Raw genomic sequence first — 288358 nt, forward strand, 5'->3', positions numbered from 1 at the left:
GTGAGTGTCCCTTGTTAGAATCTGAGCCACAGTCTCACTCAAATGGGGTCTTGGTTGGTCTCCTCGGAAGCAGACACTGAGTCAGGCTTCCTGGGCAAGGACCCCAGGAGCCTGGGGCAGGTGGACACAGGGTGGGTCAACCGGGTTACCCCCGAGGGCGCCCGGAGCTCAGACTGCTGGTACCTGGGGCATTGGAACAGGACGTGCAGGCCAATAGTGAGATGAGCAAGGCCAGCACACAAATATCCACCCACCCACCTCCTCAGGTAAACCAAGGCCACTCCCTGAGGGTGAGCTCAGGACGTCCCCCTGCAGCTCGGGAGCACCAGGCTCGAGGACAGAAGGCAGAGGCCCAGATGCCAGGGGCGGCCATGAGCCTGTGGCTGGAGAGGAAGGGGCAAGAGACATGCAGGTGCCACCAGCGCCACCACAGGTGTTTCTTGTCTGACCCTCTTCCTGTGATTTTAAGTCGCACTAGATTTTTGAGGGGAGCTGACATCGAGGGGAGGTCGTCCTCCTACAGAATCCCCACCGCTGTGCCCATGTGGCATCGGGTGCTGCAGGACACGCCCGTCAGTGCGCATTTGTCACTGTCGCTGTTTTTGCATGAACACCTGGCAGCTCCCTTCTGGTGCCGTTGCGATGGGTCATATGGGAAACACTCCATTGGGCAGTAAATGGCATTTTATTAGAATCGTAATTCACTTTTATGTCATCGTCCGAGGGCTTGCTGACCTTTCCATAGCGACATGTGCAGCTATGTTCTATCATTTACGAATGTCATTACCAGCAGCAACAGGGATGTTAACAAGCCGGCGGGGTCTGTGTCGGGATTCGAACCCACACAGCTGGCCAACAGGAATGCAGAATTCTCCAGCCCTGGGACTCATAGGACCCTGAGAAGCGGCATCCAGGCCACCGCAAGCTGCCTGCCGAGCCCTCCTTCCTTGGGAGAGGCCAGAACCAGAATACCTGGTTTGCATCCACTTCCTCCCAACAGTATGACTTTGGCCACTCTAATTTGAATGCTCTGTGACTCAGTTTCCTCACCTATGAAATGGGGCAATAATAGAATTTTTTCATAGTGTGGCTGGAAGGATTAAATGCTAGGGGCAAAGGCTGCAAACACCTGAAGGGAGAGGCTAGTGAAAGCGCCAGTGAAAGGCTGCAGGAGAGTCTGTGCCCCATCGCAGCTCAGCCAAGCTATAGAAGGGAAGTCAGGTCCTGGGCCACCTACTTCTCTAGTTTTGAAGGAAGCCAAGGATTTTTATGTGAACTAAACTGTAGTTTCTTTGTTTGTTTGTTTGGTTTTGGCCATGCCGCTGCATGTGGGAGTTCCTGGGCCAGGGATTGAACTTGCACCACAGCAGTGACAGTGCAGGACCCTTAAACCTACTGTACCACAAGGGAACTCCTATAGTTTTATTTTGTTTTGTTTAAATATTGGCAAAAAATGCAATCTTAACAAGCAGCATGAGAAGGCAAGAATAAATGGCATAGAGATTGGAAAAGAAGAAATAAAAAGGTCCTTATCCGCACACATACGATTGCTTATACAAAAAATACCCCAAAAAAGGTACACTCACAAATCTACAAACCAATAGTGAGATGAGCAAGGCCAGCACACAAATATCAATTATACAATAGCAATGTACCATTAAAAAACAACTTTAAATACCACTTACGAAAGTGCTGCAAAAATAGAATACTTAGGTATAAATCTAACAAACATGTACAAGAATTCATGCTTAAAACTTCAAAAGACTGATGAGAGAAATCAAAGAAGACCTAAATAAATGGAAAGATATACCGTATTAACCAGCTGGAAGACTCGACAGAGTAAAGATGTCAATTCTCCCCAATTTACTTACAGATTTAACACAATATCGATCAAAATGCAAGCAGAATTTTTAAACAGAGATAAGGAGATCCTGTCATGGCTCAGCGGAAACGAATCCGACTAGGAACCATGAGGTTTCGGGTTCGATCCCTGGCTTCGCTCAGTGGGTTAAGGATCCGGCATTGCCATGAGCTGTGACGTAGGTCACAGACGGGGCTCAGATCTGGAGTTGCTGTGGCTGTGGCGTAGGCTGATGGCTACAGCTCCAATTCGACCCTTAGCCTGAGAAACTCCATGTGCTGCAGGTGCGGCCCTAAAAAGGATAAAAGACAAAAAAAAAAAAAAATAGAGATAAGCTAATTGTGAAATGTACAGGCAGAGGCAAAGGAACTAGACTAGCTCAAACAATTTCAAAAGGAAAAAATAAGATTGAAGAATCATTACTCCATTTTTTTTTTTTTTTGTCTTTTTAGCTATTTCTTGGGCCGCTCCCGCGGCATATGGAGATTCCCAGGCTAGGGATCAAATCGGAGCTGTAACCACCGGCCTACGCCACAGCCACAGCAACACAGGATCCAAGCCACATCTGCAACCTACACCACAGCTCATGGCAACGCCGGATCATTAACCCACTGAGCAAGGGCAGGGACCGAACCCGCAACCTCATGGTTCCTAGTCAGATTTGTTAACCACTGCGCCACGATGGGAACTCCTCACTACTCCACTTTAAAACTAACTATAAAGCTATAACAATCAAGACACTGTGGTATTGATGAAGGAAGGAACACCCAGACAAAAGAGAATGAAGGGTCCAGCTCAGACCCACTTAAATACTGCCCATTGATTTTTGACAAAGTACAGAAACAAGTCAATGGAAAACAGAGTTTACTCCACAAATGGTATTGGAACAACTGGTTATACACATGGAAAAAAACAAAAATGGATCTCAACTAAAGCCTCACACCTTGTATAAATATTAATTCAAAATGGGTCATAGAACTAAATGCAAAACTTAAGAAAACTATAAAAGTTGCTCACTTCCAGTGGAAGGGTGGCTTGGAATAAGAAATTAAATTGAGGTAGGAAAGGGAACATGATTGATTTTCTGCTCATTCGACTGTGATTAAGCCACTTATGCTCATACCTGTGGGACAGGAATGCCACTGGAGGTAGGGACAAAGCCTATTTCTTCCCTGCCTCAATAGCACCCAGCACAGCCCCGGCCCCGGGGTGAACACATGCTGCCTCCATGTGGTGTGTCCCAGGGAGGAGTCTGCAGGCTGCATTCCCCCCAATCCTAAAACAGGGGGCTGGGCCAACCCCCACCCCTGCCCCATCCCCCATAGCCTGGGGCCCAACAGCTGCATGGACTTGCTCAGCCCGGGCATGTGTCTGCCCAGACTCCATAACTGCCCTGACCTTTGGGGGCTCACGTGTCAGTTGTGCCTGATCAGGGAGAGAAGGAGGCGGAGGAACAAGTGAGAAGAAGACAAGCAGACAGAAAATCCTCGGAGGCCCTGCAAAAGGCACCCCTTCAGCAGCTGTTGGGGCCTCAGCACTGTCTCAACACTTAGGTATCAAATGTGCACCGCAGGGGTCAAGGCTGGGCATCTCAGGGCAAATCCAGCCAACGGATGTGAGACACGCAGATGGCGTTCGACACTCAGACAACAGCAGGTAAACCAGGATGGACAGTGGTCTTAAACAAGGGGCAGTGCCCAGCAGATGCCACCCTCTAAGTACCTGCTCTGCCCAATGATGTGGTCCTGCCCTCATTTGTGTGCAGATACTGGGCCCCTGTAGCTGTGACTGATGAGGCCTCATGTCAGAGCCACTTTTGGAGCCTGTGTCAACCCACCTAGCAGGGCATCCAGGGAGCCAGGTCCCAGGGTCCCTGCCGATCAAAGCCCTCATCCTAAGTGCCCAGTTCTGGGAACAGTCCCCTGCCAGGAAGCGTCAACTCACAGAGCATTGATCAGAGGGTTGGTGGATGAGAGCCTGGAGCTGCCCAGGCTTTTCCTGCAAGACCTGAGACCCTCTGCTCCAGAAGCCTGTCCTCCAGGTCTGGGGACACATCCTGGAGGCTTCTGCAGGAGGCAGAGGGCACAGGAAGAGTACCGGAGGTGAGTCAAGACTCTGCTCTGCCACCATCTTGGCCCCAAAGTTGGCATTCCTGCTTTTCATTCTCTATTAGAAGCAGCAGTTTACTCTCTGATTACAGGTGCCTGGAGCCCAGGCCCAGGAACTCGCAGGTCCCAGGTCTCAGTCCCTTGCTCCTGAGACTGCAGCCCACATGGGGGAGGGGGGTGCACACCTCCCTCTGCCGTGCCCCCACCCCACAGCCCCACCAACTCCCAGGTCATCTGGAGCCACAGGCAGGGGGTCCTGGGCTCAGCGATTCACAGGACCCACCCCTTGTCTGTGACTGGGGGGCAGTGACCACCTGACCAGTGGGGGGAAAGGGCATCCTCTGGTTCTGGGACCCCTTTGTCTTGCAAGGAGAAAAGGAAACAAGACAATTAAACAGGAATCCAGGAGCACATCTTTTCTTCCGCCCCACCTCCCAGCCCCATCACTCCCGGGACCCCCGCAGTGGCTCCTCCTGGGCTCTGCCTCTCCCTGGGGGGCCCCGAGGGAGACTGAAACCCCCCACCCAGGTCCCTCCTGTGCCAGAACGGCCCAGCCCCCGTCGGGATCAGAGTAAAAGCCAAACCCCTCACCTGGGCCCACGGGCGCCCCAGGAGCCGCCCTCGCCTCTCTGTCTCTGCCCACCTGCCCCCTGGCCCTGCAGCTCCTCTGACTCTCCAGGTGGTGCCACCAGGTCTTTGTCCTTGCTCTGCCCTCTGCCTGGAGCCTCCGCCCACAGCCACCCGGCTCCCCCTGCCAACTCCCCCAGGTCTCTGCTGCCAGGTCCCCTTCCCCAGGGCCCCTCTGACCTCCCCTTGCTGATGTCGAGCCCCCATCACCCGCCACCCCCCAGCCCTGACATTTTTCCCAAGATTTATCCCACGCTGATGTGTTACCCTATATTTAATAGTTTACTTGTTCAAGGTCTGTCTCCTGTCATTGAAATATAAACTCCAAGAGGGCAAGCACGGAAGGCTTTTTCCCACTGCTGTGTGTGCACACAGGGTCAAGAAAGAGCCCCTGGCACTTAGAGGGTCAGCAGACAACTGTGGATTGAACAACGGGGAGAAAATGAACAGAGGGAGTGGGCTGCCAGTGGCTGCTCTGGGTACATGCCTACGGAGCCTGTTAGGTGCAGGCACCTCCCTGAGGCTCTACACCTCATTCATTCATTCATTCATTATTTCACCAAAACAAGCCTTTACTGAGCACCTACTATGTGCCAACAATTACTATGGGCTAGAGAGGTGAAGCAAGGAGCAAAAGAGGCCAAAATCCCTTGATTCAGGGACTTGGCAAGTTCCTGCTGGGAGCCAGACAAAGGATCAAGAGACAGACCAGACGTGACACACGGTGTGTCCCTGTGGTCAGTGCTGTGGAGAGACCCTGGGGGCAGGGGAGGAAGTGACAAGGGGTGGGGTTGGGACTTTCAATGGGGCGGCCAGGAACAGTCTGGCTCAGCAGTGACTTAAGACCTCCAGGAGGCTGTGGAATTGATCCAACAACCCGATGAGGGCGAGACCACAATCACCTCATTTCCACGTGAGGAGAATGAGGCTCAGAGGGGTCCAGCTACCACCCCAGAGCCACACAGCTGCTGAGGGGCAGGGCCGGTGCCCGCCCCACAGACTGGCTGTAACTCTGTGCCTCCCCTGTCTCCCCGAGACCCAGAGCACCCCAAGGGTCTGGGGGTGTCCTGGGCAGTGTCTGCCGGCCTCCAGCTCTGGGGCAGCTGCTGAGGCAGGAGCAGAGGACCCCTCTCGCTCCCCCCCCCCACCCAGGTTTCTAACAAGCAAGGAGGAAGGACGGTGTGTGGAGCAGCTCGAATTCTTTTCAATATCCTGGAACCTCGTTTTCAGCGGGTAATTAAATTACTTTTTAATTACAAACAGAATATCCGTGCATCCCCTCTGAGAGCGCTGGGCCGGGTGCGCAGGGAGGAAAACGAAGGCCGCTTTGCGGGAAGGGAAGGGGCCGGGCTGCGTTTCCCCGTGGCTGCCCCGCAGCTCAGAATCAATTAGGGGCCGCCCTGCTGGGCCCAGTGACAAGGTCCCCTTCTCTGTGGCGTCTGAAGGTCCTGAGCCTGTGTCCAGATGTCCCTCCCGCCCCGTCCCCGGTCAGACTCCCCGGCTCGTCCTGCGGTTCTGCTCCACGCGGGCAGCACGTCCGGCCCGAGCCCGCCTCCTCCCCAAGGCCCGCGGCTGCTGCACCGGGAGCACAGGCCGAGCTTCCGCTGAAACAGGGACCAGCAATCACGGTGGGGTCGGGCTGCCAGCCGGGCTCAGGCTCAGGGGGCATCTGCAGGGAAGAGGGGGTCGTCCCGACCCAGGGGCTTCTGGAGCCAGCCGAGAGCCGGCCTGGTGCGCAGAGTCCCGGCAGAGACAGACCTCAGCGCCTTCCTGGAGCGGCGGGTCTGCAGCAGAGCTGGCAGAGGGTGGCCTGTCCCCTCCTGCTAGCTCCCTGGGAGAGCCCCTCCCTGTACCCTTGATCTGGGCCTCCCTGGCTGGAGCGTCCAGGGATCCAGCCTCCTGGTCACCCAGCAGGTGTTTCCCGGAAACCATCCCCAACTCTGGCCACTAAGGGGTTGAGAGAGGATGGCCTGGTGGGCAGAGCCTGGAGCCACGGGAGCTGGCGCAGACCCGGCTCCACGGCTGCCCGCTGAGAAGGGCTGAGCGCCTGTTGCATCGGAGCAGCCCAGGGTGGGCAGGGGACATCTGAGCTGGGCTGAGCCCAGAACCCCCTGGAAGGGACGGGCACAGATGGTGACAGTGGCCCCCAGTGGCCCTGCCCCTCAGAGCCACCCTGGGCCTTGAAAGCACCTTCTGTTGGCTTCCTCCTCGTCCTTGACCCTCTGCCCTTGCGGTGGGACAAGGGGCTCCGCTCTCAGCACAATGGGCTCTGCCAGCAGATGGCGGCCCCCAGCCCCCATGTCCCGTCCCGCCTGCCTTTCACATGGAAATGGGGGGACACAGCCAGACAGATGTCCCCCAAGCCACCTGGCCCGGCCAGGGGACCCAGGTCCACGTCCACTCCAGGTGCCTGGAGGGGGCCCTGGACACACGGCCTCTGGTCAGCGCTTCTTCCCCCTGTGGCCTTGGTCCCTCCCAGCCCGGTCCATTCTCCATCCAGAAAAATCACGTGTTCTTCCCCATCCCTCCCCCTCCCTGCCCCAGTGCTGAGGCCAGAGGATGGGAGCACCCAGTCGGCTGGACTGTCCAGGGCCTGGAGAGTGTGAGCAGGGCCTCCCATTTTGAAGGGACACCCAGGCCCCCCCGCTTCACATAGTGAAGCACAGCAGGGATCATGGCTGGACCAGAACAGCCCCTAAGGAGGGACCCCCACCCAGGCCATCACACGCCCCTCCTCTGCCCCCTCCAAGACCCTGGGGTGGCCGCGAAGGGGGTCACCCCACTGTTCACTCATTCATTCATTCCATCACTCATTCATTCAACAAGTGCTCTGGGGGCTCACCAAACAGAAGGTGAGGGTGATGACAGCCCCCACTGAAAGGTACTTGGAGGACTGGGGTGAGAGTGTTGAGAGGAGATGGCCCAGCCTGGCTCTGAGGGCATGGTCACTAGTGTGTCCTCTCAGGCCTGGGTGCTCCCTGGATTTCCTGGTCTACCTTCTCCAGCTTGTCACTCTCTGAAATTGCCTCTTTGTTCTCTATTTTCCCACCTGAATGATGCCCCCCAGAAGCAGGCACCTTGCCTGTCATGTCTGCTGCTGGATTTCCAGGATTTAGAACTGCAAGTCCTAGAACATAGTCAGGCTACAAAAGTGTGTGCTGAATGAATGAATAGAGTAAGTAGATGAATGAATGAATAGAGAGCTTTCCAAGACCTTGGCCTTGCTCCTGGTCTGGATGCATCACCTACCATCCTCCCTCCCCCGTTACTTACTCCTGCCTCAGGACTTCCCCAGGGACACCTGCTTTTCCTGCTCCTGGAATACTCTTCCCCAGACAGACTCCTGTCTCAGCCCTAACCTCCTTAGGTGTCTGTGTACCTGTCACCATCTCAGGCCCTCTCTGACCTTGTCTACAACTGCAAAGCACCCCCAACTCCTGGCAGGGCCTCTCCTCCCACTCCCACCTTGGCTTTCCTATCTCCATAGCACTTAGCATCTTCTAATATAATAACAACTTCCCTACCTCATTTATCATCTCTCACTCCCCATGAGAACATCAGCTCCAAGAAGGAAGGGATTTTCATCTGTTTTATTGACTGATCCAGCCTATGTTCTTTGAAAGGTGTTAATGGTCAGTAAAAACCTGCCAAGTGGGAGTTCCCGTTGTGCCGCAGTGGAAATGAATCCGACTAGGAACCATGAGGTTGTGGGTTCAATCCCTGGCCTTGCTCAGTGGGTTAAGGATCCAGCGTTATTGTGAGCTGTGATGTAGGTCACAGATGCAGCTTGGATCCAATGTTGCTGTGGCTCTGGTGTAGGCTGGCAGCTGTAGCCCTGATTCGACCCCTAGCCTGGGAACCTCCGTATGCTGCAGGTGCACCCCCCCCCAAAAAAAAAAAAAACTTGCCAAGTGAGTGAGTGAGCTGAAGGTCAGACAAAGGAGCTGAGGTAAGCTGGCTGGGGCAAACAGAGAGGACTTCCTGAAAGAGGGGACCTGAGTTGGGACCGGTGTGATTAGGAGAGGCATAAATTGGCAGGAGAAAATTCCAGGTGGCATCAAGGATTCAAAACCCAGTGCAGTTTCCCTGGAGCCTGGAGCTGGGATATCACAGGTACAGACTTCTTCTTTGCCCCCTCAAATGCTTAGATCTTGTGCTGTCTGACAACAGTTCTTTGAAAATTTATTCAATGTTTTATTCATCCTTAAATTCTTTAAAGCCGCAAATCAAAGTCACTGGGTGCTTTGCGAACCAAGTTCCAGGCTCCTGTGTTGCAAATAACTCTGCTCTTTTGCATACCAAGCAGACCTTTCTCTGTCCTCAGAAAATGAATTTCTCCTGGTGTTCATTGCTCTAATTGCATCCACAGTGGGGCAGAGCAAACATCTTCTCTTCCTGATTTGCATTATGCAAAACCTTAATCTCAAGTTTCTGAAAGCACTGTGAATGATTCACGGTCTTCCGACGCCAGGAAATGCACTGCTTAATCTGCCAGTCCATATAAATTAGATTTATTGGGGGAAAATAAAGGAGCCTTGATACTATAAACTATTGGGGAATAATCATCCCTGAGTGTGGATGCCCCATAAATCTGCTTCTTAGGAAAAGAATGGGGCAGCTGACCACACACATATTGCTGGATTTATGGCCTTCGTTCGATTATCAAATTGAAAAGGATGGTGAGCGGTCTAGGGCAAACTCTTGTGCTGTCTGGGGCAGGGTGGGCCCTCTGTGAACTGGGCGCAATCTGGCCTAAGAAAGGCCCCTGGAAGATAAAACAGGAAAGGAGGGTGCTCAAGGTTGGAACCAGAGCACAGGACGAGAGAGCAGGTCCTGAAGCCCAGCTGCGCCACTCATTGCTTTGTGACATCGGGCGGGTGACTTAACCTCTCTGGGCTTGAGTGTCCTCACCTGGCCTTAGGGATGATGAAACCTTCCAAAACAAGTGGTTGAGGGTTAAAGGCAGTTCTGAATGGACTCTTTGCTGGGCACCCTCTCTATGCCAGGCCCTGGTCTGTGCTCTGAGGAAGCAGGAGAGACCAGGATGGACGAGGCCCCTGACCTCAGGTGTGTGGGGAGAACAGACCAGGGAAGAAGGCTGCTACCTGGAGAGGCTCAGACAATGATAAGGTCTGAATGAGTGCACCAGAACCTGTGACAGTGACTAGGGAAAGGGACAGTAACATTAGCAGGATAGCACATCAGACCCAAGACTGTGACAGTGACAGTGGGTAAAACAGCCCTCTCATGTGTTGGCCTGCGAGAGCCAATTAGAGTCACAAATCCACGCAGATCTGATCTCCAGCAGCCACCAGCTGGGGGTGTGCTGGGGTCTGCTGCTGGGTGTCAGGACTGAATGCAACCAGATATATTCATTAACAGACATATTATTATTACTATTCCTATTTTTATTACCATTTTACAGATAAGGAAACTGAGACCCACCATGGAATCCACAATCAGGAAGACACTGCCATTTGATACACACCCTGCCTTCCATCTCTAGACGCACTGGCCTGGATGACTAAGGAAAGGGATGCCTTTTACCGGTTCTTAAGCTACCGTCTCTCTGCTGAGAACCCTCCCTCCCTTCTACACACTACTCTGCGCCTGGGGCTGTCTCTGTGGATATTTGGGCTTGGTAAGCACTCTATCGGAGTGCAAGAGGAAGGCCTGGAGACAGAAGGAAGGATGAGCTCTGTCCTGTCTGCTTCCCGTCCCTGTTTTCCTGCATATTCCTGTTTGTTTTTTCTGTCCCCATCACTGTCACCTTGGTGCGCTCAGGCATGCCAGCACCCACCAGCCAGGGCTGGGTGTTTCTCATTCTCACAGTCCCTTTCTACAAGGTCTCTCTTCCAAGCTTCTGTTTTACTCACTACAACCTCTTCCCTTGGTTCCCCAGCCCTAAAGTGGTAGCTGATTCCTGTAGTTGCCACCTATGTAACACCTCAGTGTAGGGGTGGCATTTTTTAAGAGTCATACGGTACATACTTTAAACTTGCAAGCCACGTGATCTCTGTTGCAACTATCTAACTCTGCCCTTGGAGTGTGCAAGCAGCCACAGACAGTATGTAGACAAGTGGGCCTGGCCATGTGCCAATAAAACTTGATTTACAAAGACAGCCGGCTCACCTCTGAACAGAGGTTTGCTGATCCCTGCCTCTCTTTGCATTTAAATTCTTCAATACCTAGTTAACAATTACACAAATATACTATTTTTATTGTTAAGATAACTGGCGTGGTTTCTGTCTCTTGACTGGGCTCTTCTGCCTCGCACAAAAATTGGAACCAAGGCTAGGGTTCACTAAATAAAGCATTTAGTGTGCTTGCTACTTTTTTGCCCATCAGGTCACAAGAGTGGAATGCCAACAATAGATTGCAGCAGGGTGATGTCTGGTACAATGAAAAGATGCTCAAGAATCTCTGAAGATGATATCGTGGCAAAAAGCGAGTTGGCATAGATCGGAGGCAAGACTTTAAATGTGTGTGCTGTTGGCTCTGAGCCATAAAAACAAACTGCTTCTCATAGTCTTTGCAAATTGGTCTAGAAGAAATAAAGCATCTGCCAGGTCAATGGCTGCAGAGGAGGTGGAGGGGGGTTGCTGATCTACTCAGAGATAATACGTCTGCAACAGCAGCTGCAACTGAAGTCGCCACCTGACTAGGTTTATAATAACCCACAGCCATTCTCCTAGACCATCTGCCTCTCTATGGGCCAAACAGGCAAATGCAATGGAGATGTGATTGGATTCCCCACCCCTGCATCTTTCGAGTCTTTCACGGTAGCGTTGATTTTTGCAATTCACCCCAAGATGCTATCTGGTCAGTTTGTGCGATTTCCACACTCACTATGAGGATGGGCGCTTCATAGGTGCACAATACATATTTCTGGATGGATTAAGTAATAACATTTAAGGGTAAGAGTCAAACATCTGAACTTCTATTTTTAATCTGTAATAAAGTAACTACCAAAATTTAGCCTTTTCTCCGGTTAAAGCTCACTTAAGCAGAATACCCAGGTGTCCAGCTCCTCTCTCTGGCCAATGTGAAGTCCCTAAGGGCAGGCTCAGGGCTGATGGCTCTCAAACCGTCACACCTGGGAACGTGATTCGTGGCACCTAATAGATCCTCAGTAAATGTTAGCTGGATGGCTGAGTGACTGAATGTGGGGGATGGCCTCCAGAGGCCTCTTCCAGAACCATCTGTCTCTGCTGGGTGGTGGTCAGACTTTGCTGCCCTCCTGTCTTCTCTGGGTTGTGCTCAGAGATAAGCTGGTCCTTCAAGCCCACCAGCAAGTTCTCTCCCAGGTGTAAACTGATGCAGCCCTATGACCCGCAGTTGACCGGCCATGAATGTGGTGGGTTTCCACCGTCGGGTGTCAGGGCTAAACACAAACCCAGCCCTGCCTCAGTGCCCTCTTGGTGTCTCCCTCCCAGACATTTACTGGGACTCGGTGGCAGCTAAGGGACCGTGCATGGGCGATAATCTGACATCACGGGTGCCAAGCCAACAGCCATTCCAGCCTATAATCTCAACCCAACTCTGAGGTGCCTCAAGTTCCAGGAAGCCATGAGTTTCAGAGCAGGTAGACTCCCCTCCCAGCCCCAGGATGTGAATCTGGATGGATTCAAGCCAGTGCTTCTCAATCCATCAGACCCAATGACCTCCCCAAAGAACAACGGTACTTAATGACCTTTCTACTGCCCTGAAATGAAAGTCATAAATAATTAACCTACAATATCACAAGTACTTAAAAACCCATTATAATGCTCTAACTGGGTTATAAAAAAAATAAAAGAAAATTTGTAATAAAAAAATCATATTTCAGTATGCAAATGAACAGGCACACAAAAAGACACACTGAACAGTTAGATCCTTGCCAACATCTGGAGGGAAAGTCTGGATGTGAGAGAAGCAAGCTCAGGGGTCACCCCACAACAGAAGGGCAGGAAAATGAAAGAGATACTAGAACATAAACAGCCTATTCAATATACATTAAAATCTTGCAAAAACATTTTGTTTGGAAATAAAGCTGACATAGGTTCTAGGCTAAGATGATCAAAATCGCTCCTTACACGTGTGAATAACCAGTTTGTCCTGTGTGGACTGTTCTACCCACTGGAGACATCCAGCACCCCTAGCCCCGCCCTCCTCCATGCCAGCAATGCCACCAATCATGAGACAAGCCAAAACACCCCTATTTCAAACCTGTCTCCAGGGGGTGTGACTCTGGTGGGATTAACCCATCATCGTCAGACTCTTTCTTCTGCCAACAGCTGATCTAGAAATAATCCTGGGATACAATTATGGCTGAAGTAATCTGAGAAAAAAATCTGCTGGAGGCTTCTGGGAAAGGTGTCCCGAACCTTATGAAGAAGTAAAGAGAAGAAACACACATTTCTCTTCTCCTTCTGCTTCTGGACACTATTGCATGAAGTTGTGATACCTGGAGCTATAGAACCTTCCTGCGATGATCGGCAGGAAAGCCTAAGGATCCAGCCAAGGAAAGGAAGACAGCAAGGCCACAAGCCAGAAGAAAGCTGGGTTCTTGATGAGATGTGACCCCTGCACTGGCCAAACCCAAAGCTGCCTGGAATGCCCCCTGGATTCCTTGATTTAGGAAATAACAAATTGTCCTTATTATTTAGTGACTGATTTGGGAATTATGTTTCTTGAAGCCAAAAGATCCCATGTGTGACAGGTGGGGCTACTTCTGTGCACTCCACAATCCCTTCTATTTTGTGAGCAAAGACTAATTTATGAGGCACCAGAGCTGAATCGATATCATCTGAACCTGGCACCCCTGAGGTGTGGGTTACAATCCCCATTTACAGGTAGGAATGTTGAGGCCAAGGAAGCAGACATGCAGGCAGAGGCTGAGTTGGGATGTGCTCTGGTCCTGTGCACACAGCAGAGCTCCCCGCAACATGCACCCCCCTACTGCATCCAGGACGCCAGGACGTCGTCTCATCGCCGTCTCATTCTGTAATTTGATGCATCTTGCAGGCCTCCAAGCCCTAAACATCCACATCTCCTCCTCATCATCACTTCACATTCTCATTAGTGGGGTAACCTCCCTGGATTAAAAATCTGAGTCTCTAGACAGTCCTCATTAAAATATGCGTATTTCATCTTGAAAGAACTAATACATATTTATTAGCACAAATGAGTTCTTCATTAGTTCTCAGACGTGGCAAGCTTCTAAAGAAATGGGACCAGGGACAGCTAAGTTTGGGGCCGAACCTACTTACAGTATCAGAGTGAGATTTCATTCATTCACTCATTCACTCATTCTTAGGCTCACTCACTGAAAACTTAGTAAGCGCCCCCTACGTTCTAGATGCTGTTATGCTCTGAAGTCACAGCCTTGGCCCAGCCACAGTCCTGCCCTCACAGAGCTGCCTCCAAGTAGGAGGAGATGGCCAATACTCACAAGCAGATCATAGATTGATAAGCGCCATGAAGGGAACAGTACAGGGAAGGAGCAGGAAGAGGGTCCACAGGAGATGGGCTGCCTCAGACAAGGTGGTCAGGGAGGCCCTGGGGGAGGAGCTAAGACCCACCTAAAGGGACAGGCCCGAGCCCAGGGCAACGTGCACCACTGAGAAAGGGCCCCAGTACGCTGGGCTGAGGAGCGGGGGATGACAGGCAGAGGGGGCCGGAGACAACCCCCTTCGTCTGCACTTCTATGGGGGCTTGAAGTTTGGGAGTCAGGCCAGGGCCAGGGCACCAGGGCCATCCAGGGCCAGGCTGAACTGTCTGCACTGGAATTTTCTACACCCAAGCTGGAGTCTCCGTGGGCAGAGTGGAGGCTGGAGATTCACTCTCCAAAGTCAGGAGGAAGAAAGAACATGTACACGGGGCTCCTTCACTGTGTCTGCTCTCAGGGGTCCTGCGTTTGTTTAATCTGGCCTCTGAGGGCTGGGGGCAAGGGGGAGGGTGCGCATTGTGCAAGCTCAGGAGGTTTCTGAAAATCACATACACGCACACGACTAGTAATTGCTGTAATTCAGGCAGAAACCTTCTCTGTAACAAACTTTCTCTTTGGGAACCAACATGGAAACAGAAGCACAATTCCTGCAGAATCAAACAAACCCTGTTACTACCTCCTCACAAGGTGGGATTTGCGACATTAAAGGGATTATCCAGGAAAGGGGCTTCGCTACAGGCCGGGCGGTTCTCCACTGAGGCCCCGTCTGCCGCAGGTCATACCCTTGGAGGCAGATACCAAGTTCTAGTTTCCAGGGACTCTGGAAGTCACTGGAGGTACCTCCCCTCGGGGCACACACAGGGCTGCACTTCCTAGGCTCCTGTGGCTGTGGCCTTGTGTCTCCACCAATGAGCTGTGAGCACAGTGATCACGTGCTGGGAGCTTGACTGCCAGGGTGAGACCCCTTCAGGGCTCCTCTTTCTGCCAAGGCTGAGGTGATGCTGGAGGGGGCAGCTGCCCCTTCACCCTGGGTCACAAGGAGGAGACGGAGCACAGCTCCCAGCTGTCGCCTGGGGACCTGCAGTTTGAGCAAGAAATCAGCCTTCCTGGTTCAGGCCTCTTAGCTTGGGAGCTGTTTGTTATGCAGCACAACCCATCCCCCGAGAGGAGAACCACCCTTAATCGCTGAGCCCTTCACATGGTGCAGGCACCGGGCTGGGCCCTACAATGTATAGAATATATATGGTAAATATGGGCGTAGTAATTACTTTCCATTTTACAAAGGAGGGAATAACTACAATGGCCCCCAGCCATGGAGCAGTGACCAGGCGGCAGGGATTTGCTTTAACATAACTTCTTCTAAAGTCTCACAATAGCCCCGAGAAGAAAGTGCTTCCCATTTTACAGATGAGGAAACTGAGGCTCACAGTAGTCACATATATACTCAGGACCACACAGCCAGTAAGTGGCAGACCTGGAATCTGAACCAAGGCCCATCAGACCCCTCATTTCTGGTTCCTATTGAAGTCACTGGGGGCACTGGAGGTGACTTAAGGAGGGAGGGCAGGCTGCGGGGTGCAGGTGCCCAGGGGCTGTGTGTTCTCTGCCCTCTGTCATATCCCACCCTGAGGGTGCCCTCCTGGAGTGCTAGTGCTGGAGCCTGCATGGGCTTGAATCCTGCAATTCCCGGAGGCTGGAGGGAGGTGACACCCGTGGGCAGAAGGCTGTGTGGTCCGTGAAACCCTTCTCCCGCTTTGACTTCAGCCAAGCAGTGTTCACCCTCTACGCCCCCTGCCTCTTGGTTTGGACTGGAACCCTCTCTGAGTAAACCTCATTGCTTCTGCCTAATTAGCCCCTGAAATGAAATCTGGGGTTCTTTTAGGAGCAGCGTCCTCACAAACATTTCCCTGGAGCATTCAGGTGGAAAATACAGATAAACACACCTCTTTGTAAAATAAATGAATGAAATGCATCCTCAGGACCCAAGGCTGGCCCAGACCCTGGGCTTCCCTTTCACAAAAGGCCTGACTCTTAGACTTCTGGAGTTGCCTCCAAATGAGGCTGTCTTGAGTCAAACAGAAACTGTGGGCGGTGCCGCCTAATAACCACGACAACTTCCTGGGCAGTTCCTGTGACCTGGCACTCATCAGAGGCTTTGCCTGCGCTCACTTGGCCAAGCCCCATACCAGCCCCATAAGGGACACACTGCTGTGAGCCCATGCTACAGCTGGGGAGACCAAGACACAGAAAGGCAAGTCACTTGCCCAGGAAATTGAACCCAGGGAGTCCAGTCCCAAAGGTCAAAGGCTAAATCACCCATCTTGCCCTGTCCCTCCTTCCCGGTTCTCATAGCTGAGTGCATGTGGAATTGGCGTGGTGGCCTGTAATCAGGGCAGTTCTTATTTTGCGAAGACACTGTGAAAAGTGTTCATGTGTCCACATCAACATTCCAGCAGCCCCTGGTTTTTACAACCTGTTTTGCCATCTCTTCCTTGTTCATATACCAGGAGCCCCTCCAGGACAGAATCACCCCGGGACTCCCCTCTCTGAGGGGCCCTGGTGCTCAATGGCAGTGTCTCTCATTCCACCAGCAGCCAGGGGGCCTGGGGGTCAGGAGGGAGGAGGCCACGTGCCCAAACCCGGCTCCGATGCTCCTGAATCTCCTTGTTTGGTTGGAATCAAGGAGGCGGCTGGCAGGTGTGAACACTGCGCACAGCACATAATAGGTGTTCAATTAACACTGCCCATCACATTGACTCTTCAGACACGCACGGGGACCTGCTCCTCTTTTAACTCGGAGAAGAGCAGCTAGATTTCCTGATGCCCATCAGGCCCATCAGACACTGAGGTGGACCCAGATGGAACAGAGGAGGGGCTCCTGGGAGAGGGAGGCAGGGGGGTCCCCGCCCCTTTCACAGCTGACAGGACCCTGGACTGGCTTGGCAGCCAGGACACAGACTTGGCAGCCCCTCCCACGGCCCCCAGGGGACAGCAGCCAGGACCCCCCACCCAGCTCCCTCACAGTGGGTAGCAGGATGGATGGAGGGGTAGCCCTGTCAGCACCTCCCCCCCCCAAGTCTCCTTGCTCTCTGGACTGGCTGGTCCCCAGCAGCCCGCAGCTCCATCATCCTCCAGTGTCAGCCACACACCATGAAGACAAGTCCCACCTGCCAGGGCCATCCGTGTTCTTCTCCTAAGAGCTGTTTGGGCCAAAAGCCAGGAAGGAACATCAAGTGTGTGCGGCCCCCGCAGGGCTGGCCCTCCTCCAGCCTGTTCTGCAGCATTCCCGTCCCCGGAGCAGCCCCTCCCCCGCCCTGTCATGGTGTCTGAAAAGCCCCATTTGTCACCTGTGCACCTCTAGGGGGGCTCTGGTGAAGCACAGACAGGTAACTGGGGGCAGCGCCCCATGACCCACTGGCCCCTCTTCACTGTGACCCTCATGTCCCTCAGCAGGGCCAGAGGGAGGGGACAGATGGGTAGGCTCTGACGGGAGGGAGGGTGACATGGCAGAAAGGATCTGGAAAGATCTGGAAGCCAAACCCAGGGCAGCAGAGATGGGTCACAGAGTGGGAGGCGGGGGCAGCTCTGCACTGGGAACCTGGGCCTGGAAAGTGCTGGAAGGGAAACAGCAGGAGGACTGCTTAGTCCCCCGCACATGCTCAGGAGAGGCTGGCTAATGCCCGCCCAGGAAGGGGCTGACTTCTGGGACCCGGCCCCGGGTGGGAAGGCAGAAGGGCGGCAGAGACTCGGCGCGAGGAGCCTCTGACCCCTCCAGGGCCTGCCCCTCAGCCACAGCCCAGCTCGAACCCTGGGCTCGAATCCCAGCCAAGGTCCCCGGGAGAGGATTTCAGCTGCAATAACAGGGGATAAAACAGGTGAAGGCGCCGACGCCCGGCACTTCCTTACCTCCGTCAAGGATCCTGGAGCAGGAGGACCATGGCTGGCAGGGGCTCCGCTGAGTCACTGGGGTCCCCGCCCAGGCTCCCCATTCAGCTCTGCCTGCCTTGTGAACAGACACCTGACTGACGGAGGGTGCGAGGGAGCTGTGGGCATTCCTGGGGAAGAGCGTTCCCAGCACAGGGAACTGCTTGTGCAAAGGCCTTGAGACAGCTGCCTGGCGGGTTCTGAGGACTAATGAAGCCAGAGTGGCTGGAACTGGATTGGGAAAGGTGGGCGGTGAGCATGGGAGCAAGGAGACCACTGAGAAGGCCGGAATATTCTCGGCAAAGATGATTATCTGGATCAGACTGGTAGCAGTAGATGTGGAGAAAAGTATCCAAGGGTCCAAAACCCAAAGCAGGATCGCACACGCAAACACACAATAGTTCTTCGCCGGCCGGCTCTTTCCAAAGAGAAAAAACTTTCCCAGAATCCTCCAGAGCATGACGCTTGCCTCTCATTGGTCAGACGTGGGCTAACATCCACCAATCCCAGGCAAAGGGGCGGTGACCTATGATTGGCTTGCATCCTTAGGCAAAACCACCTTCACAATTTGTGCGGCCCAGTGTAAAATAAAAATGTAGAGCCCCTTATGCAAAAATTATTAAGAATTTGAAGACTGGGACTTCCCATTGTGGCACAGAGGAAACGAATCTGACTAGGAACCATGAGATTGCAGGATCAATCCCTGGCCTCACTCAGTGGATTAAGGATCCCACGTTGCCGTGAGCTATGGTGTAGGTCACAGATTCTACTCGGATCTGGCATTGATGTGGCTGTGGCGTAGACTGGCACCTGTAGTTTTGATTGGACCCCTAGCTTGGAAACCTCCATATGCCGTGGATGCGGCCCTAAAAAGCAAAAAAAAAAAAAAAATTTTTGAAGACTGTAACAGCAGAGCCTTAAGCCAACCATGGGCTCTTCTAAGCAAAGATCCCTGTGGAACTGCACACACCCCATGTCCTTGAAGACAGCCCTGACCCCATGATTCACTCCAGGGCTGAAAGATTCACGGGACCCCCAGACAGACTGCTGGAAGGTGGGCAGCGGGGAGGTGACCCCACTGCAGGCCTCAGCCTCAGCAGCATGAGATCTGGGTACATGAGCTGCTGTGCCTGGCTTTGTTCGTCCCTATATTTGGGTAATTCTGCAGGGAGCTGCTGGAAAAATGTGGGCGATGCGTGTTATCAAGTGTTTAGAACAGTGTCACTTATCTTTGCCACCTCTGGGGATGAGATCCGCCTCTTTCCCAGCCTCCTGGTGTCACACAGTTGCAAGCCCAGGACTCCAGAAGAATTTCTCCTCCCCACCCCCACCCAGCCTGAGTGCCTGCAACCCCCTATTACCGTCATGTACCTTCTCTCCAGAAGAACCCTGACACCCCTGCTTCAGAGTTCACCAGCGAGGCGGCTGCAGAGAATAGACAGAAATATAATTATATGTCATCATAATGCTACACATTTCATAAAACACAATAGGAAAAGCACAACATATTATGGAAATAAAATGTTATAATACCACTTTCCCTCCAGAGAGTACTCCAGCTTCTTTTTGAAAGCACTCAAATGGGCAGGCCTGGTAGGCAGGGAGCTCTGACTATTCTGTTCTCAGCTGAGAAAACTGCTTGTCCTTTGCTCACCCCCACCCCCAGGGCCTGCCTCCCCGATTCTAGACATGCGCTCTAAAGCCACCAGCCACCTATGTGCCCTGGTCCCTGCCTGCTCTGAAGTCACACCCTCCCCACCACCACAATCCTGCCCCAGTGGCCTTCTCACCCTCCAACTTGACAGGAGTTCCCAGCTCCAGGTACTTACACCTGCTGTTTCCTCCACCTGGAACCCACTGTCCCCTCCTTACATCCCCATTCATGCCCTGGAGAGGCCTTTCCTAACCACTTATTAAAACACTCACACATCTAGCCCTGTCCTCCCTCCTGCCTGATTTATCTTACTGGCATTTATGCCATCTGACATATTACACACCCACGTGTCCACTGGCTTTTTTTTTTTTTTTTTTGTCTATCTCCTTCCAGCAGAAAATAAACTCCACAAGCTCTTTCTTCACTGATGTGACTTTGGGCCTAGAACAGGGCCAGGTCAGCAGGAGGCCCTCAATAAATACTTTTTAAATCATGCCAGTGAGGGTAAGAGGTGAGCCCAAATAGGCTGCTGAACCAGACCTAGATGCACATAAGGCAGACCTGGGAGATACTGTGGGTTGGGTTCCAGACCATGGCAATAATGTGAATCACATGAAAATCTGGTTTCCCAGTGTATATAACACTTGTATTTATACTAAGCTGTGACCTATTAACTGTGAAATAGTATTGTCTAAAGAAAAAAATAATGCATGTGCCTTAATTTAAAAACACTCTGTTGGGAGTTCCCATCATGGGGCATTGGAAATGAATCCGACTAGGAACCATGAGGTTGTGGGTTTGATCCCTGGCCTTGTTCAGTGGGTTAAGGATCTGGCATTGACATGAGCTGTGGTATAGGTCACAGATGAGGCTCAGATCCTGCATTGCTGTGGTTGTGGCGTAGCCCAGCAGCTGTAGTTCTGATTCAACCCCTAGCCTGGGAACCTCCATATGCTGTGAATTCGGCCCTAAAAAGCAAAAACAAAACAAAACAAACCCTCTATTGCTGGGGTTCCCACTGTGGCACACTGGGATCGGCAGCATCTTGGGAGCACTGGGACTCAGCTTCCATCCCTGGGCCAGCACGGTGGGTTAAGGATCCGGCATTGCCACAGCTGCAGCCTGGGTTGCAATTGCGGCTTGGATCTGATCCCTGGCCCAGGAACTCCACATGCCACAGGGTGGTCAAAAACGGAAAAAAACAAAAATTAAAAAAAAACAAAAACAAAAACAAAACTCTATTGCTGACACAACATTGTAAATTAACTACACTAATTAAAAATAAATTTAAAAATAAAAATATTCTATTGCTAAAAACAATAACCATCACCTGACAATGCCGGGTTGCCACAAAGCTTCCATTTGTTAGAAAAAAAAAATGCAGTATCTGCGAAGGGCAATGGAGAGAAGCTCCATACGATGGTTTGTGCAGACCTCGTGTGTGCCAGAGTGCTGGGTAAGCACATTCTGGACATGCTGGGTATCCTCAGCCCCAGGTGGCTTTGCAGCATCAGCAGCCTCCTGCCAATCAGACCCAGTACTCAGTGACTCAGACCCCACCTGATGGTAGAACATTCTTGTGGGAACACTGAGCTCCATCCTGGTTTCCTGCAAGGGACCTGAGGCTCTGGTGAGCGTGGCAGCTCGGCGGGCAATTGCCAGTGAGGGAAAGGGATAGAGCAGAAAGGTTTCGAGGGAGGCTGGTCAGGGCCAGAACTGTCACAACTAGCGGTGAGACACAATCGTGGACTCTCCAAAACCTGACGGTCAAACTAGCGTCAACACCTCTCCCAGGGGAGGGCTGTATATTGGCTGGATTCCTCCCTCATTCACTCCACCAGAGCCAACACCTCCTGGGCACCAGCCATTGTGCTCGGAGCTGGGACACTGCTCCTGCCCTCACGGGCCCTGCAGTCTTTTGGAGAAGAGAGACAGTACATGGGTTTGAAAACACAAAAGCAAAAGCTGGGGTTCACGCCACAGCAGAAGGAAACAGCATGCTGTGTTGGGGAGTCAGTAAGTGATGCTATTCTCACTCAGTCAAGAAGGCTTCTCAGAGGAGGTGGTTCCGACTGAGACCTGAATATGGGGGAAGTAGGCAGCCAGGAAGAGGGTTCCAGGCAGAGACAAGAGCGAGTGCAAAGTTCCTGCAGTGGGAACGAGACCAGAGAAGCTGGGGAACAGAGAGAAGCCCCAGCAGCTGATAGCCACCGCAGTGAGGCAGTGAGGCGGGCGTGGGGGGTAAGGCTGGAAACGTCGGAGTCCCCTGCTGGCTGTCTGGCTTGCCCAGGAGGCTGAGCTGTGCTGGTGGTGAAACAACGGGAGAGCTGGCATCAGTCACCCTTGGTTCAAACTCCAAGGCCACATGACCTCGAGCAGGTCATTGAATGCCCTTAGACTCTGTCTTCTCATCTGTAAAATGGGACTGATAACTGTCTTCTTTTCACAGTCAGCATAAGAACTGGTGAGGGTCAGTGATCGGAATGCTAACCAAGGGGACTGAGATGCCCTCCGGGCCATGGCCACACATTTATTGATTCACTCCTCTAATGCCAACAAGGACTGCCCGAGCCCTGTGCTAACATGTCCTACGCAGCACCATAGTAGGTGCTCAAGGCACAGCTGCTGTGCATATCTGCGGCTGTTCCCATTCTGCCAGGCCTCAGGTGGGTTTCCTCTCCCTCCGCCTTGGCGACAGGCACATTATTTGGGACACAAGGTAGGAGCTGCCCAGAGCCCCTGCATGGCTCTCAGCACTGATGTGACCAGCCCCCCTCTGGCAACTGTAGCCTTTGTGTCAGAGGGGAGACTGTCAGGGACTCAGGAGGCTGCTGTTGTTAGAAGGCCCTTCCATGGCATTCTGATGAGCCCAGGGTCCCTGGTAAGTGAGACACACAAGAATCTCTGCACTTGAAGTGCAGAGACAGAAAGTGAACACACAGACACGACAGATTCTGCCAGGCGAGAAAAATAAAAGGGTGAGGGAAAGAGGGTAATAGGAAAGGATGGAGGATGTGGTGATATTTGAGCCATCCTGAATGAAGGAACAAAGCATGAGGAGAACAGCACATGCAAAGGCCCTGGGGCAGCACCCACGGCAAGAAGGAAACAAAGCACCTTCTCCTTTACAATAGCCATCCTTTCCTTAGGAAGGCAACCTCTTCATCCCTTCATCTGCATTGCCCCCATTTCTGCCAGGTTCTAGGAGCAAAGCCAGATTTTCCCATGGTGCACTTGGGCAGAAACTCCATGAAATCCGGTGACCACTGCATTTCCCACTTGCTAAATATAATCTTGCTACCTTGGCCCTGGAGTCACCAGTATTTCTGAGCTGTGTGATCACGGGTAAGTCACTTCACTATCTGAGCCCATTTCCTCCTCCTTTGGGGAAGGGCTGGCAAGTGGATTATGTGACATGATGCCTTTTAGCCAAGTGCCCCATAGGTACTAAGTGTTCAACACATGTGAGAGATTTTGAACGTTCCTATTGGTCCTTCAGAGAATTCTGGGAGAGGCTGGCTAGAAGGTAACAGGTCCTTTCTGAGGAAGTGAGTTGTATGTTCTCTCATCAAAGGTGGGAGAACCGAGACACAGAGGCGGACAGGGCCCTGTCCAGGGTCACAAAGCACATCAGAGGACCCTTAACTTGGGCCCTGCTACCCTCATGACCACTCACCATCCTCCAGGGGGTGTTACTAGTGCCAAGAGGGGCAGCTTTGAGCTAGGCTTTCTGACACCCCTCCTCTTAAAGCCTCTAAAGTTCGGGGACTTAAGCCCCTGCAGTTACTCTGACACTCAGCCACGACGGTCTGGCCCACAGCGCCACCTGGTGGTCAGTGTTTCCATGAAAGTCGGGGCTTCCCGGCCAGGGTAAGGTGCAAGTTAGTAATTGCAGCTTCCCGATCAGAGACCTCACGAACATTTCACTTTACAGTTTACAAGGGTCTTCCACATCCTCCTCATATATCCAATTGCTAGAGAAGAAAGAAAGGAGAGAAGGAAAAGCACACAAGAGAAAAGAATATAAACATAGAGTCCAGCTCACAGGTGTATTATTATAGCACAAAGAAAAAGAAAAAAAAAAAAAAACAGAAAAGCTAGGAAGGAAAGAAAATGGAGGGCAAAGAGATCAAAATAAGAAAGAAAAAAATTTAATGTTTACTAGAGAAAATATTCACACCAAGTCAGGCCAAACCCAGAAGGGCAGGGGCCAGTAGCCATCACCCAGATAGTCTCAGGCCCTGCCTCCAGGATGCCTCCATCCCAAATGTGGGCTCCCAGGAACTTGTCTTTGGGTTGGAGACCAGGAAGGCAGGACCCAGGACTCAGACTTAAGCAACTGCAAGCTCTGGGCACTTACATGGTCCATGGCACCACCTTCTGGACAAACAGAGCACCGCATCTATCCCCTGAAAGTTTACATTAGGGTGTAAACGTCCCTTTTCTCAGAGAAGGAAACTGAGGCTCTGAGAGATGCTGACTTCCAGAGATGGCCACTAGGCAAGTACAGCAGGCTTCCAGGTCCACGGGGGGCAGGTGAGGATGTCTGACTCCAAATGTGGCAGTCGAAGCCTCTCAGTCCTCAACAATCCAGCCCAGCCCTGAAACAAAACCAGATGCAGAGCATGTGCTGAGAGGCACAGTTAGAGGACGTGCTTTGGCCCACACAGCTGGGGTGTGGGGTCCTGGCTCTGATGGTTATGAGCCTTCTTTCTTTAATTTAGCTGTGGTTCATAGACCCTGGCACCACTGGGCCAGACACTGGGACACAGCAGCAGGATGCATGTGACTCCAGCTCTCGGGGTGCTCCACTGGTGCAGGAGGATAGCAAATATATAAACAGTTAAATTTAGATAAAATCACAAAGTGGCCGACATACTCCATCCCACCTTTGGCTTCCTGAGCAGCCCCTGACACAATCCTCACCAAGGGACCATATCCAAGTCAGCTCCATTTGACAGATGAAGAAACTGAGGCTCAGAGGGAGCAGAGAACCAGGAGTTCAAGAGACTCATCAGCCACAGGGGTTCACCCACCTCTCAATGCTCTGTTGGTCAGCACAGCAACTCCTGGTCACCAGTTCCTCCCTCAGCTGACATCGCCGTGGCAACTCCAGAGCGGAAGATCCAGAGCAAAGAGGCCAGCACTGGCCAGGCTCACCTGGACAGGGCCATCTTAGAGCCGAGCAGGTCAGGTGAAGGAGTGTGCTGGCACTTAGCCTAAAGGCAGTGGCCACTCCTCAGCTCCAGTCAACAGGTGACCAGGCAGGACACATGGTCCCACAAGGACCACTAGGACCAGAGTGTCTGAATTTTCAAGACAAACCCCAAATCACAATTTGGAAATGAAATATGCTGGTTTTTAAGAATGAATGTCTTAAGTCAAAATTATAAAAACACCACATCAGGAAAACAAAAACAAAACCCACATCTATTTCCAAGTTTCAGCCCTCGAGCGGCCAGTTTGAGCCCTCCTGTCTTTAATAAAACACCCCCTTGCTTGAGCAGCCCTTCATGCTTCACCTTGTGCTGAAAGCCCTTCCAGAGAAAGAAACAGCTCCTGGCATTCACCCCATTTGCTGATGCAGCTTGGTGTGTGGGAAGGGATGTGATGGCTCCAGGCTGCAGAGACCCCACTTCTCAGCTCCAACCACAGCCACCCCTGTCCTTCACTGCAGGAAAATCCACTTTTCTCCTCAAAGGCCCTCGGGGTGCAGAACAGGCAGACACTTCTGCTTCCTATAAAAGTGACAGCCTGGAGGAAGGTATTGAATCCTCCCTGTTGATCCCAAATATAGATTGATTCGATTTTCCCTGGATCCAAACACTGGCTTCACATAACCCAAGTAATCAGTCCATCACCGTGCCTGAAATCCCACCAGGATTCCCTCCTGCCTATTACAGTATTGAGTCTTCTGAAACCTCTAATTGAAAGACACAGTGGTCTCTCTCGGGACGGGACCCAATCTGGGCCTGAAGAAAATGGTCTCTGGGACAGGGAGTCTGCACGGAAAAGAGATGAAAGAGAAGGGGCTTTGGTCTGAAATGGCAGGACTCGGGGGAGTCCGAAGCGTGGCCATGACGGAGGTTGGGGGGTCTTCAAGAGGAGGACGCCCCCCATGGAAGCCTTTCACGGAGGGGTTTTCCAAAGTGTGGGAAAAGAGGGAAAGAAAGGAAGAAGGGGAAGAGGCAAAGGCAGGGAAAGGGCGAAGGAGGGAAGCAAGGAGGTAGGGAGGAAGATGGAGGGAGAGGAAGGCTTCGGGCAGGCTAGCAAGACACGTCTGGAGGCCAATTCGGCCCCGGGAATGAGATTCCTCTGCCTGAGCAGACAGAGCCAAGAAGCTTCTTAAAGTTGGCCAGGACCTGAAACCCCACGCACAGCCTGCACCATGTAGACCCTGGGTCCTAGTGTGCAGGCACCACGTCTGCACAGGCGTCTGTTCTGATTGGTCTGTTTGTGGCCAGCGTGGATTCTGATTGGGCAGGAACCGGCCGATCCACGAGTAGAGTCCTCAGAACTGAACTCTCGCGGGATCCCAGGTCGCAGACTGAATGGACTTGGCAGGTGGGGGCAGAGGAAGGCTCACTCCTCAGACCCGCCCTGATGCTTGAGCACCTGTGAGACAGGGAACCTGCCTGACACCCAGAAGGAGGGAAGGAAATGCCTGGAAAAAGTCATTTTTCCACCATTACAGTGAAATGGGTACTGAGAATCCAAGGTAAAGGTGAAATACAATATAAAATGGTAATTTTCCTGGCACCCCTGAGGTGCGGGCCCAACCTGCAATCTCGGGCAGTCCCACTCCCTTGCAGGGAGTATATATATTTCTCCTCGTTTTAGAGGAGGAAACTGAAATTCAAAGTACTAACTCACTAAGTAGGGGTCGCCGCCTCGAGGACCCTGACGGAATCAATGGGAAGCATCATCAAAGCCATTGTCCATGCTTCCTGTGACACTGGCCTGCAGAACCACCCCCACCAGGGTCGGCCCCAAAGGAACCCACCAAGGATCACGATCTTTGTATTATAAACCAATTTTTAATAATAAAAAATCTATCATGAATTGAATGAGATCTGTACATTTTAAAGTAAACCAGTGCATGTGCACACACCCTTGCCCTCAGGGAGGGGCCCCTCTGGGTTTCCACCAGGGGCTCAAGCAGGTCCTCCTCTGTATCAGCACCACCGCTGTCTGGCAACAAGCCTACCTCTTGCAACCTGGTGTAGGGAGGCAGGAGAGGGAAGGGGGGCCCCTGGGGTGAAGGAGGCCAAGATGCTGGTGGGACTTCAAACTTCAGGGCCGTCAGGAAACCCACACCAGATCTCACCCATCTGCACCAGGGGTAGAAAGACTCCTCCCTTCTTTCTCAGCTATGACATTTCCCTGCTGGCATACAGGAGCTGGAGGGGACAAACTGCTGGGGGTTGAGGAGGCAGGGGAGAGGGAAGGGTCCTGGTGCAGGTCCCTGTGCCCAGGAGGCGGGCAGGGTGGCTTTCTGTCTCTCTGGCTGGCTGACAAGTCCCAAAGGCCCTGCTCTGAGTTAACATAAAAAAAAATAATAATAATAAATGACAGAAATCACCACTCAGTGTTTCCCAGAGGCCCTCCTACCCGTAGAAAACAGACAGCCTCCCCCAGGGATAGTTTGACCCCTTCCAGCCCCCAGGCCTGGCCCCGTCGCCTCTCAAACTCCGGTAGCCAGTCATTCAGAGAGAACAAAGGAATGAACCTGATACTGACCAACCGCTGGAGAACTGAAGGCAGGTGGGAAAGGAATCCTAATCCATACTTATAAGCCGTATCTTACAACCCCAGCAGTAAAAAAGATGATACTGACATTTTTTGAATTTTCAATAATTTAGTTTTTCTTTTTCTTTTTTTTTTTTTTAGTAGAACTGGAAAGAGTTGTCAATACTACCTTAGGTTGGTCCCCTGTTAGACAATATAGCTTTCTCTGAAATTTAAAATGTCAAATATATCATCACACAACCTGGAAAAAAAAAAAGTTCTCGACAACAACATAAAAACACCAAAATAAACTGTAGAGAGTTCACGCCATATAAATAAAGTCAGAGCAAATCTCGTGCCCAGGGCCGATGGCTCCGGTTCGATGGCGCCAATGTCAGAGGCCAGTGTGGCTTTCCACTGTTCTCCTGGTAACAGAGGTTGTGCCCTGTCCCTCCATCTTTTCTGGCAGAGGTCTAGCTTTTCCGAGTCCACCGAGCAGGTTAGTACAGGGTTGGGGGGGTCTGGAAGTGGGGCAGTGGGGGGGGGATGGAGACGCGTGTGGTCACCTGGAATGTGGACTTAGACGGAAACCAGGAGTTTCCAAAGTGCAGGTTGAGCCACTCCGAAGGGGCTGGGGCTGCAGGCCTTCAGCTGCAGTGCCCATGACTTCTTCCCTGTGTCCTGGGGACCTGTGGGCAGGAGCCCAGCCCCGGCGGCACCCAGCAGTTCTGTGGTCCCCAGCACCCCTCAGGCTTCTGGCAGAAGTGTGGAGGACGTGCCGGCCTAGGCCCGATCAGCCAGCTCATCCAAGGCGGAGGCACCGCTTATCCTCACAGGAGGTGATGGAGGCGGCCTCGGGCCAGCTCCGGAGAAGGAAGCATGGCCCCCGCGTCCTCCCCAATCCCAGCTCCAGAGAGTGCAGCCGAGCACCAGGCATCTCGGTGCTTAGAGGTCTCCATCCACGGGTGGCTGGCAGAGGCGGTAGAGCCTGGTGAGTGGAGGTGCAGAAGGTGAGAAGCGGCTGGAAGGCCAAGGCCAAGGCCAAACGTTATTTCAACATGTGACGCACGGGAACGTGGGATCCCCGCCCAGAACACAAAACTCAACAGGTGCAAAAAAAGACTCAGGGTGAAAAATTACTGATGCTACTCATGCTTTCCCCTAGCGGCCGGTCCCCTCCCCACAGGAGTCTCTGCTCCCTCCAGCATGGCAAGGGGTTTACCAACATAGATGTGTGTGTGTGTGCACGTCTGTGGGTAAGATGTGTGTGTGGGTGTGTGTTTACACCTGTGGGGGTGTGTGCATTTTTCTACACTAATGGTGCAGAGCAGACCCAGCACACTGCCCTTGGAGTCTGGCACTCAGTGTATCGTGGGCGCCCCCCCAACACACACAGCAAGTGGGGAGCTGCCTTGGTTTTCTTTCTGCATTGGGAGGATTCTGAGCTCCACCCATGACAAGGAGAAGCCACTGATGGGTGTCAAGCAGGAGAAATGTCAGATCTGCTGTGTGGGGAATGACGGCAGGGGGCCCAGCCAGGAGGCCGTTGCGGTGACATACACCAGACAGGGAAGCAAGGCGGCAGAGTGGTCAGGAGCATGCCCTGGGCCTAGGCCGCCCGGGGTTCAGATGCTCAGCTCAGCCGTTTGCTAGCTGTGTGACCTCAGACAAGATACTTAACCTCTCTGGGCCTCAGTGTCCCCAGCTGCCAACTGGGGATAACAGCAAATGAGTTACTCGAAGAGGTTGCATCGGTGCTTGGAGCAGGAAAAGCGACATATAAAAATATTGTTAAAAACAAGGACTGAGAGAGCACATGCAGAAACCAGTGAAGCACATGTAAGATCTGGGTGAGGGCCTGTGTTGCTCCAACATGGCCTCTGGTGTTGAGAATGTCCTGTGGTGATGTGAGATGCTACTCTCGGGGGGCTGAGTGAAAGATGCACGGAAACTCTCTGTACTATTCTTGCAACTCCTTGTGAGTAAACTATTTCAAAATAAAAAGTTACTTAAAAACCGTGGGCAGATGTTGACAGCAGAGCAGGGCAGTGTGCATGGAGAGAGAAGATGCATCGAAGTGAGTTACCCCCAGGAGAAGGGGCCACATGTGGTTCCGTGAGAAGGCCTGGCATCAACCTGGAGACGAGGGGTGTGAGGACAGGAGGAGGCGAGCGAGCTGAGCGCCTGAGGGCAGCGGGCAGCAGAGGAAGGGCAGTGGGGGCGGGGGGGCGCATGAATCGCTGGCCCACGGGCTCACTTGGGGGCTCTGTCTCACTTTCCAGCCAAAGTGGGAGCCCTGGGAGCCAACAGCCTGAGCCGTCTTTGTTGTTTCCCAAAGTTGGTCCCTGGTCCCCGTAAAGGAGAGGTGAAGCCCCATCTGAAGATGAGGGGGCCTGCCTGGGGAGGGGCCGGGAGTAGGATGCTGGGGGTCTGGTCCCAACTTCAGGGAAGGGAGGAGGGGGAAGGGCATAGGGGGAGGGGTGTCACTCACCGAGGTGCACCCTGGGGCATCTGGTCCTTGACGCGGAGGTTTTTGGCCAGAATCTCCACCCTGGGGCCCTGGGAAGAAAGAACTGTGAGGCCGGGGTGGCCTCTGCCAGGGGTCCAGGGCGCTTGCGGAAGCATAGGGGGGTGGGCTGGGCTGGGGAGGGGATAACGGGAGGCCCCCGATGCTGAAATCCTCATCCCCTCCAGGAGGAGAGATGGCCCCTCATCCCGCCCGGCTGTGAGCCCCTCGCCCCCAGCCCGCGGTGCCCAGGCCTGCACACCCCTGGGGGCGGCCCCCACCTGCTTCCGCATGATGTCTGTGGCCTGCATGATGCACTTGGGCAGCAGCCCGTGGCTCCGAGCCAGGATGGCCGCCTGCTCCAGGGAGAGGCTCAGGGTGCTCCTGCAGGGGGCAGGGGCGGCAAGAGGGGCAGCAGATGAGATGGGGGGACTTCCTGCCCCCCACAGCCTCCACAACCGCACACGTCCAGGAACCCCCAGCCACCTCAGCTGTCACAGCCTGGCAGCCCCCAGGCCTCATGTCCTGCTGCTGGACTCACAGGCCGTCCGTGTCTTCCCTGCGAGAGGCCCCGACCACCACCACCCTGGCCTCTCCCTGTCCCTGCGCCCAGCCAGTCCTCCTCTGGGTGGCCATGGCTCCCGCAAACAGTAGGCCTGTTACTGCCTCACTCTCTGCATCCTCTAACCCGTCACTGCCACTCCCGCCTGTTTCCTTCTCTGGGACACTCCCAGTGCCCAGCCCGACGCGGTGCTCAGTCCGTATTTGGTGAAGGAATGAATGGAGGGACTCAGCGCCTCACGGCTTGTCAGTGGGGCTGAGACGACACACTGTTCATCCCTCTCATCGTTCTGATGAACAGTTTGAGAACACGGGCTCTGCAGCCAGACCTCTTGGATTCAAATCTCATCCATGTAACGACTCTGTGACCCCCAGCAGGTGAGTTAACCTCTCTGGGCCCGATGCCCTAACTGTAAGACAGATAATAACCGTGCCCGCTGCTTTGGTCCAGAGCAGGGCCATCCTGTGCTCTGCAGACACTCAGCCGCGTCCCTGGCCTCTCATCACCAGATGCCAGTAGTACTTCCCTCCCCCTAGCTGCGACAACACTGCCAGGTGTCCCCCTGGGGGGCAGAATGGCCCTCAGCTGCAAAACCCCGGGAAGGGGCCCTGCCTCGCCAGCCTGCTGTGAGGGGAAAGGAGTCAACTGTGTGGAACCAACACCGACGCCCAGGACAGTGAGCACGCCCAACACACGGCCGAGGAGCACCTGCTCGGGCCAGGCACTGTTCTAGCTGCCTGGGGCCGGCAGACAACAGAACAGGCCCCTGGCCTCCCAGGCCCCGGGTGGTGGCAGAGAGAAAACGCATACCCAGTGAAGTATGCCGTCTGCGGGATGGTGACGCGGGCGGCTAGGACCTGAACGGCGCAGGGGAGGGTGTTGCGGTGGAGAGGTGGTGCATTTTAAATAGGGGGTCAGAGAAGGCCTTGCAGAGCAGGGGACATCCATCCCCTGGGACGAGCAGCAGGGACAAAGGACAGAAGTGGGAGAGGGTCCGGTTCCGCCCCATCAAGATAAGCAGTTGCTACCACTCCTGGTGGATGGAAGCTCGGGCAGAACCAGGCTGCACAGGCTCATTCACACCAACCAGCGTGAGAGACGCAGAAAGTTCGGCAGCCCTCTTGTGACCACCTGCTCCCCAGGTCCCATCTCACAGCAGACAAACTGAAGCTGGGAGGGGGCCACGGCCTTGTCTGGGCTCTCCTGGCATTGTCAAACCAGGATTCACGCCCGGCCTCCTGCCTCCTGCCCTGGACTGCCAACCACCCAGGAGCCAGCCTGGCCTGGGCTCCGCTCACCTCTGCATGCCCGTGCGGCACATGGCGATCTGGCAGGCCCCCAGGCGGTAGCAGAGCTCGGAGGAGATGGGGATGAGGCCGGCGCCCAAGCTCCCTGAGGCGCCAGGCTTGGGGTGGACAAAGGACTTCATGAGGCGGCAGAGCTCGTCCAGGGCGTTGATGGGGCGGATCAGCTGCGAGACACACACATCCGGACGGTGGGACGGTCAGAGGCGGCCCCCCACACCTTCTTCCCAGTCATCACCTCCAATCCAGATGTTACAGCGGCTCAGCTCTCTGGGGTGACAGCCCACAACCCACATGGGGAACTATTCACAACTCCTGCGGCTGCCCCCAAGCTGGCATTTGGTGCTCATGATGTATTTTAGGCTTACCCTTCCCATCTAACCCTCCTCACCCGCGCAGGTGTGCCCACGAAGACGCCTGAGCCAGTGCCCCGCCCTGTCCCCTCCAAATAGCACTACCTCCCCAGGAACAGCCTCCCTCTGCCCCCCTTTCCTGCATCACCTGTGCTGCACGAAACGCTGGCTCACTAGGGCTTCCTGTGTCATCTTAAGACTCCGCCAGCCAGAATGCCAACTCCCTAAGGGCCGTGCCCACCCCTCCTTCCAGAACCCCCAGGCTCACGGTCCTGAGCCCAGGAGCCCGAAACCCCTGTCAAATTTGAGGCCTGATGGAGCCTGGAAGACTCAAGGGAGACACAGCCCCCGAAGGCCCTGGGCAGGAATGTGGCCCAGACAGCCAGAGCTTTCCACTGCTCGAGAAAAGCTAGAAGCCTCTGCTCTACGGGAAATCTTTTGACTTTCAAATGCTGACAACAAATTGGAAACAAACGAAAGAACACTGCATGGCTGCATCAGGTATGGGGCTCCAGCCTCAGAGAGATGCTGCCATGAACAAGGGGAGGTGGGAATTCTACGGAATTCCAGAGAGGATGGGGAGGAAGCTGGGGTTGCTGGAAGGGGGTGGAAGTTATCCCAGGAGACTTCCTGGAGGTGGGACTGTGGAGGCTTCTTGGCCAGGATTCTGGCTGGGGTGCGACCCTGGGCCCTGCCTGACCCTTCGAAGCCCCAGCCCTGGGCGAGCCAAGGGGGCACACCTGGTCTATCTTCACCGCCGTGGTGCTGGCGTCCGTGGGCAGGTTAGACCGTTCCAGGTAAAAGGCCCTAAGAGAGAAGGATGGGGGTGAAGGTGGGACCCCCATGCTCACCCCCCTCGCAGCCCCTGCCCTGCTGCAGCCGCAGCCCCTCCGCCCTCCAACACCTCAAGGAAAGAATCACAGCTCTCCAAGCCCAGAGTCCCCGTCCCTCCAGTGGCCCCAGGGAAAGAAGAAAGGGTGTCCCCATCCCCCAGGGTCCCCCCTCACCAGACTGCCCATCAGAATCTCTCTCCCAATCTCCCTCTAGTCTCCTTTAAGCACCTTCATCACTGGGCACCTTACACCCCCCTGCTCACTGGTTTACTGTTTGTCTCCCCCTCTAGAAGAGCACCCAGCCAACTATCCAGTAAAGGGCCAAGCAGTAAATATTTCAGGCTGAGTGGACCAGTCTCTGTGGAGATGCTACTCAGCTCTGCCGTTGTAGCCTAAAAGCAGCCGTAAGATGATACCTACACGGATGCACATGGCTGTGTGCTAATAAAACTTAACTGACAAAACAGAGGGCGGGCCAGACCGCAGCTGCTCTAGAATCTGTGCTCCATGAGAAGTCTGTCACTGCTGACTCCCAAGCAGGCACTCAGAACGGAGCCTGGCCCCAGAAGGTCTCGACTGACAGGTGCCGAATAAAGGGAGGGCTAAAGGCTGTGTTTGGAACATTCAACAAACGACATGGAACAGACTGATGGCATCGGTCAATCCAAAGAGATGCCAGCAGTAACGCTATAGTTGGAGGTGTTCCCCGAACAGACGAATGAAAGCCCATTCCCCCATTTCCAGGGGGTGAAGCTGGGCCTCAAGGTGGCAAAGCCCCTACTGCACCTGGAAGCCAGGTCTCCTAACTCTCAGCCGACCTTCACGGAGGGAGAAGGTGGGACAGAAGTAGGGAGGGGCTGGGTGGGGGCTCCTCGGAGCTGCTTCCTTGGCCTCCTCCTGCGGACGTGGCACCTACTCTCCTCTTCTCTCTGGGGGTCTCCTCTGAGCAGGGCCAAGGCCCTGGGGCCACACCCCTCACTCGCAGGCTCAGGAATCCCAGCCCCATGAAGAATGTAACAAGCATCTCTTCCCAGCTGGAAGGACCTGCTTTGAAGCCAAGCAGACTCAGTTCAAAGCTCAGCTCAGCCACTCTTGCTGTGTGACTGGGGCAAGCTGGGTGTGCTTTCTGGGCCTCAGTTTCCTCATCTGCAAAGTGGGTTAGAATGGCTGCCAGTGACTGTTGTGAGAATCTGATGAGCTTATGTAGGCAGAGGGCCTGGCACGCAGTAGGTGCTCAGGAAAGGGCGTTTGGCCCGCCTCTGTACCCGGGACCTCAATGGTGCCTTACACACTAATGACTCGTCCTCATCAGTGTCCAGAAGCCCATCCCCTACATGCAGCCCACACACATACCTGAGTTTGCGGTAATACTGCTGAACCTTCTCCAAGGACTGGGCGTTGATCTCCTGCTGCAAGTCTTCCACAGCCTGGCTGCCTGGAGGAGGCGGCCCCTCCACGTTCTCCAGAGCTGTGAAGGAAGGAGAGCCGGGCAGGCGCTTGGCTCCCGCGTCCCCCATGGGCCCCACTCAGCACCCGCTGCTCACCTTTCGTGAAGAGCACGGTGTGCAGCCTCAGGCTGGCCCCGCTCTCCAGGCGGGCGGGCAGCTTGGAGAAGTGGTAGCTGTCAAGGTAGAGGACGACCTTGAGCGCCTGCCGGCTGCCCTCGATGTGGTAGAAGACGTTGGTGTCTATGGGGGGACATGGTGGGGCAGGGGTCTCACCATTGAGGCTGGAGAGGGCCCCCGTCCCTCCCTTGCGAGGGCAGACCTTCCTTCAGGCCTCCAGTGTGATGTCCCGGGACCTCCTTGTCAGCTCAGCCCACCCTCTGGGGCACTGCCCACAGCCCCCCCTCCCAGGTCAGGAGAGCAGCCTCTGACCCCCGTTCACCTCCCTCAACAGGTCCCTTCTCACGGCTTAACTCCTAGACCTGACGTGGATTCTGCCATCCTGGGGATGTCATCTATGTTGGTCTTCAGAGCCCCACTGGTGCTCCCTGTACCCCTCACCTGGTAGCCCAGGGCCTCTACCTGGCAAAATCTGCCCTTAAACAGCATCTGCATTTTATTTTCATCCACCCTTATGGAAGGCATGTCGCTACCAACTGATCCTGCACCCACAGCAGACATCACTAATCGATAATTCTCTGGGAGCCCAACTTGGCCTCTAGACAGGCAGCCACTGCCAACCAACTCCATTTGGTATCCAAATGAAACCCATTGTCCTTGTAGGCCCTACAAATCCTCAACAGGGTTATATAGCTTCTAAGGAGATGAAAACTGGCTCTCGGGGGAAAGGCAAAAAAACCCTTACTCTTTTTATATATAAAGCAGAGATACACAAACAGTACATATACAGATATATAGTATATCCATGATATTAAAATTTCATAGGGGTGTGGCAATTGTGTAAAAATTGTCTAAACAGGCTCCTCAGGGAGGTGATAATAAAAAAAGAAAAAAAAAGTGGTTCTCAACAAGCATGCTTCAGTATCACCTTGTTAACAGAGATTTCTGGGCTCGACTTTCAGTTTCAGATTCAGCAGGTGTGGGATGGGCCCGAGAACCAGGTTTTCTAACAAGCTCCCAGGTGCTGCCAGTCTGGGGATCACACTCGGAACCACAGCTCTGGAACCAAGCCCAGTGGTTCTCAGTCCTGGGTTTTCCAGAATCCCAGAGCCCAGGATCCACCCCACAAACGGAATCCGAATCGCCAGGGCTGGGACTGGGATCGGGGCATATCTGAAAAGCTCCCCACTTAATTCTAGTGCAGCCAAGCTGAGACCCACTGGGCTGGACTGTGAACTCCAGGAGGGCAGAAACCACGGTCATATTTCTCTCACCTCCGAACCTAAAACTGAGCCTGACACATCTTATGTGCTCATAATTATGGGTATGTGGATAGATGGATGGGTGTGTGGGTGGATGGATGGGGGGTTGGATGGATGGGTTGGTGGAAGGATGGATGGGTGGGTGGATGGATGGAGTGAATGAGTAGCTGGATAAGTGGGTGGATGGATGATGGATGAGTAGATGGATTAGTGAGTGGGTGGGCAGATGGGGTGAATGGCTAGATGGATGGGTGAGCAGATGGGGTGAATGGCTAGATGGATGGGTGGGTGGGTGGATGAGTAGATGAATGGGTGGGTGAGTGAAAAGATGGGTGGAAGGGAAAGAGAAAGGAAAGAAGAAACTTAATTACGGTGTAAATTCTTAGCAAATCTTAGCACATCTTCATCCAAAGGCTGTCTCAGGAGTGTTCATGAGAACTGGGTCCTGGCTGTTACTCCCTTTTAAGTGCTACTGCTGATGGCTGAGTATATATAAAAAGAGCCTCTTTCTCCATGTAAGGTGGGAGCATGAGGTTTGAATGCACTGGGTCCCCGGTCAACCCTGGGCAGCTGGCCTGGCAGCAGGGGGAAGGGCAGGTGACCCCAGAGCAGGCCCTTCTACCCCAGAACGCTGACTCTCAGGGGGCCGGAGGAATCACTCACTGGCCACATAGTTCTCATCCAGCTGCTTAAAGGAGAAGGCGACATTGTCCAGCTCCGACAGGGTCACCCAGAGGTCCTCCAGCATGGTCCGCTCCTCCTTCTGCAGGAGGAAGACAGGGCGTGTCGGGCGCCAGCCCTGCCCGGGGCCCGCTCCAGGATGCTGGGACTCAGCTCTAGTCCGCGCATCCGCTGTGGCCCTACCTGGCATGAGGTCCTGTGCGGGGCTCTCCAGGGCTGGACGGGAGGTCGTGTTCACCACAGGCATGTCCCCCACCTCCCAGGTCAGGGCCCATCTCTGCTCTCCTGTGCGGGGAGCCCTCTTCCCTGGGCCATCCTGCCAACCCTGCTGAACCATTCAAACCTACCGGGCCCAGATAAATGCCCCCGTCTTTGTCCTCTACCTACCCCGGCAGCCCCGTCTCAGCTGCCCAGGCCCCCACCCTGCAAGGGCTTCTCGACTTCTCCCTCCCCGACCCTATTCACAGTGCATCGCCACCCTCCACCCCACTCACCAAGGGTGGCAGGGACAAAACCAGAGATGCAGAGGGAGCGGGGCAGCCCGGGACAGACTGCCAGGGGTCCTCTGGGACTAACAAGTTATCTTTTAAAAACTTACCTCAAATGCTATTACTCACCTGCCTCAAAGCCTCTGAACCACTACCCGCCTCTGCGCCCAGAATCAAGTCCCAGGCCCTGCAGATGTAGCCCTGACCCCCGGGCCTGCTCCCCTCCAGCCATGCTGGCCTCTGCTCAGGACCTCTGCACGCGCTGTTCCCTCTGCCTGGCACACTCTTCCTCAGACCATTTACCAAGCTAATGGTCTTTGTACTCAGGTCTCAGCTTCGAAGCTGCCTCTCTGTCACCCCCTCAGAGAAGCCATCTCTGACCATTTAAATCCAAAGACACCCCATCAGCCTCTAAATCTTCTGCACAACCTCCCTTCTTTCCAGCTTTCCTCCCTCTTCCCCCAACAAGGAAGTCAGCTTCAGCCCCCGCACCCAGCTCAGGGCCCGCACATCCTGGAGTCGGTGAATTAACACACTGGGCCCAGTATCCTCATCTGAGAAGGGGGAAGTGAGGGCTGGGGCTTCCACGAACCAAGTGACGGGGGGGGGGGGGTCTCCACCAGGCAGGTGCCCATCTGCAACATCAGCCAGCAGAGGCTGCACCAAGGGCACACTGTCCCCACCTGCCCGCAGCTATGGCTTCCAGCCCGGCCCAGCCTGTTCCAAGAGGCTCAGGGCTGCAGAGGTGCGGGAAGCTCAGGCCTGGGCACACGGTGGCAAGGCAAAAAGCACAGAGCAAACACTGCTGCTGGCTGTATTTGTGGGGGGCACTGGCTCTGGGTAGCAGTGCCTAGAAAGCGCAGGGCCCAAAGGGACCCATCCTGATTCTGAGCCCTGAACAGGTAGGGCACTCGGAGCAAAAGAGGAGATGCAGAGAAAGCAGGGCAGCCTAGGGGCACTGGGCCTAGGGGCACACCTGGCTCCCTGGGCCTCAGTGTTCTCATCCTTAAAAACTGCGCAGGTGGTAAGCACCTGCCTTGGGGCCACTTCGAGGACTCCACGAGATGCTATAGGCACCGAGGAAGTACACCTGGATGATCACAGAAGCCTGCTCACTGGCCTCCCAGCTTCCCCACGTCACAGCCTGCAGGATCCTTTAAGTGTCAAAGTCAGATCCTGGACCTCCTCTGCTCAAAACCTGCCCCGGCTCCCACCCACTCAGAGTAACGGCCAAACTCCAACCACAGCCGGTGAGACCCGCACAGTCAGACCCCAGTGAGGACTCCCCTCCCTCCTCCCCTCCCCTGGCTCTGTTGCAGCCACAATGGGCACCTCACTGTGTCCCAAACACTGTGTGCAAGTTCCTGCCTCAGGGCCTTTGCAGCTGCTGCTCTGCCTGGAAGGCTCCTCCCCTGTGTCCTCCTGGCTCAGCCCTCCCCTCCTGCACTTAGGTCAGATGTCACCTTCTCAGGGAGGCCCTCACTGGCTGCCTTATGGAAACTTTCAACTGCCACCACCCCAGACCTTCTCATTCTCTTCCCAGCTTAATTTTTCCCCTTATCACTAAGTATGAGGGTTTCTCAACTGCAGCACTCTTGACACCTGGGGCAGGTAACTGTGCTGGGGGGCGGGCTGAGCATCCTGTGTGCTGCAGGGGGTTTAGCAGCATTCTTGGCTCTACACACCAGACACCAGTAGCCCCCGACCCCTTCCCGTAGTTGTGACAACCCAAAATGCCCCCAGACACTGCTGAGTGTCCCCAGGGGTAAAACTGTCCTGGTAACAACCACTGGTCTATACCATTCCTCTTCCTCACTTGCTTATGTCTGCCTCCCAAAACTAGGATATAAGACCACCTACAAAACCTCTCTGTTTTGTCCCTTGTTGGGTCCCCAGGGCCTGTAACAGTGGCGCTGGATAAATAACTGCTGAATGAATGAACTGGGTGAGCAAGCCCGCCCCCTCCCCTACTCACCACGGCTGGCGAGAGCAGGGACTGGCAGTGCAGGAGGACACCGGTGGCCGCCACCTGCTCCAGCCACTTGCGGCTGGCGTCCCGGCCGCTCTCCTCGTACTCGCCGTTGTTGTTGTAGCGGTAGCTCAGGGCTGCCAGCAGCTGCTCAGAGAAGGTACACACGGCGGCCACCAGGGCCTGGCAGAAGATGCTGTCCCTTCGCAGCTGCAGCTCTGTGTCTGTGGGCAGAGGGGGCAGGACCCCGCCGGGCAGGGCTCCTGTGACCTCAGGGCCCAGAAACGCCCCCTTTCCCAGACCCAACCACCTCTCTGGGGCCAACCTGCCAAAATTAATTCATCCCAGGCCCCAAGGCCAATTCCATAAACATCAACTCTCCAAAATCAAGCCAATTTGCTAAGAAACTCAACTCTGAATGACCCGTCTGCCTATTTAAAAAAAAAAAAAAAAACTTGTAATTTTCCAAAGGCTCTCCCCAAACCCTGACCCTCAGCTGTTTCTCCATTTGTTAGGAAATTTCTCGGCCTTGCCTGAGAATGACAGTGATGCCAAGCTCCATGTTTTAGGAAATGCAGTTTACCGCTTCCTCTATTTTGACAACTACGTCTTCTTCCCGTCATGCCCTCCACCCCCACTTCCCTGCCGCCTGCTCGTGACATGATTTCCAGGACTGGCCAACTGGGGGCAGTCATTCAGGGTCCCAACCTCCTGGAAGGGATTATTTTCAATGACTGAATCTGGCCATGGGTTTTCAGACGATTCTGACCTCAATCCTATTCTAGCTGCTGCTTGTCTGAGAACTTCTGGAAGGAAAGGAGGGTCTGAAAACACCTCCAATGTTCCAAGACTGTCCTCGCCCACCATGAACCCCCCTGCTCCCCTCTGTCTGCTGGGGAGGAAGCCCCCAGCTGAGGGAAGAGCCTCCCTAATCAAGGGTGCACTATCCCGTGTCCCCGTCCCGATCGCCAAGGCCTGGGAGGCGGCAAGAGACATTGCTGCTGGCTCCGGGACCCTGAGACTGGTCCCCTGGACACAAGGGGAAGAAGTGAGGTCTAAGGAGTTCTTGGAGGAGCAAGAGGCCACCGTGTTGCCTCCCCCGTGCAGGCCCCAATGACCTCAGGAAGGTCAACCTTGGCCAGCAGAGGCCTCCCTGGGCTGCAGTCATGAGAGCCAGCAGCCGTGAGTGGGTGCACACCACAGGTGCCCTTCCAAAAGCCCTCACCTGTGCATTTCAGCAAGGCCAGGAGCAGCTGGTTCTTTCCATCTGGAAGGAGAAGGACCGAGAAGGGAGATGGGATGAGAGCAGTGAGCGGTGAGCAGGAGGGAACAGAGCTGGGCCCTCCCCACAGCCCTCGGGCTCTGACTCCTCAGTGGTGACAGTGGGTACACACAGTCATGCTCAAGAAGCTTTGATTGACGTTGGGCGGATTCCAGAAACCCCCAGACCTCGGGGGATGGAAGCTCAACTGTGAGCTGCACCCCACCTGTTTACATACACCCGCCAAACGGGGACTGAAACCCACCCCTCCAACTCCTGGGCCAGAGCCCCCCAGCTGCACCTTGTACCTGTGCATGGGCACACACTGACACACCTATGTACATTCACGTGGGCGCCCACTCAGGTCACATACGTTCACACGCATGCTCAGTAGTCACATCCTACACGGCCAAGCCCTACCCGCGTGGAGACAAAGCTCACACCTGCCAGATGCAGGTCTCACATCCTGGTCTCCTTCCTTCAAATAAAGGCCCTTGGGCCCAGAAGGGGCTTAAAAGAAAAATCTGAAAGGCTTCTGGATTTGGCCTCTGGAAATACATTCTGTCCTGGGGAGGCGCCAAGACGCAGGGCTGGGTGTGGTGACAACAGCCACGTGCACTCACTGAGATTTACCAGCGCCAGGCAGGGCGCTAAGCATCTTCTTTGCATTGGCTCATTTAATTCTCACGAGAACCCTGAGGGGGGTAGCCTTGTGAACCCATGAAGAGACTGAGGCACAGAGAAGTCAAGGAACTTGCCAAGGTCACACAGCCAATAAGTGGGAGAGCTGGGGTTCCAGCACTGGCCATCTGGCTCCAGAGCCTATGCTCTTAACCAATGGCAGTTTGGAAAATAGGACAGCTCAGGGCCAGCAAAGATGTCCCCTCCTACTCAGAGGGTGCTGTTCCTGGGGTCATGGCCTAGCTGACCTGGTTAAATGTCTCCCTGGCCTGGGTCCTTCTAACTCAGGAGTTCCAGGTTCAAATGCTGCCAAGGGCCAGGCAGGTAATGCAGAGCCCAGGCCGCAGGGCGTGGTGGGAACCACGCGGATTGGAAGGCACCCCTCCTCCACCTCAAGCTGGAGCCACCACTCAGCTCCAGCCAAGTGTGAATGTGGGATTGCGAGCCGGTTATCACCAGATCTTCTGATTGTTCGAGAATAGCCAGAAAGACAGCTTTTATGTGGGATCTTGGATTATAAACGCTGGCAGCAGATTCTCATTTTTCAACACCGCAGCATCAAAAACCTAACTATGGGCCTGAGTCAGGACCTGTACCTCCACCCCCGGCCCCAACTTGTAACCTTGATAATGAACAAAAGAAATGAATGAAATCCACAATTTTTGGAAGGCCTCCCAGCCTCCTGACTCTGCAAGGAAGTCCCCAGCACCCCACATCCGTGGTTCCCGAACTGTCCCAGGCCCCGCCCAGGGCAGGACACGTCTGGGAGAGGGGCACTGGCTCGCGTCCTCTCACTGCACCTGGAGCGCCAGGGCCACAGGGGGCGGGGGGGGGGCATTCCTGACTCTTCCATGTTCCTCTTTAGGAACCGAACACCACAAAACCTCCACGTCGCATCCTTCTCTGCCCGACTGACCTTCCACATATTTCTGGATGTTGTCCACCAGGGTCTTGATGGAATTGGGGAGGTTCCAGGGGTCCTCCTGGATGCTGATCTGGATCAAGCTCCGGCCACGGATTGTACACTCCTCCTTCTGTTTGAACTCTGGGGCAGGAAAGGGACACGAGAGCAGGAAAGGGACAGTTAGGTAGCTTTGGGAAATGGTGGCACAAAGGCCTCTGTCCCACCACTAGATTCCAAAGCTCAGAATCCTAGATCAAGGATGCTGCAGGACTCTTGGGTATTAACTGGTCCACAGACGGCAAATACATGATAAGCCTGCCACTAATTCATGGAAGCACACCTGTGGCAGACATCGCTAGTCAATCTTAGCACTGCTTCCTGCTAGGCTGAGGCAGTGACCCCTAAGAGGTACAACCAACCAGACCTCACAAATCAATCACAGCATTCTTTTGCCTGAAGGTAGTGACAGAAGGATTCTCAGGAACCACCTCTGCATAGCCACAACCAGTCAAGCTGGTACATGAGCTGTAACCTAGTGTAACCTTTTCCCGGCACAGAGGAGGGTGTCCAGGCACAGAGTGGGAAAGTGACTTGCCTGAAGTCACACAGCAGGGTAGTGACAGAGCTGGGACTTGAACCTAGCCCCAGACAGGCAGACGCAGGCCCCTGCTCCTTTGGCCTCTTCCATTACAAAGTCCCAGGTTTTTGAGATATTTGCGGTTTGGTTGCCTCTGGGTTTGATGTTTCCACTTTCTACGGTCCATCCCAGGACCTCCTGAGACAGCAGGAGGGCAGCCCAACTCTGTACCACTCCCTGCCTTATTAGGAGACTACCTGTTTCTTTCCTATCTCCTGCACCCAAGTGGAAGCTCCCTGGGGTCAGGGGCAGTGTCATGGTCCCCAGTGCCAGCACAAGGCCTGGCACAAGCTGGTTCTTGGGCATTATTTACTGGATGTATGAACACATGGATGCACGGGTGGGTGAGCAGATGGGGACGGCGGGTAAGTGGGTGGGGGTAAGTGGGTGGTGGGAGGCTGCAGAGATAAGGGCACGGTAGTGGGTGGGTAGGTGAATGAGTGGAAGGATGGATGGAAGGATGAACTGATGGAAGGACAGACGGGTGGATGGATGGAGAGTCGGATGGATGGGAAAATGTGCGGAAAAGTAGGTAGAATGACATAAATGTCAAATCCTTCTCTCACAATCATTTCAAAGAGAAAGTCCCAGTTTGGTGCGGTAAATCCTTAGCACTTTAATGCACTAATCCCCCTCATGAATAAAGAACAAAGAACTCTGGGCAGGCAACAGTGGCCCAACTACAGCACAAGCACATTTTTGTTGTTCTTTCCATTGGATTTATCCTTATGGTCATCATTATTTTATGGCACGTTGTACTGCTTTTCCATTTCCAGGGAGTTTAATAAGTTCCTTTCAAAATTACATTTTTTTAAAGGGAGACATTGTTTCAGACAAGTTCTATCAATAAAATATAGGCAGTAAATGAATATTGTTGAGCAAATGTAACATCAGTAGATCTGTGACTGTCTCTGACTATGCCTAAAGTGATAAAAGGGCTGGAGGGTCTGAGGTTCAGCCAACTCCGCTCCAGTCCTTAACCTCGTGTTACAGATGGACAGACGGAGGCGCTGAAAGGCTCAGGGAGCAGCCAAGGATCTGCACACTTTTTCCGTAAAGGGTCACACAGGGACTGATTAAGGCTGGGCAGGGCATGCTGCCTCTGGCACATATACATTCTTTCTTTCTTTCGTTGTGACAACTCATTATAATGAAAAATCATTCCTGGCTTACAGTCTGTACAAAAACAGGCCATGAGCTAGTTCTGGCTCATGGGCTGAACCTGCTAACTGTCCCTGGACCAGCCCATGGCCGTTTGGAAGGCGAGAGGCAAAGCTGAGAACATGGCCCAGGGGCGGGGGCGTGGGGGAGGGCTGACCCCATCCAGCACACGTCCCCCATCGCAGGCTCTCTTTGCTGGATGCTGGATGTCACCCGTGGCCCTGCCTGGGGATACCTGTCTGCTCACCTTGCAAGCTGTGATCCATGGGGAAATGCTTGGTCTCTTCAAAAGCCCTGCTCATGATGGGTCCCTTGAGGAGGGCGTGGATGGAGTCCACCTGGGTGGCAGCAAGTTGTAGGTTAGTGTGGCTCCCAGGGTCCTCCAGGTCCTGACCCTTGACCCACAGGGACCCGTGACCCACACCCCCTGCCCTGGCTCCTGGTGTATGGGTTCTGACCAGGGGTGATGGGCAGAACTCAAGGTCAGGCCAAGATTGGGATAAAGGTCCTACCTGGTTAAAGAGATGCTCTAGACAGCCATGGAGCTTGTCCTGCTTGTCTGACGGGATCCTCATGTCACAGGGCAGCTCATCCCCTGGAAGGAAGAAACCACAGTCACCAACTACTCCTGCCCCATCGCACACCTTCCCAGCCTCTTTCCCAAGAAGGCAATGTAGATACAGAGCTCCCAAACCCACAGCAGATGTGGAAGCAGACAGACCCCGGTCCTGGCTGTGTGACACGATATAATCACTTGACCTCTCTGAGCCTCAGTTTCTTCACCTGCAAAGTGGGTAGAGGAACCAAAACACTGCACAATTTTAAGTCACTGTTACTTCCACTCTGCGGATGAGGAGCCAGCGAGCCAGAGAGAAGGAACTGGATCCCAGGTCCCCCAATTCATCCCCTGGCTGTTTCAGCTAAATCAGCTGCCACATGTAAGCTCCTTCCCAAAACTCCCCAGGAACAGTTTTTGTGGCTGCATGTTTTATGAGATGAAATATTTATTTAAAGTTCAGCAGTATCTGATTTTTACCTCAGCTCCTTTTTCTCCTGTTACACTGAAGTGTAATTAAAATTAAATTTTTATGCACAGACTACCTCTGGAGGGACAGCATAGGGCAGCAGTGACAGTGGGGGCCTAGGAACTGGAAGGCCAGGTGACATGCCTTTTGAATTATGAACATGTGGATGTGTATCATATTCACGAATGCAATTTTGAGAAGCTAAAAAAATCCAAATTTCAGTCTTTGAGTAAAAGTTCCAAGGAACATATAATCTAGTTTATAAAATCTCTCTCTCTTTTTTTAAGGACCGTACCCACAGCATATGGAAGTTACCAGGCTAGGGGTCAATCACAGCTGCAGCTGCTGACCTATACCACAGCCATAACAACACCGGATCCGAGTCTCATCTTTGACCTACAGCACAGCTCACAGCAACGTCAGATCCTTAACCCACTGAGCAAGGCCAGGGATTGAACCTGCGTCCTCACAGACACTAGGCAGGTCCTTAACCCTCTGAGTCACGATGAGATCTCCTATCAAAATCGCACTTATGTCTTTCTGTCTATCCAGCCATCCACCCACATGTCCATCTATGAAGGAACACATATTCACAGATGACCCAAATGTCAGCAGTGGTCATTCCCGGGGAGGAGCTGAGATTCTGACCTATTTTTATGTACCTCTTTTGAATTTTCGTGTGTCATCTGGATTTTTGGTTTGAGCGCATGCCATTTAGGGAAACCACTAGGTCACTCTATTTTAGCGATAACGGAGCCCTCATCGTCACCTGTACCTGTGTCATGTATGCTTTTATTTGTTCCGTGTCCCTGGCATTCACAGAGAATGTCAGCTCCACGAGGGCCAGGGTCTTTGTCTTTTCATCCACTGCTACGTACCAGGGGCTCAACAAGCATTTGCTGAACGCGTGAAGGAAAGGAAACCACGCCCAGACTACACGTAAGGCAGCAGAAAAGAATATGACATGGAGCGAAGCTTAACGAAATTAAATAAACGAAACTAAACCCCACTGCAGGACCCCCCACCTTGGGGCAGGAGCCTCTGTACTCACCGGACCCCATCTCATCGCTGCCCAGGTAGGAGCTGTTACTTCTCACGCTGGTGTAGGACAGGACGGAGTCCCGATTACTGTTGCACTCGCTGCAAAGAGGGGGAAGGGCAGGAATGAGCACCCCCAGAACCACACGCTCCAGCCCCAGCCCCAGCCCCTGCTTCCTGGGAAGTGTCCGCTGTGCCCCTGGCCGTCACACCACACCCCACGAGACCATCGGGGCCGCTCCCACCTGTAGGAGTCCCGGTAGCTCATGGTGTCGTGCCCGAGTCCTCCTGATCCTCCTCGGACACCTTGAAGCACACTTTCTTGATGCCCCCGTGGTCAGTCCTGTCCATCTCGCTCTCTTCACTGACCAGTGGAGGGGATGAGGCCTCCTCGGTCAAGGGCGGATCGCAGGACCCACCCGAGGTGGGCTCCGTGATGGTGGACAGCAGCCTGTGGGAGTAAAGACTTTGAACTTAAAGGCACAAGCCCGTGGCTTCACTCACCACCAGGGGCCCAGGCAAGGCCCTGACCTCAGGCCTCACCTCTGACCCTAAGCAGAGGGAGCCATCAAATGCTCTGTGTCCCGTCCCTGGAAATCCCTTCCCTGAAAATCTGCAGTGACTCTGCAGATGTGCATACACATCCCTCCGGTAGGTGGCGTTAGACTCAGAGGGTCTTCACTTGACAGCCAAGCCACAAAGAAGGTGACTGGGAAACGTGGCCTGTAAGGGCCACATGGTCTCAGTTACAACTGCTCAACTCTGCCTCTGTACTGTGACAGCACCAAAGACATCATTCTTTTCAATGGGCATGGCTCTGTTCCAATAAAACTTTACTTTTTAAAAAAGCAGTGGGATGGATTTGGCCCATAGACCATACTGTGTCAACTCCTAGTACAGAGTATAATTTTTCAGACTATAGCTGTTTTTTGGGTTGGTTTTTTTGGCCACACTCACAGCACACGGAAGTTCCCAGGCCAGGGATCAAATCTGAGCTGTAGCTGCAATGTACACCACAGCTGCGGCAACACCGGATCCTTAACCCACTGAACTGGGCCAGGGATCGAACTCAGCAGTGACCTGAGTTGCCACAGAGACAACACTGGATCCTTAGCAGGAACTCCTAAAACTATCCGTTTTTTAAGACAGACCCGAGATTCTAATCCTGATGCTAGCATTGCCTAGTTGAGAGACCTAAATTATTAAACCTCTCTGAGACTCAGTTTCCTCCTCTGTAAAACAGAGTAATATCACTATTTATGTCCTAAGCTGCTGTAAAGATTAAGGAGTTCAAATATATAAAGTGCTTAAGACAGTGTCTGGTGCCTTGTAAGGGATCAGGAAGCCCTGGCTGATATAATCCTACTCTAGCTCATGAGGTCAGTACTATGATAAGCCCCATTTTAACAGATGAGACCATAAAGGCTCAGAGAGGTTGAGTGACTTGCCCAAGGTCACACAGCTAAAAAGTGGCATAGCCAGGATAAAACCCAGGCCTGCTGGCTCCAGACTCCACATTATTTTTTTCTTTTATCATGGACAGTTTCCATCATACACGAAAGGAAAAGGAACAGCATGATGAACTCCAGGTACCCAGCTGCCAGCTTCAACAATGGCAACTTAGGATCACTTTTCTTTGCTCAATCTTTCCTGTCACTTTTTCTTTTTCTGGAGTATTTAAAACAAACTTAAGATGTCATATAATTTTCCCTATAAACAGTTCCATATATGTCTCTAGCACATAAGAACTTTTTGTAAAGCAATGGTTCTCATTTGGGGGGGATTTTTGCACCCCACTCCCCCACCCCAGGAAATGGTTAGCAATTTAGCAAGTTTCCTGAGGGCAAACATTCAGCAACGTCCAGAGACATATTTAGTTGTTACGAGAATGCAGGGCGGGGAAACTACTGGTTTCCAAGTAGTAGTTGCCAGGACGCCACTAAATACCCCACCATCGAGAATCCACTGGCTCCAAGCATCAAAAGTGTCGAGGCTGAGAAGCACTGCTGTAAACACAACAGTCTATCACCACCCCTGACACAACGAAAGATTCCGTAACACCATCCAGCTCCCACCCCAAGCAGCCCGCATGGTCCCTAAAGTGTCTTTTCACAGATGGTGTCTTAGAAACAGAACTCTAACCAGGTCCAGACGCTGCATTTGGTGGCTGCGTCTCTCAAGTCTGCCTCCTCCTCCCTGTACCTGCGTCCCCCTCATTTATTTGTCAGAGAAACTGGGTCATGTGTCGTCTGGAACTGCCTGCCCTCGATTTGGCCAACTGCGTCCCTGGAGTGCATTTCACTCTCCCTTACACCCCACGTCTTCCAGCTGAGCAGTGAGGCCCAGAACTTTGATCAGAGAACGGGGTGATTTCTGTTGACAGGACGGCAGGTGGTGCTGTGCATGTGTCCGGCTGCACCGCAGCAAAAGGGACATCATGTCCAGCCATCTCTCCTTCTGCAACATTAATGACAAAGGTCCCCCAAAACCTTTCACCCAGTAGTTTTAGGCTCTACTGATGCCCCGCTGCCTGTGTCCGTGCTCTCATTAGAGCAGCGGTTCTCAGTCAGGGATGATTCTGTCCCCCAGAGGGCGTCTGACAATGTCTGAAGACGCCTGTGGCTGTCACAACTGGGGGAGGGGATGCGGCTGGCATCTTGTGGGTAGAGGTCAGGGATCCCACAGTGTGCAGGACAGCACCCCCGCCCCAAAGAATGATCCCTCCCAAAATGGCGATGTGGCTGAGGTTGAGAAATCCTGACTCTGACCCCGGCCCGCCCCGTTCCCTCCCAGGCCCAGGGCTCACCTGTTGATCTGGGTAACATACTGCTTCATCTCCTTCAGGGCCACATCCAGTTTGGTAAAGAGCTGCAGGTAGGCATCCTGGATCTCGCGGTCCTCCTGCTTGAGTAGGAAGCTCAGGCCCCGGTCCTCCTGGCCAAGGGCTCCACCAGCTGGCCCAAAGCTGCTGTCGTTGAGACCCAGCCATTGCGGGTCCCCCGCTGCAGCAGGCAGGCACTTCCAGGACGGGGCAGCCATGGTGGTGATGCAGTGCTGGGTGTAGGACATGGGGTTCAGGTGACCTGCAGTGGAGCGGGGGAGAGTTCAGCAGGAACCAAATCCCAGACACCCCACAAGCTCCTTAGACAGAGGGGCTTAAACCCTTTAAATCCATTTTAAGGACCACAATAAGTGTAAAAAGTTTCTCTTTTAAATATTCTTTTAATACATTAAATTACTTCAGTAAGAGATCTTTGGTTTGGTGCTAACATGTTTCCAATTATCCTTTTCCTGCCTGATATGTAGACATGATGGCTGGTACTCCAGCAGCCATTCTATTCCATGAGGAATCCACTGGGATAAAAGCAACATCTAGAGATGGCAGCATAGAAAGAAGGAGCCTGGATCCCTGAAGACTAAGATGCCACCATTCCAGCCCTGGACAGCTAGCTTTCAGACATGCTTCTGTATGCAGTGTGAGATCCGAACACGATTTTTGACAGACACATGCAATTACCTTGCTCTGGGTCAAGGCCGATGAGGGAGGGTTTTCTACCAAAGCGGATACTGAAGGACCTGCCAACCGAGGGCGTGGTCTTGGGGTAGGACACTTCCATGAGGTTGATGTGGCAATTGGTGGGGCAAAAGTCCAGGCCACACAGTGGATGGGGTTCCAGGAGTGCTTGTTTGAAGGGTGGGCTGACCCTGCTCTTTAGCTGAGCTGCAAACTGAGAAAGGTGGGGGACATGGGGTCATGATTCAGGGGTCTGGGAACTCTGGCCCACCCCCAGTACCCACCTCAACCTGGCCCAGGCTAGACACTCTGAAAGTGGACAAAATGCCAGTAGCTCCTAATGGAAAAGTGAATTCCACTGCACCATGTTTCACTAGATCCAAATTTCAGGGAAGGCCTGGAGAAACGGGAGGCCACTGAGAACCTACCCACATTCATTTCCCCATTTTTGCTGCACCTGAGCTATCCTGGAGGCACCATCTCTCCATGCCCCATGGTCCCTGAGGTTCAGGTAAGGCTGCCTCCCCATCCCTGCAGAGACTGGTACAGGGCTAGCTAAGGGACACAAGCCAAGCCAACAAGAGCTCTCATCGAGTTCCTTTTCTACTAGAAGAGGTTAGGGCTAGAGCTCTAAGGCTAGAGCTATGGGGTGGGGTGGGGGGGCGCCGGGCAGGGGGTGGGGTGGGCGTGGGACAGGCGGGCATCCTGACACCACATGAAAAGGGCCTGCCTGAGAGTGAAACCAACACAAGAAAACAAAGTCAACAGGAGGAGAAAGGCCCTGTTTTTATAACAGGGTGATATCTGTTTGAGTGCCTGGATACAACCTTGCCTGAAGCTCACCTCTGGACTTTTCAGTATTATAAACCAATAAATTATCCCATTTGTTTAAGCTAAGCTGAGTTGGGTTTGGACATTTACAACTGAAATAACCCCAAGGTGAGACCCTGCAGGGTGAAGGCACCTCCTGGTAGCAGGAGATCCTCTGGCCGATGCTCTCCAGCTTGGTGTCACAGATGTTGCGGAACTCATAGTGGGACATGGTCTTCATGTTGCTGCTCAGGCCATGAGCCTCCCACAGTTCTGCACGAAGACACTGTCATGGCAGCAAAGGCCTCGAGGATCTGTAGAAACATTAACAGCTACTGAGCACTCACTGTGCACCAGGGAGAATCTTAAGGGGTTTATCTGTCCTAGGAGGTCAAGTCTATTACTGGCCCATTTAACAGATGAGTAAACTGAGGCTAAGAGATAAGTCAGTCTCCTAAGCACCACAGCTACCAAGTGGTAGGCCAGGGCCTAGGATTCAGGGCTAAAGGCTAACTCTGAGGACATAGGAATCGGGCTACTCCACTCCCTCCCCCCAGGGCAGGCAGCACCCAGCAAGACCTTGGCAGTAAGGCCGAAGCAGCCACGGGGCTCCACGATCTTCTCTAGCACGTGGCACTTGATGCCTGCTGTGCTCACATATTCATACACCACGCCATGCTCCAGATGCACGTTGTCCACCGTCAGGCTGACCACAGGGCTGTCCTCCTGCAGGCTCAGCTGGGGACCCAGGGACAGCAGGGGGAAGTCTGGAAGCCAAAGGGACAGGTGACCCTGAGGAGAGGCACCAACCTGCAGGCCAGCCCTCTGACCCAGCACCGTGGGTGGCTCGTATGGACACATGAAGGTGACTGAAGCCTGGGCTGCAGCTCTGTTCACTTTTGCCAGCCCACTATTATCCATCTCCTGTTGCAGAAGATTTTCCTTCTAGGAATCAAACCCTTGCGCCCCATTCCCAGGCTATGTGGCTCAGAAAAGGGGACACCCCCCCCATCCACACCCTCCCCTAGTGGCAAAGCCCTAGCCAATCAGCATATTTGATTTCCCCTATTCACAGTGACTGGTTCAGGAACAAGCTTGTAATCCAAGCTGGGCCCATGAGAGTCAAGTCTAGACTTCTGTTCAGGCTACAAAGATGAGATATTCTTTTTCAACTGGATTCCAAGTTACCAGAGTCACCGAGTGGAGAAAATAGCATGTAAGAGGGAAATCAACACAGAGGGAGCAGAGCTGAGAACTGAGAATCAGCTTCCTCATTATATGAAGTGCTGGATCAAGCCAAACCTGAAGCTTGTTGACTCTATTCAGACTTTCTAGTTTGCTGAGCCAATGTTTTTATGTAGCCCATTTCAGATCTAATTAACACAAGCCCAGAGAGGCTGTGACTCCTCAAAGGCCACATAGCTAGACAGTGATCTATCTAGAAGTAAGTAGGTACTTTATTGGAGTGAACTGCTTTCCTTTCCACCTGCTCCAAAGTGTACCTCTCAACACTCACCCCATCACTCTTTCTCCCCTCACCCTCATACTGTGTCACCACTTGTCAATGTTTTTTTTCTTTTATTCATTGTCTGGCTCCCCTCATCCCAGTGCCCTGAGGGCAACGACCCTTGTCTGCCTTGCCAACTCATGTATCTCCAGCTCCTAGGAGAGTACCTGGCACACAGTAGGTGCTCCTACATGTTGAAGAGAAGAACGGAAACTGTCAGCCCCTCTCAGCATAGCTTACTGTCATCACCGTGGTCACCCACAAGCTGGGAAGGCAGCCCACAGCCCTTTCCTCTCAGAGGGGCATAAACTGAGCTTGGAGCTGCCAGCTAGCCTCTCCCCCTCCCCATTGGCCTGTCCCCTTTAGGTCCCTCTGCCAGGCTGGATGTTCCAGCAGCATGGGACAGCTCTCCAGACAACCCCATAAACCCTGGCTCTTTGCTGACTCCAACAATGTGACCAGCAAGGAGCCCAGAGCTGTCAGTCACACAGGCTCCAAAGCCCCTGGTTCTCCCTCGCCTCTGTCCCCACCCCCAGCCCGGAAGTACCGGGCAGAGTCTAGAGGAGGGACTGGAGAGGAGGGCTGTTATTCAAACTACAAGCATCCACTGAGTACCTACTATGTACCAGGCTCAGTTCTAGGCTCAGAGGTCACAGCAAGGAATGAAACAAACAAAATGCCTGTCCTCAGGGAGCTTACACTCTAGTGGAGAAAATAGAGAAAAACAATAAATAACTGGACGGTGCATGTTAACTAACACACAGTACGAAGAAAGATAAAACAGGGTGAGGAGACACCGAGGGACAGAAAGGACTTATTTAAGTACAGCACTCACGGTGGCATCTCTGAGGAGGTGACTATTGAGCAGGGAGCTGAGTGAGGTGAGGGGTATAAGGTCAGAAGTATTCTGGGGGGAGTTCCTGCTGTGGCACAGTGGGTTAAGACTCCAACTGCAGTGGCTCGGGTCATTGTAGAAGCACGGGTTCGATCCCCAACCCAGAGCAGTGGGTTAAAGTACCTGGCATTGCTGCAGCTGTGGCTCGGATTCAATCCCTGGCCCAGGAACTTCCATATGCCATGAGTGCGGCCATAAAAACTAAAAAAGAAAAAAAGAAAAAAAAAGTTCTCTGGGGGAGAACATTCCAGGCAAAGGGAACTGCAAGTGCAAAGGCCCTGGGGCAGGATTCCACTTGGCATTTACGACCAAGAGGGTGGATAGACAGAGCAGAGCAGAGAGGGCAAGTGGGAAAGTGAGGAGAAGTGAGGCAGGGGAGCGAGGCTGGGTCTGGAAGACCATGGCAAGGACTTGGTCTTTGCCCTGCATAGCATGGAAGCCAGTGGAAGGTTCTGTTCTACTTTTTGAGACTGGCCAGTAGGGGGCGAGGCAGGGCAGGCAGGGAGAGGAGAAAGCAGGCCACCGCTATAGTCCTGGTGAGGGAGATGGTGGCTCGGACCAGGCAGCGGAAGGTCAGGAGTTTGGTTTTGGCTGTGCTAAGTCTGCGATGCCCATGAAGCTTCCAGGGGTGTCAGGCAGAAACACAAGTCTGGGGGTCAGGGCTGAGGTGGAGCGAGACAGAGAAATGTGGGAGATCATGGTGGGCAGAATAACGGCCCTGAAGGAGCCCACGGCCCATCCCTGGATGCTGTGAGTCCCCTCGGTTACCTGGCAAAGAGGCATTACGGCTGCAGCAGGAAATAGGATGGCTAACCAGTGACTTTACACTAAGGCTGTTCTGGGTGATGCAGGTGAACCCAGTGTAATCACAAGAGGCCTGAATGGGCACATGGAGGCAGCAGAGTCAGATTTCAGGAGATGGCCGTCTGAGCAGGACTCAGACCAACACTGCTGGCTCTGCAGGCGGAGGGAGGGGGCCACCAGCCGAGGACAGCAGGCGGCTTCTAGGGCCTGAGACGGGCAAGTGAATGGATGCTCTGTAAAGCCACAGAGACGAACGTGCCGCGCCCTGCCCTACCTCGATGGCAGCCCAGTGAGACTCATTTCGGACTTCCAACGTCCAGAACTATAACCTAATGAATGCGTGTCATTTCAAACCACTATGCTTTGGGTACTTTGTTAGAGCAGCGATTAGAGACTAGTGCAGAGCAGATGGTGTCGAGAAGGATGGGAGGAGGGGACACAGAAGAGGTCCTGGTCCCCGCCGGCATCTCTGTCATGCTGCCCACCTGTCCCATTACCTGAGTTGGGCTGGTCATCCTCTTGGGCCCCGTCGCCATTGGGGTCCTCGCCGGGCACCCCCTGGGCCTCCTGGGCATCCTCATGGGTGTGGTAGACCCACTGGTACAGGCCCTGCGAGAGAGCAGAGTAAGAGGGGCGCCCAGGGAGGGTGGGACGGGGCCAAGGCACATGCTGTTCCCTGATGCCAAAGCTCAGGCTTTTACCCTGCTGCCGACACCACCTTCAGAGAGCCCTCCTAGACTTTGCTCTGGAACCTTCCTGAGGGACCTCCCATCACACTCAGCCGTCACCCGATATAGTCTATACTCTGCACAGAAGCCAGGGAAGGAGGACCCTTTGAAAATGTAAGTCAGCTCCAAGGGAGCAGAGACCTTGTCTCTCCTGTGGCTCCAGGGCTTAAAAATGCACCAGGCACATAGTAGGTGCTCAATAAATGCTTGTTAAATGAGCCAATAAATGAGCATCACCCACCAACAGACCCCAGCCCCCAACACAAGTATCATATCAATTTTTACCATCAATGTGACTATTTGCTCAAGGTGCCTGTGTGGTAAGAAAAGAGGGTCTTACTTATCACACCCATTTCACAGCTGTGAAAACTGAGGCCAGGACGTTTAAGGAAGCAGATGAGTCCTAGAGCCCAAGCCTAGCTCAGCCCTGCCAGGGAGGCAGCCCCACTTTTCCCAAAGCTGTGGTATCTTCAGGCTTTTCCCCAGAGAAGGGAGGGTGGCCCTCAGCCCCCACCCCAATGAGTAGGGCGTCCCTGATCCCCGAGGCTCCTGGGTGGCTCACCAGGGCCTCTTCTCGGCGGCTCCGGAATGCCTGGAAATGCTCCAGGACCTCTGGGGCTCCATCACTTGTCACGTTGTTGCCGTTGACCTTCAGGATGCACTGGCCGGCACAGAGCCCTGCAGCCGCAGCCTCGGAGCCTAAGGGGGGGACAGGAGTGCTTGAGGCTGGACGCCCCTGGGTGGCGCTGGTGGTGCCAGGCAAGGGCAGGCAGGTAAACTGATGAACACTGTCCCCCACCCCACCCGCCACCCCAACGCCCCCAACACCACCTCCATCCCTCCCACCCCAGAGCTACTCTCTACTCCCCCGCCAGGGGGCAGGACAGGTGCTGGCATTCCCATTTTGCAGCAGAAGAGACTGAGGCTCAGAGAAGTAGCAACCAGCCCAAGGTCACACAGCAAGGGAGGTGGGACTTGAAGCCAGGAACGCCTCACTCTAGAGCTTGCTCTCCTTCAAAGTCCTGCAAAAACCGTGACACTGGGGCCAGGAGCAGCCCCATCTTGCAGACAGGGAAACAGAGGTTCGGAGAGGCGAGCCATTCCAGGTCACGTGGCTAGGATAGGCCAGGCTTCCACCAGGTCTACCAGACCCCAAGTGTATGTTTCTCAGCTATTGCACGATTCCCAAACTGCAGGGCTTGGGCCCCAAGGTTTTGTGTGAAGGGTCTAGAAATGCCAATGAATGTCAAGCTTTGTTCACAGGAGAACAACAGGCCTGCATGGTGTGATGGCGACGAGTACAGGCCTGGACCCCAAGGGCTTGGGTTCAAACCCTGGCTCTGCCACTGACCACTGTGTGACCTTTGGCACGTTCCTTAACCTCTCTGTGCCTTGGTTTCCTCATCTGTAAAAATGAAAACACTAAACACACCTAACGCATAGGGTTCTTGAGAGATTAGGTGAGTTAAAATACATACGCATTTAGCTCCATGCCTGGCTCTTAGTACATACTCAGGTAATATCAGCTGTTTTAGTGTTTTTGCCCAGTTACCCATAAACACCTAGTCTTCTCTGCGATGCTCTAAGCCGGGGTTCTCGCCTCCACACCACTGACACTCTGGGCTGGATAACGCCCTGTGGTGGGGGCTGTCCTGGGCATCATCCCTGGTCTCTTCCCAGAGAGGCCAGTAGCCTCCCACCCCAAGCTGTAACAAGGAAGGCCATTTCCAGACACTGCCAGATGCCCCTGGAGAGCGAAACTGCTCCCAGCTGAGAAGCACTGCTTTAGGGATAACAAAATAAAAACCCACTTTAAAATATCAACAAATTCTTGGAGTTCCTTCGTGGCTGAAATGAATTCAACTAAGAACCATGAGGTTTGGGGTTCGATCCTTGCCCTCGCTCCGTGGGTTAAAGATCCAGTGTAGGTCACAGACACGGCTTGGATCTTGGGTTGCTGTGGCTGTGGTGTAGGCCAGCAGCTATAGCTCCAATTAGACCCCTAGTCTGGGAACCTCCATATGCCGTGGGTGCAGCCCTAAAAAAAAAAAAAAGTAACAAATTCTTGGCATTCCCGCTGTGGCACAACAGGATCGGGGTGTCTTTGCAGCGCCAGGATGCAGGTTTGATCCCTGGCCCAGCACAGTGGGTCCTGGTTGCCAGAGCTGTGGCTCAGATCTGATCCTGGGCCCAGAACTCCATATGCCACAGGGCAGCCAAAAAAGAAAAAAAAAATTAACAAATTCTTAGTAGCTTTCCGTCATGACATGCATTTTCGATCAATATATATTAAAAATACAACTGTGGGAGTTCTCTTGTGGCACAGTGGGTTAAGGATCCAGCATTGTCACGGCAGTGGCTTGGGTCACTGCTATGGGGTGGGTTCAATCCCTGGCCTGGAAACTTCCACATGCCACGGGTGTGGCCAAAAATTAATTAATTAATTAAAAATACAGCTATGACCATAAGAGTGGACAATGATGGTTTAAATTTTAAAAGTGGGGAGTTCCCGTCGTGGCGCAGTGGTTGACGAATCCGACTAGGAACCATGAGGTTGCGGGTTTGGTCCCTGCCCTTGCTCAGTGGGTTAATGATCCGGCATTGCCGTGAGCTGTGGTGTAGGTGCAGACGCGGCTCGGATCCCGCGTTGCTGTGGCTCTGGCGTAGGCCGGTGGCTACAGCTCCGATTCGACCCCTAGCTTGGGAACCTCCATATGCCGCGGGAGTGGCCCAAGAAATAGCAAAAAGACAAAAAAAAAAAAAAAAAAAAAAAAAAAAAGTGGGGCCCTCAGATGTAAAAAGGGCTAGAAACCCGGCATCTCAGGTCTATTTGGTTTCATCTCTGAGACATAGTAACCCCTTAAACAGCACATAAGAGAAGACAATACAGAAAGCAGAGGTCTCTAACTGTTGGTTTATGCTGGATCTGGCCACAGAACTGTGGCCAAAATTCCTATTTCTGGTTTCTTTAAAAAAATAAATAAAAATCTGGCAAGAGTAAGCCCCCTTCCTGCCTGGTAAAAATGAGCTTGAGCTGAAGAAAAACAGTCCCTTTTTAAGTGAACATGCATTGTTTCGCTTTGCCATAATCCTCACCATTCCTAGTGTCTTCCTTTCAGTCACCCCTTTGTAACTGCCTGACCCCTACAGGCGTTCGCATTTGCCAACGTTGGCTTCAAGCAAAGAAGGTAAGTGCTAACGGTGCTCCAGAGGCTCAGGCCTGGTAATGACAGTTTGGGAGCCTCCGAACTCCTTCCACACACACACACAGACCCTCTCCCAAAGGCCCCCTCTCCACCTCTTGGGCTCCTGCTCACCTCTCCCCACCGCGTAGACGTACGGCGGGGCAGCTCCCCGGATCTGGAAGCACAGAGCCTCTGGATGGTCGGGGACTTTGATGATCCTGCACCAACCAAGCAAAAGCAGCCGTAAGGTGAAGCAGGTCCACTAGGGGCCACCCTGAGGGAGCCCCTGCCTCCCAGGCTTTTGGGAAATCCAGCCCAGAAGAGGAGCAGCAGCAGGCTGTCCAAATATGCACAGAAACCTCGTCTAAGCAGAGCCCACAGCACAGTGTATTCAATTAATGAGGAGCACCTGGCTGCCCCTGGAGACTTAGTTCCACGCACAGAAATTCTGCATCACCCTCCCACCCCTTCTCCATCTCTCTCTCGATGACAGGAGGCCTCGTGATGGCCAGACCAGCACCTCAGTCAGTGAAGGTTTTATTCAGTAATCATGGATTTGAGAGGGTGACAAGTGACCCAGCACATCTTGGCGCTGATTCTGGGAAAATGCCCATGTGTCCGCAGAGAGCATGGTTTGAAAGCCCAGTCTTGGCCTTTCTGCGGGTGGAACACGAGACAGAGCGGGCAACACCTGCCCACAATTGCACATCAGGTGTCCTCAATCCAGGGACTTGGCTGCTGTCATCTGCTTCCTTCCTGAGGGCAGGTCCCCCACTCTGAGCCTCAGGATCGTCCCAACCAGCCAGATAAGGCCACCTTGGGGGCCTGTTCTCAAACTCCAGGTGTTTCTGGAACTTGGACCAGGTATGTTCCACCTTGGTGATTTCTGCCCCTTCCACATACCAACCAATCAATCATTTTCCTAAATTGGCTTGCCTTTTTACTGAAGTAATCCTATTAAAACTTCCATCATTCCCATCGATAGAAAACTGGGAGCATCTGCCTTAAATAGAAGGGAGACGTGAAGACCAAATGCACATGTTTTAAAATAGAAAATGTTTCTCCTTCTAGCCATATCTGGTACCCAACCACTTGTCACCACCCCCACTGCTGCCACGCCGGGCCGGGCCACCAGCCTCCTCACCACTCCCCCTGCTTCTATCTAGTCTTCACCTGCAGCCGGACTCGGCCAGAATCTACATCAGATCGCCCCTCACCTCTGCTCAGTCTTCCAGTAGCTCCACGGTCCTGACCACGGGTGAAGGCCTGACCACCACTGTCTGGCTGACCTCATCGCCCACTCTCCCTCTCACTTACTCTGTTCCAGCCCATTAGTTCCTTGAACATACGAGCCACGGTTCACCCCAGGGCCTTTGCACTTGTCATTTCCTCTACCTGGAACCCTTTCTCCAGTAGTTCGCTGGACCCCTTCTTCTACCTCCTTCAGGTCTTTGCCTCAGTTTTCAGTGGCCTCTTCCTGACTGCATCTCGCCACACAGCCCACCTCTGGTCCAGCTGCATTTACTGGTCCATGCTGGTACCACTGGGTTCAGTATGTCTGTCCTCGTCTGTCTCCTGCTCTGCCCTCCAACTAGACTGAGATCCATGAAGGGGGAGTTGGATCCATCCAGGCAGGGCTGGATCCAGAGCCTGAAACACCAGGCAGCCCACACTGGGCACTCGATACACATCTGTCCACTGAACAAAGGCAGTGGCACCGTGTCACGTGCCTGTAGAAGGGGCCCCAAGCACAGGGAGCCAGGACAGCTTGGGCCCCACCACCACCCCAGGACTCGGGCACCTCCTCCACCTGACACCCCGCCCTGGGGACACTCACTCTTTGGCCTTGGTGGCTACCAGGAGACGCAGCGGGCGGCGGGAGCAGAAAGACTGGTTGAGGATGGACTCCACCTCGGCGAAGGGCCGCAGGAACACCAGGTCCTCGTTGATGGAGTAGATCTTCCTCCCCACCTGCAGGCCGGCCATCTTGGGGGAGACATACACCCCAGGTCACTGGCCCCGTCCCCTCGTCACTAGGGAGCCCTGAGTGCATTCAGGCAGCACAGAGCCGAGCCCAGGACCCAAGTGTGACCGGAGTGAGCCCAGCAGGGCAACCCCGTTCTCCTCTGCGGTAAACAGCTAAGGGGGTGGCGCACCTTCTGGCCAATGAGCTGTGAAGGGATGCCTGCAGGGGGCGCTAACGGGAGGGACGATGCTCCCTGAGGACAAGCTGCCAGGCAGCCTGCCCCTGCCTCCCCCCACCGTGTGAGGACACCAGGCACTGAAGCCGGCACCCTGAGACCACGAGAGCTTGACCAGGAATGGTGAAGAGATGTGGACACTGAACCAAGATCACAACCACCTCCTAACCACGTATGTGAAATACGCGGCCGCGGGCTCGCCGCTGTGAGGCCGCAGGTGGCTACTACCCGCATCTAAATGCATCCCGCATCCTCACGAGGAGGCAAGCAGAGCACGAGGATAGGGAGGCAGGTGCCTCTCTCCCCCCACCTCCCCACCCCCTGGGAACAGCCGAGAGGACCTGGGGCCGAATCCTTGGCCTTCCTCCTCCAGGCCTTGCATCCGATCCGTGTCAGAGCAACACGCTTGTCTTATGCAAGCCGCTGGCCATTCCTTTTTTCCAGAATCAGAGCCGATTCAGACTGTTGGGGAGTTTCCTGCACCACCCCATGAGGCCAGCAGAGGGAGCTGGTGGCACAGGCTGGGGGCCGCCCCGAGCCTGGGGCTTGATCCCAGCTCCCCAGACACGGCAGACGAGACTCAGTTTCCCCACAAGGGCAGTGAGCAAGGAGGCCAGCCTGCCTCCAGGAGTAAGGAGAGATACCCACGTAAAGCTCCCCCATCATGTAGCCCGTGCCAGGGCGACCACCCTCTCAGCAGCCTCACCTCAGCCAGCGAGCCCCTCTGGACCGACTTCACCACCACCGCCTTGTTCTTCTCCTCGATGTCAAAGCCATAGTCCTCCTCCTGGGGCAGGATCTGAGGGCCCAACATAAGAGAGACAGTGAGGCCCCACCTCGGCCCCCACGGGACCAGGACCCTGTGGGCTCCTCATGCCCCAGATCTACCAGGGGTGGGGGTGAGGTGCGGCAGGAAGGAGTAAACCCAGGCAGCGCCCAGGAAGCAGCAGGTGCACAACACACATCACCTCACTGTCAAGGGAAGACCCATTGCTAGCTTGTCCCTGGCCCGTCACGGACCACGTGTTCGATTAGTTTTTTGTTTTGGTTTTTTCCCTTTTTAAGGCCACACCCACGGCATATGGAGGTTCCCAGGCTAGGGGTCGAATTGGAGCTACAGCTGATGGCCTGTACCACAGCCACAGCAACGTGAGATACGAGCTGCGACTGTGACCCACACCACAGCTCACGGCAACGCCAGATCCTTAACCCACTGAGTAAGGCCAGGGATCAAACCCGCAACCTCATGGATGCTAGTCAGGTTCGTTACCACTGTGCCACAACAGGCATTCCTTGTTTACTTTTCATTGCTGTCTCCCCTTCCTCCTCCCAACCTGAGGACAGAGGCTCCTTGATTCCGCCCTGCTGTCTCCTCATCTGCTGGCATACTGCAGGTGCTCAATAACATTTACTGGCTTAAGGAATAAAATCTATCCAAAAGTGTCCAGCCCACCAAGAACTTGGGGACAGGATTGGAGTTTAAGGAAGAGCATTCTCCCCATCACAGGATGACAGGCATGTGGGGTGTTTGGGGTCAGCGGTGGTGGGAATATAGGGAAATGTATTTATTCATTCAATGGACATTTTGCTGCGCTGCTGCCTGTTACCTGGACCAGGTACCTTACTGTTCCATTAACAGCACCGAACAAGACAGATCGTTCCTGCCCTGGTGCAGCTGACTGTCTAGTGCAAGAGACAGACTAGAAACAAACAAAAAACAGACTGTGATGCAGGGAGTGTAAAGCAGTTAGAATTAAAATAAAGCACTTAGAGAGAGAGAGAATGTGGCATGGCCTGGGCCAGAGGAGGTGATATCTCAGATGAGAGCTGAATGAAATGAGGAAGAGAGTTGATTTTTGGGGGTTTTTTTTTGTTTGTTTGTTTGTTTGGCTGCTCCCATGGCATGCAAAAGTTCCTGGTCCAGGTATCGAACCCTTGCCACAACAGTGACCCGAGCCACAGCAGTGACAATGCCAGATCCTTAACCACCAGGCCATCAGGGAACTCCTCCCAGACCAAATTTATAAAGAGTGGAGAAAAGTGCCCCCGACAGAGGGCACAGCATGTGCAAAGGCCCTGAGTCAGGCTTCAAGGTACTAGAGAATAAGAAAGACCAGAGTGGCTGGGCTGGGTGGGGTGAGGAAGGAGAGCACTTAGGAGATGAAGCTGGAGAGGCAGAAGAGTCTGGTAGACGGTAACAGACTTGATCCTAAGTGTGACAGGAGCACTGGGGAGCTTTCCTGTGGGAGAAACGGGCACTGGCACAGCAGCCCCTGAAGTACTACAGGAGAGAAGTTAATGAAGCCATCCTCCTATAAGGCTGATTTTGGCCCCATAGGGCCCCATATGGCAGCAGACCTAACCTCTCTGAGCCTTTCTCCCGGTTGCCCGCTGTGGGCCAGGTCTTAAGATGAAGGCTGCTGCTCATTGGTAGGCAGGGAAGCAGAATTTGGTGGGCTAGGCTGGTAAATATTCTCCCTTAAGTGCAAGGCTGTTTACAGCAACAAACCAGGCTGTTGTGCCAGCCCAGAAGACCCAAGGCTTTGTTGTGCAGGAGGAGTCATTTCAGGAGGTCATCTTCTCCCAACACTAGGCTGGGATGTAGCAGAGATGGAAAGGAAAAGAAGGCGGGCCCAGTAGGCCCAGTCTCACTTGTCAAGAGGGTAGTCTGGCTAGGAAAGGGATCTGGCCTCTGGGCGGTGTGGCCAGCCACCACCTAGAATGCCCCATCCCGCTGGGTACTCCCAGTTGAGCCCGACTTCTCTAGCTATCACCTGAAGTTGCCCCATTCCCAGGCCTGCAGGTGGGTCTGGGAAAGAAGAGGCAGTGTGGTTCAGCTCTGCTCCTACCAGCAGGCGCTTTGCCAGAATGTTCTCCACCAGCTTGAAGTCGTTGCGAAGCTGTTTGTTCTTGCTGCTGATCCCCTCCATCTCCTCATCTGCGTGGAAGCGGAAGTACTGGGACTCATCCTTGAACTCACTCTTCTCCAGCACTGCGAACGCACAGACACAAGAGCATGGACGGGGTTAGCTCACACAGGATGCTCTCAGCAGCGCCTGCCAACTGGCAGCCACGGGCCGGAACCAGCCCCCTGGACAAGTTTGGTTTGGCCAGCACAGTGTTCTCTTAAGTGGAATCATGAGCCAAGACTAACATATTAGGCTATGGCACATAAAAGTCTGGCTTTCTGAGTTCTCTTGAAAAATCTGAACCCACCCCACCTGTTACTAAGGCATATTACAAAGCCATGGGAATAAAAACCAGCGTGGGAGACTACAGCAGAAACAGATTAGAGAACGAGCAGAAGAGAATACCAATAACAAAAGAGGACAATGTTTACGGGGACTCTGCACAGGATGGATGTTGCATGACCACAGGGAGTATTCCACAGATGGCATGGGAAAAACTGACTCAAGGAAAACAATAAACAAAAAACTGGATCCCTACCTCACGTCATATATAACAATACACTCCTGTTGGGTTAAAGACCTAAACAGGAATGGGAAAACGAAAGCTCGCCAAACAAAATGCAGGAGAATATCTTTGACCTACAGCAGAGAGGGAGTTCCGGGACAAGAATCACCCCCCCAAATGCACTATGATAAAATTAAGGATTTTCGTTTGATAACAAGGCCAAAGGCAGGCCGCAGATTCAAAACTAACATACTGTCTAAAACCAACAAAGAATAAATATCTAGGAGTTCCCGTCGTGGCGCAGTGGTTAACGAATCCGACTAGGAACCATGAGGTTGCGGGTTCGGTCCCTGCCCTTGCTCAGTGGGTTAAAGATCCGGCGTTGCCGTGAGCTGTGGTGTAGGTTGCAGACGTGGCTCGGATCCCGCGTTGCTGTGGCTCTGGCGTAGGCCGGTGGCTACAGCTCCAATTGGACCCCTAGCCTGGGAACCTCCATATGCCGCGGGAGCGGCCCAAGAAATAGCAACAACAACAACAATAACAACAACAGACAAAAAGACAAAAGACAAAAAAAAAAAAAAAAAGAATAAATATCTAGAACATGCAAGAAACTCCAATAAATCAACCTGAGAAAGTGGGGAAATTCCTAGGTAAATGGGCAAAGGATATCAATGGGCACTTAGATGGGAAAACCCAACAGGGTGGCAAGTGTGTGAAAAAGAACCTAACCTCACCAATAAGCAGAAACAGACCACAGAGGAACACTCTAGACCAGGGACTGGCAAACTCAGTCCCTGTGGGCTGAATTGTGGCCCACTTCCTATTTTTATAAATAAAGTTTTATTGGAACATAGCCACACCCATTTATTAACATATTGCCTGGGGCTGCTTTGGGGCCACAGTGACCAAGCTGAATAATTGCAAGAGACTGCATGGTCTGCAAAGCCCAAACTATTTACTATCTGGGCCTTTACAGAAAAAAACCTTCCAACCTCTGTTCTAAGACAAGCTAGGAAAACGGATAAAAAGAACGAGGAACAACCAGCATGTGATAAGGTCCCTGTGACTTCTAGTGCTGGGCCCCCTGTGGAGACAGGATGACGTTCGCCTCATCTGCAAACAAGGACGGATCTGCTGTACCCCTTTCACAGGTGGGGAGACTAAGGCCCAGAGAAGCTAGATGAACTGCCTAAGGTCACAGAGCCCAGCCTCCTCTTCACCATACTGCCCTGCCTGGCCTGATAGAGGGGGTCAGGGACGATTACATAAAGGGGGCAGCTTCTCAAGTCAGTGGGCCCCTGAAAGAAGGCCGGCCAGCTGCCTTAGCTTCATGACATCCCTGCTGTCCCTGAAGACAGAAGCTGCCCAATCTGGTGACTATACCAGGAGGGCTTGCTTTTCTGTCTCCTCCTTCCCCAGGACAGCTAGCTGTTTGTGAGCATCTTTCTTGGGCCACCCCCACTACCTCCGTGGAGAGAACAGACACACAAATTGCTGCTTTCCCCAGACGGGCGCCGAGCCCCAGGAGGCCGGCGGGCTCCCCCTCCACTGTAAACAGGAGGCTGGACGACCCGGAGTGGGTGGAGGAAGCGCAGTGTTATGTCTCGGCTGAAATGTTTGGGGAAACAGCTGGAATCCCAGAGTCCAGGAGCTCAGCCAGGTGAGGGCAGACCACTCCCAACTTCCAGTCGAGGCCACTGGCCCATCTCTATGGGCCCAGATCCGGGTTCAAATCCCTGCTCAGCCCCTCCCAACTCCATGGCCAGTTAGCCTCTCTGAGCCTTGGTTTCCTCCTCTGTGGGGATAATGACTGCACCTGTGAGGACTAAATGGTGAGCCTCGGGTTCCCTGTATGCACCTGATGCGAGAGGACTGGACCACCAGCCTCGGAGGTCCCTCCCTGGGGACAGCTTGGGGCCTGGGGAGCGCCGATCGGACACCACAGAGGCGCCACGCAGGCCCCACCCCCGCCCTGCACCCTGCGCCCCTAACCTGCACTTTGTAGCAGCCACAACCCTCGGATTTGGCCCTTTCCTCTTTTCGCCAAGTTTTGAGTTCGTGGCCAGGAAGGAGGGAGCAAGGGCCGCGCCCTGCAATTTCCCTCCTGGAGCAACCCTGAGGGTGTTGGTGCCGCCCAGAGTCACGCCGGCAGAAGTGTCCTCCTCCAGCCGCCTTCCCAAAATAGCAGCTGGGGTGGACCCCTAATTACTCTCACCCACAAATGAGAGGTTCTGCCCAGCTGATGGGAGGGAGCCATGGAGCAGGGCCTGCGGGAAACAGGGCGGCTTTCGGGAACAGCCGAGGCTGCCCGGCTGGGCCGACCTGCACCTCTCAGCCCAGACAGGGAGGGGACAGCGGGGAAACTGAGGCTCCGGAGGCGGGCCTGTCTGCTGAGTCAGGCCTAGAAGCAGCCTGCCTGCCGGCTACCAGGCAGGGGGCAAATCTCACGATGTCTCATTGCATGGGCACTTCTCTCTCCTTGCTGAAGGGCCGGCCAGCAAGCCCAGCCGCCAGACCAGGGGTAGAAAACTGTTTCTCTAAATAAAGTTTTATTGGCTCACAGCCACGCCCACTTGTTTACCCTGCTTCCAGCGGCAGAGCTACGACAGAGACCGTGCACCTGCGAGGCCTGAAATATTTACTATCCGGCCCTCTGCAGACAGAGTGCCGGGCACAGGGCAGGAGCTGAGAGGAGCAAGGGCCAGAGGGCCTCGCTGAGGCTCACCCCACAGCTGCCACCACCTGGGTCCCAGCCACGCGGTCCCTCTGCTGGACCACGGCAGCTGCCTCCTCCCTGGCCTCTGCGCTTCTACCCTCACCCTCACAGACACTCTCCACAGCAGCCGGGGGTCTGAAGAGCCTCCGCTGGGCAGGCCCTCCTCTGCTCAGGGCCTCCCTCCCAGGACTCCCTCACTGGAGTCAAAACCCAGGGCCTCCTCAATGCTCACAGCAGTGTGGAACATGCACTCACTTCACTGTTTCTCTCTCACACACACAGAAACACACACACACACTCACGCACAGTAGAGCAAGACTTGTCCGTCTCATTCACCCTGGGTCCCCAGAGCCCAGGGAGAGAAGGGCACCCAGGCAAGTGACAAGGCCCTGGGGAATGTTCTGGAAACAGCAGAAAGGCTCCTCGGTGGGGGGTGAAAGTCCACGGTCCTGAAAGGGTAGGCGCCTCAGGGCTCCCCAGGGCCCTAAGGAAAGGCCAGAGCTCAGTGGTTGACCTGCAGCCTAGGATGCCAGCCTGCCTGGGTTCAAGTCCCAGCCCCTCCTAGTCATGTGACCTTGAGCAAGGGTCCTAAGTGCACGGGCTCCTGCTCCTCATTTATAGATGGGGCTGATCTTCATACCATCAAAGGATTGTCACAAGGATTAAACTAATTAATAGATGGGGCGGTGGCAGGAGGCGGCCGGGCAGGCAGAGGACAACTTCCATGTTAATTTAACAATGTGGTGCCAGGGCAATCGCCGTCTCCTGCCCTCTCCCCAGCTTCCTGCCTCAGGACCACCTCAGGACTCTGTCCCCTCATTCGTGCTTCTCCTGTGGGAAGAGAAGGGACTGCTGGATCTGAGGGCCGAGGCCCTGCCTGGCTTCCTTCCTCTCAGGCTCACAACCCACCTGTTTTTTGCCCCATGGACCCCTGTCCGCTCCTCCCTGGAAGTGTGTGGGCCAGGCCCACATCGTCCAGCCTCACTGCCCGCCCTGGGATGCCACGTCCCAGGGGGAGGCAGGGCTTGGGAACCCCACGGAGTTGACCTCAGATCGGGTGTGTTTTTCCAGCCAAGAATTACCAGCCACCTTGGTCCCCACTGGACATCTGAAGTGACCTCCCCAACAGTGCAGAATGGGAGTGGGGGGAAGGGTGGAACTCCTGGGCTGCCCCAAAGCCCTGGGGGGCCACAGGCCTGGACGGTGGGCCACGTCCAGCCCGGGCTCACCCATGGGCAGGCTGGGCAGCTGCCCACCACCATTTGCTCTCTCTGGGCCTCAGTTTCCCTTCCCTGTAAAATGCACCAGGGACCAGGGGCCCTGCCAGCTCTTCTTTTCCAGGACAGACCCCCCCGCCCCTGGGTTGGGTAAAGGGAAGGGGCGGATTACCGTGGTGCATGAAGCCGTTGTTACACAGGCCCACACCAAGTGCCACCGCCTCCTCGCGCGTCTGGCAGTCGCCCTGGAACAGAAGCAGAAGGGGAGGGTGTTAGGTGGACTAGCAGCCGAGGGCTGAGCCAGGCTGAGGAAAAGCCCATCACTATCCCGGGAACGGAGTCTCCGTGAAGACAAGGATGCGTCTGCTTTGTTTACCGCAGGATCCCCCAGCCGTGTGTGACTAATAAACCCCTGAACAAGAAAAGTATTTAATTGTATGGTAATTATTTTTTTTTTTTGTCTTTTGTCTTTTGTTGTTGTTGGTTGTTGTTGTTGTTGTTGCTATCTCTTGGGCCGCTTCCGCAGCATATGGAGGTTCCCAGGCTAGGGGTTGAATCGGAGCTGTAGCCACCGGCCTACGCCAGAGCCACAGCAACACGGGATCCGAGCCACGTCTGCAACCTACACCACAGCTCACGGCAACGCCGGATCGTTAACCCACTGAGCAAGGGCAGGGACCGAACCCGCAACCTCATGGTTCCTAGTCGGATTCGTTAACCACTGCGCCACGATGGGAACTCCTAATTGTATGGTAATTATTTAAATGTGATAAATGCATTGTATATCACGTGAGAAACACCACGAAATAGAGATTTTATGTGGCAGACTCTTGGTTGCCCAGCAACAACCCTCCCCCAGCCATCCTGCCCTAGCACTAAAACCCTCAGTGTTACAGACGGCAACACATCTACCTAAACAACCAAGACCCCAGCCTCCCTTACGGCCAGCCGTGGCCGATGAGATATAAACAAAAACCAATGATGAGGAGCTCCAGCAAAATGCTCTTTGTCCCTGGCCCTTCCTTTCTTTCTCTTCCTCCCCCCCTCCCCCGGAACAAAGATGTGATGGCAGGAGCTCCTGCAGTCATCCAAGACCACAGTGTGACATCAAGAACAGAAACATGCTAAGGATGGCAGAGCAAAAAGAAAGAGTGTGATCCGCACAGATATCATGAGGTTATCCCAGCAGCTCTGGGCCACCAACCTCTGGGCTTCTCTAATACTGAAGAGAAATAAACCCCTCATTCATTTCAGCCTCTGTAGTTGCCTCTCTGTGCCTACCTGACCTAGCTCCAGCCAGTGAGATATCAGAAGCCTACCAGAGGATTCTGGAAAATATCTTCCTCCCTGATAAAAGGGAAAACAGCAGTACCCCTCTCTGCCTGGGATAAAGTCACGCGAGGCCAGACTGAGGCCACCATGGTTGGTGTATCACCGCCCCCCCCCCAAGCCCCCGACCCCCTGCCAGCAGCGGAGGGGCCAGGGAGGGCATTCCTCAGCTAAAGGAAAATGAATTCAGAGGCAGCCAAGGCCAAGGCCAGGGCTCAGACCTGGAGCAGAGAGCCTAGGGGAGCCGTGGCCTCAGTGCCTCGCTGCACTGGCTGCCCTGGGCTGACTCATGGAAGACTAATCTGTCCTATGGGACCCTAGGCCAGCAGCTGGAGGGCCGAATACTCAGAGCCCTGCCGGGGGAGGCGGCCGTGCATGCCAGAGGCTGTGACTGCAGCAGCCGCCCCCAGCTGTGAGGCCAGCAGGCCCAGCTCTGCAGCCTGGGCGGCCCAGGCAATCATCAACCCCCTCACAGTCTGGGCTCCCAGCCCATCCCTGCCCCAAAGGGCCCTGAGGTGACGCACGGGGAGGGGGGGGTAAAGTTAGGACAGCAGCGGGATTCCCTAGTGAAAAGTGAAATACACTGACCCTGGATGCGCCCACCACCGGTGAAGCCAGCCCCCACCCCACATCCCACCAGCTGTGGGGAAACCAAGCCACCAAGTGCCCATTTTCTGCCTTCTGGGAGGAAGGCACAGGCACACGGAGGCTGTGCAGTTAATCTCACCACTGCCTCTCTCCCACCCCCACTCGCACACCAGGCCCCCGTATGGCTCCAGCCACACGGGCCCTGTGTTGCTCCTTCCACATTCTGCCAGCGACCCCACCTCAGGGCCTCTGCACTCACTCCGTCCTCCCCCTGGAATCCCTGCCCTGGCTTTGCAGGTCTCAGAGCCCACGTCAGCTCCTCAGAGTGGCCTTGCCCCAGCTGCCTTGCTCATCGGCCCAGAGGCAACCACTCTCATTAACCCCATTTGACCCACGAAGAAACCGAGGCACAGACAGGCCTGGCACTTGCCACAAACAGGGAAGCTCGGGGAGGCCTGGCCGCCCAAGGTTACGACCCAGGCTCTTGTCCTGACCCTGTTCATCCTTTGCTTCCTCTGCCAGAGCCCTGAGCTGCCAGCCCGGCCTTCGCCATCCTGTGCCGGAAACCCTGCCGCCGTCAGCACCACCATCTGCCTGACCGCAGGGATCGGCGTGGCGGGCACTTTGGGCACGATTCTGGGCAGCCAGCGCAGGAGCCGGCAGAACTGGGCCCTCCCGCCCCTGGCTCCTGGCCTGCCCCTGCTCCCTCCTGCCCCCACCCCCTGACTGCCTCTGCCCAGGGCGTCCTGGAGCCCAGGCAGCACTGAGCGAAACCCAGGGAGCAGAGAGGTGAAGAGATGAAACTCTGGAGCTGGAGTCCTGGGGTTCAAACCCCAGCTTGGCCAAGCTGTGACGTGGGCAATTCCTCAACCTCTCTGAGCTTCGTTTCCTCACTTGTACTTTTTTATCCCCAGATTTAACTCTCCAAGGCCTCTGCCACCCCTCAGTACGGACCCCACCGTACAGGCTACAATCAATACAGAGGGCTACGGTTACCCTTTCGGCTATTACCGACGCCCCCCCATATACACCAGCTTATAAGCACACCCCATTCCTGTGTGCCCTGAGGCATCTTACATATGCTGAGCCTCGGTTTCCTCATTAGGGAAATGAGGATAACAACTGTTTTCTGAAGATTAAAGGAGATAATGCACAGAGAAGGTCAGAAGTGATCCAGGACATAGCTCGTCCGTCAAAGGACCAAGACCGCTCTTATCCTCAGAGCGCCAAGAACTTTCATCTGATTGGTTGGTAGGGGCCCCTCCCCCAGCCTCACGGGATGAACTCCGAGGAATTCTAAGCCACCCTCAGCACCCCCTGTTCTCTTCCCCTGGGAGTGGTTTAGGGGTACATGCAGAACCCATGTCTCCATGAGCCCTAAGGGGAAGACCACTGGGAAAGGGAGGGGACTGGACAAAGTTTCCTCTCCCGACAAACAGAGTGAGAAAGCTCTTTCCAACGCCACTGCTGGCTGCCCTTGGCCATGGCCCTACATAGATGTGATACGTGGAGCTGTGGCAGCCGTCTTATGATGATGAGGCAGCTGGCAAGATGGCAGAACAAAAAAAATGGAAAGAGCCTGCATATAAACAGCATTGTTGAGGACCGTGAACTCTGGACACCTGGTTACATGAGCGAAGAACATCTTTATTGTGTAATAGAGGTTTCCTATTATAAGAGAGAAAAATGTCTTGACTGCCTAAGTCAGGTTTCTTATGATGCACAGCCAAAAGTAGAGAGGAGCTAGTGGGTTCAATCAGCATTTTGTTTTCAGGAGCAGAATGACCTAGAAGCTAGAAATGAAGATGTGTTCAAAGCAAAATAACCCTCCTGAACAACGTAATTATGTGTTTTCTTCTTGATGCTCCCGCTAAGGCACAAGGTGACGATGACTCTTGAAATCAAGACTTGCTGTAACCAGATGTCCCTGTGGCTCACTCTCCACTCAAAAGTCGCTGCTCAATGTGACCTGCTCAGACCCCCTGTGACACTGCAACACCCCAGCCGTTTAAAAGGTCCGCTCCCCCCACCCCACCCCCCAGTGGCTCCCACGCTCTCGATTCCCACCACCAAGCTGGTGCCTGGCACCAGCTAACATAGTATTTTACTTCTTTTCCTTATTTATTAAAGGCCTCCCTTACCCCTCAGCAGAAGTTAAGATCCACGGGGGGAGGAGTTTGTCTTGTTCACTGCTGCGTCCCCAGAACCGAAAACAGTGCCTGATACACTGCAGGTGTTAAAGAGGGAAATGGATAAATGGATGAACCCAAGAGCCCTCTTGTTGGATTTCTCTACACTCCCGTCTACCTCCTCACTTTATTTTATTTTTTGCTTTTTTTAAGGGCCGCACCTGTGGCATCTGGAAGATCCCAGGCTAGGGGTCGAATTGGAGCTACAGCTGCTGGCCTACGCCATAGCCACAGCCATGTGGGATCTGAGCTGCATCTGTGAGCTACACCACACCTCACGGCAACGCCGGATCCTTAACCCACTGAACGAGGCCAGGGATTGAACCCATGTGCTCATGGATATTAGTCAGGTTCACTACTGCTGAGCCACCACAGGAACTCCCTATCCCCTCATTTTAAATACTGCCCAGGAGCTAACAAGGAACAGAGCATCTGCAGCAAGATGCTACCTGAGCAGCAGGTGTGCAAAGCCTACCCCTCCCCCACCCATCTCCTCCATCTCCACTGGGGAGGCCAAGGGGCACCCCAAAGGAGAACGCCCAAGGAGAAAGCTTGATTTCCCCAGAAATACTGGTGTTTCATCCCTGCCTCCCCATCACTGTCAATGGTGCTTCCAGCACCCACCACACCCAAACCCCAGGACCCATCCTTGATCCCCACTCTGTGTGGGGCTCCATCCTGTGCAAACCATCTCCAAACATTTCCCAGGATCACCGCTCGACAGCTCGGTGACTCACCCCACTCCCAGCTCATGCCTGGGATTTGCCACTTAAGGCAAACCCCACACTTATGCTTTGAAACCAATGGGCAGCCGTGGGCACCAGTGCAGCTTGGGAAACATAAGGCCACAGAAAGGGCTGAGGTAGGTTTCAGAGAGCCCTGCCCCCTGGCATATACTGGGTCTGAACAAAGGACTTAAAAAAACAAAACAAAACAAAACAAAAAACCCTCCAGGTGTCACCCCTCACCTGTCGCACAGTACACTCAAAAGATGGGACGCCAAGCAGATCGCCCCAACCCCTCCCCAGCTGTTTCCCAGTCTTACTGTTCCTGCGCCCCCAAAGCCCTCCTCAATTTCTCCAGGCTTCTATACTGCATGTGACTATGAGGCACCTTGAGTCTTTTGTGAAGGAAATGAGGAATTATAAAAACAGTTCCATTTTTTGAGCGATTACTCTGTTCCAGGCACCATTCCAAGCATTTTAGATGATTAACTCATTGACTCCCCAAAATCATCCAAAGGGGAAGGTACTGGGTTTTTGTTTTTATTTTTGTTTTCTGCTTTGTAGGGCTGCACCCGAGGCACATAGAGGTTCCCAGGCTACACCACAGCTCACGGCAATGCTAGATCCTTAACCCACGAGTGATGCCTGGGATCAAACCTGCATCCTCATGGATACTAGTCGGATTCTCCGCTGGGCCACAACGGGAACTCCAGAAGGTATTGTTTCTAGCTTCATTTTACTGGTGTGGAGACTGAGGCACAGAGAGGTTAAGAAGCTTCTCCAAGATCACTCAGCTAGGAAGTGGCAGTGCTGAGATTTGAACCCAGGCCTGCCTGGCTATAATTAAAGCACATGCTCTGGGCTGGCTTCAGGGTATCCTAAGGAAGGGCAGTGAGTCTGATGATTAGCAGTTCGTGCTGCCCAGCCGTGTAAATGTGAATTCAAATCCAGGGTCATTTCAAGACCTCCCACGCCTTAGGGCCCCACATCATGGCAAACACATTACAATGCACCCACATCCTACATTAAATACGTTTGAGGGGCTTGAAAAATGTTTTTCCAGGATTTTTCTAAACTTGCTTTTGAAGCTATTTGGCACAAAGAAGCATTCACTTGACACAGATTGGCTATGATTTCTAGGCAATCATCAGGAATTTGTTCAACATGAGAAAATCCAGGCAGCAAATTGGTTTTGAATGGAATGAAGTTTTTATGAATGCTAAATTTAACAATTAATGTGGCTGTCACAGAACTGCACTCTGTAAAAGTTTGAACATTCATTCATCTTGATTTTGCAGTTGTCTCCTCGTCTTTGGAGCCAATACATTCTTCTTACCATGAATGAATGTTCTTACAGGCTCCCTGAAAAGTTCGCAGAACTGAGGCACAAGTGGGTGAGATGGGCCCGTCTGAGCCCCAGCTTTGCTGCCCTAAGGCTGTGTGCTCTCGGACCAGGTACTTGGCCTCTCTGGGCCCCAGTTCCCCATCTGTATGTGCACTGGAGGACTCAATGAGATACTGCACAGCCCAGACAGAGACTGGTCCAGAGTAAGGGCCCTATGAACAAGAGCCATAAAGGACAAGAGGCAGGATGATAAGAGCATTCACTGCACCTCGATGGAACAATTGCCTTTGGGAAGTTGCAGCAAAACCAACGTGTAGATTTTCCAAGACTCAGCTCAGTTCCTGCTCAGGGGATAACTCCATACAGAGGATTCACTTTGGTGCCAGGAGGAGATCAACTTGGGCCGCACCCTTAGGATATGGAAGTTCCCAGGCTGGGGGTGGAATCGGAGCTGCAGCTGCTGGCCTACGCCACAGCCACAGCAACGCGGGATCCGAGCTGCATCTTCGACCTACACGGCCGCTCACAGCAACGCCAAATCCTTAACCCACTGAGTGAGGCCAGGGATCGAACCCACATTCTCATGGATACTAATCAGGTTTGTTACCACAGAGCCACAATGAAAACTCTGCCATCCCAGGTTTAAAAGAGAAACTCTCAAGGCAGCAACCACCCAGGTGTCCCCTGACTGATGGATAAATAACACGTGCTCTAGCCTCACAAGAGAATATTATTCCGCCTTTGAAAGGAAGGAAGTTCTGATACAGGCTACACCGTGGGGAAACCTTGAAGACATGCTGAGTGAAAGAGCCCATCACAGAAGCACGAACGCTGTATGACAGCACTTGCACCGGGTACCCGGAGCAGCCAGTTCATAGACAGAAAGAGAAGAGTGGTTGCCAGGAGCGGGGAGAGGACGGAACGGGAAGTTACTCTTTAATGGGGACAGAGTTTCTGTTTTGCAAGATAGAAAGTGCTTTAGAAAGTGGACGGTGGTGACAGCTGGATAACAAGAGGAATGGACTCAAGGCGACTGAACTGTACACTTAAAAATGGCTCAGATGGTAAATGCTACGTGCATTTTACCACAATGAAAGAATAACAACACATTTTTTAAAAAACCTCCAGGGCCCACGTCCTGGTCAGCCCGTCCGTCCCGGGTGGTGGTGGAGATGCTCTCACCTGGGCCAGCAGCCAGTCCACCAGCTTGCTCCCGGGCAGCACCGACTTGTACGTCTTCAGGTGGTAGTCTCGGTCTCTGCGGGGGGAAGCAGGCCATGAGCAGGTCAGTGGGGCGGGGTGGGGGCAACAGTCCCAACGTCCCTGCTCGAAGTGCTCAAGGCCCAAGGATTTCCAGGCTCTCCCAGCCGTGGGTTGGATGCAGGGGGCCGGCCCTGACTCCATGCCTCAGTCTCAGTGTCACCTGGGGCAGGTCTGTCCCAACCCAGGACCCCGTTATCGCCAACAGTGCGATGGGGCAGGGGCTCCAAGGCTCTGAAAACTCCCTCCAGCCTGGCTTTTCAAGCAGGGGTGACCACGCCCTCTAAGGACACAGGGCTGTGGCTGGAGACATGTTTGGCTGCCACGACCCAGCTGGGGGTGCAGAGGTACTGCCAGCATCTAGAAGGTAGCGACCAGGATGCTCTTTTTCAAGGGCCACTCCTGTGGCACGTGGAAGTTCCCCGGCTAGGGGTTGAATCGGCACTGCAGCTGCTAGCCAACACCACAGCCACAGCAACGCCAGATCCAAGCCGTATCTTCAACCCACATCGCAGCTCAGGGCAACGCCAGACCCAGATCCTTAACCTACTGAGCGAGGCCAGGGATCGAATCCGCATCCTCATGGATACTAATCAGGTTTTGATTCTGCTAAGCCACAATGGGAACTCCCCAGGATGCTCTTAAAAGCCTCTAACTGCCCAGAACGGCCCCCAAACAATTATCCAGCCTATACTGTCAAGAACGCTGAGCTCACAGAAACCTGATTTACTCTGAATGGTGAGAAAAACTTCCAGCTCTTTCCTCTTTTTTTTTATTGTTATTAACATTCGAGTGTTGAGAGGTAATAAAGCTATACAGACGCGTCAACGCCCCTGTGGGCCGGTGTGCACAGCCAGCACCAAGCAGAGGGCAGGGGTCTGTGCTGGTCCTGGCTCTTTGCTGACACACATGCTGACCTGTCATAGCATCTACCTCCTGCACACTCTTGGTATGAAGGCTTGCGCTGACCTTGCAGCCGGACCGCAACAATTTCTCAGCCTTTGAGTTTAGGTGGCCAGCCCCTTGGGGCTCTTAGAGGCCAGCTGGGAAGTTCTCAGGCTTTCAGGAATTGGGGGCCCAGCAGGTCACATGTGCGGTAAGTGGGGATCTCCTGCTGACCCAGCCACTTTCTCCTCTGGGGGCTGACAGAGGGGCCTCTCCCGCAAGGTCAGAGGCTGGACCGAGGTGGCCCTACCTGCCTTCTGGGCTTGCAAAAAGGCAAGGAAGCAGATCGAGAGATGAAAGGGGCTCCCCGGGCCTGACCTCCGATGAGGCACAGGAAAAGCCCCTCCTCCCCACTCCCGTGAGCTGTCGGGACAGGGGGGCAGAGGCATCAGCAGCAGGTAAGGATAAGGTCACCCTCCCTGTCCCTGCATCCATCACCATAAGCTTCAGGGTAAAGACAAGCACCAACTACCCGCACCAATAAAGCCCTTACTATGTGCCAGGCGCCATTCAAATTTAATCCTCATGACAACTAAGGGATGGGAGCTATTCTTATGCCCATTTCGCAGATGCAGAAACAGAGGCAAAAGAAATGAACACCCTCTCAACAATCATTCAACAAACATTTACTGAGGGCTCCTTTGCCCTAGACCTGCATTCTCCAGCAAGTGGCCGTTTTTCAATCAATCCATGTTAAATCAGACTTGAGAGCACACCTTTCAGTCTCAGGGAACTGAAAGCCGCATGTGACTAGTGGCTACCACACTGGTACAGAACACAGGCACAGAGCACAGGCAGCGAGCGCTGCTATCAGCACAGGAAGTTCTACCGGACAGCACTATGCTGGGTGCTGCCAAGGGCGGGGGCACAGGGCAGTGAGCAAGTCCCCTGTCCTCGGTGCGTGTACAGTTCAGTAGAGAAGTCAGAGCATGTATGAAGAAATAAATACAGCGTATGTCAGGCACTGACAAGCTTCGGGAAGAAAACCACAGCGAAGTAAGGAGGGCAGTGCATTCCAGAGGGTGAGGCTCTAAAAAGGTGGGTAGGGAAGGCCCCTCTGATTTGGAGACATTTGAAGGCAGTAAGGGGGGAAAACAGGCAGATATGGTAGCGGAAGAACATTCCAGGCAGGGGAACAGCATGTGCAAAGGCTCCAAGGTAGATCTATTATGATCCCCATTCCACAGAAGACAACATCGCTGCACTAGCCGGTTAAACACTGCTGCACATAGCTGGTGACTTCCTAGCAGGTTGAGAGCCAAGCTCAGCCTATCTGGCCCCCGAACGAACACCCCTCACCACCATTCTGCAGTGGTTCCCACAAATTAACTCACTCGATCCTGATGACAAACCTACAGGGCAGGTGCAGGTACTGCCTCCTTTGAGGGAGGGAGGACCGAGGCTCAGAGAGGCTACGCTACTGGCCCAAGGCCACACAGCTAAGAAGAGGCAGAGATGAAACTGAAGGCTGGAGAGAGTAACTTACTTGATCACGGGGGTATAGAGGCTGTGAAGACGGCAGTAAAGCCTCACACCCTGAAAGAGAAAAAGAGGGCGTCTGGGATCAGGCCACATCCTTCAGGGGCCTCCAAACCCAGGCTTCTGGGAGAGATGGGGCAAGGGGGACCATTGGGGCAGTGGAGAACAGGCCACTGGGGCACAGGCCTGCTCTGCGGTGACCACGGGGTCCAGGTCATGGGGTCAGGGAAGGGTCCCCACCTTGGACATGATGTCCTCCAGCTCACTCCGGGCCTTATAGGTGCCATCGTCGTAGCGGAAGCGGTACATCACCTGCTCGTTCTTGAACTGGTGCTTGTCGGAGACTGGAGGGACCCAGGGCTGGTGAGGCCAGGCATGCCCCTCGGCCCCTCCCAACCCATACCTACCAATATCACCCTCCACTCAGCCAGGTCCTGTGCCAGGTGCAAATCCACCAACCCCCTGCCCACACGCCAATTCAGAAACCAGGACCTCCCAATACATGCGGGGTGCTGTGGAAACCTGCAGCCTGGGGGTTTGGGCGTCTGCCAGTCTCCTGAGAGGCCAAAGGTGCCCCCCTCCAGCCTGCGCTGGGACCCACCTGCCCAGCATCTCCCTGGAACTAGACCAGGAAGTGGGCCGGGGTCTGACACCATGTCGTCCCGACTTAGGGAACCACCTCTACACAGTGGCCCTGAAGCGCCCCTCATGCTCCTCTTGCTTCACCCCCAACTTTGGATCCATTAGCCAATCCTGCAGGCTCTGCCTTTAAACGTTAAGAATCAGACTCTGCACTCCCACCCTGGTCCACACTTGGGCTGTCACAGCTGCCACCCTCCCAGGGTCAGAGGGATCCTGGTAACATCTAAGTCTAAGCAGGTCTTTCCTTTACTCAAAAGACTCAGCACTGGTTTCACGCTGCCCTCAGAGTAAAAGCAACAGACCCACCATCCCCTATAAGGCCCTGGCCCCTGGCCCCTTGCCCCATGCCCTCTGGCTTCATCTCCTAACCGTCCTGGCCCCTTCACAGCATCCACACCGGCCTCCCCACCATTCCCTGAACACACCACCCACACGCCTGTCCCGGGGAGGCGCATTGGCTGTCCCCTCTGCCTGGAAGCCCATGCCCACCTGGCTCCCTCCCTCCCCCAGTGTTCACCTTCTCACCTCCCCAACGCTCCCATTCGAAGGTGAACACCGCGCCCACTTTTGCTCCCTCCTGGGCACCCATCACCCTTTATCACCCACGTTTCCTTCATCTCATTTATTATCTGCCCCTCCAACTTGAACGTGGGCCCCACAAGGACACGGCTTTTCATCTGTCCCCTTCACTGCTGTGGGGACAGTGCACACAAAAAGCGCTCAATAAATGTTTGTTGGGTGGCTTAAGCCTGCCTCTTTTGAAAGGACAAAGAGAAAATCCTACTCCCCTGGCCCTGATTTTTGGGGGTGGCCCTGATCTGCAGGTGCCCTGGGAGAATGCTGGGTCTCCCAGCCCTGCGAGCAGTCTTATAGGGCAGCCACGTTCCTGGGGCCACACTGTGCCCGGGGAGCAGGCAGCTGCACAGAACTAAATAAACGGCCCCCAAGTTAGTGGAAGCACAGCGCAGGTGAGGTCCGACCCTGTCCTAGCCCTCCGCCCCCTGGGCCCAGCCCCCACTCACCGTGGTGGATAATGCCATTCTCCAGCAAGGCCTGGCCCAGGTTCACACCTTCTTCCATCTTGCTGATCTCGCCAATTTCCAGGAGCCAGGCAACAAACTCACTGCCAGGAACATAACACGCGGTTGAGAGGACCTCCCCAGTCCTGGACTGTAGGGAACAGCACTAAACTCACCTGGCCCACCTACTGCGAGGACTGGCAGCCAGAACTGCCCGCAGGGAAGCAGAGTGCTCAGGACTCCCAGGCCTGGGGGTCATGGGGAGGCCTGATGCTTTTCCCCAAGACCAACAGCAGAGAGGTGGGTGTGAGCAGACCCCAGGCCCCACCTCAGGCTCACTGGATGGATGGCTGGATGGCTGGATGGCTGGATGGATGGCTGGCTGAATGGAAGGATGTATGGATAGGTGGGTGGATGGTCAGACGGAAGGCTGGTTGGATGGAAGGATGGATGGACGGAAAGAAGGAAGGGAGGGAGGGAGGAAGGGAGGAGGGGAGAGCAGACAGACACATGAGTGGATAAGTGAATGAAAAGTGAGCCATGACTCGATCTGGCAGATACATGATTAGGGGACTGAAATGACGGGGTGTTGGGGGTGGAGGGACGAGGGGAATGGATGGGTAGTGGAGAGATTACTGGGTGGATCAGTCGGGGATGGACGACGGATGACTAGAGAGACGGAGGCATCAAGAAACCAATAAGCAGGAAGAAATAAGGACCCAGAAAGATGATAGTGGAGAGTCAGGAGAGCCAGTGGTGAGCAAATGAGGTCCTTCTCCCACTTACAACCCTCCAACGGGCTTCCTGGTTACTCTCAGAAAAACACCCAAATTGCCCACCTGATAACAAGGCCCTGCATGAACTGTCCCACCTCATCTCCTGTACCCCTCGCTTATTCTGCTTTAGCCACACCCACCATCTTCCCCTTCTTAAAATAAAAAAAAACAAAAACAAAAACAAAAAAAAAAACAGATTCCTGCTTGCGTTGGGGCCTTTGCATTTGCTATTCCTGCTGCCTAGAAACACCTTTTCCCCCAGTAGTTCTTCACAGCCTCTTCCTTTCATCTTTAAGTCTCAGTTCAAACGCCACCTCCTCAGAGAAGCCTTCCCTGACTACCTCCTCAAAAGCAGTCTCCCCAACCCCACACAATCCATCCCATCTTTCAGTTTTACTTCCTTTTAGCACTTATCCCTGGAGTTGTACTATTTACAGACTTATTTACATGTTTATCAGCCATCTCCCTGAACCAGAAGGACCCCTCCATGCTGTCAGGGATTTTTACCTAATTCACAGCTCTATGCTCCCCCAACCCATGGAAGAGGAGAAAAGCACAGCAGGCTCAACAATCTTTTGAGCAAATGAAGGAAAGAACCATCAAACAAGAAGGAACACTCTGGGGCTCAGCAGGAAGGTCTCGGGGAGAAAGACATGCTCACGGCCCAGAGGAAATCAGGCAAATCCTATGTGACTGCCCAGTGGGGCCGAGGCACAGCCAGACGCCCGGTCCTGGCTCTTGGAGGCACGTTCGGGCTCCGTGCAGAGCTCAGCCCACTGGAAGTCAGCAGGGAAGGGGGGTGCCGGGAACGCGGGGCAATCTGTACTCAATGAAAGCTGGTGGCAGCAGGCCAGACCCGCCTGCTTATGGAAACCAGCTGTCCTGCCTCCAATTACAGGGCCAGAGGGGGCAGGGCTATTTTTAGCCTGCCCGTGTTTGGCTGGGCAAAGACCTGCCTTGTGTGTAGGTAGCGGTGTGCCCCGAGGCATTCAGAGAGCCCCGGTGCGGGCGGGGGAAGAGATCCACGTGGTTGGTGCAGGGGGAGCCCCGAGCAGGGAAGAGCTGGTTCTGGGTCCTGTCCACCTCCAGGTCTCGTCTCCAAGGCCCCAGAATCCGAGGCAGAAAGAAAGCAGCTGAGAGTGGGGAACTGATGCGGAGTGTGTACTCTCTCAGAAGCCGCAGGCTCCGCCTCCCCGCTGCCCACCAGCCGTCCCGTGGGGGCCACCTCTGGCATGGACCAGCAGCCAGGGTGGGGGGACAGGAAGTTCCCCACAGCAGCTACCAGGCTGAAAAAGGCAGCCCAGACGACAGCAAGTGCGACCCAGGTTTCCACTTCCTTTTTGAGCATCAAGGAAGGGTCACAGTCTGCTGGGCAAATTTGGGCAAACTGCTGTCCCTCTCTGGGCCTCAACAGGCTCCATCAAGCAAGTGGTTCATTGATGGTCTTTCTGGATTTTACTGGGTAACTTTCTAATCATACTGAATCTTAAGCAGGGATCCAGCGTACAAAACCGGACAAAATTCACCTCTAATGCAAGGACCTTGAACCTCATAAATGAGTAAAAGGGGCCAGATGGAAACTCTGCTGAACCAGCCAGTGCTTCTGAAGACGGCAGCCCCTCAGCGCAGCCAACAGTGGCCACGTGGGAAAACTAAAGCATCTGAAACTTTTCAAGGGAAGCCGGAAATCTAGCATTTCCTGTGAAATCTCCCAACTGTTAAATGTTGACATTGAATCCACAATTTTCCGAAAGTGCCGTGTGGCCCATGGAGAGCACATCTGTGAATTGCATGGGGTCAGTGGGGCACCATGTGCCACCAGAGTGCAAGGAAGGGTGTTACAGGCAGGGGGATCAGCATTCACAAAAGCCCTGAGTGCGGAGTAAGGTTAGGAAGCCAACCAACTGCCAGCTGCTGGGGGCTGGGGGACAAAGGACAGCGAGATCCAGTCTTCCAGAAAGACGTTATCTCGGAGCACTGGGGACACAGAGAGAAGGTCAGGCTACTTGGGTGGGACGTCTGAGATTCAGGAGTGGGGGGACCAGGGAGAGTTAGCATGTGTCAGCCTCCATCCCTCTTCCTCCCTGTCCTCCAATAGCGTGCGTGTACTTCACCAGCTGTGTGTCATGTCCAAGTCTGATGCTGGGCACAGGAGATACAGCTAGGTCTTGGCAGGCCTCCCAGGAAAGGCCCCAAGAGGAGACCCAGTGACCACTCACCCTGAGTACAAGAATCCCATTTCTTCCATTCATCTAATCCCAGACTTCAGTTCATCTAATGACATCTAACTCTGTCCAGGGTGAAACCAAAGGCCTTCTCCTTCCAGGAAGCCTTCCCTGACTGCCCTGCCAGAGAGACCATCACACCTTGTCCCCTGAGCTCTTAAAGTGTTCTCATTCAAGGCCTGAGTGATGAGTTCATCCTCGCCTCCCTCTCCTGCGTCAGCTCTTTCAGTGGGTTCCCAGAGCACCTGGAACAGAATCTGAACCCTTCAGCCCTTACCTGCCTGATCTGGCACCTGCCAACCCCTGCAGCCTCATCCCCCCGCCACCTCCACCTCGGCCACTCCCTCCCTCTAGCCACGCTGGCCTCCTCGCTGTCCCTCAATTTACTCAAGGCTCATTCCAGCCTTGTGGCTTTTGCACTTGCTGTTCCCTCTGCCAGAAATGCTATTCCCTCAGATCTTCTCATGGTTGGCTCTTGCTTGGCATTCCTGACCCACCCTAGAAAAACTGCACCCCTTTCCTGGCCTCCTTACATCAACCTATTTATTTTCCTATAGCACTCGTTGCTCACTGAAATTCCCTTCCTTGCTTGTATTTATCGACTTGTATACTCTTTGATTCCCTCACTGGATGGCTCTCTCTCTGACGGCAGGGATTTCCTCTTGTCCTGTTCGCTGCTGGCACACGGTAAGGGCTTAGCAAGCACTGAATGACTGGGATGGAAGGATGAGTCAAGTCAGTCTCCGCAGCTAATCTGAGGATCCTAGAGGGCAAACGCCATGTTCCTGCCATGAGGCCTCCAGAAATAACACAGACTTTATTCCTTGGTTTTTTTCACGTGCCATCTATGAATTCTGTCTCTGACATGGCAGAAATGGGCTGCCCCTTAATCCCAATACACATTCCCATTATGCTTGCCCACAACGTGGGGGCATGAGTGTGTCACATGCGTTTTCTCACTGTATCTTCCAACAATCTGGCAGGGCACGTTTTATTATCTCTCACTAGTTGATCATTTCCTGACATTCAGAGAGGTTAAGAAACTTTGCCCAAAGTCACACAGCTAGAAGGTGGGAGGAACCAGGGCTTGAGTCCAAGTCTGACTCAAAGCCCAACCCTTGAAGGTTATAAAGATAAATCAGACAGTTCTGTATTCATGGAGTCCCCACCCAGTTACAGAGACAGCTAACTATCGAGGAAGAATGAAAAGTAAATAAAGATAAAAATAGATAAAGAGGGAGTTCCCATTGTGGCTCAGCGGTAATGAACCTGACTGGCATCCATGAGGATCCAGGTTTGATCCCTGGCCTTGCTCAGTGGGTTATAGATCCGGCATTGCCTGAGCTGTGGTGTAGGTTGCAGACGCGGCTGGGATCTGGCATTGCTGTGGCTATAGTGCAGCCTGGCACCTGCAGTTCCAATTCAACCCCTAGCCTGGGAACTTCCATATGCTGCGGGTGCAACCCTAAAAATACCAAGGGAAACAAAACAAAACAAAACAAAACAAAAAAAAAAACGGGTAAACAGGAGTTCCCATTGTGGCTCAGTGGGTTAAGAATCTAACTAGTACCCATGAAGATGCAGGTTTGACCCCTGGCCTCGCGTCAGTGGGTTAATGATACGGTAGGTTGCAGACGTGACTAGGATTCCACATGGCTGTGGCTGTGGTGTAGGCCAGCAGCTGCAGCTCCAATTCCACCCCTAGCCCTGGAACTTTCATATGCCAAAGGTGTGGCCCTTAAAAAAAAGAAGAAGAAAAGAAAAAAAAAAGGATAAAAACAGTGGAGTATGGTAGGGCAGAGTCCCGGGTTCAAATCCTAGCCTCCGAGGGGAGGCTCTGTGACCTTGTGCGGACCCTTTCCCTCTCTGTGCCTCTGCGTCCTCACCCTTAAAATGGGAATAATGGCAGTAAGCTGCCTCACCGTGTCCCATGCAGGTTAAAAATGGCCACGCAGCAGCGCCCTGAGCAGAGAGAGGCTCCACAGTTGTGTCTGTGGAGCTGCGGGTTCCTTCCACCCGAGGGGACCAGGAGGAGGACCCCCGAGCCTCCGGGGCTGAGTGCAGAGCACAGCGGGCCAGGGAGGAGAGTTTTATTAGCGCTATCTCCTGCAGGAAGTCTGGTCCTGAAGGCCCCGGTGATTACAAAACAAGCTGCACTCCTGGCCCTGCTTCAAATGGGCCGTAAAAGAAATCCCTCCTAATCCTTCCTGTGGAGACAGCGTGCTCTGCTGAACCCCTAATCGCACACAGGTTAGCCCATCCGGCTGGACTAAGCTCTCTGAAGGGTTTGGCAAGAGGTGGGAGGTCCTCTGACCCTGGGGGGGCGGAAGCAAACCCCTCCGGAAAGAAAACCCTCCTTTCTGCCCAGGAATCAGGGATTGACTGGTGGAGACCAGCCAGACTGCCCTTGCCTGCTTCCTGCAGGTCTGGGGCCCATACTCCCCTCTCCACAGGCCCTCCTGGGGAGCTGGTTGCTGGGGTCATTGGCCCTGAGGGCAAAGACAGCCTGACCCCAAGGCATCCGAGTCACCCCTCCAGGGGCCGAACTACCCCTAAAAGCCCCTGCCCGCTGCCCTGCCAACCACAGGCCTCAGGCTGTACCAATTAGCTCAGTCTCCAAGTGCGCATCCAACATCCATTCCACACAGGACCACCTGCCGGGCACGTCAACCATAACGTGTGCAGACAGAGGCGCCTGCTTCCTGCCTCATCCCTCCTCGTCCTAATCCCTGCGTCCTCTCTCTACCCGTCCCCTTGCAGATTTCATTCAGTCTCACGGCTCTGAAAACTATCTAAATGCCCACATCCCCTGCATTTAGGTCTCCCACCCAGACTTTGCTTCCCAAGTCAAGATATCATATCCAAAAAAAAAAAAAAAAAAAAAAAAAGGAGTTCCCATTGTGGTTCAGCAGGTTAAGAACCTGACATAGTGTCCATGAAGGATGTAGGATTGATCCCTGGTCTTGCTCTTGCTCAGTGAGTTAAGGATCCAGCATGAGCTGTGCTGTAGGTCGCAGATGGGCTCAGATCTGGCGTGGACTGCTGTGGCTGTGACGTAGGCCGGCAGCTGTAGCTCCAATTCAACCCCTAGCCTGGAACTTCCATGTGCTGCAGATGCGGCCCTAAAAAGACCAAAAAAAAAAAGAGATTTCATACCCAGCTAACAAACTCCCATCTCCAGCCGTGGGCCTGTCTCAATGTAGGCATCCAAACAGAGCCTCTGCACTGCTCCCGAGCCCTGAAAGCTCCCTCCGTCTCCTTCCCCTTCTCAGCAGGCGGCAGTCCAGCCTCCCTGGAGCTCACACTCCTGAATTTCCTTTTCCCCACCCCATCAGCAAATGCTGTCACCCACAAAATGATCCGCAAGGTAACCGCATGACCCCGTCTCTGCTGTGACGTCCCCTCCCACATGTATAATAATTACCGCGGCTTTTCTCCGAGGCCTTTTCAAAAGCTTTTGGGAAACGGGTGAGGTCTAAGTTAATAAATTCTAAATAAAGTCCTAGCCTGGCAGGTGAGCTTCCCTCCCCACAAGCCTCACAAGGTCACAAGCCCTGCGTGTTCTTGTAGCCTCTCCAGAGTGTCGACCACTGAGTCTAACACACAACAGGGCCTAGGACCAGCTTGATGGTTTTACGGGGACTGAGCTTCTGCACCACCCAATCGCCAGCCCCCTCTTTCAGGTGAATGAGATTTAAACCTGGGTTCAGGCTCCAATCCCGTCTCACCTGTGCTCTGACCCGTGGATCCTAGGTTATAAAATGGGGTCGAGGGTAATCATGTTTTATTATTAGGAAATAATGTACTTTTCAAACATCATTGAAATTGGAGGCCCAAAGTACTGAAAAACTTACAGGACTCCCCCCCACCCCCAACATGTGTATCTCGGGAAGGGAGGCCTCACCAGACACTAACCTTGACCTCGGTGGGCCCTCTTGCCTCTAGAACTGGGAGAAAATAAATTTCTGTTGTGGCAGCTGCTCAGTCGGTGATAGTTTGTTACGGCCTCTAAACAGGTTAATTCAGGGGCCTACAGCCTGCTCTTCCAGTCTTTCCAAAGCCTTTGAAATCAAGCCCCTGCCTTAAACACCTCTCTGCTCGACATATTCAGAAGGGCTTCTCTTCTCTTGAATGCTACAGCAGTGTTTTCCAATCCACAGTGGGCGACCCATTCATAGTTTGTGAGGTCCATTTCATGGGTCACACTCAGCATTATTTTTGAAATGAAGAATAGAATAGAATAAAAACATCTTTTCAGAGTGTATCAGGCATAGTAAGTTCTGCGAAGCTTTGGCTGGATGTGTATACAGGGTCACAGTGTAAAACTTCCACTATGCAGTGATTTGTAGTCAAAAACATTTGAAAGACCTGCTATGGGGACCCCACTATCCTTGATCTCTGGCTCCCTAAGGATGCAGGGTGCTTACTGGCTGTGCCCAGAAGGGCTCCTGGGGGAAGGTGCAAGGCGGGGAACAGCCAAGGGGGGCTGCCCACCTCCAGCCTCCAACAGAGAACCAGGGATCCAGCAGAGGCGCCACTCACTTGCCGAGGAAGCACTTGGGGACGGTGCTCAGCTTTCTCCGGCGGTCCTTGATCAGGTTCACCTTCTTGTTCATCATCATGTGGTAAAGCTTCTCTCCCTTCTCCGCGATCATGACGTAGGCATCGCGCTCCATGCCCAGCTTCAGGCCTATGAAGGGAGCAGGAGTCAGCACCAGTGGGGAGCAGGGGGCGGGGCTGCAGCTCCTGAACGCCTGCCCCCCCATTACTGCCACAGCCAGAGGTTATCCCAGAGCACTCACTGAATGTCAGAGACCGTTTTAGGCACCTGCTAGTGGCCCCACACGAGAAATTTGTAGGGGAGGGTGGCTAAGCTCCCCCATTTCACAGATGGCAAAGCTGAGGCCCAGACAGGTTAAGTCCCAGAGTCTTAAGCAGGTCGACCCTTCAACCTGAAGATGGGTTTCTGACTTCAGAGGTTTTCAGAAAGCCCACTGAGATCTTCCCTCCAGGCCAGGGATGGAAATTTGCCTGTTTCTCTGGACCCCAATCACTGCTCCATAGTTTCTATTTGGACCCCGTCCAATCCTGACAATAATAGCAATGGCAAATAATAACAGCAAATGCCTTTATAATGCGTAATCTATGCCACTTGATCCTCCCAGGAAACCTACAAGTTCCATTATTCCCACTTTACAGATGAAGAAACTGAGGCCCAGAGAATTTAAGTTCTCTGTCAAAGGTTGCCCATCTAGAAGAAGTGGACCTAGGATTTAGACCCTCAGGTTTGGCTCCAGATCTGTGCTCCTGACCGCAGATGCACCACCCCTGTAAACTCAGCCCTGAGTTCAGGGTTTAAACGATACCCTGATTCTAACAACCCAGGCTTCCTCAGGCCACACCCCACTCATGATCACATCTATCCAGCACTGACCACAGCCCTCCATCCTGACCACAAAGATATTGATCAGCCACACCCAGTCCCGACCACATACCCAGCTCTGATCCGTGTCAAAAGTCACACACTGCCCCAACAGGGGCCAAGTTTGGTAGTTTATTTGGCCTAATGGCATTTAAATAAATTTTGATGATGCAACATTTAAAATAAAGAACCATCACCTAAAACCCCAGATGTCTAACTTCCAAAAAAAAAAAAAAAAATCAAGGGATCTGGCCAGGCTGGGCCCCTGTTCATTCCTGAGATGGTGGTGACCGGTCCTTGGGAGGAAGCAGGGACAGGAGAGAAGTGGATAGACTCGGCATGTATGTGTTAGGCTGAATTAAAGGGACTCGATCTACTGCACCAGGGGAGCAGGCAGCCACCAGGGCGGACACCAAGAGTTTGAATCTGAGTTCCTCCTGGACGAATGAAGGAGCCACTTTCTAAGATGGGGACGTCGAGGGGATGAGTGTGTTTAGGGCAGAAGACAAGGCGGAAGTTATGAATTCTGATTAGGAGTTCCTGCTGTGGCACAGCAGGATCAGTGGTCTTTCTGCAGTGCCAGGACGCGGGTTCAATTCCCAGCCTGGCACAGTGGGTAAAAGGAACCCACCCTGCCTCAGCTGCAGTGTAGATCACAGCTGCAGCTCAGATCTGATCCCTGGCCTGGGAACTCCATGTGCCACTGAGTGGAGGGAGGGAGGAAGGAAGGAAGGAAGGGAGAATTCTGATTAGACATGGTGTGAGATGTCCACGACACATCCAAGGGTTGATTTCAAGTGGACAGAAGACAGATACGGAGGAAACTGAGCCTCTGTTCCCTCCTCTGTAAAGTGGGGAGGTAGGGACCATTTTTAGGACTGCACGTCATCTGCAGGGTTGATTGACTCCAAACCTCATTTAGCAGCACCACGACGCTCTGCAGCAGGAACGTCCATCCCCATTTATCAGACACACCACCGACGTCTGGGAAGCGGATACGACTCACCTCCAAACACACCACGGCCTCCCCTTCCTGTTGATCCCTGCACAACAGTCCAGCCCCCACCCCCCAATCACAACCAGCTCTGCAGTTCGAGGGGCTCAGAGAGTCACAACCACAGGTAAGTAAGCGGCAACCCCAAGAACCCTCCTCCCAGACAGAATCCGTGAATGTCAAACAAAAGGAACCCCAGGTGGAGGGAAGAGAACCAGGGAGGGGTCAGAGGCACCTAGGGAGCCTCCTGACTACCAACCCTCAAGGGTGAAGGAAGCCAAGAATCCCAGGACGACCAAGCACATCGGCAAGACCTTGGGTGAGTCCCTTCCACGGGCCTCAGCTTCCCCATCCACCTAGAGGGCTAAACCAAACGAGCTGAGGTCCCGCCAAGTTAAACAGCCCCAGAGCTCCCTGCCCCCTCAAAGGCCTGCTTTTTATAGCTCTGATCCTTCTGGAAAGGACCCTGTGCCCCTTCCCTAAACACAGCTCACTCTATAGAAGTGACGGGACTGGGGGAAGCCACACCCGTCCCCCCAGGGATCCCGGAAAGGCCCGAGCCACTCACTCTCGCGCTGCTCCCGCTCACGGATGATGGCGTCCAGCCACTTCTGCTTCTCCTCCGCCGTCTTGGCCATGCAGACAAACCACTTGTTCTTGGCTGTGTTATGGATCTTCCAGCCATTGGTGACCGTGTAGCCATTGCTGTGATAATCCGCTGGCGGGGGCAGGAGGCAAGGGCGGGTCAGCAAGAGCCCAGCCGTGCAACCCAACACTCACCGTTATACGTTTACGAGTGAGATCCTGGGACCCGCCCTTCCTGCTCCAGAAAGACAGGGCACCAGGTCCCCAGTGGGATGGGGACTTGGGAGTGGAACTTACCTCCCTTCCAATGTTCCCTCTCCTGTCTCTTCTCAGGTGGGCAAGGAAGACCCGCAAGCAAGGAACTCTCCCAACCCTCAACTCCAGGGGCTTCAGGCAGGAATGACTCAAGGGGGGCCCTGCCCGCAGCCCGGGAGCACTTCCCTGCCTCCAGACCTGTCTCCTTTGGGCACCCGGGCTACTTAAAACCCTAGTGTGAACCAATTTAGACAATGCCAAGTTGCAGGCCTGTATGCACTGCTGGCTGGGATGGGGCTTCGCAAACCTCCCCCCAAACGGGCTGACACCGTCCAGGGATGTTGAAGCCAGTTGTACCCTGAATCTGAGGAGGGGTCCCCAGGTTTCACGAGACTTCCAATGGGGTCTGTGGCTCCAAACCAATTCAGAACCCCTGCCCCGGACACGCTCAAGGACAAATACACCAAGAGGTGTAAAAACAGGGTCACTGTCCATAATAGTGAATGGCAGAAACAGCCTGAAGTCCTTGACCAAATGGGTAAATGGGAGGCTATTTGTGCAACAGAAAACTACACAGCAATGGACACCAGAGACCCAATCTCACCACCATGCGGTTAAGGAAAGACGCAAGAGGAGAAAGAACAGACAGTGTATTATGTGACCATTTACACAATGACAAGAGCAAACTAATGGTTACCAGTGGGGAAAAGGTTGGGGGAAGGGATATGAGATTAAGAGGGACAAATAATTACATATAAAACAGATAAGCAACAAGGATCCACGTATAGCACAGAGAAATATAGCCATCATTTTGTAATAACGAAATGGAGTATAATCTACACAAACACTGAAGGACTGTTATACACCTGAAACTAAAATAATGATCTAAATCAACTGTACCTCAATTAAAAAAAAAAAAAAAACGAATCCATGTTCTGGCCCAGTGCTACCCAGAGAAAGATGACATGAAATAATAATAGTAAATTATATACATAATTATCTATGTAACCATATAACCATTTAAATAAAGATTCAAAAGCAAATTTTAATTCAATTGTATTAAAAGGCTTAACAGTGCACACGTAGGAGATAAAAATATTTTTAAAAAGCAAGAAAGTATCATCACAAGACTCAGGCAGGGTTTACTTCTAGCGAGAAGGAGGTGCTGTGATCTGGGAGGGGCACGTGGGGTGCTTCTGGGGTGCAGGCAGCAGTGTACTTGTTAGCCTGAGAGGCGACCACCCGGGGTTCACTTTATGTGCACATGTTTAAGGCACATTTCTGTGGGTTACCTTTCCCGATCAAAGAAAAAACTGTCTTTAACTGCAGCAGAGATTGTGCCTGGGGGCTGGGGGAGGGGGAGGGGTTCTGGCACGGCTGGGGGCGGGGCCTACCTGTCCCATCCTCCACGTTCTCCACCTCCATGACTTCCGTGTTGATGCGACCCCTGAAGATATACAGGGAGCCGTTGATGGATTTGGTCCTCTTGGTGGATTTCTTGCCCCCGGTGACCCTGAAAGACAGCGGGAAGTCACTGTCCCCTAAGCCTCACCTCACTGGGGCCTAACCATCTTCAATGGCAGGAAGGAGAAGCAGGGCAGTGACACAGAAGGGCACAGAGCCAGGAGGAGCACAGCAGCTGGGTCCGAGGCAGGGCGTCTTGGCTGGTGGTTGGGTGATGGGAACAAGTCCCTTTTCCACTCTCAGCCACAGCTTCCTCATCTGGGAAATGGGCGAAGAGCCTCGCTGACCTCCCAGGGCTGCTTTTGAGCCAACAGGAGATGGTGACGTGAAACCAAGAAGCAACAGAAACCCATCCTTCTAGTTTAGAAAACGGGTAGACGCTTTCAGGGTGTCCTAACAAACAGGAACTTCCTGGAATAAAATCAGAATGGAAAGGATCCTGGAGAAGGCCGTCCGTCGACGCATCCACCTACAACTACCTACCCGCCACTCATTCACTCACGCAGGTCACTCTCTTGCTCACCCATTTAGTCACTCGACACATCGTCTGACCAGCGCTTCCTATGGAAAGGCTACCAGGCTGGGACCAGAGCAGTCGCTCATCCATGCATTCAACAAGCACTCCAGAGAATGCCTATGGGCACCAGACACTATTCTAGGTACTAGGGCTGCAGCAGGGAACAAAACAAAGCCTCTGAGAATCTATCTTCCAATACATGAGGGCAGGAGGCACCCCAAAAGCGCCCCATCGTGCCCCCTTCCAGTCACTAACCCCTGTAAGGGTAACCACTATCCTGACGTCCAACCTCATGGATTCACTCTGCCTGTTTTGGAAGCTCACATACATGGAATCACACAGGGTGATGATGATGGACATTTGGGTGGTTTCCAGTTTGGTGCCCCTGTGAATATTCTGGCACGTGTCTTATGGAGAACATAGGTGCACATTTCTTTGGGTTATTTACCCAGGAGTCAAACTGCTCCATTATAAGGAATGCACATGATCGGCTTCAGTATATACCGCCGAGCCGCATCAATTTCCCACCCCCAGCAGCTTAGGAACATTCCAGTTGCTCCACATCCTCCCCAGATGGTTTTGAATGTCTCCATTTTGGTCATTCTGGTGGCACAGAGCAACGTCCCTAATAAACGTTTCATCTGTATTTCCCTGAGGAGCAAGGAGGACGACCGCCTTTTCATGTTTATCAGCCATCTGGCATCTTCCACTTATGAAATGACAGTCCCTTGACCATTCTGCTGTTGCGTTGTCTTTTTCATAATGATTTATACAGGGCCTGGCAAACTTTTTCTGGAAAAGTGCCAGAGAGTCAACATTTTCAATTTTGTGGGCCATATGGTCTCTGTTACAACTACTGAACTCAGCCCTTGAGGCGTGAGAGCATCCACAGACAACACAAAAATGAATGGGCATGGCTGCGTGCCAATAAAACTTTATTTATAAAAATAGGCAGGGGGGTTCCCATTGTGGCTCAGTGGGTAACGAACCCAACTAGTATCCATGAGGACACAGGTTTGATCCCTGGCCTCGCTCAGTGGGTTAAGGATCCAGCGTTGCTGTGAGCTGTGGTGTAGGTCGCAGATGTGGCTTGGATTCTACATTGCTATGGCTGTGGCATAGGCTGGCAGCTATAGATTCGATTAGACTCCTAGCCTGGGAACCTCCATAGGCTGCAGGTGCAGTCCTAAAAAAAGACCAAAAAAAAAAAAAAAAAAAAAAAAGGCAGAGGGCCAAATTAGGCTCACTCATAGGACTTCTTCATATGTTTTTGATAGAGTCCTTTGCAAAATGAGTTGCAAAAATCTACTCTTTGGCTTGCCGTTTTACTCTCAGTGTCTTCTGATGAACAGAAGTTCTTAATTTTAATATAGTCTGATAAGTCTATTTTTCCTTTATAATTATACTTTATGTCTAATTTTAAAAAGCTCTGCTTACTCCCAGATCACAAAGATAGCCTCCTATGCCTTCTTCTAGAAGTTTTCCTATTTTATCTCTCACATTTAAATCAGTGTTCCTTCTGAAGTTGATTTTTGTATATGGTGTGAGGTAGGGGGTCAAGACTCATTTTTTTTTCCCATTGGATATCAAACTGACTAAATGCCACATATTGAACCGCAGTGGTACTTTTCTTAAAATTCAAATGACTGCTTCCCTGGAGGTCTACCTCTGGACTCGCTATTACATCCCATTAATCTATTTGTCTCCTTTTACCCCAAAACCACATTGTCTTAATTACTGCAGCTTTATAATAAGCCTTGGTATCAGTCATGAAAGTCCTCCAGCTTTGTCCTTCTTCAAAATTGTCTTGGCTCTTTTTGTTTCTTTGTGTTGCCATGTAAATTTAAAAATCATTTATGTACATACACGCACAACCTCCCTCCTGGAATTTTTATTGGAATACATTGAGGTTCCGGCCCACGTTTGATGAGAGCACACAAAGCACTTGCTGATGATGTGGGGGCCATGCAGGTCAAAGACAGCTAAGATGCTGGCCCCAGATCCTGGGTAAATGATGGTACCATATACTGGGAATGAGAAAGACTTGAGGAGGAAAAGGTTGGAGGAGTTAAAATGAAAATGAAGAATCTTGTTTTAGACCCAAGTTAAGTGTAAGGTGTGTGGGACACACTCAAGAGAAGACTGAGATTTCTTCTACTTTACGTACCATGTGTCAAGCATCATTCTAAGGCTTGACGGGTTTTATTTTATTAACCCACAAAAACAACCTCCTCTGGGATGCAGGCTGCCTTCATCCCCATTAAACAGCTGGGAAAACAGAGACACAAAGAGCTGACATCACCTGCCCAAGGTCACTCAGCTGGCAAGCGGCAGAGCCCCTGTGTCCTTAACCACTACACACTGTGGATGCCTGTGAGGTGTCCAACAGGCAGTTGAGATCTTTGAGACTTAGCTCTCCTGCGTCTCAGTTTTCCCTTCTGAAGATGAGGAGGTGGGCTTTTAATAACTCCCCCTTCCACTTCTGATATCCAAGGAGCATCTGCTTTGGGGTCAGACAGAGCACTCTGCGTCAGAGAACTTCCCTGACCCCTGTCCCGGAGAGGCGGCACCTGGCATGGCCCAGGCAAAGACACAGCCGTAGGCGGACACCTGTCAGCGTCAGGTGTTTCCTGTGACAACAGAGTCAGGCTGGGAGTTCCAGCCACCATTGCCCAATCCCTCCGAGACCTCTCGGAGCCCAGCCCTTTGGCTCCCGACCCAGAGCAGGGACAGTGCCTGCCCGCCAGTTCTCCCAGGTGACAGACGTCTCCTCTCCCTCCAGCCAGCCCAGCCCATTTGCAGGCCTGAGGCAGGAAACGGCCTTACGGGAGCTCGTGCAGCCACGGGGCAGGCCCTAGAAGGGCCCCTGGAGTCCAGTTCATCAGCATCAGCTATGGCTTCAACAGGCGCAGCCACGCCGATGGGGGAAGGGCTTGTGCCAGGGAGGCTGAAGGCTGAGCAAACCTGGCCCAGGCCGGGAGGTCACAGAGGCCTGAAGGGACATTCTGTTTCTAAACGCCAGGGGTCTGTGCAAAACACCTGCTTCAGATAGCCCAGGGCAGGTGGTGGGGAAGGGCTTGGATGCTGGCAGTGGCCTTGGCATTGCCAAAAGAGGACTCTCAGGATGGCCCCAAGGAGAGCTGGCGGAAAGCGAGGAGGGAGAAGGGGAAACCGACAGGGGGAGAGGAGGACATGAGACAGACACAGACAGACTAACAGAGCGAGGGGGAATTAAATACCAAACGAGAAAGAGACACACGGAACTGCCACCACCCACCACCCCCTGCAGAGGGTGAAGGAAGGAGACCAGGGCCTCGGACCAGAAGGACCATGTCTCAGCTCAGGGAGGGAAGGTGGAGAGAGAGGGGCCTGTGGCTGAAGCACCTACTGCGAGCCAGATCACACGGAATAGGGATGCATCATGTGTGCAGGTGAGTTAACAGCAACAGCAGCTGCTCATTCTGTGCACCTACTCTGCGCCGGGCAGACTGAACACACCTGTCCTTCACAATGACTCTCAGGCGCATGATAATTCTCCTTATTTTACAGACAAGGAAATTGAGGCAAAGAGAAGCAAAGTCACAGAGGGAGAGAAATGGCTGAACGGGATTCAACTGTAAGGAGCTTGCCTCTCAGGCAAACACTACTGTAAGCAGGGGTTTAAGAACTCCATTGGCAGAGAGAAAACTAGGCTCAGAGAGGTCAGGCTGGATGAGGAAGGCAATGGGAACCCCTCTCCCCTTCTGCAGAAAGCCCATCATTCATCCTGCGGAAAGGTTCCAACCTTAGGAGGCCAGCAGAATCAGATGAGGAAAATGAGGCTCAGAGACAGTGAGTGACAAGCCCGGAACCACAAAGGAAGTTGGAGGTGATGCTGACAGTAGGACCCAGGATCTGGACCTCCTCTCAGTCCTAACTTTGCCAGATAAAAGAGTAAAGAAGCCTGGAACAGAGGCCAAGACTAAGTCACAGGAAAGTGTGCGGCTCGGATCCCGCGTTGCTGTGGCTGTGGTGTAGGCTAGCAGCGGTAGCTCCGATTCGACCCCTAGCCTGGGAACCTCCATATGCTGTGGGTGCGGCCCTAGAAAGCAAAAAAAAAAGTCACAGGAAAGTGAATTTCATCCCCAAGACAAAGTCACAGGAAGGGGAACCGAAAGAGCGTCGCACTGGTCACTTGAGATTGTCGCTACCGGCTGAGCAAGAAAACAGAAAGGCAGGAATTCTCTTGGCCCAACAATTTACCCACCCACTCATCCATCTAACCAACCACTCATGCCCCCACTCCACCATTTCCTAACCTTCTCTCTCTCCAGTCACTCATCCATCGATCCAGCAACTCAACCATCCCATCATCCAACCTGCCACAACCAGAGTCCAATCACCACGGCAACTATCGACCAGTCTTCCTTCAATGCACCCATCCAACTGGCCATCCACTAATCTCCAGACCTCCACCGCCCACTCAGCCTCCCAATTGTATGACCATTCGACCATCCATCCATCTACCTATTCACTCAACAAACCGTACAGAAAGGCCCCAACTCAGCATCATCTAAACACACCTCTGCCAGCCCATCGTGTCTTCACGTCCATTTCTCCACCTACCCAAACATTCGTAGAGTTCCCCGACTTCCTATCCATCCCTCCATCCAGCCATCTCCTAAACCTCCAAACACTCCACTGCTCAGTCATTCACCTACTCATCCATCCACAAATCAATTTATACACACTCACAATCACACCCACCCTGCCTCCCTTCATCTACATCCATTCATCTCCCAAACCTCCAACGACCCATGTGTCCCCTCCCCCCATCTGCCCACATACACTTGCATCCGTCTCCCACTCAGTGACCCAACCGTTCAATGACTTTAAGAAGCTCCAGCGAAAGACACAAAGATGACAAAGATATCATCTTTCCTCAAAAACCATACAGTAGAAGAACCCCCTCCCCTCAAACCATCTACCTTGGGATCTTAGAATTATAGGATGTTGGTGGCATGAAGAATCCCCAAAATTCCATGACCATCTCCATCTACACTGTCCACTAGGGCAGCCACAAGACATGTGGCTAGTGAACACTGAAAAGGTGCCTGGGACAAACTGAGATAGGCCGAAAGTGTAACATACACACCAGATTTGGAAGCAAAAGAATGCAAAATATCTATTTAATCAATTTTTAAAAATTAAGTTGCAATAAGAATAGTGGGGTAAATAAAATATTTAAATTCATTCCACCTACGTCTTTTTATTTTTTTATTTTTTTTTTTACCACACCTGCGGGCTGCAGAAGTTCCTAGGCCAGGGATCAAATGCATTCCACAGCAATGATCTGAGCCACAGAAGTGGCAACACCAGATCCTTAACCCACTGAGCCACCAGGGAAGTTCTCTTTTTCTTTTTTTTTTTTTTAATGCAGCTACTAGAAAGTTTTAAATAAACTATGTTCTGATTTGGAAATAAATAAATGGTGTGGATTTAGAACAAACCCCTCAGCTCAGAAGAAAAAAGGGAAGCTCGGAGAGGGAAGTGACCAGTCTACGTTGTCACCATAAGAAAATGTCAGAGTTTGACTCAAACCCAGCCTCCTGTGCTCTCCACCACCCCCACCCCCCTGCCTGGGCAGTGCTGGCCCAGCCTCCCCCGTCACTCACCTGGATTTCCGCTTGCAATAGACCAGGAGGTTGTCGAAGAGGAAGAAGGCTCTCTCTTGGATGTTGCCGGCAGAGATTTTTAACAAGGTCCCCTGCAGGAGGAGCTGGGTGCAGATGTCCGTGAGGTTGGAGCCCTGGGAGAGCAATTGGGGGCGGGGGTGCAGTGTGTGAGCTGGCAGATCCGGGAGCACACCCGCTTCCTTCCCAGAGACGGAGCCTGCCCCTGCCTGCCTCGCACCCCCCAAAATCTAAATGCACCACCGGAGCACATCTGTGAACAAACAGAAAACCCACACAACCGGATCGATGGCTTCTCTCTATGGAGGGCACTGGAACTATGCTGGCAGGAGCGGACAGAGGTGACCCTCTCCCAGGAGAGGGACTTGGGGCTCAGCGAGCCGAGAGGACTCCGCTCACACGACCCCAGCTGGCCTGCTAACTCAAGTACTTCTGAGACCCAGTCTGGGAGACTGGTTCTGGCAACTTACAAACAGGGCTGTCTGCTAAGTTGGCCTCCCCCACCCCTGTCAGGGCTGCTCTGCTCTGTGCCCATGGCCCAGGTAGACGCAGCAAAGCCACTGGCCCAATGGTGCCAGAGACCCCCTCGGGATCCTGGGAAACCAGCTTCTTTGCAGTCAAGAGCCACAGCCCAGGATAGGAGCGCACACGCCCGTTAACAGAAAGTACAGCCTGGATGCCTGCACACTGAGGCCCGCTGCCTGGCGACCCCGCGAGGCAACGCGCCTGCTTGGCTCCTCCAGCCACCCCACGCAGGCTCACCCACCAGCCTTCCAGGCTCGAAAAGGGATTGTAGCTGCTTGTAAACGAGGCCAGGACCTGACCCAGCGGAAGGGCCCAAGAGCCCAAGGCCACGTGGGCCTAGAGCAACATCAGAGATGGCAGAGAAGAAGCACAGTCTATGTGGAACTCATGTGAAAGGCCAAGGACCCTACAGGGGGAGGCCCCTTCCACTCCAGCCCTGACAAGAAGCCCAGCCCTCAGTCTCTTCAGAATCCTTGAACCCAGGTCAGGGGTGGCGCTAAGGATGAGATGCACAGGGACAAACAAGGCTGAGGCATCCAGCAGTCCACCAGCCAGGGCTGGACAGCTTTTCAGACAGAACCGAAGCTGTGACATTGGGATGACAAAGCTAACGTAGGCACAGTATCTACGCCTGCCAGCTCTGGTCCAAAGCATCTTACAAAATTCTGCTAATTCTCATGATGCTCATTTTATAGATGAGGAGACTGAGGCACAGAGGAGTCTGAGGTGCACAGGCACCTGTTCCAGGTCACAGAGCTGGTGAGTGAGTGAGCTGGGATCTGAACCCAGACAGGTGACCCCTGTCCTACCTGCTCACCTCTACCACCCCGTGCTGGCTCATGGAGGATCACCTGCAGGCTTTTTTATGTAGTTGCTGGTCTAGACCGGGGGTCTTTGAAGGGGTGAGACCCCATGCCCCTGGGGCACAAGGCATTCCAGCAGGGCGGAGGGTGGATAGCGAGAACACACAAGAACTTCTATTTATGGTCCTTCTTTTAAGCGATTTCAAGTTTCCTCACCCCTGTTTCCTTGTGCCCCTCATGAGTGAGTAGCTGATGGTCTCATAAACCAGGGTTTCCAGAGCCACCAAGAATGGTGTGTTCCATTTCATTCTTAGTAAGAACATGCATTTCTTTTTACGACCATGAGCTTCTCATGAAAATCTGTGGGGTGTCCTCAGGCAGAAGGGTCAGCCCACACTGGGCATGAGTCCCAGCCAAAGGTGCATGATGCTTTTTATCTAAAAAAAAAAAAAAAAAAAAAAGAAAAAGAAAGAAATCCTGCGTGGCTGCCCTGGCTCTTCCTGACATTTAATGAGCACATACCCTGAGCCAGTAAAGAAAATGCTGTTCAGAGTGCCCTGGAGGCCTCCGCTCCCCGAATCCTCAAGTGACCTACAGGGCATCTTGCCATTATTCAGACTCTTCAGATGAGGAAACTGAGACCATGGAACCCCTCAATGCAGAGGGAGCTGGCTCGGACACTCACTTCCACAACACTGCAACATACCCCATTTCCTTGTGCTCAGTAAAACGGATTTACGGATTAAGTTATCTGGTTTTAACAAAACCAGTCCCACAGCAAAAAAGGACAACCGGCTCACAGAGGATCAGGCCAGGAAAACCACAGATCAGAGATCAAACTAACGATGCGAGCCCAAGCATCAAAAAAGCAAGAAAGTGGCCAAGAAAAGACTCCCCCTCCTCCAGAAACAAGTTCCTTGCCAGCCATGCATATTCTGAGAGAGATGACGGCCGCCGAATCAGATTGGCAAGAGGTCAAACAAACGATTAGAAGTGATGGAGAAGAGAATCAGAAGGCTCTGCAACCACCATCACTGACTGTGAACTACACCCTCAGCCCTACTGCCCCCTAAGGTTGTAACTACTGACAGCATGAAGTGACTGCAAGTAGCTTCACTGTTAAACATTATTTTTTCTAGCTAGAACATATTATTTTCCCAAGTCACCTTGAGAATCAAACTTCAAAGCCTTTCCACTGCACAGAACACCATTTCCCATTTTCCAAAGAATATTCATAGTCTACACTTTGCTTTACCCTCAAAATGACACCAGGAGGTAATGTCAAAGATATCATCACTAAAATTAGACAAGTAGGGGAAGATAAGGCCAGGGGAGTAGGACAAACTTGCCTAAGGCAGGCCAGTCTGTAAGTTACAAGGCTGGGTCCCAAAGCCAAGACCCTGTGCCTCAGTCTCCTCATCTATAAAATGGGGATAACAACAGCACTTCTCTCCTATTTGGAAACACGTAATAGGTGCTCAAGAATTGCCAGCAATCCTTATTCTGGGTCACTTTCTTTCCTGTTGCACCCAGCAACAGTGACTGAAATAAGAGCTATTCTCACACTGCAGATTTTTCAAGGTCAAAAAAAAAGCCCCACATACTTTTGGTTCCTATTTCCCTAGGCTCTTACCAGAAGAAGGTCTAGAAATCACTTCTGTTCCAGCTGCCAAACTGCTTACTTAATACACTCTCCACAGGGGCCCACGTGAGAAATTTCCTTTCTAGCTGGATGCTAGGAAACTCTCTGCCTCCCAGAAGAACTGCTCAGCTTCTTTCTTTCTTGACAATGAATGTTCAGTAACTTATGTGTCATGTTCTTTTCACCTTGCCTGCCAGGAAGCTCAAAGCCCAAACAGACAGATGTTTACACGTGTCTACTCTATATAATCTTTAGGTTGGCATATTTGCTGAAAGTGGCCAAATGACATACTTCTGGGAAATGAGATGAAAAGGGAAGTCTCTCTGTGGCTTTTGGAAATATTTTCCTCCACAAGGGAGGAGAGCTCCCCATCACCACCCTGGCCATGCCCCTGTTTCCTCCTGCTCTGGAACACACGATGCCTGGAGCTCCTGCTCTGGAACACACGATGCCTGGAACCACCAGGAGAAGGCCAAGAGGATCACAAGAAACCAAATCAGAGCTCTGATATCGCAAAGGTGAAATGAGATTTCTTAGAGGACATATCCTAATTGACACAATTTTCAGCTGTGCGAAAGAGAAACCAAGCTATGCATTTTAAGCAGAGAGAAATGAGGGCCTTACTCAGAGGGGCTAGAGGAGTCTAGAACCATAGCTGCCAGAAAACCAAGAATGCTATAGAACTGGCCCTCCGGGGGAGCCGCTGCCTCTGCCCCAACTGGGGAAAGGGAGAATCAGACCACCCCCTGCCCGAGCTGATACTCTCAGGAAACGTTGCCCAGGCTCCTCCCAGAACCTCAGGAGCTGCTGCCTCAACTGCCAGCTACAAAGCTACCCCGTCCTGCTAGATACACGCCACCAACAACGCAGTGCACGCCCTTCCTGGTTGACACCCAGAAGCTGGAACCTGGGCCTTCTGCTAATGCTACTCAGCAAAGCCAAACACGACCATGGCTATGCTTTGCTGCAAAACATCACAAGGGTGGCCTCCGCCCGACTCCTGCCTTCCAAATCTCGGGCAGCTGGATCTGATCTTGGCCAGCCACACCCCAAACCTGAGCGACAAGGGAGTCTGGGAAATGAGACTCTGTGTTCCGCAGCCTCAGCCGGGCAGGCAGGCCCAGCAAAAGGAGAGTGCGCGGGACAAGCACAAATCCACGACACCTGCTCGCCCTGACCTCACTGCCGCCACGCCCTCGACCTCAGGGCTATACGGTCACATTTAGGGTTCCCCAACACAGGGAGATGCAGCGAAAAGCCCAGATGTAGCAAGCGCCAGAACATCTCAAGGGCCTCCCGCGATGATTCAGAGAGCAATCTGTGCCCAACAGTCTTTCTCTTTAGTCTCAATCTCCCATTCCCCATTCCAGCTGCGCTTCCTCGGACACTGGCCTTCTTTTATTCATTCAGATTTTCCCATTTCCTTCTACAGACGCGTAGGAGAGCGCGAATAATTTAAGGAAGATGGGGGTGGGGGGTGTTTAAACAAATAAATTACACACAACAGAAGATCTCAGTCTTCAAATTAGGGGGATCCTGCCCCTTAATAATCAGGATCATCGTGTATCCATACCTACCATTTACTGAGAACTATTATGTGCAGGTTTAAGTAAGGAAACCAAAGTTCAGAGAAGTTAAGACATTTGTCTGAAGTCACCCAGGAAGGGAGCGTCAAAGCCGGAATTTTGTCCTGGAGTGAACCCTTAAAGCTACTCTTGACCTTAGGTCAAAAGCACAAAGGTCTGTGAACACCAGGCAGATGAGGCGCGGTGCGCGGGAGAGTGACAGGGGACGGTGGGGACGGAGGAGAACCAGAGGCTCCAGAGGCTGTTGCCGTGGAAAAGGGGGATCCGGGGCTACCAACACTTTAAGAGAAGCTTGAAATCTAGACTTTTACGTGGACTTAATTGGAAAATAATGAAACTTTTTTTGGGGGGGCGGGGGCAAACATCATGTAGGCCAAACAGAATATGCTGCAGGCTGGATCTGGTGCGCAGGCCAAGTCTGAAACCACAGCTGTGCACCCCCCGGGCCCGTCTCCAGCCCAGAGGGCCCCTCCCGCCCCAGACACACCTCCCAGCCTTCGATGTGCGACTGCAGCTGCTCCAGGGCCTCCAGCTTCTCCATCTGCCGCTTGGTCTCGTTGATGTTGGAGCAGACCGTCTTCATGGCCTGCAGGGCACTCTGGACGGCGGGGTGGTCTGGGTGCTTGCCAGGGGTCCTCTTGGCCAGCTCCTAAGGTAGAGGACAGGGCAGGAATGAGGGACGTCAACCCAGAGGGGACCAAACACAGCCTCTGGGTCACCCGGCCCTGAGCCAAGTCCCAGCTCTGCTCTGGACAAACTGCGTGATCTGGAGCTGGGGGATGCCGCGCATTCATTCAGTAAATGTGCTCTGAGCAGCTCCTGCACGACGGACAGTGCCCTAGGGCCAGGGGATACATCTGTTAATAAACAGAAAAACTCCTCCTCTGGTGGCTCTTACATTCTAATAAAGGAAAATCAGGTCTACGATCTAATGTGGGCCAGTGACAAATATTACGGAAACAAATCAGAATGAGGGGCTAAAGGGTCTTGAGAAAGGAGGTGTTCTTTCAGAGAAGGAGGCCAGGGAGGGCCCCTCGGAGGGGGTGCCATTGGAACAGGGATTCTGGATAAAGCTAGGAAGGAAGTCCTGCAAGAATCTGGGCGAAGAGCACGCCTGGTAGCGGGAACAGCAGATGCAAAAAGAGTCACGGCGGAAATACATGCGGTGCGTAAGGGAAACAACCAGGAGGCAGTGCGCCTGAAGGAGAGTAAATGAGAGAGAAGGAGAAACAGCGAAACTGAGAGACAGACACACAAAGACGTAGAGAGGCACAGAGCAAGAGGATGGCAGATCTGAGGAGCGGCCACCAACACCGCCCCTCCCCAGCCCCCCAGTTTTCTCATCTGTAAAATGGGTATATTAAAAAAAAAAAAAAAAAAACCACCCTTGCCTTCCCAGGAACCTGGGAGGGAACCTGTAAAAAGGCTGCAGGGCCTTAATCCACACGCCCCCCCCCCACCTTGCACCTCCCACCACGCACGTGGGCTGGACGTTCTAAAGGTCAGGCCGGCCTTAATCAAAGGGTTTCAGCCACGTAGTAAGTGTGATGAGAAAGGAACTGAGACAGCAGAGACCAGCTGGGCCTCAAGACATCACCGAAGATGTGCAGGCCGAGTCACTCAACCGAAAGGACAGCGCTGGTAGATATAAGGTTCTTGAATCCGCTGGCCCCGACGTGCCTGAAGGCTCCAGTATCTCTACATCTCTCTGGTCCCTCAAAAATCACAGACAGAACACTCCTGGGGGCTGCTTTCCACACGTGGCTTCCTGGGCTGGCTTCGCCCCTGGGGAGCTGGCTGACCCAGGGCCAGATGCCCTCCACGCCAAGCCTCGGGTTCACCATCCGCAAACCAGTGACGAGCAGGGTGGTGACAATGACTGTCGTCACCAGTCAACGCCTCCCGCGTCTTTACTCTGTGCCTATGACGTAGGATCTGCTTCGGTCCCATTTAACCGATGAGACTGAGGCTCAGCGGGACAGCCCAAGGCCTCTAAGAAGGAAGAGGCGGCACGTGGATTTGAACCCCACCGCCTGGTTCTGCGTGTGGTCATGGTGAGGGCTAAGGCAAACACTGTGAAAAAGGACAGCCTTGCTAAGCCCCCGGCAAGGCCATGACCAGCCCTGCGGTGGTACCGCACCCGCGAGCGGGGCTGCGAGCAGCCAGCTGCCAGCTGGGGCACGGCTCTGAGCGCGCCCCGAGGAGCACCTGCTCCCCCACCAACCCATCTCCAGTCGCTTCGTTGCTGCCCTGCCTGACCAGAAACAGCGGCCTCTTTTCTGGAGAGCAGATCCTCATGGTCCCAAGGCCCAGCTGTTCTGTGACATCGGGACGCTGTGGGTTTGCTGAGCGCCTGCCACGGGCCCAGGGACAGGCCAGAGGGGAAGCAAGTTGGGGAGATGGAGCCCCGTCTCTGGGGGTGACGGAGCTGGGAGTGCGGAGGCGGGCGTGGACGACAGCCCGTGTGGGGCACATGCTCTGGGAAACCGGAGAAGGGGAAGGACAGCGCGGCCGGAAGGGCATCAAGGAGGAAGCGAGCCGGAGGCAGGCGGGTCATTGGGGGCTGAGCTTTTTGTACAACAGACCTATTTTGTTCCTCACTCAAAAAATACTGACTGAGCAAGGGGTCTGGGAGGGGAGTACAGGGGTCTGGACAGAGAAGGCCCTCAGGAATCTCCCAGTCAAGAGGGGAAGAGTCCAGAGGCTGAGTATGACCACCAACGGGAACCTGAGAGCCAGGACGCAGCGAGTGTGGACGCTCTGTCCAGCTCACTCGAGCCTCATACCAGCCCAGCCCTGCGAGGGAGTTCTGGTGCTTATCCTCATTTGATACAGTGGCACAGAGAGGTCAGGTCCTCGACCTGAGGTCACACAGCAGATTTGAGCCTGACCAGTCTGGCTCTGGGGTTAGTGCTCTGGACTTCTATACTATTTCCAAGCTTTCAGTAGTGAACTAGGAACACCTCCCTCTCAAGGGAATAGAATTGACATGATTGCTAAGTGCTAGGCAAGTGGAGGGACCCAGAGAGAGGGAGGAGCAGTGGTCTAAGAAAGTCTCTCTGAGATGGGCCTCCAGGTGGAGACCCGAATGAAGTGAGGGCCTGGGTCACACAAACATCTGTGGGAGCAGTACTCCAGACAAGAGAAGAGCACAAGCAAAGGTCCTGAGGCAGTGAGAAACAGCAAGGAGGCCAGAGAGGCTGTAGCAGAGTGAGCGAGACAGACAAGGAAAGGTGATGAGGTTGGAGATACACGCCAAAGCCAGATCACGCAGGGCCGGCGGGTGGGGGTCAGGGGGTGTCTCTGGGTTTCCTCCCAAGAGCCTGGGAGAGGCAACAAGGACTTATGAGCTGAGGTCTGACACCATCCAAATTATTTAACTTTTAAAGAATCTCTCCGAGTGGAAGATGCACATAAAGTGAACATAAAAGCAGGAAGACCACTGAGTGGCTACTGCAACAGTCCAGGCAAGAGATGCTCAAAGTTGGAATCAGGAAGCTCTGTGCCCTAGTCATTCATTCATTCACCCATCCATGTACCAGGCCCCATGCTGGGCCCTCTGTTGAGGACACAGATGACACAGATATGGCCTCCTGGAGCTGATGGCTTACTTGTAGGCATGTCCACAGATAAAAGTATAATAAAATGGAGTTTCTGCTGTGGCACAAGGGGATTGGCACATCTCTGCAGCACCAGGGCAGAGGTTTGATCCCAGGCCCGCACAGTGGGTTAAAGGATCCGGTGTTGCCCCAGCTGCAGCATACTGCAAACCGGATCTGACCCCTGGCCTGGGAACTCCATATGCTGCAGGGCAGCCAAAAAAGGAAAAAAATATATATAATAAAAGCCTGTAACGTATGATGGGGAATTCGGTTCAACACACCAAAGCACCCTCAACCCCGTGCTCCAAAACGAGTAGCTTTGAGCATCTGAATCTTTGTCAGGCTAGCCAAGGCCAAAGAGGGGAGTGCGGCCAGCCAGCTCCCTATTTCCTCCCAGTGAGCAGGGACAAAGGCTCAACCCCTCAATACACAGCCAACATCCCCTCCTAAAACCAGGGGGTCGGAGGGCAGTCTGAGGACCAAGCCACCCCACTACCTGCCACAGTACAGGAAGCTTTATGCTCTGTCATTTCCACGTGGTCCTCGCTTCTCTGGGGCCTCTGAGCTTCTCTCAGTCTAGATCGGTGCCCACGTCTCTGACCACTCCTCTAGCCTGTGTCCCTGGGGTCCTGCCTGCCCCCCCTTCCCCCCAAGTGTGACACCCTCACCTCTCTCATTCTTGAGATTAAAACTAATGGGCTTAGCGTAACCTGGGAAGCACAGCCACCCCATCCCAAACCCCTGGACACTGGAATTTCAGTGATCCTCCTCTGATGGGTTCCCTGAGGGGCTGCCAACACCGAGCAGCTGGTAAAAGTGAGAAAAAGGTTATTTCCCTTTTCCATCTGGCTGTCCCCACCTCTCCTCCCGCCCTAGGGCTGCTAGGCATGGAGAATGGAAACTGAGCAGGACCTCCTGGCCAGGCCCCTGGCTGGACCAAAACTGCAGGGAAGGTATTGGCTTTGGTGTCTCGGTTCCCAAGGGAGTGCTAACTCCACTCTGCCCAGCCACAAACTCAGGGCCTGGGCCTGCCTCTGGGCCTTTGCACTTGCTGTGTGCGCTTTACTGGCACATGCTTTCTCCAAATTATCAGAGGTGGTACAGTACTAGCATAAGGTTAGGCATACAAGTCACTGGAAAAGAATCAAGAGTCCAGAAATAAACCCTGACATTTATGGCCGAGAAAGTTTTAACAAAGTGCTAAGACAATTCCTTGGGCAAGTGCCATCTTTTCAACATGTGCTGCTGGGAAAACCGGGTATCCACAGGCAAAAGAATGAAGTTGGACCTCTTTCTCACACTGGACACAAAAATTAACTCAAAGTGGATCATGGGCCTAAATGTAAGAGCTGAAACTATAAAATTGTTAAAAGAAAACATGAGTAAATCTTTGTGACTTCGAGTTAGGCAAAGACTTCTTAGATACAATGTCAGATGTACAGGCAACTAAAAAAAATTCCATAAGCTGGACTTCAGCAAAATGAGAAACTTTGTCTTTCAAAGAACACTGTAAAGAAAGTAAAAAGAGAAGCCACAGAATGCGTAAATTATATATCTGACAAAGAATTTGTAGCCAGTATAAAGAATGCTTAGGGAGTTTCCATCGTGGCTCAGTAGTTAACGAATCCGACTAGGAACCATGAGGTTGTGGGTTCGATCCCTGGCCTCGATCAGTGCATTAAGGATCTGGCGTTGCCACAAGGTGTGGTGTCGGCCACAGACACGGCTCAGACCTGACATTGCTGTGGCTCTGGCGTAGGCCGGCGGCTACAGCTCTGATTGGACCCCTAGTCTGGGAACCTCCATATGCCACGGGTGAGGCCCTAGAAAAGACAAAAAGACAAAAAAAGAATGCTTACAAGTTAACAGCAAAAAGACAAGTAACTCAATTAAAAAATAAGCAAAGGATGTGAACAGACATTTCTCCATAAAATTAACACAAATGGCCAATAGCACTTCCATATGCCACAGGTGCAGCAATAAAAAGAAAAAAAAAACACAAATAACAAATGTTGGTAAAGATGTGGAGAAACTAGAATCTCATACATTACATGTGGACATATGAAATGATGCAGCAGCTCTGGAAAACTTTAGCAGTTCCCAAATGAATCTGGATCAGGTCGTATCTGAAACCATCTATCCACATACTTCACAGTGATACGAGCCCTTTTTTCTTTCTTTTTCTTTCTTTCTTTTTTTTTTTTTTTTTTGTTAAAGGCTGTTTGAGCTAGTTCTTCCATTCCTTGTATTTGAAAGAGTCCCTATTGAGTCACGATCTCAGAGAGACAGCAAGGACTTGGAATCTCAAAGAAGTGCCGGACAAGCATAAAATATGGGTATCTTCAAAGTAAACGGGAGCTTGGGTTGCACTAACAAAAGCCTAACATACAAAAGGAGGGAGCCAGGAGAAGATCACACTGGCTCATTATGGGGGGCTGCACCCACAGCATACGGAGGTTCCCAGGCTATGGATTGAATTGGAGCTGTAGCTGCTGGCCTATGCCACAGCCATAGCAACTCGGGATCCAAGCCGTGCAACCTACACCACTGCTCATGGCAATGCCAGATCCTTAACCCACTGAGCAAGGCCAGGAATCAAGCCTTCCTCTTCATGGATGCTAGTCAGATTCGTTTCCACTGAGCCACGATGGGAACTCCAAGGGATCACACTGTCTTAATAAGTTACAACAAGAGTCAGGTTCAAAAAAGATAGACTATGGGGTGGAAAGCCCTGGAATCCACATCCTATGTGGAATGGTGACATGAACTTAGCAGGCTTGGCCTAAAGAAGGGTTATTTCTAGAAGGAACCCAAAAGCTGGTTGTTAAGCATCTTGAGAGGACTGTACAACAAAGAAACCTGTTGGATCCGTAAAGCCTCAGAGGGTCTAAGTGGACCAATGCATGAGGCAACTGTTTGCTCAGGCTAATCCAATTTTACACCAGCTGCAGCTTTCTCACAAAGTGGGCCGCCATATAAGACAGTGAGTTCCCCCTCATGAGAGGGATGAATGATGAATTCATGCCCACATTCTTTATCCAAATTCAAACAGCATATAGGAACATAAACCTGGAAAGTCCTGTGGTCTAGGGAGCGGGTTTTAGACACAATGCAATAGAAAAGCCAAGGAGAGGAGACAGGATTAAGATTGCAGACTAGAAGGATAGGAGCTCAACTTCTCTCCTAAAAACAACAAAATTATAACCAAATGCTGAGCAACCTTCCACCAAATGGACTGGAAACTTTCAAAAAGATATCCTACTCCAGAAGACAAAGAGGAGGCCACGTCAAGAGGAGGCCACATCAAGAGGTAGGAGGGGCAATTACACGATATAAGCAACCCCATACCTCCCCGGGTGGGAAGCCCCACAGACTGGAAAGTAACTGCTTCATGGAGACTCACCTACAGGAGTGAGAGTTCTGAGCCCCACGTCAAACCCCCACGCCTGGGGATCTGGCACTGGGAGAAAGGGCCCCTGGAGCATCTGGCATTGAAGGCCAGTGGGACTTGTGCTCAGGAGCTCCACGGGACTGGGGGAAATGGAGACCCCATTCTTAAAAGGCACAAACAGACTTTCACATGCGCTGGGTCCCAGGGCAAAGCAAAGTCTCCATAGGAATCTCGGTCAAACCTGACTGCAGGTCTTGGAGGACCTCCTGGGAAAACAGGGGTGAATGCCGCTTGTTGTGGGGGAAGGGCATTGGGGAGCGAAGCTCTTGGGAATATTCAGCAGTGGGAATATTCAGCAGCGTGCCTTTCTCTGGAGGTGCCCATTTTGGGAAAATGAGAAGCTGCAGGCCAAACAACAACCATGTGGGATCACAGCCCTGCCCATCAGTAAACAGGCTGCCTAAAGACCCCCTAGGCACACAGCCGCCTTTATTCTCACCCAGAGACAAAGCCCCACCCACCAGAGGGATAGGAATCAGCTCCACCTACCAGTGGGCAGGCATCAGTCCCTCCCATCAGGAAGCCTACAGCAAGCCCCCCTACCAACTTCAGTCACAAGGGGGGCAGACACCAGAAGTAAGAAAAAAGGTCACCACACCAAAAACCTATAAAAATGAAGAGACAGATAACTAGAACTCAGATGAGGGAGAAAGGAAAAACCCCAGAAAATCAGCTAAGTGATCAGGAGATTCTCAGCCTCCAGGAAAAAGACTTTAGATTGTTGATGCTGAAGATGATGCAAGACATTGGAAATAAACTGGAGGCAAAGATGGATAATTTACAGGAAATACTGAGCAAAGAGATGCAAGATATAAAACTTAAACAAGAAGAGATGCAAAATACAATAACTGAAATAAAAAATTCATTAGAAGCAGCCAACAGCAGAATACAGGAGGCAGAAGAACGAATAAGTGAGGTGGGGGACCAATTAGTGGTAATCAAGGATGCGGAACAGAAAAGAGAAGAAAGATTGAAAACAAATGAAGAGAGTCTCAGAGAACTCTGGGACAATGTTAAATGCACCAACATACGTATTATAGGGGTTCCAGAAGGCGAAGAGAGAGAGAAAGGGACAGAAAAATTACTCGAAGAGATAATAGCCAAAAACTTCCCTAACATGGGAAAGGAACCACTCACTCAAATCCAAGAAGCACAACGAGAACCATATAAAATAAACCCAAGAGGAGGAATACACTGAGACACATATTAATCAAACTTAATTAAAATTAAGACAAAGAGAAAATGTTGAAAGCAGCTTAGGGAAAAGAAACAAATGACCTACAAGGGAACCCTGATGAGGTTATCGGCAGATTTTTCAGCAGAAACTCTGCAGGCCAGAAGGGAGTGGCATGATATACTTAACGTGATGAAAGGAAAAAAACCTCCAACCAAGATTACTTTACCCAACAAGGCTCTCATTCAGATTTGAAGAAGAGGCGTTCCCGTCATGGCACAGAGGAAATGAACCCAACTAGGAACCATGAGGTTGCGGGTTCAATCCCTGGCCTTGCTCAGTGGGTTAAGGATCTGGTGTTGCTGTGAGCTGTGGTGTAGGTCACAGACATGGCTCGGATCCCATGTTGCCGTGGCTGTGGCATAGGCCGGCAGCTACAGCTCTGATTGGACCCCAGCCTGGGAACCTCCATGTGCCATGGGTGCGGCCCTAAAAAGACAAAAACGATGAATGTAAAACTTTCCGTATTCAGTAAAGACACAGTATTTTTCATCATCATCACCATTTCCACACTAATATTAGCTCTTACACTGATTACTGTTTCTATGTAACAACAATAATAACAGTCAAGGTTGTAGACACGATAGTAATCATATAACAGCTGGCATTTGAGTATTTAGTACACTTACCAAATGTGCCAGGCATTGTCTTTTTTTTTTTTTTTTTTTTTTTCCAGGGCTGTGCTCGAGACATATGGAGGTTTCCAGGCTGGGGGTCGAATCGGAGCTGCAGCTGCTGGTCTACACCACAGCCACAGCAATGAGGGATCCGAGCCATGTCTGCGACCTACACCACAGCTCATGGCAATGCTGGATCCTTAACCCACCGAGTGAGGCCAGGGATCCAACCCAAGTTCTCACGGGTACTAGTTGGGTTCGTTACCACTGAGCCACACTAGGAATTCCTACCAGATACTGTTCTAAACTTAAATTTATTAAGTTGTTTCATCCTCAAATCATTCCAATGAGGTAGGTACCATTTTCATCTTCATTCTACAGGTGAAGGGACTGAGGCACAGAAAGGCAAGGCCTGCTGCCCAAGGTCACAGAGCCAGAAACCAGGACCTGGTGGACGCCTGACCAGAGCCATAGGCCCCTCCAGAAATAGTACCAGTAGGGGATGAATGGCCCCCAAAGTAGGCTCTTAGAACAAACACAAAACGTCTGAGCAGGGGCAGGCCCTGGGGATTCCTTAGAAAAACTGAGGCAGAGAAGCGGGGTACACCCTGCAAATCAGCAGCAGAAGGCCCCCCCGAGCCAGACCAGGTGACCTTTCCCCAACATCCGCCTCGTGGGCCCGTGTGGTTTCACAAGCCAGGCTGAGGTGAGGACTTCCCAGAAAAGAGGACGTCAGAGCTTCCGCGAGGTGCCCCATCACCACACTTCCCTCCTGGCACGTTTACCAAACAGTATCTGCGGGTGCCCATTCAAGGTGCAGGGCCTCACACTCCAGGCCAAACCGGGCATCGAGGAAACGTGGCTGCAGCCAGCTCCCCCTTTCCTGCTCAGCCTTCAGAAAAGGACCAAGAGAAGAACACCAGGCCCAGAGGCAGAGGAGGAGAGGGGTGAGGAGGAGAGAGGAGGAGTCGGGGCCCCTGTTCTCCTCTAGCCTCTGGCCAGTCACAGTCCCAGAGGGGCCGCGCCAGGCCAGCTCCCTGGGTGTATTTGCGAGCCTTCCATCTCCCAGCCGCAGCTACTGGCTCAAGGGCAGCCCAGGTCTTCCAGTAACAGCTCCCAGTGAGACGGTCTGGAAAGACACGCTCTCTTTTCCCTCGGTGGCCGTGCTGGTCAGACGCAGGCCTGAGGCTGCTGGAGGCCCATCCTGCCTGTGAGAAGGGAGCCCCCAGGAACAAAGCCAACACAGGGGAGAACAGAGCTGGGAGACAGAAGAGCCCTATTCTCCATGGCATCATTTTTGCTCCTGGATGCATCCAGAAGACAGATTCATAACAGTGTGCAAACACAGCTGGACGGGTCCCGGGAAGAAGTGACAATACCCATTACTCGCTGTGACCTGAGGTGGACGAAGGCTCAAAAGGATACATGGGGGTTGGACAGGCATGCTGTCCTCTCTACAAAGAGAAAAAAAAGGCAGCCTTGAAGATAGAAGTGTCACTGGGGGGAGGAGGTTCGAGCAAAAGGAACACAGCCACCTTCTGTAGCTACCTCAGCCAGCTCCAGGGTCCTGCACCCAACTGTGGCTCTGTCTGTCCCCAGACCTCCACCCACGGCAGCACCATCGGAGCTTAGGAAGCCAAGCTCTGACCTCTTTATCAAGACTTTCTCGTATGTCAGTTCTGGGTCCCCTCACGCCCTATCTAGGGTGATGGCAGGATGGAAATGAAAAGGCGCTGACAAGACCCACCACCACTCGAAAGAAAAAGAAAACAAGAAATGAAAAACATCTGGTGGCCAGCAAACACATGAAAAAATGCTCAACATCGCTGATTATAAGAGAAATGCAAATCAAAACTACCATGAGATACCACCTCACACCAGTCAGAATGGCCATCATGAATAAGTCCACAAATGACAAGTGCTGGAGGGGCTGTGGAGAAAAGGGAACCCTCCTGCACTGCTGGTGGGAATGTAAACTGGTACAGCCACTATGGAGAACAGTTTGGAGATACCTTAGAAATCTATACGTAGAATTTCCATATGACCCCGCAATCCCACTCTTGGGCATCTATCCGGACAAAGCTCTACTTAAAAGAGACACATGCACCCGCATGTTCATAGCAGCACTATTCACAATAGCCAGGACATGGAAACAATCCAAATGTCCATCAACAGATGATTGGATTCAGAAGATGTGGTATATATATATACACAATGGAATACTACTCAGCCATAAAAAAGAATGACATAATGCCATTTGCAGCAACATGGATGGAACTAGAGACTCTCATACTGAGTGAAATGAGCCAGAAAGACAAAGACAAATACCATATGATATCACTTATAACTGGAATCTAATATCCAGCACAAATGAACATCTCCTCAGAAAAGAAAATCATGGACTTGGAAAAGAGACTTGTGGGGAGAAAAGAGCCTGATGGGAGGGGGAGGGAGTGGGAGGGATCGGGAGCTTGGGCTTATCAGACACAACTTAGAATAGATGTACAAGGAGATCCTGCTGAATAGCATTGAGAACTTTGTCTAGATACTCATGTTGCAACAGAAGAAAGGCTGGGGGAAAAATGTAATTGTAATGTATACATGTAAGGATAACTTGATCCCCTTGCTGTACAGTGGGAAAATAAAAAAAAAAGAAAGGAGTTCTCGTTGTGGCGCAGTGGTTAACGAATCCGACTAGGAACCATGAGGTTGCGGGTTCGGTCCCTGCCCTTGCTCAGTGGGTTAAAGGATCCGGTGTTGCCGCGAGCTGTGGTGTAGGTTGCAGACGCGGCTCGGATCCCGCGTTGCTGTGGCTCTGGCGTAGGCCGGTGGCTACAGCTCCGATTCGACCCCTAGCCTGGGAACCTCCATATGCCGCGGGAGCGGCCCAAGAAATGGCAAAAAGACAAAATAAATAAATAAATAAATAAATGGGAAGGAAAAAAACAAACAAACAAAAAAAAGAAAGAAAGAAAGAAAAACATCTGGACATTCAAGAAAACTCAGAACTGAAAAGCTGTCCAGCATAGTAAAGAAACTCTCCATGCATGCCAACTACATGAAATGTATTTCATGCCAGTTCTGATTTTAACAATTCTAGCCCCTGTTGCATGTTTGAAAACTGCAGCCCCCTTGGGTTAATGAGTTAATGGGGGAAGGAAATAATGCATGGGTGTTAAAAACTCCTTCCTTCCACTTGGAGAGGTAGAAGGGGACAGTAGGATGAGGGCTCAGGTCTGGGTGTTCATGTTTTGGCTTTGAAAAGGACATGCTATGTGACCTTGGGCAAGTCACCTCCCCATCCGGAACCTCAGTCTCCTGGCTGCACAATGCAAGGACTGGACCAGAGCCCGGTCACAATCTGGGCCTTTGCAGGCCAAATGCTACTGCCAGGCTTTCTCAGCCAAAGCAGAAGTTCTGGCCGCTCTGGGTCTGCATCTTCACCAGACAACAACAGTTCACCTCTCAGATGGGACACGTGCTCTGCCGTCTGCCACAGTCCCCACCCCACCCCACTGGGTTGCATTCAACCTACTCACTCACTTCTTTCACCTGCCCTGAAGGTCCCCATGTTTGAGACCCTGGATTGGTTGCCACTGACCTTCAGTGGCGGGATCCAACGTTCAGAGACTCTACACCCAACTTACAAAGGGGGTCCTAGCACAGCTCACTGCAAAAGTCTACATCCTGCACTCCCAATCCCAGGTTCTACAGAGGAAAGGGTAAAAGAGAGGTAACAAGGTGTGGTAGTTTTAAATTCCAACCTAGTAGAAGGAGAAGAAGAAATAAAGAAAACAGGAGTAACTAAACAACATGACATGATCCAAAATAAAGCAAGAAAGGAGGAAAAAAGTAGCAATAAAAAAGAGGACAGATAAAAAATTTTTGATAAAGATGGTAAGAACAAGTTCAAATATCAATAAGCAATAAATATAAGTGGACTAACCTCTCCTGTTCAAAAATAGAGATTGACAGGACAGATTTTAAATTTAACTTTATACTGTTTACCAAAGAAGTACCTAAAATCTTAGGGTGCAGGATGACTGCTAGTACAAGGATAAAAAAGATATATCTTGGGAGTTCCTGTCGTGGCGCAGTGGTTAACGAATCCGACTAGGAACCATGAGGTTGCGGGTTCGGTCCCTGCCCTTGCTCAGTGGGTTAACGATCCAGCGTTGCCGTGAGCTGTGGTGTGGGTCGCAGACACGGCTCGGATCCTGCGTTGCTGTGGCTCTGGTGTAGGCCAGTGGCTACAGCTCCGATTCGACCCCTAGCCTGGGAACCTCCATATGCCGCGGGAGCGGCCCAAGAAATAGCAACAACAACAACAACAACAACAACAACAAAAAAGATATATCTTGAAAATACTAAACAAAAGAAACCTATGGTCGTTTTATTAATACTTAACAAAGTAGACATTGAAACAATGAAAATACTGACTGCGCACTTATAAGCACTTTATGGCTATTACTTCATTCAATCTTCACAAGAACCCATGACTAAGGCACTATTTGACAGACGAGCAAAATGAGGCACAGAGAATTTGCCACTTCCTCAAAGAGGTAATACTAGTATGAAAAGGAATTAAAACCATTATATTATTAGAGTAGCTAACATTTACCAAGCATGTCTAGCTACCTAGTAATATGCAAAATGCTCTCCTGGGTTTTCTTGGGCACTGACTGTCTCATCTAATCTTTGCGGCCAGCCTGAAAGTCTACTCCAATGCCTATTTTACAGACAGGGTAATGGGGGCACAGAGAGGTTCAGCAACTTGTCCTCAGTCACACAGCTAAGAAGAGTTGGAGCTGATTTTCCAAACTCGGACTCTTAACCACCTTCTGCCATGGCAGAAGGCAGGCGGGATTCCCGAGAAGAGTGACCTGGGAGGGCCCCTTAGAAGATGAGGAATCTGCGCTTGGCTGTAAAAGGGAGAGTTGAGAGGAGCTCCTCCACCCGGAGGGAGTCGAGCATCCCAAGACTACTGCAGCTCACCACACAGGAAAGAGCCTAAACTGGGGCTGGTACAGCCGGAAGCGCTGAAGCATCTGCGGGCAAGGTGTCAGTGCTCAGCCCAAGAGGCAAGATGCAGGCTGGGCACTGTGGTTGGGAGAAGACGAAAGCTGGGACAAAAGGGCCCACAGCAAAGAGACCTGTGACTTCCTGCGCCTTCTCATCAAGACGGTGACAATGCCAGATCCCCAGCAGATAAGGAACTCACTTCATAACAGTGGAGTCAGAGAATATGACCCACGGTGGCCAAAAGGAAGAGAAAGAACTCTGGCAAGTCAATACAAAAGACCTCCGTCCAACAGAAAACGGCACATGATGTGAAGAGGCAATGTTCATGAAATGCTGCCACCTCCACCGCCACTGCCCTGGCCCAGCCACCTCCTGCCTCGACCACTTGAGTCAACACCTCCCTGGTCCCCTCCACCCCCACCTCCACCCTCATCCCCTCAGGCTGTCTGTGGAGCACTGTCCAGTTCTCCACAGACAGCCTGAGAGATCCTGCAAGAACTACGTCGGAGCCTCTTCCTCCTCTGCTGCCTCAGGGCCTTTGCACTGGCTCTTCTCTCTGTCTGGAAGACTCTTCCCCCAGCTACTTGTAAGGCCCCCTTCCTCACCTCCTTGAGGTCTTTGCACAAATGTCTCTTTCTCTATCCATCACTCCTGGACCTTACTAACCCTTCTAGCCTGATAAATATTTTTTCCATAGCAGCCATGCCATCTGACTAAGCACACACATCTCCTGTTCATTCATCTGCGTCCACCTCCCCTCCTCCCATCCCACCAAGTACAATGTCAGAACATGGAGGAAGGGGTTTGGGCAGTTTTTGTTCACTTTGTATCTCCAGCACCTAGTATAATGCCTCACACATAATAGTCGCTCCATAAACAGTTGGTGAATGAATGAACAGCTCCCCAAACCCTAGACACTGCAGCACCAACTGTCGTCCTCACGGAGGTCATCAGGAAGACAGAAAGGACTCGGCTAAGAAAGTTCTACTCTCACGGCGTGATTCACCGTGTTTTGGTGTGGCCCTCTCCCCTCCCCCACCACCCCGCCCAGGTCAAGTTTTCTCCTGTGTCACCTGAGATCCTCTGGAGAACCGTGAGTGGTCCCCACACATACAGCTGTGAGTGGTCCCACATTCTGGAAATACACCTGTCCCCAGTCATCCCTCTGTACCAAGAACTGATGCTGACACCTCTTTAGTGATGGACCAGGGTCCATCCCACAGAACTGCACTCCTGATGGCCAAGGAGACAGAATTAACAACCAAATGATAAGGTCCTCACGCTGTGTGTGGGTGACAGCTGCACAAGACACGGGAGACTTTGCTAGGCCCCAAGGCTACCCCCTGAGCAGGCGTCCTGCAAAAGCACCCCTGACACAAGCCCGCAGCAGTTGTCCCAGAAGATGGCTCCCAGAATGTGCCCTGTAGGGGCCCAGAATGTCTGATCAGGCCATTTACAGAGATGAGGACAAGGGGGTAGGTGGAGGGGAGACGGGTCGAAGAGGAAGGGAGAGCCAAGCACTTGCTTCTGTACATGGCAGACAGGAGACAACTGTGAGACATGCAGGGGGAAAAGCCAAGTGGCAGGGGGCCGAGTCTAGAGTTGAGGTGAGACGTCCAGGCTGGAAGTCACCAGACAGAGACGGGGTCTAAAGCCATAGGAATGTCCACAGAGAAGCTTCTGAGTGGCTGTTCATAGCAGCACAACTCATTACCACCGCAAAGTGGCAACAACCCAAGGGCCCATCCACTGAAGAAAGGATAAAGAAAACGTGCTAACCCCGCGCAATGGAATATTAATTACTCAGCCACGAAAATGAATGAAGTTGTGATGTATCCTACAACGGGGATGAACCCTGAAAGCACTCCGCTAAGTGAAAGAAGCCAGACACAAAAGGCTATTTTTATGTGATTTCACCTAGAACTGTCCAGAGTCAGCAAGTTCACAGAGACGGAAAGTAGCTGAGTACTTGCCGGGGTGGGGAGGGAAAAGGGAAGTGACTGCTCGTGGATCCAGAGTTTCTTTGGGGGATGAGAATGTTCTAAAATTATTGTGGTGATGGTTGCACAACTTTTAAATATACTTAAAAAAAAAAATGCCAGAGAGTGGATGAGGCCATTGCAGGTGCAAGTCTATACAGGAAAAAGGCCCATGGACTGAGGCCTGGGGCCCACCTACACCTGGAGGTCTAGAAGGTGAGGAACCTGCAAAGGAGACCGAGAAGAAGGGTCAGAGAGGCGGGACACTAAGGGAAAAGGGGACTGGAGTGGCAGCTGCCACCTTCACACAGATGTGCCCCCTGGGTTTGGCCCCACCGGCCTCAACCCTCTTCTGTTATGTACCAGGCCCTTGTGGGTCCAGCCTGAGACTGGAAGCTCTGTGTGCCAGTGAGATCCGCTCATCCCCAGGCAACAACTGATAGGGTCAGTGACAGTGGGTCTCCCCTCGGGCACCTGCCATGTGAGCCCTGGGGGCATCACCCCAAATCTGAATCACTTTCTTGGAAACGTTGATGGAAAACTCAACAGAGCCTGAAAATGCCAACTGTCTATCCCAGGCCTGGGCTGAAGCTGAAATAGAATGTTCTGGCTATTCTTAGGCCACGTTCAAGTTGAGCTTCTGGGGCTGTTCCCAAAGAGGCTTTCATTCTCGCCTCTTTCCCCCTTCCCACGCAGGCTCCTCGACCCGGTTCGCCTACTCGATTCCAAGTTCATCTGAAACAAGGGGGCTCAGAAGGCCTCGGGGACATCTGCAAGGGCCTCAGAACGGGAGGGAGCGGGGGCAGGACAGAGGGCTGGGGCTCAGCTGCCCCAAGCTCAGGGGATCATCTTTGGAGAACCATTGGAAAACGTGACAGAAGCGGAACTCAGGAGGGGCAGGAAGAGTTCCCCTCCATCCCAGCTGTTTTCTGATGCAAACGTTCCAGCTGTAGGTGCCAAAGGCCAGGACACTCTGAGCAATTCTGCTGGACGGGGAGCATGGCATGTCCCCACAGGAATCTCAAGCCCTGCTGGCGGGTCCCCAGAGCTCCCTGAGCCCCAGATAAACACAGCTGGAGTCTGAGGAAATGGGCCCTGTAAACAGCCCTTTGGTCTGGAGGGAAACCCACAGCTGTGCTTCCTCACTGTTTCCTGTGGGCAGTTACTCCTCTACCAGCTGCCAACCGGTCCTGTCCTTCTCTCTGCTCTCCTGGGAATCCAGAGTCCAGGAATCCCATGGGACCAGACTGCAGCCCCTGGGGCTGAGCAGGCCTCAGAAGTACCTGGACCTCAAATCGAGAGCTTAGAGCCTAGCAGGACACACAGGGGTCCAACCCCACCGGTTGTTCAAATACATTACAGAAAATGCCATTCCAAGTGGCCACTCCTGGGATCCCAGACCTTCCCAAGATCCAAACCAAAGCGTTAAAGCCAAGGGAACCTTGACTAGGTTCTGGGGCTGTAGCTTGCGGTTCTCCTAATGGGTCAGATATTCAAGGCTTTGAACCCCAGGAGAGAAGGTGCAGACCAGCCACGGAGCCACAACACACAAGGCCCCCCACCTTCCCAGGGACCCAGCTGGAGAACTGAGGAGGGCGCATCCCCAACACCCAAGCACTTCGGCAACTTAATTCTCCAAGTGCTTCTCAACATGCAGTGCAGCTGGGGGCAGAGCTCTAGAATCAGACTAACCAGATTCAATCATGGTTCCTCCTGCTTACCTAATGCATGGCCTTAAACAGGCCACTTCCTTTCTCTGTGCCTCTTATCTCTAAAAGTGGGTCGATCACAGTGCCTACCTCATCAGGTTGCTCTAAGAATTAAGTAAATAAATGTTTAATCATCAATCCTATCAGTACTATTCATATAGACACTGTATTACAGATGAGCAACTGAGGCACGAGGAAGTGACTTTCCCAAGGTCACACAGCCAGTAAATGATAGAGCTAGAATTCAACCCAGACAGCCTGTGACTGCAAAGCCTGGCTCTAATCCAGGGGTCAGCAAATTTTTTTCTGTAAAGGGCCAGGCTGTAAATATGTTAAGCTTCACTAGCCACATCCGGCCTCTGTCACATATTCTTCTTTGTTTTGGGGGCTTTTTTTAACAATCCTTTTAAAAAATGTAAACACCATTCTTAGCTATTTTACAAAAATAGCCCATGGGCTGGATCTGGCTCACAGGCCACAGTTTTGCCAACCTCTGTCCTAAACCATGACAGAATACAACCTCTTTAATGCCAGCAACCAATTCAAGTTTGAAGAACACACCAAACAAAGCAAATAAAGCACCTCTGCAGGTCCTCTGCAGTCTACGGGTTACCAATTTACAAGTTCCACCTGAAGCTGTGGCACCAAGGTGAAGGGCTGAGCCACGTATGGCATTTCTGGCACCTGTTTGGGGATCAAAGCAGCTGCAAGAACAACTGTAGATGGTTCTTGCAGATCCCTGGGAGGGATAAACAAGCAGCAGGTCGGAGGAGGCACAGGGAGACTGGGGTCCCACCACCCATGGCTACACACGCTAAAGGTCTGTGTTCATAGGCAGAGCTGATGGCATCCAAAAGGGAATGATCCAACTCACAGGCTTGCAGAAAGGTAAGTTCAAAAACCCCCTAGTATTTTTCTCCTCCTCTCTCCCTTCCAGTTCATGGAGCAGTGATGCACGTGGCCCCACTGAGCAGGTATGAGAATGAGGCACCATCAGCCAAATTAATCTACCAGCAGGGACCCCAGGGAATAGCTGTCAGATGCAAGGACTTCAGGACGGAGCCAGAGTGGCCTCAGGACCACAGCCACCATCTCCAAGGGCTGAAAACCCTGGGCTGAAAGCAGTGGATGGCAGCAGAGCCAACCCCAAGTTGGGGATCTGCCCAGAAGCTGACTCTGAAGCTGAGAATCAAGATTTGGGGCCCCAGGCAAGCAGCACATCTTCCTTTGGGCTGTCTGACCAAGACTAAGTCAAAGGGGGCTGGGCGGGAAAGAGGAAACAGCTGCATAGATGGCTCTGCTTTGTCCACCCAGCATCTGCTCCCTTACCCCTCTTCCACACACAACCCAGATTCTGGTGAGGTGGGTACCTCTTTCTCCATCACGGGACTTTTGCCCTAGGGAACCCCATGATTGGTTAGAGGTTGGATCACATGACACAAGTCTGTGCCAATCAGAGCTCCCTTGCTCAGGGTGATTGGTTCGGGGGTGGAGCACCTGACTGCAGTCTCAGCCAATCAGAACACAACACTGCCCTAGTCACTGGCCCTGGAGCAACTCAGCCAATCAGAGCACAACAGTACCCAGCTCATAGCAATTGGATCAAGGGTTGAGCCCAAGCCCAAGCATATGGGAGGAGGATAAATACCCAAGCAAAGGCTTCTTATAATTGATTCAAGTTAAAAAGCACATGACTCAGGCCCAAACCATTCCTGATATCACATTCTTCTAGCAACAGATGGCCAAAGCCTGGTGACCCTCAGGACTTTTGTCAGAGCTACTGGAAGAGAGGCTCACTCTTTCCCCACTGTCCTCTTGTTGGGTTTTTTTTTTGTTGTTGTTGTTGTTTTGAGTTTTGTTTCTGTTTTGTTTTGGGGTTTTTTTGGTGGTATTTATTTATTTGTCTTTTTAAGGCCATACCCACAGCATATGGAAGTTCTCAGGCTAGGGATCAAATTGGAACTCTAGCTGCCGGTCTACACCATAGCTCACGGTAACACTGGATCCTTAGCCCACTGAGCAAGGCCAGGGATCAAACCTGCATCCTCATAGATACTAGTCGGGTTTGTTACCAGTGAGGCACGATGGGAACTCCTTTCCCCACTGTCTTTGAACTTGAGAGGGTACAAGGCCACAGTAACTACAGCCATCTGCTACCATGCTGAAAGCAAAGCTGAATGGTGGGCAGCAGAATTGAACAAGAGAACAAGAGGCAGAGTCCTTGTCTGGAGGCAGCCCAGCCCAAAGCCAATGCTGTCTCTAGTTCTCAGCTCCCTGAACTAACAAGTTTCATTATTTAAGCCAGGCAAAGCTGGGTTTTCCGTCACTTCAAAATCAGGGAAAGGAACAGGGGGAACATCTCACCTTGAGGAGGAGGGGGTACTTGCAGATCCTCTGGATGGGAGACAACAGGTAGCCCTCCAGAGGGATGTCCGTGGTCTTCCGGCCGCCCAGGAGCATGCAGCTCTGCAAAGGGACAGGAGACCTTCGTTAAAACTCACCAAGGACGGCAAAGGAATTTGTCAACTCTCAAACAATCTGGGGAAACACTCTCAAAATGCAGCTACAGACAATCACACTGGAAAAACCACCACCTAAAAGAGATACAAATGTGTGTATTCTACAACCCAGCACAAAGTCTAGATCAGAGGGTGGCAAATTATGGCCCACGGGCCAAATTCTCCTACTTCCTATTTTGGTAATTAAATTTGTATTGGAACACAGTCATACTGATTGGTTCACATATTGTCTATAGCTGCATCCAAGCTCTATCAGCAGAGCGAAGCAGTTGTAACAGAGACCTACAATCGCAAAACCTAAAATATTTACTCTCTGGCCTTTGATAGAAAAGTCTGCCAACTCTCAGTCTACAGAAACCCACACATGCATGCCAGGCTACAGGAACATGGACACTCAACCCTGCCCTTGTTTGGAACAGCAAAAAATGGAACACCACCTAAGTATCCGTCAATTGGAGAATGAAAAATACGTTTGCAGCAGATTCACACCATGGTACACTACACAGTAGTGAAAATGGGAAAACTAAAGCTATGGATAGCAACATGGATCAAAGACATGCTCTTAATTGAAAAAAAAAGAAAACGAAAGGGGAGTTCCTGTCGTGGCTCAGCGGTTAGTGAACCCGACTAGCATTTGTGAGGACATGGGTTCGATCCCCAGCCTCGCTCAGTGGGTTGAGGATCCAGCATTGCCATGAGCTGTGGTGTAGATCACAGACGAGGCTCGTGTCCCACGTTGCTGTGGCTCTGGCGTAGGCTGGCGGCTACAGTTCCAATTGGACCCCTAGCCTGGGAACCTCCATATGCGGCTGGTGTGGCCCTAAAAGTCAAAAAGACCAAAAAAAAAAAAAAGATGGGTATAATATGAACCCTTTTATGTAAAGCTTTTAAAGACACACAAACAAAACTAGGCATTGTCTATGGAGAGCCTTTGGGTAGTAAAACAGAAAATCACGTATGGGAAAGGAATGTACCAAATTACACGGCTATGGTCTCCCACCATGCCCTTCACTGGGTCCCTAAAGCTCACTATGTGCCCAGTGTATGTATGAATGAATGAATGAACAAATGAATGAACAAACTGCCGGCACATCCAGCAATGATGGGGTCTCAGCCTTCCTCCTCAACACCGTAACAGCAAACTGGAAATGGAAGAGGACTCTTGGGGAAAGGGATTCTCACCTTATCATTCATTCTTTCAGTCATGCATTCATCCTACAAATATACACTATGTGCTTACTATGTGCTGGGCACAGTTCCAAGCACTGGGGAACTGCCCAACAAAGCAGACAAATTCCCTGCTTATAGTCAAGGCAAAACAAGACCACAGAGCGCTTACCATATGCTTATGACCATGCCTAAGGCACTATGCCTCATGCTTCACCTAACCTTGCAGCCCTAAATAAGCAAGATCCCTATTCTGGATGGGCAAACTGGCCCTCAGAGCCAGAAGCACTAGCCCAAGTCTCAGAGCTATGTCTCCTGGCTCTCAGGGACTGAGTCCGTGAAGCCAAGTCCCAGGGACCCCAGGTCCCTGCTCTGGCAGGAGCTGCATGGCTCCCAGCTCCACGTCTACCCCTGGCACAGATGGGGGATTGGGGCTGCAGCAGCTGGGAGATGCCAAGCCCCACACTGTTCACACTCAGGCCTTTGTCTTCGGAGCCTGCGCTCCCCACAAGCTGCTCTGGTGATGTCAGCTCCGGGCAGAGAGAGGGGAGCCCAGGAGTGGGGAGTGCTTTCCAGATGCCCCCAGGGCTTGGCGGGAGAAAGGCCTGTCTCTGTCCAGGTCCAAGAAATTTTCACAGGACTGTCACAGCCACCAACTCCACTTCACCCCCCAAAAAAGAGCAGGTATACACAAAGCTATCCATTATTCTAAGACAATTACACTCCGGGCACTTTGGGAAAAACTTTTAAGGATCCTCTCTTGAAATCATCCTAATTCGCAGAACTGGTTCAGGGGACACGTCATCCTCAGCATCTTCCCAGCCTCTGGATGGCAGCCATGCCCACGTGGTCCGAGGTCCCCCCTTCCATCCTGGCTCACGCCCCCGCCGACCTCATCAGACTCTCAACGCAGAAACGCTCAGCTGTACGCCTCCAGCCCGGCCCCTGCCTTTCCGAAACCCCAGACTCATACCCCTGATTCTAGGTCCAAGTCCCCACCTGGGTATCTAACAAGCCTCTTGAACCTCACACATCCAAAAGGGAATTTTTTTCTTTACCTCTCATAGTTGCTCCTATCCCGGCCTTCGCCACTTCAGGAAACCATACCTTCATGCTACCAGCTGTTTGGGCCTCAAACGCCGGAGTCATCTTTGATGCTTCTCGTTCGTTCATTAAGACCCCAAAGTCAACCACACGGCAAATCGTGTCAGAGGGACAATCAAACTCTACGCGATTCCAGCCACCTCTCAAACCACTGCCCCCCCCCCACGAGCCCCGTTCTCACCACCATCATCTCCCACCTGGACCGTTGCAACAGCCCCGGCGTGGGGTGAATAGCGTCCCCCACATGCCATGCCCACCTGGAATCTCAGAATGCCACCTTAATGTGGAAACAGGGTCTTTGCAGACATAATTAAATTAAGATGAGGTCAACCTGGATGAGCGTGCCCTAAACAGCTGGCTCTGTGTCCGCCTAAGAAGAGGACAGGACACAGAGAGGCAGCTGTGTGAAGGGGAGGTGGAGACTGGAGAACTCTCTTGAAATCATCCTAATTCACAGAACGGATGCCACAAGGCAAGAGAAAACCTGAGCAAATAAAAGAAAACCAAAGTGGGAGGCGGAGAGGCAAGCTCCTTCCCCGGAGCCTGCAGCGGGAGCAGAACCCTGCCAGCACCTTGATTTCAGACTTCAGCCTCAGAACTGGGAGAGAATACATTTTGTTTGAAGCCACCCAGTTTGTAGCCATTGTCACCGCTGCCACCAGAAACTCACACAAGCCCCCGCCCTGGTCCCCTTGCTTCTACCCTCTCGCAGCCAAGGGGAGTCTTTGAAGATGCAAATTAGTTCACGTCATTCCTCTGCCCAAACCACCCCAGGGTTTGCCAGCCCACTCAGACTAAAACTGAATATTCTATTGAAAGGACTGCCACATGCTCCAACCTGGACGACTTTCACAGACATCATGTGGAGCAAAGGAAGGCAGACACCCAAAGCCTCCTGTGTGATTCCACTCGTGAAACCTTCTAGAACAGGCAACACTCACCTTTAGTGGGAGAAGGCAGCATAGGGGTTAGCTCTGGCTGCCAAGGGCATGATGGGGAAAGGACACAAAGGAACCTTCTGGAGTGACAGAAGTGTCCTAAGTCCTGATCTCGGGGGTGGTCCCATTCACACATGTGTGACTATTCGTCACGCTGTGAGTACATTCACTGCAAGTATGCCACAGTGCCATAAACAAGCTTTCTAGAAACCTCAGATTCTTTCCATTGTCTAACTGCACCTTCCCTATCTGGCCTCTTTCAGTCTTCCTTTTTTTTGGGGGGGGCATTTTTAAAAAATAAAAGTATAGTTGATTTACAATATTGTGCCAATTTCTATACAGCAAAGGGACACACACACACACACATATACACACGCTATACGCATTCTTCTTTTATATTATTTTCTGTCATGGTCTATCCCAGGAGATCAGATGTAGTTCCTGTGCTGTGCAGTAGGACCCTATTGTCTACCCTTTCTAAATGTAATAATTTGCATCCACCAACCCCAAACACCCAGTCCATCCCACCCCCTCCCTCTTGGCAACCACAAGTCTATTCTCCTTGTCTGTGGGTCTATTTTTGTTTTGTGGAAAGGTTCACTTGTGCCATATTTCAGATTCCACATATAAGTGATATTATATCTTTCCTCTTTCTGACTTATTTCACTTAGTATGATAATTTCTATTTGTAATCACATTGCTGAAAATGGCATTATTTCATTCTTTTTATGGCTGAGTAGTATTCCATTTTACATACATACCAATCTTCTTAGTCCATTCATCCGTCGATGGACATTTAGGTTGTTTCCATGTTTTAGCTACTGTGAACAGTGCAGCTAGGAACACAGGGGTACATACATCCCTTTTTTTTAAGGCCACACCTGCAGCATATGGAATTTCCCAGGCTAGGAGTCAAATTGGAGCTGTAGCTACAGGCCTGTGCCACAGCCATGGCAACACTGGATCTGAGCCCCATCTGCAACCTATTGTCACAGCTTGCAGCAACACCAGATCCTTAACTTGCTGAGCAAGGCAAGGAATCAAACCTGCATCCTCACGGAAACCATGTCAGGTACTCAACCCGCTGAGCTACAAGGGAACTTTGCATGTATCTTTTTTTTTTTTTTTAGGGCCACACCTGCAGCATATGGAGGTTCCCAGGCTAGGGATCTAATCGGAGCTACAGCCGCTGGCACACGCCAGAGCCACAGCAATGCCAGATCCGAGCCACATCTTCGACCTACACCATAGCTCACGGCAATGCTGGATCCTTAACCCACTTTGCAAGGCCAGGGATTGAACCCGCAAACTCATGGTTCCTAGTCCAATTCATTTCCACTACATCACCATGGGAACTCCATGTGTCTTATTGAATTAGAGTTTTTTTCCAGTTATGTGCCCAGGGTGAGACCGCTGGATTACATGGTAGTTCTTCTTCTTTTTTTTTTTTCTTTTGTCCTTTTAGGGCCATACCCACGGCATATGGAGGTTCCCAGGCTAGGGGTCTAATCGGAGCTGTTGCTGCCGGTCTACACCAGAGCCACAGCAACTAGGGATCTGAGCCTTGTCTGTGACCTACACTACAGCTCACAGCAACACCAGATCCTTAACCCACTGAGCGAGGCCAGGGATCAAACCCTCAACCTCATGGTTCCTAGTCGGATTCGTTTCCACTGCACCATGACGGGAACTCCCATATGGTAGTTCTATATTTAGTTTTCTAAGGCGCCTCCACACTGTTTTCCATAGCAGTTGTACCAGTTTACATTCCCACCAACAGTGTAGGAGGGCTCCCTTTTTCCCACTCCCTCTCCAGCCTTTGTTAAATGACTTTTTAATGACGGCCCTCCTTCAATCTTCCTGACCCCGTATTCTTCTACTTCCCCTCTTCAACCTCCAATCCAGCCACCTGGGCCTTCTTCCTACTCCTCAAACACACATGTACCTCAGGGCCTTTGCACTTGCACTTCCCCTACCTGGCATGTTTTCCCTCCAGATACTCTCTGGTTCTCTCTCTTAACTTTATCCTTAGGTGTCTGCTTCAATGTCACCTAAGACGCTGCTTTTCCGAAGAACAATCGAAAATAGCAGCCACCACCCAAACTCCCTCAAAACACTACCGTTAACTTACTTACTTCCTGCAGAGAACTTAAGGCCATGTAACATATCATGGAAGTCACCCCTACGAGAATGGCCATCCATGAGAGCAGGGACTTTTCTTGCCTTGGTCACTGTTGTATCCCCAGTACTTAGAATGACCCCTACCTCAGGACCAGGTACTCAAAATGAAGCTGAACGAATAAATGAATCGACTAGCCCATTTTACAGAAAGAAATGGAGGCACAGGAAGACGAAGGCCCCCTCATCTCTCAGCTAGTGTACAGTACGTCATGAATGGAAAGCCAGATTGTGTCTGCTCCCAATGCCTTAACATCCCATAATAGACTGGAGACAGCTCTTCTGCAGGTGGCCAGAAGCTGGGTGATGCCAGCAAGGAGGGAGACAGATGGTGTATGTGCTGGCACCCCACACATCCTCCCCCTGCCCCATCTGGCCCAGCCCAGCTGCTGCCAGGGCAAGGGTGGTTTGGCCCACGTGGAAAACTACAGGAGCGGGAGGGAGGAAAAAGGAAAAAGCATGGCCCTTCCTCCCCACACCCTGCAAACACCTTCTTGGCCTCTTCTGGCTTCCCAAGATGCAGCTGAGCCCAGAAGAGGGGAGTCAGGGAGCACAGACCCCAGAGCGGTGCTGGCTTCAAAGTCCCAGGCCAATCACAGAAACATGGCCGTGTGTGTGGCCTGACACTACCTGACTTATCTTTGCTTTGTGCCCAGACTCCTGCAAATATAACTGGAAAAAAAAAAAAAAAACAGAAATGGAAAGATGCAGATACCAGCAACAAAAAGCATCCATCCCACACGCTTAAGTTGCGTGTGACAGAAGTGGAGATGGGTTGGCCAGTCTGCCCTGCCTCAGATGCTCACTGGACCTGGGCCAGGCAGCATGAACCCACTAGCGCAAGAAACATACATTTGGAATCAAAATCCTAAAAACATTCAATTGGAGAATGTGCCATTAAGAACTGTATTATGAGCCATGAGCTGTGGTGCAGGTCGCAGACGAGGCTCTGATCCCGTGTTGCTGTGGGTATGGTGTAGGCCGGCAGCTATAGCTCCAATTTGACCCCTAGACTGGGAACCTCCATATGCTGCAGCTACGGCCCTAAAAAAACAAAACAAAAAACAAAAACAAACAAACCCCCCCCAAAAAAAAACCTGTATTATGGGGTTCCTATTGTGGCTCAGTGGGTTAAGGACCAGATATTGCCTCCGTGAGGATGTGGGTTCAGTCCCTGGCCTCACTCAGTGGGTTAAAGATCCAGGGTTGCTACAAGCTGTGGCACAGATCATAGATGTGGTTCAGATCCAGCTGCTGCGGCTGTGATTGCAGGCCAGCAGCTGCAGCTCCAATTCGACCCCTAGCCTGGGAACCTCCATATGCCACGGGTGCGGCCCTAAAAAGAATTGTATTATATAGTTTAGGTCTGGGCAGACGGTTAAGACTTCTTATGCCATGTCAGTTAACTGTTCCACTTTGCTATGTGCCACTGGGAAATAAAACAGTAATGGGGACGGGGAAGGGAGCTGGTCTGCGACTGAATGATCAGGAAATCTAGAGACATAAGACCAAGATTTCACTTTTCAAGGACATACTCCTAGGAAGTCACTTAATATACTGGAGTCATTAAAACCAACTGTGGCAAAGGTTAGGTAGTGTCCCCTAATGTATTCTTCTTCCACAGCAACAGAATTTTCAGCAGGGCACATGCTGCCCAGAATAAGGCCTATACTACCCAGCATCCCTTGCAGCTGGGTGTGGCCATGTGACTAAGTTCTGGCCAATGAAATGTGAGCCAAAGAGCCACGTGCAGCTTCTGCCTGTGCTCTTAAAAGGAGAAGGGCAGGCTCACTCTTCCTGCATCCCACGACCTGGAATGTGGAAGTGGTGAGAAACTGTCTTAGGCCGTGTCAATGCAGACACACACTAAGGCACTGGCCCCTGACACGAGGCCCCCAGACCAGCCCCAGACTGTCCACATCCACGCTGTTAACATGAGAAAGAAATAAATGTGTGCTTTATTCAAACCACTGTTATTTGGGTGGTCTGTAAAGCAGACAGCTGTATATGTCCACTCATACACAACAGACAGTGGCTGCTAAAGCTCCGAGAAGATGACAGATGAGAACCTGTTTCATACAACGTGAACCGTGCAGTTCTAGGGAAGACCATCAGGCATGTCTATGGTTTTGCCTGACCGATGTCTACTCCCAACTTACTCCCACAAGTGCAAACCAACTGTTCTCTAGGGATCCTCCTCACCCTCAGGGCCTGTAGGATGGGCGGAGTTGACCTCAACTTCCAGCTCCAGAAGTGACCAATCAGAGCACCAACTAACCCTTCTGTCTACAGCCATTGGTTCAGGGATACGGTCTTAAGTCCAGCTAAACCAATGAGCATCAGACCCAGGATTTTTGCTGTTACTATTAGAAAGGAGGAGCCCTCTTTATCCCGGAGTTGTTTGGCTATGAGGGGTATAAGCGTGGAGCTGCTGGAGGCCACGGTGCCAGCATGTGGGGAGATCCTGGCTGGGAATGGAGTCAAGGCAAGAAAAGCAGAGTCAAGAGACACACTCCTGATGACATCATTCAAACACCCAGATTCTACTGTTTGTGAAGCTCTCCCAGGTCTTAAACTTTGCAGAAAAGTGAACCAATGAAACTTTCTTTTTCCCCTTAGGCCAATTTTAACTAGACTTTCTTTCACTTACAATAATCCTAATAATACAATTATTACTACTCTTGTTCCCAGTCTAATCAGGATCATTACTTTGGACCAGGAATTGGTCCTTGGGCCAATCTCACCCTCTGTGCATGCTTTTGTAAATAAAGTTTTATTGGAATACAACCATGCTTGGTTCTGACATATTGTTTAGGGCTGTCTTCATGCTAGAGCAACAGAGTAGAGTCATCGTGACAGAGGCTAAATGACACACAGAGGCAAAAAGAGAGTCACCATCTGGCCCTTTAGAGAAAACGTTTGCCAGCCCTGCTGTACAGACTGGCGAGCGAGGAGGGGATCAGGCAGCACCGCTGAGGCAGAGACGGAGGGAGGGGCAGGCGGAAAAGAGTGAACTCACCAAAAGGAAGGCTCGCACGGTGGGGATCTTGTTCAGCTCCACAAGCAGCCGCAGGGCCTTCTCGTGGTTGCTGCAATACTCCTCGTACACGCAGAACTTGTCCTTCTGCAAGACAAGGACAGAGCCCATGGGAGACCGGTCACCGTGGGAAGGCTGATGCTCTGAGATGTGCGGACGGACGGCTGGGCCAGGGGGCCTAAGAGGTGCGGACCACCCCTCCCCGCCCCGACCCTGAGGGACACAGGGACACGCGGCAGGGGGGATGTCAGCCGAGGTGGCTCCCACCTCTCAGCCTCCCTTCCTGCCCTAGTTCCGCAGCCGGCGACCACTCGGGAAGCAGCATGGCCCAGGATCAAGAACACAGACCCAAGCCGCGTGGCCTGGGTGGCTGGAATCCTGGCTCTGCTTTTCCAGCTGTGAACCTGGGCATGTTACCTGGCCTCTCTGGGCCTTAATTTCCTCATCTGTTGAGGGGGAGTTAACTCCAGTCTCTAATTTATGAGGTTGTTAGAGAAATGCAATGAGTCCAGACATGAGGTTTCAACATACAGTAAGTGCCGATAAATGACAAGTGAAGACTGTGTTGTCACACCCCTGCTTAAATCCTCCAGCGGTGTTCTGTTACACTAGAAATGAAATCCAACACTTTATCATATCCTTCAAGGACCAGACGATGTGACCCTGCCTTTCACCGGCCTTCTGTCTGCTCCCTGAATGTGCCAAGCCCGCTCCGACCTCAGGCCTTTGCTCCTGCCGTTCCTTCCACCCGGAACATTCTAACCCAAAGCCTGGCTGCTCCGCGCCATTCGAGCCTCAACTCGAATGTTGCCTCCTCAAATGACACCAGGACTCCCCCAGCTAAAGGGGCCTGGTGTTCTCCACCAACCTCCCACCCCTCACCCCACCTTCACTTTCTTTACAACGTCCTCACAATCCAGATTACTGCTCATCATCTGTCTTTTCCCACTTAACAGTCAGCTCCCTGAAGGCAGTGACCACATGCTCGTGTTCACTGAGGTTTCCTCAGATCCCAGCACTATGCCTGGCACATGGTAGGGCCTCAGGGAATACTTACTAAATGAATGAACTCTACACACCTACTATGTGCAGTGCCCTGGACATACGAACCAGCAGAGCCAAAACAAGACTCAGGAATTTGGGGCAATAAATAGATCTCTGATCGCTGCCACATCGCATGGCATTGCTGAGGCAGGGGGATAGCGCCGTTGACCTCCAGATGCCCCTAAGCCCCAAACCAGACTCTTTCCAGCCTCGAGGTCACCGGTGGGTCACCAGGTCTGTAAGCATCAGTCAGGGCTTCCGGGACTGGAAGGGACAGGAGCCATCTCAGCAGGAAGCTCTCCACTGGGCATCCTTGGTTCCCAAAGGCTCACAGAATACCCCTTCCCAACTCGCCAAACCCCAAACAAGGATGTCCTGGGCAAGGCCACAGGACAGGAAGGGCTGGAGGGCCTTGACCTTGGCCTGGGCGGTGGCCAGGCGGCCTCAAGAAGCTGAGGAAGGAAGAGGTGGGTCTGCAAAGTAAGCAGCTCGTCTTGTTTCTAAACAAGCCCCCAGTCATCCTGCTGATGGGTGGCTGCAGGAAAGAGGAAACCAACGAGGAGAGAAAATGGGTTTCAGAATCAGTAAGCACCCCAAGCTTCCCCAGCTCCCTCTGGGGACTCCGTGTGCACACCGTGTGAGCAGACACCCCGAGCAGCAAAGGGCTCACAGCAGCCAACACGAGCGTGTATGCTGAGGTCCAGCTTTGCAGCCAATAGCCTGGGCTTTCCCTGACCTATAGGCCCTGCTATCAGCACAGCTCCAAGACAAGACACCAGAAGTCTTATAAGTTCAAGCGCAGGTTTTATAGTCAGACCGCCAGGCTCATAGCTCAACTCCCCAGATGGCCAGCACTGTGACCTTGAGCAAAGCCTGTAATGTTTCAGAGCATCTGCATTCATGCCTGTAAATTATAGACAATAATGACCTCCCTGTCATAGGGCTACTGTGAGGGTTACCAGGTGAGCTCATTGCAAATGCTTAAAACGGTACATAGTAAGGGCTCATTAACTATTAGCCACTATTATTACTACTGTTATTGATGGTGCTATTATTACCATCATTATTTCAGCAAATTCACGATCCCATTGGTGAATCTGTCTATGACGGGGGTGACAGGGCAGTGAATGGGTGGGTTTGATGACAAAAAAAACAAGGCAGAGTCAGGAGAAAGGGAGCTGAGTGGACTCAGGCCTGGGGAAGGCCACCCTGGAAGGTACCAGGTGGATTTTGAGAAATACGATGATGGCTCTCGCCCCCAGCTATGTTTGGCTTCTCACTTTTGCACTGTCCACCTCCCTGCAACCACCCTCTAGACTATGAGCTCCATGGAGGCAGGGTGTGCACCTGCTGAGGTCACAGCTGTGGCCAGTAGGGACTGAAGTCTCAGAAAGAGAGCAGGCCTCTTGACTGCTGGGTAAATGAAGCAAGAAAGCAGAAGAAGGAGCTGAGTGGCACCCGAGGCCCTCACACCTGCCCCATGTTTCTTCCGCATGCCCCTGTCCCCCACATCACGGCCTCAACTCTTCTCTAGAACATGCGTTGCTTTACTCGCCCAGCATCCATTCCCCCTTGTTCTGGTCATAGCCCCCAATTTTTCCCCTGGGGAACCACCTCCTACATGTTGACCCCACTGATGCCACTCCACTTCCGGGCACCTTGGGTGAGCATGTGACCTAGGCCAAACCAATCAAAGAGCTCCCTATCCTGGTAATAGTGGCCATGTGACCCAAGCTGGGCCAATAAGAGCCCTCGAGAACTGTGCTGGAATTACTACGAAGAGAAGCTCCCTTTGAACTGTTGTTGCTATTAGCCTGAAGCTGCTGAGGGCTGCCTCTGCCACCATGTGAGGTATGTACCTCCCCACCACTCCAAGAATTAAGCCAACATGAGGAAAGTAGAGCCTAGAGATAAAGAAAGACCAAGTTCTGAAAACATCATAGCTGGGGTCCTGGATCCAGCTATGCCTGAAGCCAACCCACCCTGAATATTTCATTTGTATGGGCCAATAAAGACTTTTTTGTTGTTTAAGCCTATTTGAGTTATTACTGTCACTTGCAATGAAGACAGTCCTAATATATGCGCATTCTGAAGGGGGGAAGAAAAATGAGAGGATGGATCCAAGCCTGGTGAGATGGCAAGATCTCCCTGTTCTATCTCTATCCGCACCATGAAGGGACTGGACCAAAGAGCACAGCCATGTATGTTCATTCTCACATGCCAACATCAATCAATTAACAGTGCTGGCTGAAACACTAGTGAGAGGAATTCTGGAGCCCCATTGGAGAAGGCTATGATTGATTAGTGATGTCTGCCATGGCTGCAGGAGAGGGGAGTAAGTGATAAGATTGCCACAGGCTTGTCATTTCTCATCCTCTTAGCCCCTTCTCTGACACACTCTGCAACGTCATCCTCTCCTTACTCCTGTGAAAAGAGCAGGGGAGCAAAACTTGAGGCTTAGAGAAGTTAAATTTAGCAAGTGACAACACCCCCTCTTCAAAACCATACTTAGTTTCATCACTCCCATCCTCTTTCATTGAATCCAACCCCAGCTGCATCTCAGGCCTAATACGCAGCAAATGTGGCAGTGCTGCTTTTGAAGGCTAACAGGTCAAGTGTCCAATTTCCTCCTAGAGGCCCCACATGGGGCTTTGAGTGTCTGGCCGGGAGGAAATGGACAGAGCTGTGCACATGCAGATGGGCTGGGTGGGGAGGGTGTGGCTGTGGGTCTGGGCTATGAAGGAGAAGGGGAGAGCTGCCAGCTGCGGACAGCTGGGGAAGAGGGTCTAGCCCAAGGACTGTCCGAAGCAGTGGCTGCTGTCCTCAGCGGGGGGTGATACTAGCTCCACAAAGACCATCTGCTCCCAACTACTCACTTCACACCCACAAAGCCTAAGACAGGGAGAAGGGATGGAGCGGGCTGTGTAGACATCTCTGATGGGGCGGTGAGCAGGAGATTTAGGTCTTGCTTTCCCCAACCCGTCATCCACCTGTCCCCACAGCTGTGGGGAGAAGGGGCTAAAACCCAATGCAGACCACAACACTTCCTGCGAAAAACCTCCAACTCTCAGAATACGATCCCTACAGGATCTGCCTCTCTCCGACACCCTTGAACTCTCTCCATCGCTCACTTGGCTCCAGCCACACTGGCCTCTCTGCCTTCCTCTGGCAGACCAACCCTGCTCCCTGCAGGGCCCCCAGCCTGGCTTCCTCTCCACGTGGAGTACACTTTCCCCAAGATCCCCCATTCCACCACCTCACAGACGCCTTCCCTGACCGCCAGATAAAACACAAGACACTCAGCTGAGTACTCCTTTCAGATAAGCAACAAATCATGTTTTCGTGTAAGTATGTCCCAAACAATATATGAGATATACTCATGCTAAAATATTATTTGTCACTTACTTGAAATCCAAATTTACTGCACTGTCCTGGGTGGTGGTGTCTGCTCGCTCTAGCAACCCTGTCCCTGACCTCCCAATTTCAGGCGACCTCCAGGAGAGTCACTCCTTAGCACATCTGCATTTTACATCCTTCACAAATCTGCATCCCCATCTGAAATGATCTCTGCTGCCAACTGACGGATCCTCCCTTTCTTCGGCCTATGAGCCTCACAGCAGCAGAAAGCAAGCTTATTGTACTGGCACCAACCGCAGGGTCAAGTCCAGTGCCTGGCACACAGTATAATAATATCAGGAGACTTTATCATGTAAGCAGGTGAAAAACACAAGGGTGGGAGTCAGACGCCTCCAACACCCACCAGCTGTGTGAGCCTATGCATTCACTTAGCCTCTCTGGGCCTCAGCTGCCTCATCTGCAAAACGGGTATAACCATAGCACACACTGTTAAAGGCTGTTGCGACGTTGTAATGAATTAATAAACACGGAGCACTTAGAACAGCGCCCAGCACAAAGAACAGGCCCACAGAGCACTGGTTTGTGATCGTCTCAGAAGTCAGTGGTGGGGCTGGGCTGAGGAAGTCTCCCTCTGCCCACTGACTGGGCAGCACCAGTGGGCTGGTCTGTAAGCCAGGGCCCCTTCCCCACTTGGGCTAAAGTACGGATTGCTCCACTTTAAGCTCAGGTGTCATCACTTCTCGGTCAGCCCCCATAAGGCCACCACCTCCTGAAAGCTGTCCCTGGTGCCCCAGCTGGAATAACGCCCATGGCAGACACTCATGCGACATCAGCTTGGTGCCAGGCGGGATCTCCATGCTTTGCTGAGTTACATCATTTCATCCTGAGACAGCACCAAAGGGCAGGTGCGCCCTACCACTACCCCCATTTTACAGAGCTGGAGATCGAGGCCCAGAGAGGTGAAGGGACTTGCCCAAGGTCACTCAGCTTTTCAGTGGTGGAACTGGGATGGGAACCTAAGCAGCCTGGCTCCAGAGAAATGAGGGCTCCCTCCTTCCTCTGAACCCGAAGGCCTTTTGATTTTCCTATTCAGGATGCCTGCACTGGACCCATACGGCCCCTCACCTCTCTCACCACCTGCACCGCCACCTGCGGCCCAGGCCACCATCATCTGGGACCTCTTGGCCTGGCTGCCCCCGCGCCCCTCCGGCCGCTCCCCCTCACAGCAGTGGGTGCCCTCAAAACCCGAAGCAGATCACATCCTCCTCCACTGGTGCCCATCTCACTGCGCCCCGTCTCGCTCTCACGTTACCCCATTTCAAACCCTGAGGGGTGGTGACCACGTGAACAATGTCCAGCGTCTTCCTAGCACTTAGCGCACATGCCGGGAGCTGTGCTGAGCCCACACTCTGTGTTACCTCTCTCGATCCCCAACCGCAGCATGGGTCAAGTCTAGTTTTTAACCCATTCTACGGGTGAGGATACTGAGGCCCAGACGAGTTAAAACAACCTGCAGGGGCTAACGCAGCCCTTGAGCAGCTGGGCAGCCTGGCCACTCCCGGAGGACAGTGACACAACAGGAGGTGGTCACTCCCTGAGGGCAGAGCCACACGAGGCTCTGTTACCACAGACTCAGACCCTCCAGAGGTGATGCCCTGGAGAAGGGACTTGGTGACAATGACAGTGATAATGGAAGTCGGCACCCACACGGACCGAGGACCCACGAGCAGGCCAAGGTCTCTGCTGACACCTGAGGTCGGATAATCCTCTCTTGCAGGGACTGTCCTGCACATTACGGGCTATCAGGTGGCATTGCTAGAAGCCAGCAGCACGTCCCCCTCCCCAAGGGGTGACAACCAAAATCATCTCCAGATGCGACCAAATGTCCCCAGGGGGCAAAGCTGGTTTGAGAACGGCCGCTCTGTGCCACAGGCTTTCTTGCTTTACCTCTTCGAGTCTTTCCGTCAACCCACGGAGGCATCATTAGCCCTGCTCCTCAGTCAGAGGAGGACCCTGAGGCTCGGAGAGGAGAGGAGCGTGGCCCAGGCCTCGAGCCCGTGAGGCCAGAGCGGGTTTCTGCCCTGTGGGCGGGGGGGGGCAGGCCGCGCACAAGGAGCGGGTGTGGAAGGAGTCCTTAGCCTCCTGCGGGCTGAGCTCTGCCGTCCCTCGTCCAGCCGTCCCTGAACAATCCTAAGCGACTCAGGAAGAGAGAGGCTATTATGACCAGCGTCAGCCTCCCCGACCAGCAGTCCGAGTGGGCACCCAGGGGTCAGACACCCTTGTTTGCCAGGGGGTGCCCAGGCTGGGACTCAGACCCACATGTGTCTGACCCAAGTCCACCCCTCCGGCCACTGGCTGCCTCTCTGGGTCTTTCCGCAGCAGAGGGGCCCTGCCAGTCCAGGAGGTGACAGGGGCCCCAGGACACAGTCAATGAGTAAAAATCTCCAGGAAAAGGAAGTCACACCCCAAATGGAGGGGGCAGAGAGGCAACGGAAGAGCCCCCCAGTCTGCTGGGCCGGACCCTCAGCCCGTTATTCCTGGGTTCCGGGGTGGGGCAGAGGCTGGGCCCACCTGCCCACTTGCCCACCTGCCTCTCCATCTCCCAGACAGACTTGCAGAGGAAGCTGGCCAAGGGTGGGCAGGTCAGGGACCCAGGAAGAAGCCCATTCCCAAAAGCTACAGGCTCTGGTAAGGGCTAGGGCATCGTACTCACAAATTTTAGGAAAACGTTCCCAAGTTCATGCTGAGACTGAGGCTCCGGATGTAAACAAAACTCCAAGGCGGCCAAGAAATCTTTATGAACTTCCAGGATGTCTTCAATGTTTGAGAACAGGATCTGGGAGGGAAAGACAAGGCCCAAGGAGAGCATTAAATCGAGGCGTAAAGGGAGAACAAAATGAAGCATAAAAAAAAAATCCATAACCCCTGGCGCGGGTGAGGAGGGCGTGGGAAAACAGGCTCTCATACACCGGAGCTACGAGGAATCAGGACAAAAACACCGCCAGCGTTACTCAACAGGATCGCTGCTCTTCCTCTGCTAAGAACTTTACATGCATTTATGGCCTCCAGTCCTCAGTCTAACTCCATGAGGCAGAAACTGTCATCATCCCCAATTTACAGGTGAGGAACAGAGGCTCCGAGAAAATAAGGGGCATTCCCAAGGTCACAGAGGCCAGTGAAGCAGCAGGACTGAACTTCACACTCGGCGTGCAGAGGGTCAGAGTACGACACTGGTCGGCAACCTTCGTGCCGGACACGACAGGTATGCCCCCCGCAGGACTGAGCTTCAAGACCATGAGGGTACTTCCAGGCACCTATTAAAGTGATGTGATCCAAGAAAACACGATAGACAAGGACGCTCCAAATGGGCCATTTAAACTCTCGCAAATGGGAGTTCCCGTCATGGCGCAGCGGAAACAAATCCGACAAGGAGCCAAGAGGTTTCGGGTTCAATCCCTGGCCTCGCTCCGTGGGTTAAGGATCCAGCATTGCCATGAGCTGTGGTGTAGGTTGCAAATGCGGCTGGGATCTGGCGTTTCTGTGGCTGTGGCGCAGGCCAGTGGCTACAGCTCTGATTCGACCCCCAGCCCTAAAAAGCAAATAAATAAATAAATAAACAAACAAACTCTTGCAAACGATACATGAGAGCCTGCTTCCCCACAGGAACCCAGCCAGTTTGAAATGCACAACCTGACCCAGCAATTCTGCTTTTAGAATTTAGCTTTTTGATCAGTCATTTCCAACCTGGGGACACACTTGCCAATGTCTGGGGACATTTTCAGTTGTCACAAATTGCTGGGGAGGACGCAACCAGTGTCTCAGAGGTAGAGGCCATGGAAACTGCTAAACATCCTACAATACACAGGACAGCCCCCTATGGCAAAGAGCTCCCCAGCCCAACGTGTTCACTGTGTCCAGGGTGAAAACTGAGTGGACGGCCAAGATCATATCCTGCGGCCTTAGATGTAGTAGCAGAAGACTGGAAAAAAGTTACAAATCCATTAACAGAGACTTGTCAACAGTCAAGCAAATTGGGCTTGTTATATACTTTTTTTTTTTTCCTTTTCTTTTTACAGCTGTACCTACAGCACATGAAAGTTCCCAGGCTAGGGGTCGAATGGGAGCTGTAGCTGCCGGCCTATGCTATAGTCACAGCCACACCAGATCTGAGCCACATCTGTAACCTACACCGCAGCTCATGACAACACTGGATCCTTAACCCACTGAGCGGGGCCAAGGATCGAACCCGCAACCTCATAAATGCGAGTCGGGTTTGTTACCGCCGAGCCACAAAGGAAACGCCTGGGCTGGTTATATTTAAATCAATTCCATGTTCTGAAAAACTTTGAGCCTGTAAAAAGGACCTGCGAGTCTGAATAGTGGTTATGAAACCCTGGGATGATCCTTGATCCATTCTGTTAAGTGGGGACGAATCACAGTGCCACACAGGAGTCCAGTGTGGGTCCCTCTGTGTAAAGGAACACATGCAAAGGCCACTCCTCTCTACACTGGCAGAGGCAGAGACTCCCTGGCAGTTTTACACAGGCTGGTCACCTCACAGGCCTCTCAGAAGAACTAGGGAAAACTTCCATTTACATTAGGAACTTTGAACTGCATAAATTCCTTTTTCTGTTTTTTTTCTTTTTTTTTTCTTAACAAGTGAATTTTAATTTAATTTTGAAGAAGATATTCACATGGTTAAAAAGACCAACCCATAGACCCTGCAAAGGCACTGGACAGCCTGCAGAGGGAGAGGCCTGAGGGTGGGCAGGGACGGCTGCGGGGCAGGAGACCACTGGTCAATGCTGCAGTCTGAGAAGGCGGGGGACCCCCTTCCTTCTCATCCTCACCCTGGGAGATGCTTGTCACATGAAGTGGCTAGAACTATCACCCTCACAAACAAAAACTCTTGTTTTTGCCGGCTCACATGGTTGAATCTGCTCATGTTAAAGACACAAAGGATAGATCCTATTGTTATACTGACTTCCAGGAATGGTCGCAGAATTTCAAAAGAAGTATCTATCTCCTGAGTATATACTCAAAAGAAATGAGAGCCCGTGTCCCCCCAAAGACATAGACAAGAATGGTCACCATATTTAAAAACTGGAAATCACACACATATCCATCCACAGAAAAATGAACAAGTCAACTGTGGTGCATTCACATGATGGAATACTATGCAGCAATGAAGAATGACCCTTGGCTGCACACAACAACATAGGCAAAACTCACAGACGGAACAGTGAGTGAAAGATGCCAAGCACAACAAAAAAGTTCACTTTTATATAAAGTTCAAGAACAGGCAAAGTTAATCGATGTCACTAGAAGTCAATGGTTATCTTTGGGGAGGGGCATATGCTGGGAGGAGCAAAGAGGAGGCCGTACTTAGCATTGTACTCTTACTGTATGTGAGTTGTAGTTCATAAGAAGGTAATTTTTTAAAACTGTAATAAATTATGAATCTCAATTTATTATAACAAATATTATAATAAATAGCTATAACGAAACAATAGGTGCTTAGTAAATATTTGCTGAATGAATGAATACATAAAAAGCTTCGATCCCAGCTTTACCAGAGACCAGCCAAGCAGGGATCCTGAGTAGGTCTCTTTACATCTCTAAGCCTCAGCTTTCTTATTCAAAAATATTAGACTCAGGGAATTCCTGCTGTGGCACAATGGAGAACAAAGGGGGAGGAAAAAATGTAAATGTGATGTACACATGTAAGGATAACTTGATCCCCTTGCTGTACAGTGGGAAAATTTAAAAAAAAAAAAAAAAAGAATCCAATGGCAGCAGCTTGGGTTACTGCAGAGATGAGTGCGGGTTCAATTCTCAGCCAGGAGCTGTGCATTAAAAGATCTGGCATGGTCCCAGTTGCAGCTCATATTCAATCCCTGGCCCAGGAACTTCCATGTGCCATGGGTACAGCCATAAAATAAATATATAAATTAAAAAAAAAAAAAAAAAAAAACGATTGGGCTCAGAATTGTCAATGTATAAGGGTTACTGTTCATATTCACCAGGACACATGCAGGGGGCGTCCTGTGGACCAAGTCCTTTGTGTGCTGTCCATGCCAGGTACCTCTGACCCCCACCCTACCCAGTCTCCCTCTCTCTCCTGGGACCAGGACCCTGGAGCCCAGGGACTGGAGGCAGCTGCCCAGAGAGTGAGGTCACTGTGAAAGCTGGGCCTGGGGAGCGCTGGGGCCTCCACCATGCACACAGAAGGCCTATTGACTTCCTCCCAAACTCCCCAGAGCCGCAGCCAAGACGAAGCCTGGACCCGATTACTCAACTGTCCTGCCTCGACACTCACCGCCCAGTGCAGGGCAGGGGCCGGGGCTGCCAGGAGGGCAGCTGGAGGTGCCAGGCTCCCAGGGATGCATGGAAAGGGATTTTCCACTGACTCCCTGTCCGGGGGCCTGGCCCAAGGAGGAGAGAAGACAGGATGGTCATGAGAAGCCAGGGGTGAAAGTCTTGAATTGGGGAGGGGGGCTGAGTCCTGACAGCCCACCAAGCACAGTCAGCTCACGGATTGAGAGGCCTCTAGGAGCTGCAGGGAGCAAGTCATTGGGAGGGCAAAGCCAGCTGCCCACCGATGCACCCACCCCCACCCCCACCCCCATGCGCCCTCCCAACATCGCCCAGTAGGAGGGAGGCAGCTCTGCCCACAGCAGCAGGGACCGCAGGAGAGGGGGCAGCCCTGTGTCCACACCTTGACATTCTCCTCCGTCAGGCCCTTCTCCACGGAGTCCGCCACGTTCTGCCGGATGCGATGCAGGAAAGCCTGGAGGAAAGAAGCAGGGAGAGGTGAGCATCCAGGCCTCCAGTCCCCCGGAGGTGGCCCCAAAGGAGGGTCACAAGGTCAAATGCGACCTAGGACCGGGAACACTATGCCCGCAGACATGGGCAGGGAATAAGGCGAAGTGCTTCGGCCATTCAGCTGACACATGTTTACGGAGCGTCTCCTCCCCCCGGCGCTCTGCAGTGACCAGCACAATCCCTGCCTGCCCTCAAGGACCTGCGTGCACATCCGCTTTGACGCCCACCGAACCCCCTCAGGCTACAATTCATTTGCCCTTTTTTACTTCTTGTTTAAAAATGCAACTTCTGGAGTTCCCTTGTGGCCCAGGGGGCTAAGAATCCAGCGTTGTCATTGCAGCCGCTCAGGTCACTGCTATGGAGCAGGTTCGATCCCTGGCCCAGGAACTTCTGCATGCCATGGGTGTGGCCCAAAAAAACCCACATAACTTCTAACTAATAACCATTCGCATAGCTTGAAAGTCAAAAATATAAAAAAATCAAAAAAATGAAAAGTCCCTCTCTCTCCTGTACCCCAGGCCCCACTCACCTAGTCCCTCCCGCCTCCCACGGGAACCACAGCTCCAAGTGGCTTGTGCACCCTTCCAAATAAACATGCACAGGTTGTTCAAAGAGTACAAAGCTCCAGTTACCAGCGGACTGTGTTTCTGAGGATCTAATATTCAGCAGAATGATGAGAGTTAGTAATACTGTATTATACACTTAAAGCTGCACCTTGGCAGTCATCATTTTGCAATATATGTGTATTAAGTCAACTATTTGTATACCTTAAATGTACACAATGTCATATGTATACACCTACGTCTTAATAAAGCTGGAAAAAAATAAATATATTTATGCATGTACATGCACACACACACATATATTTTTATCTTCCCCTTTTTACACACAAAATAACAACAGCATACACAGGATATGTGCACCTGCTTTTCCCACATACTACAGGGTAAAGATCTCTCTCTATCATTACACGAGGGGTCTCTTCACTCAGGTTATGGCAGCCCAGGATCCTACTGGATGAGTGGATCACAGTCATTCTGCCGCTTTTTCCAAGGGCTTGGAACAGAGAAATCGTCCTCTCTTCTGCGATGTGACAGACAATAAAGGAGGAGTGTGGGGGGGGGATGGTGGGGAACAGGTGGGCATATGGGGTGGGGGGGCACAGCCATTCATGCCCTCCTAGTGTGTGGCCAGGGGGGGAAGGCCACAGGCCCAGTGTCACCAGATGTTCTGCAGTATTAAGGTTTTGGCTTTTTTTTTTTTTTCGAGAGAAGCCAGAAGTTAGGATTTTTTTAAAAAGCAACGCCTCCCAGCTTTTACTTATTTATTTAGTCTTTTTTAGGGCCACACCGCAGCATATGGATGTTTCCAGGCTAGGGGTCAAATCAAAGCTGCAACTGCTGGCCTACGCCACAGCTCATGGCAACGACGGATCCTTAACCCACTGAGCGAGGCCAGGGATCGAACCTGCATCCTCATGGATACTAGTCGGGTTCTTTACCACTGAGCCATGACAGGAACTCCTCCCAGCTTTTAAGAGGCAAAAGAACCCTCTGTTTCGGTGAGGAATTAGATTTCAGGGATCAAGCCTGGAAGTGGGAGGACCAGAATTGGGGGTGCCACCAAGGTGATGGGCAAAGACAGCAGCCTGGTCCTGGTGCGGGTGGGCAGAGCAAGCAGGGAAAGAGCTGCTGAAGGTCCCCGGACAGGACGGGGGAACAGGATAGATGTGGGGGTGAGAACGGGAGATGGGGGGCAGTGGTTGAAGGAGACCAAGGCCAGCGGCCCACAGCCACCTCTGCCGGCTTGGCCCCGACTCTAGGGCTTGGCCCCAGGCTGACCCGGCAACAGCCACATGGAGACCCCTGCGGAGATGACATCATGGTCCTCAGGCCAGGATGCAGCATGGTGGCTGCCATGGGTGACTACAGCACAGCAGCCCCGCCTGTCTGGGGAGATCTTCCAGTCAGGGAAGCTGGCGGGGACGCCCAGGATGGAGGGAGGCTGGGGCAGGGGTGGAGGGAGGTTGCTGGATCCTTTCCCACCACCCCATGGCTGTCATGGGGAACCGGCCACCTGCAGACGCAGCTCTCCCAGGAAGAGGCACTGGCGCTCCACACGGCAGGTCATGGGGAAGAAAGTCGGGGACACTCTGCAAAGTGACCTCACCTCTGTCCACACTCACTGTAACATGTTCTCGACCAGTCCCCACAGCCCAAGAGTACAGCCCCAGCCTGGGCCCGGCTGGACTCCTGACACCCAGACAACTCCTCCTCGATGTGCGAGGCCATCGCAAACTTAACTCGCCTGAAACCTAGCTCCTGAACTGCCCTCCCAACCCTCACACCGCCAAGCTCTTCCCAGCCTGGGGAAGGGCACCTCTGCCTTCCAGGGGCTCCCACCCAAACCCTCTCCCAGGCATCCTCGCCCCCTCTCTTTCTCTGACACTCCATTTCCATCTGTCAGCTAATGCCATCAGCTTCCCCGCTTCCTCACCTACCCACCTGGTCCAAGCCACCACCACCTCCTGCCTGGACTAATGCAATCACTCCTCCCTGCTCCTCTCTCCACATATACAGCCAGAGGAATTCTTTTGAATATGTAAATCAGGGAGGCCCCATCATGGCACAGTGGAAACAAATCCGACTAGGAACCATGAGGTTGCAGGTTCAATCCCTGGCCTCGCTCAGTGGGTTAAGGATCTGGCGTTGCTGTGAGCTGTGGTATAAGTTGCAGACATGGCTCGGATCCCATGTTGCTGTGGCTGTGGTGTAGGCCAGCAGCTGTAGCTCCAATTCAGCCACTAGCCTGGGAACCTGCATATGCCAGGGGTGCGGCCCTAAAAAACAAACAAACAAACAAATAAATAAATAAATACGTAAATCAGATCCTGTCAATCCATAGCTTAAAACCCTGCATGGCTACCTACCACTTTAAAAAAAAAAAAAAAAAAAGCCTCAGGACCTTTGCATATGCTGTTCCTGCTTGCAGGATACTCTCCCCCAGTTCTGTCCTGGGCCAGCTCCTCCCATCATCAGGCCTTACTTAGCTCAAATGTCACCTCCTCCAGGAGGCCCTCCTTGTCTTCATGCATTTATTCCCTTCTCATCTTGTATTAACAGCCCATTTGTCAGACAAAGAGACTGAGGTTAAGCGACCTACATCAGCTCCTAAGGAAAAGGCCAAAATAAGAAGGAAGCCTGGCTGGAATGAAATCTTTACCCTAATCTGACAACAGAGGCCAGGACTGGAAACCACTGATTTGGGATGAAATTGCATTCTTCCTCCTGCCCACTGTGTGACCTCAGGAAAGTGCCCTGGCCTCTCTGTATTCTGTTTACTCTTCCCAAATACGTAGATGATAGCAATACAGTCCTACCTTTCAGGATGCATTAGGATCAAGTGAGTAAGAGCTCCATGAGGGCAGAGTCCTTGCCTCTTTTCTTCCCAGCTGTATCCCCAGGGCCTAGACTAGCGTCTGGCACAGAGTGAGCACTCACAAAGCAAAGGAAGGGATGACACTGGCCTGGCACAGTGCCTGACACATGGCAGGAGCCTCACCTCAGGACACTTGGAAGCCTGATGTCTTTCTTTTTAAAGGCCAGTGCATAGAGGGGTCAGGAGACAGGAGTTCCTAGAGGATGTCTTAACAGGGCCTGCGATGCTGCCGGGAAGTCAGCCTCGAGCCTCCCCAGACGGGGACAAAGGCAGCCTCACCCAGCAGTGCCAGAGAGAACAGGAAGCTGGGAGTGCAGCGCAGCTGGCCTAGATCGAGGCTTCCTGTCCCACTTTCCCCACAAGAGCACGGCCACCACTATTGTGCCGGGACAATGCGAGGCCCGGGCCACCCACAGAGAAGCCGCAAACAGGCTGGTGTGATGGGCATAATGGGCAGCTCGTGACCCGGAAAGAATGGGCAGGCGGGGGCTCTGGGTCCAGTCCTCGTGCTGCCCGAGGCACAACTGGCTTTTCCAGGCAGCGCCAATGCCCTCCGTGCAGGCGGGGTGGTGAAAGGGATCCTTGGGGTGACTCCGTGTCCAAGCCTTGACAGGTTGGAAACAGTCGGCCAAAAGCAGTTCTCATCCTGCAAACCTCCCCTAGAGACAAGCCCGTTCTCAGGATTCCCAGGGTTGCCCGAAACTCTCCCTTGGCCTCAGAATCTTTGTCCACGCTGCCTCCCCCCGCCGACCGAGGCCGCTTCCCCGCATCTGGCCAAGTCCTCCTCTTTTTATGCTGCTGCTGCTAAACTACATCAAGGACCCACAAAAGAACAGAGGAAAATGTAACTAACACCCACAAACACATCGCTACCCAGTTTTGGCAAATACTAGCATGTCAAATTTGCTTTAGATCATTTTGTTTCTTTTTTTTTTTTTTTTTTTTTTTTTTTTTGCTTTTTAGGGCTGCACTGGCAGCATATGGAAGGTTCCAGGCTAGGGGGTTGAATCAGAGCTGCAGCTGCCGGCCTACACCACAACCACAGCAACACTGGATCCGCACAGCATCCGCACGCAACCTATACCGAGGCTTGTGGCAATGCTGGACCCTTAACCCACCGAGCGAGGCCAGGGATCAAACCCGCATCCTCACAGAAATTACCTCAGGTTCTTAACCTGCTGAGCCACAGCGGGAACTCCTTACACCATTTCAAAAAGAAATTTGAGCCTGGGGGAGGGGCAGACTGGGCAGGGGCATGCGGGAGCCCTCGGGGCAGCTGGACATCATCTACTCTTGACCCCAGCGGTGGTTACGCGAGCGAAGGTATACGCAAAGCCTCACCAGTGAGCCCCTGAGATGCGTGCAGGTTACCCATGTGCCTTGTGAACATCAAACCTCAAGGCAGAAACAGGAAGAACGGATCATTACTGAGAGCGGTGAGCTACCTGGGCGCCTGCCCCTCCTGAAAGGCACCCCCTGCCCTGGATTTGCGCTCCTCATTCCCACACGTGCCTTCGCCCGCTTACTGGGCACGTGTGACTCCAGAAGCAGTAAAGAATGCTGTTTCAGGCAGTGACACTATTTCTATAAATGACATGATTTTTAGCAACTTGCTTGTCCCACCTCACATCACATCCTCCACATTTACCCACGTCAATCCGTGTACTTGGAGGCCCCTGCCATCCAAACCCCGCCCGTGTCCCTTGGTTCTCACCCCTGGGTGCACTTCAGCACCACTTAAGCCACCAGCACCCACACCTCTTGGCTTAAGGACCCTCTCCCACATGCGGAGCAGGCCACAAAGACAGATGAGGAAACTGAGGCACGTGGGTGATGCTGTTTCCCCGAGGGGCCCTGGGACCCACAGCTGTCACCTGCTTGATGACACACCTTTCTTGATGGCCTGCCCTCTCCTGCCTCCCTCCCCACACTGCTCTTGGTACTTCCTGCTCTTGAACTCCCAAGGGAAGCTCGCCCTTTTTTCTTTCTTTCTTTTTTTTTTTTTTTTTTTTTTTTGGCCACACACCCCATGGCATGTGGAAGTTCCTGAGCTAGGAATTGAACCCATGCCACAGCTGTAAGCAGCGCCACAGCAATGACAATGCTGGATCCTTAACGTGTGGAGCCACAAGGGAACTCCTCAAACTGCTCACCCCTGAATCAGTCTCAAGATCTGTTTCTGGGGAGGCCCATACTAAGACTTCAAGTTGTTCGTTTCACTGCGGAGCCGATGGAAGTACCCACTCTCAGACTGCACATGCTTAATCTGTTGCTGATGTTTTTCTATAAATGATGCTACAGTGAATAGGTCCGCTGGAGCCCAGGGGCTCAACCTCCTCCAGGTGTATCTAAGTCTCCTGAGCACAGGTGTGCAAGTTCTTCCAACTGTACACGTAGGTATGGAAGGGTCAGCTATAGATCAGACATGTTCCACGTGACTAGTTAGTGACAAACAGCTCTACGACGTGACTGTACCAACCTACGCTCCAACCAGCAGTGGATGAGCGTTCCCACTGTTTCACACCCAGAACAAGACCCAGGCTCTCATGCATTCATGCAACACACGTTTGCTGAGACCTGCACATGAGTTCATTGCAACCCCCACAATCAGCTTTCGGGGTAGCGATTTTGGTCCCACTCTATAGGCGAGAAATCTGAGGACCAGACGAGGGTATCCTAACAGAGGTCGTGCAGACAGAAACCAACAGAGCCCAACCTGAGCCAGGACTGTCTGAATCCTGCTTGCTGCTGCCTGGAGGGGACCAGAGAGCCTGGTCACAGAGCTCCTAACCCAAGTGCCACCACGGTCCCTGGCGCGCTAAGCCTGATTGATTAGTGATGTCTGTGGGGAGGAGAAGGGTGGTAGGGTTGCGTATTCGCCATGCCCAGCGAGCTCCTACCTGACTGAGAAACCCGGGGAGTGAGAGACACAGGTCTGAGTTCAAACAAAAATTTGGTGATAAAAAAAAAATAAAAAAAATTTAAAAAATAAAAAATAATAAAAAAATAAAAAAATTTTAAAAAGTGGGGGGGGAGCTCCCGTCGTGGCGCAGTGGTTAACGAATCCGACTAGGAACCATGAGGTTTCGGGTTCGGTCCCTGCCCTTGCTCAGTGGGTTAACGATCCGGCGTTGCCGTGAGCTGTGGTGTAGGTTGCAGACGCAGCTCGGATCCCGCGTTGCTGGGGCTCTGGCGTAGGCCGGTGGCTACAGCTCCGATTCAACCCCTAGCCTAGGAACCTCCATATGCCGCGGGAGCGGCCCAAGAAATAGCAACAACAACAACAAAACAAACAAAAAAAAAATTTGGTGATAAAACAGATCAGAACCGGGGCTCTGGCGTAGGCCGGTGGCTACAGCTCCGATTCAACCCCTAGCCTAGGAACCTCCATATGCCGCGGGAGCGGCCCAAGAAATAGCAACAACAACAACAACAATAATAACAACAACAACAACAAAACAAACAAAAAAAAAATTTGGTGATAAAACAGATCAGAACCAGGTCTCCTGATGCCAGGCCAGCCTTGCCCCTGCCCCACTTTGCCTTAGAAGAGTGGTTCCCAACTAATCGGCGGCGGTGGGGGGGGGCGGGAATTTTAAGCCCCAAAGGAGATCGGGCAACATCTGGAGACATTTTTAGTTGTCACAGTTGAAGATGTGGGTGCCACTGGCATCTCGAGGGTAGAGGGCAAGGAGGCTGCTGAACATGCCATGGTGTCCGGGATGGCCTCCACACAGACGCAGCTGGCCCCAAACATCAAGCGTGCCAAAGCAAAGAAACCCCTGCCTTAGAAGAGGCTCTTACTAAAAGCTAGGGGGAAATCCACCCCTTTCAGGGCCAACGAGACCCCACAGGGTGAGGGCCCTTCCCACCCCACTCGGGCTCACCCCACTCGGGCTCACCCCACTCGGGCTCACCCCGTCAGCTACGATGGTGCCGTCTCCTTTTTGGTTCCTGAACACGCCCAGCCTGTCCCCCTACCCAGGCCTTGGCTGGTGGCTGCCCTCCGTCTATAAAGCTTCCCCCCAGATGTTCAGCTGGCAGGGGAGCCCCCTCCTCAAGGAGGGCTCCTCTTGGGCTCTGTATAAAGAAGGATCTCGCCTCATTCCCCACAGCCGTCCGAACCCTGCGACCCTTCACAGAACTTATCACTCGAGGCAGAGCTCTTTTTTCCGGGGCTGGGGAGGGGGTGGCCGCAGGGGCTTACCTGCAGCATATGGAAATTCCCAGGCTAGGGGGAGAATCGGAGCTGCAGCTGCCGGCCTGCACCACAGCCACAGCAACATCAGATCTGAGTAGCATCTGCGACCTATGCCACAGCTCACGGAAATGTTGGATCCTTAACCCACTGAGCAAGGCCAAGGATCGAACCCGCATCCTCAAGGAGACCGGTGGCCTTCTTAACCCACTGAGCCACAACAGGAACTCTGTGGCAGAGCTCTTAACAACTACGTTTTCTATCTATTTGACTGTTCAGTATCATCCCCCCGTGGAGTGCTCACAGCTGAAGACCGTCTCCTTCACCGGTGTCTACTGGGCACCTGCAACAATGCCCACGCACAGTAGGTGCTCAAGAAACATGAGGAGGAAAGCTGGGAAGGAGGGAGAGAAAACGAGGAAGGGGGCCCAGAATCAGTTCTAGAAGTAACAGGTCCATAACTGAAAGCAGTAAGAAGAAGAATAGATCTAGTATTTTTATGAATTATTACCATACCTTATACCCTATGGCTAAGTGCCCCTCTAAGTGTTCTAACCCTTAAACAGTCCTAGGAAGTAGGTACTATTATTACCATGCCCACTGTACAGAGGAGGGAACTGAGGCCCAGTATAGTAAAGAGCTTACCCAAAGCCACACAACTAGTAAGCGACAGACCTGGGGCTCGAACCCAGGCAGTCTGGCCTGCTGATGAGTCCCCAGCCCACTCCCAATGCACATCAGCAGTGAGTGACTGCTGTCAACAAACGGCCTGAGCCTAAAACAGGTAGCAGCTGCCTTTTGGGGCCCCTGGGGCAGGGGGGCACCATCTGTCTGGAACCCATGGCCACAGCCTTGAGAGGATAAATCTCTCCCTAGGGGTAAAAAGGAGAGAAAGAGGCCTTGGAGATGCTCTCTGAGATTGATATCAGCAACCTGATCACTAAGGGGAGGGGCCCCACTGCCCCCAAGGACATCCTCGCCTCCGTTGAGGTGACCTCACCAGACATATGGAGAAACCTGAGAGGGCCTGGGGACTGGCTCCAAGTAGGGGAGGTGGGGGCGGGGCAGCTCTGGACCATAGCAAGGACAGAGAAAAAGGGGTGCCCTGAGGACCCCAAACCCCTATATGATCTGGGGGGCCCAGGGGCCAGGGAAGCAGAGTGTCACAGAATGGACTTGAATCCAAGTAATAATAATACAGTAATAATAAGAGCAGGAGGGGCCTCTGCACAGCTGGCACTAAGCAGCCCCACACAGGCCAGAGTTCGGCCAAAGGCACAGTGACTCCGACGAAGCCCAAACCCCACCCTCCATCCATTGAAGTGCTGAGCACTGATCCTATGGGAAAAAGTAAATCTCACATGTGCCGTCGAGATTCAACTTTACACTCTGATTCAAAATACTAACACTTGGGGTTTAGTTAAATAAACTCTCGATCTTTACAAAGGAAGATGATGCTAAAAATGGTTTGCAGAAGTCCATCTGTGATACAGAAAAAGACTGTTGCTGTATCTAGACGGGGAAAAAAGCAATTCACAGAAGAGTGCATAAAGGAGTTCCCATTTGGCTCAGTGGTTAACGAATCTGACTAGTATCCATGAGGACGCAGGTTCAATCCCTGGCCTCACTCAGTGGGTTAAGGATCCGGTGTTGCTATGAGCTGTGGTGAAGGTTACAGACGCAGCTCAGATCCCATGTTGCTGTGGCTGTGGCTGTGGCCAGCAGCTGCAGCTCTGATTCTACCCCTAGCCTGGGAATCTCTATATGCCACAGGTGCGGCCCTAGAAGACAAAAAAAAAAAAAAAAAAGGAAGAAGGAGAAGAAGAGTGCATAAAATACAATCTAATTTTTTGGTTAAATAAATCATTTCTTTGTAAGCATAGAAAAAAGAAGTCTAGAAGGAAACACCCTAAACTGTGTGAGAAAATGGCCAAGACTAGCTGTTCCCCAACATCTGGTCTCTCCTTTTCCAGATTTTAGAATAAAGACTATTTCCCAACTTTGCTTGTAACTGGGAGTGATCACATGACTAAGTGGGCTAGAGAGGTAGAAGTGGAAGTATCCTTGGGGATGAGGAGAGGAAGGGGCAGGGATTCTCTCTGGCTATTCCTCCTTCCTGCTGATTGGATAGCAAACGTGATGCCTGGAGGTCTTGCAGCCATCTTATACCATAAAGTGAAAGCCTTGGATTGAGAAAGACGGAACAGCAGAAGAAGGAGCTTATGTCCCTAACGACAGTGGAACTAACATATCTGTCCTGAGAAGTCTCCAATTCAGTAAGAAAGAAAATTCCATATCATTTTTGGCACTGTTATGTGGGTTTCGTTACTAGCCATGGAACCTAATTCTGAGAGGGGATTATAAGTAATTTCAATTTTCTCCTTTCCACATGTCTGGGTTTTTTGTTTTTTCTCTCTCTCTCCCAAATTTCTACTTTTAAAGCCAAAGTCATTTTATAATATAAATGTATAGTTTCTTTAAAAAATTCTGGACAGGAGAGGTTATTACACATCCCAGGCTCTCCCTTTCCCTTCCCAATTATCACTTTTTCAGCCTCAGGGAGGCTAGTCTGCATTCTCCTTCTGGGGGCAGTGATCAGTGGCAGAGAAGAAAGCAAGAACCAGGCAAATATGAGATGAGAAGGCGGTCCTTCTGCAGCGGGGCCTCTGAGCTGCGCACCCCTCATTCTCTGTGTTGACTCTGGAAACCATCAAGGCCCCCCTAGGAAGGCACCCATCCTGGCCGGCCCCCCACCAGCTAGCTGGGTGCCTCCACAGCCTGGGGCAGAACATGAGAGCTTCTTCCAACCGCAGCCACTACCACCACCCAGGCTAAGACTGGAAACCTCTACACTCATGCTCAGTAAGCAGCCCCTTTCGTCAGGCCCATGCCAGGAGCAGGGAGCCACTGGCCCAGAACCAGCTTTCCTGAAAGATCCAAATTTCAGATTCAAGACGTCATCTCCAGGGAGGGTTCCATACTCACTCACAGTCCCACCTGCGAGGACTGAGAGAAGATAACGCTTCTGTTGCAACTGCATACTTCCTCCTTTAGCCTTTCTATCACATCTCGTACAGCACATTAGGAAGTACACACATGTATTGACATGGACAATAGTATACAATAATAGCACAAATATGTTGCCTTGTATCTTCAACAGACTAAGTTCTTTCTGGAAGCACTAAAAATAGGCTACCTACTGTCCTGTTAACATACCAGGCACCTTCCTTGCCCTTCCACCTCAGGGCCTTTGCACCTGCTGCTCCCTTTGCTGAGAACGCTCTCCAGATCTCTGCAGGGCCCCTTCCTCACTTCTGAAAGGCCTGCCCTCACCACCCACTTTAAAGCAGAAGCCCACCCTCCCCCCGTACCCTCTCGCTCTCATCCTCCTCTATCTCCCCTACAGCGCTGGCCTCCACCCGCATGAAGCCACGTCTCTGCTTGTCACCCATCTGCCCCCTGCAATGACAGCTCCAGGAGGGTAGTGGCTTCTTTGTGTGGCATCCACCCCGTGGGCCTGACCAACGCCTGGCACAGGGCAGATACTGAGTAAAAATGGCTTCAGCAGGTGACTGGTGACCAGCTTGCCTGTCCGTGGTAACAATCCCATGAGGAGTGTTGCGTGTGTCCCCTTTTTAGGAAAGGGGAGCTCTGGAGCCTGACGGCCTGGCCCTGTGGCTAAGGCCTCCCTTGCCAGGTGCTGAAGTGAGGATTTTATTTTATTTTATTTTTTTTTAAGGTCTGCACTAGCAGCATATGGAGGTTCCCGGGCTAGGGGTTGAATCAGAGCTACAGTTGTCGGCCTACGCCACAGCCACAGCAACACCAGATCCAAGCCGCACCTGTGACCTACACTGCAGCTCACATCAAGTCTGAATTCTTAACCCACTGAGCAAGGTCAGGGATCAAACCCACGTCCTCATGGATACCAGTAGGGGTTCTTAACCGGATGAGCTGCAAAAGGGACTCCCTGAAGTGAGGATTAAATGCCATCCTGCACATCAACAACCCTGCACCCGGTATCTCTCCCCAACCCCACAAGGGACCCCCCAATCCAGCTTGGTGCCAGGCTCACAGGAGGTGCCTAATAAATGCTCAACAGCAGCTCGGCTGGCCAGATAGAGCCACCAGGTGAAGGGCTGCAGTAGGAGGTGCAGCTGGACGGCCCTGAGTGGCCGGGGAGCCAAAAGGAGCCTCCAGAAGAAAGAGGGTCTAGAGAGCGGCCGAGGCTCGGGGAGTGGCTGTATCGGCCCCAAGGCACAAGGCCAGCTCTGGAGAACGAAGGCCATCCTGGCTGGTCACCGTGCAGAGCCCTCCCCGGACACGCCCATGTTCCTCTGATCTTGCACCACGACGACCCTCTTGGTTGCCAAAACCTCAAAGTACTTGGGTGACTGGCAAAATCTCGCAGTGTTCGGGGGCTGAGGTCAGAGAAGGAAGCTGAGGAGCCCAGGGCGGGCCCAGTCAGCCCTGGAGGGGACTTCGCACAGAGGCTGCGCCACAGGGAATCTGCACACACACCTGCCTCGAGGCCACAGCATCCCAAGGTCTCCTCCCCGCCCAGAGACACTCCTTTCTCAAATGCTAGAAGGGAGAAGGAAGCAGTATATATGAGAAGGGCTGAGGTTCAGAAATTGGAATCGGCCACCTGGTTCAGATCCTGCCTTTGCCACCTACGGCTGTGTGACCTTGGACCAGTGACTCCAGCTCTCTGTGCCCCATTCGTGATGGGGATAATAAAATGACTAATACCAGAGGCTACCATGAGGTTAAAATGAAATAGCTCAGGCCAAGTGCTCAAACACGAGCCTTGTCATTTACAAGCTGTGTGACCTTGAGCAGCTCACTCTCAGTCTCAGCTTCCTTCTCTGTAAAATGAGCACACACAGGATTCCAGGGAGACGCTAAAACCCTTAACCAGCTCTTTGAATGGTGCCTGGTACACAGTAAGCGCTCAGTGAAGCATCAGCTGGCAGAATCTCCACAGCCCCATCTTCGGGGGATAGGGAGACAGACACGCACCCACTGTGTTTCCTACGGAAACTTCTGGAATTGGATCAACCCCATTAATAGACCTCCTATTGTGCACCGGAGACGGAGACGTTTCCATTTGTCCTACGTTATGTCGATTTGTCTTCTTCATCCTAAAAACATTCCATTATCAACTGATTCCGTGGGGCGAGAGGAGGAAGGCTTTACAGATGGTCCTCTGAGGAGATGGCATTTGAGCAGATAGCTGGGAGCTGAGCTGAAGAAGCAGTTTTGCAGGTATGCGAGGGAAGAGCATTCTAGGTAGAGGGAACAGTCAGTGCAAAGGCCCTGAGGCCCATTCACTCCATCCTAACTAAAGGCCATCCTAACTAAAATATCTGTCCCTACTCCTGGCCTGTTTTCTTCACAGCACTTGTTGCTGTGGACACCACGTGTGTCCTTGCCACTGTGCAGAGCTGCCCGCTGCCTGTCGCCTCTCCGCCCCGCTCCATCTACCTGCCACCCACGTCACCTCAGAGCCACAGAACTTCTTTCTCAGACTCTCCTTCCTCATCCCCCAAACAAAGACGCAGTCCTTGACACGTAGGCAAGATGATACAGGTAAAAACTAACTACAACGACTTCCTGGAAGACGCAGCACAGAGGCTGGGCGGGGAGAGGTGGGCCAGGCGAGGAAAGGAAACAGAAACTTCTTCTGATGACTCTGGGGGCAGAAGGCCATCACCAAGGGCTACCCACGCCCACCAGTGTGACAGGGGCCTACGGTGTGCCCAACACGGAGCTGGGCACTGGAGACCCAGACCCGACCTGGCCATGGGGGCATCTCCTCACCTATTTCCTCAGTGCTCACTGCACACCTACCTGGTGCCAGGCACTGTGTTGGGAGCCAGCAACACATCGATAAATGAACAAACCAGACCGAATCTGGCCTCATGGAGCAGTGGCAGGACCGACCGTAAGTTTTAAGACTTTAAGACAAAATGGCAGGTTGGGATGAGCCCCGTGAAGAAAAATGAAGCAAGATGAAGGAAGAGAGAAGGATGGAGTGAGGAAGCTATTCCACAGCGATTCAGAGACAGCCTCTCTGAGGAGATGGCATTTGAGCAGATAGCTGGGAGCTGAGCTGAAGAAGCAGTTTTGCAGGTATGCGAGGGAAGAGCATTCTAGGTAGAGGGAACAGTCGGTGCAAAGGCCCTGAGGCGCATTCACTCCATCTGAGGCCATCCTAACTAAAATATCTGTCCCTACTCCTGGCCTGTTTTCTTCACAGCACTTGCTGCTGTGGACACCACGTGTGTCCAGTTACCTGTCTGGTGTCCCTCGAGCCCACTGGACTATGAGTTCCCAGAAGGCCATGATGCTCTTGTCTGGGTCACTACTGTACTCCCAGAGCCTGAGATTGGGCCCAGTACATATGAGAGCCTTGACAAATGTGTGTTTAACTGATTAATCAATCAATCCTCAGGAAAAGACTCCTGCTCCCTACTACCCAGCTTCTAGGCCCTGAGGAAAGGTACCCAGTTTTCACCCAGCCCCACCATGTCCCCCACCACGGAGGAAGTTAGAGCAAAAACGGAGTTGCTACAACCTGTTGTGAACAGAGCTGATGCAACGGTGGGGGGAGGGGATGGGGCCCTAGAAGGGAAAGCAACACTCTTCCCCACACAGACCCCACCCCACGGGCTGGGGCCTGTAACCTCCCCAAGTTCACCCCACAGCCTGTCATTCCTTCAACAACGGTTCACGCAGTGCCTCCAGCATGCACCCAAGCTGTTACTCGCTCTCACGGGGCTCAAACTGGTGGCCCACATGCAGATTCCATTTGACCAGCAATGGGCCTTGAGGAAATCTGGGCCTAGCTTTTTTTTTTTGGCTTTTTAGGGCCTTACGCACAGCATATGTAAGTTCCCAGGCTAGAGGTCGAATTGGAGCCGCAGCTGCTGGCCTACACCACAGCCACAGCAATGCCAGATCCAAACCATGTCTGTAACCTACACCACAGCTCATGGCAACACCAGATCCTTAACCCACTGAGTGAGGTGAGGAATTGAACCTGCGTCCTCATGGATACTAGTCGGGTTTGTTACAACTGAGCCACAACAGGAACTCCTCAGGCTTAGCTTTAAATATCATCCGTCCCATTAAAATCCCAGGTCTAGGCTTCTCTTGAAAAAGCTGACCACAGGTCTCAAGAGCCTGCAGGGCCACATCTGGCTGTAGGAGAGAGGCAGATAGCAAATTTACCCAGGGCAGGTGCTGCTCTGTTTTCCACTACCCAACCTGTTGATACACTCATCTCCCTCCCTGGCCCTGTGGGTATCTGAAGGTGGAACCTCATCCTACACCCAGTGAATATCAAGCCTGCTGACTCTCTCCGCACCAGCACCCAGGGCAGACATCACCAATGGAACACAGATCTCTTTCCAGCTGAGTCTTCTCTAAACTGTTGAGAATCTCTCTCCTCTCACTGTTATCACACCCATAACATGATCTGAGATCCTTCCTATTCTCACCCCAACTTCTCCCCACTCCTTTGAGCCTCTCAGCTTTTATTCCTCAAGAGTGGACTCATGAGAGTGAACAAGAGCAAGGCCTCTCAACCTTGGAACCACTGATATTTGAGCCAATAGTTCTCTGCTGTGGGGGTGCATCCTGTGAATTACAGGATATTTAGCAGCATCCCCAGCCCCTACGCTCTAGACACCAACAGCAAACCCTTCCTCAGTTGCGACAACCAGTAATGTTGCTGAACATTGCCCAATATTTCCGGGGCCTGGGTTGGAGAGGGGGGAGGCAAAACCTCCCCCAGTCAAGAACCACTGCGTTACAGCAGCATAGTTAGGAAAACGTCTCTAGAGCCAGGCACTTGGGTACAAATCCCGGCTCCATCATTTACTGGCTGTGAGGCCCTGGGGAGCCTCTCTGGCTCAGTTTCCTTCTCTGCAAAATGCAGACACAAAAATGATACCTGACTGCTAATGGCTATGGAGTGTCTTTTGGGGGTGACGAAAATGTCCTTAAATTAGACGGTGGGTGATGACCACACAATTCTGTGAATTACACACTTTAAATGGGTAAGTTGTACGGTACGTGAATTAGGTCTCAATAAGCTGTTAGACACACACACACACACACACACACACACACACACACACACACACACGGTACCTACCTCACAGGGGTACTAGGGGTGAGAATTTGATGAGTGAGGATCAGGTGCCTTTGTAAGAGCGAAATGAGTCTGAGCCCTTATCAGCAGCACCAGCCCACGCTGATCTGGGGCCTGCACAGGCGGGTTCGAGGAAAAGCCCGCAGTGACCGAGACAGCGGTGGCTGGGAACAGGCTCCACTTTGGGTGGTATTTCCCGCCGGAATGTCCCAGACAAAGCAAACCAAGTCACTTGCGGGGGGGCCCAGGATGCAGGGCGGGGCGGCTGGGCGTCCTGGGGTCCCTGGGCCTGTCTGTGGCAGGACAATGAGTGGAATGTGGTCTCCTCTCCACGGGGCTGACACTTGACATCTGAGGACAATGACTTTCAAGAGGTTTTGTTTTTGCCTCGGTCCCGCTTTTTTTTTTCCACCTCCCCAAACAATTGTTCCTGGGGCTGGTGGGGGAGCGCCCCCACCCCCCCTTGGCTTCTGAAGAATTGTGTTTGGAGAGTCAGGAAACAATGCACAAAAGGGAGAGAATGTAAAAATAGTGGCCCGCGGGGACCGGCCGGGGAGGGGGCTCCACGTGGAGCTTTCCTCCTGGTTGTATTTCCCAGCGCCTGCTCGCTCCCAGGGGCTGCCCTCAGCAGCGCGGGGTCCAGAGCACAGCCCTTCACTGCTCAGATGGAGTTTGGGGCCTTCAGTTCAGGGAGCATCAGCGATGCTCCCCCAGCTTCCCACACCCCCCGCCTTTCAGGAAAGGAGCCGCAGCTCTCAGTGGAGGAAGCGCTGGCCCCAGAGCACACAGCTAAGCGGACAGGGCTGGGATCTGACCTCTGGGCCACCAGAGTCCAGACACTGGCCTTCTGCTGCGTCTCCTCTGACCTAGTCTTGTGCTCTCAGCTTCCACGACTGACGAGCCACCCACGTCCCACTCGTGATGGGGCCACTTCATTGAAGTCCCCTCCCCTCTAGCTGCACAAGGGCCATCACCTTTGTCCCCACAGCCCAGCACAGTCTCTGGCCTTCCGGGCCCAGAAGGTGACAGGAGGGAGACGTGGCGAAGGGGAGCCTGCAGATGCCGCCCTTACCCACTGAGGTCAGCTGAATAATGGCTCCCCAAACCCGTGAATGTGGACCTTAACAAGGCCAAAGGGACTTTGCAGATGTCATTTGGTTAATGACCTTGAGCCAGGGAAATGGCCCCAGATTATCCCACCGGGCCCTTTGAGGACACAGGGTCCTTAACAGAGAAAGAGGGAAGCAGGAGAGGAAGTATCAGGGTGACGCAGTGTGAGAAAGATGGGCTATTGCTGCCTGTGAAGACAGATGGGGCCAGGAGCCAAGGAATGCAGGCAGCCTCTAGCAACCCGAAGGGCAAGGAAAATGATGCTCCCCGGGGGCTCCAGAAGGAACACAGCCCTGCCAACAACTTGATGTTCACCCTGGAAGTCCCATCTCAGACATCTGACCTCCAGAATCTAAGACAGTAAATCTGTGTTAAGTCCCCAGTTTTGCAGCAATTTGTTACAGCAGCAAAGGGAAACAGATACATCCTCCTAGATGGAGACACATATGTGAAAGAAAATGAAACCCCCGCATCTCCATCAACAGCCTGACACAATCCTAATACGTAATTATGAACACATAACAGATATTTTTATATATATAGCTACATATTTCCTACATTTTTTTTTCTTTTTATGGCCGCATGTGCAGCATATGGAAATTCCCAGGCTAGAGGTTAAATTGGAGCTGCAGCTGCCGGCCTATGCCACAGCCACAGCAATACTGCATCTGAGCCACATCTGTGACCTATGCCACAGCTGTGGCAGTGCCAGATCCTTCACCCAACAAGCGAGGCCGGGGATTGAACCCACATCCTTATAGATGCTATGTTGTGTTCTTAACCCACTGAGCCAACAGGAACTCCGTATTTCACACATTTTTTATTTGGTCTTAATAATTAGTAAGCTGTGAAATGTCTTCTTTCCCCATCACTCATGGTCTCTATTAACAAACACTCAAGTTTCCTGGTGGCCTCCTAACACTGTCACTGCTATGGCTCAGGTTCCATCCCTGGCCAGATCCACTTCTATATGCCATGGGTAAGTCCAAAAAAACCCCCCAAATATTCAGTAAGGACAGATGGTCTGAAAACAAAAACTATTACAATAATCTCGACTTTCCTTAACAACCCAGCTCTATTCAGTTCCTGAATTTAGAAAGTGAGAAGCCATTTAGTGAGATCACATGTGGGAAACCTCAGGACACCAAATTATCTGAACTATACGATGCAAGGATACAAGAACCAACAGCAACATGAGTTAAGTGCTTACAGCAGGCCAACACCAAGGGTCTGCGAGGAGGTGACAGCTGTATCCCTGCTCACAGACAAGGAAGTGGAATCTGGAAAAGTCAGGTCATCTGCTCAAGGTCATGCAGAGAGGAAAGGACTAGGTCCAGGCCCAGGGAGCTCCAGAGTCAAGGCTGCCCCCCACGGGACTGGATTGCCTCTTGGGTTCAAAAGCTGGGAGAATTTAGTTGGGGGTGGGGGAGGGGTGTGGCCTGGTGGGATACCAGGAGTTGGAGGGCCTAGGTCATTTAGGCATCCCTGGCTGGAGTGACCCTAGGCAAGTCAGAAGGGGGATCTTTTCCTGCTGAATAGCATTGAGAACTTTGTCTAGATACTCATGTTGCAACAGAACAAAGGGTGGGGGAAAAAAATGTAATTGTAATGTATACATGTAAGGATAACCTGATCCCCTTGCTGTACAGTGGGAAAATAAAAAAATTAAAAAAAAAAAAAGAAGGGGGAATCTTTACAAAATGCAAATGCCCATTCCTCTGTCACATCTATCAATAGCTCCCCACTGTTCTGAGGATAACAACCGAAAAAGGCCATGCAGGGCCCCACCTCACCACCACCACCAAGCTTTTTGGAAGCTGTTCTGAAAACACACGGAACTTGTTCCTGCCCCTGGGCCTTTGCACATGCAGTTTCCTCCAACCGCAGCACTCATCACCCTCCCTTCATCCACGTAACATCAATTCACCTCCCCTGCCCTCCCAACCTGGTCAAAACCCACATACAGGCTCTAGCAGCCACTAAACCTTTCCTAGAGCCACTGGAGCTGTGTTGTCCCCTACCAGGCTATTCGAATAATGCCTGTCTTCCTACCAAGCTGAGAGCTCCTAGAGGTCTTGCTTGGTCACAGTTTTATTTGTTTCATTCACAGTGACAGCCCCAGCACTTAGCACCACGGTGCCTGACATTCAATACACTTCTGATGAATGACTAGGGGCATGAATGAACAAATGAATGAGAGGTCCCCTTCTCTGGGGCTCAGTTTCCTCATCCATTAAATAGGAACAGTAGTAGTGCCAAGCTCAAGGTCACCGTGAGGATCACAAGAAATGACGCACACTGGCTAAGTGATTTGGGGAGACTGACCCCTCTCTGGGCCTCGGCTTCCCCCTCTGTACAATGGGTACCACACAGGGCCTACTGCGACCCTGGAGAAGCCAGTCCCTCATTCCACCCCCTATCTCCGTCTTCTGCGAAATGGGGGTGGCAGCAGTCAAAGGAGAGAATCCCCAAGGATCCCCCAACTTTGGAGCTGGGAGGAGTCAAACCAACTCTAACTACCCCTACACCCCGCCAGTAACAACCAGCCCCATCACAGACTGACGGGTCAGATAGGTCACCAGAGACTTTTCCAAGTGTGCCTTTCAACAGCTCCTTTCCTGGGAGACTTAATCATGGCCCAGGGACACCTCCCCCCCGCTCCCCCCCTCCATGAGGGAGGGGAAAGGTGGGCAGGGGAGGCTCTGGTTCAAGTCCCCACCTACCAGGGAGAGGCAGTGCCTAAACGTTAACCTCGGGTTCCTCTTCTGTAAATGGAGATTCAAACACCTACCTCGGAAGATGAAATAGATAACGAACCTCAACCTTCGCATCGTGCCGGAGCGCGGCCTCGTGAAATGCCATCACTTGCATTACCATGACTGATATTATTGGTATCTGTCAGCACATCATGAGAGAAGAACCCCCCACCCCCAACATACAGACCACACTGTTTTTTCCTCCTAGTTCCCCGAAACTGTGTCTCACTCCACTCAGACCAGCTAGTCTGCCTTTTCCTATGACCCACAAGGTCTGTTCCCACCTCAGGGCCTTTGCACATCTGGAAGGCTCTTACAGCACAGGACACTGGCCCACCACACCCTGCTTTCATTCTTTTTAAAGCAGTTATCACAACCGACATATTATCTCATGCGTTGCCGAGTGGCCCTTCTCGCCATGGAATGCGCCCTCCACGAGGGCTGGGGTTCCCATGTGCCTGATCCACTGCTGTCTCCACAGCGCCTGAAGTGGTACGAGGCAGATATAAGATGCTCAAAAAATACTTATTAAGACAGAAAAGAAGGAGAAGTTGCATAAGCCTCTGAGCCTCCGTTTCCACATCTGTAATACAGGCTGAGAGCCTCTTTCGCTCAGGGTTCTTCCGAGGATTAAAGGAAACAGGACAGGCAACGTAAAGTGCTTGGCAAGGCCAAGGGAACACAATAAAAACTCACATTTTAAAGAAATCACAGATGTCTGAAAACAGGCAACTGGACGCGCAAATTGTCGCACATTCACACAAAGGAACACAATCCGGTGATCCAAAGAAAAGCTGCTGACACACAGGATGACATGGGTGTGTCCTAAAAACACCTCTGAGTCAAAGAAGTCAGACCCAACAGAGTCCATCCCGCGGGTCTCCACCGCCACAAAACCCAGCAACCCCCCAACACGCATCTGAAGACAGGGGTTACCACCATTGTTCCTCTTCCTTCCCCAAAACCAAAGTTGCTACTTTTTCTCATCAGGTGTGGCTTGCAAGGGGCAGGAAGGGACCTCTGGGTCAGCACACGGTCTAGATCTGTGCCTGGAGGTTACGGACAAGTAAAACGTCACAGAGACCTGCACTTGGGATTTTAGGAGTTCCCACTGTGGCGCAATGGGACTGGTAGCATCTCTAGAGCCCTGGGTGGGACACAGGTTCAATCCCAGCCTGGCACGGTGGGTGGACGGATCTGCCTTAGCTTCCAGTGTAGGTTGCAACTGTGGCTCAGATCTGATCCCTGGCCTGGGAACTCCATATGCCCCCCCCCAAAAAAAGACTGTTAACATACTTTAATATAGGTAATTATCTTGCCATAAACATTTCTGTCAGCAAAGTGATGGAAAGGAGACGTTCCCATCCGCCCCGGTTCTGCCGCCTGCCCACACGGGTCTCCCGGCGCCGGCAGCCAACCCGTCCCTCCTGCGTCAGGCAGACGGGGCCCCCCACCCACACGGCCCCGGCTTCTGTGGGGCCCGTTGCCAAAGAGACAGGCCGCCCTCCACACACACACACCCCCACAGCCCCCCGCAGCCTGGCTTCTGAGAAGATGCGAGAACAGGAAGACGGTCTGCTCTGAGGTTCTGAAGGAAAAAGGTCAGGGTGGTGTGCAGGGGAGGGGGCCCCCCGATGAGGGAGGAGTGCCTTGACTGCTGTAGGGGGACCCTATCCAGGCACTTGACAGGCGTACCCCACCCACCATGGACACAGGGACATCCACGAACACTTGCTCTATGACTGCGGAGGGGGCATCTTCGGGAGCCCCAGCACCAGGCGTGCCCCGTGCCCCACAGGCCATCACACCCACTGTAGGGTGTTTCCCTCCACTGCAGGGTGCTTCCTGGCTTAAAACCCTCCAAGGGCACTTACCACTCTCAGAATAAAACCACACTCCTGATCACGGCCTTCAAGGCCTTATAGGACTTCGCTTCCCAACCCTCTCTCACTCCCTCTCCTTCCTCTCCTCTCACGCTGGCCCTTCTGATGTTCCAGGAACGTGGCCCAACAGCCTCCTGCCACAGGGCCTTTGCACTGGCTGTCCCCTATGCCTGTCCCCAAGTGGCCACCCAACGCATGTCCTTCCCTCCTCCAGGTCTTTGCTCCAACATCTCCTCCTCAATAAGCCCACCCCTGATCACTCTACTTACAGCTGCCACATCTTCCCAGTACCCACCCCCCCTTACCCTGTGCCATTTTTTTCCATAGCACTTATCACTCGCTAACACTCTAGACTTTTCTTAATGCAAACTCAGTGGAGATGAGGGCTTTTGTCTGTCTTGTGCACTGCTGCATCCCCAGCACGTGGTATATAATAAATGGTCAATAAATTGCTTGCAGGTACAAGGAGGTAGCTTATCACAGAATTGACTTTCTTATTTTCTGCATTTTGATCCTTTTAATGTTATGAGCATGTGTTTGTTCTCTTTACAATTTAAAATTAAGGCACAACTAGAAGTCTGGCTGTAAAAGCCAAGTGGGGCTGATCCCTAAGCCAGGGGGGGTCTGATGTCCAAAGGATGGCATATAAATGACCCAGGGAGCTTTTCAAAAAGCACGTTTGCCCAGGAGGTGTACCAGGAAGTGCTGACGGGATTCAAGAGCTTTGGGAAAGCCAGGGAACCTGTGCCTTTGTAGAAGCTCCCAGATATGTGAAGGGCTCAAGGGAGCATGGGAAACTCAGGAGCGGGCAGGTAGTCAAGGAGGGCTGCTCAGAAGAGGAGGACAGAGAGCATCCCGACAAACAACCAAGATCAGACCAAGCCGATTCCTGGGCGCTGCCACTCAAGGGCTCCAAATCAGTGGGATGGATAGAGCCTAGACATCTGCATTCGTAACGCACTAGCCCAGGGGCCTGGGACAGGCACCAAAGTTTAGGATCTAAAATCAACATAAGAAAACTGGCAATCACGTATTCCAACAGCATCCACATGAATACTCTGGTGTGTCACCATCAACAGTTTCTTTTGGTGCAGTTCTGAAGGCATGGCTGCCATCACAGGCTGCACATAATCAGGCGTGTCACCTTTTCCTTGGTCTGTGGCAGCCGGAGCAGGGGGGCGTGCCTGGTCACCTTACCATTTCCCCATTTGGGGACATTTAGGTTGTTTCCAACGATGAGTTCTCACACACGGGGCTTTGGTGAACATCACGGTGTACAAGTGTGTGGGGTTTTTCCCCGTGCCGAGGACTTTTTCTCGGACCCCGTTTTCAGCGTGGGATCCCAGGGGGTCCCAGGGCAACATGCTGTGTCGCTGAAGGGTCTGCCTCAATTGACTGCCCTCAAAAGTTGCCCGAAGCCACGAGGCAGAGCCTTACCAGAGGTGCAGCCCCTCCACACCCCACAGAGGAGGAACCGAGGCCCAGACGGCAAAGCGTCGTGGCCGAGGCCCCCTGGGAAATGACTCAGCACTGGATGCTGTCCTGAGTGAGTCACCAACATGAGGTCACAGGACCCTCGCCACGACCCTGCGGGCCTGGGCCGAGGGCCCCAAGCTGCAAGCAGGGGCGCTTAGGAAGCACGTTTCCACATTGTCATCACCTGTGCTCGATTGTCCTACAAAAATTTGTCCACCCACCTCCTTGAGCAAAATCAGGGCTCCAATGCACGCCCTATGGCAGAGCCCTTCCTGGTGACAACCCAGCCCTGGTCCCTGGGACACTGGGTGACAGGCAGCCACAGGCCTGGCTGGGCTCTGCCTGCCAGAGAGATGCCCCAGCCCCGTGGACCAGGGCCCGGGGCCAAGTCCTCGGGAAAACGGCAGAGGAGGAATGCCTGAAGGAAGGCACAAGTCTGCAGAGACCTGGGTGGCCCTGAAGCTTGGCCCGGCCACCAGCCACGAGCCGTGCGACGCAGACCCAGAACCCTGGACTCAGCTCCACACGAACACCTCGGTTCCCTTTTTCTCTTTGCGGAATTTCCTGCCACATCAAGCTAAAAAGGAAGTCAGCGTCCCAGAGGGAGGAATGGTGACGGCAACACTCATCATTTTGTGTCTGCTGAGGAAAGAGGAAGAGGCCGCTCGGGCTGGCCTGGGGCTCATCTGCCCAGGGCCGTCCAGCCAGAGGTGGCCACATGGCAGCGTGCCAGGGCAGATGGAGAAGTCATCTGAAGAAACCAAACAAGTCTACTCAGAAACTGTGATTCCAGAGGCGAGTCACTTGCTGCTTCGCTGGCCTCGGTTTTACTCATCTGTAAAACGGGCCAACGGTATTTCCCTCAAGGGCTATTATGAAGAGTTAAATAAGAGAATATCTGCAAGCACTTGCTGGCCCAGGGCCCGGCACACAGTAGGTGCTGCATGAATGTCCCTAACCATGATTAAGTCCAAGCTTTTCATCCTGGCATCTGGTTACCACCTCCTGCCAACATCTCGGGGCTGAATCCCTGCCCCCTGGCCTCCCAGGGCCCTGCACTCACTCCTACCTTGGTCTCACTAACCACAGCACGCCAGCAGCACACCCCGCACAAAAGTGACTTTCTTAGGACAGAATCTCCCAAGATTCTTTCAGCAAGTGTCTACAGAGGGGGTACACATGGCCTGAGGCCCGTGCGAAGTGGGGGAGTGAGCCGTGAGGACATCCAGATGCACGTGAAGGACAGACACACGCAGCACGAACGGAGCCTGCATGAGTCCAGCCCAGGGCTGGTGGGGGCGGGTGGGGGACTCACCCGGGGGACCATGTGGCAGTGGGAGAACCGGTCAGATCGAGATGCCCTTTGAAGCAGAGCCCAGAGGATGTGCTGAGGGATGGGAAGCGGGGGGTGAGAGAGGGGCACAGGCTGACTCCCCAGCGTCTGGCCTGAGGAGACACTGGCTGGAGGGAGGTCACTTTTACTGAGACAGGAAACACTGTGGTTTGGGGGGTGGGGGGAGTGGGGAGCGTGAAAAGCAAGAGTTCAGTCTGGGACATTTTAGGTCTCTGCCCTCACGCAAGCCAGTCTGGCAAGAGAGCCGCCTGTCAGCAAATCCTTGCACAATGTGGACTCAACAATAGTCATGCTGAGCGCCAGGACACAGGACTGGGCCAGGTGACCCAGGCAGGGGCGTTCAGGGAAGGCTGCCTGGAGGAGGAAGCACAATCAGAGCTGAGGTGAGAAGGCTGAGGAGCCAGGAATGCGAGGGAGGCAGTGAAAGTTGCTGCCTCCGCCTGTTTTCCACTTTCCGCCTCACTTCTCCCCCCCCCACTTCACACCCAGCAGGGACAGAGCCTGAGAGCGAGGGCAACGTGGCTTCTGTGGTTGAGCTGTGGGGTCAGACAGAGCGAGGTCAAATCCCAGACCCACCTCTGTCTTGCTGGGTGGCCGTGAGCTGACGACTTCACCCTTCTACACTTTGGTTTCCTCATCTCTAAAAGGGGGTGACTGTGCCAACTTGGGGGGGGGCAGGGAGAAGCTCTGGAAACCCAGAGGGGAGTCCCCCCCTCCCCCGCCAAGCCCCAGTGAAAGCCTCTTTGTCAGGGAGGCTGGGGTGGGACAGGCTGGGAGCAGCTGGACCTGCAGGGCTAAAACCACAGCCGGGAGCACTGGTCCTGGGGGAGCGGCCTGCCCCCAAGGCCGTGGCCGTCCTGCTGGCCCTGCTGGGATTTTCCGTCCGTTCAAAACGGGAACTCTATGAAAATGCAGACTCTCCTCGGGGCTGGGGTGTTTTTCCAGTGAGGCTGAATTTAGTCTTAAACAAATGCAAGACCGCGGAGGCTGCTGCTCTTTGAGAACGAGGAGAGGGGACTGGTCAGCAGGCAGCAAGGACCCCATTTCTCCTCAGCTCTGGGGACACAGGATGCCCGCAGGCCAAGGCCACCCTGCTGGCCAGCGCACACCACTCACCGGACACCCGCTCACACCGAATCTCCTGCCCGGAACTCACTGCTCCGGCATCCTCGATCGGGTCGGGACGTCCTTGTTCACTCACTCAGCATAGAACACATCTGGCACCTCCTAAGGGCCAGGCACTGTGCCAGGCCCCGGGGATCACACGGGGAACCAAAAGGAGGCTCCTGCCCTCAGAAAGCTGATGGACGAGGCACAGGCAATACACAAAGTTTTACGAAGTGTTACGAAGACAACTGAGCAGGAGAGGGACATGTGAAGCAGGGGGGGAGGGGGAGGGTGCTATTTTAAATGCAGTGGCCAGGGGAGAGGCCTACGGGGACATCCAGTCGAGACCCAGAGGAAAGGAGGGAGGGAGCCCTGGGATACCGGGGGGACATGGCCCAGGCAGTGGGGGCAGCAAGTGCAAAGGCACTGAGGCACAGGCCTGCTTGGTATGTCTGAGGAACAGCAAGGTGGCCACTGGAGCTGGAGCAGAGCAGACAGGTGAGTAGAAGGACTGGGCAAGGTGGACCGGGTCAGGGTGGCTCCCAGACTCGGGCAGGCAGGTGAGCGGGAGCTGGACCACACAGGCTAAGGAGGCGGACTGTGTTCTAAGCATGACATGCAAGGCCCTGAGGAAGACGGCCACTCAGCACCTTGGACAAGCAGGGGGAAGAGCCGGGCCCTCAGCGTTGGACGCTGAGCACGGCCTATTTCCCCCGGGACAGTGCAGAGGACTCCGAGGCCCCACTGGGCCCTCCCTCCCCGTCCGGAGCCTCATTTGTCCCCATCTGTCAAATGGAGATGCAAGAACCCTGCCCAGCTTCCTGTGGGGGCCCAGATCCCAGCCTCAGGGCTACTCTGACCCCTTTGCCCCCAAGAAGGAGCCTCCCAGGTTCCCACGTATAATGCAAATGCTGGGCCCCCAGGGACGCAGCCCCCCTCAGACAGCCTGAAACAGGCTCTCTGGGAGCTAAGGTGTCCACGGAGGTGGTGCCTGGCAACCAGGCGTCTGCCTAGCAACCACGGGTGGGATGGCAGCCGGACTCCATGGCAACCAGCAGCTGGGGCCCCAGGCTGGGCACTGCTTCAGAGGGGGAGTCTGTGGGGAAGGGAGGGTTCCCAGGCTCCTCGCTAAAGCAGCGTGACTCATGGGCCCTCAGAGCAGCCAGCAGGCACCACTTGCAGGACTGGTGGCCCAGGCTTCGCTCTGCTCCCCAAGTGGTTCACGTGGCTTCTCTCGGGAAGGAAGACCAACGCCTACCCCATGGGGACATGTGAGAATTCAGGATTAATACCTAAAAACAAGAACAGTAAGCATTTGTAGGGAGTGCTGTCCGTGTGCCAGGCCCTGGGCTATGTACTTTATGTGCTGCCGCTCTCACTGAATTCTCCTGAGGACGGCGGTGTTCTGATGAATCCCATTTCTCAGATGAAAAAAGAGAGGCACTGAGAAGGAAAGCATCACATGGCATTTGTGAGGGGCAGAGGCAGAGAGGCTGACTTCCCGTCGGTCCTCTCGCCCACACCACCATCCTGTCTCTGGTGTGCAAAGGGCCTCGGGCGCCTCTCTCACCCACTGGTCCAGTCAGCAAGTATTTCCATAGCGTTAATAATAACGGTAAAAACAGGAGTTCCCGTCGTGGGTCAGTGGGTTAAGGACCCAGTGTTGTCTCTGTGAGAATTCAGGTTTGAGCCCTGGCCTCGCTCCGTGGGTTAAGGATCCAGCTTTGGCACAAGCTGCAGTATAGGTCGCAGAGGCGGCTGGGATCCCGTGTTGCCATGGCTGTGGCCAAAGTCACAGCTGCAGCTCTGCTCTGACCCCTGGCCCAGGAAGTTCCATATGCCACAGGTGCGGCCATAAGAATAAAATAAACAATAACAATAAGAGTAATGGTAAAAATAGTGGCTAATGTTCACTGAGCAAGCTGTACAGGCGAAGCACTAGTCTTGAGCATGTGACTGCATGGGCTCACTTCATCACCATGACCTTGCGAGGTGGCCACTAGGAACGGCCCTGTTTACGGAAGAGTAAACTGAGGTCCAGGGAGGCAAAGCCACCTGCCTAAAAGGTTCACTAGAAAGTGGTGAAACTGCAGTAAAAATGTAGCTTTCGGACACCAAAACCCGCCATTTGCCACTAGGCGCTTAGCAGGTACTTGGTAATCACAAGCTGGGTCTGACTTTGGAAAAGCCTCTAAGACCCCAACTCTCTGACTTTCCAGACTCCAGCCTGAGGCCAGGGCCCTCGGCCACACCCTACCATTCTGCTGAGGGTCTTGTGGCTTTCAGTGGACCCCAACCTCAGGCAGCCACAGAGAAGGCTGCCAGTAATCCCAGAATCCCTCCGGGCTGCCCACCGGGCTGGTTACGCATCCCACTCCTGCCACCCAGAACTATCTACAGACAGACCTGACAGGAAATGAACGGTTCCTTTATGTCACATTACAAGTATCTGAGAACAAACCTGGACAGCATAGAGCTGGGTGGGGAGGTGAGACTCTGAGATGCTGACAAGATCTCTGCCCTCAGTCTCCAGGCAGCCAGAACCACATACCGTGGACTCGGATACAACACAGGCCTTGGAGTCAGAGCAAAGCCGAGCTGCATGGCCTGGGGTCAGCAGCTTTACTTGCTTCTCTGAGACTCAGCTTCCACATCTGTAACATGGGCGTAATGAGAGTAGCGCCCTTTCGTGGCAAAGATCTGAGGAGAGGTCGCGGCGCACAGGCTCAGAATAGCACCTAAAACAAGCCTCGCAGTGGCGCTGCTGTCGCTCCCGCACCGCCATGATCATCGGGATTGTCAGCATTTCGGATCCCCGGCCAGAGGTGTGCGAGAAGTCTACACCAGGGACTGCAAACACCAATGCCCACAGAGGCCATGCAGGTAGGGTGCGGGAGGGAAGCTGGCCGGGGGTCGGACAGAAGGAAGAGGGTGCAGACTGGAGCAAACTGGAAGGCAGATGCTCATCTAAACGGGCAGCTGCTGCTCCGCTAAATCAGCTGTCACCGGCAGGACCAGAGCCAGATCTGTATTTTCCGGGAGAAACTGGAAATCTAGATATTCAATTGCTCCAACTTTTAAAACCCTGTGCGACAGACACAGAGAACAGATCTGTGGTTATGCCAAGGGGAGTGGGAAGGAGTGGGATGGACTAGGAGTCTGGGGGTTAACAGAGGCCAACTATTGTACTAATCATGGACAGCCAATAAGGTCCTACTGTATAGCACAGGGAGCTACACCCAGTCTCCTGAGATAGACCATGATGGGAAATAACACTTTTTAAAAGAATACATACATATATAAATCTGGAGTTCCCATTGAGGCGCAGCGGAAACAAGTCTGACTAGTCTCCATGAGGACGCAGGTTCAATCCCTGGCCTCACTCAGTGAGTTAAGGATCTGGCGTTGCCATGAGCTGTGGTGTGGGTTGCAGACTCAGCTCGGATCTGGCGTGGCTGTGGCTGGGATGTAGGCAAGCAGCTATAGCTCTGATTCAATCCCAAGCCTGGGAACCTCCACATACCATGGGAGCAGCCCTAAAAAGTGAAAAAAAAAAATCAAAAACAAAACCCTGTGCTAGCTAAATCTAAAATGTATATGGAAAAGCAACGACATAAAACAGCCCGGACAATTCTGAAAAAGAAGAACCATGTTGGAAGATTCACACCTAATTCTAAGAATGACTACAGAGTCATCAAGACAGTATGGGACTGGTGAAAGGTCAGACACGTGGATCCAAGGAACAGAATAGAGTCCAAAAATAGACCCACGCAACCACGGCCATTTGATGTCTGACAACGGTGCAAAAGCAATTCAATGGAGAAGGGGTAGTCTTTTCAACAGATGGTGCTGGAACAACTGACATCATATGCAAATTAATGAATGAGTCTCAACCTAACCTACGCACTTTATCCGAAATTGAACTCAAAATGGATCGCGGATCAAAATGTAAAACCTACAACTTTCAGAAGACGACAAAGGAGAAAATCTCTGGGTCCTGAGGTTAAGCAAAAAGTTCTCAGAGAAAATATTAAAAGCAAGATCCATGAAAGAAAATAAGTGACACATTAAAATACACCACATTTGCTATGCCAAAGACACCGTTAAGAAAATGAAAACACAAGCTACGGACTGGGAGAAAGTATTTGCAAATGACATAGCTAACAAAAAAGCTGTATCCAGAATACAACTCTAAATTCCAAGGGGGAAAAAAAAATGTAAATGGGTATAAGACCCGAACATAAACTTCCCCAAAGAGGATATGTGGATGGTGAATATGCACATGAAAAGCTATTCAACATAATCAGCCCCTGGGGAAATGTACACTAAAACCACAATGAGATCCTACCAACATCTACGGGAAAGGCTTTAAAAAAAAACCTGACAATACCAAGTGCTGTTGAAGATGTGAAACCACGGGATCGCTCAGATACAGCCAATGAAATGGCACAGCAACTTTGGAAGACAATTTTGCAGTTTCTCATAAACAACCACTTATCATACAGCCCCACTCCTGGGCATTCACTCTAGAGAAAGGAAGACACGTTCACACCACAACCTGTACACAAATGTTTAAAGCAGCTCTATGTATGTATGTATGCATGTGTCTTTTTAGGGCCACACCCATGGCATATGGAGGTTCCCAGGCTAGGGGTCAAATTGGAGCTGTAGCTGCTGGCCTACGCCACAGCCACAGCAATGCCAGATCTGAGCCATGTCTACAACCTACACCACAGCTTGTGGCAACGCTGGAACCTTAACCCACTGAGTGAGGTCAGGGATCGAACCTACATCCCTATGGATACTAGTTAGATTCGTTTCCACTAAGCCATGACAGGAACTCCATAAAGCAGCTCTATTTAGAATTGCCAAAATCTGGAAACAATCAATGTGTCCTTCAACAGGTGAATGGATAAACAAACCATGGACTGCCCAAACAATGGAACACTACACAGCAACGAAAAGGAACCAACTATGGATACACACAATGCCGTGGATGAATCACAAAGGTCTTATGTCAAGTGAAAGAAGCCGGTTGCAAAAGGCTGTGTGCTGTGTGATCCCATTTATATGGAATACACACGTTTTGGAAAAAGTGAAACTATACGACAAAAACCAGATGAGAGTCTGTCGAGGGTTACAGATGGGAGAGGGTGTGACGTCTTGGTGACAGCATGAGAGAGTCTTTTGGGATGACAGACCTGTTCTATATTCAACCGCAATGAGTTTCTCCATGTGTTAAAAGTCATAAATTCGACATCCAAAGAAAGTCATTCCTATTGTATATAAATTTTTAAAATGAAATCTTTCGCAATCTCACATTGGCTATCAATATGAACTTGAAGGCTTTTTTTCAAATATACAGTCAGCTCTCCATATCCACAGTTTCTGCATCTGGGGATGCAACCAACCATGGATCAAAATAGTCACAAAAAATTCCAGGACGTTCCAAAAAGCAAAACTTGAATTCGCTACATAGTGGCAACTATTTACACAGCATTTACATTTTACTAGGTGTTATACATAATCCAGAGATGATTTAAAGTATTCACAGGAGAGAAGTTCCCACTGCAGCACTTTGGAGTGCTTTGGGTTGGCAGTGTCTTTGGAGTGCTGGGACTCAGGTTCAATCCCCAGCCTGGCACAATGGGTTAAAGATCCAGCCGTGGCTTTGGTCGCAACTGTGGCTCAACCAGAAACTCCATATGCTCTAGTAAAGTAAAAAAAAAAAAAAAAAAAAAAAGTAAAAAAGAAAAAAGAAGTATCTACAGGAGGATGTGCACAGGTTATACGCAAAGACCATGACAATTTCTATAAGGGACTTTAGCAGCCTCGGATTTCGGTATCCACGAGGGTCCTGGAATGAATGCCCTTTGGCTACAAAAGGATGGCTAAATGCAGATAGAATGATTTAAAGACACAGATGTGTGTACAGGTATGAACAGTACATACACATACCTTTCCCAGTTCTATTCACCAAGAGGACCTAGCAGCAGTGACATGTAGTCACCGTGGCACCCAGACCCTGGTTTCTAAATACCATCTTCCAATAAAAGGAACCAGTGCTTATCTCTGGGGCTAGGACAGGGGACATACAAGATGAGCCTGGAATATCATGTAGTACCAGCAAGTAAGGAAATGCTCAAAAGAAAAAGAAAGGGTTCCCGTTGCGGCTCAACAGGTTAAGAACCTGACATAGTATCCACGAGGATGCGGGTTGGATCCCTGGCCTCATTCAGTGGGTTAAGGAGCCAGTGCTGCCACAAGCTACGGGGTAGGTCACAGATGTGGCTCGGATCCAGTGTTGCTGTGGCTGTGGTGTAGGCTGGCGGCAGCAGCTCCAATTTGACCCCTGGCTTGAGAACTTCCATACACTTCAGGTACGACCCTAAAAAGGAAAAAATAAAAATAAAAGGGAAGGAAGGGAGGGAGGAAGGAAAGAAAGAAAGGGGGAAAAAAAAAGAGGATAGAGGCACATCAAAAGAGCACAGAGGCCAAGCAGAAAGAACTCCCAATGGCCACAGCCAGAACAATCCGAACAGAATAAATAATAACAGCACTGTTTACAAGCCCATAGTGAATAAATAACTGAGTGAATAAATAAGAAAATGGGGGAGACGTCTTCCTTACAGAAGAGCGCCAATTAATAAGAGCAGAAGGAAGGAAGGGAAGGAGGACACAGCCTGAAGGTGGCCATCTGCAAAGCAGGAAGAGAGCCCTGCCTACGCCTTGATCTTGGACTTCCCAGACTCCAGCCTGAAAAATCCGGTGTCCTGTTTAAGCCACCAGCCTGTGTGTTTTGTTACAGCAGCCTGAGCAGACTGATACACTGGTCTATAGCAGATGCCACCAGTCCTCACCAGGGAAGCCCAAGAGAGAACTCTTTGAACTTGTGCAGGCATTCTCACCATGGCGCAACGGAAACGAATCTGACTAGGAACCATGAGGTTGAGGGTTCCATCCCTGGCCTTGCTCAGTGGGTTAAGGATCCAGCGTTGCTGTGAGCTGTGGTGTAGGTTGCAGACACAGCTCAGATCTGGCGTTGCTGTGGCTGTGGCGTGGGCCGGCAGCTGTAGCTCCAATTAGACCCTTAGCCTGGGAACCTCCATATGCTGTAGGTATGGCCCTAAAAAGCAAGAAAAAAAAAAAAAAAAAAAAAAAAAAAAAGAACTGGTGTAGAGAAGAATCTCCAAGTCAGGTGATCCCGCTCCATCCTGTCAATTGGCTTTTCATGGCCACACTTAAGAGTCTGCCACAGAAAGGGCACTGGCCTAAAATAAGATCTGGGTTCAAACCCAGGCCCTGCTATGAAGTCACTGTGGGACACCGGATAATGGACTCCCCCTCTTCCTCTTCTGAAAATGGGGCAAAGATCAACCTTTGGAAGTTGTCCCGACGCTCTGATGAAAGTGTCTTGCTATGAAGTCTCAATGAACTTGCTACGGAAGTTTCAATCCACTCATGTTGAGTACCGTTAACTTTCTCATCACATCAACACATATGGGGCTGAGGACAGCGACATTCCATCCACGATTTATGAGTGAGGAAAAGGAAATTGGAGTCGAACCCAGGCATAGCCACGCCCCACGTGGCCTACAGCACTTCTCATGAGCATCAGAACAAGGGAGGTATTCCTGTTGTGGCGCGGCACAAACGAACCTGACTAGTATCCATGAGGATACAGGTTCAATCCCTGGCCTTGCTCAGGGGGTTAAGGATCTGGCGTTGCCGAGAGCTGTGGTGTAGGTCACAGATGTGGTTCAGATCCAGTGTTGCTGTGACTGTGGCGTTGGCCAGCAGTTACAGCTCTGATTTAATCCCTAACCTGGGAACTTCCATATGCCACAGGTGTGGCCATAAAAAGAGGAAAAAAAGAAAAGAAAAGAAAGAGGTCCACAGGCTAACCCTGGCACACCCCAACAATCAGAGGCCAGGAGGAATAGGGGAATTCAGCAAAGGGGACCTAGACGTAGCATAGAAGGAAAAGCAGGAGCCCACAGCCTCCTGGCACCCCCTCGTGACTGTCCCGCTCAGTTCAGGAGGGAGACTGGTCTCCTGGACCCCTCTGCCACTTCTCCACCACAGAGACACATCCTAACTCACTGCTTCAGTGTCCGCTCCAGCCACCGTTATCCAAGTTCCCTCAGGGGGAAAGGCCACCCTATCTTAAAGTATTCCAAACGAGCTAAACCGCTTCTAAAATGCTTCCCAGAGCAGCTCGCCCTGCCTAACACCTCTTCACACCTTTGCAGCTCCTGCTGTCCTGAATATGCCGCGGTCAAAATACAGGGCAAAATGAAAGCCCATCAGTTGCAAAGTGAAACTGCAAGTTTTGCAAAAGATGCTGGATTTTGTGACATCGAGGAAAGCGATGTTGGCAAACAGCCAGTGCCAGGCAAAGCTACAAACACATGAGGACCCAGCAAGTGGGCAGGCGGACTGCTTCACACTGAAAGGAGGACAACAAGACAGCGGAGTTCCAGGGGGTGATGGGACCCCAGAAAGAGGCAGGCATGCGTGCCAGAAACGGCTCTAATGCTTCTGCTAAAGGACTCTTTATCCTCACACCATAAAGGGCAACTTTACATGAGATGACATCATCTCACGCCATCATTTAATTTTATCAAAGAACTTATGCACCCTCCCCAAAGGAAAAATAAATCAACCCCGCTTCCCTCTTTACTGATTCTAAGAGTCCAGCAAAGCCGCTGCTATATCCCCAATACTATACCCTAATTCAGGAAAGGATACAATTCAACTTAATTTTAGGATTCTGGTTTTCTTCACCACAAGGTAAAGCCTCACCTCGCCTCTCCCCACCAACTCCCAATATTGCAATGTCAGAGTCCACTGGCAATGGGTTCCCGGTCACGGGACTTTTTCCGGTGCCGTCATTCTGTGATGGTGAGGCGGTCCTGGATCTGCAGATCGCTGGGCCCTCCTGGACCTAAAGGCCTCCTCATCTTCCCTGGAGAAAACCCAACACGGGGGGCAAGAAGCTGCTTTGCTCACAAGGAAGCACGAACCCACCAGAAGAGAAAGCTAAGTGGACTTCTGGATGGGAAGCCTTGAGTACCAGGTGCCCAGCGCCTCTCCTGAACCCACCTGACACCACAGCAGCCCCCTCCTGGCCTCCTGTCTGTAGCCAGTGGGCCCACCCTGGTAAAATCTGATAAAGCCATGTCTTTAAGTGGAGACTTTTTATTTTATGTAATTTACATCTCAATAAAGTTTATATAGTTAAGAAGTGTTGATGTGCCAAGGAGTACCCTGCCTGGGGTCTCCTATAATGGGCCGGCTGCAGGACAGCAGGCTGGCCAGCCCCCCACTAGTAATAGGTGAGGGCCAACAGGACCAGGAAGCACCATTAAGACTCATTCATAAAAAGTGCAAAGAATGCGAAGAGCCACCCCACCCCCCCCGCTGTCCACTCTGCCCCAAGAAACTGGCTTTGGGGCACCACCTCCTTGGTGATGCTGAGGCTTAGGCCCAGCTACTGTGTCACATGGGGCTCCCAAAACCCCTTCCCTGGGGCCTGGCACCAGGGAAGCAGAGCTGTCTCGCCAAGTTCAAGTTCAGGGGTCTGCTAAGATGCAAACTCTGGGGCACCTCCTCTCGCCCTGTGGAAGTGACCCATGGCCCCTCAGCAGTGGCAAGGAGTCATCTCAACCAGCCAGCCTCTCTGGGCTTTTAGGGCCAACCTTCAAGATTTCACCTCCCCTGATAATCAGGCCCCTCTCCTTGCCCTCTTTAAGACTGTGCACCGCTGAGTTTTTTGCTCCCCCAATGCCCCAGAAGGAGAAAAAAGTTGAGCACATTCCCCCAAATTCGTCCCTCAACCACGGGCCAGGCAACAGTGGTGCAGGAGCAGGGAACCCTAGAGCCTAGAGTAGAAGGACACACGGACCGACAGACACCCTGGACCCAGAGAGGTGCCAGGAGGAAGGATAAGCCGGGGAAGGGGGGCTTCCTCAGGGTAGCCAGGGAGGGTCTGTCTGCGGAGGGTATTTGAGGGGAGGGGGCCAGTTTGGAGGATCCTGGGAAAGAGGGTCCTGCAACAGGAAGGAATAAGGCAGGAAGCGGGAAGGCTGGTGGGGCTCCAGAGACAGGAATGGGGAGTGGGGAGGTGAGCGCCACTTGCAGACCCTGGAAGGCAGGTTCGTACAAAGTTCCCTGGGAAAGGGATCTCGCGCCAGGCTGCAGGGGGGAGGGCACACGGGGAGACCCCTTTGCAGGACAAGTGAGCAATGACTACCGAAATTTAAAACCCAAGTGTCCTCAAAGGAAGCAAACCAGTCCCCTTCTGGAATCAATCCTGCAGAGACACGTGCACCTGTGACCCAAGACCTTCCTTGCAAAGGATGCAGAGGGCCAAGTGGTGAACAGCGAGGATTCTTAAAGCAGCACAAGGCGGGGGTGGGGGGGGGAAGGGGGGGCGGGGGAGGAGAAAAAAGAGGGGGGAAGGGATGGGGAGGAGAGGTGGGAAGAGGAGGGTAGAGAGAGCAAGAGGACAGGGCATCTCCGGCCATGACCCATGACTGTCCCAGCGCCCTGCCCACCACACACACCGAGAACCTCTCAGAAGCCCCCCTGAGCACAGCACGCTGCTGACCCTCTGGGGATTCATTGCTGGGGCCCCCACTGGTGGCCGGCAAGCCTAGCAAAGCTGGGCAGAAGGCCATTTGGGACACCCTCCTGCCCCAGTATCCTGAAGAGGGACAGAGAAAATTCTTTTAACCCTGGAAACACTGACACCTGCATTTGCCTGTCCCAACCCCAGAACTACATGTCACCTCTGAATAGACCAACCTCATCATCAGGTAAAAGTCAGTTCCAACTGTCCAGTGAGTTCTATTAAAAGGTCCTTCATTTAAAAAAAAAAAAAAAAAAAAAAAAGGCTGATTCAAAACATGGCACATAACAAGTGTTTGAAGGGGCAATGGATGTCCAGATGTCCACTGGCAGCAGAGCCTCCAGCCAATCAGGGTCCACAAGAGACTATTTCAAAGACCTGAGCGCTTTTCTAGCTCATTTCCTCTTTCTGCTGCTTACAATTTATAGATGTATAGAAAGGTCAGGGGAAAAAAACAAAAAAAATTCAGGAAAAAGAAAAACCCATTTTGCAAGGAATTTTATAAGCAGATCTGGGGGTTAGAGGAAGGACTAAGAAAATCCCTAAAGAAGCCTGGTTGCAAAATGTTTTAAAGAGAGGGGAAAAAAAAAAAAAAAAAAACTTTTAACATAGAAAAACACCCAATGTTACATTTTTAAAGTCTAAGTTTGAAGAGTGATCAAACATCCCCAAATTACAAGTGGTCACCAGATGCTGGGATCTGGAAATACGACTGTGGTTTGTTTTATTTTCTTTGTTTTTAAGAAACCCAAAAATTAAGGAAGGCACAAATACCCAGGGAAAGAAAAACTCGGAAAACTGCCGATGTGGTGACTAAACGTTACTTGCGGACTGCCAGAGGCTTCGCGATGAACGCACCCAGACACCAAACCTCTAATGCTGGAGAGAGGACCCAAATGGAACCTGCAATTCATCTGACGTGTTTAAAAGGCCTGTGGGAATTGTTCAGTAAAGCCGAGAACATTTTACTGTTAAGACCGCATCGACCATGGAACCCTGTTCGCCACCACCCAAGGACCAGGCAGGCAGTGTCCTGCAGCCTTTTGCAGGATAGAGGGCAGATGTTTGAGGATATGATGTAACCTGGGTGAAGTGAATTCATCCAAGAATGAGTCATGAAAGCAGCCCTCAAATGTCCTTCAGAAATCTCAGTTGCGGAACACTGGGCTTCAACCCAAAGACCCACCCACCCCCACCTCACATAGGACTTTCCCCTCTTTCAAATAAGCTCTGTTGGCATCTCGCCTCTTGCCATCAGTTCTTATTTCCCCTTTTTATAGTAAAGCACCCAATGCAACTTGAAGGGTGTTATCTGACCTCTACCCAAGCCACACAGAGTACAAGAATGGAAGCAATGGGAAGGGCAGTGAAACAGACATACACTGAGCACCTAGATCAAACTCTACCTGAAGGTGATATCCTAGCTGCATGAACTATTACATTTCCTCTCTTGTTTAAGTCAGTTTGGTTTGGGTTTTCAGTCAGTTACACAGAGACCATCATCCAAAGATTAAATAAAACCCTGACCTTAGCTAGGAACTTAGAAGTCCAGGTATGTCCACTCCTTCCAAATAACCATTTCAGAATGAAACAAGTCCTTGAGATGTCATGGGCAAGACATCCAACTTCACCCAACCTCACAAGGAAATCTGGCAACAGCTTCCTCCACGTCCCTGAGCCCCAGGCCCTGACTCTCCTCCTTACCACAGTGCTTTTCTGGAAAAGGAGGGGGAGGGGAAGGAAAAGGGAGGAGGAAGAGGAAGGGGAGAAGGGAGGCGGGGGAGGGGGTGAAGAGGAACATATCAACAGGAAGCTCAGGATGGGCTGAGCACTTTGATGTAGCATCTCATTTAATCCTCTCAAAACCCTCAGAGGTAGGTACCGTTATCACCCTCATGCTCCAGATAAGGAAACTGAGCTGCACAGGAGTAAGTCACTTGCCAGGGTCACCCAGCCTGGCCATGGCAGAGCCAGGCTCTCAGCCAGCCCCCACACAGCCACCCAAAACCCTGACACCACCAACCTCCACAACCCACTGCCAGGAACTGCCCATCCCTCCGCTTTTCCAGACTCACCCATGCCTGCAGGGAGCACTCCAGCCCCCAACAACTCAGGGCTCCTCTGCTTTTTCACACTGTCCTCCTCAGTCACTGCTCTGCTGTCCAGTCAAGCAGCCTCAGCCTCTCTGGGTTCTGAATCAGATCTCATCCCTCCTCTGCTCCAAGGGCCCCCATGGCCTCCAGATTTAAGTCCAATGTGCCCACCATGGCCCTCAAGGCCACCTCAGACCTCACCTCTGGTCACTCTCCTTGCCAGCTGCCCCAGGGCCTTTGCACCTACCATTCACTCGAGCCTGGAATGCTTTCTGCCAGATGCTACCATGGCTAACTTCCTAAATAAAGCCTTCTGTTCAAACATCACCACCTCTGTGAAGCCACCCTTCCTCAGCCACTCACTCCTCCTACCTCCCACCCAGAAGGCCCTGCCTTATTTTTCTCCAGTGAGCAGGTATCACTAGCTGGCACTCTGTGTATTTACTTTTTATCTGTTCACTGTCTGTCCTCCCACCCAAATGCGAGCTCCATGAGGGTGGGGACTCCTAGCCTCATTCACCTTCATAGCACCTAGAGACCACAGCACCTACAGTAGCAGGCAAGTCTGGGAAGGAATGCATGCGTGCATGCATGCATGAACAGCTGTGCAGCCTCACAACTCATCTTGGGCAATCCCAAACTCAGTCTCTCTCATGCATGGATCAATCATAGGAAGGCAACTCTTGGCCGTGAAAGAAAAGAAAGCTTCAGCATCAGCGCACAGATGAATGGAGGGAGGCGGCCCCTTCAAAGACCCGCTTGTGCACAGCTCGGAAGAGGGGGGTCCCCACGCCACTGAAGGAACCACAGATGCTCTGTGACTCCTCCCTCACTGTGCTCTTGCTGAAAGACCTCTCTGCCTCCTGAAGCCTTCAACTCAGAAGCCTCCAAGCCCTGAAGTTGTCCTGGGGCAGCTACAGCTGAGAGGGAGGTGAATGAGGGCCTGGCAAGTTCAGGGTCAGCCCCTAAGAGGCGCCCCGCCTTGCCTCACCCTAGACCCCTTCGCACCTGGGTCTCCCCACACAACCAACCATCAGCAAATTCTGTCGGTGCCACCTTCTAAGTACCTGTCTCCTCTCTGCCACCTCACTAGTCAGGGCCACCGTCATCTCCCACCTGAACCAGGCGAGGGCCTCCTCCCTGATCTGCTTGCTGCCCCCTCCTACTCCAGTGCACACAGCAACACAGAGACCGCTTCAATATAAAATCCACTCACATTCCTCCTCTGCTCTCAATCCCTCACCTTGCCAGGAAAGATATGGCCCCAGGTGTCTGCCCACTCACTCACTGCTCTTTATACCCACCGTGCACCTCAGGGCCTTTGCACCTGCGATTCCTTTGCCCACACAACTCTAAGAACTCTATATGGCCATTCCTTCCCATGGCTCAGTGACAATGCCACCTCCTTGCCTAGCCTTCCCTGCGTGCCCAGCTAACAGAGCCCACCCAGACCCGCCACTGACTATCAACCCCACCCGGTGTTACCGTTTCACCGCCCTCACACAGTCTGAGGTGACCCGTGCCTCATTCCTTCAGTTTCCGTCTCCCACCCACCCCCAGCCCCCTAAATGTGAGCCCAATAAAATCAGGAACAATGCCCCCATTAACCCCATATGCCCAGCACTCACCCGTTACCAGAAACTCAAGAAAATTGGAGGATAATGTGAGAAAAAGAATGTATATACATGTATAACTGGGTCACTGTGCTGTAGAGCAGAAATGGACAGAACACTGTAAATCAATAATAATAAAAAATTTTTTTAAAACGGAAAACATTTTTAGATTTACCAGTATTTTTTTTTAAATTGCATTTGATCCAACAATCCCATTCCTGGGCATCTATCCAGAGAAAACCATGACTCGCAAAGACACATGTACTCCAATGTTCATTGCAGCACTATTTACAATAGCCAAAACATGGAAACAACCTAAATGTCCATCGACAGAGGAGTGGATCAAGAAGATGTGGTACAGGAGTTCCCATCGTGGCTCAGTGGTTAACAAATCCTACTCGGAACTACAAGGTTGCGGGTTCGATCCCTGGCCTTGCTCAGCAGGCTAAGGATCTGGCATTGCCATGAGCTGTGGTGTAGGTCAAAGACACAGCTTGGATCCCGCATTGCTGTGGCTCTGGTGTAGGCCGGCAGCTGCAGCTCCAATTCGACCCCTAGCCTGGGAACCTCCATATGCCACAGGAGTGGCCCTAGAAAAAGGCAAAAAAAGACAAAAAAAAAAAAAAAAGGAAGAAGAAGAAGAAGTGGTACATATACACAATGGAATATTACTCAGCCATTAAAAGGAATGAAATACCAGCATGTTTAGCGACATGGATGGACCTAGGAACTATCATGCTAAGTGAAGTCAGCCAGACAATGAGACGCCAACATCAAATGCTTTCACTGACATGTGGAATCTGAAAAAAGGACAGACTGAACTTCTTCGCAGAACAGATGCTGACTCACAGACATTGAAAAACCTATGGTCTCCGGAGGAGACAGTTTGGGAGGTGGGGGGATGTGCTTGGGTTCTGGGATGGAAATCCTGTGAATTTAGATTGTTATGACGATTACACAACTACAGATGTGATAAATTCATTTGAGTAATAAAAAAAAGAAAAAAGTTATAAATAAATTAATTAATTAAATTAAATAAAAAACCTGAAGAATCAAACCCCAAAATCCTACATCGGGTTCTGGCTCAAATGTCACCTCTGACACAGGGGTGATCTCTGGTGACCTCCCAGAGTCCTCTACCACGCACGGCACCTTCCTTGCTGCCCTCCAGCTGTGGTGTCCTAGTGGGAACGTATCCAGCCACCCCGGGCCTGGTGTGGAGCCGCGAGCTTTGCCTCACCTCACGACAGGACTCCCCAGGTCGGCCCGGCAAGGCTGGGGGGAGGCGAGCTCGAGGCAGCCCTCGTGAATAATCTTGATCTTGATCTTAATAACTTTGGCTGTCATATCAAATCCATGATTCGTGAACATTATTGCTTAAGAGGAGACTGACCTTTTGTAAAAGGGAGGAGGCTCCAACCCAGTTAAAGTAAGTATTGAGTAAATAATGTTGCAGCCAGCATATGAAGGTGACAAAAATCATGGCTGATACTGCAGTGAATCTTAGGAAACATGGATGGATGGATGGATGAACAGGAGGGAGGGGAGAAGGAGAAAAAGAATGAAGTGAAAGGGAGGAAAGAAGGAGAAAAATGGGCCTCGCCCATAGTAAGGGCTCAATAAATACACTGCATCCAGCCATCAGCAAAGGAAGCAGTACAGTGCTGTGGCAAAGAGCCAGGAGCCCTAGAACCGCACCACTGGGTCCCATCCTGCTTCAGCCTCTCCTCGCTGTGGGACTCTGGGCAGGTGACATAACCTCTCTGTGCCCCAGCAACCTCAGCTGTAAAACGGAACAAGAACAACTACCTCTATTAATGGATTGGACGGAATAAGGGGGCTCATGTGTGCAGGCTGCCCAGGTCATGGCTTGATGCACCCCAAGTGCTTGATACATACCAGCTGACAGTCAGAAGCTACCGAATCCATCCTAGGAGCAGGACAGGAAAAAGACTCCAGAACTCACGGCTTCAGCCTTTCAGAAGCATCCTGAAGTCCCACTGCCCCCCACCCCCAGAAAGTTTTCGAGGAATGAAAGAGCAAAGAGGGAAAGAAAGGGTTCCACACCCAACAGGCTCAGAGGAAAAAGGACGGCAGTGGCAACAAGGTAATTTGGAAGTTTAACGGGGAAAAAAGAACATGAGTTGGGGGTGAGGTAGGGAGAGGCTAAATTCAGCCGCCCAGGCTGCCTCTCCAGATAGCTACATTCTGTTGTGCTAATTCTGCATGCTTCAGCTTTTCTTAGCCTCCAAGGAGCTTTTGCCTAAATTAGTGCCTGCAATATGCCGCGGAGAAGAAAGGGAAGGTGAGCAGAGACACAGAAGGCTCCAGGTCTGCTGCGCGTGCCAGGCCAGTACTCAACGGGGAAAGAGGAAAATGCGGATCCCAGAGCCTGTCCTCAAGGCCACAGCCAGCAGGGTCGCACTCACAGCCCAGAGCCCAGCCCTCAGCACCCCCAACACTTTCCCTGCCACATCCTGCCCTCCGGAGCAGCAAATACTTCCTCCATTCCCACGCCACCTGTGCCACCTGCCCTCATCAGCTCCCACCCTCTCCCATCAGCTGAAACACAGCTGGCTGCTCAGGTGGCTGGGTTCACAGCCCGAGAACCCCAGCGTCGGTTTCCTTCCAGGAATATGCGAGGAAGAGAGCAAGCCCCGCACGCCTAATGTATGCACTCTATTAATGCATGGAGATGCGTATGCAGAAAACAGCACCCGGCTAGCTGGCTCAGGACTGTGCAGATTCTCTCTCTCTCTCCACACACACACACACACACACACACACACACACTAACATCACTCCCTGCAGAAAACAGAGATACGCACGCAGAAATAGTCACCTTGGCGCTGTTTCTGCCAGATGGCAAAGCTTGGCAGTTACTGCGTGTGTCTGCACGTCTGTGCGTTTGTTTGTATGTAATAACGGCGGCTGACATTACTGGATTCCTAACATGTGCCAGGCGCTGTCCTACTTGCAACATCAACCCCATGTTGGAGGTATTATCATGACCCCTGTTTGACAGATGAGGAAACTGATGCACAAAGGTCACCTGCCCCAAGGTCACGCTGCTGGTGAGTGGCAGAGCTGGGATTCGAACCCTGGGAGTCCGGATCCCAAGCCTGCACCCCACGTTACCAGTTATACCAGCCAGGCTCCCACTTATGTATTAATCCCTGAAATAATGTATTAGCTCCTTTTTGCAGATGTACAAATTACAAACAGCGGCACCGAGAGTTAAATAAGCTGCCCAGAGTCACAGGCAGGAAGGAGCAGGGCTGAGGCTTGAACCAGACAGAGATTGACTCTAGATCCCAGGCCCTGATGTGCCACGCGGCTTGCCGCTGTAGAAAGATGGTTCACGCCTAGCGTCAAAGGCAGGAGCTGAATACGGAGCACCCATCATGCGCAAGATTTATGACCTTGGGGGTGAGAGGAAGGGATCCCAGATGCCACTGGTGCCCTCAACCAGCCCGCCATGCCAGTGAGGGGCCATATTTAAATATGACTGGCACAGACACAAGCCCGCAACCCCCAGGGAAGGTGGGAACCCAAGGTCCGGAAATGCCCGAAGTCAAGGTCAGTGCCCAGCAACATCCTCCCCTCCACCAAGTCGCCCCAGGGGCACAGTGTGCAAACTGGCAACCCACTGGGTTGGCCCGCAGCCGTGTTTTGTTTGGCCAACACAATGTTTGTTAAAAATATGACTAAGTTGCCAACCTTTAAAAATCGAGTGATTTCATACCCAAAACTCCACATTTCCGGCTGTTGAGAAACATCTTTTAAAAGTCAGGAGATCTGGCAATACCAGGCTTGTGTTCCCGCACAGGAAGTGCTGCTCGGGGATTAGGAGCAGCTGCCCCTTCACACAGGACATGCGACATGGGATCTCTGGTTCTCCAAAGGGCACAGGGTCAAGCACCATGAACTCCGGAGCCAGCCTGCCAGGCTCACTGCTATCTGAGCTCTGCCATGTCCCCACTGTGTGACCTTGGGCCAATTAATGCTTCTGGGCCTCAGTTTCCTCATCCGTGAGAGGAGTACACCCAAAGAATCAGTGCCTGGCACCCAGGAAACACTCAATAATTTATGTTAATAATGTTGCTGCCTCTCCAACATCAAGGCCCACAGCTAGAGGCACTGTTTTGTAACATAAGAGCAACCGCATATCTAGTACCTGCCACTCCTGGACCTGCCCTAAGAGTTGTACTTTTTTTTGTCTTTTTTAGGGCCACACCCACAGCATATGGAAGTTCCCAGGTGAGGGTGGAATCACAGCTGCAGCTGCTGGCCACACCACAGCCACAGCAACTTGAGGTCTGAGCCACATCTTCAACCTACACCACAGCTCACAGCAACGCCATATTCTTAACCCACCGAGTGAGGCCAGGGATTGAACCCACATCCTCATGGATGCTAGCCGGGTTCGTTACCACTGAGCCACAACAGGAACTCACAGAGTTGTACTTTTAAAGACTCATTTAATTTTCCTGGGGTTCCCAATGCAGCTCAGTGGAAACGAATCTGACTTAGCATCCATGAGGACACTGGTTGTCCAGTGTTTGGACATGGGAACTCCAAACACTGTTAACAGGGCACATTTTGTGGTACGTGAATTGCATCTCATTTTAAATTAAAAAAAAAATGTTTAAGAAGTACCTGTGAGACAAATATTCTTATTTCTGTTTTATAGATGAAAAGAACCAAGGCACAGGGCGATTAAAGATAACCACGCTGATACTGGAGGTGGAAAAACAAAAAGACAGGCGGTGAGGGTGATGTCATTTTTCTTACACCTGACTCCTTTACCTGTCAACCCGCTGGCATCTGGGTCTGCAGACCTCACTCAGGCAAATCATTTCCTCTCTCTGGGCTCCAGTCAAAGGCCAGACTGAGACGATCCCTCTAAGGTCCTCAAGCTCTTACAATCTAGGGCATTGTAGGGGAGCATTATTTATTCATATCTAAAGGGACAGCTGTGGCCATTAATAAATAATGACTTTAACGACCCACAGTGGGAAATGGCCCTCTCTCAGGTGCATGGGGAAGAAAACACGCTAAATTTTCCAAGCCCCAGCCCTTGATGTGGCTGGCTCAGATGTCAGAGAAAAGGGGGCTCAGCAGCACACCTCCCCTGGGAGGGACTGACCAGGAGGACAGCCCATTAGGGAAGGATGCCTGCCCACCAGGCGTCAGGAAGGGCCCCCTTCCTTCCACAGGAGGACACCCCCCCCCCCCCGGAGGACACGCCATCGCCCGATGAGAAAACCATCCTTAGCCCATTTGGGGCAGCAGAATCTCACTGGGCTGGTGGGGCTGGATTGTGGCTTTTCTGCAAACAAGCCCCCATAAAATGTGGTCCTTTCTCTGAACATGGGGTCCCCAAGGGGCCCCTGCGCTGGGGGGCTCTGAGGCAGCCCCATTCTCAGAGGCAGGGACCAACCTGCAAATGCTACATGAGAAGCCGTCAAGAGAGAGAAGCAGAGACAAGTGGAAAGAAACAGACTATGACTGAGAGAGAAAAGGGAAGGGAAGGGACAGAGCCAGGGTGACACAGAGCCCAGGAGGAGGCTGGAGGCAGGGCTGGGGACAGAAAGCAAATGGGGAGAATGAACACTCGCTCGAAGCCAGCTCGAAGCCTGCTCGAAGCCAACTCGAAGCCAGCAGCAAAGAGGCCCAGATGCGGAGGGGAGAGCCCCCAGAGGTCTGTGTCTTGGTCCTTCCCACAGCAGGGCAGCACCAGCCCTGCCCAGGAGCCCCCATCAGTGGGAAGCAGGGACTGGGGGCGGGGGGCAGCTTCCTCAGCCAGGCAGGAGCCTGCCAGGGCGGCCTCAGCCAAGGGGGAAGCCGGCTGGTCAGGCTGGGGGCTGGGCTTGGATGTGCCAAGCATCCAGCCAGGTTGCCATAGCCACGGAGACAAAGAGAGGGACTGATGAGAAGCCTGGGATGGTTCCCCAAGAGGGGCCCCAGCCGCCTAGAGTCCCCAGGGAAGCCCTGTCTCTCTCTCTACGACCCGCTTAACCAGGGCTCCAGGCTGTTAGCCAACTGCACCTCCGCAGAGGGGCCTGAAGGTCAGGGCCTGTCCAGCTGCCCAGGGTGGAGAGAGGCAGTGAAAATCACGGCCCAGCCAGGGTCAGGCAAAGAAAAGGCTCCAGCATCCAGATCCCATCGGCCAATCCTAAATACCTAAACTACCTGGACCTTGATATTTTCATCCATGAAATGGGAAGAAGATCCCTCAGCTTGCTCTAGCTCCTAGAGGTAAGGAGCTTATATGGAACGAACCAAATGTCAGAATAACAGATGAAAAATAAAGCTTACAGTTATAGGCCAGGGCCTGCTCTCAGCACTCTCCCCATCCGAACGCAGCATTCCTCCAACAATCTACAGAACTATTTTTGTCTTCAGTTTCTTTTTTTTTTTTTTTTTGTCTCTTTTTATTTTTAGGGCCGCACCGCGGCATATGGAGGGTCCCTGGCTAGCGGTCTAAACAGAGCTGTAGCCGCCAGCCTACACCGCAGCCACAGCAATGCCAGATCCGAGCCGCATCTGTGACCTACACCACAGCTCATGGCAACGCTGGATCCTCAACCCACTGAGCAAGGCCAGGCATCAAACCTGCAACCTCATGGTTCCTAGTCGGATTACTTCCGCTGTGCCATGACGGGAACGCGTGTCCTTAGTTTATAATCTGTTGGAGACTAATGCTCTTATAAACTGCAATAAAAGTGAAGTATTAGAAAAACACAGCAAAAAGGCAGACTGCAAGCCTAGTTTTTCTAGTACTGGACTGAACTGGCATAAAATTACTCTGCCAACTTTGCTATAAAACTTTAATCATTTACTCTCCATTTCTGTCTTCATTTTCAGGCAAACCACACCAAGTGACACTGTCTTCACCCAGGCGACCCTCATGACCACCCAGGAAGTAGGTACAGGAGGGACCAAGAGGATAGGCTGCACAGTGGTTCAGAGTTCTAGCAGCCCAGGTTCTAGTAGCTGCCCTGCCACTTCCTGGCAAAGGACCTGAATGCCTCTGTGCCTCAGTTTCCCCATCTGCAGTATGGGTACAAGACTAATGGCACCTCATGGGGCTTTTTGGTGGGAAGTCAATCAGTTCATCCTGGGAAACTCTCTAGAACAGTAACTGACATCTGAAACCCTCACTATATATCAGTTAATACTATAAACATATGTCAGGCGGGACTGTCATTACGACTGTCTTACCCTCACCTGCCAACCGTCGCCTGAGTCAGGGAATCTATGAGATGACGGTCTGTCGTTCCCACAAGAATGCAAGCTCTATGAGGGCAGGGGACTGGGTCTGTCCTGTCACCCACTATACACCCAGCTCAGCCAAAAACTGCCTGGCACTTGGTGGGTGCCCCCCTCAAAATGGGAAGAAGCATGAGCTCCAATCCTGCTCCCACCATGTCTTCACTGTGTGACCTCAAGCAAATGACTTGACTTCTCTGGGCCTCCATTTCCTTATCTGCAGAATGGGTCATCATGATGATGACCTTGCCCATGTGCCCAGTGAGGCCTGGAGAAGGAAGCTCCCTGCAGCATTTCTCAGCACTACCTTTGGCAATGTCTGGAGACAGTTTTAGTTGTCACACCTGGGGCAGAGGGAACTACTAGCATCTGGCGGGGAGAGACCAGGGATGCTGCTACACACCCTGCAGTGCACCTGCCAACCCCCCACACCAAACAATCATGCAGCCTAAACTGTCAACTGCGCTAAGGCTGAGATCTCCTGATACAGAAGGAAAAAAAAAAAAAAACTTCCTAGATACCTATTAAGAAGGGGAATGGATGTATAGATTCCAGTATAACTGTCCTGTGAAACAGCAGGTAGGAGTTAGAAGGAATGAGCTAGACCTGTGTACAACAACACAAAAAGATCCCCCAGACAAACCATCAGTGAACAAAGCTGTGAAATGCTAGGTGATCCCTGCAGTTTACCCGCAGGGAACAGGTAAAGGGATGGAGCTAGAATATAATCCAGGAGCCTGGCTCCAGAGCCTACAGCCCTTTTTTGCCCCCGAGTTTATTGAAGTATTGTTGATTCACAATGTTCTGTTAACTTCTGCTGCAGAGGAAAGTGATTCCATTATACATATACATACTCATCTTCATATTCTTTTCCATTACGGTTTAACCACAGAATATTGAACAGTTCCCTGCGCTATACGGTGGCACCTTGTTTATCCGTCCCGTACACAACTAGTCTGCATCTGCTCACCCCAAATTCTCAACCCCTCCCTCCCCCACTGCCGGCCCCTTCAGCAATCACGAATCTGCTTTCTATGTCTGTGAGTCTGTTTCTGTTTTATAGATAGGTTTATGTGTTGTAGTTTAGATTCCACTTATAAGTGATATCATGTGGCATTGTCTTTCTCTTTCTGATTTACTTCACTGAGTATGATAATCTCTAGGTCCATCCATGTTGCTACAAATGGCATTATTTCATGCTTTTTATGGCTGAGTCATATTTCATCACACTCACACACTCACACACACACACACACATCTTCTTAATCCAGTCCTCTGTGATGGGCATTTAGGCTGCTCCATGTCTTGGCTATTGTGAATAGTGCTGCTATGAACACAGGGGTGCATGTACCTTTCAAATTAAGCTTTGTCTGGATACATGCCCAGGAGTGGGATTGCTGGATCATGTGGCAACTCTATTTTTAGTTTTTTGAGGAACCTCCATACTGTTTTCCATAATGTAGAGCCTACAGCTTTAAACACCTGCTCCACAGCCTCAGTTTGAGGCCTTTTATTTAAACAAATGCACATACCTAAAAACATGCCCTATCTCTTCCAGAGGTTCAAATTTATGTACATCAATAACACAGACACACGGGAAAGATCTGGAATGCTGCACAGCACACTAGTAACAAGAGAAACTAGAGGTGGGGGCAGCCAGGGATAGGAAGGAGAGGGTTCACTCATTCGTAATGGTTTAATTTTCTACAAGGAGATTGCACTCATATCTGACAGGTAATTAAAGATGAGTGAAGTGCCTATTGTTGCTCAAAGGTAACGAACCCGATTAGTATCCATGAAGATGCGGGTTCGATCCCACATTGCTGTGGCTGTGGTGTAAGACCGCAGCTGCAGCTCCGATTCAACCTCTAGACCGGGAATTTCCATATACCACAGATGTGGCCCTTAAAGAAAGGGAAAAAAAAGAAGATTAAAATAAAAGGCAAATGAAATATTATTCATGGACGGACTCTCTGTGGTGATCACTTTGTAATATAGAGAAATATCAAACCGTTATGCTGTGCATCAGGAACTAACATCGTGTTGCAGGTCAATTACACTTCAAAAAGCAAATTAACGCACAGAAAAAGAGGTCAGATTCATAGTTACCAGAGGCAGGGGATAGTGGGGAGAGTTTGGTCAAAAGGTGCAAATTTCTACTTATAAGATACACAAATACTCAGGGTGGGATGGACAATATGATTTTTAACACAATTCACAACTGCTTTAAGGTATTTATGAAAGGAAATCCTAAGAGCTCTCATCACAAGGAAAAAAGAAACTGTGTTTCTTTTGTATCTGCAGGAGATGCTGGATGTTCACTCAACTTATCACAGTAATCATTTCATGATGTATGTTAGTCATGTCCTTATACTGTACCGCCTGCACTTACCCGGTCCTGTATGTCAGTTACATCTCAATAAAACTGGAAGGAAAGAGTCAAATAAATAATAAACAAACAAATGTATATATATGCCCTTTCACCCAGAAATTGTCTTCCTGGAAATAAGTGAACCTACAGGTATGAAGTGGCCCGTGTCTGTCGCACCATCAACTGTAACAGCAAAAGATGGGAACAACTTCGTGTGCGTCTTAAAAAAAACAAAACAAAACAAAAACCCAGGTATCCATGCATCCATCCAGTGGAATCCTATGTACTATTATGGAACAACCTCCATGACACAGGGTGGAAAGAGGGACAAAGCCAAGTGCAGAAATGTGAGTACAATGAGCCACCACGTTCCTGTAACAAAAGGGGCATGGCCATTCCGTCTGAAGGGCCCAAGGTCAGCAGATGACTTTGGGGAGGAGACTGGGAGGCTGACCTTTATTTAAGTTTTTTTTTAGCCACCCCCACAGCCTATGGAAGTTCCTGGGCCAGGGATCAAGTCTGAGCCATAGCTGTGACCTACGCCACAGCTGCAGCAACACCAGATTCTTGAGCCACACCACCACAGCAGGAACGCCAAGATTTTATTTTTTAGAGCCATTTTGGGTTTACAGCAAAATGGAGCAGAAGGTACAGACATGTCCCCTATACCTTCTGGCCCCACCGAAGCACAGTCTCCCCCATCATCAACACCCCCCACCAGAGGGTACACCTGTGACAATGCATCATTATCATCCAGAATCCATCGCTCTGGCTCACTCTTGGTGGTGTGCATTCTACACGTTGGGACAAATGTGTGATGACACGTATCCATCATTATGCTAACCATACAGAGAAGATTCACTGCCCTTCAACTCCTCTGTGCCCCACCTTTCACCGCCCCCATGCCCCAAGCCCTGGCAACCACTTATCTTTTTACTGTCTCTGGAGTTTTGGGAGGCTGACCTTTTTAATCTGCATCATCTATGCCTTTTTTTTTTTTTTTTTTTTTTTTTTTTTTCCTGCCGCCCCAAGGCATATGGAGTTCCCAGGCCAGGGCCCAGATCCAAGCCGCAGCAAAGCCATTTCCTTTTAACCCACTGTACCAGGCCGGGGATCGAACCTGCATCCTGGCGCTGCAGAGACACCACTGATCCCAATGCACCACATCAGGAACACCTACTTGTTCCTTTTTAATGTGAACCATGGAGATGCTTACATACAATATATATAAAGCGAATATAGAGTATACCATAAAATTTTAAGTCCACATATGTATGGTTATATATACATGTATGGTTATAATGTTTTAAATTTAATTCAAAAGACACGCAACAGCATATACTGTATGATTCTGTTTTGCATAAAGTTAAAAAACAGGCAAAATTAATCTGAGATGATAGAACTCAGGACAGTTGTTACTTTGGGGGTACTGACATGGGCGGGAACGCCCCCATGGTGCTGCCAATAGTTATTAGCTGATGTGGGCGAAGGTTATATGGATAAATTACATGCAAAAATGCATCAAGTTGTACACTTAATATTGTACATTTTGCATGTAAGATATGCCTTAAAAAATTAAAATTTTTTCATGCAAAAACAAAGTTCAATCATGGTGTGGGGGGATTTCTAGAGAACACACTCCCCCCCCCATGGCCAGAGGGAGATCTTTGCTTGGGACCTTGGGAGGGGACCAAGCTGGGGTCAAGACCCCCCCCTTTCTCCCCCCCAAAAGAAGCCGAATAGGAATCAAGCTGGCCTTTGTGGCTGGGTCCAGCAGAGCAGGACAAAGGGCCAAATGACGGCCCCCTGCCCCCCCAGGCCCCCCCAGGACACTGAAGCCCATTCATGTTGGAGGCTGGCCATTTCCCCAGGGCTCCAGCCGCCCTCCCCTGCCTCCTCTCCGGAGCTGGGAACAATATCCCCTTTTACCACCCCCTTGTCCCCTACTTCCGCATTTAATTGCAAGTTCATGGGTATTAAGTGGCCCATACAGCTGACCTAGCTCCTTCTCCCCACCCCATCCCCCCAAAAAGAGGCCCACAGCGCTGTCTCTGTTCACTGCCCCTCTGTGTGCCCGCTCCTCAAAGATCTGCCCAGAGAGAAAAGAGGAGTCCCCCCTCCCCCGCCCCACGCCTTCCTCAAACAACTCTGTTCTCACCCAGAAAGCGCCGCCCTGCAAACCAAGCTGCTCTTGGCCCTGGCACGGCCCCCTCTGTTCCAACCTGCCAGGCCGCCAGCACTCTCACTTTGCACCTCCCTGGAACCCCAACTGCTGCCTGAGGAAGCTGAGGCCCAGGGAGGGTGGGTGACAGGGTCGGAGCCAGGGCTAAGAGCCTCAGAACTCCTCCGCCTGGATGTCCTCACTCCCCCTTCGCTGCCTTCTTGCCTCCACTCAAGGGGGTGACCCAAACCTTTGACCCTTAATCTCTTGTCTAGCTTTGAAACCCCAGGGACAACTCTGAGCTCATCTGGTGACCTTTAAAGGTTGGAAGGAGGTCACGTAAGCCAATCTCCTGCCCTTCGCATGAACCACTCCGGCCCTCGCTCGTGGGAATCCTACTGCCGGAATGTCCCGCAGTCTGTCACGCCCATCCTGACTGCCTCCACCTCCTCCAGGAAGCCTTCCAGGTTATACCAGTCAAGGTCTACCTACCCCTCTGCTAAAAAGCCTCACCTCCCACATTCCTCTGCCACCAATTAAAGTCAGAGCCAGCTCCATCACATCCTAAATGTGTCATCCTCTCTCCATGCCACCTTCTGATCCAAGCTGCCACCACTCTTTGCCGGTAACTGCAACCGAATCAGTCTTGCGGTTCCTACAGGCCGGCCCCTACACTCTGAACCGAGCAGCCCCTTCGGGAACATAAATCAGACCACACTTCTGCCCTGCTCATGGCCCTCCAGGTCTGCCCACTGCACAAGGAGGAGGCCCTGCTCACCTTTACCTGCCAAGCCCTAGCACAACACGCCTGTTACCTTCCTCACCTCATTGCCCCCTCCCTCCACTCCAGCACCTGCTGCACCAAGTCCCCGCTCACCTCCCAGCCTCTGCCCTTCCAGTTTCCTCTGGAACTCGCTTCCCGCACAGCGTCACATTCCTGGCTCCTAAGCATCCCTCACAGCTTCCCTCCCTGCTCAAGCCTTTCCCAGGGGAAAGCAGGTCAGTCTTTATCCCATCCACCATCCCCTCAGCTGCGTTTCCACCCCGGAGTGTGGTGCAGTGTGGGCGTTGAAGCCTGGACGGGTCCTGCTCCTTGGCGCTTGTTATCTCCCTGTCACTCCCATGAGAACCTCCGCTCCACCAGGGCAGGGACTTTGTTTGTTCACTCCCGTGTCCCCAGCACCTAGTACAGCACCTGGCACATAGGAGGTGCTCAATAAAGACTGGGGGTTTGATTAATTAATGAAAGATTGTTCCTATTCTTTTTTTTAAAGGAATATGATTTTTTTACTTCGTAACGATTTTTATTTTTTCCATTATAGTTGGTTTACAGTGTTGTCAGTTTTCTACCATACAGCAAAATGACCCAGTCACGCACACACACACATACATATACACATTCTTCTTCTCACTGCTCCTCCATCGTGCTCCATCATAGTGACTAGATATAGTTCCCTATGCTCTACAGCAGGATCTCATTGCTTATCCATCCAAATGCAATAGTTTGCATCTATTAAACTCAGATTCCCAGTCCATCCCACTCCCTTCCCCTTCCCCTCCCCCTTGACAACCACAAATCTGTTCTCCAAGCCCAAGAGTTTCTCTTCTATGGAAAGGGGTTTTGTGTGTGTGTGTGCTGTGTATTAGATTCCAGATAGAAGTGATATCATATGGTATTTGTCTTTCTCCTTCTGATTGACTTCACGTCGTAGGAGAGTCTCTAGTTCCCAGCCTTCTTTAATAGCATCTGATTCAAGAGATGGCCCCTACTAGGTTAGAGAAAGCAGGCGCTCCTGACCAGCTCTTGGGCTACTAACTGGACCAGCTAAGATCGCCCTGCTCTCTCTCGGTCTCCCCAACAGCATGAGGAGCATTTGCCATTTCGAGGTCCCCTACAGCTCCTGAAGCTGGAGCCGAGGGACGAGGCGGGGGTTCACACCAGGGCAGGGACAGGCCAACGAAGTCACACTCTGGGGACTGACCAGACCCGCTCCTCTGCTGGCCGAGGCCCTCTCCTCTCTGAAGATCCAAATCCACTGGGGCATCACAGAGGCCGCCTCCCTTTGCCAGAATCACCTGCTCCCTTCCCCGCTCTCAGCTGGTGCAAGGTGGAGCGCGAAGCATGACAGTCAAGAGCAGGGTTCAGGTGCCTGACAGCCTGAGTTCGAATCCTGGCTCTGCCTCTGTCATAGACTCCGGTACCCTCTTGGCTGTGAGACCCTGCGCAGGTTACTGAGCTTCCCCACACCTCAGTTTCTTTTTTCTTTTTCTTTCTTTTTTTTTTTTTTTTTTTTTTGGAAACTTTTATTTCTATGTACTTGTTTTTGCCATGCCTGCAGCATGTGGAAGTTCCTGCGCCAGGGAAAGAACTCAAACCACAGCAGTGACCCAAGGTGCTACCGTGACCATGCCAGATCCTTAACCTGCTGCAACACAAGAGAGCTCCTGGACAATTTTACTGATGTATAACACAGAGCCAAGTGCATAAATGAGGAGTATCAACTCGGTGACTCTGTAATACGTATTCCCCCGGTAACGGCCATACAGACCAAGATAGGGAGCGCTTCCCACACACCAGAAGGCTCTCTCCCGCTCCCTCCCAGTGAACAACCCCAAAGAGTTGATCTCTATTACCCGACACCAGCTTTGTCTGTCTTTCCTGTTAGGTTTGCTGAGGGAGGAACGCACAAGGCCAAGTGGGCGAAGCAAGAGAAACTGATTCAGGCGTCTGAAGCGGTCCGTTTCCACTTTTTTGAGCAGCTCTCCCTCGCAGGGCGGCTGTAGGGACTGAAGGAGTGACTAACACCCAAACCAACGTCCTTTAAACTGCAGTGTGTTCAGAATCATTGGGGGGGGGGCGGTGGGGGGCGCAGGGGGTTAGGACCAGACTCTGATTCAGTAATGCTGAGGGAGGTCCAAGCTCCCTTGTGGATGCTGTCAGTCCCTGGAGCAAACCCAGAGGAGAGCAAGGACTCCGGGGCTTTCACATGGAGCAGGTGCTCAGTAAAATGTCTTCACTGTCATCTGACTTAACCAGTCTGCTGAGAGTGGTGTATCTGGTCTCCTACTGGGAGGTGACTCGGAATCTTTTCAGATCTCTGCAAGACCCGGACTTAAATCTATAAGCATAAATGAATAAAAGCATGGTTTTAATTTTTAAAAATTAGCAGCTCCCATTTCTTGAGCAGACACCTATTTTCCTCCATTTATTTATTTCTCAAGGCTCCCCGGCACGGCGGGCTGGGGCAGCGGAGGCTCAGAGCACGGAGACCCTTCACAACCACTGTCTGTAGCATCCTAAAGAGCAACTTCTATAAACGTGGCCAGCCCTCTTGAGAGGCACAGTCCTACCACTGCCCTGGAGCTGGTGTGTGTTCAAAGCATCAGATGGTTCAAAGGAAAATATTTCAAACGCTACCACTGGGGACCCAGTTTTGTCCAACATGGGTTTCGTCAATGTATAAAATTGCACCCCATGGGGAGACCCTAGCAGCCCCATTTAAAGAGGAGGAAATTGAAGCACGGAGAGGTTGACCAGCTTGTCCCGGGTCCCGCTGGTGTGCAAGCTTCTGTACACCCCAAGAGGACCCCAAGGGGCTGTGTGGGAGGGCGGGGGCTGCTGGAGCAGGGCCTCCCCTCTGCTGGGCACCTCCCCAGATAGGATCTTGCTCTAATCAGCCTCTGAACCAGGGGCCTCCAGACTCTGCCATAAAGGGGCCCTGGGAGAACTTTGATGTGGTGGAGGATGGAGCCAGCCTGACTCGGAAGCTGGGGCCAGCTGTGGGGGAGGGGAAGAGCCTCGGAGCCCCAGACCCAGCCCTCGACATGGTCTCAGCCTCTTTCCAGTCCACTTACGATCCCATCTAAATCTCAAAAAAAAAAAAAAAAAAAATCCTCTGAGGAAGGTCCTACAATCACTCTCCATTTTGGAGGGGGGGAAATGGAGGCACAGAGAGGGCAAGTGACCTGCTTGAGGTCACACAGCCAGGAAATGGCAGAGCAGGATTCAGATCTAGGCTCAGCTGACACCAGGGCCTAAACTTTTTCATAAGCACTTTAGACATGATGGAAGATAATATGAGAAAAAGACTGCATCTATATGGATGACTAGGCCACTCCGCTGCACAGCTGTAAGTGACAGAACAATGCTAAATCATCTATACTTCAATTTTTTTTAATGTGCTCTGAAAACAATAAAAAGAATTTTAACTGTAGGGTGATCAACCATCCCAGTTTATCTAGGACAGAGGGGTTTCCTGGGATGCAGGACTTTTAGTTTAGATTTGTTTTATTTTGGTTTTTTGTTGTTGTTGTTTGTTTGTTTTTTTGTCTTTTTAGGGCTGTATCCATGCATATGGAGGTTCCCAGGCCAGGGGTCGAATTGGAGCTGTAGCTGCCAGCCTACGCCACAGCCACAGAAATGTGGGATCCGAGCCACGTCTGCGACTACACTACAGCTCACAGCAATGCCAGATCCTTAACCCACTGAGCGAGGCCAGGGATCAAACCTGCGTCCTCATGGATACCAGCTGGGTTCATTACTGCTGAGCCATGACAGGAACTCTCAGAAGGCTTCTTCTAAGATGAGTCCTTCACTGTGACTGCCTGGTCTGGCCAAAAACCCTCCACTGCTTTAGAATAAAAGTCCAGTTCCTCGCCTTGACCTTGTGGGATTCACTCTTCAGACCTCTTCTTCCACCCACTTCCCCTCACTCCCCCCATCCCAGCCACACCAGCCTCCCTGCTGATCCTAAAACTGGCCAGGTTCATCTCTGCCCCAGGGCCTTTGCACAGGCTGTTCCCTCTGCCCAGCACACCATTCCTCCTGTCTCGCTTCGAGTGACTGGCTTCTCGGCATCCAGGTCCCAGTTCAAAAGTCACCTTATCAGACAGGCCTTCTGTGATCTTTAGATCCAACCCTGTCTGATTCATATCCCTGTGTTACCAGATTCATAGCACTTGCCACTTGCAGGGTTTTCTTATTTGTTTATTGTCCGCCCCTTCTTCAAATGCCAGATGTTTGAAAACAGGAGTTTTATCTGTTGTGTCCATTGTGGCTTCTCCCATGCCTGGCACCTAGTAGGACCTTAATCAATATTTGCTGGCAGTATGAAGACATCAGAAAACAAGATTCCTGGAGCTTCAAGTCTATCTAACGTGGTAGAGCCCCCACTCCCTGTGTGACAGGACAGAGAGAAGACAGGCGGTTCTGAGAGGAATTGGGGATGGCACCCAGCCGGGGAGAGGGAGGGGCGAGCCAAGGAAAGGAAAGTGCTTTAGACCCTTGCCACTCGGAGTATGGTCCCCAGCCCAGCAGCGCGGGCATCTCATCTCCTGGGAAACTGTTACAAATGCAGCATCTCAGGCTCCACCTCAGACCTGCTGATCCAGAATCTGCATTTTAATTAGATCTGCCCCTGGCAGTTGATACACACTGTAAAGCTTGAGCTATCCTGGTTTAGACCCAGGATGAGGAAGCGGGAGCAGTGACATCTGGTTCAGGGTGTCCCTGGGAACCGAGAGGCCCAGGGCAGCCCTATGAAACCCCTCTTGGGTACAAGTGGCCTCCCAGTACCAGGAGAGGTGAGGCCCATCCAGAGTCACTGAGCATTCCTCCCCCCTCAGGTCCAAAACAGGATCCGAGGAGCCCAGAGCCGGCATATGTGGGTGGGGAGGGAGATGGGGGATTTGAACCCAACAGATTTGTGTGGCAGACTCCTCGACAGCCGCACCATCTGGAGCCCCTTTGTGATACAAGGAAGGAAGGAGAGAGCAGAGGCGGAGAGCCAGGAATATTTATAAAGCGCGGGGTGAGGGGGCACAGGAGGTACACGCAGAGAGGCAGGGGGCCACCTGTCACCAGGAAACCTGCAGCACCTCCACTCTGCCTCCCATTGCCTGCAACGGACAGGGCCACACATCCCCAAAAACCACCTAGACGCCATGTGAAATCCACCCTTTCTGAGGCTCCCGGAAATGTGCCCTCCTCACCATCGCTCCTGGTTCACATACCTGTGGAGAATCTGATCCCTCACCTCCATCAAGAAGGATAAACATGTGACCCAAGCCAGACAATCAGCCTTCTAGGACCCTGGATAGGCAATACTTGGTTCATGGATGGGTATGTGTCCTAAGGGTCAGACCAGGGAGCCCCTGGATCCAGCCAAGCCTGAAGCCATTACACCTGCATCAAGTGAGCCCATCATAGCCTTTTTTTCTTCCTTATGACTCTGACTTGGGGGGCCTGTCATTCACAACCCAGAGTCCTGACTGATATTTCTGTTAAAGATCCACCACCCTGAGGATCATTATTTGTGTGGCCATTCTCTCCCCTGGCCCAGAACTCCTGGAGGACCACAGTGTTTGATTTAGCTCCGTTCCTGATGCCTAGGAGAAGGCCTGACATACAATGTAATCTCAAGAGATATGTGACAACGAATGGGTGGCTCTTCATTCACTCAACAAATATTTACTGAGCATCTGCTATCTGCACATACTGTTCTAGGTCTGGGAGCAGCAGGGAACAAGAGGGACAAAAACCCCTGCCCTCCAGGAGTTTAAATTCCAGTGAGGGGAGAACAGACAACAGTCAAACAAGTGAGTAAAATACAAGTGCAATGGAGAAGAGAAAGAGGGAGCGTGGGGAGAAGGTGTAATTTTAGAGCAGATGGTCAGGGAAGGCTGCGCAGAGAAAATGAGTTATTGTTACAGAAACTTGAAGAGGTACCAAACCACGTGGATACCTGGGGAGTGTTTCAGAGCAGCAGACAGTAAGTGCAAAGGCCCTGAGGCAGGTATGTGTCAGGTATGTTTGGAAATGAGGTCAGAGAGAAGGACACGTGGAGTGGGAAAACCAGAAGGGCCTCCTGGGTCATCGTCAGGATCTTGACATTTACAACGAGTAAGGTGGGAGCCATGGCAGGGTTTTGAGCAGAGGAGGAACGGGGCCTGACTTACACACCATGTGTGTGGAGAACCACCTGTCAGGAGCTAGGGCAGAAGCAAGAGAGCAGGGAGGAGGTGACTGCAACAGTCCTGGCATAAAAGGACAGTGGCTGAGACCACAGCGGCAACTATGAAGGGGTGATGCGTGGCCGAACCCTGGATACTTGTTCAAAGTGAAGCCAACAGGATTTTCTGATCGTTTGGATGTGGGATATGAGAGGAAGAGCAGAATCGAGGTGGCCCCAAGGATGTGTCTGAGCGAGTCGAAGAATGGGGAGACCATGACTGAGATGGGGGGGGCATGAGAAGAGCGAGCTGGTGAAGACAGGGAGCTGGCAATGCCTGCTAGACACCCAAGGACAGTTGTCATCGTCATCTGGATACAGATGCCTGCAGGTTAGGCCAGAGGTCCAGGCAGGAAATATAAATTTGGGAAATGTCAGCAAAAAGATGGCATTTCAGGAGTTTCCGCTATGGTTCAATGGGATTGGCAGCATCTCTGCAGCACCAGGACACAGGATCAAGCCCCAGCCCTGCACATCAGGTTAAGGATCCAGTGTTGCTGTGTGGTGTATGTCACAACTGCAGCTCAGATCTGAATCCTGGCCTGGGAACTCCATATGCTGCAGGGTGGCCAAAAAAGAAAAAGAAAAAAAAAAGGTGGCATTTCAAGTGACTGAAAAAGATGAACTCAATCACAGAATGAAGATAAAACAACAGAGGGAGAGAGGGGAAGCGCCAGCCCCAGCTCTGTGACACCCGGCTCCCATCACCCCCAGCCTCCGTGACTGTGTGCTGGGGGAGAGCAGTGATCAAGGGTCATAACAGCATCTCCTCCTCCTTCTAGAATGGCCTGCTGGGGACAAAGGAGTTGCACATCCAGCATCTCACCTGCGTCCAAGAAGGAGATAGGGCAAGAAAGAGCCTCCGAGCCGCACTCTGTCACCTAGAGAAACTGAGGCTCAGAGAGGGACGAGGCTGACGCAAGGTAATCTGAAGGCCAACTCAGCTGGCAGAGAGCCCGAACCAGGCCCTTGGCTGCTGACACCAGGTGCTGCTGCCAAATACAGCTTTTCATGAGCAGAAATAAAGAGGATCCCCCCTCCCCAGCCCCACCTTCTGGGGCTGCCAGCATAGAGGATGTGACAAAGACTGACACATGGGGAGGGGGCTGAGAACATGTCTTGGCCCCAGGCGTTGTAGTGACTGGCAGACGATGGTGCTGGCACCAAGGTGAGGAGCCAGGAGCGGCAGCCAGCAGCCAACTCAGGACTGGGTCTCCAAAGCCTCCCCAGCATTGGGGTCTCTCCCCTTTCTGGGCTTAAGGGCCAGCCCTGAGCCCAGAACACCACCTCCCTCCCCCAGGAAGGGGCACCCCACTCCCACCTTGGTGGCAACACCTCCCAAGCCACAATTTCCTGGTAAGATGGGCAACAAGTGCAGAAACGTTATGTCATCTTTTCATCAGGACAGCTGACATGTGCTGAGCTCTTACTATGTGCCAGACCCTGAACCAGCCCACAGTTCTCAACCTCAGCACTATTGATATTTGGGGCCAGATAATTCTTTGTGGGGACGGTCCTAAGGCACAGTAAGGTATTTTTCTGTATCCTTGGCTTCTACCCACCAGATGCCGGTAGCATCCAAGCAGCATCCTTCATCTGCAGTTATGACAACAAAAAACGTCTGCAGACTTTGCCAAATGTCCCACCTGGATGGGGGTCAAAGGTGCCCTCATTTGGGAACCGCTGTTCTAGGCACAGTTCTATGCTGACCAGGATGTCAGGTCACAAGAGCAAAGATCTTTGTCCTTTTGTCAAATCTGGGCCCAGACTTAACTTAGGGGGCCTGGTTTTAGACTCCTGCTCAACCACCATGCTCTCCTGATTCTCAAAAGACGATGGGAGGGTTTTAGGACCCAGGATCACATACAGATGTGCTGCTACACAGAGGTGAGAAGCCCGTAACTGTCTTTTTTTATTATTATTATTTTTTATTTTGCTGTGCCCGAGGCATGCTGAAGTTCCCAGGCCAGGGACTGAACCTCTGCCACAACAGTGACAATGCTGAATCCTTAACTGCTAGGTCACCAGGGAACTCCTGTAAGCAACATCCTTACATAATTTTTCTTCTTGGTTCTATAGGAGAGATTCCCAAAGAAAATGAGTCAAAGGGTATTGTGGCTTCTCACTTTCAAAAAACACTGCCAGACTACCACATGATAAATATCATCAATACTACTGTACGTTACATACGAAAGTTAAGAGCATACATCCTAAGGGTTCACATACAAGGGGAAAAAAAACTTTCTACTTCTTTTACTTTGTAGCTATATGAGATGATGAATGTTCACCAAACCGTGATCATAATTTCAAGATGTATGTAAGTCAAATCATTATGCTATACACCTTAAACTTATACAGTGCTGTATGTGAATTATATCTCAATAAAAGCAGGATGAAAAAAAGAAGGAAGGGGGGGAAGGAGGGGGGAGGGAGGGAGAAGGGAAACACCAGCAGACTGCTTCTCCCAAAAGACAGCAGCATTAATACTCCTGACAGCATCGTGTGGAACTGTCGACTTCCCAGTAGCCACGGCAGCACTGGGTATTATGATTTTTTTCTGTGTGCGAGATAATGGTAATGCTACAGCAGGTAATATTGATTGATGTGGTTACTCAGCAGAAATGTGGCTCCGCATAGTTCTCATTCCACAAAATGCTACCAATTCAAGAACAATCTGGACCCCAGTGAGGCTAGATGATAGTGGAAAGGCAGGCTGTCCATCTACAGGGCCCGAGATGTCTTCCTCCCAAGCACCTCTTCCACCCTCGCAAGCTGCCTCCTGAGCCTGCACCATCCTCATTTCTGAAATGGATTTCACACCCAGGCATAACAAAGATGTCTTTGTCATCAGGAAAAGGGGAACAACTGTTGCCAGAACATTCTGGGTTCTGTTCATTCAAATCTCCATGTGTAGGGAGGAGGAGGGTAGACTGGGCAGGGGGCGGGTTTGGGGGGGAAATGCTTCCCACTCTGGGGCTCACTTCAGGGGTAGATGCCTTGGGCAGAGTTGGAATAGCCTCAAACTCCCTGTTGTTAGCTCACTGGTTCATTCCTCAAATATCTGCTGAACGCTTACGATATGCCAGAGACTCTAGGAAGCATTTTAGGTTTATCATCTCACACAATTCATGCCCACAGCCTGGTAAGAGAAGTAATCCCATTAACCCCATCTTGCAGATGAGAAAACTGAGGCTCAATGACATAAAGCCAGGATGCAAGGTCACAAGGTTAATGAACAACACAGGATCACAAAGGAAGGGCAATTAGCTAAGATCTAATCACCCGAAGAACGCCCCAGCCCCCGCTGCCATGTGCTCCACCTGGCTACCATGCAGCCTCCTCCCTCTGCCTCTGCCCTGTCCCCTACAGTCCATTCTCCACTGGCAGCCAGAGGGATCCTGGAGAAACTATGAGATTCTGTCCCTCCTCTGTTCAAAGGCTCCAAGGGCTCATACTTGGCAAAGTAAAACGCAGGAGTTCCCGTCGTGTCTCAGTGGTTAATGAATCCGACTAGGAACCATGAGGTTGCGGGTTCAATCCCTGGCCTTGCTCAGTGGTTAAGGATCCAGATTGCCATGAACTGTGGTGTAGGTCGCAGATGTGGCTCGGATCCCGAGTTGCTGTGGCTGTGGTGTAGGCCAGCGGCTACAGCTCCGATTAGACCCCTAGCCTGGGAACCTCCATATGCCGCAGGGCGGCCCTAGAAAAGACAAAAGGACAATTAATTAATTAAAAATGCAAGTCCTTACAATCGCCCACAAGACACTGCACGATCCAGCCTCCCCACACCTACTGCTAACTCCCCGACTTCACCTCTGATTCATCTGGCTCACCCTGCTCCAGCCACTCCGGCCTCTTTGCTGTTCCTGCAACATGCTCCTGCCACAGGGCCTTTGCACTCACTGTTCTTGTGCCTGGAATGTTCGTTCCCCAGATACAGAGGTTAAGCCACTTTCCCAAGGTGACAACACCTAGAAGGGCAGAACCTGGATTCCAACCCAGGTTGTGGCCTCAGAGAACTCAAAACACATACAGTGGAGCCTCCAATAAGAGAGAAGGATGCTGCGTGACCCTAACACCTTCCTAGTTGCTGAATCTCTCCGAGCCTGTGTTTCCTCATCTATAAAATAGGCAACATAGGTTTCTGGGAGGTTCTGTTGCCTGAGACATGTCCACTGAGCACATGGGCATGCCGGTGCTATTATCAGATCCAGGAAAAGAGCCATAACAGTCAAGGAAGGCCTCCTGAGGAATGAGGATATGAGCCAGGCTTTGAAGGTTAGGATGCAGGCAGGACAAGTGACAACAGAGTTCCCCTGGGATGCATGGGGAGAAGGCAAAGGCTGGCACTCTGGGATGGAAGCGCAAGCACAGAGAAGAAAGGCTCCCGTGTGGCATCCCTCCCCTTCTTTCAGTCCCAGTACCCAGCCTTCCTTCCAGGAACCACAGCTCCCCCATTGCCATGTGCTACAGTGGGTCCCCCACCCAGACCTGGCCTGTCAGTCTCAGTGACTGGCTCAGCAATGGGCACGTGACCCAAGGCAGCCAATCAGAGCCCACCCCATGAGAGCAGACAGACTCTTCCCTAACACAGGCCAAGCAAGTTCCCATCTCTGCAGAAGGCAGTTTAAGCTGTGTGTTCTGTCACTTGCAACCAAAGAATCCTGACAACCACCACTGCTGATCCTGTGAGCAAGAGCAGAGCTTTTACTGTTGTTGTAGTTGTTATTAGCAGTAGCTGTCGAATTTCAAAACCTTCTAGATTTGGGAGAAACAAAGCAGGGGAGAGGTCTCTGCAGGGCTGCACAAGTGCAGGAAGACACCAAGCCTGACTGGGATGGTGTCAGGGTCCCGCCAATGGCAGCCGAGGGACCCCTAACACCCACTGGGAGCCCACTGCTTCCTCTCTGGGATCTGCACCCCAGGTTCTCCCAAAGGAGAGTAAGTACAGAACAAGATTCAGGAAGCAGGACAGAAAAATATGGGAACCTCCAGTTCAACAGCTGATATTGCAAAAAAGAAAAGAGTGACTGCCCACAGGCCACAGGAAGTGGAAGTCGGGGTAAGAGAATCGCCCTCTCAAAGGCAGAAATACCTTCTCCCTCTCTACTTATCCAGAGAAGAGAGGGACCACCCACAAACTGCAGGGGGCATCTCAAGCTCAGCTGCCTAAGTGGGGAGGAGGGAGCTGGATGGGTGCCCTGCATAGTGACAATGAAAGTCGTATCCTTTTAACAAAAAAGCACTTTTTTGCTCATTAAACACACCCTCCTTCCAAAGGGAAACCCCTCCCTCATTTTTTGAAACATGTAACCCTCTTGGTCTGGCTTTCAGTTTTCCATTTGATAGAAAAAAAAAGGGTTAGAAGAAAAATCCAATGTCCTCTTAACTCTATTTTTCCAAAAAACAGAACAGGGAGTTCCCATGTGGTGCAACAGAAACAAATCCGACTAGCATCCATGAGGATGTGGGTTCGATTCCTGGCCTTGCTAAGGGGCTTAAAGATCTGGCATTGCCGTGAGCCGTGGTATACATCACAGATGTGGCTCAGATCCCTTGTTGCTGTGGCTGTGACACAGGCCAGCAGCTGTAGCTCTGATTTGACCCCTGGCCTGGGAACTTCCATATGCCACGAGGGTGGCCCTAAAAACCAAAAAAAAAAAAAAAAAAAAAAAAAAAAAACAACCAGCAGAGCAAGCACAATGATAAATAGCAACCAACATTTGATTTCAATGTTAGGTACATTAGGGAAGGGCGGGGACTGTGGCAAACTGAAGACTGCAGGCCCTGTCTAAAGAAGGTAGCTACTGTTCAGCTCCAGCCAAGAGTCTGCCTACAGGATATGAACAGATTTTCTGAATATTCAAGAAGCCAGAAATACAGATTTTTATGGGAAATTTCTTGATTTTCAATGTTGGCAACTAATAAATTTTAAAACAATGCACAGACCAGCTACAATGGAAAAAATAAAAATCATTTAAAAATTTTAAAAAATGGGAGTTCCCGTTGTGGTGCAGTGGTTAATGAATCTGACTAGGAACCACGAGGTTGCAGGTTCGATCCCTGCCCTTGCTCAGTGGGTTGATGATCCGGTGTTGCCGTGAGCTGTGGTGTAGGTCGTAGACGCAGCTTGGATCCTGCGTTGCTGTGGCTCTGGCATAGGCTGGCAGCTACAGCTCCGATTGGACCCCTAGCCTGGGAAACTCCCATATGCTACAGGAGCAGCCCAAGAAATGGCAAAAAGACAAAAAATAAAATAAAAAATAAAAAAATTAAAATTAAAAAAAAAAAATCCAACACCCACTTCTGATAAAAACCCTTCGGAAAGTGGGCATAGAGGGAACCTACCTCAACATACTAAAGGCCATATATGACAAACTTACAGTGAACATCATTCTCAAAGGTGAAAAGCTGAAAGAATTCCCACTGAGATCAGGAACAAGACAAGGATATCCACTCTTGCCACTACTCTTCAACATAGTTTTGGAAGTCCTAGCCACGGCAATCAGAGAAGTAAAAGAAATCAAAGGAATCCAAATCTGAAAGGAAGAAGTAAAACTATCCCTATTTGCAGATAACATGATACTATACCTAGAGAATCCTAAAGAGCTTTCCCAAAAAACTGTTAGAGCTCATCCATGAATTTGGCAAAGTCGCAGGATACAAAATTAATACACAGAAATCAACAGCATTTCTATATACTAATAATGAAAGATCAGAAAGAGAAATTAGGGAAGCAATCCCATTTACCATCGCATCCAAAAGAATAAAACACCTAGAAGTAAACCTACCTAAAGAGACAAAAGACCTGTACTCTGAAAACTATAAGACACTGATCAAAGAAATCAAGGATGACACAAATAGATGGAAAGACATACCATGCTCTTGGATTGGAAAAGCCAATATTATCAAAATGACTATACTACCCAAGGCAATCTACAGATTCAATGCAATCCCTATCAAATTACCAAGGACATTTTTCACAGAACTCAAACAAAATAGTTTAAAGTTTGTCTGAAAGCACAAAGGACCCAGAATAGCCAAAGACATCCTGAAAAAGAAAAATGGAGCTGGAAGAATCAGGTTTCTGGATTTCAGACTATACTACAAAGCAACAGTCATCAAAACCGTATGGTACTGGCACAAAGACAGACATATAGAACAGGATAGAAAGCCCTGAATTAAACCCACAGCCAACTAATCTATGACAAAGGAGGCAAGAATATACAATGGAGAAAGGACAGCTTGTTCAATAAATGGTGCTGGGAAAACTGGACAGCCACATGGAAAAGAGTGAAATTAGAACACTCCCTAAATAACACCATACACAAAAATAAACTCCAAGTGGATTAAAGACCTAGATATAAGACCAGACACTATAAAACCCTAGAGGAAAACATAGGCCAAACACTCTCTGACATAAACCACAGCAACATCTTCTCAGATCCACCTCTTAGAATACTGACGATAAAAACAAAAATAAACAAATGGGACCTAATGAAACTTGAAAGTTTCTGCACAGCAAAGGAAACCCTAAACAAAATGAAACGACAACCCACAGAATGGGAGAAAATCTTTGCAAATGAATCAGCTGACAAGGGATTAATCTCCAAAATTTATAAACACCTTCTGCAGCTCCATACCAAAAAAATAAACCCCATCAAAAAATGGGCAGAAGATCTAAACAGACAGTTCTCCAAAGTATACATACAGATGGCCAAAAAACACATGAAAAGATGTTCAACATCACTCATTATAGAGACATGCAAATCAAAACCACTCTGAGGTACCACCTTACACCAGCCAGAATGGCCATCATCCAAAAGTCTACAAACAATAAGTGCTGGAGAGGGTGTGGAGAAAAAGGAACCTAATACACTGTTGGTGGGTGCAACCACTCTGGAAAACAGTATGGAGATGCCTCAGAAAACTAAAAATAGAACTACCATTCGATCCACCAATCCCACTCCTGGGCATCTATCCAGAGAAAACCATGACTCGTAAAGACACATGTACTCTGATGTTCATTGAAGCACTACTTACAACAGCCAAGACATGGAAACAACCTAAATGTCCATCGACAGAGGAGTGGATCAAGAAGAAGTGGTACATATACACAATGGACTATTACTCAGCCATTAAAAGGAATGAAATACCAGCATGTTTAGCAACATGGATGGACCTAGATATTATCATGCTAAGTGAAGTCAGTCATACAATGAGACACCAACATCAAATGCTTTCACTGACTTGTGGAATCTAAAAAAAAAGGACAGACTGATTTTCTTTGCAGAACAGAGGCTGACTCACAGACACTGAAAAACTTATGGTCTCCGGAAGAGACAGTTTGGGGGGTGGGTGGATGTGCTTGGGTTGTGGGATGGAAATCCTGTGAAATTGGATTGTGATGATCATTGTACAACTAAGATATGATAAATTCATTGAGTAATAAAAAAATTTAAAAAACCAATGCACATGCCTAACAAAACCTACTTATGTGCTATGGAGCCATGGACAGTGAATGATAGTCATACACACACACACACACACACACACGCACACGCACGCATGCACGCACACACATACCATTTATGGTCGCTAAAGTCAAAGAATTGGAAAATGAAATTTCCCTAAGACAACAGGCATCCTCTGGGCACACAGGATTCCTCCAACTCACCTGGATACGACTTAAACCTCCCTCTCTGTCCTCTAAGCATCTTAGCTGTTGGACAAACACAGAACAACCATGGGATAGGAGTCAGGAAACCTGCTTTCAATGTCAAGTCCCATCTCAGTCACGAAATCACTTGGCAAGACTGAACCAAGTCACTGGATGGTTCTGGGCCTCAGTTCCCCCTTTTGGAAAAATGAAACAAGTGGGCGAGATGATGTCTTGCTCTCTTCCAGCTGACAACCGGATTCTAGGATTCTAGCTGCCAATGATTTATTTGCATTAGTAAAGACCAAAAGGCCCTAAACCAAAGTTTCCTCAGGCCCCATTTGCTGCATCATAAAAGAACGAGCAGCCTCAACAAAGATGCACATGGTCTGTAATCGTGAAAAGCTGAAAACTGTGTAAATGTCCAATATAAAGGGACTGGTTAAATAATAATAATAATTTAATTAGAATTAGATTATGGTATTATGATCATTAATATAATTGTAGCTAACATAGACAGAGCACTTGCCATGTGCCAGGCATTGTTTTGAGAGCTTTGCAGATCTTTTTTTTTTTTTTTTTTTACAGCCACACCTGCAGCATATGGAATATGGAGGCTCCCAGGCTAGGGGTCTAATCAGAGCTACAGCTGCCAGTCTACACCACAGCCACAGCAACACAGGATCCAAGTCGCCTCTGCAACCTACACCACAGCTCATGGCAACGCTGGATCCTTAACCCACTGAGCAAGGCCAGGGATCAAACCTGCAACCTCGTGGATACTAGTGGGGTTCTTAACCCACTGAGCCACAATGGGAACTCCCTTTGGATCTTAACTCATCTAATTCCCCCATCAATCGAAGAGGTGGGTGCTATCTTCGGAAATGAGGCACGCCCAGGTAAAGCAGCCGGCCAACGTCACACAGCCAGTAAGTAGGCGGGATTCAACCCAGCCGGTGGGGGTCCAGAACCCCACGCTTCACCACAAAGCCATTACAGGCTGGGTGATGACGAGGGCTTCCTAGTTATCAACACAAGGGACCGCAGAGAAGGGGCACAGGAAGTAAGACATAATGTCATGTGTGCAGTGTGATCACACCTCGGCTAAAACAAAATGCAAAGAACAAGCAGGAAATGTACCAAAAAGGTGAGAGGGCCATGTGGAAAGGCGAGATCTTTTTGCTTGTCTTTATTGTCCAAATGTTTGACAGTGAGCAAAGTGACAACCAAAACAGTCAATGCATGGGGGGCATCCCTGGGAGCCAGTATGGTGCCCGGCACTGACTACTCCACCTAAGCCTCTCCTCCTGGCAGCCACCCCGAGGGATGATGCTTGCCTGTCTGGTCCCCGCAGCAGCCTGTGATACAGCAGGTTCCCAGTACCGTGTGTGGAAGAGAAAAAGCCTATGGGAGAGAAACACAGATGTCCCCATTTTACAGCCAAAGAAACTGAGGCCCAAGAGCCAAGTGCCCAAGGTCACAGAGCTGGTAAGTGGTGGCCCAGGACAAGCACTGGCAGAGCCACATCATAGTGGAGAGGTTCTGTCATCCACGCAAGGGGTAAAAGTCACACAGTCAAAATCGCTAAAAACGGCGACCAAATATGATGCAGACTGCAATATGAGACTGAACCCCAGTCTCATATTGGTGAAGGAGGGGAGGGCAGGTATAAAGAACATTCGGGGAAAATCGATGAAATTTGGATACAGATCGTGGATTGCATAATTTAGTATCGACATTACAATGCCCTGATTTTGTTCACTGTCCTGTGGTTATACTAGAAAATGTCCGTGTTCTTAGGAGACACATGCTGGATTATTTAGGGGCGTCATGTCTGCAATTACTCTCAAAAGGATCAAAGCACTAATAATAAGCATGCATGTGTGTGCGCGTGTGTGCACACACGCATGTGCACGTGTTGGAGTCGGGGAGAGGTGGAAGGGGAAGAAAAAGAAGAGAGGAGAATTATAAAACAAATGTAGCTCAAATGTAGGCTAACGATTGGTGAATCCAGGTGAAGGGTACACGGGATGCTCGATATTCTTGAAACGTCAAAATAAAAAGTTACCAAGAAATTAACGTCAAAAAAAATGTATTAAAATGCCCATAAACACAAGATACCAAGGTTTTGTGTCTAGACCCCGAACATAGGTAGAAACACATAACACACACAGCCAGGTACATACATAAAACATCATTTGACCAACCTGGGTTCCATGAGAAGAGAGCCTGTAATTGAACGGACATAATGGAATGGGTTTTGGATACCCACTCCTCCACTGCATTTATTACCTTTGTGATCAAGGGGAAATAAATCTTTAAAAACCACCCAATCGATGGCCTGGTCAGCCATCAGCTGGCAGCTGGGACCACCCAGAGCTAGCTCCCTCTGCCCTCCCGGTGTGGTGAGGGCAGGAGGCCAAGGACGCCAGTCTGAAGCTACTCTCCACGCTGGGACCCGCACTCCCCAAAGTCAAGGAACCAGGAGAATCTATGCCACAGAGTGCACCCATTCAATCCCATTCACTCCCACATTCACACCCTCCACCAACACTGAAAGAGTGCCCACTCTGCGCTAGGTGCTGGGGATCTGTCGGTGACCACAGCAGGCCCGGTCCCTGACCTCAAATGACTTACATCCTAGTTGGCAAGACAGACGCTAATCAAAGTAAGCCAACAAGACCACTTTGGGGAGTGACAGGTACCAAGAAGAAAACTGGTGTGGTGATGGGGAGAAGGGGACCTGCAGGCTCTCTGAAGAAGTGACACTGGATTACTGCTGAACCACAGGGAAGGGCTCCTGATGCACAGCACAGTGAAAGGTGTTGCAGCAAATGCAAAGGTCTGGAGAGTGGAACCAGTCTAGCAAGTTCAAGACCAGAGAGTTAGCAGGTGGGCCAGGACATAATGAATGCAGGGGGAGATGAGGTTGGCGTGGTCCTTGTAAGCCATAGCAAGGAGTCTGAATTCAATCAACCTCAATTCCCTGTCCCCCTAATCTCTAGTGCAGTGGAGAAAGGAGAGGAAGGAGACCCTTTTGGATTGCTACTGCCTCTTCAAACAAACCAGAAGAAAATGGCAGGATGTTGGACCTAAACACAACCCATACTCATTAAGTGTATATGAGCTAAACAGTCTAATTAAAAGTCAATGGATAAAACAGCAAGACTCAGCTCTGTGATGCCCATAAGAGATGCACTTGAAATATAAAGACACAAAGAGACTAACAGGAAAGAGATGGAAAGCAGAAAGCATAAGAGAGCTGACATGGCTACATTAACAGCAGACTAAAGAGACTTCAAGGCAACGAGCATGATCGGGGTAAAGAGGAATATTTCATAATGATAAACGAGTCGATTCATCAGGAAGACATAACCACAAAAGTGTACATTCCAACAAAGGGACTTTAAAATACACGGAGTAAAACTGACAGAATCCAAGGGAGAGATACAGGCCTACCATCATAGTTGGACCCTGCCACCGCCCTCACTCGGTAACTGGTAGAACAAGGGACCAAAAACCGGTAAGGACACAGACCTGAACCACACTATCAACCACCCAGATCTAAAAGACATTGGTAGAACACTCTCCCCCGCAACAGCAGAGTCCAAGCAGACTTCATTTATTGTGCATTTTACTGCACGTCACTTTACTGTGCTTCACAGATGTTCCTCTTCGACGCACTGACGCAACTCTGCCTCCAGCAAGTGTGTCAGCACCATTTTTCCAAAAGTATTTGCTCACTTAGGAGTTCTCGTTATGGCTCCCATTATGGGAATGAACCCGACTAGTATCCATGAGGACACGGGTTCGATCCCTGGCCTCGCTCAGTGGCTTAAGGATCTGGCATTGCTGTGAGCTGTGGTGTAGGTCGCAGACACGGCTCAGATCCTGTGTTGCTGGGGCTGTGGTGTAGGCTGGCAGCTGTAGCTCCAATTCATCCCCTAGCCTGGAAACCTCCATATGCCACCGGTACAGGACTTTAAAAAAAAAAGCATTTGCTCACTTTGTGTCTCTTGGGTCACTTTTGGTTATTTTCACAATATTTCAAAATCACTACAGTATAGTGTAAACATAACTTTTATATGCATTGGGAAACCAAAAAATTGGTGTGACTCGCTTTACTACAATAGTCACTTTATAATGGTCGTCTAGAACCAAACCCGAAATATCTCCAAGGTCTGCCCAGACACATTCTTTTCGAGTGCGCAGGGAGCGGTCACTAAGGCAGATGATACGCTGGGTCATAAGCCAGCATGTCACAGGGCTAGAAACCCACAGAGCGGGGAGTTTCCGTCGTGGCACAGTGGTTAACGAATCCGACTAGGAACCATGAGGTTGCGGGTTCGGTCCCTGCCCTTGCTCAGTGGGTTGACGATCCGGCGTTGCCGTGAGCTGTGGTGTAGGTTGCAGACGCGGCTCGGATCCCCCGTTGCTGTGGCTCTGGCGTAGGCCGGTGGCTACAGCTCCAATTCAACCCCTAGCCTGGGAACCTCCATATGCCGCGGGAGTGGCCCAAGAAATAGCAACAACAACAGACAAAAAGACAAAATAAATAAATAAATAAATAAACCAGAAAGATTGGAATAAGAGAAAAAAATCATCTTTATAAAAAAAAAAAAAGAAAGAAACCCACAGAGAATTTTTTTTTTTTTTTGTCTTTTTGCGTTTTCTAGGACCGCTCTCACGGCATATGGAGGTTCCCAGGCTAGGGGTCCAATCAGAGTTGTAGCCACCAGCCTATGCCAGACCCACAGCAACGCAGGATCTGAGCCGCGTCTACAACCTACACCACAGCTCATGGCAACTCCGGATCCTCGACCCACTGAGCAAGGTCAGGGATCAAACCTGCAACCTCATGGTTCCTAGTCAGATTCATTAACCACTGTGCCATGACAGGAACTCCCCACAGAGCAGATTCTTTGAGCACAACAGGATTAAATTAGAAATCACTAAGTAATAAATTATCTGAAAAAGTCCCAATTTTGAAACCAACACCAACCAGCATGGCCTCCTCAATCTCTACCCCACTCTCAAATGTCTTCTAAAGGAGAGCGCCATCTGTCACCTGCCCCATGGCCAGGTCTCAGCCTACACCCCAGGTGAAGGGGAGGGGACCAAGGGGAGCAGATGCTCCAGGCTCATCCTCAACAACCCAATCAGCAATCAGGGTCTGTGTTAAAGAGACCAAGTCCTGCCAGGGAGGGAGGGGCAGCCCACTGATGTCCCACCATCCCACTCAAAACAAACCCAATGATCCCACCAGCCCATCAACCACCTTGCTCAGGGGCCATCCTGGGCAGGACCAGAGAGGGAATGAAAAACACACAGTGGTCAAGTTCATGAGCTTTGGAATCAATCTGAGCTCAAATCCACTACCTACCACAGTGATAAGGAGAGGCCTGAGATCATCGCCAAGTATCCTGTCCCCTGATGTACATGCCCTGGAGGATCCATTCTCCTTTTGAGTAGGTGGCGTGATCAGGGTAAACTCATGCATATGAGTTCTTTCCGGTGATCGGGTTATGGGAAGGGGCCATGTTTCAAGGGAGCATATGACAAGGACCTGAGGACAGCCTCTAGGAGGTAAGAGCCATCACAAGCAAAAGCCAGCAGCGAGATGGCTACCTTGGTCCTAAAGCCACAAGGAACTGAATTCAACCAAGAACCTAAGCAGAGGCTCTCAAGACTCGGACAAGACCACCAACACCATGACTGTAGCCTCATGGGACCCAGAGCAGAAAACCCAATAAACGTTATGCCAGGAATTCTGACCACAGAAACCACAAAGTGATCATGCATAGAGCTGCTGCAAACCACTAAATGTGGGATAATTTGTTACACAGCAATAGCTAACTGAGATATCCTCCCTTGTGATCTTGGAGAAGTGGTCTCACATCTCTGGGCTTCAGGTTCTTCATCTGCACAACAGTGAGGATGCAAATGAAGTAGGATGTGTAACAGCCTTACCGAGCAAGTGGGAAATGGTTTCTTCTGTGTCCATTCAGGTCCACGGAAGGATTTCAGAGTGGGGGGGGTGGAAGGGGCCTTAGTGTATTTTTCAGAAGTTGGCCTTTTTATTTTCAACTTTGGGTTCCTCGGAAAAGGAGATAGATAATATCTTCTAGCTCCAAATGCCAGTCACCTCAGAGATGCCCCTGTGCCCAGCTGCATTTAGAGTGCAAAGACCAGGAGTCTAGGGTCAGGCGCTACTTGGTCAAAACAAATTTGTTTGCTTATTTCAAGCCCAGGAATGAAATGAGGCACTTTTTTTCTTTTTTTGTCTTTTCCAGGGCCGCACCTGCGGGATATGGAGGTTCCCAGGCTAAGGGTCTAATCAGAGCTGTAGCCGCCACAGCAATGTGGGATCTGAGCGGCATCTGCAACCTACACCACAGCTCACAGAAACGCCAGATCCTTAACCCACTGAGCAAGGCCAGGGATCAAACCCGCAACCTCATGGTTCTTAGTCACATTCGTTAACTACTGAGCCACAACAGGAACTCCTAAGGCACTTTTTTTCAAGATGAGATCCTGTAACTGTCCTTGTACAAAAAGTAGAGAAATACTAAGAATCTAAAACATAATAATAATTTCAATTAAAAAAATGACTACCACTGACTGGAGCATGGCCATGTGCCAGACGCTGAGCAAAGTGTCCCAATGCATATTACAGATAAAGCAACTGAGGCCCAGAGAGGGAAAACCCCTTGCCTAAGGTCACACAGCCATTGAGAGGCAGAGACATGATGCAGACCCAGACAGTCTGGGCCAGACCCTGGGCTGGGCCCAAAAGTCTATGCAAAAATATTTAGCAGTTACATAAATCACATTATATTAAAAAACAGAAACATTTATACAGAGGAAAAGCTTTTTCTTCATTCAACAAATATTTAATGAGCAGCTACTATGTTCCAGGCATTGTTCCTGGTGCTGGAGAGAGAGAGTGAATTAAAAAAAAAAAAAAAACACCCAGGAGTTCCCATTGTGGCTCAGTGGTTCTATAAGGATGCGGATTTGATCCCTGGCCCTGCTCAGTAGGTTAAGGATCCAGCATGGCTGTGAGCTGTGGTGTGGGTCACAGATGAGGCTCAGATCTGGCATTACTGTGGCTGTGGTGTAGGCCGGCAGCTGTAGCTCCGATTAGACCTCTAGCCTGGGGACCTCCATGTGCCACGAGTGCGGCCCTAAAAAGACAAAAAAAGACAAAAAAAAACAAAAAACAAAAAACAAAACCAAAAACAAAACCACTCTCCAGGGAAAAGGAGCTAGGGAGCGATGAGTGGGGATGGAGTACATTTTTGAAAGGGAAGGGGGTGGGGTGGTCAGAAAAGACCCCATGGAGGACAGGAGGTCTGAGCAGAGGCCTGAAGGAGGGAGCCACAGGGATGCTGGAGGAAGAGCTTTCCAGACAGATCCAGTGAGAAGACTCTGAGGCAGGACCAGGTTTGGTACCTCTGAGAAAGGCCCGTGTCGCTGGAGGGGCCTGAGGAAGGGAGTGAGAAGAGCAGGTGGTTCTGGCATTAGGTGGCGGCGATGACTGCACCGCTTTGCTGACATTCCCCAAACCACAGAACCGTACGCTTTAGGGGCTGAGGTTTATGGTGTGTGCATCATATCTCGATTTTAAAAAACTGCCAGACAAAAAGATGACTAGGAGAAGGGATGGCAGAAGTGACAGTGCAGACTTTCCAGGTCATTCTAAGGACCTGGCTTTGACTCTGAGGGTGGTGACAGCATGGGAGGGCCCTGAGTGGGGGTGGGGTGGGGACAGGTAGTGTGACCTAACTTAAGTGCCAACTAGACTCCTCAGGCTGCGTTTGGAGAACAGCATGTAGAAGGCAAGGGTGAGAGCAGAGGAGGCAACTGCAATTGTCCTGGCTAATTCCCAACCGTGGGCAGGTTACTCTCTGTGTGCCTCAGTCTTCCTCATCTGCAAAGTGGGTCGGAAAAAGACATTCCTCCCATGGGCAGGGGTGAGAGCTGACATCGAGTAAAGTGCTGTTATGACGGCTGTAAGTGGAGGGTGGAGTCAGAGGTGCCATCTAACAGTTTTTCATCATGCAAATCAGCTTCCTGAACAGAAAACAAAGGTGGTCCCCTCCCTCACGGGAAGCATGAGCCCAACTCACATCAACAGCCCTCCCAGTGCCACCTGTCCACACCCAGGCCACAAAGAGGGGTCCAAACTCCTCTCTGGGTGTGGTCAGCTCAGACACAGTACCCACCCAGACAGGGGACAGAAATGTCCCCAGTCACACAGCAGCCTGGGCTTAGACAAAGGATGTGCCTGGGGGAGGCGAAGGTATGGTCCTCCCTTCTGGCTGGGTGTCCAGGCTGGAGGCAGGAGGTGGCTGCCAGACCGTGGAAAGGCCACCGTGCAGTCCTTTTCAGATCACCTGTCAGATGGTGCCACACCCCAGAGGCTCCTCACCCCATTAGGACTCAATCCCCAACTGCTTACCACGCATGTGGGGCCCACGCCACCAGCCCCTGCTGCCCACACCAACCTCACCTTTCCCAACCTCCTCTCCAGCCACCCGAGCCGCTTGCTGTTCCTCAAACAGGCCAAACATGGTCCTGCCTCGGGGCCTTTGCACATGCTATTCCCTCTACCTGGAACACACTTCTCTCAACTCTTTTCACAGCTGGCTCCTTCTGTGCTACAGGACTCGGCTCAGATGCCACCTCTTCAGAGAGGCCTTCCTTGACCACCCCATCTCAACAGATGCCACCATCCCTGTCACCAGCATATCCCCATTCTATTTCCTCCTTGCTGCATTTACTCCCAAACTCTGTGGACTTGAGCAAGTTACTCAGCCTCTCCGGGCCTTAATTTCCCCAGCTGCAAAACAGGTATAATATTGGTCCCTACTCCAGAAGGCTGTTGCGAGAGCTCAGAGGGATAACCCATACAGCATCTGGTACATAGTAGGGCCTCATGGGATTGTGTTACCACTATTACACCTCTTGTTACTTTCCCAAGTGATCTCTTTTTGTACTGTCTGAAGAGTCCATGAAAGCAAGAACGCTGTCCATCTTATCCTGGCCACGTGCCAACACCTAGCCCAGTGCCTAGCACTCAGTAGGTGCTTACTGTCCATTTACTGAATGAATAAGTGAATTTGTGAATGAAAGCGATGACTGCCCATGGCCCCCGTCCTCCTGAGAGGAGCTCCTTGCAGAAGCCACCCCCGCCCCCAGAGAGGGATAGAAAGTATAAGACCTCAGATCCTGGTGGCAAGGCCACCTGCCTCGACCAACCTCCAGTGGCCCTAGGCCCGACAGCCTGAAATAGCCTCACCTCCCCTGGCCCAGAATCAAGGGATCAGCTGTCAGCTCCACCCTGGGGAAGGAACCAGGCGGGTAAACACAGATTGTGTGTCTGACCACAAGACAAAGAGGGACAGGCAGGCACATCCCCTTCTGGTCCTCCAGGAGCAGAGAAAATAAAAATAACCCTAAAAAATCCACACTTGGCTGGGAGGGTGGAGGGCTTCCCTTCCTCCTCGGGGCTTCCTTCTGCGGCAAGTAGTCCAGCGAGACTGACCCTGCCGAGCTTGGTTGTGCCAAGGTGCGTGGATGGCCACACTCGCTCCGGGCAGCAACCCTGGATGGGCTACAGAGTCTCCCTTTTACAGATGGAGAAACCAGGGCTCAAAAAAGCAAAAGGACTTGTCCAAGGTCCCACAGGGGCAGGCCTAGGTTTCACACCCAGGCCATTTGTCTCTGGAGTCCGTGCTCTTAACCATGAACCCAAGACACAGCTGCAGGGTAAAAAGAACAAACCGTCATCATGCCGGCTGTGTGAACACAGGCATATTTACACATACGTGTCAATTCTACACATGTCTGCATAGACTTGTAAATGCCCTGAAATGGTCTGAAAGCAGAGCTAGTGGTCAAAGGAGGTAACCAGTGATTCCCAGCCAGGGGCTGTTTTGCTCCCAGGGAGGCAAGTGGCAAAGTCTGGAGACATTTCTGATTGTCCCAACTGGGGAGAGGGGATGCTACTGGCATCAAGGGGGTGGAGGCCGGGGCGCCATTAAACATCCTGCAATGCACAGGACAGCTCCTTACAACAAAGACTAATCCCGCCTAATATGTCAATTAGGTACCAAGGCTGAAAGATGGAGGGATTCGGTCCAGGCCAGGTGCTAAGGCAGGAAATGCCCCCTGTAGAACCCATTTAAGGGGGACGCTAGACCCAGGCTAGAGTCCCCAGAGAAGGCCACGAGCTACCCAAGCCCTCTCCCCAGAACTCTCAGGCTGGAACCCTGACCAGCCACAGAGCCACCACCCTTGACCAGGGCTCACCTCCCTCAGGGGGCCGCAACATTTGCAGGGGAGGTTCCCCTGGAGGTCTCACCTGCAAAAACAAGGAGATTCAGACCCTCCACCACCCCACCAGCTTGTTCTCAACTTCTATGTCTCCTAAATTCTGGGGCAAGGACCAGCTCTGGCATCACCCTGTGCCTGTGGACCAAAGCCAGTGGGACGCCACACTCTAGTTCGAGGATCAGCCCACTCTGATCACCCACCTCCCACCAGGGTTCCAGCCAGAGAACCTGTGTCTATTGGGGAAAAGAGAGAAATCACAAAAATCTGGGCGGCGAAGTTCTGCAGTGAGGCACGGTCTGCTTCAAAGGCTCAACTCTTGCAGAAGCTTTAAGAGGGGAGGCTGTAAAGCAAAGAGGATGTGGGTTTCTTAATCCGAGGGAGTGGCCCTGAGCCCAGTAGCACTTCTGCTCACGGCCTGATAAAGGGGGACACTCTCTAAGAAAGGGGTGCCCTTGAAGCCTCCAAAAGCCAGGGACACCAACCCCATCCACCTCTTCTTAAAGTGACAGATAAATGGTTTTTGTACTCATAGTCTGACACTAGGGAGCAAACACCCGGGGTTCCCGCTGCGGTGCGATGGGTTAATGATGGGGCTTGTCTCTATGGAGGCACCGGTTGGATCCCTGGCTCAGGGCAATGGGTTAAGGATCCAGCGTTGCCACAGCTGTGGCATAGGTCGAAGATGCAGCTCAGATTCAACCCCCGGCCCAGGAACTTCTATATGTTGCAGGTGGGGCCAAAAAAGAGGGGGGAAGAAAAAAGAGAGAGAGCAAACACCAGAATAAAAACAAATGGGTGTCTGGTATGCTTATGTGAAGAACACGTTCATTCAAATGCATGAGTTCCAGCCTCCCTGTTGAGTCATCCTTCTCAGAAGGACAAGGACCATGTCTGCCCTATCGCCGGCTGCATCTTCGCACTGCTTGGAATACACGGCAGGTGCTCCCTATATACTAACATGCTGAGAAAAGCAGGCTGATTTCTTTATGGCTTTACCTGGACGTAGTAGCTCTGTTGGCCAAACACGAAAGAAGGGCCCCATCTAACTCCTGCTGATGTTTAGCGTTTTATCATCACAAAACTTTCACTAACTTCCTGACGATGTTCAGCCCAATACAAAGAGGCCTGGTCCTGACTCTCTAGCATCCCAAAGCTCAGATAATTTGGACTTTGGGGCTTAATTCTTGCCCACTTGAGCAGCCCCCAGGCGTTTAAGAAGGTAGTAATTTGGGTGGTGAACACAGCATCGTGTTGGGGCAGTTCGGGGCAGCGGTAAAGAACGTGGGCTATGCAGCCAGACTACCTGGATTTGACGCCCAGCTCTGACAGGCTGTGTGACCTTGGGAAACTGACGTGGCCTCTCTGGGCTTGGTTTCATTTGTGAAAGAGGAAAGGTACCTGGAACTGAGCTGATACACAGAGAAGGCTGTATGTGGGGCTTACAAACATTGAGCACTACGTCGGCGTTAGCAAAATTATTATTACTGTTGCTATTGCATTAATCTAATAATCATGCTGAAAATACAATTCCTTCTGTGAGTGATTTGTAAAAAAATACATTCTCACACACATGCATAATTTTACATGGAAAGGGCATTACAGCATTTCTTAGTATTTCTTCCTTTTTAATCCTTCTGCCTCCCTTTCTCCACGAGATACTCATCTATCTATCCCTTCCTCCAAACTCCTGCAGTGTTACACATAGAATCTATATAATATTATGGTTATTCCTTATTTTCCTGAGGCAGAACCTCTTAGCTTCCTACTCTCACAACATAACCTTGTGAAAATCCCCCACGTCACTGGGCAGGTCATTCTGTTTCAGTGACTGCAGAATTTTAAAAGGTACCACCCGCCCCCACTCCCCAGCATTGCTCCCTAGTGTCAGACTATGAGTACAAAAATCTTTAAAAAAAAAAAAAAGTGACAACACAAAACCACAGTTTCTTGTTTTGGCAAGCAAGAGCTCCAATGAGAAGAAAAGCTTTCATCTCCTACCCCCAAAAAGCAGAACCACAGAGAGCATTCTGGGAGCTTCCTGCCCACACCCCCTGATCCTCAGGAACCCCGGCCCAGCCAATTCAGGCAGACCCTCTGGGTGCCTGAGTGACAGGTCTCTGTCCTTGGCCACAGAGAGCCCTTCGAGGAACTGCTGACCCCCCCATCACTCAGGAGCCTCTCTGCCCATCCACCCAGGCTGGATGGCACACCCATTAGGGGACCCACTGGCATCTGCCCCTGAGGACAGACTCCCTACCCCTTGCAGGCAGAGACCCCAAACCAGTCTAACCAAGAGGCAAGTGGGTTCAAGGCTCACCTGGCCTCTCTAAGAGGGAAGCCTTTGAACCCCAAAGAGATGGCCCCATTGTCCCCTTTCATTGCTGCACACACACCCCCAAAAAAACCCTCCTGAGCACCTACTAAGCACCTGGCATGATTCTAAGAATGTTAACCTGAGGTCCATTCAAGGTTAAACAACACCCCTATGATGAAGCAGGTGCTGGATTATGCCCACTGTACAGATGGGAAAACTGAGGCACGGTGCAGGCTGGTAACCTGCCTGCTGGTGTGGAGTAAAGCCAGGATCTGAACACCAGCAGCCTGGCTCCAGAGCCCCACACTTGACCCTCATGCCATGAACGGACACGGAGATCAGAGGAGGAAGCCAGCACCCTGACATTTCCATTCTTTTCTAGGTTCTGCCCGCTCTGCGGAAGAGAAAACAGGAGTCATGGAGGGGAAGTGACCAGAGAGGCACGGCAAAGGGCAAGGGTCACACAGACCTGGGTTCAAATCCCAGTTCCGCCACCTTAACAGGTCACGTGGCAAGCCCACCATAAGCCAGGGGCAGTCTGCGATGCAGCTAGGGACCGGAGTTCTGGGGTGGGCAGCTGTCTACATGACCCGGCACAGCGCACGTAAGCCACCTTTGCCTCAGTTTCCTCATCTGTCACTGGGGATAACAGCACTTCCTTCATGGGGGGTTGGAAAGATCAAAAGAATTGATACCTGCAAGGTGCTTGGAAGAGTAAATGACGAGTCAGTGTCAGCTCCTACACAGTAATGACTGTCGTTGTTATGACCATTATTAACGCCGCCCGAGAGTACACACGGCACACCCAACACAACCCGGGCTTCTAAGGGTTCAGATCCAAGGTTTACTCAAAACCCAGGGCATTTTCTCCCACCACATCGACGAGGTCCCCCAGGAGAGACCCAGCATCTCTACGAGAGGGCTGTCCTTGACTCTTAAATAAACACACAAAAGATATGGCACCAAAGTCATCAGTTCCCCTCAGAGATAGGGGAGCAGGTACAATCCAGTTCCTGAAGGAGGTGGGGAAAGATGGGGAGATTCTGGAGGAACCAGAGAGCCCCAAGCCTGGAACCAAACAAAACCACTGATTCTGGAGTGCAGATGGTCAACAGGAAATTCACTCCAAGCTCCTGTCTTCCTCTCGGGGCTGACTCAGATCTTGCTTCCTCCAGGCAGCCCTCCCTGACTGCTCCTGCTTTCTGGTTGCTAGAATCCTATAATCCTAATCATCTATTTTTAAATTATCATACAACAATTAATGATAATAACATATTTAGAAGTGCCTTGCTACCTGCTAGGAACTGTTCCAAGTGCTTTACAGGTATTTATATAACTCACATATCCTCTTAAAAACCCTCTAAGATCTATTATCATTCTCTATTTTACAGATGAGGATTGTGAGGTTCAGAAAGGTCAAGTCACTTGCCTAAGGTCACAGAGCCCAAGGACCTGACCCCAAGCCATCTGACTCCGGAGTCCAGTCTCATCCTTGGATTTCTATAAACACCCATTTTGCCCCCCCCCCTTCCTTGTCTAGAACATGCGCCCCTCATGGAGAGGAGGAACTTAGACCTGGCTTTTCTGCATTTCCCACAATACTCAGTCTACCACAAAGGCTTCCTTTCTACTGGCAGCAGAACTTTAAAACGAGGGACACAAGGAGGCCAGGGGAGCCCTTCAAGACCTGCCTCTGCCACATGGAATTAAAAGCAGGGAGGGATCTGCCAGCCTGCTTCCAAAGGCGAACAATCCCTTCATGTGTATAAAGCTGGGAGGAGAGAGTGGGAAGGCAGCAGAGGATCACAACCTGCAGGCTGCCAGCTTCGCTGCCACAGAAAGCCTTGGTAACTAGCAGTTCATGACGCTCTAAGCCCTGGGTTTTCAAAACTGAAAGGCCTTGGGTTGTTCAGGGGTCCCTTCTGATGGAGCAAAAACAAGAGGGGCCTCCTGCAGTTCACAAAAGAGGTATGCTTGGTCAGGTTACACAATCAGTCCATTTCTGGCACCAGCTTGGGGACACCCAAAAGGACAAGACAGAAAGAAAAAGCCTGGATTCCCCTCCCCTCATTTGACAAGTGGGCAAACTGAGGCCAGGACAGGTGCATGGGTGGTCCAAGAGTCAAAGTCAGAATCAGCTCATCTCAAAATTGGCAGGTCAATTCAAAAAAAAAAAAAAAATTATGAGCTCAGCAAGTTCAAAGAGTCAAGGAGATAATATGCAAGTAGAGAAGTCTCCTTTTTTCCTCTTTCTTTAATAAGAAGAATGGTTGATTCCAATCAATTTCCATTATTCCAGCTTCCCTGGACTCTACACATGGACAATTTAAAACTACAGTTAATCCAAACCCAATCTTTATCTGCTCTGAAAGGCACCACACCATCCAGGGCAAGGGTGTGGGAGGAAGAGGCATATTTTCTTTCCCATTAATATAAAAATTGGTTTGTCTTTCCTCTTTCTCTTCCAGACTGAGAAGCAGGGAGTGGCTCAGAAGGAGAAGTGAGGAGTTCCCTAGAATTTGACACTGCTCACAGACACCAGCTACATCTTCAATTCAGAAACTGCCAGCTTCTAACTGAGCAGATTCTTTTTTTTTTTTTTTTTTTTAACTGTGAGAGAGGGAGGGATGGGAAAGAAATGCCAACCCTGCCTGATTCTCACAGGCCCTTCTAGAAGGGTCCTTTAGCCAAATGCTTTTCAATGCCTCTGCACAACCCTCCCGCCGTCCTCAACACACACACGTCTTTTCACAGAGAGAAGGGCTCTATCCTCCCTGAGTTAAACCCGGACCTCACACAGCCTCAGCTGCAACCCCAGCCACAGGGGATCGCAGAGGATGCCAGAAGCTCCCTCTTTCCCCCAGGGACTGGGAGCTGCAGAGCCTGGCTCTGGGGTTTCTGAAGGAACCACCAACCGCTGTCTGCCCCCGCCTCCCACCCCCCGACACACACACACACACACACCCTTCCTGAACCAGGATTAAAAGACTTCCTAGAGCAGAAAACGGAGTAAATGAGGTCCCAGCAGGAGGCACAGAGATTAAAGCCCTTGGAGTCTCCTAACTTCCAGCAAGGCTCGCCCAGTCTCCCCCTCCCCACCGCAGCCACTTTTCTCACTTCCTAGGAGCATAGGGAAGTGGCCCCTTCCTCCCTCTCACAGAAAAAGAAGAAGAAGAAACAAACAAACAAAAAAGAAACGCAGCCTAGAATAGGGTTTTAGAGCACCGGCTGGGACTGCCCTGGTCAAAACCTGGTATCAGCGTGATTCTGGGCAAGTTATTCAACCTCTCTGGAGCTAAACTCTCCGCTATTAAAAAATGAGGGAGCTGTTCGTCCCTACTTCATTGGTCATCGGTGAAGGTTAAGCCTTCTCATGACACACGTAGGCGCCTGGCACATAATGAGCGCTCAGTTGTTATTTTACAGAGTCTTGGGCTGTGGTTTTGCAACTTGGAGTTGCGGGGGGGGGGGGAGTATGGAACTGAACCGCTGAGTCTTCAGTTCGAAACCTACTGTCCCCAAGATCCAGCAAAAGCCTGTGTATTGGGAAGGGGGGGTGTCCTACCCCCCGTTTTTGTCGTCTTCTGTCCCTACTCAGGGCTTTGGGTTTATCTTACTCTACTCAATGAGCAGGGACGCTGGGCTCCAGGATTTCTAGGGTCCGTCCAAAATGAGCAGCCCGCGGGACACTAGGTGGCGAAGAAATCCCCAGGGGAGAAAAAAACGCAGGGGTCCAAGATCCGGGCACCTGGGTCCCAAAGACCCTGCCTCACGGATGTAACTAATTTTAAAACTATTTGAAAGGCGGGAGGGTGAAAGAAAAAGACAAAAGGGCAACGTGCGGGGGGCGGGGGTGGACCGAGTGCAGGAGACCCCAGGTCAAGGGCTGGACCGTGGGCCGGCCAGGGAGGCGACAACCCAGCTCTGGAGGAGCCCGATCTCCTCACTTCTTTGCGCATCCCCCGGGATGTCCCTGAGGCGACTCTCGCGACCCCCGGGGACCGTGGCCACAGGTTGTGGGGACCGCCCCGCCCCCGAGGCCCCTGCGCTCCGCAGCGGGGCAGACCGCCTGAACGAAGGCTGTCCCCGCGCTCCCCGAGCGACACTCACAGACTGCAAGAAGCGCAAGGTGCCCACGTAGTCCCTCTCGGTGCCCAAGATCTCATTGAGGACGCAGAGGCGGAGGCGCAGCTGGCGCTCAGACTCCCGGGCGGCCGCGCACGGGCCGGAGCTGGGCGCAGAGGCGCCGGGGGTCCGGGGGTCCGGGTGGGCACCGTCCCCAGCCCCGTCGCCGCCTGGATCGCTGCCGCCGGGTACCTCCATCCTAGCGCGGCCGCACGGCACCAGCTCCTTCCCCCGCGCGGAGGTCGCGCTGAGCGGCGACTCAAGCGTCCAGGCACCCCATCCCGGACGGGGCGCGCCAGCGGGCCGGGCTCAGCGGCGGGCCCGGCGCATGGCGCGGCGGGCGAGCGGGCGGGACTCGGGGGCGGGCGGCCCGGGCCGGGGGCGGAGGCAGAGCACGGAGGCTGGACGAGGGGCGGGAGGAGGCTGGCCCTCGGGGCTCCCAGACGGCGGGCCTGGCCGCCACCGCCCCCGCCGCCAAGGGAGCGTCTGCCAAGTGCCACGCCGCGCTCGGGCCGCAGAGGCGCTCCGCGCGCGCACGGGGTCCCCTGGAGACGCGCCGCGGCGCCGGCCGGCTACGTCGGAAGCTGGGCGCGGCTGGAGCGTCGCTGCCGGGGTGCTCGAGCCGGAGCCTTCCGGAAGGGACCCCGAGAAGCCCGGAGAGTCCAAAGCAGCGCGCTCGCCGCCGCCAGCGCACCAACTCCGCGCCCGGACGCGTGGCGCCCCCACCCCCGCCCGCCGCGGGCTACGCCACTCCCACCCCTACACACGCGACACCCACCACGCGCAGCACACGCACGCAGGTCCGGCTGCCACGGCCGCCGGCTGCTGCCGCTCGGGCTGGGTCAACCCCCGGTTGGAAAAGCTGGCAGCGGAGCTGCTCAGGAGCAAGCCCACCCCGCCACGCGCGCCCCCGCCGGACCTGGGGAGCAAGCGACGGCCCCCGTCCTGCCTTTGGGACACCCAGTCCTTTGGGGGCCTTGGGGAGCTGCGGCGACCTTGGGAAGGAAGACGCGCGGCTGTCTCATTCTCTCTCTCTTAATGCCTCTTTTCTCTTTCCCCTTCCTTTTTCTTTCCTTCTTTTCTTTTTCTTTATAACTTCTCTGCCCACCAAGAGATGAGCGTGCCCTTTCCAGCCCTTCCCAGAGGAAATTATTATCTGCTCCGAGTTCCTAATCAAGTGGCAGCTGCTCTGCCTGTGCCCGCCTCCCATCCACCCGCCCCCCACAAGGCCTCTGGAAACCAGGCTTCTAGTCTGGGCTGATCTGTGTGACCTTGATAATCAGCGAACTGCTAGACAAATGTCCTCACCTGCCACCAAGAAGGTGTGAAGGGATGATCTCTCCAGGGCCTAGAGTCAGCCCTTCAGGTTAAAAATCCCAACTCCTGCACTTGCTGGTTTCCTTGGGTGACCTTGCCCTGGTCTCTTGCCTCAAGAGCCTCAGCCTTCTCATCAGTGCAGTGGGAATAAACTTGATGCCTTAGCTCATGGATTCCTACACACAGGGTTATGTGTTCATTCGTTCGGAGTGCTTGGGACAGGGCCTAGCTCCCAGAAAACTCTCTATAAATGTTTATTCTTTTTTTTTTTTTTTTTTTTTTTTGTCTTTTGTCTTTGTTGTTGTTGTTGTTATTGTTGCTATTTCTTGGGCCGCTCCCGCGGCATATGGAGGTTCCCAGGCTAGGGGTTGAATCGGAGCTGTAGCCACCGGCCTACGCCAGAGCCACAGCAACGCGGGATCCGAGCCGCGTCTGCAACCTACACCACAGCTCACGGCAACGCCGGATCATTAACCCACTGAGCAAGGGCAGGGACCGAACCCGCAACCTCATGGTTCCTAGTCGGATTCGTTAACCACTGCGCCACGACGGGAACTCCTAAATGTTTATTCTTAATTAACATTGCATGCATGATCAGCCCTCTTAGCCTGGCCCCCCTCTCCAAACTGTCCACAATTCCTAACCTGTCTTTATTCACAGGTCAGAGATTGTACTGTCTCTGCAGAGGACTGGCTGATTCATGTAATATCCCCCTGTAGATTGTAATCTTCCTTGAGGCTGGAGCAGTATTGCTATTTATCGTCTGTCCCAAACACCCAGGATTGTTCTCCCAATGGTCTCCAAATAAATATTGCAAGAGCTTGAGGACACAGGGAGAGAGTAGGGTGGCTTCTGCCCTCTCAGAGCTCTGATTCGTTGTGATCTTGGACAAGGTGACATTTGATCTGGGCCTTGGTTGAGTGAAGTTCCCCTGGAGAGTCAAGAGTGTGAGCTAGGTGAGCTGGCTAGGTTTGGGTACCAGGGTCGATTGTGGCCCAAAGGTGACTGGCTCCTGAGTTTCTCAGAAAGAGGTCTCTGGAGTGACTCTGCTGTGTGACCTTAAACTATCACAGCACCTCTCTGACCCTCACTTGCCTTGTCTTTACATTATTCCTATCTACTGCAAGGGAAGAGCCTAGTGGGAGCATCATGGCTGTGGAATGAAACTGGCTTGCATTTGTATCTCAGCTCCAAATCTAACCAGCCGAGAGACCTTGATCAAGACACTCTGAGCCTCAGTTGCCTATTCTGTAAAATGGGAGTCTTCGTAAGAGAAAAATGTACGTAAAGCAGTGCTTCTCAAACGTCAAAGTATTAACATTTGGGGCCAGATAATTCTTAGTTGTGGGGGGCCATCCTGTGCATGGTGGGACATGTAAGGGGCAGACTGTACCCACTAGATACCAGTAACACTCTCTCTGCAGATATGACAACCGAAAATGTCTCCAGACATTACCAAATGTCCCCTGAGGGACAGAACTGCCCCTGGTTGAGAACCACTGATACAAAGTCCCTGACACTGATGGTTGGCACGTAGGAGGAGTTCAACAAACATTCGTCCCCTTTCCAGCTGCAACCAAGGAGGATTAATTAGCTTCAACTTCAGAGATATTTCACTCACACATGTGCACACAGATCTCATGCTTCACCCAAGAATTGGCCCAGGCTGCCTAAAAGACCATGCAGACATTTCCACATGTGTGGCTGGAGCCCACCCTGGCCCACTCCACCTCTTCCACACTGCGTTATTCCCTCTGAGTCCTCTGGGGTATTCCTCCCCACCATCCCATACCTAGTGAAAGATGATACAGTTTTTAATAAATTGCCTAAACTGTCTGTGCCTCGTTTTTATCATCTGTGAACTGAGGCTCATAGCTGTACCTACATGGTAAGGTTGTTGCAAAACTCCTGAGTTAATACGTGGAAAGTGCTTCGATCAGATAGCCAGTTCTCCGGAAGCAAAGGCTTTTATTTATTCAACTCCTGGATTGACTGCAGAATCCATTCAGATGCATTCAGCTGAAAGGAAGAGAAGAATGGGCCACAGACAAGTTAAGCCAGAAGACTATTTAAGAAGAGGTCCAGAGGAGGTTGGTTCCTCAGGCTGGTTCAGGACATGGTGACATCATCACAGACCAAGACAACTGTGACCTTGCTATCCTCATCAGGGTGGCTTTTCTCCCAAGGTTTGGGACCTCAGAGTCACAAAATGGCTGCTGCACCAGCCACATCACCTGCTAACATGACTCCAAAGCAAGAAAGGAAGGAAGAGGATAAAGGGGGTCCTCTGTGCCTCTTTCTTTTTTTTTTTTTTCTTTTTTTTTTTTGTCTTTTTGCCATTTCTTGGGCCGCTCCTGCAGCATGTGGAGGTTCCCAGGCTAGGGGTCGAATCGGAGCCGTAGCCACCGGCCTACACCAGAGCCACAGCCACGCAGGATCCAAGCCGTGTCTGCAACCTACACCGCAGCTCATGGCAACACCGGATCCTTTAACCCACTGAGCAAGGCCAGGGATTGAACCCGCAACCTCATGGTTCCTAGTCGGATTCACTAACCACTGAGCCACGACGGGAACTCCTGTGCCTCTTTCTCATCAAAAGAGAAAACTTTCGTAGCTGTTGTGGCTCAGCAGATTAAGGACCCAATGTTGTATCTGTGAGGATGCGGTTCGATCCCTGCCCTCGCTCAGTGGATTAAGGATCCTGCATTGCTGCAAGCTGGGACACAGGTCGCAGATGTGCTCAGATCTGGTGTTGTGTGGCATAGGCCTCAGATGCAGCTCCAATTCAACCCCTAGCCTGGGAACTTCCGTATACCATGGGTGCAGCCATTAAAAAAGAAAAAATGAAAGAAGAGAAAACTTTCTCCAAAGCAGGCAACTCTCCTTTACACTTCACAGGACAGACTGGGGCATGTGGCCACCTTTAAATAGTCCCTGACCAAGAGCAGGCAGGGCTGTCACCATCAACTTGGAACAGTCCTGCTCCATCTCCTGGGACATGGCTGCCTGAACAACTTGGGGTTCTGTTGTTATGAAAGAAGTGTCTGTCACAAGCACCTACTATGCACTGGGCATTGGGCAAGGGGCTGGGACTGCAGAAGAGAACAAGACCAACCACATTCAGGCCTCCTGGAGCTGACATCATTCCATCAGAGGGGACAGACAGTGATGAATTAAAGACAGCAATTCCTTCTGTCATTCATTCAATGAGTGTTTATTGAAGGCCTACTATGTGATGGGCTGGGATACAGCAATGACCACAACAGGTAAATTTCCTGCCCTCCTGGTGCTTCCAGTCCAGAGTGAAAGACAATAACCACATTAATAATCAATCCATATAAACAAGCAAACAAAAAGACGAGACCCTCTCAGCATCTCCAGAATTGTTTGGTGAAACCTCCAGGCCTCTGCCTTGGGGCACTGCCTCCCCAGGTCTCATTACTTGGATAGAGAGCTCAGCATTGTCATGATCCATGGGGACTCCCTTAGTCCAGGGCTGGCTGCCTCCCAGCTAATCCTGGCACAGAGCACCTCCCTGAAACAAACATGACTAAGGAATCACAAGCTGGAGGAGACTTCCTTTTTCTATCTCTGTTTCAGTCTGACCTCTTCCTCATCACCTCCGCACCTACCCTCTACCCTCCAGGATCTCCAGTGGGGAGCCCTTTGACTCCTGTCTATCTCCAAGGAAGGGCCTGAAATAGGCTCTAGCTGGGGAACACTCACCAAGAGAACAGAGAGAAAGGAGGGAAAAAAATAAAATCTTTTAGTTAGGCAAGAAGAAAAGCGATGGTAATAATAGGGAAATTCTCTTCTACAGGGACAATTTTAAAGTTTGTTACCATGTGCTTCCCAAATAGTGGGAAATACCATTTCGTTTCTGTTACATAAGTTTCACTATTGTGGAGAAGTTAATGCTGCTTCGAAACTTTAAAAAGAAAGTTCCTTATTCCCTGATGAGACTCCCTCAGTTTCTGCAGGCTCAGGATTTGAAGGCTTTCGTGGGGTTTTGGTTTTTTTTGGGGGAGGGGGGGGTTGGCCATGCCCATGCATGTGAAAGTTCCTGGGCCAGGGATCCAACCCGCACCACAGCAGTGACTCGAACCATAGCAATGACAACACCAGATCCTTAACCGCTCACCGGGGAACTCCTGGAGGCTCTGCTTTTTATAATGATAATAATAATAATTAAGATAAAGCAAGGGGAAACAACGGGTATTTTTTTTTTCCCATCAAGTCGAACAAGCCAGGTGAGAAATGAGTTATTGAACTGCCCAGGATCGCCAAACATTTCCCAAATGCAAATGAGTTCTCAGTAAGACAGGCAAGCTGCCCAGGGCGTCTTTTCCCCTTTCCAAGCACCGAGAGCAGCTTTCTGAGAAGAGGAGAGAGGCAACTCCACCCTTGGCATTGGACAGAACAGCTAGACAAACCAACTCGATGCTAGACACGCAGGCCAGTGTTCATTTCTTCAAACCAAAATATAATTCTCTTCCTGCGAGTCTAAGTTGAGCCACCCCCCCAACTGCCCAAGTCAAAACTTCGCCAAAGAAAGCCTTGCTGTTAGAGGCAGATATCTCCAGAAGGCTCTGGTTCAAGGTCTGATTTGAACTAAAAGATATCAGATTAACTCAGGGCTCCAGAGCTTTGCCAAATCATATTCCTACCAGAAAGCGCTGGAAATATAGCCCAGAAGAAAGCGAGAAGGAAATGCTTAAGACCCTCATTTCAAATGATGGCTTGGCCACTAACATGATATCTTTTTTTTTTTTTTTTTTAAATCTAGCCTTTGGATATTGCAGTTCTAGAGACCAACTTCCTGGGTTCAAATCCCAGCCTCACCACTTCCTAATTGTGCAATTTTGTGCAGGTGACAATCTCTTTGGCTTTTGATATATCTATCTGTAAAATGGGGCCAATAAGAATTCCTACCTCATGAGTTCCCACTGTGGCACAGCAGAAACAAATCCGACTAGTTCCACAAGGATGAGGGTTCAATCCCTGTCCTCACTCAGTGGGTTGAAGATCTGGTGTTGCTGTCAGCTGTGGTGTAGGGTCGTAGACGTGGCTCGGATCTGGCATTGCTGTGGCTGTGGTGTAGGCCAGCAGCTACAGCTCAGATGAGACCCCTAGCCTGGAAACTTCCATATGCTGCAGGTGCGGCCCTAAAAAAAAATAAAAGGAATTCCTACCTCACAGGGTTGTTGTGCAGATTAAAATACTTATTAGATCCAAAGTGCTTAGAATGCCGCGGCATTCAGCTGAGTGTTAGCTATTATAACTGGGTGAGGCCGTGATGTTTGGAGGTGTGGCAGCCACCTTGACACCACAAGGGAGGATACTGCTGCCCAACAGAAGAAGGCAGAAGTGACAAATGGAAAGATCCTAGATCTTTGATGTCACTGCACTCCTAAATTAACCAACTGTGGAACAACCCTGTCTCTAGAATTCTTGTAAGATAATAAAATTTCTTCTCTTTTTTTTTTTTTTTTTTTGTTTGTGTGTTTTCTTTTTAGGGCTGCATCAGCAGCATATGGAAGTTGCCAGGCTAGGGGTCAAATCAGAGCTGCAACTGCAGTCCTACAACATAGCCACAGCAATGCCAGATCCAAGACACATCTGCAAACTATGCCTCAGTTTGTGGCAACACGGGATCCTTAACCCACTAAGCAAGGCCAGGGATCAAACCCACAACCCCACGAACACTGTGTTAGGTTCTTAACCCCCTGAGCCGCAATGCAAAGCTCCTCCCTATTGTTTAAACCAGTTGAGTCAAGCTTCCTTTCTCTGCAACCAAGAGCATCCTAACTGATTTGCTTCCCTTCCCCTAGATGTCTCCTCATTTCCACGACCGGAAACCTCTGTTCATAGGATGACCAAACACCTCAGTTTGCATGGGACAGTCCCAGTTTCTTCCTGTTGTCTTAGGATAATAGCTATTAATAACATCCCAGTTTGGATGGTCATGGCCATCCAAATCTTTGAAATAAGCATTACTTTCCTCCTACCTCTCTCTTAAAATGCAGGTGCCCCCAGAGAGGACTGCTCTCTGCCACAATGGTTTCCCAATGAAGCAAAGATCTAAGATTTGTAACAGGAGGCCTGGATTGTGGGTAAAAGTTAAGAATAAGGTTCAGAAAGAGGATTGGTGCATAAAAGGTAAACTCTACAACTTACTCAAACCAGAGATGGCCCTGGATAGTGTATCTGAAATTCTGCGGCGAAGGACGCCAGATGGTTTCAGCAGACATACTGGACACACATTTATATGTCTGGGTTTTTTCTTTTTTTTCAGTTTGTTTCCTGGAGTGAAAGCTCAAAAATAGGGCTGCCCAGTCCAAATCCAGACACCTGGCAGTCCCAGTGGTAACTTTTACTGAAAGTTGATGGTTTCCTCCTTAGCCAGCAGAAACGCAAACAGCCACACCCTCTCCACATGCCAGTTATGCTGCAGGCTGCCTTCTAGATTTCCTGGGCAAATTCCATTCCTGGAGCCTTTGTTGAAAGGGAGAAAGTTCTAATACCAACTGTTCCTTTTACTGAGTGCTCACTTTGTGCCAGGCACTATTAAGATATGACATCAAATTTTCCCAACTACCTTTCATGGCATTTATTATTATTATTGTGCCTTTTTTTTTTTCTTTTGCCACACCCGCAGCATATGGAAATTCCCAGGCCAGGGAGCGAATCTGAGCTGTAACTGTGACTCGAGACGCCGCAGAGACAATGCCGCATCCTTAACCTGCTGCGCCACAGTGGGAACTCCCATCGTTCTCTATTAACAGATGAGAAAACTGAGGTGGAGAAAGGAAACCACTAAGACGGCTATTATTAGTTAGGATAATGATAGACGCTGTGACAAGACCCAAATGATAATGCATTTTTTTGAAACAGAGCTTATTTGTCTCTCGTGGTATATAGTTCAGGCATAAACGACCCAAGGCAGGTATGGAGACTTCAAGGCTTTGGGGTCCAGGTTCTTTCCAACTTGTCGCTCCACTACCCTTAACACGTGGTGTCCACCGTGTGCTCCGAAATTTCTGCTCTGGCAGAGAGAGAAAGAGAGAAGGGACGGGAGTGCCTGGTTCTCTAAAGACCCCGAATCGGAAGTTTCACACACCCCTTCCATCCCACCCAACTGGCCAGAGTTTTACCACCCAGGTGTGTCTGCCCCTAAATCCACGCCATGCCTCCTCTCAGGTGTTGCCAGTGGACCGCGAGACTCTTGCTTCCCTCCTCCTAGAAGAATGCCAGGCACACCTAATATTAATTGGATGAATGACTCGCTAGCTCCATATTCCACTTCGGACTCCAGGTTGGGAGAAAGCTCACGGCGAGGGCCTGACACCGCTCTGGGCACTGAGGATGGCGAACAAAGCAGGTCAGGGTCCTCGTCCTCCCGGAGCTGACGTTCTAGTGACAGAAGGGACAGCCAATAAAGGTCGCAATTCACGAAGACAAAGTCTCTCGGATCAAGGTAAGGGCTGTGGAGAAAAACAAAGCAGGGACAAGGACAAGGAGGGGTGGCCCAGCTCATTCCAGGTGGGGAGAGAAGGACTCACTAGGGAGGTGACATTTTAGCAGGAAACCAGAAGAGGGAATGGAGCAGGCACTCCGTGTGCTCCAGGCAGAGGGAAGAGCAGGCTGAGGGCTTAGAGGCGGAAACAGGCAGGCATGGAAAAGGCCAGGGGGAAGGGAAGTAGTAGGAGGTATGATTAGAGGGGAAGGGAAGCCAGATGCGTGAGCTGTGTAGGTGGCGCTCTGGTCTTTGGCTTTTTCTCTAGGTGAGGGGGAGCCATGGAAGGTTCTTAACAGAGAAGAGATATGATCTGAAGGGTTCTAACAGGATCCCTCTGACTGCTCTAGTGGGAAAATACTATAAGGGGGTAGAGTCAGAAGCAGTGAGACCGCTGAGGAGGATACTGCAATAGTCCAGGCGAAAGACTGGCTTGCACCAGGGGGATGCCAGAGGAGATGGGAAAAACGATCTATTTTGGATAAATCCTAAAGAAAGAAACTATGGGATTTGATGATGTGCTAGGGGTAAGAGAGACAGGGTGCAACTTGAATCCAAGGTTTGGGGCCTGAGCAACAGAAAGGATGGGCTTGGAAATAACCAGGATGGGAAAGCCAGCAGGAGGCATAGGTTTGGGGGAGAAGATGGAGAATTTGGTTTTGGCCGTGAGAGATGGCAATTCCCAGGTGGAGGTGTTGGGTGGGCAGAGACAATCCCGGGGTACGGGGCGGGGGGCGCGCAGCCTGGAAATGAGAATGTAGCTGTGGTCGCAACATAAGTAATCGTCAAAGGCAAGCTCACCCAGGGAAAACATGGGGATGGAGAAGAGGACAGGGTCAGTGGCCTGGGCCACACCAATATTTGGGGCCAGGGCAGGCAGTGAGTGGCACCAGAACAGATATTAGAATCCATTTCCAATTTGTTGAGTTTTCCTGGCTTTCTGAGAACCCTCAAGAAGTGGAGCAGAGGGCAAGTTCCCAATCTCAGCCCCGCTGATTCCTTCATGGCTCCAAGCCTCAGTTTCCTCATCTGTTAAATGGGGACATTAACACTCCTGCTTTGGGAGTTCCCGTTGTGGCTCAGTGGAAACGAATCCGACTAGTATCCATGAGGATGCAGGTTCAATCCCTAGCCTCATTCAGGGGTTAAGGATCTGACATTGCCGTGAGCTGCTGTGTAGGTCAAAGACAGGGCTCAGATCTGGTGTTGCTGTGACCGTGGTGTAGGCTGGCAGCTGTAGCTCCAATTTGACCCCTAGCCTGGGAACGTCCATATGCCACAGGTGCGGACCTAAAAAAGCCAAAAAAACAAACAACAACAACAACAAAAAACACCCAGATTCAGAAAAAAGAGAAGTTGTGGCAGAGAAAGAACTACATTTAGCTCCATGCAACAACGTGGATGAATTTTTTAAACATAATAGGGAGCCAATGAAGCCAGATGCAAAATGGCATATTACGGGAGTTCCCATTGTGGCTCAGAAGTAGTGAACCCAACTAGTATCCATGAGGATGAGGGTTCGATCCCTGGCCCTACTCAGTGGGTTAAGGATCCGGCATTGCCATGAACTGCAGTGTGGGTTGCAGGTGCCGCTCAGATCTGGCGTTGCTTGTGGCTATAATGTAGACTGGCAGCTCAGCTCCCATTTGACTTGCGCCCTAGCCTGGGAATTTCCATATGCCGGGGGTGTGGCCCTAAAAAGACTAAATAAATAAATAAATGGTCACATTATGTATGATTCCATTTATATAGTGCTCTGAACCAGACAGTACTAAACTACAGAATCTATCAGTGTGCATTTGTTTTTTGTTTTTTTTTTTTTGTCTTTTGTCTTTTTTTGCTGTTGTTGTTATTGTTGCTATTTCTTGGGCCGCTCCCGCGGCATATGGAGGTTCCCAGGCTAGGGGTCGAATCGGAGCTGTAGCCACCGGCCTACGCCAGAGCCACAGCAACTCAGAATCCGAGCCGCGTCTGCAACCTACACCACAGCTCACGGCAACGCCGGATCGTTAACCCACTGAGCAAGGGCAGGGACCGAACCCGCAACCTCATGGTTCCTAGTCGGATTCGTTAACCACTGCGCCACGACGGGAACTCCCTCAGTGTGCATTTGGACGGCAACACTGTAAAGAGTGCAGTGTGTACAGTGCAGGTCAGGGCAGAGGTTTTCTCCCAGGCGAGGAGCAGGGGTCTGGGATGTGGAGGAGCCATAGAGGTGCAGTAGGGGGTTGGCGGTATTGTGTTTCTCATCCCAGGTGGTGATTTCACAAAGGTTAACTTTATAACAGTTTATTGTGATTTAGGAGTTCCCGTCATGGCGCGGTGGAAAGGAATCCGACTAGGAACCATGAGGTTGCGGGTTTGATCCCTGGCCTCACTCAGTGGGTTAAGGATCTGGTGTTGCTGTGAGCTGTAGTGTAGATCACAGACACAGCTTGAATCTGGCATAGCTGTGGCTCTGGCTGTGGCCGGCAGCTATAGCTCCCATCCAACCCCTAGCCTGGGAAGCTCTAAAAAGCAAAAAAAAAAAAAAAAAAAAAAAAAAAATTTATTGTGATTTATATGTATGTCTCTTACATTTTTCTCCAAATGTTCATTTCTCACTTAAAAATGCATCAGAAGCCTTCAAAATACACATACACATCTATATTCATGCCTATTGACCAAGTTATTCTCATTCAGAGAATCTAAACTACAGAAATAATCATATGCTCACACACACTTTGATTCGCAAAGATGTTCACTGCAGTGTTATTTGTAATGGCTCATTTCGACAGGACCTAAATTCCCACTAATAGGTAAATAGAGTTAAATACATTATGGTATATCTTCAATGTGAAAAATTATTTAGCCGTTTAAAAGTCTGCTATCAAAGTATATTTAATGGAAGAGGAAAATGGTCAGCATACATGGGTAAAGGGGAAGGAAAAGAGTGGAATAAATTACATATAGATGTGATCCCAGTATTGTCAATATATTATATATTCATACAAAAAAAGACAAGGAAGTATGTGAAAATAACAAGAGTAGTTACATCTGGGCAGTGGAATTATGGGCATCTGTTTTCTTCTTTACACAAAGTTCCCAAATTTTCCGCAGTGGATATATATTATTTTATTCTTTGCTACATCGATTGCCCTGCCTTTTGTTTTTTAAATTTGGACCTCAGATGCACACAGTTAGTTAACTGCACTCCTCAGTCGTGGCACACCAGCAGCGACATCAGAGTACGACTTCTACTTTGTTTTATTTTTACCTATTTTTGCCTTCATGACCCATCTCTACTCCTTTTTCCCCTCCGCCACAGACACCCACTCTGGTATATTTAAAATGTGTTCTTTCTACCCATCTGCCATGCATTTGTTTGTATATATGTGTATCCAAATAGACATAGTAAAAAATAGTAAAAAATGTATAAAGAGGTAAAGGGTTCTTTCATGATTGTTTTAAAATTTTTACATAAATGGTACAGTTATGCTTCAGTAAAAAATGTATAAAGAAGTAAAGGGTTCTTTCATGATTGTTTTAAAATTTTTACATAAATGGTACAGTTATGTTTCTCATGCATTTTTTTTTTTTTCGAGATCACTCCTTGTTGCTCTTTGTAAATGTAACTCATTCCTTTTGACTATTGCTTAGTATTCCATCGTATGCCTGTATCACTGGCAGCGATCTGCTGGCGGTTCCCCAAATGCAGTTTCCTCCCCTTCCAGGACGTACTGAGGGACTACATTTCCCAGTCTCCCTTGGGGGTAGGTAGAGCGACATAACGGAGTTTTAGACCCTGGATGCTCACATATGCAATGCATCACCTCCAGTCTGGCTCTTGAAACCTCTTCCATGCCCTCTCTGCCACACTAATTTCCCTTCTAAATTGATTGAGATGATGACCCCAGGGTGACCTTGGAAGTCATGGGTCTGAATGCCTGCATGGAGAGGAGACAGACCTTGGAGCACCTTACATGAGCAAGAAATGAAATGTCCCTGGGGTCTGAGACTTCACATACTCCAGGGTCTATTTATCATAGTGGCTAATAATAACCCTAACCAATTAAACTATATTCTCCTTATCAGTTTCCTAGTTCTAGAAACTATTGCAAACTCTTTGAAGCAGTGCTATAACAAACATCCCCATGTGCAGTTCCACTTGTATCTGTGAGCAAGTTTTTTTAGGTTGTCAGTCAGAAATAGCATTGCTGGGCCATGCAGTTTATGTGTATTTTGTTTACCCCTGAATAAAGCAATGGCAGAGACATCTAGTTTAGGGGGAGAGTGGTAGTAGGAATTCTGTTTTTCAGTTAGGTTACCCAGAGTCAGCATCACCAGTTGGGGTGTCTGTGCTGACCTAGCAGGGTTATCACTGAAGCCATCCCACAGGGTGGTTTAGGCCTTATTCTTGGGGTCCAGGCTGCTAAAACTGACTTCTTGGGCACCCTTGAGATTCTGTGGGCCCCCTGTACCATGCATAAAAGTAATAGAGCATGTTGTGTCCTTTACAACTGCAAATCCCTGATCAATGCTAGATTAGCGGCTGGCAAACTTTTTTTTTTTTTTTGCTTTTTAGGGCTACACCTGTGGCATATGGAATTTCCCAGGCTAGGGGTTGAATCGGAGCTATGGCTGCCTGCCTATGCCACAGTAACACCGGATCCAAGCCGCATCTGCAACCTACAGCAGGTCATAGCAACACAGGATCCTTAACCCACTGAGCAACGCCAGGGATTGAACCCGAGTGCTCATGTATACTAGTGAGATCTGTTCCCACTGAGTCACAATGGGAACTCCCTCAACTTTTTCTGTAAAGGGCCTGATAGTAAGTATTTTAGGTTTTCAGGGTCATACAGTCTGTGTCACAACTAAGATTCTGCCACTGTAGCAGTAACTGCAGCCAAAGATGATATGTAAATGAATAGGTGAGGCTGTGTTCCAATAAAACTTTATTTATAAGAATAATAGCCTGCAGGCTACAGTTTCCCAATTCTGGAGCTAGACAAAAGAGATCTCTCTTCTCTAAAGACATTTGTGTCGTGTTTTCTGGTCTTAGCTCTTTGGTAAGCTTTCTTCCGTCCATTTCGGGGGAGGGGGGGGGTGTCCCACACAGAGCCTAACATATTACCTCGCCTGCAGTGAACTGATGGGATGAATGAAGGAGGGAATGAAAGAGAGAAGGATATTGATTTAGTTGTGGTCCTAATCAACAACCCAGGCACAGGCCAACCAGAGCAGGAGCCAGCTATAGACCACTTGCAGCACTGAACTTTTGGACACAGCAGCATTCAGTCCTGCCCCATGGAGCCCACCCTCTGCCCTCCAAAACCCCACACCCCCAACCAGGCTTCATCCTACATCCCTGGTAGGCACTAGTTTAGGGGTTCAGTTTCCAAATTTCAGAAGTTAATAAGGAACAAGGGCAACTGTGGGGGACTCTGTTCTCAAAAGCAAATTGTGTTCCAGTGACTAATCCATCTTTCACTCCCGGTATTTTTATTCATCCCAGCAGAAATGTCTATGAGTCACAGCTCCTGTTGGAGAATTTTTTTTAAATGCATCACTGTGTGTGTATCTCCAGCCTTCAGATCTGTAAGGCTCTGGGTGCTGTTGGCAGGGGGCTAATGATTTCAGCAGCAACAAAAAAGCTGTCAAGTCACACTAACCAGGACTCCTTTTCCCCACTCTCATCGGCATCCAACAAATTTAAGGAAAAAAAAAAGAAAGGAAAAAAAATAATGGATTCCGCAGCTGATTGAGGATGTGGCACATGGAGTACAGAGGCAGCCACAGCCTTAAACATTTTCCTACCCGTTCCCTTCCCTTGTTTTGAGATCTTGCCACAGTACCCCTCTCCTTTCAGAAAGCCGCCTTCTCTTCTTCCTCTTCCTCTTCCTCCTCCTCCTCCTCTTCTTCCTCTTCTTCCTCTTCTTCTCCTCCTTCTCCTTCCTCTTCCTTTTCTTCTTCTAATGGCACATGGAAGTTCCCGGCCGGGGATCGAACACGCACCTCCACAGAGACCCAAGCTTCCATGGTCAGATTCTTAACTCACTGTGCCACACTGGAAACTTCAGAAAGCCTTCTTGATCAATCTGATCTCAACAAAACATTTTTCCAGCTCTAAAACCACCATGATTGGTGAATCAGATCTCTCCAACTTCTGACCACATGTCTATCCTACAGTGAATTCCTGCAGGCTTTATGTAGAAAGTTCCTGTTCTGCTCCTCTCAATCAATTTGTTCTTTCTGGAGTGTGAAGTCATCTGCACATGGGTGTGCTCTCGCTCTCTCCAGCCCGGTGGGGTAGACAGAGCCAGTTAGGAAATCATAAAGAAAGGAAATTAGATCTCCATGCGGCCCCTCACTGGCAGTGTGGTTTCATGTCTCAGAGCCTCAATTTTCACGTCTATAAATGGGGATGATACTGGTAATCATAGTAACAGAATAATTGTTCTTTCGTTTTGTCTTTTGTCTTTTTATGGATGCACCCACGGCACATGGAGGTTCCCAGGCTAGAGGTCTAATCGGAGCTGTTGCTGCCGGCCTACACAACAGCCACAGCAACACCAGATCCGAGCCATGTCTGCAACCTACACCATGGCTCATGGCAACACCAGATCCTTAACCTTCTGAGAGAGGCCAGGGATCGAACCTGCAACCTCATGGTTTCCTGAGCCACTAAACTGTGTACAGGCAAGGGTTTTTTAAATTTTAATTGTATTGAAGTATAGTTGTGTTAATTTCTTCTGTACTGCAAAATGACTCAGTCATACATATACATATGCTTTTTCCTATTCTTTTCCATTATGGTTTATCTCAAGATATTGAATATACTTCACCGTGCGGTACGGTAGGAACTTGTTCTTTATCCATCCTATATATACTAGTTTCCTTCTGCTAATCCCAAGCTCCTAGTCCTTCTCTCCCCAACTCCTTCCCTGCTTGGCAACCACAAGTCTGTTCTCTATATCTGTGAGTCTGTTTTTATTTCATAGATATGTTCGTTTGTGTCATAGTTCAGATTCTTCATATAAGTGATAGCGTATGGTTCTTGCCTTTCTCTTTCTGATTTACTTCACTTACTATCATAATCTCTAGGTCCATCCATGTTGCTATGAGTGGCGTTATTTCATTCTTTTTAATGGCTGAATAATAGTCCATTTATATATACACACCACACCTTCTTTATCCATTTGTCTGTCAATGGACTTTTAGGTTGTTTCCATGTCTTGGCTATTGTGAATCATGATGCAATGAACATGGGCGGGGGTGTGCATGTATCTTTTCAAATTGTAGTTTCGTCTGGATATATGCCCAGGAGTGAATTTGCTGGATCACCTGGCAACTCTATTTTTAGTTCAGACAAGGTTTTTATCTGTTTTGCTCACTGTTCTATCTCCAGGGTCTAGAACAGAGCCTGGCACTGCGTAGGTACTCAAAACACAGGAGTTGAATAAAAGAGTGGATGAATGAATGTTTTACCAAACTTGCCTATACCATCCTTTCAGGAAGAGATCTCCAAAATCAACCTTGACTCTCTCTTTGTCCATATCCAGAATTCTCATCTCTCAAATCCCCTTGTTATGGTATTTTTACTGTATAATACTACTGTGTTATTTAAGGTCCCTTAAGATACAAGTGGAGTGGTAGAAATTCAACTCCAACTAGTTCGAGAAAAACAGGGAATGTATTGGCTCATGAAGTAAAATGCCTACACTACCTTCAGGCATAGCTGGACCCAGGTGCTCAAAGAAAGAGACTGCCTCTTTCCCAAAAGTCCAACACATAAGGCTGTCTGATTAGCCTGGATTGGGTCATATACCCAGTCATTGACTCTGAACAGCCAGGCCTGGGACATGTGTCTTCCACTAGAGAGGATGTAGAGGGGTTTCCCACCTGAACTTTGTGGACTGAGAGTGGGGAGGGGATGTTTCCAAAGGGCAGCTAGGGCCCTAGCACCAGAAGAAGGGGAATGGATGCTGGGCAGGCAAAAACACAGGACTAGGGAGGCTTCCTCTACCTCCAGTCTCGCCAGCCTCCATTCCATCCTGTACCACTCTTTTGGGTTAACCTCCATAAAGAGCAGCCATGATCCAGTTATTCCCTTGCTCCAGCACCTTCAGTGACTCACTACCACTGCCTGACGTAATTATGATTTGCTCAGCTTGGCATGGAAAGATCTCGGTAATATGGTACCAGTCTTCTCCAGACTGAGGAATCAGTGAGGAAGCTATCCTAAGAATCCAAAAAAGCAACGGTGAAGCATGGAGCTGGACAGCAGCCCTGGACATGCAGACTTGAATTCCAGAGACATTCATCAGTCTCTGTTCTCATCAAGGCCGGGAATTTGGACCGCTATGACCAAATCTAATGCCTATTTCTCCATCCTTGTCTTACTCAATTATTCAGTAGCACTCAGCACAATGACAGCTCCCTCCTTCTTAAAACAGCTTCTTTGCGGTAAAAGCTAGGGGTGCCCTGTCCACCTGCCCCCCATTCTCTTGCATTACCACTTCCTTCTGGCTTTCTCTGGTAACGGGAGTATTCTCAATCCTCACCTTCTAAAGACTGAAGACACCACTTTTTGCAAACAATAACCATTTTCCCTGGTCTTGCTATCAAAATTCCAAGTTTGGCCACCATAGGCCTCTGGAGAGAATTAACCCTTCCCACCTATAATAGGTAAATCTTAAGGAGTCTTAACCAATCATGAAGAAAAGAGGTGTGACACATTGGTAGCCAACTAGACTTAATGCCGTAAGGCTGAGGTCTTCACATTTTTCTCTCTCAGAACATGACTTAGGAAAAGGATCTCTTCTGCTCTTCTGACCTGTGGATGTTGCGTGAAGACTCCAGGTCCAGAGCCATGGCAGCCATCTTGGACCCACAAGGAGAGACTGCCATCACCCTAGATGCTGCTGTTGAGCCACTGAATTAACCAACCCTGGAACTGCGCTACCTCAGGACACACTGCTTACACCACTTGAGTTGGATCTTCACTCAATTGTAGAAAAAATTATCCTGATGGATATGGCCCATAGGTAGTGAAACGTCCAGCAACATAGCTCTAGGGTCACTCTAGACCCATGTGTGAGATGCACAGTGAGCATCTTTCCAAGCAATCCCAGAGGCATCTCAAAAACATGTCCCACCTTGAACCACTTATCTGCCACGTTCCCCAAAAGACCTTATCCACTCTCCCCTGGATGGATGACACCTCCATCTACTCTAACCCTAGAGTCCTTGTCTCATTTCTGCATTCATTCATTTAACTAAATCATATTAAGTGAGCCATGACTATCAACTAGGTATTATGCTAGATGCAGGGGGAGAAATAGTGAATAAGACAAAGTCTCATCCCTTGTGAAGTTTAGATTCTAATCAGGGGAGAGAGATATTAAACAAGTAAGCACATAGCCAACAATAGCTAAGAAATAAATTAGGTATTTTCACAGAGAAATACAGGAAGGCATATACCTAGATCGGGTGATTTGGGAAGACTCTCTTATTAAGTTGTGATCTGAATGCTGAGCCAGAACCAGTTCGGCAAAGTGCAAGAAGAGCTTCCTAGGCAGGGGAAAATGGCAAGTGCAAAGGCCCTGAGGCTGGATCACACTTGGAACATTCCAAGGGCAGCAAGGAGCCAGTAGGGTGGGAACAATGAGTAGTGAGAAGAACAGTAGGAGAGGAAGTCAGATTAGCTACGTGGAGACAGAAGATGCACAGTTTTTGTGCTAAGCACAGTGGGCAGCCAGGGGAGGGATTTAAACAAGGCTGTGCTATGAGCTGACTCAGGTTTGTTTTTTTGTGTTTTTGTTTGTTTGTTTGTTTGTCCTTTTTAGGGCCGCACTCGCAGCATATGGAGGTTCCCAGGCTAGGGGTCTAATTGGAGCTATAGCCACCAGCCTACGCCAGAGCCACAGCAACACCAGATCCAAGCCACGTCTGTGACCTACACCACAGCTCACAGCAACGCCAGATCCTCAACCCATTGAGTGAGGCCAGGGATCAAACCCGCAGCCTCATAGTTCCCAGTCAGATTTGTTTCCACTGCGTCACCACAGGAACTCCTGATTCAGGTTTTTAAATGGTCACACTGTTGAGTGCAAATAGCCTATAATTAGAATAATAATAACAAAATGACCATAACCAACCCTTTTGTAATACCGACTGTGTGCCAGGCATTGTTCTGAGCAATGTCCACATATTAACTCATTATGTCCTTATAATAATGAGCATGACTATGGTGCCATTTTATAGATGAAGAAACTGAGGCACGGGGAAGTAAAGTGACTTGCACAGGGTTACACAGTGAGTAAATCCTAGCTTGGACTATAGGAAACAGGGAGCCCCGCTGGAGGCTATCTTGTATATGGTGAGAGGGGGCTGGCTGGCTTGGGCCTGACTGGTAGTACTGGAGACAGAAGATCAGGAATATAACATCAAGATAAAAAGAAGCTTCTGGTGATGTGCATAGTATCCGGTCTGCGCCTTCAGATTCCCTTCCCCAGCAGGACTTGCATCAAGGGCTCTGGCGGGAAGACAGGTCACCGGCTCCTGGTGCTCCCTGCCCTCTTTATGGAGAGCTCTCCCCACCCCCACCCCACCCAGAGCCCCGTTGTGCTGCGACACCTCGGCATCTTGTTCCTCTCACATGACCACCTCCCCTTTGGAGAACAGCCCGAGGCAGCTATAACTGTCTCCAGCCTTGGTCTTGTCCTGCCCCTGCCCCTGCCCCTGCCCCTGCCCAGCTTCGCCTGGATCCAAAGATAAAAAGCCGCCAAAAAGCCCGGCACAGTGCCTCGCTCTAGGAGGAGAGCACTTTGCAGACGCTCCCTGAGCCTCTGCAAAACTTCTATTGTGTTGCCAGAGACAGAAAACAATGCTAGTGGCCCAGTCGCCAGCCAAAGACAGCGCGGGCAAACTTGCTGGGTCCCAGCTCTGCTGTGAGCCTGAGCTCCTGGGAGGCAGAGGGGCTGGAGCAGAGCAAGATGTGCGCTTGACACTGCTGTCTAATGAGGGGCACGGCCTCCACCCACCCATGCCTCTCACCGGAGGCCAAGGAAACCAGAATGGGGCAGAAAGCAAGCCCGAGGTGACCAGCTTGACCTTTAAAGGCAAGGCAGGAGTTTCTGCAAAGCGTCTGGGAGTCCCCTGAGTATCTATTCCCAACCCCCAGGGGCTAGAAGGTCAACCTCTCAGTTCCTCATCTACACAGTGCCCATTTCACACAGTGAAAGTGTGAAAAGCTAGGGACCTACCCACGACTGGGGTCTGCTCTGGGGCTTTCTAAAAAAATGAAGTGCACAGAGCCTGAGCAGAGAACTCACCTTGTACAAAACACCCAGTGCCAGGCTCTGGGGATTCAGAGAAAAGGAAAGCACCCTATCCTCTGTGGACAAGGTGGGGGTAAGATGAGTCCTGTAGAGGCAGAGGTTTGAAGGAGAAATCAAGGAAGGCTTCAAGGAGGAGGGTGCCTTTTTCAATGCTCTTTTTATTTATGTACTTATTTATTTATTTTTTGCTTTTTTAGGGCTGCATCCACAATGTATGGACGTTCCCAGGCTAGGGGTCCAACTGGAGCTACAGCTGCCAGCCTACGCCACAGCCACAGCAACACCAGATCCGAGCTGTGTCTGCGACCGACACCACAGCTCATAGCAACACTGGAACCTTAACCCACTGAGAGGGGCCAGGGAACGAACCCACATTCTCATGGATGCCAGTTGGGTTCATTAACCACTGAGCCGCAACGGGAACTCCTTCAATGTTCTTTTTAGAGGCAGAGAGGATTCCCCACCTGCTCAGCACACTTGTAAGCTTCTTGATTGCACAATCTGTTGTCCTGAATTATTTTCATTTTCCACAGAATTCAGAACTGAATATTGCGGGTTTCCAGTTAATTTTTTTGACAGTAAAAGGACTGAGAGGATTCCTATTCTCGCCCTCCTCCCTCTTCCTTTCCTTCTTAAGAAAAAATGACTAAACAAATAAAATATGCACAAAAGAGGCATATGTTCTTTTTTTATGTAAATGTATAGGCCACGTCCTTTACTTTTTTTTCCCAGTCACTGAAGGAATAAAAATGTGCATTGCTGGAACTTTGGAAAACCCCAGATGAGCATATGAAGAAAATGAAAATCACCTAATTTTCACCATTGAAAAGTAAATACTCTTAACACGTCACGGTATTCCTCTCTAGGCTTTGGTGGTTATTCTATGATTAAGATGAAATTCTTTACAATGAAGTGCATAGATCTGAAATGAATCATTCGATAAATTTTGACAAATTCCTACCCCATGTACACCCCCCCCATCAAGATCTAGAACATTCCTGTCATCCCAGAAAGTTCCCTCAGGTCCCCTCCAGTCAATGCACAACCCCCACAGACAACCATCCTTCTGATTTCTATCACCGTAGATTAGTTTTGCCTGTCGGATAATTGGAATCATATGGTATGTGCTTTTTTGTGCCTGGCTTCTTTCACTCAGCATGATGCTCTTAGACCCGTTCACGTATCAATGGCTTGTTCCTTTTTATTCCTGAGTCGTGTTCCAGTCTGTGAATGTACAGAGTGTTCGCCTAGCCACGCAGTGATGGTCTTTTGTGTTGTCTCTGCTTTAGGGCTGTTATGAACAAGGCCGCTGTCAACATTGGTGGTCACGTCTCTGTGTGGACACAGCTTTTCCTTTTCTTACACAAATACTTAGGAGTGGAATTGCTGAGTCACATGCTTAGCTTTTATCAGAAATTGTCCCCAGCTTTCCAAAGTGGTTGTACCATTTTATATTTCCACCAGCAATGGGATGAGGGTTCCAGTTAATGCTCTTTTCATGATACAAATAACACATGGCTACATTCTTCCATATCGCTAAAGGGCCTTTGGCCAATCGCTGGGCATCCACCACACACCCCAGAATAACACAGTCAGCAGGTTGGGGTGCTTCTTTGCAGACCTTTTCCTGTGCCCTTTTAAACATAAATGAGTACCCATAGAAAACACACGGTATTGTTCCGCGGCGATTCTTTTTGCAAAAATGGGAAACCTTCTCCCATTGTGTATTTCTTCCTTGTATTTATCACCCCGACATACAGTTTATTCCCTGCCTCTACCCTCCCCCCTAGATAGGATGTTAGCTCAGCCAGGGTAGGGAGTTTGTTGTGGTCACTGCTGTATTCCCAGTGCCTTGATCAGTGATGCTCCATGAAGGCTGGTGCTCCATGAATATTTATGGAATGCAAGGATACTGTCAGTATTGTTCTGGAACTCCCTTTTTCCCCCTCTATAAGTCATAGAGCTTTCTCTGTCAGCCCTTACAAATCTATTTCCTTCCTTAACCTGGTGCATGCCATTCTGTAATAGGATATGCAAATTTTCTTTTTCATTCCCCTAGGAAAGGACACTTAGGTTGCTTCTGATTTTTCATTATTAGGAGCACTGCTGCATAAACATCTTATGCTTGCCCCCTTGGGCGATAGAGCGGTAGCCAGAAGGAAACGGGTGGATTGGAGGCTCTACGAAGGGTAAATTTTAGTAAAATTAGCCAGAGGGGTGGGATTTCTACCACCAGATACTCTAAGGAGATGAACACATTGTCCGCTTGAGACATGAGGGAAAATTAATGGTAAATGGATAGAATTTCTATTATTTGGCCAGATGGGGTGGTGGTAGAAGGTAGAATCAAAGTGGTACCAGAGGGTCAGACACCCTGGGTCCAAGTTAAGGCTCTGCCACCGTCAAGCTGTATGACCTCAGACAGGTTATTCATCCTCTCCGTGCCTCAGTGTCCCATCTGAGAAATGGGAAGAATAATCATAGCCACCTCCAAGGGTTGTTGTGAGAATTAACATGTATGTAAAGCGCTTAGAGCAGGGATGGGCACTTATTAAATATTCAGTAAGTGTCCTATGCTGTTGCTATTTAACAACCAACGTGTGTTTGTGTTTAAAAGAACACCTGCGGAGTTCCCAGTGTGGCTCAGTGGGTTATGAATCCAGGAGGTCAGGGGAAGTCAGCTGGGAGGAGGTCAGGGGAGGTCAGCTAGGGAGGAGGTCAGCAGGGGTCAGGAGGTCAGGGGAGGTCAGCAGGGGTCAGGAGGGCAGGAGAGGTCAGCTGGGGTCAGGAGGTCAGGGGAGGTCAGCTGGGGTCAGGAGGTGTCAGCTGGAGGGGGCAGGGGAGGTCAACTGGGGTCAGGAGGTCAGGGGGTGTCAGCTGGGGAGGAGGTCAGGGGAGGTCAGCTGGGGTCAGGAGGGCAGGAGAGGTCAGCTGGACTCAGGGGGTCAGGGGTGTCAGCTGGGGAGGAGGTCAGGGGAGGTCAGCTGGGGTCAGGAGGTCAGGGCGTGTCAACTGGAGGGGGGGCAGGGGAGGTCAACTGGGGTCAGGAGGTCATGGGGTGTCAGCTGGGGAGGAGGTCAGGGGAGGTCAGCTGGGGTCAGGAGGGCAGGAGAGGTCAGCTGGACTCAGGGGATCAGGGGTGTCAGCTGGGGAGGAGGTCAGGGGAGGTCAGCTGGGGTCAGGAGGTCAGGGCGTGTCAGCTGGAGGGGGGCAGGGGAGGTCAACTGGGGTCAGGAGGTCATGGGGTGTCAGCTGGGGAGGAGGTCAGGGGAGGTCAGCTGGGGTCAGGAGGGCAGGAGAGGTCAGCTGGGCTCAGGGGGTCAGGGGGTATCAACTGGAGGGGGGCAGGGGAGGTCAGCTGGGTTCAGGAGGTCAGGGCGTGTCAGCTAGGGTCAGGAGGGCAGGGGAGTCAGCTGACCTCTGGAAGGGACGCTGGGGCAGAGGCCAGCCGGTCAGGAGCACCGATGCCTTTTGGAGGAATCTGGCCAGACTGGACTGTATCTGGAAAGGGAGAAATGTGTTTGGGTTTTTAAGGATAGGAGATCTGAGCAGATTCGGGGGCGGGGGGAGATCATTTCTAAGAGCTGTGACTGTAGGGTCAGAGAGGAACAGAGCCAGGGCTGTATATTCAGGGCCTGACCCTCTCAGAAAGTTCCTGCTGTGGTTAGATGTTCCATGAATTTCTATTGAACAGATAACCATGGGGAGGGAAAGGCCCCTTTACTCACCTGCCTCCATATTCACTCATTTCATTGCAAGACACCAAGAAATAAAAAGCACGGTCCCCTCCCTTGACTAAGTGTGGATTCCAGTTTAGTTTGGAAAAGGACACAGGACCATGAAAAAGGCAAAATCATGCTGAAAGATTTAAAACATGGGAGACAGGAGTTCCTGTTGTAGCTCAACGGTAACGAACCAGACTAGTATCCATGAGGATGCAGGTTCAATTCCTGGCCCCATAGAGTGAGTTAAGGATCTGGCGTTGCCATGAGCTCTGGTGTATATTCAGGGCCTGTAGGTCACAGATGCAGCTCGGATATGGCTGTTGCTGAGGCTGTGGTATAGGCCGGCAGCTGTAGCTCCAATTCAACCCATAGCTGGGGAATTTCTATAAGCCGAAGGCACGGCCCTGAAATAAATAAATAAATAAATATAAAATAAAATAAAATAAAAGATGAGAGACAGGCCTGGTTTAGAAGATACACTGCAAAGCATTAGCCCACAGAAGGCTTTAGTGGCCCGGACAGAGATATTTTATATATTGACTTGGTTGCCCTCAATGATATATAGCAAGTTTTCACAATAAAATCTAAATCTCTCACACCCTATATCCTAAACATCAGCAAACTCTAGAGCTCCACTTTCAAAATGCAAATATTCAGAGTATGGTAACCTCGCCACCTCCATTCTCACCCATCTGCCTCCATTCTCCACAGGCGGGCAGCCAGAGGGATACGGTGAGGCCCTACGTCTGGTCCTCTCTCTCCTCTGCTTAGAACCCTCCATGGCTCCCACCTACTTAGAGCAACAGCTAAAATCCTCCTAGAGACCCTAAAATCCTGCATGGTCTGCCCTCATTACCTCTCTGCCTTCAACTCCTTTAACTCTCCCACTCACTCCCTCTGCTCCGGCCAACACAGTCCCTCCAGAACATTCCAGGCAGGCTCCCTCCTTAGGACCTTAGAATTTGCTTCTCTCTCCACCTGGACTGCTCCTTTCCTGGAGGGAGGGTACCCCACAGCTCATTCTGTGAATCTTTCTAGCCTTTGCTTGAACCTCAGACGTTTCCCTGCGACCCCACCTAAAAGTTCCCACCGCTCCTGACACTGCTGCCCCCTGCCCTGCATCATGCTTCTCCATAGCATCTACTGCCACCTACCATGCTACATAGCCCATTTTGTTCACATTTGTCCCCGATTAGTTTCCAAGCAGTGTCTTCAAGTTGCTTTGCCCTCCATGGGCTCTCCAGCGCCTGGAACCATCAAGGCACATAGTAAGAACTCCAAAAACATCTGTGCAATAAATGCATTTCCAACTTCTCTTAAGGATCAGAAGAATTTGTGGTATATGGATTGACGGGCCAACAGGGACCTGCTATAGAGCACAGGGAGCTCTACCCAACATTCCGTGATAATCTATATGGGGAAAGAATCTGAAAAAGAATGGATGCGTGTATACATATAACTGAATCACTTTGCTGTACGGCAGAAATTATCACAACCTTGTAAATCAAGGAGTTCCCGTCGTGGCTCAGTGGAAACGAATTTGACTAGTATCCATGAGGACACAGGTTTGATCCCTGGCCTCACTCAATGGATTAAGGCTCTGGCATTGCTGTGAGCTGTGGTGTAGTTCGAAGACGTGGCTTGGATCCCCCATTCCTGTGGCTGTGGTGTAGGCCAGTGGCTATAGCTCTGATTCGAACACTAGCCTGGGAGCCTCCAAACGCCACGGGTACGGCCCTAAAAAGACAAACAAACAAACACTGTATATCAACTATTCTTCAATAAAACTTTAAAACATGAAAAAAAAAAAAAAAAACCAATCAGAAGAATTTGGCAACAATGGTCAGGAGCTAGATGGGAAGAGGCCCAGCTCGCTTCACTTGGCACTTTTGTCCCCTGGGCAGGTGACAGAAGACAGGGTGAGGAGCCAAAAGCAGCATTTTGGTCCCCTCTTTTGTGATACATCTTTCCCTCCCTGTCCCCATACCTTTCAACCTCACTTTCTGGAACATTCTTCTTCCATCTGCCTGACCAGCTCCTCCTCATCTACTAAATCAGGGGTCGACAAAAATCCAGCCACCAGCCAAATCCAGCCCACTGCCTGTCTTTGTACAGCTTGTGAGCTAAGAATGGTTCTTACATTTTTAAATGGCTGGGCGAAAAAAAAAAAAAGAAAGAAAGAAGAAGAAGACTATTTCGTGACATGTGAAAATTACATGAAATTCAAATTTCAGTGTCCAGAAATAAACTTGTATTGGCGGACAGCCACGCCCATCCGTTTACCTGTCATCTGTGGCTGCTTTTGTGCTACAACGAACAGAACGGCAGAGCTGAGAGGCACGACAGAGACTGTGTGGCCTGCAAAGCCTAAAATATTTTATCTGGTCCTTTACAGGAAACGTTTGCCCACCCTGGTCTCAATCCCTTCTTGAGATGAACAACAACCAAAAACCACCAACGTCTGTCTCAGCCTTCTTAGCTCCTCTCTGAAACCCTCTCTCGTTCCTGGTCCCCCTTTGGCCCTGGGAACCCACTCACATCACTGCAGATTGCACACTCACTGGCCACTACTTCCTCTGTCTTTGTCCCCTCTCTCCTCAAGGACCTGCAGGCTGAAATAACCCAGCATCAAGTGTGTCGCCTGGTAGTCAGTAAATACTGGTTAGAATTTTCTGCAGGAACCGGGGCCGCCCCTTCTATCCTCTGCACTCAGTTTTCTCATCTGTAAAGTGGGAGCCTAGATCGTGAAGACCTCCAACACTGCATGGAGAAAGCACATCTGAGCCCTCACCAAGCAGTATGAGACTATCTGCCAAAACAGATTTGTTTTTAAGGTCATTTCGAGAGCACCAAAGGTCACAACCTCATGGACTGAGGGCCCAATTTCAGCCCAAATATGTTTTGCTTGGTTCGCACCTGTTCTAAATGTGTTTTTACTTCGATGTCGGTGGAAACTAAACCTACTATAAACTGACACACTCAGTTATGAGTTCTATATATCTGACCCTTGTGGACCCTTGTGTTTGCCAACCCTGGATGGAGAGTTCAAAGGTCATTAGAGCAGCGTTCTCATTACGGCTCAATGGGTTAATGGCCTGGTGTTGTCTCTGTGAGGATGCAAGTTCCATTCCTGGCCTCACTCAGTGGGTTAAGGATCCGGTGTTGCCGTGAGCTGTGGTGGGGGTTGCAGAAGCAGCTCAGATCCCAAGTTGCTGTGGCTGTGGCCTGCAGCTGTATCTCCTGTTCAGTCCCTAGCCTGGGAACTTTCATATACTGCACATACAGCCCTAAAAAGCAAAAAAAAAAGAAAGAAAAAAGAATCACCCAGACAGTGTACAAAGCAGATTCCAGGCCCACCCAAGACCCAATGAATGCTGCTCTCCATAGTTTGCCGCACTAGATATGGAATTTTTTTTAATCCTCCCCCAATCCTTCAGGTGGGACTAGGTATCAAATCAAACTCGGAAGATGTCAATTTGTACCTGTCAGAATTATAAATATACCTATCTCTTGACCCAGCAATTCCACTTCTGGGAACCTATCTTTCCGACCACTGCTTCTTAAACTTTAATATGCATATGAATCCCCTGGACATCTTTTGAAAATGCAGATTCTGATCCAGCAAATCCAGATGGGGCCTGCGATGCTGCAGTTCTAAGGAAGCTCCCAGTTGATGCCCAGATGCTGGTCCTGGAACATTTTGAGTAGCAAGGCTCTGCATCTCTCCCCCCCACGCACCCAGGGACCGAAGTGCAAGGTGAGTCTGTCAGTGCAAGTATCAGGAAAAATGTGAAGTCCATCCACAGGGACAGTCAGGGAGTTCCCACTCTGGCACAATGGGATGGTGGCGTCTCTGGAGCACTGGGACGCAGGTTTGATTCCTGGCCTGCACAGTGGCTTAAGGATCTGGCATTTCCCTAGCTGCAGTGTAGGTCACAACTGTGGCTCGGATCTGATCCCCGGCCCAGGAACTCCATATGGTACGGGTCAGCCAAAAAAGAAAAAAACAAAATCAAACAAGGGACCAGTGGAATAGATGCATCCCTACCACAGAGCATCACATGGCCTTGAAAGCTATCAAGGCAGTTGTTTATGAACTGGCATGGAGTAATCTCCAGGACATATTACTAAACAAACAAATCAAGGAGCAGAACAGTAAGAAGAGCATGCAACAATTTGTACAAAAAATGTCCAGGGGTTATTTAGGTTCACGTTGACTTATAGAAGCGCAGAATAATCTGGCAGAAGAAACGTATGGCTGAGTGCCTCTGGAGGCGGGAACTGAGTTGGATGGATGTCGGGGGACAGAGAGTGACATTCTCCTGCAGGCATTTGTGTTTTAAACTATGTGAATAGAATACCTTTTCCAAAAAATAAGCAAAAAGCTAAATGATAATGATGCATAAATAAAAAGACTCACCGTGTGTTTCCAAGGCCCACATGTGACTTTAGACCACCAGAAAAGCAGTTCCGGGGTGGCTGGGTCACCTCCTCCCTCGGTACACCGTGTTCACAGGCGTGTGCACATACACTCTTGCACACAGTTTGAGGACAGTCTGTGCAGGGCGTTGGCAAGCATGCTGGGCTTAAACTCTGCAAACCTCTGTTGGATCCCCAGTTCCACCGGCAGAGTGGCACCGAGCAAGCCTCAATAAGCCCCATTTCATGGGGATGATCGAAATAAGCCTGGCTACAGACCTCGGATGATGGGAAAATGCTTCAAAAACTCTAGCGTGTATGCATGAAAAGACTAATTCTAACTTGAACCCTGATGGTGAGCAGCCCCAGTCTGATCTCCACGGGTCCCATGCTTACCTCCCAGGGTGCAGTGCAAGGTGGAAACCCAATACCTCGACCTTTGCAGTCAGGCAGCTGCTCTGAGCAACCCCTGACAGTGCTAATCTCCAACTCTCCTCCCACCATCTGGTCCAGCTGCCAGGCTAAGTCACATGGGGCAAGGGACAGCACATGACCTATGTATGGGACTGATGTGAGAGTGGCGGTGGGGGGAGGATGGGAAAGGCCACAAGAGGCTGTCACTCCCCTCTCAGTGGGAAATTTCCTGCCAGGGGAGGAGAGGTAAGTCTGACCTTCCTTAGGTCCTGAATTCACCTGGCTGTCTGGCAGAACTCTTCCTCCAGGAAGCCCACCAGGTGTGTGTGTGGGGGGTGGCTGTGGGGGTGTGTGTGAGAGAGAGACAGAAACAGAGGCAGAAAGGAAGTGTATAAGAGGATAATAATAAAATGAACATATACCAAGAACATACCGCGTGCCAATCTCTGTCCTAATCTTCTCCCAGACTAAACTCAGTGAATGTTATTGACAGGGGCGACATTGTCACCATCCCCACTTTCCAGATGACAAGACAGAGGCCCAGGCCAGCTAATTAACTCACCCCCAAATACAGAGCCGGGTAGTCTGGCTCCAGAGCCCTAACTCTGAACCTCTCAGCCTCAGAGAATTTCATTCCTCGAAGGGGTTTTCAGGTGTCACTTACGTTGGCATCTGGCACCTTGGGCGAATTAACCCTGTGCTTTGTGTTCCAGAACCTCAGTTTCGTTGCCTGTAAAATACAGATCAGAAGAGCGATACCCACCTTTCAGGGCTGTTTTTGAGGCTTAGTGAGGAGGTATAAAAAGTCCTGTAACTTTTCACCAGCTATTCACGCTTCTGAAAATATCATTGTTTATAGGATTATCATACCCGTTATTACCCAGGACTAGTGAATGACCTTGGAAACCCCCAGTTCTGTACGAAAAGGAATCAAATCTCTCTTTTTAGCAGTTTGTCCCTATCATTCATCGGCAACGTATAATCTAAATATCTCGCCCTTGTTCCTGTTTCTCTCAGCCCCTGTAAGAAAGCTAGAAAGTGTTAGCAAAAGAAAGTTTGCAGATCTTGGTCGTGATCAAAACCACTTTTTTTTCTTTTTTTTTTGAGACTTCAAGAATCTTGATTTCTGCTGAGAGACAACCATGGAAGAGAAACCTACACAGGGCACCAAATCCGGCCTGGTGGTAGAGGGACAGATGAAATTTATCTTTCAAGGTCACTTCCACCTCTGTGTCCCCAGGGAGATTAATTCAATTCAGCAATTATTTAGTAAGTTTTTAGGCTGTTTCAGGCCCCTGCTGGGGACTGGGGAGATGACACAAAATAAGACAGAAAAACATCCCCTTCTCATGGAGCTGACATTCTGGGGGAGGAGAAAGACAATAAACAAGCAAAGAGATCATCTAATGTCCAGTGTCAAGAAATGCCATGAAGAGGAGTTCCTGTCATGGCTCAGTGGTTAACAAATCCGACTGGGAACCATGAGGTTGCGGGTTCAATCTCTGGCCTCGCTCAGTGGGTTAAGGTTCCAGCATTGCGGGAGTGGCCCTAAAAAGACAAAAAAAGACCAAAAAAAGACCAAAAAAAAAAAAGGAAAAAGGAACAAGAAAAAGAAATGCCATGAAGAAAAAGAAAACAGAAGGACATCACCACTCACAGGTGAAGATAGGTGAGAGCCTAGGAATAGGGGGGCAGCTGTTATTTTGAACAGCATCATCAGGGAAGGCCTCTTGGAGACATTAAGTAGAGAGCTAATGGAGTGAGGTAGCTAGGGAAAGAAGAGCCCAGGTTGAGGGTGTGTGTAGCAAGTGCAAAGGCCCTGAGGCAGAGCCACAGGAGGGAGTGGTAGGACATGGGTTTGGATAAGCAAGCAAGGCCTTGCTTCTCTCCTATTTTCTTCTCCGCCAAGCTGGAATGAAGCCTGCTACCCCACCTCCACCGGGGAGCCGCCAGGAGATAATGGAGGGAAAGTGCTTTGAGAGGGAGACCAGGGACCAATCAGAATGTTATTAAAGGGGACATGCTATACAAGGCCCGTGCCAGGGGGCACTTTGGGACAGCATTGTTTCTCCTCCCTCCTGACGAGTCTGTTATCCTAAATACCACACTGGGAGAACCCAAGCTTTAAACATTTCCGCTCTCACCTACAAGGGATGGAAGTGGTAGAACCCAGGTCACCCAGCAGGTTCCTGCTAAAGCCCTAGTTTTCAGGACTTGGCTCCAAAGTGTAACAACTATTGAACCATCCCGCTCACAGGTGAAGATGAGAGTAAACAAAATCAATAGTCTTATCTCCTTAAGAAAGTGTTACTTCCTCCAGGGCAAGGAGGGAGGTGAGATTCTGTGTTGAGGGGCTGGGGGGCGGGAAGAACATTTGCAAAGCAAATGACATGTGGGAAAATGAGCAGTTTCTCCTGCAGACTGGTCACTTTGCTCTTTGCAAGTGACTTCTCGGTTGTGCTTTTCTCAACATTCCCCTGATCTTCTTAGGTCTTCACAGCCTATGCTCTGCAAGGGTTAGAGAAGTCTCTGGGCTCTGCGTCACCCTCCCACAGATGGGGACGCCAAGGCCTAAAGTAGCGAAATAGCTCATCTGTTCAGTCAGCAGATACGCATCATGGTGAACTGGGAAAACAGCAGGGAGCAGATCACTTAGAAAATAACGTAATGGGGAGTTCCTGGCATGGCGCAGCGGAAGCGAATCCGACTGGTATCCACGAGGATGCAGTTTCCATCCCAGGCCTTGCTCAGTGGGTTAAGGATCTGGCATTGCTGTGAACTGTGGTGTAGGTGGCAGATTTGGCTCGGATCTGGCGTTGCTGTGGCTGTGGTGTAGGCCAGCAGCTACAGCTCTGATTTGACCCCTAGCCTGGAAACCTCCATATGCCTCCGTTGTGGCCCTAAGAAGACCAAGAAAAAAAAAAAGCAAGAAAAAAAAATAACGTAATGAACAAATGATTTCAGAGAATACTATGAATGAGAGCTATGAATGAAATAAAACAAAAGGACTGCCAAGACTAATTGAGTATGGTGTGACAAAGTGACGTCTGAGTGGGGCCTATAGATTAAGAAGCAACCAGCCACGTTCAAAGCCAGGCAGTAGAGGGCTCCAGGCTGAGGAACAGCACGTGCAAAGGCCCTGTGTTTGAAACAAACATGGTGCTGGAGCAACAGAAGGGAAAGACTGGTGTGGCTGGAGCAGAGCAGACCAGGGGGAGGGAAGGGGGACGGAGATCAGAGAGGTGGGGACAGGGCCTTGCAGGCCACTGCGGAACCGTGGATTCCGTCTTAAGGGCAGTGGCTGTCAATAGAGTGGCTCTATGGTTGGTGTCCGAGTTGGGTCTTCAACCCAGATCTCCTTCAGAACAAAGGCTCACTCCTCCACGACTCCCCGGCCTTTTGCACATCCCAGTACTTCCTCTGCTGACCTTGGAAGTTCCTGATTGTACTCCTGGCTCATAACACGAATGCCCCCCCTCACCCCCCCCAGCCCCCTCCAGTTTAGCTCTGATTTCCCACAAACTCACTCAGCAGCAACTGCCTTTCTCACATACAGGCGGGTCTTCACCTCAGTTTCTCAAGTTCACACTCTCTAGGAGCTTTGCAGCTGATGAATTTACATATTTACCTCCCCCTCCTCACTTCGGGGAGGGATTGGGGGTGGGGAGAAAAGAGGGAGGGAGCGTGAAGTGGGTCAGGGGCACGGTGGGAAGAAAGGCAGGGAGAACATGGGCCAGACCCGATGTGAGGGGCTTGTCAGCCCTGCCCTGGGGACAGGCCTCCACAGGTCAGAGCCCTCTCCTCTGGCTTCACTCCTGCTGATGGATGTTGGCAGATGGGATCCCTGAGTGAGGCCGGCCAAAAATAACCAACCAGCAGGGACAGCTTCTAGCGGACACTGGGGCAGGGAGATGGGGGTCCAAACTGCCCCCCACCAAATCACCATCAGACCTTCGAAACCCTTCCTTGGTGATATCTTTTTTTGATGTCTGCAGTTGGAAGTTCCCAGGGGTCGAATCTGAGCTGCAGCTGCCAACCTATACCACAGCTCACAGTAATGCTGGATCCTTAACCCACTGAGCGGGGCCGGGGATCAAACCCACATCCTCATGAATACTAGTTGGGTTCGTTCCTGCTGAGCCAGAACAGGAACTCCAAAGTGTTGGGTTTTTTTTTTTTTTTTTTTTTTTTTTTTTTTTTTTTTTTTTGTCTTTTGTCTTTTTGTCTTTTGTTGTTGTTGTTGCTATTTCTTGGGCCGCTCCCGCGGCATATGGAGGTTCCCAGGCTAGGGGTTGAATCGGAGCTGTAGCCACCGGCCTACGCCAGAGCCACAGCAACGCGGGATCCGAGCCGCGTCTGCAACCTACACCACAGCTCACGGCAACGCCGGATCGTTAACCCACTGAGCAAGGGCAGGGACCGAACCCGCAACCTCATGGTTCCTAGTCGGATTTGTTAACCACTGCGCCACGACGGGAACTCCGTGTTGGGGTTTTCTTCAGTTGACCTATAATTGACATATAACACTGTATTAATTTCAGGGATATGACACAACGATTTGATATTTATAAATACTGCAAAATAATCACCACAATAAGTCTAGTTACACATCTATCACCACACACAGTTACAATATTTTTTCTTGTGATGAGATGATGAGAACTTTTTTTTTTTGCTTTTTAGGGTCACACCTGCAGCATAGGGAAGTTTCCAGGCTAGGTGTAGAGTCAGAGCTGCAGCTGCCAGCCTACACCACAGCCAAAGCAACACCAGATCCAAGCCGTGTCTGTGACCCACACCACAGCTCAGGGCAACACCAGATGCTTATATCACTGAGCGAGGCCAGGGCTGGAACCGCATCCTCATGGACCCTAGTCAGGTTCATTAACCACTGAGCCACAAAGGGAACTCCCAAGTAATGAGAACTTTTAAGATCTACTCCCTTAGCAACTTTCAAATATGCAACACAGTATTATGGACCATAGCAGCCCCCATGCTGTGTATCACATCCCCAGGACTTACTTATTTCACATCTGGAAATTTGGACCTTTTGACTCCCAACACTCATTTCACCCACCGTCAGCCCCCCGCCTCTGGCCACCATAAGTCTCCTTAATATTAGTAACAACAGGAGTTCCCGTCGTGGCGCAGTGGTTAACGTATCCGACTAGGAACCATGAGGTTGCGGGTTCGGTCCCTGCCCTTGCTCAGTGGGTTAACGATCCAGCGTTGCCGTGAGCTGTGGTGTAGGTTGCAGACGCGGCTCGGATCCTGCGTTGCTGTGCCTCTGGCGTAGGCCGGTGGCTACAGCTCCGATTCAACCCCTAGCCTGGGAACCTCCATATGCCGCGGGAGCGGCCCAAGAAATAGCAACAACAACAACAACAACAAAAAAGACAAAAGACAAAAAAAAAAAAAAAATATTAGTAACAACAGCTCAGATTTATTGAGCACTTACTGCATGCTATATACCGCATTAAATACAGTTTTAAGTCATGAAAGCATCTATGTCACGTGGAAATAAAAAGATGCTTAGAAAACTCGGTGATTATTACTGTGATGAATTTTCAAAGCCCAGCTAAATCTAAGCAACTACAGCAACAAAACCGGTGAGTTTGGCCTCCCTCCCTGCCCCCGTGCTATACCACCTGGAAGACCCTCCTGCATGATAACCATCAACTGTTCTAGAAGTCTCCTTCAGGAAGACCCTCCAGACACAAAACAAGATGCCCGTCTCACCTCACATTGAGCGAGGATGTGGAGAAACTGGAACTCGTATGCCTTGCTGGTGGGAATGGAAAATGAGGCAGCTACTAGAAAGCGGTATGGCAGGTCCTCAAGAAATTCAAAATAGAATTGCCATATGGCCCAGAAAATCCTCTTCTGGGTATATACCCAAAAGAATCGAAAGCAGCAACTCAGACAGGTGTTTGTACAACCTTGTTCACAGCAGCGTTATTCACGAGGGCCAAAATGTGAAGGCGACCCAAGCATTCATCAGTGGACAATGGATGAGCAGAATGGGGCATCTACACACCACGGAATATTCTCCAGCCTTAAAAAGGAAGGGGGGGTTCCCACTGGGGTGCAATGGAAACAAATCTGACTGGGAACCATGAGGTTGCAGGTTCAATCCCTGGCATCGCTCAGTGAGTTAAGGATCTGGTGTTGCCATGAGCTGTGGGTGTAGGTCGCAGACGCATCTCAGATCCTGCGTTGCTATGGCTGTGGTGTAGGCTGGCAGCTATAGATCCAATTCTACCCGTAGCCTGGGAACCTCCCTATGACACGGGTGCAGCCCTGAAAATCAAAAAGAAGAAGAAGGAGGAGTTCCTGTCCTGGCTCAGTAGTAACAAATCTGACTAGTATCCATGAGGACGCAGATTCAATCCCTGGCCTCGCTCAGGGATTGCACTGCTGTGAGCTGTGATGCAGCTCGCATCCTGTGTTGCTGTGGTGTAGGCCAGCAGCTACAGCTCTGATTCAAAACCTAGCCTAAGAACTTCCATATGCTGTGGGTATGGCCCTAAAAAGACAAAAAAAAAAAAAAAAGGAAGGAAGGAAGGAAATTCTAGAATTCCCATTGTGGCTCAGTGGCTTAAGAACCAGACTAGTACCCATGAGGATGCAGGTTTGATCCCTCACCTCACTCATTGGGTTAAATATCCAGCGTTGCTGCAAACTGCATCATAGGTCACAGATGTGGCTCGAATCCAGTGTTGCCGTGGCTGTGGTGCAGGCTGGTAGCTGCAGCTTTGATTCAACCCCAGCCTGGAAACTTCCATATGCTGCAGTTGCAGCCCTAAAATAAATAAATGAATTTTTAAAAAAAATAAAGGAAGGAGAGAAATGCAAATCAAAACTACTATGAGGTGCCACCTCACACCAGTCAGAATGGCCATCCATTAATAAGTCCACAGATAACAGATGCTGGAGAGGGTGTAGAGAAAAGGGAACCCTCCTGCACTGTTGGTGGGAATGTGAGCTGGTACAACCACTATGGAGAACAGTATGGAGGTACCTCAGAAAACTAAATATAGAACGACAATATGACCCAGAAATCCTGCTCTTGGGCATATACCTCGACAAAATTTTCCCTGAAAAAGACACATGCACCCGCATGTTCATTGCAGCACTATTCACAATAGCCAAGACATGGAAACAACCTAAATGTCCATTGACAGACAATTGGATTAAGAAGATATGGTATATATATATACAATGGAATATTACTCAGCTATAAAAAAGAACAAAATAATGCCATTTGCAGCAACATGGATGGAACTAGAGACTCTCACACTAAGTGAAGTAAGTCAGAAAGAGAAAGACAAATACGACACGATATCACTTATATCTGGAATCTAATATACGGCACAAATGAACCTTTCCACAGAAAAGAAAATCATGGACTTGGAGAATAGACTTGTGGTTGTGGGGCGGGGGTAGGAGGGACTGGGAATTTGGGGATAATAGATGCAAACTATAGCCTTTGGAATGGGTAAACAATGGAATCCTGCTGTATAGCGCTGGGAACTATGTCTTGTCATTTTTGATGGAGCATGATAATGTGAGAAAAAAGAATGTATACATATACGTGTGACTGGGTCACCCTGCTGTGCAGCAGAAAATTGACAGAACACTGGAAATCAGCTATAATGGGAAAAAAAATCATTATAAAAAATAATAAAAAAATAAAAAATAAATAATAAATAAAGAAAGGAAATTCTGACACGAATGAACTCTGAGAGAACTACGCTAAGTGAACAAGCCAGTCTCAAAGGGCAAATGTTGTATAATTCCACTTGTTGGGCTACCCAGTCAGCTGAATTCATGGAGGCAGAAAGTATGATGGTGGTTGTTGGGGGCTGGGGAGAGAGGAGATTGGGGAGTTATGGTTTAACGGGTACAGAGTTCCAGTTTTGCCAGGTGACAAGGGTTCTGGGGATGGATGGTGGTGATGATTGCCTAACAATATGAACAGACTTAATACCATGGAACTCTACACTTAAACATGGCTAAGAGGGTAAGTTTTATGTTAAATGCATTTTATCACAATTTTTTAAAATTTTAAGGAAAAGATGCTCCCGCCCCTTTGCTGGGGCCCAGGGAGGAGGTCTCATTTTCCCATGGGGAGGAGAGGGTTGGACTGCACCCCCAGCATCCCTTGGCCCCATCCAGCTCCCCTGTCCTTTAACTGTCTGAGGCTCCGTGACCCCAAAAGAAGCCATCTCAGATTTGGCTCCAGAGCAGTAGGGCAGTGAAAGGAGGCAGAAAGAGATGGAGCTGGAGTTCTGATATTGACTTTGGGGGACCTTGGACAATTCACTCTACCTCCTTGGGCCTCAATTTCCCCTTTTTTTTTTTTTTTTGTCTCTTGTCTTTTTAGAGCCACATCTGCAACATATGGAGGTTCTCAGGCCAGGGGTCTAATTGGAGCTGTAGCTGCTAGCCTACACCACAGCCACAACACCACCAGATCCGAGCTGAGTCTGCGACCTGCCCCATAGCTCACGGCAAAGCCAGATCCTTAACCCACTGAGCCAGGCCAGGGATTGGACCGGCGTCCTCATGAATATTCGTCAGATTTGTTTCTGCTGAGCCGCGACGGGAACTCCCTCAATTTCCCCGCCTTTACAAGTGTGGGGGGTAGACTTCAGAAATTTCCTGGGATCCCCAACATGTCTCGTTTGGCCCTCACAACATTTAAAATTGTGAAGTTTCCCACAAGAAGGTCCAGTCCCCTGGGACCCTTTTTCTCCGTGGTCACTGCCATCCGGAGGTGTCACTCGGGGACAGAGCCAGTGTCACTGCAATTCCCCTGGACAGCCCGGACCTTCCCTCCCAGGGCCCTGTGGGTGGTTGAGTCTGCAGAGCCTGGACACGATAACATCTGAGGGGCCTCCTGTTGCAGTGACACCTTGGTTGGAGTTTCCTGGGTGAAGATTTCTTCGAAATCACAGCTCTGGGTTTTCTCATCGTGAAACGCATTGTCTCTGGGGCCTCTTCTTTCTGTTCTTCGAACCCCAGCATTCCGCAGACCACAACATGGTTTCGAAACCCCTCTCCCCCACTGTTATCCCACAGCTTGATTTCCCATCTCAGTTTTCCAAGGTTCCCAGCAGAAAAGGAGGAAAACCTACAGGGACACCCCCCCCCCCATAGGGGGCTTTAAGGTAATGACCTCCTTCCCACCTTCCATCTCAAAGCTTATAGCAAGTAAGAGAAAACATACCCTTCTTAACATCTATGATTCCTCCTTGACCATCAAACAGGAGACTTAGGAGCAGACAGTGTCATCATCTTCCTCCCCCTTCTCCTCCTCGCCATGACTTAATACGAATGAATGGCCAACTTCATTTGAGCATTTGTGACATATCAGGCTTTCTTCTAAGTGCTTTACATATCGTCTCATTTAATCCGCACAATTATTGGAGGAGATAGGTGTTTGTTTTTTTTTTCTTTTTTGTGGTTTTTGGTTTTTTTGTTTTTGTCTTTTTAGGGCTACACCCACGGCATATGGAGATTCCCAGGCTAGGGGTCAAATTGAAGCTGTTGCTGCCAGCCTGCGCCACAGCCACAGCAACGCCAAATCTGAGCCACGTCTTCAACCTACACCACAGTTCACAGCAACACCGGATCCTTAACCCACTAAGCAACGCCAGGGATCCTGCATCCTCATGGATACTGGTCAGGTTCATTAACCACTGAGCCACAACGGGAACTCAGATAGGTGCTACTTTAACCCCACTTTACAGAGGAGGCAACTGAGACAGAGTCCACCTGATGGTGGTGAATGGACATTAGTTCTCTCACCTCTCAGGATGTGACCTTGGACAATGCACTGCCTCGCTCCAAGCCTCAGTTTTCTCATCTGTGAAACCTCTAAGAGGTATGAGATCATTATGACAGTCCAAATTTTTGGGAGAGTTTCCTGGTGGCCTAATGATTAAGGATCCAGCATTGTCACTGCCATGGCACAGGTTCGATCCTAGGCCAGGGAACTTCTGTATGCCATGGGCATGGCCAAAAAAAAAAGTAGTGTTTAAAAACATTTAAAAATAAAGTTTTTGTTATTCCTTCAATACACTTCCTAAAAATCATACATAAAAAGTGAATTTGAAACCAACTACGAGCCAGAGTAGGGGGTGTGTGTGTGGGTGTGTGTGGGGGGGGGTGTGTGTGCAAGTGTGCATGTTTTGAGCCAATTAATCAGTAATCTATTGCATTTTTCTTTTTCAACCTGGGCCAGCACAATGGCTCCCACAAAGAAGGAGGTTGAGAAGAAGGACCATTCTGCCAGCAACAAAGTGGTGACTGGAAAATGCACCACCAGCATTCAAGGCACATCCAGGGAGCTTCAAAAAGTGGGCTCCTTGGACACTCAAGGAGATCGAGAGGTTTGCCATGAAGGATGTGGGAACTCCAGATATGGGCACTGACCCAGCAGGAGTGTCCCCTGCTGGTTCCGTGTGCAGTTGTCCAGAAAACATAATGAGGACGAAGATTCACCCTATATGTTGGTTCTCTGTGTCCCTGTCACCACTTTCAAAAATCTGCAGTTAATTTTTTTTTTTTTTTTTGGTCTTTCTAGGGCCGAACCCTCGGCATATAGTGGTTCCCAGGCTAAGGGCTGAATTAGAGCTGTAGCTGCCGGCCTTTGCTACAGCCACAGCAACGCCAGGTCTGAGCCACATCTGTGACCTACACCACAGCTCATGGCAACATCAGATCCTTAACCCACTGAACAAGGCCAGGGATCGAACCTGCGTTCTCATAGATATCAGATCTGTTTCCACTGAGCCATGACAGGAACTCCAACTGCATTAATGCTGATGAGAACTAACCACTGATTGTCAAATAGTTATAAAACAAAACAAAAGAGAGCTCATTAACCAAACTTAAAACTGAGTCTGTATGTTTAAAAAAAAAAAAAAAAAAAAAAAAAGACTTCTTCAAGGTCATTTTGGGTTCTTTCTTTCTTTCTCTATTCCTTTCTCTCTTTCTCTCTTTCCTTCTTTCTTGGCTGCCCCGAGGCATATGAAGTTCCCTGGCCAGGGATTGGATCTGAGCCACAGTTGTGACCTACACCATGGCTGTGGCAACAACAGATCCTTTAACCCACTGTGCTGGCCCAGAGATCAAACCTATGTCCCGGCCTTCAGAGATGCTGCTGATCCCATTGGGCTACAGCAGGAGCTCCCCATTTTTGGACTTATAGAAAAATTGAGGGGAAGGTAAGAAAGTACAGAGGGTTCCCCTCTACAATCTCAACCTCACCCCAAATTTCCCCTATTCTTCTTTTCTTTTCTTTTCTTTTCTTTTCTTTTTTTTTCTTTTTCAGGGCCACACCCTTGGCATATGAAGTTTCCCAGGCTACAGCCACCAGCCTATACCACAGCCACAGCCACGCCAGATCTGAGCCACGTCTGCAACCTCCACCACAGCTCATAGCAATGCTGCATCGCCAACGCACTGATAGAGGCCAGGGATTGAACCTGCATCTTCATGGATACTCCTCAGACTCGTTTCCACTGTGAGACCAGGGGAGCTCCAAGTTTCCCCTGTTATTGACATTGGCCAGATACTTTTGTTACAATTGATGAACCAATATTGACACATCATTAGTAGCTAAACTCATAGTTTACATTAGGGTTCATTCTGTGTTGTGCATTCTATGGGTTTAGTTTTGGGTGGTTTTTTTTTGCCTTTTTTTTAGGGTCGCCCCTTCAGCATACAGAGTTTCCCAGGCTAGAGGTCAAATTGGAGCTGCAGCTGCTGGCCTACACCACAGCCACAGCCATGCCAGATCTGAGCCACATCTGCAACCTACACCACAGCTCACGGCAGCGCCAGATCTTTAACTCACTGAGCAAGGTCAGGGATCAAACGTGTGTCCTCATGGATGCTAGTTAGATTCATTGTTGCTGAGCCACGATGGTAACTCCTATTCTATGGGATTTGATGAGTATATAAGGCCATGTATCCACCACTGCACCATCATACAAAATAGATTCGCTGCCCTAAGAACCCTCTGTGCTCTGCCTATTCCCTCCCCTTAAAACCCTGGCAACCACCCTAATTTTGCCTTTTCCACAATGTCGTGTTGTTGGATCTCACAGTGTGATGCCTTTTCAGATTGGCATGTTTCACGCAGTAATGTGCATTTACACTTCCTCCATGTCTTTTTGTAGCTTGAGAGCTCATTTCTTTTTAATGCTGAATAATATTCCATAGTCTGGATGTGCTATAGTTTATTTAGCCATTTACCTATTGAAGGGCATTTTGGTTGCTTCTAAGGTTCGGCGATTATAAATAAGGGCTTATACATTTTTAATACTTTTTTCTTACAGTTGCAAAAAGCAATGACATGGGATCGCTACAAATTAAGAAAATGTAGACAAGCACTGAGAATGAGATAAAAATCTCCCATTTTAAAGATCAAGAAACTGAGGCTCAGGGAGGAGAAGTGACATGTTCACTCATTCATTCCTCCAGTGAATATTTACAGAGGACCTACTATGCCCAGGTACAGTGCTGGGACGGGGGCAATGCTGAGAGCAAAAAGATTAGGTCTCTGCCCTCCTGGAGTTGACATTCTAGATGGACAATAACCAAGTAAATAAACAAAAAATATGAATAATTAAAAAACAGCTAATACTTATTGTGTACTTTCGTTGCACCAGGCATTGCTCCAAAATCTTTGTGTGCATTAAGGTAGTTAACCCCCACAAATACTCTGGGAAGTAAGACTATCATTATCCCACTTGCAGATGGGAAAACTGCAGTCCAGAGAGGTTAAATTATAACCTAAGGTCACACAGCTCAAAAGTGGAGGAAGCAGGGTTTGATTCTAGGTCATCGGGGTCCCGAATCTGTGGGCTTACCATAATGGGAGGTATTTTATTTTATTTTATTTTATTTTATTTTATTTTATTTTATTTTATTTTATTTTATTTTATTTTATTTTATTTTATTTTATTTTGCATTTTTTTTTGGCTGCACCCACAGCATGGAGAAGTTCCTGGGCCAGGGACTGAACTCGCACCATAGCAGTAACCTGAGCCACAGCCATGAAAACACCAAATCCTTAACCCACTGAGCCACCAGAGTACCCCAGGGGGAGGTCATTTTAGAGCATGGGTTGGTGGCAGAGCCCAGGTTAAACCCTGACCTTCAGCTTCTCATATTTTTTTGTGCTGGGGCCCCTCTGCCTTTCAGGGTTCTGAGAAGCCAAACTTCATTGTTCTTCTCACTTCTTCCAGTCTCTTAACTGTGGTCCCTGGGGGCTGGGGGGAAGGGCTCCTGGCTGTCCTGGGCTCCTGAGTGCAATCAGATCCCCTTTATTTTTAAGTCATTAAATCCCTGATGACAAATGCTGCTCTTCAGAGGAGCAGGCTGACCTGACCACGAGAACAGAGTTGCTGGGTATGGAAAAAAGCTACACACCTCTGCTAGTGTTTTTGCAGGGAGGGGCTGTTTTTGCAGTCTGGCCCAACTCTGCTTCCTGCCAGCAGTTCAAAATCAGCAGCAGAAAAAGCCAAAATGTTCTGGAACGGTGTTGGTGAGGCTCTGGGGAAACAGGCATTTTGATGAGGGAAAGTGGCTGTAGCTGCTTTGAAAAACAATTGACGGCAACAATGCAACTTTAAAGGAACACAGCCTTTGACCCAACAATCCTAGGGATGGGAGTTCATCCCACGACATCCTCGAGGTCCTCACACATGCATATCTAAGATGATCTGTGTACCTAACCTACACATTACAGCAGCTTGTAGTAAAATACCTGGGCTAACCCCGTAGTCCTCCCGTCCCCTAAGTAGGTTCCTAGTGCAACCAACAAGGTCCACACTTTCAAAGAAATTCTATATGCTCCACATCCTGCGATTGAGCTGTCTTCAAGATAAATTGTTCAGGGGGAAAAGCAAGCTTCAGAACATTATGTGCACATTACATGAGATCTTCGCTGTAACGAAAAGCAAGAGGGAAGGCTTTGTCTACAGCGGTGTTGAATTGTGAAAGAAGGCTAGGACCTGGGACTAGGCATCCTATTTCTGGACCTTCCTGGCTGTGTCGTGAAGAGCAAAGTACAGTTGCCCCTCAGTACACAAGGATGCAGAGGAACTTGAACCCTGGGATACAGAGGGCCCGCTGTATGCACCACATCATTTCATGTAAGGGGCTGAGCGTCCATGGATTTTGGTATCCATGGGGATCCTGGAACAGGTCTCCCCCCTGGAGACTGAGGGATGATGGTACTTAATCTCTTTGTGCGTCAGTTTCCTCAACTGTAAAACTGGGTCCTAATAGGTGGACTTCTTGGAAAGATTAAATAAACTAATGGACGTAAGAGACGCTGCCCAGTGCCTAGAACTACAGAAGCAGTTGATAAAGAATAGATATGATAATTATCCTTATACACAGATTTTTCTGGAGGAAGACACAAGAAACTGGGTCCAGGGGTTATATCTGGGAATGGAAGGATGTGCGTGGGATGAGGGCTGCTGGCTTTTCTGTGTATGCTCCCCCCCTTTTTTTGGCCGTGCCCAAGGCGTGCAGAACTTCCTGAGCCAGGGATCGAAACTGTGCCACCTGAACCAAAACCACTGCATTGACAATGCCAGATCCTTAACCCACTGAGTCGTAAGGGAACTCCCAGTGTATGTCTTTTTTGAAGAGTTTGAGGTGGACTTCTTAACCCTGTGCATGTACCATATGTTTTCAGAATATTATTTAAACAGGGGAGCCAGGCAAATTCCAAAGGAGAAGAAGCATGTGAGTGATTTGTCAGGTGTTTTTCCAGCTGGATTTTCTGAGCTACCAGCAACCCGGGCCCCGTGGTTCACGGTCTGGCCCCTCATGAGCATCCCGGGGTGGGGGCTGTTACAAGGGCAGGACCTCCGCTCCACCTCAGACCGGCAGAAAAGAGAATCTGCATTTGGACGAGAGGCCCAGGTGTGTCGAATGCCTGTGCAACTCTGAGAGGCACCAGGCTGCAGCCTGGGAGGCCTCCAAAGGCCAGAAGACAAGTGTTTTTCAGCTGTGTGACTTAGCCAAGCAAAGGATGGATGGAATGCATTGCCCCTCCTGTGGGGTGGAGGGAGGAGGAGAGGAGGGAACAGGAAGAGTTAAGGACTCTGCTCGCTCTCTCCCCACCAGAGGTTGTAGCACGTGAGGTCTGAGGCGTGTGGCTTCTAGCAGCTCCCCACTTAGGGCTTAAAATAACTTTCTGGTTAAAAAAAGAAAGAAAGTTAAGGAAGAAAGAAAAGGGAACCTCCCACTGCAGCCCACACAGCCCCGACATGAAAGGAGGCCTCTGCTCCCCCAGCCCCAAACCCACTTTCTGTCTCTTTGGAGACAGTGACAGAAGCCTCACTCAAGGAGAAATCAAGAGGGAGATTCTTCGAGCTGAAGGGCCTCTGAGATTAATCAATTGTCTCATTTAACCAGTGGGCCATCAAGGCCCAGAGAGGGGAAGTGGCTTGTCCAAGATCACACAGCAAGGAAGGGGCAGAAACAGTTCAGGAATCATAGAGGTACAAGAGACCTTGAACCCACCTACTTCAGGGTTCCAGACATGAGAGGCTACATAGGTCATGCCTGAAAGGGAAGAAGATAGGCCAGTCCACCTAACAGGCTGCCAAGTGGGGATGTGAGCTAAGCTGAGCTTGTGAAAATTGGTTCTGGAACTTTCATTGATACAGGGTGCCATCTTTGTATCTACTCAGGTAAACAACCTGCCAACTTTTTTTTTTTTTTTTTTGGCCACGCCTACGGCATGTAAAACATCCCGGGGCAGGGATCAAACACTTGCCACAGCAGAGACCCCAGCCACTGCAGTGACAGCACTGGATGCTTAACCCACTGCATCATACAGGAACTCCCGAACATTTTTTTAAAATCGTGGTAAATTGCATATAATATAACATCTACCATCTTAACCATCTTTAAGTGTCCAGTTCAGGAGCATTAAGTACATTCACTTTGCTGTGAAATGAGCCTGCCACTCTTTACACAGAGACATGAGTGTAAGAAGGATATCACTCTTTTAGTTCTAATCTAAAAAGAACTGCAGGGAGCAAAATGAGAAATGGCCACAGATACCAGGGTCAGCAAGACAGCAGGGAGTGATGGGGACTGTGGCAAACTGGAGTGAATGCAATCCCATCAGAGAGGCAGCGACTCCTGAGCGCCATCAGACTCTTCTCTGCAGGAATGTGAAGTCATCTACATAGGAAAACTGATGTTTTAAACTTTTTTTAATTCAAAATTGAAAACATTTTGAAAAGGTAAACAGAAAAATTCTCCCTCCTACTTGGGCCCCAAACTCCCAAATATAGCAGTTACTGATTTCTTAGGAATATTTATGGTTTTTTTATAAGTATTCAAGCAAATTGTAACATGTACATACTTTATTTTCTTAATTTTTACACAAAAGAGAGCATAATAAACACTTTGCTTTATATCTGGCTTTTTTACTTAATTTATTCCAGAGAACTTAACTGATCTGTACTAGGCAGTGTCCTCATTTTTCCTTGCTGCATAGTATACCATCCTGTGGATGATTCATATTTGAGCCAACCCAGCCTCTATTGATAGGCACTGGGCTCTTTTTAGAAACTGTTGCATTACAAACAATGTTGCCCCAATAATCTCCAACACACATCACTTTTCACATGTGCGTATGTATCTGTGGGCTAATTTCCAAAAAGTAGAATTTCCATATTTGCATTTTTAATATTTAAAAAATTTGCCAAGTTGTCTCCTCAGAGTGGTTGTACCAAGATCCACTCCTGCCAATCATGTATGAGTGACTATCTCCTCACAATTAAACAAACGCCTTATTGTTTTAAGGTTAAAATGCTGCCTCTCCAAACAAATATATCCATGGGCTGCCTCTGTCTCAGCTTTACCATCTTCAACATTTTAAAGCCCAGAAATGTTGATAGGCTTGCCTCAAGTTGCACAGTGAATGAATTGCGGAGTTGGGAGTTGAATCTTGACAATCTGATTCCTATGCCTATACCTGATCCACTTCCCAGACAGCTACCTACTTGGGGGACCCCTCAGCTTGAGAGGTAAGAAACTTGGACTTCTGCAGAGTTACCTTGTCAACTTAACTGGTTGAAAAAGTCACAGGCCTGGAGTTCCCGTCATGGCGCAGTGGTTAACGAATCTGACGAGGAACCATGAGGTTGCAGGTTCGATCCCTGCCCTTGCTCAGTGGATTAAGGATCCGCCGGCATTGCCATGAGCTGTGTGGTGTAGGTCGCAGACTCGGCTTGGATCCCAAGTGGCTGTGGCTGTGGTGTGGGCCAGCTGCTGTAGCTCCGATTCGACCCCTAGCCTGGGAACCTCCAGATGGCGAGGGAGCAGCCCTAGAAAAGGCCAAAAAAAAAAAAAAAAAAAAAAAAAAAAAAAAAAAAAAGTCCCAGACCTATTTGCAGACGTCGATGGTAAATGGAGCTGTCCATCCACACAGCAAGTACCCTCCCCTCAGATGTATATCAGATGTATGAGTAGCTTTCACTGAGTAACAACCAACCACGAAATCTTATTTATATCTATTCTTTTGTTTGTTTGTTTTATGGTCGCACCTGTGGCATATGGAAGTTCTGAGCCACCAGGGGTTGAATCTGAGCCACAGCTGTGGCAACGCTGGATCCTTTAACCCACTGTGCCAGGCCAGGGATCAAACCTGTGCCTCTGCAGTTACCAGAGCCATCGCAGTCGGACTCTTAACCCACTGTGCCACAGCAGGAACTCCTATTTCTGTTCTTTTAACCTAAAACCCTGCACCCAAGAGCTTGAGGAAACCCCTTCTTGCAAAAGTGAGTTTGCAGCTAAAACTCAGGAAACAGCTTTGGACCCAGACAGGCCTGAGCCCCACTCTAGACTCAATTGCTAGTAAACTGTATGACTTTGGATAATTGTCCCTTTTAAGTTTCCTTTGTCCTCAACTGTAATAGGAGAGTAAAAATAGTCCCCACTTTGAATTATGATAACCGCAGTGGAAACAAAATAAGTACCTTGAACATTAGAATCAGGCCACACTCACCCAGATGCAAAGGCTGTGAAAGATTCAAAGAAGTTGGGTCTAGGGAAGAGGAGAAAAGCTTCAAGGCCACACTCTCACTTATACTCCTGCACGTCCCAGCTTCATTTACTCAAGAACAGTGGACAGAATCATCCATACTCATTACACTGATTTTTTTTTTCCACTGAGCACCTATAATTAGATCTGTGTAAGTTGCACACACATGTAAAATGATTCCTTTGTACTTACATTGTGTTTATACGACTAGATTGACTAGACTGTCTTCTACTGGGTGAGACAGACATGAAAAGAGCTAAATATTTTGCAAGATAGAAGGAAATAAATGGTGGCTGCAAAGTGCATTGGGGGAAGTTCCCATTGTGACTCGGCAGAGATGAACCCAACTCTTACCCATGAGGATGAAGGTTCCATTCCTGGCCTCGCTCAGCGGGTTAAGGATCTGGCTTTGTCACCAGCTGCAGTGCAGATGCGGCTTGGATCCCACCTTGCTGTGGCTGTGGCATAGGCCAGCCAGCTGCAACTCCACTTTGACCTCTAGCCTGGAAACTTCTATATGCCACAGGTGTGGCCCTAAAAAGAAAAAAGTGTGCCATGGGGAAGAGCAACCTATTTAAATCAGAGCCCCAGGAGTTCTTGCCGTGGCGCATTGGAAATGAATCCAACTAGGAACTATGAGGTTGCAGGTTCGATCCATGGCCTCACCCACTGGGTTAAGGATCCGGCATTGCCGTGAGCTGTGGTGTAGGTCGCAGACACAGCTCAGATCTGGTGTTGATGTGACTGTGGCGTAGGCAGGCAGCTATAGCTCCAATTCGACCCCTCCACTGGGAACCTCCATATGCCTCAGGTGCAGCCCTAAAAAGACAAAATCACACACACACACACACACACACACACACAAATCAGAGCCCTGAAGGGCTTCTGGAGTCTTCTAAACCAGCCCTAGAAGGAGGGTTAGGGGATGAAAGAGGATCCAGCATTTATTAAATAGCTGTTTGCTTGGCACTCTGTTTTCCTGATTTAATATTTTTCTATGGAGATTTTTTCTCTTTAAAAAATAAAACAAGTATGATATCACTTATCTGAAAAATACAACACACGACTGAATATAACAAAAAAGAAGCAGGCTCACAGATACAGAGAACAAGCCAGTGGTGCCCGGTGGGGAGAGGGAAGGAGGAGGGCAATACACACAGGTAGGAGGATTAAAGGCACTAACTATTAAGCAGGAAACAAGTTACAGGATATATTGTATATCACGGGGAACATAGCTAATATTTCATAATAACTATAACCTTTAAAAACTGTGAACTACAATATTGTACAGCTGTAATATATACAGTACTATATACTTCAACTCTACTTCAATGAAAAATGGAATAAAGAGGAACATGAAAAGCTTTTTTTTGGGGGGGGGGACATACCCGCAGCATATGGAGGTTCCCAGGCTAGGGGTCTAATTGGAGCTGAAGCTGCCGGCCTACACCACAGGCACAGCAACGCTAGATCCGAGCCAAGGAACCCACGTCCTCAGGGATGTTAGTCGGGTTGTCTAACCACTGAGCCATGACGGGAACTCTGAGAAAGATTGTTTTAAAAAGTATAACACAAGTGAATAAGAGAGCTTTTGCTATAGAACAAACTCTCATTTATCTCCGGATAAACTCTCATTTATCTGTGGATTTGGGGTCAGGAGCTACGATGGATCTCATGATCTCAGCTGGGTCTCTGGGCAGGGGGCTTGATTTAGATACTCCACCCCCCCCCCAACCCCGTGTCATTCATTTTTTTGGAGACTAGCAGGCTACCCGGGGTACATTCTTCTCATGGTGAAATGCAGGAAGGAGCACAGGAGACTAGCCCAATCCAACCAGCACATTTCAAGCCTTTGTTTACACCATGTTCACTAATATCCCATTGGCCAAAGCCAGTAACATGGCCAAGGACAAAGCCAAGAGATGGAGAATTGCATTCCCCCACCCCCCGCCCCTCCAGAAGTGCAGGAAGAAAGGATACTGCTTTGCTCAGCAATAACCTGGTCTACCACAACCAGTGATACGCGGGTGCAGTTGCATTAAAAATTCAAACAAGAAAGTATAAAAGCCTAACAAGGAAGGAAACTCCTTCAACATCTGCTCCATCCCCGCCCCCATCACTTTGAGTTGAGTCCCGTCCGACTTTTTCCCACACTTTCACATACACACACAAAAGGTTTTTATTTTGCACAATGAGCTCATACTATATGTATTTTCACATGACAATTACAAGTATCTAGCCATTTAACAATTTCATTGACCCCATAATTAGGCTTTTTGCCTTGCTGTTTTGTAAGTGAGGAATCTAGGGTTAGGATGCTCACCCAAGATCTTGCGGGCTTACCCACCTCATCAATACTGAGCCAGGATTCAAACCCAGGACTTTCCAAAAATGATTTTCATTACAAGGAGGCTGCCTCTATAAAGGAGGGATCCAGGAGTTCCCCTGGTGGGTTAAGGATCCAACATTGTCACTGCAGCAGCTTGCATTGCTGCTTTGGCGCAGGTTTGATTCCTGGCCTGGGAAATTCCACATGGCCAAAGAAAGGGGGCATCCAGGTGTACCCCCAGACTTATTACCAGCCCATTATACCTATTCTCTGGGACCACAGAGAAGGAGATGGGTGGTCCGTGTGTGTGTGTTGAGAGTGAGTGCGTTTTAGGAAAAGGAAAGGGAGTATTCACTATGACCAGGCTTGTGTTGGGAGCTTTGGGAGACACGATTTAGAGGGAAAACCTTCACCCTCCATTCACTTACAATTAAGCCAAAATAACAAGGAGTCTCTCTTGAGGCAGTTAAGAAACACGGCAGGACATGCTCGTTGGAGGGTTGGTACCTACGGGATATCTTCTCCATCAATCTATGAGTTGGATGCTGGAGGGGGACGTGAGCCTCAATCACAAGGATTTCGAGAAAGGAAAGAAGAATCCTGGCATACACTGAGGACAACGGTGATTGCTACGCTCAACTGACGTAGTGACAGGTGAGCCGTGAGTGTGTCACCAGGGAGTTTCCCGTAGACGGGGCTCAGAGAAGGCTTCTTGAGGAACTGCCCTTCCAGGAGAAACCTGAAGGCAGAGTGGGAATTAGGCAAAGAACAAGGGAAGAGAGGGAAGGGCGCATGGGAAAGCCTCGCCTGAAGCTGGAGAGGGCTTGGGCATCAGAGGTGGAGAAAGTATTCCTGGGTGGTGAGGCAGAGCAGGGGATGGAGGTCGGGAAACTGTGTGAGATGAGCCTGGGCGGTTGGCAGGGGCTGGGTTTGCAGGGACTGAAGCTGATCTGTGTTGGGAAGGTGGATAAAAGGGGAGGGTGGTGTGACCACGAGCTGGTGCTAGAGGAGGATCGCACATGGATGTGACTGGGCAGAAATGGCTTCGTGAGCACGTAAGAGAACAAGGTCAGGGCGGCACGTGGCTCCGAATCAGGGCCAGGGTAGATGCTGTGTAAATCGGGTGATGATTCCAGATATGATTTTCTCCATTCAGGTGTGCGGCTGAAAACTCAGAGCTTCAAAAGCGTGCCTCGAATAGCAAATCTTGAGAATCCGTTGACATGGAGTTTGAACAAAGCACAGAAGAGACAAATCCTGATGTGTTTGCCAATTGGCATAGAGGAACAGGCAGGGGAGGGATTGGCATTGTCACCTTGTGACACCTGAGCTAGATCTTGAGGAATGAATGGGAGCTCACCAAGCAAGGATGGGGGAAGGGACACGCAGGCAGAAGGCACAGCAGAGGCAAAAAGCCAGGGGGTTCTCAAAGCGCCTGGCGGGTGAAGGGAACAGGTTGGAGGTATGAGCTTAGATTCCTGGAGGAGAGGGGGAGAGGGGATGCGGGGGGTGCAGGTGGTCGGTGGGTAGGCTGTGCGGAGCCTCCTGCACCAGACATGGGAACTGGGGCACAGCAGGATCAGATGGTTCATAATAATATATCCAGCTCCCCTCTGTGCTCGATCACCCCTGGGGACTAGAGAGGCATGTGGGGCCCTTCCCCCTCTTCGTCTGCACAAAGACACACCTTTTAGGGAGGCCAAGGTGGCAGATGAGGGTGACAGATCCTGTAATCCTATCCCCAGTCCCTGGGTCAGCGGGCTCCCGCCCAAGTCTGCTGTTAAGACAGAGGTTGGAAAACTGCTTTTCTCATCCCCCTGGCCCCAGGTGGCTGGGATGGAAGCCACCGGGGTGCTCTGGAGACAGCATTGGCTGCGGGATGGGCCCCTGAGAGAACACAAATGAAACCCAAGGCAACATGAAAGATGGCGGAGGTGGCCAAGGGCTGAGCTTATCAAGTGAGCTCCTCCTTGGAATCAGAGAAAGGGACAGAGCTTCCCTTGTTTGCTCTCCTTTTACCTCCTGGTAAATTGCCGGCCGGGGGTCTGTGGGACGGAGGCGTGGGTGAGGCTCAGCTATAATCCGGCCTGGGAGGCCGGCAGGTTTCCCGGCCCCCCTGGATTTTTAACATTTTCTTGTTGGAAGTCACAGCCTCAAGCAAACAGTTGAACACCATTTACGGGGAGGGACGGAAAGGTAAAAGACTGTCTCTGCGTCAAAGGAGGTTGTAATCTAGATAATGACAGGGAAAGAGGCCCAGGGCCTTCATCTCTCTCACTCAGCTGGGAGCTCGTCAGGAGCAAGGGCCTCTCAAAACCACACTGACATCTGTCTCTGGGGTCAATATACACGTCCTCTCATTCAGAATTCTTTCAGCTGTGAGTATTAGAAACCCAGCTCAAAACGGCTTAAATGAAAAGTGAAGTATATTGACTTACAGAATTGAGAAATCCAGGGCAAGAATGACTCAGGCGTGACTGGACCGAGGGGTCAACGGAAGTCATAAGGTCAGACTTTCTTCCTTGTGTTGGCCTTGTTCTTTTTTTTTTTTTTTTTTTTTTCCTGTTATAGTTGATTTGCAGTGGTGCGTCAGTTTCTCCTGTACAGCATAGTGATCCAGCCATACATATACATACATACATTCTTTTTCTCATGCTATATTCCATCACGCTCTATCTCAAGAGACTGGCTATGGTTGCCTGTGCTGTACAGCAGGACCTCATTGCTTTATGCATTCTAAATGTAACAGTTTGCATCTACCAACCCAAACTCCCTGTCCATCCCACCCCCTCCCCCTTGGCAACCACAGATCTGTCCTCTATGTCTGTGAGTGTGTTTCTGCTCTGTAGTTGGGTTCACTTGTGCCATAATTGTGTGTGTGTGTGTGTGTGTGTGTGGTGGTTGTTTTTTTTTTTTTTCATTATAGCTAGTTTACAGTGTTCTGTCAATTTTCTACTGTGCGGCATGGTGACCCAGTTACACGTCTATGTATACATTCTTTCTTCTCACATTATCATGTTCCATCATAAGTGACTAGACATAGTTCCCAGTGCTACACAGCAGGATCTCATTGCTTATCCATTCCAAAGCATTCGTGCCATATTTTAAATTCCACATATAAGTGATATCATGCGGTGTTTGTCTTTCTCTTTCTGACTTACTGCATTTAGCATGAGAATCTCTACTTGCATCCATGTTGCTGTATATGCCACTATTTCATTCTTTTTGTGGCTGAGTAGTATTCCATTGTAGATATGTACCACATCTTCTTAAGCCATTCATCTATCAATGGACATTTGTTTCCATGTCCTGGCTGTTGTGAATAGTGCTGCCGTGAACACAGGGGTGCGTGTATCTTTTTGAATTATAGTTTTGTCCGGATATACGCCAGGCACTTCTGCTGGAATACTTCCCTCACAGGCCTCATTCTTAAGTAGATTCTTACTAAGTGGTGGCTCTTGGTGGCAAGAAGTAGATCTTTAGCAACCCTAGTGGAAAGAGTTTCTTTCTCCCAGGAGTTACAGCAGAAGCACTTGGACTGGATCTTGCTGAACTGATATGGGTCACAAGTTAATTCCTGATACAATCACTGGCCAGAGGTATGGAATATGCTGGTTGGCCAAGCCTGGGCCCCATGTCCATATTATAGCAATATAATATTTTGCATTTGAATAACAGAGCAGCTGGAGTGATTCTTTTTAAAACCTACATCAGAAGAGTTCCCTGGTGGCTCAGTGGGTTAAGGACCTGGCATAGTCACTGATGTGGCTTGGGTCTCTGCTGTGGTGTGGGTCACTCCCTGGCCGGGGAACTTCCTATAAATAAATAAATAAATAAATACATACATAAATACATAAATCCTGCATCAGATCACTTTACTCCCCTGCTCTGAACCTTCCATCACACTCAGAACAAAAGCCCAAATTCTTATAATAGTCCACAAGAAGTGCAGATGCTACACAATCCACATCCCTGCCCAGCTCCGATTCCTCACTGACTTCCTCTCCCATAATCTCCCCTTGCTCACTATGTTCCATCCAGGCTGGCATCCTTGCTGATCCACAAGCCATGAGGCATAAGTAGCATCGCTTTCTTTATTAATACAACGAGGATGCTGGTAGGAGACTTCTGACATTGTGTCTGCCCAGCATTCCTCTTTTTCTGGCATCTCAGTGACATCCCCTCACCCTCTGTCTTTCAGGAAGTGTTGGCCCCATCCCAGAGCTAAAGATGGACTTGGGACGGACCCCTCAGAACATTCCAGCAGCATTCCAAAACCATTCACAGAGCTTGGTTCAAGGATGGGCTCGTGACCCAAGTGGACCTAATGAAATTCAGTCCTGATACTTACATTGGAATTATTAGAAATGAAAACCTCTCTTTATGCTAAGGCTGTTAGAGGGATAACACAAGTATTGTCACCAGAGCTACCACGTGGAAAGAGGGTCTAGTTGACAAGCGCCAGGGAAAGCAGTGCAGCAAGACAGGGAGAGGGAAACCAAGTTCTGGTGATATCTTTGAGCCCCTGGATTCAGCCTTTCCTGAACCCACTAGACTTAAAAGTACATGTCTTAGAAGATTCCCTTGTTTGCTCAAATCAAGCTGAGTTCAGTTTCAGTTAATTGTAATTGAAAGACCACATCCAAGGGCTGCCTTGTAAGGGTTAAATGAGATTGTGAATTATAATGGGCTTAGTAAGTGCTTTAAAAAAAAAAAATGAAGCAAGAGTCATTATTATCAGCATTTTATTCTTCTGCATTCATATTGAAATATGTTTTCACTTTTAAAACTTTTACTTATGAGGCGTTTCCATCGTGGCGCAGTGGTTAACGAATCCGACTAGGAACCATGAGGTTGCGGGTTCCATCCCTGGCCTTGCTCAGTGGGCTAAGGATTCAGCGTTGCCGTGAGCTGTGGTGTAGGTCTCAGACATGGCTCTGGCATAGGCTGGGCAGCTACAACTCAGATTGGACCCCTAGCCTGGGAACCTCCATATGCCATGGGTGCGGCCCTAAAACAGCACACATACACAAAGACCTTTTACTTACGAAAAAAGCATTTAAAATTCTGTGTTATTAGGGCTGATGTTCATTTGGTACCAGGTGGTCACATGGGTTATTAGGAATATAGCCTTTTTTTTTTTTTTTTTTTTTTTTTGCTTTGCTTTTTGGGGCCGCACCCACAGCGTATGGAAATTCCCAGGCTAGGAATTTGAAGCAGAACTACAGCTGCTGGCCTACACCACAGCTCACAGCCATGCCAGATCCTTAACCCACTGAGTGGGGCCCAGAATTGAACCTGCATCCTCATGGGTCCTAGTCGGGTTTGTAACCTGCTGAGCCATAACAGCAACTCCTCGTGCTACATATTTTTGATATCACCTCTGGGAACATCTATTAACTTTTTGATATGCATGCATTAGATGGCATCACTGGACGATCAACAGTTCCTCGAAATAAGAGCACCACCCTCCATCCCTCAACTCACCAATTATTGTTAACGGTATAACCTCTTCTGATCCTAAAGATACCAGAGGCATAGTTTTGCATGGTGGTGACTCAGTAGGCAAGGGCACCAGGCCAAGTCCTTTTTGTCGCTCTGCCTGTTACCTTGTAGAGCTCCTTCCTTTATTTCTATATCATGGTCATATTCGTGATTCCTAGTGGCAATCTGATATTCCTTTGTTTTAACACATGAGAGCCGGCCTAACCCTCCCTCCACAGTGGAACATATGGTCCGTTTTTGTTCAGCTTTTCAAATTTTAAAAACTAGCTCTGTTGGAAATTGAATTTCCATGTGGTGCCCATCTTGCTGGTAATAAGCGACGGATTTCCTTCCTGACTCAAACTTCAGTTTTGCGGCATCACAAGACACAGTCTAACTTTTTGTCTGCAAATGATTTTTGTTGGTGCTCTTTGAAATAAGAATCCATGTGTTCGGTTGTGTAATGCTGCCGTTTAATAAATTATTTATTTTGACTCTAAGTCCATAAAGGATTTAAAGTGGTTTATAAAAATATGTACAAGATGGAATCAATACAGGAGGGAGTCAGGGAGAAGGAAAAAATGAGGAGCAGCATATCTGATAGGTATTGTGCTCAGCTGCTGCTAAGAGAGACCAGAAATAACAGTGGCTCAGGAGTTCCCTGGTGGGTCCATGGGTTAAGGATCTGCCATTGCCACAGCTATGGCTTGGATCCCTGCTACGGCACAAGTTCAATCCCGGCCTGGGAATTTCCACTTGCCAAAGGAAGAGGCCAAAAAAACAAAAACAAAAACACAGTGGCCTAAACATCGTAGACATTTATTTTTCTTTTGCATAACTGAAATCTGGAGGGAAGAAGTCTTGAAATGGTATGGTTCACAGCTCCACAATAATTGAGGATATAGGTTCCTTCTTGTGTCTTGCTTCTTTATCCTTGGAATGTGGCTTTATCCTCAAGGCCACCTTGTGGCTCAAGATGGCTATAGGAACTCCAGCCACTGCAGCCACATTTAGACAGCAGGAGGATGAGAGGGAGAAAAACCTTCAATCCAGGTTTCTTTCTTTCTTTTCGTTTTTGTCTTTTTAGGCCTGCACCCGCAGCATATGGATGTTCCCAGGCTAGGGGTCAAATCCGAGCTGTAGCTGCCAGCCTATGCCACAGCCACAGCAACGCCAGATCCTTAACCCACTGAGCAAGGCCAGGGGTCAAACCCACATCCTCATGGCTATTAGTCGGGTTGTTACCACTGAGCCACGATGGGAACACCCCCAGGTTTCTTTAAGGAACTTCTTGGAAGTTCCAGCCCTAAACTTCTATTTATCTATCATTGGCCAGAATTGAACCCTACCTGCATAAGGAGCTAAGAAAGGCAGTCTCTTACCCGCACTAGAAGGAAAGACGGGAAAACGGATAATGGGTAAGCCACTGCAAATCTCTGCTTCAGGCAAGAAAATGGAAGAAAGCCAGGAGTTCCGCTGGTTCACAAAACTGCCTACTGTCAGGACATGTCAAGTGTCTGGCTGCCGGTGTGTCTCTGAGCATCCCAGTGACAATGGCAGACAGGAATCCACGGCCAAATACAAAGTGCAGTATCTAAGCAAAAAAGCACATCCATTGCTCAGAAAAACAAAAACAAAAATCTTATCTCTTACCAATCCAGAGGTTTAAAAAAAAATCTCCCCACAGGCCTTCATGAGGAAGACATGGAACGTGGTGGATAATATCCTCAATAATATTCCTGCAATAAAGGAACATGATTCTGGGATTTGCTTCAAAAATCCGGGGCAAGGGAATGAGTGGGAGCATAGCTAAAACCAGATGGGTCATGCGTTGAAAATTGCTGGACTGGGTGATGGAGACGGGAGTTTTTTAAATGTTTCCCTTTACTTTGGTGTATGGTTAAAATTTTTCCATAAATAAAAAAAAGGTTTAAACTCTGCAATAAATCCTTTCCTACAATTGCTTTTTAAAAGGTTCCTTTTAATAAACTTGCTTTTAATTGACAGGTGGCTTCTATCATAGCTACATCCTCATATTTTTTAGCCTTTTTATCGACTTTTTGAACCTACTTTTTAACAGCTTTATTGAGAGAGAATTCACTTCCTGTACTATTTACCCTTTTAAAGTATGCAATTCACTAGTTTCTCGCAGAGTTGTACAACCAACACCACAATCTAATTTTGGAGCATTTTCTTCGCCTCCAAAAGAAACCTCATACCCCTGAGCAGTCACACCCATTGCCCTTCCCCAGACAACCACTTAACCTACTTCCTGATCTATGTCTCTGCCTATCCTGTATATTTCATCCAAACGGAATCACCCGATATTGTCTTCATACGTGACTAGCTTCTTTCACTTAGCATGATGTATTCAGGATTCATCCACATTGTAGCACATATCAGCACTTAGCATGGTGTATTCAGGATTCATCCACGTTGTAGCACATATCAGCACTTCATACCTTTTTAGAGTCAAGGAATATTCCATTTTATTGATATACCACGTTTTGTTTATCCAATCATCATCAGCTGATGGACACTTTGGCTGTTTCTAATTCAGGGTTCGTATGACGAATGCAGATATGTGCTTGGGTGTATACCTAGGGGTGGAATGTCTGGGTTAAATGGTAACTCTATGTTGAACATTTTGAGGAATAGCTGACAATTTTCCAATGTGGCTGCACCATTCAGGGTGGGAATGTGTAACAGTTCCAGCTTTTCCGTAGACTCACCAACACGTATGATGATCTGTCTTTTAAATTTTAGCCATACTAGTGGGCATAACCGTGGCTTTGATTTGCATGTGCCTAGTGATTAGTGACACCGAGCACTTTTTAATGTGCTTATTTGGCATCTGTATATCTTCTTTGAAGAAATGTCTATTCAAATCCTTTGCCTACCCTTCAGTTGGTTTATTGGGGGTTGGTTGTTTGTTTCTTCTTTTTAGGATCGCACTTGTGGCTTGTGGAGGTTTCCAGACTAGGGGTCAAATCAGAGTTGCAGCTGCTGGGCTATGCCACAGCCACAGCAACGCTGGATCCAAGAAGCCTCTGGGAACTACACCACAGCTCAGGGCAATGCCGGATCCTTAACCCACTGAGCAAGGCCAGGGTTGAACCTGCATCCTCATGGATACCAGTCAGGTTCATTACCCTGAGCCACAACAGGAACTCCTGATTTTTATATCAGTCTTATATACTGCAACCTTGGTGAACTTGTTTATTAGTTCCAGCAGTTTTTAAATGAATCCTTGCCATTTCTAATATGCAAGATTATGTCATCTGCAAATAGAATAGTCCCAACTTTTTCCTTTTCAATCTGGATGTCCTTTATTTCTTTTTCTTATCTAATTGACCATGATAGAATGCCCAGTACAACATTTAATAGTGAGAACAGACACCTCATCTTATTCCTGATCTTAGGTAGAAAGCATTCATTCTTTCATCATTAAGTAGAATGTTAGCTGTGGGATTTCTGTGCATGCTATCTATTGGATTGAAGAAGTTCTATTTTTAGTTTATTTAGTGTTTTTTTTTTAATCACAAAAGGGTATTAGATATTGTCCAATGCTACTTCTGAACCCACTGAGATGAGTATGTGGTCTTTATCCTTTATTCTATTGACATGGTATACTACATGGATTCATTTTTTTCTTTTTAGGGCCACTCCTGCAGCCTGTGGAAGTTCCCAGGCTAGGGTTGAATCAGAGATGTAGCTGCCAACCTACACCACAGCCACAGCAATGTCAAATCCAAGCCTCATCTGCAACCTACACCACAGTTCATGGCCACACCAGATCCTTAACCCACTGAGAGAGGCCAGGAATTACACTTGCATCTTCAAGGATACAAGTTGGGTTCGTTGCTGCTGAGCCACAACAGGAAGTCCTACATGAATTGATTTTTGAATGTTCAGTCTACTTTGCCTTCCTGGGATAAATTCCTGATGTGTAATCCCTCTAGATTCAGTTTGCTAGTGTTTTGTGGAGGATATTTGCATTAATATTCACAAACATATTAGCCTACAGTTTCCTAATTTTGTGATGTCATTACCTTTGGAATCAATGTAATAGAATCAGCTGAAAATTGTCCCCCCTTCTTCTAATTTATGGAGGAGTTTTTGAAGAATTTGTATTAATTCTCCCTTAAACATTTAGTAGATCTTACCAGTGAAACCAAGTGAGTCTGACTTTTCTTCGTGGAAATGTTTATGATGCTTAGTTCAATCTCTTCACTCACTTGCTCTAGATCTGTTCAAATTTTCTCGAGTCAAGTTTGGTCGTTTATGTCTTTTTAGAAATTTGTCCATTTCGTCTGAGTCACCTAGTTTTTGCGATAGTTGTTCATAGTATTCTTTTATAAACTTTGTTATTTCTGTTAGGTTGGTCATGATGCCTCCTCTTTCATTCTTTTGTTTTGTTTGGTTTTGGTTTTGGTTTTTTGTCTTCTTGCCTTTTCTAGGGCCCGCTCTCATGGCATGTGGAGATTCCCAGGCTAGGGGTCTAATTAGAGCTGTAGCCACCAGCCTACACCAGAGCCACAGAACGAGGGAGCTGAACCGCATCTGCGACCTACACCACAGCTCACGCAATGCCAGATCCTTAACCCACTGAGCACGGGCAGGGATCAAACCCACAACTTCATGGTTCCCAGTTGGATTCATTAACCACTGAGCCACGAAGGGAACTCCTCATTCTTGATTTTAGTAATTTGAGTCTTCTTTCTTCATTTCTTGGTCCATTTGGCTAAAGATTTTCTATTTTGTTGATCTTTTCAAAGAACCAAATTTTGGTATTATTTATTTCCTCTATTTTTTCTATTCTTTATTTCATGAATGTCTTGTATAATATTTCTTTTTTCTGCTTTCCCTGCATTTATTCATAATATTTTAAATGTAGTGTTTCCTAAGTTATTTCCCACAGGACAAGCATATCATTTGGTGAAGGAGAAGGATTTTTGTTATCAAATAGTTTGGGGAAACACTAACATTTAATATTAAATCATTTTGATTTTGTCTTTAACCATGGAGCTTCTCAGAAACTTTGCTTTTTTTTACTAATCTTGTGGATTAGTATTTTTGCTGATACTATGGATTTCCAAGAGGGGCTTTAATATTCCACATTTTCAATAATTATTCAATATGGAAACTCATTTTTCTGTAAGGTAACTTTGGAGTCTAGGATTTTGTGAAACTCTAAAATTTCCTGAAGCTTTACCATGCACAAAGGCTTTATATGGCTTAGATGTAGACGGACCGTATAATTTATTATCCAGACCAGCCCACTTGTGAAACCAATGGGTGTGGCTATTAATAATTATGATGAAACAACAGGTGTAAACCCCAACTATCCTGGGTATTAAACCTAGACAGATGGCCTCACAACAAAGAGGCCAGACCACCTGTGTCGGACCCCAGGTTCATCATAGACGGTCGTGTGAGCTCAGGCAAGTTGTTGAACGTCTGTCTGCTTTTGGTATCTGATCAATAACATGGGGGAAATTATAGTGGTATTTCCTTTGAGTTAAAGCACATGAAGAACAACATAGTAAGGTGTCTAATATTAGGTACTGTCATCATCGTCACCACCATACGTCACCTGGATCTGATAAGATACAGTGAGATGGAGACACTCACTGTCTTCTTTCATTGTTGTATCTCCAGCACCTAGAACAGTGTGTGTGTGTGTGTGTGTGTGTGTGTGTGTGTGTGTGTGTGTGTGTGAGAGACGTTGCAGGTACTTAATAAGCATTTCTTGAATAAATTCTCGCTGGTGAATTAATTACTTAAAAACAAAATAACGAATGCAATTGGGTTTTCGTCGAAGGGGGGGGTGGCAACACCAAATGCTGGGGACGATGTGGAGCAACAGGAACGCTCATTCATTGCTGGCGGGAATCTAAAATGGTACAGCCACTTCGGAAGACAGTTTGCTAGATTCTTAGAGACTAAACATACACTTACCATATGTTGCAGCAATCACACTCCTTGCTATTTACTCAAATGAATTGAAAACTTATGTCCACAAAAATCTGAACGCGGATGTTTACAGCAGCTTCATTCATAATCACCAAAGATTTGGAAGCCACCAAGATGTCACTCGGCAGGTGAATGGATAAATACACGCTGGTACATCCAGACAATGGCGCTGTGGCTCTGAAGAGAGCACGAACAACACAGTGCCATGCTTCTGAGTTTTAAAAACATTTAACTCTCACAACAACCCTGTGAGGTGGGAACTATTCGTACCCCCAATTACAAATGAGGAAACAGAAGTGCAGAGAGGCAAAGTTAGGAGCCCTAAAGGCAATCAGCTAACAGAGATCAGAGCTAGGTCATGAACCCAAGCAGGCTGGCTCCAAGACCCAGGCTCTTGATCACTATGTTTTCTGGGTCCTGTGTGCAAAGCCCCTTCCAGTTTGCAAAATGCTTTCAGGCAGCATCTCATTTAAGCTTCACGACAACCGTTAGATGTAGGTAGGGCTGCTATTACTTTCCCGATGGGGAGTGGCAATGAGGGGGTAGCAAATGAGGATGCAGAAGCTCAGAAAAGCCCAAAGTCACATGATACACAGAATAGGACCTAAGGCAGGGGGGCTGGGTTCAAGCACCAACACTCTTACTAATGGACCACATGCCCATGATCAAGCTAAAGCATGCTTCTGTCCTCAGTTTCCTCTTCTTTCTTAGCATGCTTATGAGGAAGTCATTAAGATGGAAAGCACTTAGAAGGGTGCCTAGAACCTGGGCTGGGACTAGGGCAAGGCAAATAAGGAAACTGGGTTGGCGCAAAATTTAAGGGGGCGCCAAAAAAATTCAGTGATTAAGATAAATATTTGTAATGCTGTATTTTTATTATTTATTTTTTTTTGTCTTTTTTTCCTAGGGCCGCACCCACAGCATATGGAGGTTCCCAGGCTGGGGGTCTAATCGGAGCTATAGTCATCAGCCTATGCCACAGCCACAGCAACGCAGGATCCTTAACCCACTGAGTGAGGCCAGGGATCGATCCCGCAACCTCATGGTTCCCAGTCGGATTCCTTAACCACTGAGCCACGACAGGAACTCCTGTAATGCTGTATTTTTAAAAAATAAAAGTGAATGTAAAAAAATCCATGATGAATACATGTCAACATTTAAGTAGACAGGAGTGGTATCCCAGACTTTACCTGGACTCAGGCTCCAATATGGCTCCACATGGCTCTCTTACTGATCCTGTCCTTACATAAAATGTTGGTATTTTGTTCATTATGGATTTTTTGTATTCATTTTTATATTTGTAAATATTGCATGATAAATAGCATTTCTCCTGATTATGGAGTTTTTTGCCACTCCTTTAAAACTTGCCTGGCTTGATTCAACCTACCTAGTCCCAGATTTGCTTTGTAGAGAGCAAATCTGGGACTGGCGTGTTTCCATTGTCATTGCTGCCATTGATGGCTAACTCTGCACCAGGAATTGTTGTGAAGGGTTTTATAAGTACACATCAATGCGGCAAAAAGAAGAAAAACCAGAAACAAAGCTGAAAAGCAAGGGACGGGATGGGAGAAAATATTTGTAGCTTATGTAATAAGCAAAGGATTCGAGCCCAAAATACATCAACAATAGATAACCAACAAGGACCTACTGCATAGCACAAGGAATCCTACTCAATATTCTGCAATAACCTATATGGGAAAAGACTCTAAAAAGAATGGATGTAAGTATAAGTATAACAAAATCACTTTGCTGTATACCTGAAACTGACACAACGCTGTAAATCAGCTATACTCCAATTAAATTAAAGAAAAAAAATCAGCGAATTCAAGATCGGGGAAGGGGATTAAGAGATACAAACTACTAGATATAAAATAAATGATACAAGAATGTAGTATATAGCACGGGGAATATAACCCATGTTTTATAATAATTTTAAATGGAGTATAATCTGTAAAAATATTGAATTGTACGCCTGAAACTAATAGAAGACTGTAAAGCAACTCTACATTGGCGTAAATAAAAAAATAAATAAAAGACTTTTTTAAAAAAGAACTCCTACAAATTAATTCTCTTAAAGGACAAATGACTCAATAGAATAGCAGGCAAAGGAAAGAAACAGAGGTCACCGAAGAGGGGAAAATCCACAAATATATGAAAAAACTTCTAGGAGTTCCCATCGTGGCTCAGTGGAAATGAATCTGACTGGCATCCATGAGGACGCAGGTTTGATCGCTGGCCTCCCTCTGTGGGTTAAGGATCCAGCGTTGCTGTGAGCTGTGGTGTAGGTTGCGGACTTGGCTCGGATCTGGCGTTGCTGTGGCTGTGGCATAGGCCGGCGGCTACAGCTCTGATTAGACCCCTAGCCTGGGAACCTCCGTATACTGCGGGTGCGGACCTAAAAAGACACAAAAAAAAAGAAAAAAGAAAAAGCTTCTAGCTCACTAGTTTTGAAATACATACTTTGAAATTTGATGTTATCAAGCATTGGCAAGGGTGTAAGAACCCAGGTTTATAAACTGATAGCAGCCTCTTTGGAGGGAGATTTGGCATATCTAGTAAATTAAAATTGTACACACCCTCTGGCTGAGTGAGCTATTCCACTTCTTTCTACCCCAGAGAAAAACATGCCCTGGTGCACAAGACTGTCGGTCGAGATGTTGCTCATAGTGGCAGTACATTAGACACACGCTAAGTGTCCTTCAAGAAGAAAGGGGGGTAAAGAAACCGTGGTCATGCCCGCAGTGCCACTCCTACTGGGGGCCCAGGTCTGCGGCAGCATCTCCCATCACAGAGGCCCCACGCCCACCCAGCACACCTCTCCTGGCTTCGGGGAGTGGCGCCCTTCTGCAGAACAAACTCGTGGGGCTGGGTTTTAATGTCTTCACTCTTACAAATCTGCCTTTCGAGGTCATGACTCCCTTCCTTCATGGTCTGCTGGAGCAGTTCTGGCCTTTCCACGACCCTCAATCTTGGTCCACGTTTTCCCAAGCACGAGCCCTCCTGAGAGCCTGCGCGCATCATCCACCTCCTGGGGAAATGCCAAGGCGTTAAATCACAAGCAAATACTTGCTAATGGTAAACACGCTCGTATCCAACATCCTGTTGTCTCCCTACCCCGCCCCCCTACCCCTGCCCTTTGATCCAGCGCTCTGTGGACCCAGTGCATTCGTACTGTCCCGGCTCCGGTTGGTACATGTGGAACTGATCTTGCAGACCCTTTGGTGTCTAATCCCCATCCTCCCTTAGCAGCAGGAACATCCCCCAGTCAGCTCCGCGGCAGTTGGACTCTTGGGTCCTGTTTGTTGGACCTTCATGTCTAGGAATAGTCAAGGTTGGAAGAGTCTTCAGCAGCATGATGTTGA

At 50.6% G+C, this 288358-nt stretch overlaps 1 protein-coding gene, 1 long non-coding RNA gene and 1 pseudogene across 2 annotated transcripts; 1 reads left to right on the forward strand and 2 right to left on the reverse strand.

Annotated features, from left to right (window-relative positions):
• PREX1 (phosphatidylinositol-3,4,5-trisphosphate dependent Rac exchange factor 1) lies at positions 26622–224751 on the reverse strand. Its single transcript, XM_021078040.1, is given in 40 exon segments — positions 26622–28320; positions 29824–29891; positions 30120–30222; positions 31699–31871; positions 32798–32864; positions 34244–34358; positions 34435–34578; positions 36381–36480; positions 38862–39079; positions 40081–40122; positions 41714–41842; positions 43747–43837; positions 44012–44094; positions 45576–45664; positions 45808–45844; positions 45847–46013; positions 48369–48645; positions 49080–49290; positions 50466–50653; positions 53590–53701; positions 54383–54519; positions 57138–57223; positions 58843–58991; positions 59913–60005; positions 62056–62198; positions 66726–66798; positions 73912–73987; positions 76421–76470; positions 76654–76757; positions 78078–78178; positions 85618–85765; positions 88060–88209; positions 89726–89844; positions 95967–96100; positions 101028–101189; positions 120519–120620; positions 129080–129184; positions 136212–136334; positions 140217–140288; positions 224387–224751. Coding segments are annotated over 40 exon segments (4797 nt in total). The 5' UTR covers positions 224600–224751; the 3' UTR covers positions 26622–28277.
• On the reverse strand, positions 248584–253138 carry LOC110257465. Its single transcript, XR_002340083.1, has 3 exons — positions 252704–253138; positions 249438–249530; positions 248584–248687 (listed from the first exon to the last, which is right to left on the reverse strand). It is a non-coding gene; the product is annotated as an uncharacterized LOC110257465 (long non-coding RNA).
• On the forward strand, positions 263370–287688 carry LOC110257393 (annotated as a pseudogene).

Source organism: Sus scrofa, chromosome 17 (genome assembly GCF_000003025.6).
Source record: "Sus scrofa isolate TJ Tabasco breed Duroc chromosome 17, Sscrofa11.1, whole genome shotgun sequence".
NCBI lineage: Eukaryota > Metazoa > Chordata > Mammalia > Artiodactyla > Suidae > Sus > Sus scrofa.